The sequence below is a fragment of the Drosophila subpulchrella genome, unplaced genomic scaffold, assembly GCF_014743375.2.
Source record: "Drosophila subpulchrella strain 33 F10 #4 breed RU33 unplaced genomic scaffold, RU_Dsub_v1.1 Primary Assembly Seq354, whole genome shotgun sequence".
Lineage (NCBI taxonomy): Eukaryota > Metazoa > Arthropoda > Insecta > Diptera > Drosophilidae > Drosophila > Drosophila subpulchrella.
Genome location: NW_023665577.1, coordinates 1,733,240 through 1,975,451, shown reverse-complemented (window position 1 = coordinate 1,975,451; position 242,212 = coordinate 1,733,240). Strand labels below are relative to the sequence as shown.

The following is a 242,212-nucleotide window of genomic DNA, read 5'->3' as shown; positions in this document are numbered from 1 at the left end:
TAATGTGATTAGATACACAAACACCAGCGTGCTGGAAAAGGCGACTTGTTCGAGGAACCGCAACATGCAGTGCAGTTGATTGCGGCAAGCCAGCTACAATAACAAGAAAAAGCGACGACCGAGGAGAACAACTTCATTTTGGGTATCTCTGAGATGCAAACTATTGTTGCGCAGGTCGTCATCATCGTCCATATCATCATTACCTCGGAGCTCCGAACTTCTGAACTGGCATTCCGCCCCTTTTCCCACACACACCCAAACTGACTTCCACCCACAACTTTGGACCTGGCCTTGTCCGCTGCGAAATTATTTTGTCGCTACAACTTTTCCATCAGGCAGTCATCAAATGCAGCACCAACCCTTCAGGACAGGCCAACTCGGGCTGGCCACTGATTTAATTGCAATGTGCAACACACATCTGTTGCGATGTCAGGAGGGCAGGGGGCATGGGCCAACCGATTTTAAATAAAGTTTTTATTTACATCCTGGCCATGTCCTTGTGATAAGCTAGGGGATTAAATGCTTAGCTTTAGTTGTGTTTAAGCCTCTACATTTTAGATTGATATCGTCAAGGTCATGCAGGTTTTGTATTTTAAATAAATGGAAAAGGCTTACGTTTTGTATTGTTAAAAAACGTTTTTTTTTAAATGCGGAAGTAGCCAGTTAAGTATAACAAAGAAAAGACCCTTGAGTATAAAGTTCTTTATTTTACACATGTATTTTCTGTAAAAATAAACTCCAAGGAAAATACAATTTATTGAGATAATAACACCTGTCACGATCTGCATCTCATTTATTAAAGTCTATTTTAATAATAAATAACATATCCAAATTGATATTGGCGTGTCTTATGTTGCATGCTTCCTGTTGATTGTCTAACAGTTTTAGTGTTACACTTTGTTGCAGTTAATGTAAATATTTTAATTATTTTAAATATACCCTTTAGAATTTAATCTGCCTAGAAAAATGCAATGCAATTTTAATCTGCATATTAACACGAAAGTCTTGGGGCAAGAATGTACCATTGAATAGCAGCTTAAGCGCCCTTTTTATGTTTTACCCGGATTAGGGGACACATACTCATCTCTTTTATTTAATTTTGTATAATATATTGAATAAAAATTACGTGTTTCATGTTGCATGCTTCCTCCTAATTGCTTAATATTTTTAATGCTTACACCAAGAGGCAGGTTATGTGTATTTTATAATTAAGTTAAGTACACCCTTGAAAAATAAAATGTTACTAGCAATTAAATGTAGTTCAAATCAGCATATTATTTATAGAGAAGAAGCACTTGATACCCCATTTCATAGGTGTCACAAATGACACGCACGATAGCAGCTTTAGCTTCCTTTGAAGGCATTACACCGGATTATGGGGCACATACGCACCAGCGACAACAACTCAATTCGATGGGCAAAAACAACAAAATGAGTCGGCTAATTTGTATTGATTTTTTTTCGAACACGCGATCCCCCTTTTTTCTTGCTTCTCCCACTTTTTTAGCTCTATGTTGTTGGTGCGTTTGTTTGTTTGTTTTGAACTTTCCCATGCATAAATTTTGCATATTAATTGAGCGACTGTCATCAATATGTCTGTGCCAGCCCTGGCAACCCAGCCCCCCCCCATTGGCCATCCCCCCAACTATGTCCTCATCACAGCATGGCATCATTAGTTGGCCTAAAAAATCCCATCAGGCTTTGATTAACATTTTGTGCACACAAATGGCGGCCAAATGCGAGAGCGGCTAAATGAGTTGCATCTAATTGAGTGACAAACACGCCACGCCATAACACCAGACCAGACCGACCGGCCACCTCTCACAAACTGTGCCAATTTGTTTTAAAATGCATCACCCCGGCGCTCAATCAGCCCGGAACTCCTCCCCATCTCCATCCAGATTCCCAATCCCATATGTCCAGTGCCTGCTCTCGACTGTTTTTCAATTTGCATGCAGGCGTAAATTACTCTCGGTTCGAGACCCCTTCCTTGAAGAGCAGTTCTCATCCTCATCCTCATCCTCACTCCCTTTCCATTCCCACCCGGATTCCTCCCGCTGGTCGGTTAAAAGGTTTGTCCTTTGGTTGCGTTCTATATGCAGATTGCCTTCGCTTTGGAGGACTGCTCCATTCTTCCTCCTCGTCGTTGTTTTGGCCTCACGGAATCTTGTGCCTGGCCGCTTTAAATAACTCTGCGTATCTTGGTTATGAACATAAAACACGTTTTTTGGCACCCCATTTGTCATTAAGCTACCAATTTGCTCGGCTTCAAGAACATCTCAAATTTCCCATCGATTGGACGAGAGGGGGGCTGAAAATTAACAAGGTTAAGAGCCCGAAGAAGCAAGATCAAAAAGCAAGCGACGTGTGCTTCGAGGATGTATAGAAGCATGCCCCAAAAAGGTAAGGTAAGGTAAGGATTTATGCCTGCAAAATGAAAGTATTATAACAAAATATATACACAAAGTTATTATTAAAGCCCATATTAGTACTTAAACTATCAATTACACATTGTAAATATTATTCAATTTTATTGTAAGTATGACCTAATAAATAATTGTCAAATCAAAGTATAAAATAATATATCATACGGTTGTAAATAATTTGTTGCCTTATTGCTCTTTTCTGTACAATTTAACCTCTTGTCTAATTCACTGTTGTATAATTCAAGATATAATCAAAATTACTTTAGATGAGCTCCAAAATTCTTTACATAATTCATCGTCGCCAGGTTGAACAATTTCACGGAAGCAGTTTTGTCTTCGTGTAGATATGCACTCGATCCGTTCCGAACTAGGCTTTCAGAGGAAATGCAAACTGACAGTGGTTGATATACATTTCCGAACTTGGCGCCAGACATGTGTGCGATTCGCACGCCTAAGCAACTCTAAAGGCTACCCAGCTGTACAGAAAAAAATTTATATAATTTTAACGACTTTACTTATCATCTGTAACATGTCAGGGGAAGTTTACATTTAATTGAAAGAAAATGTAAAAATAATATTTTTGGCACTTATATTTATTAATAAAGTATTATAATACAATTATTAAATAAAAGCAAAGGGTTTTGGACCCTGAAAATTATCTGCATTGCAACAGATTATAACATTTTCGGTAGAAGTGGTATTTTTTTATTGTTTATTGGATTTGGCGGTGCTTCAGATATCTTCTGCAGCTTTGTGCTTTTAAATTGGTTTCACTCTGTTGATCTTTTTTTGAGCTTCAAAGAAACCATATTTGTTAACAATTTTATAATTTTAGATTTCTTGAACCCACCCAGAGTAACTTTATTTTAAGTTTAATTTTTAAACATTTAAACTCCACACTTTTCTTTGCCATCGATCTAATTTTTCCTTGTGCACCTTTCTTCCCGCACCGCACACCAAGCCTCATCGCAGCCGAAAACCCTCCTTCCAAGCCGCTAACAATGTACAACAACTTGTAGAATGGCCATAACAATTATAAAACACGAACACGAGCCGCTGGCGGGGAATGGGCCATGGCAATGCGAGTGAGGCTGGAAATGGGATTGGGACTGGGGAAGGAGGCGGGAGCGTTGGAGACAGACTGCGGTCGGCAACTTGGATTACCATTACCTCGCCGGGTCATCCGGAGAATTCAGCGCCGCGCACTGGGCAGCATTCCCCGATGTCGTCGGTGTGTCGTGTATCTTTGGTGCGGCTTTCGAGGTGACAACTGCGACAGCTAAACGTCAATTTGTATAAATGTTTGCAATTGCCACCGATGGTTGCGGTGAATGTGGAGTCGTTAAAAATAAAACATGCTCAATGCAAGCTGATCGATGCGGGGGTCGCACGGCCACGGATCCCACTATGAAAAAGAGTTGAGGTAGAGTATCTGTCAGATGCAGAGAGTGGAACAGGGAGCGAGAGAGCAAGTCTTAAATAAATATTTGCCGGTTTCTTTACCATTTGCATTTTCTCTGCTCCTCTGGTTCGAGTATTTTTGTTTGCCGTTCTGCTCCAAGATTGTTGGCGTTTTTTGAGAGCGAATACATCCAAACGAGTTTCGATTCGGATTAGGATTGGACTCGGTATCGGCGAGATACTCTTCCCGCGCCGCTCTTCGCTAATTGATTTATGAGATTGCAACTGCAGATGCCTCCAGCCACGCTCTTTCGCCACTTGGCCTTAATGTTGGCTAAAATGCGTGAGACCCATAGCTTGAGTATGCAGAAAATGCGCTAATGTATCTGTAATATCCGCCGGTGGGCCTTCGGAACATTACACAATGATATAATAATAATATATATTCGAATTTTAAAAATAATTTATCTGCACTAAGATCTGACAAACACATTATCTATTTTATATAAGAAATGTATTCTAATTTTATTTAGAAAATTAACTAATTTTCCAACAATTTTGTATCTTATATAGGGCTGTATTTAAATTAAATACTTCAAGATATTTGTCTCCGAAACATCAATAAATGAGTTCAAGCCCAGTGGCCCAAAAACATCTACCGGTTCTTAAAAAATAAAGTCAGATCCCACTAGAAAATACTTTTCAAAATTTAAATTTAACTAAAGACGATTTAAAAATTGCTTCCAATTTTGAAATATTATTCAAATAAGGGATCGGAGATGATTAATATTATTTTCATAACTCCTGACGGCTGAACCATAATTTCCACTTCAACTCGCTTACCGATGAGAAACTACCGAAAGTGCGGCCACTTTTCGAACATTTTCGGGAATCGGCTTGAAAGTTGCGTGCACCGCCCGGGGGCGAAAGTAACTTCAATTATCTCCTGCGGACTGAATAAACGATCCCGACTAATAAAACGGCTGACGATGAAAGGGGCCTTTGAATGTGATAAATGCGAGTGCGACACACGCAAATCGGTTCGTCTGGAGGTGTCATCAATATTCGGAGCAGGCCGAAGCCCAGCTGAGTGGTTCGACCTATATCGTTGGCTAGACGTTAAAACCCGATTCTCCCCGTATCTGGCGCTGGCTCTTCTCCCGCCCAGAGAGCCAGAGAAAGAGAGTCTGACGAGAGTGCAGATTTACGATCGACACATGCAGACGGAGACGTCAATGGACGGCAACAAAGTTGCTCCACCCGAGTTTCTCGCAGAGATTGGCAAACACACATGCGGATTCTAAGAGAAATTCGCACAGAGATGAAGAGCTCTGGTTGGGAGAGCGATGTTTTCAGCTTTTATGCTCTCTAATTAATGGGGCAAATGCACTTTTCGCTCTTGCAGACCCGTTTCGCTCCCAAGATGCTTTCGTCTGAGTTCTCCGAATTCCAATCTTTTATTGAGCCTATTGGTTTGCTAAAACGCTTAGGCTTAGGGAACAAATATACCATTAATATAATAGGTATTAATATGCACATAAAAGTAAATAATATAATATAATATTATCGTAACTTGATTCAGAATTAAATCATGTTAAAATTACTATGGCCAAGAGGTATGTTAGGTAAAAAAAAAAAATGCAACTTTTTTTATTTACTCCTAAGCATATTGCTAAGTTCTACCTTTTCTTTTTTTAGTTCTCCCAAATGGAAAAATTACTTTTTTTTCTTTAATAAATCTGGTTTTCCAGTTGTTTTAATTTAAAAAACGCTGTAAGCCCTTACAAGTATGCAACTAATTTTGAAAGTAAATAATAAGTATACGCAATGCGGGATCCATAACTTTTTGTAGCATACTTTTTGGCACAACTTTGGTTTATTTTATCAAGCGTAAGTGGAAGTACTTTAATAAAAATATTAATATTCAAAGAAAATAATCATATATTAAACTTTTTGTAATTAATTTCCACGAGTATTTACAGCCTCAATAAGGTCATATACCATTTTTATAAAATAAATAGTGTAAACCACCTTCAAAATAAACCTAAAAATGGAGGACTATTTTTTATCGAATTAATATACATTAAACTTTTTTTCCCATGCTAGTTCTGATGTGCAGAATATCCAGCAGTCGTGCGGGTCGGTTGCGACCGCAATCGTTTCTTTTTCGCGGTGCACCGGAGTGCAAATAGCAAGAGCATGGCGACGTCAGTCGGTGGGCCCGTCTCTGTGCCAGCGACACATGCTCAGTTTTAGGTCCGCCCGTCCGCCTGCAAGTCCGTCTGCCTGTCCGTCTGCCTGTCCGCCGGCTCTTGCTGTGGGTTTCGCTGGTCTGCTAGTCGGACTGGTACTGGTCGTGCCCAGCGCTTCGTGGCCCCGCAACCAGTTTGCTGGCACCGATCGTCCTTTGCGCTCGTGTGCGCGCTGCTCAGCTGCGTTCCGTGCTCGAAATCGCTATCTGAACCTCAACAGAACAGAACTGGAGCGGAATCAAGTCCGAAATTGTGTGCGATAGTTTTTTTAGTTACAGTGCAAATTCCGAAAATATCTAGAGAATGCGCGGTCCTATAGGGAAACAAGTCGAAACGCGAGTGCCATGCTAAGCAATGCCGTTTGTGGCCACAGTTTGTACGGCTTAAGAAAACAAATAAAAGATACAAATGTGAGAAGAAAAAAAAACAAAATTCTACCGGCTCCACACTCTCACTCTCGGTCTCGGTCTTGCGCGATTGCATCCGATCCCAACCGATCTGATGCGAACGTACTCCCCGTATCTCTCGCTCCGAGTGCTATTTTCTCTCACATTGCTTGCATAACCAAGAGCAAAACACACCGCACGGGAGCAGATTGCAGATGCAGATACAGATACTGCGCCTAGGAGTGGACCCGCAGATATTTTGGCGAGTGCATGCAATTGTCATTGTGCCCGGTAAGTGAACAATGAGTTATAGTTATGACCGCTCGGTGTCTGCTACCAAATGTCCCACCCCTGCCCCTCCGTTTTGCCACCCTTTTCGGCCTGCTTCGGGGGCGTTGCAAACTGCCTTGTAATTGCCTGACAAAAATGCTCGTGTGTACAAGCCTTAATGGCGATAGCGGCAGGTTCGCTCCCCGATTGCCATCTACAACCGCGGTATGACGTCTCTGGGGCAGCGGGGGGCTGGATAGCAGGGGCAGGGGCAGGGGCAGGGGACCGGGCCATTGTTTGACTACCAAATTGAACAGGAAACGAGCAACAGGTCGTGTTTTACAGCCGCAATCGGTAGACTCCCGCGTAGCGCCATGGGATTCTAAGACACCATTAGGACGGTCCAGGCGATTGCCATTTCAATTCCAATTGCGATTGCGGGGGCGGTGATCGGAGACCAGTGATGGGTGCTTATAAGGCAAATTGGACCAAAGTCTGAATGGTTATGAGGGATATGCAAATGCGAAATGCGGAAATCGACTTGCCCAAGACTACGCAGCAAAGGCTTAGAATTCGCATTCAATAGACAGTTCAGCACAAGCCGGTTTTTGACACTAGAAAAGCTTACCATCGATTATCCGGGAGGTTCTACACTCATGAAAATATAATCAAGTCTTAATTTCACTTGGAAATGAGGTATACGGAAGAGAAATTATACATGAGATAGCCCATACTATGTTATAAGGCTCACTTTTTGTTATAATTTTAAATGAAGACTGACATGAAGAACGTTGTATAAATTAAAGGAAATTTGCACATGGCAATGATCATGATTAATTTCTTATGAATGAAACTGAGCGTAAACTAACTGCACCTATAGAAGAAAGGGTCTATAGCCTGAAGACATTTTGTAGTTATACCCGTTATGTTATTGATCAGGCTCACTTGCCGTCTGTGTGTCTGTCTGTCCGTATGAGCACTGAGATCTCAGCATCTATAAAAGCTAAAAAGTTGGGATTTGGGATGCAAATTCTAGAGGTTCTTCGACAGCGCAAGTTTAAATCAAATCTTTTAAGATTTTTAGCTGATTTGTTTTGATTGTGTTTTTTGTTTTAATATATTAATATCTATCTTCAGCCAAATGCTTAAATCGGACCACCCGTTAGAAAGTTATAAGCAAACAAAAGAATCGACGGTAGGTGGCGCTGTTGCGGGGTGTGCAGTTTTGGGAGCAGTCGCTTGCTGCTTGCATATCTCCATTCCCTCGCACTCTCTTTAGCTGATAACCGTGTATCTCAGACCGTCGACTTAAGCGTTCTTGTTTTATAACTTAATGGAATGAAACGAATGATAATTAAATCAAAACATTTATCAATGTTATATCCCAGTCAGAATTTTCTATTAATTTGATATATATTTTTCTGAGTGCAAGTCATAATGATCTTTACATTTTCAATATATATTTTATAAGCTGCGCCGCACTTGCAATTATCATATAAACGACTTAAGGCGCGTTTGCCATTTATAACGCCAAGTTGCCCTTGGCCCATTAATAACCTGAAGTGGGCTCTTATCGGGATCTCTTCCGCTTTAGACAAATTAATTGCACAAGCTGCGCGTCTTTTATGCTCACCTGCAATCAATTTAATCCGCTCCTCCTTTCGCGACTAAAAAGGCGATTCCCTTGACATTTTACATTTCCCCCCAAGTCGCCCGTCACATAATTAGCAAATATTGAATCGCCGTTCTACCGATAGGCCCCGGGTCATTCTCTTCCAAGCGATTCTTTCTCTCCGGGACTCTCCGCAAATACAAATTAGAGGCGACATGCAAGATAAGCGATCGTGTGCATTTTTAAAACACAGAGGCGAAGTAACAACATTTTGACGTGGCCACCGGGAGGAGGGTGGTGGAAGAAAGGGGGCGGGTATCTGGTGGTAGCACGAAATGTGAGACCCGTTATCAGCACATCTTTCATGCCCAATTTACCCTCCTTTTAAACACAGGGTATTAGCGCTTTAGTCTCCGAAAATAAGTAATTAAGGGCAACTAAAATTGAGACAGACAAACACTCCACATCAACTAGCTAATAAGGTTGAAATATTTAGTTATTGAAGGCTTTTCTTTTTGCTCATTTTTTCTCCCCTTATCTCTCTTTCACTCGGCTCTAATCAGTCGTCAAACATTTTAAGTGTAAATATGTATAGGCAAGTTCAATGAGCCTCCCTAATGTCAAACTAAGTGCAAATTAGATTAAACACGAATTAAACACGCCAGCCCATGTAGGAAAAATGGAATAAAACATGCAGAATGAATCTTTTATTCCCTAACGAATGTTTTAAAAAATGTATATTCAATTTATAAAATGAATTACGTGTAATTAATAGACACCTTTCAACAAGTTACAGAAAATATTAATAAAAATATTCTGGCAAAGGAAAATTTATGTAAATATTTAAACTAAAACTTAAAGGGACCCCTTTAATAACTTAGAAAAAATTAATTAATTATTAATTAAATTTACATAATAACAGGGTCTGTATAGAATAATTATTTGATTGGTATTAAGCACTATAAAAGATCCGTTTAAGTAATACAGGTCTTAAAATTACACGTTTCTTATGCATAAATTTCGTTGTCCAGAATATTAATATCTGCTTAATGAAGAGTCATTTATCATTTTATACAGACATTTCAAGAGCTTAAAGGAAGAACATCTTAAGCCGTTAAATATGACCCCGTTTTTCTTTTAAATCCTGTATTGCGTACATATATGGAAAATAAACCTCGAAGTGCAACCAATTTCAGTCTTGTAGTATTATAATCAACCTAGTTAGACAAGCGGTCTATATACCAGATTTCATGGCCATATCTTTAACGAAACCCCAGTTCCAATAGCCCACTTGGTACGTTTCCACGTAGTTGCTATCGACTGTATAGTCATGTTTGAAAACCCTTTGTTAGGACGGTGCACAAGCCACCGAAAGACCATAATGCCCGAGTGCTATCTACAAATATGCACATCACTCATACGCCTTCTAGAACGAAGAAATAACCAAAACAAATGCAATAAAATTCGCAGCACAAAGCGGGCGAGCAGAAATGCAAAAAGCAATTAAGCAAAAGTCGATGCAACGCGTTCGAACTGCAACTCGAACTTGGACAAGTTGCAAGGCGACTTTTTTTTAACACATCTACACACAAGTGCAGCGAGCAACGAGACAACAACAACGACAACGGAAGCAACAACGCCGCAGAGCCAGCCAATGTGTGTGAGGCTGCCTATGTACTAGTACTATGTACTACTATGTCATCGCGAGTGTGTGCTGCATGTGCGAGTGCGAAGGTGTATTGGTGTGCAGCCCCCACATTTCTCCAAATGCACGCAGCGTCGACGTTGCACAGTGGACCCAAAACGTGGGGCTCATTGCAAAAATATTCAAGCCCTTTTCAAGCCAAGCATTAAGTATTAAATTAGAACAATACTTTTGTTTTTTCCAAATCACTTCGGTTAAACGAATTAACAGACTGTTATACATTTTTTTTAAAAATGGTTACATAAAGATTAAAACATTACTGAAGAAGAATTACATAAATTTCAAAGTCCTTGATTATGATTTGCTTGTACTTAGAATTTTTAGTCGCTGATTATAAAAACTTATCTTTGATTTTATTAGCTTTTCGAAGTTATCTGCCTCTAGCTCTCTGTAATTCTCAACGTGTTTAGGCTGTACACTGCACAGCTTTCCTTTAAGATATTCTAAAAGTGATCAGAAAATAGTTATAAGCAATACACATTATGATATATTAATAAATCTGGCAATGAAGAACTTAAATAGCTTTCGAAATATGATCATTGATCAAAAATGCTTCGTTTTTATAAAACAAAAGCAAGTGCTAATTTTTCAAACTTATCTGCTTATGGATCGCTGAAATTCCCAACATGTTTAAGCTGTCGGGGACAGTTCTATTAGGACATCCCTGAAGTTATCAAAAGTCATTTTAATAGATTAACTTTTTGATATATTAATTAAACTGAAATTAAAAAAAATTAAAAATTCTTCGTTCTTATAAAACTGCAAAAATTTAAAATTGAACTTTCAAAAACCGATTAAAAACTGTTGTTTCACATTTCAAGCAGTAGCAAAGCTTCGCAGGATTATCAAGGACTTTCGGGCCACTGTGCCATAGTTTGGGTGCGCTGCTCTTGCTCTCTCGATGCGATTTTCGGTTCCGTTTCGTTGGCGGTGCCCGCTTCCACGCAAACACAGGCAAACATCGGCCGCACACACACACTCGCACCCCGCGGGCCGGGCACCAATACTGGCGCACTCGCCGACCGCTGTGCTCGGCGCTTTTGAGTTCTTTGCATCCGCGTCTTGCGGCCCAATGTGAGTTGCCTTGTGCATGCCAAAGATTTCAGATCGGTCAGCAGCAGCAGCAGCAGCAGCAAAAGCTCGGCTCGCGACTCGCGGAACTTTTTTGAGAAGTTGTACGCCCAAATACCAGATCTAAGCAGCCCTATAAATATTGATTTTTTGCACGTTGCCTATCGTAGCCGACTTAATCGTTCGACTGGACGCAGTCGGTTTCTTCAGTCGCGCGTTTCACCGGCGGCTTTTTGCAGGGCGACCGCGATCGTGCAACACTTAAAGTGTGATTTTTTGTTTGTTGTGTGACGACTATTCATTGATATTTAAATACATACAGCTGGAGTGACTGTATAATTGGAATTGTGTAAATCAAGTGCTATGTGCAAAATTCTCCAAAAGCTAAGCCTACCATTTATTCTACTATATCACCAAAAGTAATCCGGCAAATACACCATATTTCTAACCACAATCAATAAACCCTAAAAATAAATAAAGTTAACTTTATAAAAAAAATCGTTTGAAAATATAATATTTTCGAATATTACTAAAAGTATTTTTAAAATAAAATATAAAGTCTTTCAACATACATATTCGCTAAACAGGTAAATTGATTGATTGAAAGTCTTTAGCAATTTAAACCACGTAGCTTATAATTCAAAATAGTTTATGGAAACAAATATTCAAAAACTTAATATGTGATTTAAAAATGTAGTTGATTTATTTTGCATTCCTATCAGGACTAAAAAAAAATGTTTCAATTCATTAAAGTATACAAAAGTTTTATTTGGTGAAGCCTGAAAAAATTGAGTTGTGCTCACATTGCTTTTTAATATAAATAGTTTAGTTTAAAAGAAATTTGGATATGTTATGTAAAAATAAAAATTGACGAGGAGTGAAACGCCTTTTTAAGAATATTTTTTTTATACTTGACAGAACTCGTATCATTCTTGAAAGAAGTCCCATTTTAGAAAAGTTGATGAACATGATCAAAAATTGTATTAGGAAAAAAGTAGTTTTCGTTATCATATGTTTGCCTGTAAAATCTCTCCCATTAAAAATGTATATTACATGATTACATTATTAACCGAGTTAAAAAGAATTTGTAAAAATTATAGCTTGCCAGGTTAAAGAGGCAAAAGCCAGCCATAATTGTATACCACTCTCTCCCATTAGCATTTTATTCTCCCATTAGATCTGTCTGAGACAGTATTATATGACGCTGTGACAAATTCATTACTTCTATCAATACAATGTATCTAGTAGATACTGTCTACATATCCGACTCCGCCTTTGAGTTGTTTCTAATATCCAATAATAATCTAACCTCCGAGATCTTATGTAAATGGGGCGTGGCTGATCGAATCAAAATATTTATTTTTACTTTATTCCCTTATGACATGCAATATTCCACGGCCAATCGAATTAAAGTTTCGCCGCCTGATCTCATTAAACTTTTATTTCGGAGTGAGGTGTATGCAAAAATATTGCAAACATTTTCTGGCGTTAACAATACAAATGTAAATTGTTTGCTACCGCTAGTCAAGCATACAAAGGAAAACACAATTTCCCAATCGTAAATAAATATTTGTGCCTGGTCTTTGAAGTAGATGAATGCATTGGAATTTCATTAGCTGAGTAGAGTGCACTTGTACAAAAATAGGCCGGATCTTCGAAAATGTGTTATTTCCTATTTAACTTGTTTCCCACATTTCTTCAATCCATTTTATAACAAATGTAAATATCTTTTCTTTTCAGGGGCTTACAAATTTAAAGTAAACCAGCAAACACAGAAAAGTGAAACCTAAAGTCTTATATTTCTCAGTAATCTACAGACAAATATCTACATAAACATAAATACCGAAACTTATCCATAATCAAATTCAGATTTAATCGCAACGTTAATACTTAAAGCTCCCAAATAAGACAAGTTTTATTAATATACACTCTTGAATGTTAAATAACTAACAATCCCAGTGATTTAACCAGAAACACTTAGTAATCGATTGCAGAAAATGCTTTTTAAATTAGCTTAAAACACGGGAAAGTAAACTAAGACACTCGAACTTTTATCAAGGATACCAGAAGCAGCAGACATGGTTTCGGAGGAGAACTGGAACAGCGACACAATGTCCGACTCGGACATGATCGACTCGAAGAACGACGTGTGCGGGGGGGCCTCCAGCTCCAGCGGGAGTTCCATTTCGCCCAGGACGCCGCCCAACTGCGCCCGCTGCCGCAACCACGGCCTGAAGATCACCCTGAAGGGACACAAGCGGTACTGCAAGTTCCGCTACTGCACTTGCGAGAAGTGCCGCCTGACGGCGGATCGCCAGCGGGTGATGGCCCTGCAAACGGCCTTGAGACGAGCCCAGGCGCAGGACGAGCAGCGGGCGCTGCACATGCACGAGGTGCCGCCCTCGGGAACGGCCACCACAACCCTGCTGAGCCACCACCACCATGCCGCTGCTCCCGCCCACGTCCACGCCCACCATGTGCATGCCCATCACGCCCACGGACACCACTCGCATCATGGACACGTCCTGCACCACCAGCAGGCCGCTGCGGCAGCAGCAGCCGCAGCAGCAGCTCCGTCGGCTCCGGCCTCCCATCTCGGGGGCTCCTCCGCGGCCGCCTCCAGCCTCCATGGCCACGCCCATGCGCACCACGTCCACATGGCGGCCGCCGCAGCCGCCTCGGTGGCCCAGCACCAGCACCAGAGCCACCCACACTCGCACAACCACCACCACCACCAGCACCACCACCCACATCCGCATCAGCAGGCGCCACCGCAGCACACCGCGCTGCGATCGCCGCCGCACAGCGAGCATGGCGGAAGTGTGGGTCCGGCCAGCAGCAGCTCCGGCGGAGGAGCGGCCAGTTCCAGCAACGCCGCACCGGCCACCTCGAGCAACGGCTCCAGCAATAGCAATGGAGGGGGAGGAGGAGGAGGAGGTGCAGGTGGAGGTGGAGGAGGAGGAGGTGGTGCAGCCAGCTCGGGCGGCGGGGCAGCAGGAGGAAGGTCCTCGGGCACCTCGGTGATCACCAGTGCCGACCATCACATGAGCACGGTGCCAACGCCCGCCCAATCGCTGGAGGGCTCCTGCGACTCGTCCTCGCCCTCGCCATCATCCACTTCCGGCGCCGCCATTTTGCCGATCTCAGTTTCCGTCAATCGCAAGAATGGCGCCAATGTGCCCTTGGGTGAGTGCTTTTTAAATACATTTAAGTCCATTATTTGGTTTTGTGGGGATATACAAAAATATTGTTGAGTAGAAATCACAATTTTGGAATATAATACATATTACATATACATTTTTTACCCGAGTGGGGGAATCTATCCCCCAGTGTTTCCACGCATGATCTATGTACAAGTATATAGAAAAATTCTAAATTACATTCAAGTTGAAAATTTCAACTGATTACTGAACAGATAATAATAATAATTTGGATAGTATTTATATTTATAATGATCACCCTATCAGTGTAATAAAAATATTAGTCAAAAATTAACTTCATCCCTTGTGTCGTTTGAATTCCCATTTGAATGTTGGAGTTCCTGAGAATCTAAAGAAGGGAGTAGATGTGGAAGGGTTATTATTTAATTTATAAATTGTAGTTTGGACGAAGGGATCAGTCTGCTCTTTTATAATTTATGTAACGTTTTGTTTTTGACCAGATCAAACAGTAATATTTATTGGTGATTTTCAAAATAATACCCTAAAAAGTTCGTTATTCTCTTTGCTCAACCGAGTTTTTTAATAATATAAAAATACGGTAAACAACTTTTGTATTCCGCTGAGGGGAAAGCAAAAGCATTTATACTAAAAGGAACGTTATTCAAAATAAAGTACAACGTATTAAAATCAATTTAAGTATATTTAATGATATTAGTTCTTCGCTTAAGTAAAGTCCCGACTGTGAGTAATCTTGTTGTGGTCCATTATAATTAATTAGGGTCATGTTGTCTGTGGTTGTTTCTGTCATGTAAAGACACTCTATTGCATGGGTCCAAAGATTGTATGATGAATCGTGAAACTTGCCTAATCTGTGATCTTAGCAAGTATCTAGCCATATTTATGGCTCATTTAGTAAAGTGCAGAGGGAAAATTGAAAATGAAATGAAAGCACAAAGAAGATTGCACAGCATTTCCATCCTGGCCCTAGCCACACAGAGGAGTCTGGCAAGGAGTGGCCGTGCATCTCGCGCCTCTAAATGATTGCCACCTAATTATAGGCCGCAAATGCCGCCGCTGGGAGCAACGAGGACAGATCCATGAAACCACGCGGCGTCGCGGCACGTACTATGGGCATCTGGGGCAGAGACGCCTCCGACAGAAGGCCTAATCAAGTTGTTGTTGTTCTCGGGGCCCAGACTAGTAAATAACAAAAGAAGCGAGCAGGAATGCTAATGCGAACGCTTTCGACTAATCGATACCCATGGTGAACATATTCAACCATTTAATCCTACCAATTTGAATTAATTTCAAGTAAAATGCCTATAAGAATACCTTAAGAATATTTTGATTAAACAATAATTTTTTTTTAATTTTCGTAATAGTTATTTTAAAATATTAGGTTATACACTTTTTTACGTAGTAACAATCATTTAAAAGATGCATTCAGAATCATAAGAATTTTTAGTTGGCCTAAAAGGAATTAAAATATTCCAAGCAATCGAGGGTAATTCAATTTGTTGATTGCCACTAGAGTTTGTTTTCCCAGATAAACATAATTAACATGCTTAATTTAGGAGGTAAAAAGCATTCTTCTAAACTGTTCACCTACAGTCCTTAAAATACAGAATAGTGAGACTTAGCCCTGCACGAACCAACTTGGAAATGCTTGGCAGGACAGGCATTGTGCCGTCGGTGACGGTGCATGAAACAATCAATTAACATGGGTAGACCAAGCTGTCAACAGTTGACACCTGAAGGCACCATTGCCGCCTTTTCTTTATTAAGTGATTTGATCGGCTGATCCTAAAGCAGTTAAGCCTTATTTATGTGTGGGAAACATGCCATTTACTTCATTATTCATATTCGCGATACTCTTAAGCAGATAAGTAAACTCAGCATAAATTAAAGAGTATTTTAGGATGGAATATTTTACAAATTCAAGCTAAAGTCGATGCATAACTTTTAATTTAAGAGTTATAAAACAAAACGAATTTTAATCATTTAATCTTGAAATATAGTTTGCATAAGAACTTAGCATGACTAAGGACTAACATGTATTCATTTTGGATTATTGAGATAGCTACACCCTCAGTGCTAGTGAAATATAGTACCTAAGTCTATGCCATTTAATCTTGTAGACACGGATAAATGAAGAAAAACGACCGCTTATGAATAATTCCCTTTCTTAAGCAAGCTATAACTTTATCCGTTGATTCCTTCGGAGTAGCATTTATGATCGTAGTTCCCAAGAACTAAGAATGGAGTCACTGGTATTAAAGCTCATTAGCGGCTGAATTCCGTCTAGGGGTGTGGATTCCGAATCCGAATCCGAATCCCTCGAATCAGGTGCTATGAGGACCATCCAACGCTCGGCTGAACACGTTCCCCTAATTGCATCTCGGCACACAACGCGGCATACAAATGCAGCATAATCTTCGGACAATTACAAGCGGAGCTGTCGGGCCAATCCAACAAGACCATCCATCAAACTGCTAAGCAGGCATGAAACTTATTCACAGTTGCATTTTCCACTCGCCGATGACTGCTTTATGCATATTATCAGCGCGTAATGGCAGCCAGACATGGATCGGCATTACGGCGATCGTTTAGCATAAGTGCAGACAATACAACCGATGTCTGTCAACTGCAGGCAGTTCGTCAATCAATTGAACACCGCTCCAGCTCTTCAGGCTCTTCCAGGTCTTGAAGCTCCACCGATTCAGTTCCTCGAGTGTCTGTGTCTCCAGTAGCCAGGTTGTGGCCCCGATGTCTACAAACGTGTAAACTTATTCGTAATCTCGATCGCCGGCCGGGAGTTAAATAACCCGTCTTCAAACAGGAACCGAGATCGAGTTTTCTCGCTGCAACTTTGTTGCAGATTTTCCTAGTCCCCCCAAAACGAGTCGGACGGCTCATTAGTTTGGCCCGTTGCTGCTGCCCACACTGGCGCTGTCCGACTCCGGAATTAGTCACGCGGGCCGCGAGTCACCTCCAGACGCGAGGTTACACACTTGGCACTCTGTCCTGGATGCCCGGTTCTTGCAGCACTTGTTCCAGCACCAGGGGTATCATTTTGTCATTAATTCTGATGGGTATCATAGCCCACCGATAATGGTTGAGTGCCAATATTGTAGAACAATCTATAACTCTACGCTTAAGGCTTTTCTACATTCAAGATAATTTAAAAAACACCAGGCTAAGGTCACTTTAATTCGATTAGTGCATTTTAAACATCTGGTTAAACAGTCATTGATTTAAACTGCCATTAGACTGCAAACTACAAGAGGTTTTAGATTGGGAGGTGTCTTTAAAGGAAAATAGATAATTTTGTAAGTCAGGACTATATATATCTAAGCTAAATTATGTATCTTAAACTTCAATAATATTATCCAGGTCAGTGGACCCTACATATATCGTTTAAAAATGTCTCCAGAATTAAATTAAATATCTTTTATATTAGAAGCAAAGGATACAAATGTTATTAAGCTTCAATTAAATTCTTTCAACATGTTAAATACCCTTCCCTGTCTGCAAATATTAAATTCTGAAAATTAAAAAATAAGTGATTGCAAAACACACTTTATGTTGATACCAAATCGCATTAAAGATGCATAAGGACACAATTAACCTAAAACATACATTATTTAAACAAGCTCAGGATATAAAAACAGTCATGGCATTAAAATGTAGAATAACTTCTTAACTTTTAATAAAAATATAAAAATGGAAAGACGTAAAATTCGAAAGGCTTGAGACTCGATAAGAATCAGACCCTGGTGGCGAGCCCACAAAGTCAAGGTAACCATGACCGGCAATCGATAAACTTCGACTTCAGTTAATTAATTTAATGGCCAGTGCTAATTTCGGGCTCTTAAGACAGGCAGCGCTCCTGGCCAGGCCCAAAGTCCCAAAGTCCCGCAGACCCAAAGACCATCTCTCAGTTGTCTGTCTAGAACATTTAGTGCCGCCAATTCGGCTGAAAAACCCCCGGCAAAAAACAAAAACTTTGCTGCGCTCGTAAAATAAAGTTGTAAAATGTATTTTTGGTAGGAATATATATTGTGGGCTCATACATTCTGCCCGATTTTGTTTTCGATTTCGTTTCAAATGGCCCGCACACTCGCATTTGCCGGCTTCCAGCCGAAGAGCGTAGTTTGCATTTTTATTATTTCTCATATTTGAGAAATGCGCTCGGGAGCAGCGCTTGGCAGCTTTGACAGGTCATTTGGTTGGATAATTTACGAGATTTCCAGTTAATATGTTGGCATTACTTTTAATACTCTTCGCCGGACTTTGTTCGCGATGGATCGGGCTGGCTGGCGGACTACGCCAAGTCGGGATTACATTCGCCCGGAATGGAGCTTAATTATATGGCCAGAATCTAGCCGGGAACAGACCACAAAATACTTTTTTTTGCAGCACGAACAATAAAAATATGGTTTTCTTTTTTCGCAATTAAAGTGGTTTTTACGAGCAGAAAATTAGTGTAGTCGAAGTTCGCCGACTGGCCTCTGGACCCTTTAGAGTGGCCCTAAACACGCGGCAGCTGCAGCTGATGGAGGTATAGGGCTAATAAGCTTAAGCATTCCTTGTTGGCGGTATTTACAACCTGCTAAAGTCATTTGCATCGGAGTACAGGCATAATCAGCTATCATCCAGAGGGCACCAATTAGAGGGCTCTCAGCAAAACCAAACCCCCTTTTTAGCCCAAGTTCTAGGCCCCGATGCATTCAATTGAGGTGCATTTCCGAAATGCGGGCCATTAAATTTCGCACTTGGTTTTTACACAGGCTTAATATTTCTGAAGCCGTGAAAGCGGACCCCCAAAAAAACTAAATTAGCATGTGTGAAGTTTCCACGGCTTTATAAGTGACTTAAATTAGGGGTTATAAGAGTATTTTCAAAAATATAAAATCCATGAACGAAACAAAAATGTTCGCTCGACACACCTCTTCTGCTTAATTTTATTTTCTCACATCATTCAAAATATTAAATTTTTGTAAAAAAAAATGAAAATAATTAATTAAGCACTGGCTTGACAGAATGCGGGCCTCAAATTTCGCAGTCGTTTTTTACTCAGGTTTAAAGTTTCTGAAGCCTTGAAAAGGACCCCAAGAAAAAATACTAAATTAGCATGTGTGAGTTTCAACGGCCTTTTAAGTGAGTTAAATTATGGTGTTTAAGAACGTTACCAATAAATATATGTTGTGCATGGTACAAAATTTGGATTGGTAGAGGTACTCGGCTTAAACTTAAATTCATTCAAAGATTGACTTTCATTCAACATTTTAATCATTTTTTTCTTTACCGCTATATATTTTAACAAGATTGTTTTTGAATAACATAGTAGGTTTAGTTTAGTTTTTGAGTGGGTTTTTCTTTGTGAAACGCGTGCTATCGTTTGAGGAGGAGCTTCCAATCACGAAAACAGAGTCATTTATCATTATAGCAAAGAAAATGCATTCCGAACGCATTAAATGTAATTACGTTTGCCGTATTGACAAGATCAAGAAGATTGAGCAGGATGGTTCATCCCGCCTCCTTCTTTTATTCGTATTATTAAAATAGCAAGGTACTTCACATAATTGTTCCTCCGGGCTGGATTCTTTGCCACTCAATTTATTAAATTTATTAAATATTTATGAAGCCGGCTAAGCAGCATTACATATAAAATTGTGTTGCTGCAAATGGTGTAGCTGCATGCGAGGCACTGCTTAAAACAACAATGTTGGACCCCCCGAAAGATTGGGGCCCTGGCACTGGGACTTTCTGTTGCCACTTAGTTATCGGTCGCCGTCTCGGGTTGCCTTCGACTTGACTCTGTTTACATTTCCACAGACACGCAATTTATGATTCGGCTTGGGGCAGGCATTGTTCGCTGCATCGCTAGTTGCAACCTGCCCCTCCCCTGGGGCAGATTGAAATGAGTGCGAGTACTCTCACTCCGAACTGGAATTTCGGATCGGCCGAGCAAAGCACTCGCAGATTTATGGCAGGCATCTGCCCAAAGGTGCTAAGAACTTACTTTATAATCCGAGTGTGTGATTGGTCTTGCCGCCGGCGAAAATGATTTATGGTCTTTTGCGGATGTGTGCTAGCAGTTATCAATTGCTAAATCGGAAGAGGTTTGTGCCTGCAAATGATATAATCTTCGGGGATTGATTGCCCAATCTGCGATTTAGAAACAGGGTGGTTTAATTAGAAAAGCAAACAACCAGTCAGTGCAACAAAAAAGATGTGGAAAATGAGTATGTGAGCATAAAGAGGTAAAAAGCAGACATTTAATTCGCATTGATTTACATTTTTTAGAAATTCTTTTTTAATTGAATGTCTAGAACATATTTTTTATTTAAAGGCACCAATTTAATATAATGGTATGTGTTTAAATACTTAAGAATTTCCTAAAAATATGGCTTTCATTGGTTTTCAATCTATAAATATTTAATAAGCCACATATATTTTTCAAATATAAATCACGTAAATAAAGCCAAATGCATTCCATAAAGTGAGATTAAGATTAATCAAACAAAGTACAAACTGTATTATGTATTTATGTTTAATTTTCCTTTAGTATACCCCATGGGCTTTCTTTATTCGCGTATTTAAAATTTAGATTTTTATTTATGCAAAACAAAGTAATTAAAAGCATGCAGTAAAAGTAACCTATTTAGCCATAAAACTGTTTTTATTCACTGAATGCTAAAGTGATCTTAAACAAGTTCAACGTTCTTCACGCTTCCCTATACTCCTATCTTTTACCCCTTCTTCAACACACTTACGCTTTGCATTCGGTTTCATATCCCAACAATTAAACTTCCAGCTACAAAACTGTCAGTAATAATTTCCAGAACTTATGAGCCAACCGCCCAGTTCGTTTTAGCCAGTTTTCCCTAGCCTGTTGGCTATACAAAGATCGGGGCAAACAGTTAGCTGCATAAATAGTTACATTGATCAGCTGACTACAGGCCGCAGGGGAAACCGGTTTCCAAGTGATCGAAATTCAAGCTGCTTCGCATAAAGTACATCTTTATTTTAAGCGGAATGTCAACAGCAACATTATACGTGCCGAAACCAATGAGCGAAATGAATAAGGGACTCACCTCATGCACAGCAAAAAATGCTCTTAGATACATTTTATTTCGAGCAGAGGATAAATAAATTTAATATTGCAAACGAATAATTTAACCATGTTTTTAGAATTTTATTAGAAATTCATATGATACTGAATAAGGTCCAATTAGTCGATATAAAAAAAGATAGCAAGAACAATAAAAGACTTATACACAGAGAGAATTCTAACGTTCCCATCTGAGTTGAAAATGTTCTTAAAAATAAAACGAAATTTTTGAACTTGAAAATGTTTTCATTGTCCTTGAATCAAGTTAAAATGGCGGTATTTACATTGTATATGTTAACAACTAAACTTTTAATCCGGTCAGTAGTGTATACTTATTAAAAAGTTGTTAAATAAACTTAATTTAATCTTTGTTTTCTCACCATTTCGTTCTGATACTCAAAACATTGACACCAAATTGTACTTACACGGTTTTTAAGAACGAATGTTCTCAATTCAAGAACAATGTACTTGAATATTTCCCTCTGTGTAGTCATTTGTTTCAGTGCTCCTGTTCGATTGACTGCAGTTTGTGATTCGTTCAACCTATTTGCACTTTGGCAATTGCCTGTAAAGAGCAGGAAATATCATCAAAATATGCAAATTATTAAATTAGATTTTGTATTTATATTGCTCTTTATTGGGTGAATTTGTAAAATATTTTGGAGTACCGTCACGGCTGCTCAACTCACAGAATTTCATAAATTTCAAATGCACTTTACCAACTAATCTTAATTTAGATCCGCCCAATAGGGTTAAAATGTACGAACTGAATGCGAAAAACTAACTGATTGCGACCCAGCCCTCCTTCATTAGTATGCATTGTTCTCAGCCACTTCGCACATAAGAGAACATGTTCGCCATGCCACTTAGCCATTTGTTTGGTCCACCTCCTCTGGTTACGCCGATGCCATTGCACTTCCTTTGCCGGCTAATTGTGCCGAATGATGGTCGTTTGGTATGCCATATGCCAGATCATCGAATTCATAAATTACCAAATCAAACCAAGGGGCTGGGCGCCCGCAATGGGATGTAATCATAGCAGGCGCACACACCTTTGTTTGGTCATGTTCGATATTATCTCTGGATTGCTTGAAATGTATCTGCATCTGCAGCGCCAAGGCTCCAGGCTGGTCTAACCGGTATCGGATCGTTGGCCAAAAACATAAAGACTGATTGATGCACGGCGCGAATCTTGACCTGACTGAAGGCGTCCGGCTAAACGACTTTATTTCGTCTTGAATACGGTCTTTAATGTCCAGAAATCAATGATTGATAGGCCATGGCCAGGAGCCCCGACAACGTGGAGCATGTCGATGGCCATTAAAGTAAACATGTGAATTTGCATATTCGGCCACAGACAAACCACGGTTCTCGGTCGCCGGCGGACAGCCGACCAACGCCCTCAACACGCGACCATTCTGTCACTCGCAGGCGCCTCCACCTCCACCGCCCTTGTCTATCAGAAGTCCAACAATTTGGACTCCGGTGCACCCCATTCACTTCATTAAAAACTTGTTGCCATTTCAATTTTAAGCCAATTCAGCGGCTGGGCGAAAAAAGACCGAATTCCCCCGCTTGTTGCATTGAAAACGAAATTGCACACGTTGATTTACATTAATGGATACTGACCAGTGAACACGCGGGGATACCTGCTCTTCCAGCCGGATTAGTGGCCTCCAAGTCTGGTCAGTTCTGGTCCAAGTGTGAATGCTTGGCTGAGAAGTCGTAAATAGCCGCTAAATTGTGGCGGGCAAACTCGAGCATTTAAACTGGGAGTGAATAAATTACATTTGTGCATAAACAGTTTTAATGGATGTGGCGCTTCCTGTCACATCGAAAGATGATTTAGATAGGATATGGATATGATGTCAAACTCAACTTGCATGATATGAAGGTTGATAGATCATAAAATACTATTTGGGCTAAATTAGATTGTTTCACCTATAGAGCCAAGTCAAAGTAGATATAATATTATATTAATTAAGCACAATTAAGATCTACATACATACCTAAAATTCTTTAGTCCCCTATAATTTGAAGCGTTGAAATATAAAAAATATTATTTTTTTATTTCGCATGCTAAAGGTTTTTTACTACTTAAATCTATGCTTATCTGTAAGGATAGTAAATTTGACTGCCAGTTCAATATATTATAATATTATTTAAGTCAAGTACAATTAAGATCTTCATACCCACGATTTTTTATACTCCTATAAGTTCGACCCTCAAAATATAAGAAATAGTGCTTTTTTATTTCGCATGCTTAAGGTTCTTTACCACTATGTTTATCTGGGGATAGTAAACTTAACTATCAGCTTAGATCGATTCCTTAAAATAAAGAAGCAGTCAATCATTCCAAAATATCCCAATCTTTTTAATGCCGCCTTGAAAATACCTTCCCTTAATAAGGAAGTCCTAATGAATAGTCTCCCCCTTGGCCTAAGAAGTTCTTAATGCATTAAACTAGAACTCATGTATTCAGACCCATTTGAAAATCGGTTTTTGTTGCCTTCATTAAATTCGAAACGATGGCAAAGCTTCGGCCTCGCCCACACGCATTTATTCCCGCATATATATAGGAGCTATTAACTAGCACCAAAATGCTCGCAAAGAGGCTCATAAAAGTGGCCGTGCCTGTACCCACTTTCCTCCTCTTACCGACTGCTCGAAATTTTTAGCACATTTTTAATTTATTTTCAACATTTTTACAATTCTAAAACATTTTTTGCATCTCGTTCCTGGGCATCAAAGTTGTAAATGTCGCGCTGTGTCGTAAACGTATAGGGTGTACGCCGATGTGTGAGTGAGTCTTGCAAGTATAGGGAGGTATATATGGAGGGTATATGGGGTGTAACGATACGGGGAATATGTCGGGAACCTGCGCAGGAACTTAACGTTGGAAACGTGCGCGCCTCAAAGGCAAATTACGTTGCGCAGACGCATTTAATGAGCTGCGCGCCGCTGAGTTGCAGCGGCCTGAGCTGAGTTTCTTTTACGATGTTTTGCTCAATTTCTACAATATTTTTGTAAGGTTCTTTACGACTTACGACTAAGTCGAGCACTGAAAAAAAGTATCTCCAAAGTCCAAGACAAAGCTTTATTGGGAAATGTCTATGAAATCTACGAAATAACCCTTAAATATCATTGCTTTTTGTAAATGATAATTGTATAGATAAGTCCTTAATATTATTTTACAAATTTAAAATCCCAGTCAATGTAATCTAAATGCCTTACAAATATTAGCACTCTTTAAAAAGTATCGTTAATATTTTAGTGTAAAAATCATAACAATTTTAAACAATTTTAAATAACATCTTAAACGGTTTCGAAACAGTGACCTAAATATCTGATTATTGTTGATTTAATTTCTTAATCGGTTTTCTCACACATATGGTTTTTGTTTTTCTGCAGTGTATTGGCATGTATACACACATTGTGTGCCGATTAATAATTTACTTAGCCGAATCTTGATTTTCAACATGAGTCCAATGCAGACCACATATCTCTCAGGGTCGTAGATCACATGCCCCTTGCCAATTGGTTACCCTTTCGCAGACTCTTGCGGCTCCACATTATTGGTTTGAGATTTCAAACATAAAATTATAATTTACAACTTTGTTTTTTGTTCGTTGGCTGGAGAGGAAAAACATAAAACTACGTGGAGTCTTTTTAAGTTGATTTTAACAGCGCGTAATTTCATGAAATGCGCAGCAAACAGATGGCAATGGAGATGGAGATCCATGAAGACGAAGATGAACATGGAGATGGAAGCGTAATATCACCCTAAGCCGGTGGGTCCTCAACCGCCGATCGCCACTTCCCCGAGGTTCGCTATACATCTTGGCAAAATAATTTAATTAGCTCTGCTTGTGGCTTTTGTGATTGCCTGCGAAATGATGTTGGGATTTAATTTTAAAGCGTTGCCATTTAGATTTTATGTCATATCTTGGCAATCCCCTAGGTAGGGTTCAAGCTGCCGGTCAAACCAATACTGGGAATTCCAAATCCTTGTGAGTCAAGCGTGTGAACATAAAATAATGATCACCAACATAGCAAGAGATAATGTTTCAAAAGTATATAGTGAGTGTAGCTTAAAAGAAAACACCTTGTGGCATTACAATTGGATGCCCTTATGTTTAAACTACACTTCATTTTTAACTAGATCTGCTTGGTATTAGTTTGTATAGTTTTAAAGATATATCTACCTATGTAGATTGTTCATTTAAATGATTTCCAAACCAATCAATAATACAAGCTTTACCAATAATTTGTCAGCATATTGCAAAAATACCAGAGTTCCAACTAATCCTATGATAGGTCATGGTTCACCCGAACCTCGCATAGCGATGTTTACACATCTTATCTATGCAACCTTCGAGCGGTTATTGAACCCCAAGTATCTGGCTACTCGGTCGGCGCACACCATATTCTACTACATATGCGCTCATTTCCATTCAATTACGCGGGGTGGAGAATGGAAACATATTGCATAATATGGATAGCAAGACGAACATTGACAGCTGCAGAAAGAACGGAATCATCATCTTCGCTATTATCATCATCGAATCCGCTGAGCGGCGAGCGTCGGCGAAATTCACCTTGAACTTGAATTAGTTTCCACTGCATTGCTTATTCATATCGAAGTGTTTATATCTATATATATATGTATATATAACAGTTCTGACTGGGGTATTTGCATTTCAACAAACCCCCATTCCGCTACCGATGCACAAACACACATGGCCAAGGGTTGGCACGTGGGGCAGTTCAGTCCCCACTAGCAAAAACCAAGGCAGTCGAGTGAGGAAAAGTGAAAACATTTCATATTTGAAATTGAAATTATATCGAACTGGTCAGTTTTGTTTAGCAAATTTTTCAAATCAAACTGCCTATAGTTTTGATTACTCAGTGGGAATTTTATGGATATGTGATATGTTCGCACAACTGTTACATTTTAAAATGCATATAATCGGCTTAATAAGTGATAGTCACTATATTTGAGATTAGGTTCGAGCAATGTCTCACAAGATGTAAATTAAATTTTTAACGATGCCCATTAAAAACCACTCACTATGTGTAATAAATGTTATTTTAAAAGGAATGTACTTTTAATTTGATCAATTAAAAAGATTATTAATATTACTCGCTGACATCCATAAAAGATATCGATATCCGCAATTAAAATACATTGTTTTATTCATATGTCCTATAATTTATATCATTAATTAGTCATTTCTTGCTTATATCAAATTAAATAAATTTTTAAATTATTCATATTTTTAAATCGGTATATGTGACATACTTTTTGTGTCAAAACTTCTGACAGCCTGTCCACGAGCCAATTAATTTAATTTTCCAACAAATTCCTGGCCAAGACTACTATATACCAGACAACTATAAAGACGGTGCGATTTATTTTGTAATTTCAATTTCGCCGCCCCACAGAGTGTTGCGCTCGAAATTTACGAGCGCGGTCATGGATTTTAATGAGCCCAGGCCACAGACTCTCCATTAACATTTCAGCAATTTCAGCAGTTGTAACAACTTGTAGGTATAAAAATAAATTCGCAAGGCGAAGGAATATTAGCAAATTAGTCGAATGTACAAATTGTCCATGTCGTTCAGCTATTTAAATCATCGACGGTGGCACTCTTGAGTGCCAACTTGGAGAAAATCAACTAAACTCAACCCACTGTAGAGGCGACCTCTCATTGTTTTTCCAGAACCTTTTTATCAGCTTGTCAATTTATCATCCCAAACACACTACAACCGACTTGTTCAATACATCTCAAATTATAAGGCCAACAGGGGCACGTAGTGGACAGTTTGGTAGGGGTACGGGTGGGAAATACTGGGTGAGGAATCTCTATCAGGGGCACTGCAGACACGTCTGAGCTGGGGGAAATTTATTTACCCGCTGTCGACAGGCGCTAAAATTGACCACAGACGATGACGGGAGATTCCTTGCCCACTTTGCAGTGACCAGGGAAAAATAAAACAAACATTTTCAGATATGTGAGAGCATTAAAAGTTTCATCGCCCTAACCACCCACCTCACCATAAAAATTATATTCAGCATTTTTCAGAGTGGCATTCCGCTTTGATGGTACTATCTGATGGGCGGGGATTCAGAATCAAATTGGCAATCATTAATGCTTTTAGACGCACAAGCCATGGTCATCTGAAATTTTGGTACTTATTAGTAATATTTTGAAAAATTAAAGTAAGAATAAAAGTTAAAGCCTCTTAACATTTGTATCCCATTTTAAAGCAGGTTTTAGAAATAAAAATAATCAATTCTCCAAATAATACATTTCTTGTTTTTGCGTGCTACATTTTACATTTTCCCATTGTAACAATTTTTTATTCCACTTTTTCTTTGTAAGTTCTATAAATCTGGACCCACTAAAAAGACGCATTATTGGCCAATAAAATGGAATAAGCCAGTGACGGGATAGAAATAAATCATGAACTCATAATAGGTTTAAAAATTGAAATATTACAAAATATATAAATAATACATTTCTAGTCTTTTACTTTTCACCATTGCAACAATTTTTATCCCACCTTTGCAATGTAAATTCTGTAAGTCTGGACCCACTAAAAAGACACATTATTGGCCAATAAATTGGAATAAGCCAGGGACGGGATTGAAATAAAACAGTTGGCTTTGAGCACACAAGAAACTAGCACTGCACTTTGTGCGCGTGTGAGTGCGGTGTGAAGGCAAAGTCAAATGCATTTGTTTATGGCAGACATATAGTACGCACACCAGCGGGCACCCACAGCTGTCTGGCTCTCGAATCCGCTCTCTCGGCCGCAGATATAGTATAGATATAGCTGTGACTATAGGTATAGTTGGGGCCCCAGCCCCGACCCGTCCCCGGCCACGACATTCGGCACGTGTAAGCAATTTGTTGGCGTAATCGCAAACAAATGCACTCTCGAAGTGCATTTCCTACGCTCTCGGCGGGGAAAACTGCAGTGGGTCTCACTGCTCGAAAGCCACACGAGTTTCTCTCGATTGTTTGCGACGGGCCTCCTTGGCAACAGAAAGTGCGCAATGAAAATGGCATTTTCCCAATGCATTTATGCTCGACCGCCCACCGTACGCTGGCCGAGTGCTTATTTAAATGAAACATTAAGTGCCGAGAATGTCTTAGACAGATCCACATTTTTCGAGTAATTTAGCTGGTTTATTTATGGGAAAGGCACAATCGCAGGCATGATTTATGGGCCCTGCTCATTGGACAAGCCTCGGGACAAATTTCGAGAGATGCAACAAAATTATCCAATTATGCTCGGCAGATATAATTATACCGTTAATTGTCTTGAGACTAGCCTGGATTTATGACAATCCGCCCGCAGCCATGGCTTTGTATCTCTGCACCCTGATTTATGGCCATCACGGCGTATGCTCAATATTTAATGCCACCTCCCCACGTGCCATTTGCCACTCACCAATTGCCGGGCAATAATTCAATATATTTATTTTAATGGCTTACATGCAAATTGTGCACTTTGTTCAATTCTTTCGCTAATTGCTAAATGCAACTGACTGGCCAACGCTATTAAAATATTTAAAAAACATACAGCCGCTCTGGCCACAACCGTTTGACAATTAGGCAGGTTTCTTAATTCGAATAACATGTTGCCTATCACTCAATTGACGCACAATAAATTTCGATTTTATTCTCATATCCATGCAAAATCCGAATCTGGTTTGTGAAACGCCCGCAGCACAGTGTTTTTCGCTTTAATTGATTCATTAACTTTACGATTTTTTGTCGCTTCAATTGCGCAAGAATTTACCTCTATTCGCAGTGCACACGAATGGGGATACATAAAAATACATATTTATCTTAATAAGAAGAATTTGGCATGCAAATTCTGTGGGGTTTATCTAGGTGTGCTGCTTAGTCCAATGAGAAACTTAGTTCAGTTGGTGTTCGTTCACGGCGAACAAAGCTTATAAAAAGACTATTAAATAAAAATTATGTGCTCATTTATTTCTGGCAAACAAAATTTATAGTGTTTTAAACGCACTTTTGTCTTTGAATTTTAGAATAGCTTTTTTGAAATTTAAAAGAATTCTTAGTTAAACAAAATATATTAAAATTTTGGCTACTCTACATTTCTATAAGGTTAATGGTCTGTCTATGAATTGTTTTATTAAAATATGGCTAAAGCAAAGACAATTAAAGGTAATATTTATATTACTTATTTTAATAATGTTATAAACGTGTTGTCTGGAAACTTAATATTGTGATAAGTGCAAAGCCACTTTGATCATGACTTATTTTGCTTGCTAGACAAAATTTTCAATCTTAATCCATTTAAAGATCAAAGCAAATACACGTTATTTACCGCATACATTAAAGGAGATTTTCAAAATTTACTTGGGGGTTGAACCGAAAATCAATTTTCGGGCAGGGCCCTTCACATGATGTATCTAAAGTTGAAAGGACACGGGCGTCATATCAACTGATTTATATCACAGTCACAGCAATTAACGCGAATGTAACGGGCGGCAGTAAAAACCAAGTTGGGGGAAAACTCGGAAGAAAAGAAATCCACGCTGTTTGGAAAATTTTTGTTTTGGCCCTTTTCATTCTTAATTTTACGAGTGCCAAAAACCTTGCGGGCAAAGCCAAATAAATATGTTTGCCGCAGTTGTCGTTGTAGTTGTTCGACTTGGGTCGTCATCATCAACCGTCAACGTTGACGTGAACGATTTTCGGGCTGCTCGTAAAAAGCGCAAGAGGAAAACTTTACGATGCCACAGTCTAGCAAGCATTTGCCGTCTGTCCAAGGAGGCTAAGCCCAAAGACAAAAGCGCTGACTTACCACCACCTCCCGAGCTCGAGCCCGAGGATCTCGGAACCCTAACCCTCCGATGATGTATGAAATTAGTGGCCCTACACAGTAGCCAAGGAAAATCTCTCTCGCCAAGCATTCATGTACTTAAGCCAGAGCCAATTGGCAATTGGGCTTAATGGGGTTCCGGGACCATACGCAGCACGAACACATCCCGAATTCAATTAAATACTTCTAGGAATGCACTGAGAAAAGATCTTAGAAAACTACTATTTTATTTGGTACCAATACTTGAAATAGTTATACCCTAGCCGAGGGTATTATAAGTTTAGTCAGAAGCCAAGCAGGAAGGATCGGAGAAATAATGTCAACAAATTCTAGCTTCGTTGCTCTTTATCATATTTGGATCCCATTTCGTTAAATTTTAAATTAAATTGTTTTGTTATTCAGTTGACTATAACATACAGCTGCCATATGAACGATGGAAAAAAGTTATCATAGGAACTATTGGTAAAACAAGAGAAAACCCTTTAGTCGAAGGCATTGACTATTAGATACCCGTTACACAGCTAAAGGGAGTGCGAGAGGGATGAAGGTATGCTTAAAGTAACTCTGTTTTCTTCACGAACACTTCTAGCCTAAAGCGTTAACTAGCCTGTAGCGCAACCTAGCCTATAGCGCCAATTAGCCTATAGCGCCCCCAACGGCTTATATAATATTGATTATTATATTTTTAAACTTTTTAATCAATGGTCCGATTTCAATCATTTTTGGCATGTACTTATGTAGATTGTTTTTGATAATAAGTACAAAGTCCGAGATCTCAGCGTTCATACGGATAGATGGACATGGCTAGATCGACACGGCTAGTTATCCTGATCAAGAATATATCTTCTTTATGGGGTCGGAAACGCTTCCTGCTACCTGTTACATACTTTCCGACGAATCTAGTAAGCCCTTTTACTCTACGAGTAACGTGTATAATTCTGTATATACACATCAACCGCGTATAAACGGTTTATACAGTTCTTAAATAAATTTATAAGACTATCCTTTATTTTTTACTTGAAAAATCTTTCATAAAGGTTGACTGACATTTTCTTGGAAGGCAAAGCACATAAATACTTTTTAAACATTGATTCGTTCAATTGAATCATACTCAACTTTTATATAATTTTTTTCCATGTACCAAGTGCAACAATGACGGCGCGTCACGTTCTTCATATTGGCAACTCCTGGCAACTCTGGTCGATAAGGCCCTAAGCCCCATCCGCTTATCGCGATCATCATCAGCCATGGAAAAGGGCAAATAGCAAGCACAAGCGCTGATAACAACGATAAGTGCTGAGTGGGACATGTGCATTTGAAAGTGAAAGTGGGTTCCCTTTCTCCCCGTCAGTTGGTGGGTTCCGCTGACGGATGTATTCGATTCAGATTCATTTTTGGCCTGCTAAAAATATCCTCTGCGAATACTGGCTGCCAAAATATATCGCCAGGGATGCATCCCATGCCATTTCCCAGTCCACAGTCACTCAAGCAATCCGCTTGCTGTGAGAAATTTAAAAATCTTGGCAAGCTTTTAACATGAGTTTAATATAAATGTAGGGACTAATTGAATAAATGATTGTTTAATGTTGTAGCTTAGCTAACTAATGTGATGTTCTTATGTTCTGACTAAAATTCATATGTTATTCTATGTGAAGCAAATTAAATTACGTAGAATGCTGGCTAACATTTTTTATGAACTAATTTCTTGATATTTAAACTGAAGGTAACAGCTTTAAAGTAAATTATTAAAAGCAAAATGTTGGCAAAAAATTGCATTGCAAATTTGAAAAGCGTCTAGAAATATTTATTAATTGCTAGCTATTTCGTATACATTGCTGTTAATCGATATGAGCATTCCGCTGATCTTGAATGTCAGATTCTACTTGGCACATTCACTCATGAAAGGTGTTTGGGCATGCAGGCAGTTGGCAAATGAAAACGGCGCGGGTTGTGCGTGCGTTGGGACCCGGAAATAAAAATAGCCCTCATACATTTGAATAATCTGCTCTATAATTTATAGTTAACTCTGAACGAACCATGTCAGCCAGATGGACGCTTCATTTGGCGCCGAAGATTTTCTCGGGTAGGAGCTCTAGGCTCCTTCATCCAATTCACCTAAAAGAGCGCTCTTTATGCAATTCACGCGCAATTTCCAACGTCGTCGGCGGCATCCACTCTTGGCCAATTACCCAATATGAAATTACAAAATGTCCAAAATTATATGCACTCAACACCGAACGTATTTAAAATGTATATGAAATGATGGTCTACAGGAAATAATATTGAAAAGTTTATGATCCAGCTTTGCTTACTTGAATATTTATATTTGTTTATATATTTTTATACCGGAAGCTTATTTTGGCGACGTTGCCTTTGTTTAGCTGTAGTGTTCTCCGTATCCACAATTCATAATTGATGAATGTTGTTAACCAAGATAATTACTGTATCAAAAGTTAAACAAATTCAAAATTCTTGAACATTGGAATTTCTTTAATTGCTTCACAACTTGTTTGAGAACGTGAAGTTTTTATGAAAAGGCTTAGCTGTAATGCGGCTAAGCCCCAATAAGTCTTCCATTAGCGGGTATTTGAAATATAAAATTGAGAAATCGACATTCCACTTTTTGTTGCACTTGAAATTGCTTGGCTCTCAAATGGAATTTAGCTAATTATTGCTAATAGTAAACCGTCTGGATTTCCTGCCTTTGATATTTCAGCGCTAAGATCTCAATCACCGCCGGTTTTACTTGAACTTGACATGCTCGACACGTGTAATCCATAAACAGTTGACGCACTCCCGAAACGCCGCCCCACAGTCATCACTCGGCATGAGTGGACAAGTGGCGTTTGGGTGGGAAAATATGGGCTCCTCCTCCCATTTTGGCAGCCACCAAAATCAGCAACAGCTCGTCGGACTGTGGCTATTTCTCGCACTTGGTTGGCTTGATTTCCTTTCTTTGCCCTGTCAGCGGTTCTCGCCGGCAAATTGGTGGTTTGACGTCTATATTAGCGGGTGTGCCTGCTAACTTTCGTCTGAATTTTCCGCCTTTCATGCCCGGCGTTCGGACTTAATTCGGTGGGAAATCGCCTGAAGAAATCCCAAGGAACTTGTCTTTCATGCTTGAGAACCTATGAATATTAACAAACTCTGTATTGCTTGAAGGGTTTTAAAAGGTTTATATCAGAATAACTTATAAAGGCTATACTTGTTGTACAATTTAAAGTACACTTAAAATTTATCATGCAATACCGCAATAAACAATTTATTTTCTGTGCGATTTAAAAAAATATATAAATATATATACTTGCTTGTACTAAAGCTTTATACTACCAATGTGCACTATATGTTTATATAGCTACATGACTGTCGGACATCTTGATTTAATACTTAATCAGCTAATTACAATAAAAGAACACACGCTCCCTAAAATCAGACAAGAGATGTCGTTGCAAGACAACTTGGCTAATTTAGCATGCCTATAAGTGGAAGAGGCGTTCATTAAAATGTCATAAAATTAGAGGAAGGCACTCGAGTTGTACGAGCAAAATATTTGGCAGCTTGATTGCTGCACTGTCGCACATTCTGATGAAGAATTTAGCTGGCAATTAAAATGTATCGCAATGTGCATATACAATGTAGCAAATACACTCGGAGAAACACTGGAGAGTCAACACACCAAGTCACCGGGACAAATTGAATAGTTTTCTCTAAGTGCACATAACAACCCAAAAAATTCCAATTAAAATGCACACGAATGTCAATGGAAATTGAATTGCAAAAGAGTTCACCAAGCATTGAAAATAAGCATTGAAAATAAGCATTGAAATAAGAAGTCGCGTGTTTTACAAGGATTGTTTGACCTACTTAAGCCGAAGGAGAACTTGACAAGGTTAAGCCTTAGTAATGAAAAAGATGGACTTCGACTATTTACACCCCCTGTTTCGTAGAGTTTCTGAGTAAGAGTTTTTGATTTTATAAAGAAGAGGAATAATAAGACTTTTCTTTGGAAACTAATCATGAAAAAAATAACTTTCCTTAATTTAGTACTTTTAAAGACAAAATTCTTTCGTATTGGCCTTATTATAAATTAAATAAAAAATGAATTAAAAACTATTAATCTAGACACTAAATATATTATGTGTATTTTTTTATTAGGTATAAATATGTATAAATATATATCTGTTTCAATAATCAACCTGTATACATTTTTTTACAAATTATAAGCACATAAGGTCCTTATCAATAAAGTAATAATACTTAACAAACTATTGATAAGCCCTTTGTTCATTTGTCTAGAAACAATTTGATAATGAATACAAACTTATATCGAACCAAAAATCAAACCAATAAAACAAAGAAAATCCGTAGGGTGGCTACCCTAACAAAAGACAAGCCACCAAACGCACACAAAACGTATCTAATCTTTGCTAATTTGTATCCACCAATACTGAAAAATGTGGAAAAAAACTAAGCAAGGAAACTTTATTACCGGGAACAAGCTGAAGTCAAATGTTAAGTCAAGCAACAGTAAAAAACCAGCGACAGCGCGGCGATCATAAAAATAAATCTACAGAAAAAGCTTGTTATTTTCGCTAATAAAAATAAAAATTATATAAGTGCATGCAAAATGCAGCAGGAAAAGAGGGATAGAAAAGGTTATGTGGGCGAGTAGTATGGGATATGAGTGAAGTATGACACAAGTTCAAGTGAGTTACGACAACAAGGAAAATGCGACAAGTCAGAAGCAAGGAGCCAGGATTCTAGACGGGGTAACAAAAACGACAACGATTACGAAAACGACGACAAAGACGGGCAGGCGAAGCTCTCGCCTTTTCTTTATATAACTCGTAAAGTCTCTCGAAAATTGCAAACGTTTTAATTTTGAGATTAAAACAGCTTTCGTGCCGAGCTTAACAAGCTCAACTTGGCTAAAAGAAAGCAAGCCAAGCGACTTGCCACGGCTCCCCTGTCAAAGCCAACTTCAAACTTCCGCCTTTTGGCAAGGACGGGCGACATCCATCCCCAATCCCATACTCATCCCAGAAAAAACCCCTCTATTCGCAAGTCTCGTAAAAAGGCTGCATGCTACATGCACTTTTATTAGCCTTTACTGCAGTTGTGTTGACGAATGCACAAAGAGCTCTTCTGGAACGAGCTCTTCCACAGCGGCAAAGGAAAAGCTCACCGGCAAAAGGTGAACCAGCCAGCGGATATTGGCCGAGGGGTTTAGTGTTCGGGAATTTAACTCAATTGAAGGTGAGGCAATGAATAACAAATGAAAAGGTGAATGCAATCTGGCGATGGTTACTTTCCCGGTTTACTGCTTCAATAGTTATAAACGTGGGAGCTATTGTTCGCAAAGAAATACGTTTACCCATTGAAGACTTTTAATCAGTGTTAAGCTTTTTTCTAGAATTTTCACTTCCTTATGACGCCATTCAAATGGTTTGAATTTTTAGAAATAATTACAATTGTTGTCCTCGTAAAGTTTAGGTTTTATGCGTGTTTTTCAGTTCTGTATTGTCTTGAATAATAATTAAATTTATAAGGAATGGCAAAATTCGCTGAGTCAGCATTAATATCATATGTACTACCTGAACTCAACTAATTTGCAAATCATGATATGAATTACTGACAATTATTATATGTTTAATAAGATTTTTTATATAAAATCATTTTTAAAAATTCTAGTATCTAATACTAACACCTTAAACCTTTCTTATGGGCTTGGACTTTTGCACAACATTATAATACTTTCTGCAAGGCCTACAAAATCGGGTTAGTAATGAGTTGACATAATGGTATATTCAACTCGCTAATGCTAGCGATAAGTTTGTAGTTAAAATAAGTTCCTGCGCTCATGCAAGAATTATGTAAAAAGAAAAATTGTCATGCATGTTTTCATATTTGGGCGGCTATGAACCTAAACACAACAAATCGCGCCTGCGTGCAGGAAACACTGCTTGTAATATAGCAGTAAGTTGTCGCGGAACATGCTAAAAAATATATATTTAAATTTAAACTGAGTACACCGATGATAGGAAATATGTGAGTACATAAAAACATACCAAACTTTGTTCCACTCTAAATAATTTAAAAAATCAGCCACTGCTCGGCCAGCTCCTGGGAACTCATCACATCTGCGTCTGGTATTGTGGCTCATTAAAACACTGTTTCTGCTCCTTTCTATTTCCATTCCCGTTGCCAAAGATTTTATATTGTCTGCTCAGCGTGCATTTGCATCACACCCGTCCCCGAATCCATTCCCTTCTCCTGGGTCCGTATTCCGTGTTCCCCAGTCCGGAGATATTCCGCACAGCATTCCGATGCTTGCTTCATTTACCACATTGCCCCAATGCAGGGGGATTTCATCAATCCGCCTTCCTTCTGGTGGCATTTGCCCGATACTTACTCCTTTCTGTGCATACTGAGCACTTTGGGCTGCCATTTTGTGGATATGTCGATTTATTATTTTTTATTGTTGTTACGTTTTACGACTCGCCTCCGTTGCCCACGGCCTCGACTGCCGACGGGGCAGATCTGCAGATATTTCGAGAAATTTACGGTGGTTCCTCATCTTTTTGGTAGCCAGGCTCTATCCAGCTGCAAAGCGCACGAAATTTTATCAAAATACTTCGCCAGCATCTCGCTTCTGCTCCGTTCTTTATTGCACAAGTTAATTTTACAACACGATGTCAAAGTGCTCCACACGGAGAGTCTTCCTTGGGTTTATTAGCAGCTGCAAAATGAATGCATTTTATCTGGAAAATATTCAAGCGAATATTTTGCGGATAAAGAAATAAAACCAGTCAGGACAAAACGTAACTTTATTGATGGTTCAAAACAAACATAAATAAAAATAAATATTTCTCACAAATTATTTGCTTGGTTTTGTCTGTTGATTAAAATGTATATACTATAAAAGCCGAAAGAAAACTCCCAACTGCATAGAAGCCATATTATTTATATAGTTTTATTAACCAAATTACCCCAATTCAAAGGCAGGCACAAAAGTTGTAAGTTGTTGTAAGTAACTATTATTTTTATTAACAACGAGTAACATCAAAATGTTTTGCATTTTACTTTTTAACTTGTCCATCGCATTTATTTTAACAAAACGGTGTGGCATACTTTTCAGACCTTTAAAACTTCCTGGAATTGTTCGACGTTTTTATACCCGTTATATATATATATATTCGTGATCAGGAACTAGCCGAGTCTAACTAGCCCTGTCCGTTTGTCCGTATGAACGCTAAAATCACGGAAACTAAAAATGCTAGAGTGTTGAGACTTGCCATGTACATTCTTGAGGCTCTAGCGCGTTGTAACTTTAACCAATAACCAACTACATCGCAAAAATGGTTTAATTCAGACCATTCAATAAAAAGAAATAAGCAAATAAAGTTTGCCATCTCGGAAACAGCCGATTTGTTGCGTGCATATCTCCATCTTCCTCGCACTACCTTTAGCTGAGGATATCGGGTATCTAATAGTCTAATGTCCGTCGACCAAAGACCATAGAATATGGTCTTTGCGTCGACCATAGCGTTCTTTCTTGCTATTTCTTAATAACTTCCGAACTGAAATTCAGACGCCTCAGTTATATGTCAAAAGTTGAGGAATCTTAAGGGCTTTATAGTAGAACTATATCGTTGTTATCGTGTTTGAGGAAACATCCTGAATATGTGGACAAATTAACTTAACACATCATGCCTCGACTATTAGATACCCGTTACTCAATTTAAGGGAGCGCGAAGGAGAATGAGATATGCAAGAAGAAAAGTAAGATTGCTGGTTGCCACCTAGCGGCGATTACAATATTGGTTTATAACATCTTAACGAATGGTCAGATTTGAACAATTAGACAGATAGGTTGTTTAAAATAACAAACATTTCATTCACACTTTTAAACAAGAAAGAACGTTAACTTCGGCAAGCCGAAGTTTGTATACCCTTGCAGTTATATTTATTTCAAAAAATACTAAAAATGATATTCCCAATAGTATAAGATAATATGTCAAAAAACACCGAATCTATGATTTGTTTCATATTATTTTTCAAGTTTTCGATCGTTTCTATGGCAGCTATGTGATATAGTCGTCCGATTTTGATGAAATTGAATTCGAAACTCACAACTAGTTAAAGTATGCTATTTTCAAGCGTAGGAGGTTATATGTTAAAAAACATCAAAGATATCATTTTTTGAAATTTGTTCTTCCGATTATTCCTATGGGAGCTATAAGATATAGTGGTCCGATCCGGCTGGTTCCGACTTATATACTACCTGCAAAAGAAAGAAGACTTTTGGGAAAGTTTCAGCCCGATAGCTTTAAAACTGAGAGACAAGTTTGCGTAGAAACGGACGGACAGACGGACAGACGGACATGGCTAGATCGACTCGTCTAGTGATGCTGATCAAGAACATATATACTTTATGTGGTCGGAAACGTCTCCTTCACTGCGTTGCAAACTTCTGACTGAAATCATAATACCCTCTGCAAGGGTATAGAAATATTTTAAACAGTGGGCAACAGACAGGTTTTTGGCGCAATACATTTCTGTTGACATTTTAATTCTAGCATCAAAAATGTGGTCGCCACAGATTTGGGCGGTTGTTGACGCAGGAATCTCTAGAATCTCCATGCTTAATCCCAACTTTGTAGCTTTCGTTGTTTCCGAAATCTCAGCGAACATACGGATACACAGATGAACTCAGTTAGTAATACTAATTAAGAGAATGATCATGAATATACATAAATATGGTCGGAAACGCTTCCTTTTTCCTGTTACATTCTTTAGGGCGAATACAATAAACCCGCTTAATCTTGATAATGTTCTCTTTTACTCTGGGGTATAGCAATATAACAATATTATAACAAATTTGTTATAGAAACTGTTGCTATAATTATTTTAAAAAAATGCATATGTTTGTTTAATTGCTTGTTTGATTGCATGATATAGTTAAGCTACCAGGGTATCAACTTCGGCCTGCCTTACTTTTTGTTCATTCTTTTTTTGATGGCATAAAAATTTTTGAAGTTTTTGTGAAAGTTTCAAATGAGTATAATTATTTGAATTACCAAGTGTTAAATCAGTGATATATTATTATATAAAACAAATAAATAGTCTGAAACGTTTTATAAGGTTGTTAAAAACAAGAAGGTTAGGAAACGCTTCCTTCTACACGTTACATAGTTTTTCTACGAATAAAATATAGCCTTTTTCTTTACCAGGGACAGGTTTAATATGAATAGTATGAGCATTCCCTTTTAAATGGAATTTTACAAGAAAAGAGTCTTCATGATACAATGTCATAGGTCGATTAGCATATCAAGCTAACTCTCTTGGGTGATATATAACAATCCAATTCAGCAAGGCCCAAATGTGCAACATTGCGTATACGCATTTCTCAAATAATGTATAAAATTCTTAAAAATAATAAACGACTTCTGGGTAGATACCAATTTTAAAACCGTCTAGATAAATGCAGAAAATGGTTGGATGGAAAAGGCAGCTACGAACGAAGTGGTTGCCGAGCGGGATGCCTTGGCCATGTAATGCCTGCCAATTGGTACAAGGAACTATATATAGGATATATAAAACCTCCTCCAGAAACTGTTCTCCCCGAGCAGCTGCAGCAGGAGCAACCAGAAAGAGCTTCGTGCTGCAGCAACAAACTCATAAAAAGGCGCAGAAAAACGAGCAGGAAAACTTTGCTAACGACTTAAACGCTGCCAAAGGAGCTGGGGAAACGAGGACCTCGTAGAGGACTCGGTGCCGTTGAGTTCGGGGATTGCCGAGTGGAAGGTTAGCTGCAGTTTGGACAGTAATAAAAGTAATAACAACACCAGCACCAGAACCAGAACTAGTACTTGTACCAGTACCAGTGCAGCCTGCACATATAGCACTCCCATGTACCAGGGTATATATACCTCCCTGGGCTTGGATTTGTGTACCCACTTCTCCTTCCACATGGCCCTGCGCAGAGTCGCTTTATGCGCGTTAATGGCATCGTTTACTGGCTAACTGTACATGCATATAGACGTGCATCTAGCAGATCTACATATATATATATATAGCTACAGATACATGGTAGTACATATTCCTGCAGGGGAGTGGCGGTGCAACGGCGACAGCTGCAGCATTTCGTGCGAGGAGAATTTTCGTGCCAAGTGGGCGTTACCAACGCTTCCCGAACGTTTTATATAAATATTGTGTAATGTGTGTATTATTTCGATTTGCGTTTAAAGTGACTAAAATGTTCGGTGATTAAATAAATGTAGGATTCAACTTAACATGCATGTTTTGGCAGGACTGGTTTCAATTCGATAAGAAATAGCTGCAGTTTTTAATTTAATACATTTTTCCCGTCTTGCTTTCAGACATTTTAGCAATTTAATTAAAAATAGTACGCAATATTTTAATTTTTTTGTTGTTCTTAAGGTATTTATCTACATTATTATAAATGTTTGGAATTCATAATTTTGAAGAGGATATTCGAAATTTTTTGAAATTAATATTGCGTCGCAAAAGGGACATTTTTTATAATGATCGAATATATATAAAAACAAATATGTTGGTAACAAAATATAACTGTTATGGCTAGAAAGTATTTAAGATTTTCTTTTAATACATTTTTAAGTTTCAAAATATAAATTATCAGAAAAATCTACTCCTAATCAAAACATTTTCCAAAGGGAACGAAATAAGTTTATTAATTTTTATACCCGTTACTCGTAGAGTAAAAGGGTATACTAGATTCGTCGGAAAGTATGTAACAGGCAGAAGGAAGCGTTTCCGACCCCATAAAGTATATATATTCTTGATCAGAATCACTAGCCGAGTCGATCTAGCCATGTCCGTCTGTCCGTCTGTCCGTCTGTCCGTCTGTCCGTCTGTCCGTCTGTCCGTCTGTCCGTCTGTCCGGATGAACGCTGAGATCTTGGAACCTATGAGAGCTACGCTATTGAGATTTGGCGTGCAGATTCCTGAGCTTCTTACGCAGCGCAAGTTTGTTTCAGTAGAGTGCCACGCCCACTCTAACGCCCACAAACCGCCCAAAACTGTGGCTTCTACAGTTTTGATGCTAGAGTAAAAATTTAAACTGAAATGAATTGTTCATAGCAATACCTATCGATTGACCCAAAAAAAAAGTTTGCCACGCCCACTTGGACGCCCACAAACCGCCCACAAACTTCAAAAAATCGTAAATATGAACGCGGATATCTCGGAAACTATCAAAGATAGAGTATTGGGATTTCAGATTTAGATTCCGTAGCTTTGTACGCAGCGCAGGTTTGTTATGCGAATATGCCACGCCCACTCTACCGCCCACAAACCGCCCAAGCCTGTGGCGCTCAAAATTTTTATGCTAGATAAAAAATTTTAACTGAAATGTATTGGTCTCGTCAATACCTATCGATTGATCCAAAAAAAAATTTGCCACGCCTACCCTAACGCCCACAATGCTTAAATCTGTATTCCGCCGGTAGGTGGCGCATTTAAATCTCGCTTTGCTGCTTGCATATCTCCATTTACCTTTGGTACCTTTAGCTGAGTAACGGGTATCTGATAGTCGAGGTACTCGACTATAGCGTTCTTCCTTGTTAAGCCTAAAATTATATATTGCTATCGCCAAAAATATAGCCGATTTCTCTAAAAAAAAAATTAATGAAAAACTCTAAGAAATAACTTTTAATTATTTTAAAGTCAACCCTTTACTGGAGGTAAACGATTTATGTTTGTATTTGGATAATAAGAAAGCGATTGTCGACTTGATTTTAAATCTTTTCATGAATTATGGATCCTGCAACAAAAAACTGTTGGGGCTTAAAACCTCATTAAGAATATGCTATTAAAAAAGATATTGCCAGATGAGAGCATGTGGGCAACGCTCAAGAAAAGTTACACGAAAAACAACAGCGGCAACAACGGGAAGTGAGCTGTCCCCAAAACGGGTTTCAAGTCAAGTCATCTTCCTAATACTTAAAGTTCCAGACATATTCTAACCTTTATTTAATTCCCTAGGAAGGCAAAATAATTACAGATTTCTATTTTAAAGTGAAAGGTCATAAAGGGGTAAATTTGTTTTGTTTTTGACTTTTTGCGGTTCCACATTGTGGCTTAGAAAAATAAATTAGAGCTAGATTATTCTAACCCTGTTTACAATTTAACTGGCTGTTGTTAACATATTCTTGTCCAATTACACTCGATAAATCGCATTGGTTAAAATGCAATGGCGCCTGCAAATAAATATGCGAGTAGGGCTAGTAAAATTGTTTGGGCATTATTGCCATGGCAAACTGCGGTTGTGGCAGCAATAAATCAATTTATTATATTTATTTGCGTCCAATAAAATAATTTGCCAGCATAAAATGCTAACAAAACAGCGGCCAAACAATGGTCAACCCACTAATGGCTTAATTACTAAATTAAAAAGGCGCAGACAGTGCGGCAAATGTTCGTGCAACGCGACTAGATGAGTGAGCATGTGGGCAACGCTCACGAAAAGTTACACGGAAAACAGCAGCGGCAACAACAGGAAGTGGAGCTGTTCCGAAAACGGGTTTCAAGTCAAGTTCGCACACGCAAAGTGAGTGCGCCAATGCAAATCCGGCACCACAAACTCCCTGCAACAGCGCCCGTGTTGCATGTGTTGCATGCAACAGCAGCAACAGCAACAGCGACGGCAGCAACATCAGCCCCAACAGCAACACTTGCACGCCAGCAACACAACACCAACGGCCGCATTAAAGGAGCTGCGAGCAGAGAGCCATAATAAAACGGGCCAATGGATATGAAGCTCCGCCTACAACCAAACTACCGACAACGATGTCGACGACGGGCCAATGTTGCTGTTGCTGTTGTTGGTGTTGCTGCCGTGCTGTTGCTGGTGTGTTGTTGCTGCTGCTGTTGGTGTGTAGGTAAAAACAAGAAAAAACGAAAAAATGGCTGGCGATACGAAGAGCATAATGGCATAAGTTCGGCGGGTAAAAGAGAAAAGTGCCAGGCAACACCAGCGGGCATAATATTAATACAAAATGTAGGTAGACATACAGAGAAATAAATAATAATGTCTGGATTTTTAGCCCAACATATATTTACTAATTTCCACTAATATTGTACTAACCCTTTTAAAAAATTTTTTATTTACAAATGTTATTTAAGAAATTTAAAATGGAGTTAAAAATTATTACTTTATGTAAAACTTAAGTGAGAAAATAAACGTATAAGACTTAGAAGTTTTTTACCATTACACAGAAAACTCAGAATAAAAACTTCATATTTATCACATATTTAATTTTTTGTATATGACCTTTTTTAAAGATAATACTTTTAAAACTTTTTATATTACTTTTTGCGGTTGCTTGCCACTGTTTTTATGCCACAAACGTAGCATATAACGTGTTCCTCGCGTTCCTTGTGTGTCCTGACTTATAGAATATTTATTAAAACAGTCGTCAACATTAAATTTAAAAAACTTTGTTTTTTTTTGGAACAAACCAAAATATTTTTACAGCTATAATATAATATGACCTTATAAAATATTCTTTGAAGAACAGTTTAAAATAACAACATTAAGGGTCCTCCTAAAAATTAAAGTGTAATAAAACGTGTTTATCATGTTAGGCCTAGTATTCAACCTAACAAAAACAAGTCCAAAACCAAAATCTTTATATCCAAAAAACGACACAACATTTTTGTTTATAATTTTTTTTATAAAAAGTTTTTGGTTTTGGACGACTTTGTGTTAGGTTGAATATAAGGCCTTAACTATAATTTAAAGCTGATTCCCAACTTTTAGATTTACATATTTAGCTTGACTATAACATTTTGTCTTGCAACTAACTACATACTTGCTATCTAGATGTGCTAGCGTTTAAATTTAATGGAAATGTTATACATACAAATTGTTCTTGGGATTGCTTACTATAAATCTGAAGCTAGAGCAATTTGCTTAGCCCCGCATAGTTAATTATTGTGCTTATGCTACTGGTTTTGAGACTCGAAGTGTTGTATATTCTTGTTCGATATCATTGGGTGCCCCGTATTGAGTTGCAATTTGTGCCGACGTTTTTGCCGCCATGTTTACGTTGCATATCGCTGTCTGCCGGTTTTTGCACGAAGCACTTATGCAGACTGGCGAAATTCTAGAAAGAGTGGCTGCACTTTGATCGAGCTACCCATGTAGAGTTGTTTGTTTATGTGGAGGAGATTTGTCAATGAAGCTGATTGCGAAAAAAAATGGGGGAACTGGGGATCGATTGCCGATCTTTGATTTTTGAGAAGCATGGGAATGAGAGACTTATGAATTTTACATGTTCTTTTGTTTTTCAGGCCAAGACGTTTTCCTAGACTATTGCCAAAAGCTATTAGAGAAATTCCGCTATCCTTGGGAGCTGATGCCGCTCATGTATGTGATATTGAAGGATGCAGACGCCAATATTGAAGAGGCTTCCCGGCGAATCGAAGAGGGTAAGTCAACTGATCATTGAAACAGCCCCCACCATTTTACCCCCGAAATCGCTGTGAAGTATACTTGTATAATCAATGCCGAATGTCTTTCGATCTGATCTAAACCAGGCCAATACGTTGTGAATGAGTACTCCCGTCAGCATAACTTGAATATCTATGACGGGGGTGAGCTTCGCAACACAACGCGGCAATGTGGATGATAATTTTTCATTAACTAGAGTAACGCACATTACTTTGCCCTGATATTTATTGTTCAGCATCGCATATTAGCTTAATGCTTCGGTGAAATCGCGCGAATTTAACTTTCGTATCTTAAAGTTGAGTAACTTAGCGTTTTAAGGAGCGGTACCTCTGTACATATATCGAATTTATCGGTAAGCTAAAGCGCAACTTGGATTATCTTCAATCAACAAGCCAAATATGTCGATGTGTGACCGCCGGTCCCCGCGTCACTTTTCTTCAATCAACATTACCCCATGCTGAGATGTCTGAGATGGCCGCCAATCAACAATCAACAATCAACATTCAACATCATTCTCTTCTCTTCAATCAACAATCCCCCATGGAACTAATCAACTTGCAACAAAACCCTTGCCGCCAACGAATAAAAATAATCGAAGCACAATATTTATTAAACGTTCTCAAACATTTTCAAAAAAACCAATGCCAAATCAACGATCAACATTTCAACACGTTCGCATCACAAATCTGCACATCGGTTGTATAGCTTTAGTTCAACCTTATTTAAGTCTTAATTTCTGGGTTTGGGTGTGATATTTCGGTCAAACGAAAATCGCTGTCTAATTAAAGCCATTAAAAGCGCCTCACGTCAGTCATTCGTGTTATTTTAACTTTACTTAAGTACTTAACTGAATCTAAGTACAAAGTGATGTTTTTGATCAACTGCACTCAATTGAAAAGCAATAGGAAACTAAGTTAAAGACCCATTCAATTAGGCTTACAAGCTAATCTCAAATTTCTTCTCTGCGTGTGAATTTGTATCTTAGCAAGGTACTTACAAAGTAACCCTTGAAGTAATGTATGCATGTTTCCTGGGGTCTTGGGTATCAAACTGTTGTGAGATGGTGCACAAATTATAAATACGTTTAGGTTACTTTATCGATGTCTTGCGAAACTCTAATTGTAATATTTAATAACAAAATTAATTCTCATTAACATTGTAAAATATTGTTACAAACTTAAGTAAGATTTAGCCCAACGGAATATTATAAAAAGGATAAACCTGAAATGTCAAAAATAAACTATTTTCCTTAAACAAAAAATCAGTTTTGGTGAGATGAGATGAGCGCAACGTTGAATAATCGAATGGAAACGGAAAATCCTTGAAATCCTTGAAATTGCCCCACTAAAGTGGGAGTATCAGCTGCTGTTTGTTTTGTTAATGACATTAAAAATTGTAACGATTGCTTTTCAAGTTGTTGCCATTTCACGAATCCATTACCAATGCACGTCCCAGCATCATCAGATGAAGTTTCCTAGTGGCAGGGTTCTGGGACTCTGACTTGGGAGCTGGGAGTTTCTTGTGTCGCCACTGCTGCTGGGATCGTAAATGCATCATTAAACCGAAAAATGCATGCGAAAAATTTACGACATTGCCAACACCATTGCCCAAAGGCCTGCACTGAAAAAACTGTTTGCATTAAATTTACATATCAATTTGAAATTGGCCTTTATCTAAAATATATTTTGTAATTTTTATAAAAAATGTATCTTTTAAAAAAAACAAGGAAGAACGCTATAGTCGAGTACCTCGACTATCAGATACCCGTTACTCAGCTAAAGGTACCAAAGGTAAATGGAGATATGCAAGCAGCAAAGCGAGATTTAAATGCGCCACCTACCGGCGGAATACAGATTTAAGCATTGTGGGCGTTAGGGTAGGCGTGGCAAATTTTTTTTTGGATCAATCGATAGGTATTGACGAGACCAATACATTTCAGTTAAAATTTTTTATCTAGCATAAAAATTTTGAGCGCCACAGGCTTGGGCGGTTTGTGGGCGGTAGAGTGGGCGTGGCATATTCGCATAACAAACCTGCGCTGCGTACAAAGCTACGGAATCTAAATCTGAAATCCCAATACTCTATCTTTGATAGTTTCCGAGATATCCGCGTTCATATTTACGATTTTTTGAAGTTTGTGGGCGGTTTGTGGGCGTCCAAGTGGGCGTGGCAAACTTTTTTTTGGGTCAATCGATAGGTATTGCTATGAACAATTCATTTCAGTTTAAATTTTTACTCTAGCATCAAAACTGTAGAAGCCACAGTTTTGGGCGGTTTGTGGGCGTTAGAGTGGGCGTGGCACTCTACTGAAACAAACTTGCGCTGCGTAAGAAGCTCAGGAATCTGCACGCCAAATCTCAATAGCGTAGCTCTCATAGGTTCCAAGATCTCAGCGTTCATCCGGACAGACGGACAGACGGACAGACGGACAGACGGACAGACGGACAGACGGACAGACGGACAGACGGACATGGCTAGATCGACTCGGCTAGTGATTCTGATCAAGAATATATATACTTTATGGGGTCGGAAACGCTTCCTTCTGCCTGTTACATACTTTCCGACGAATCTAGTATACCCTTTTACTCTACGAGTAACGGGTATAAAAACATTTTTAAGAAATGTAAACAAGCTGTTATTGAACTGATTTTTTTTCCAAAATTTCTTTAGTCTCAATTTTAAAATAGTTGCTTTGTTACTGAATCTTCAAGCCCATTTCGAAAAAGGGCAAACTAGCATTTATCCTAATAATTTCAACTTCCATCCCACAATTTTGCTTAGTGTATAACTCAGAATCCCACCTACGGGCAAGGTTTTTCCAGCTGGGGATAAACGGCTCTGGTCCGCCACCAGGTAGCTGCAATACTCCGGCCGTAACAGCTCAGCATCGCTTCTCGGCACTAAACGAGTCACGATGAAATTTCAGGAATCGTAGTCGTACTGGATGGTAGAGGGAGATTTTCTGGGATACTGTGGGTAGGCAATGGCGACGTGTAAATGTGGGCACCATAAAGCTTAAAAGTGTTTATGGTTGAATTGTGCGCGAAGTAAACGAAGGAATCGCCCGACATGTGAAGGGATTTGATGCCAACGATTTGAGACTTTTATTGTAATATTCAAGGTTCTGTTTTGTTTTATGTGCAGGAGGATATTATGAGAAATTCCGTTCCTTTTAATTTTATATATTTCTATACTCAAATATCGACACCATTGCACAATTGTTTCGTTCATTTCACAGTTTTACAGTTGCAACATATTAGATTCTTTACAACTATATGGTATTAGCTATAATTCTTAAATAGTTGATCAATAAGGTGTACCAAGGAGTTTATGTCATGCTTACTTGATAACAAATAGAAAAGAGGAAGCTAGTTTGTCTGGGCAAAAAGAACTGCAGATCTAACTTAAGTACATATAAGAATGTTGTAGAAAATATTTAAATAATTTTAACCCATTCAGACTTAATATTGCGATGAACAAATTAAGAAGTACGGATTTGTCTCACTTTCTTTGCCAACTAGGTACTTCTTTTACTTAAACTATTTGTTACCATTTAATCTTTTTTGAGTATTCGGAATTAAGCAATGGGACTTCTTCACCAGTGATGATCAAATATTCTTATGACTCAGTGCGTATAGTAATTTCCTAAGGAATCTAACCCAACCCCTCGAAACCATTTTACGACGCATTCATGTATCCTTGCGTTCTGTCATATTTTCAGCGACGCCTTTCTTTGTTTTCCCATAAAAAATAGACTCGCTGGTATACCATTTTGAACGGGGCGCCATAACGAGCTGCGAGCCGTATCATCATCATCGTGGTCGTATGGGCAGTCGCCCAGCCCGTTTCAACCCAGCTCGGCTCAGCGAGTCTTGTACAAATTCCTTTCCACTTTCATCCCGAGCATTTACCAATGCTTATTAAAAACTATAGGAAAGCGCAGACCCAGCGGCAGCAGGAAGCAAAAATTTTCAACTTTACGACTTCATATTGTGGGTGGATCGTAAAATATTTGTGCAGCGTCAACTTCTACTCCACTTCCCAGCAGCTCCTCATTTCCCATCAAGTTTCGCTACTGTCATTTTTACTGCCCTACGACTTACAAGCTGCCACTTGTGCCAGACATCTGATCCACATGCATAGCCATAGCTTCCCATAGACAATCATGATTTATCATGGCCACGGTCCTTGCTCGCTAAATAATAAGCAACCAGTTTGTCATAAAGGCTTCCTGCGTAATCGGGCTGGACATAGTTACCCCTAAAATTGCCCAGGGCTTGGGCTACTTTTATTCCTCTGTTGCCAAGTGAATTCAAGCGTTAACTTATTGTCAAGGAATTTGTGGCCTGCAAGAGCTTAGATTATACACATCCAGAGAAAGAAAGCACTAATAATCCTTTAAACAGAGATTAAGAAATGTTTTGTCTCTGAAGTAGGTCAGCAAATATTTATTTCGCCCCACCTCCGCACTTTTTAATATAACAAAATTAAAAAAACATTGCAATTAATAAATTTATAAACAATTTTTGCTTTGATTTTTTTAAAACACGCTTTTTATACTAAACGTGTTTCCTATTACAGAATAACGATATTGCTGTAAGAAGATATTAATATTTATTTAAATTATATACATCTTATTAATAGCTAACTTAAAATAATTTAGAAAAATATGTAACCACAATAAATTAGTCTAGAATCTAAAGGTTAAAGTTTAAAAAGTGTTTACCAGATCTGCTAGAACGATATAAATAAGCCCAGCCAAATTCCGTTTTAAATGATTTTATCCGGAAAAAATTTCAAAACGCTCCTCTCCGGAAATCCGTTCCTTGTTCGAAAGGAAGCTTATATGCTAAAAATTTTCTTATCGATGTTGAACTAGCATGTTTTCAAAAACTAACTAACTAACCTGCACAGTCGGGATCCCTATTAATATTTATATGAATATTCAGAAAGATGTAAAGTAGTATAAAGTGTATAATTTCCGGTTCCGTTCTGTAATTTTATTTTTTGTAGCTTGACCATACTGAAATTGCTGTACCATTTAAAAAATCATGTATTTCAAAGTAGGCGTGTACAGAAAATATTATACTTAGTCAGAAATATATGATTATTACCTAATTGAATAAGGTAAATAATACAAGGAACGGAAATTTAAATTAAAAGTAAACAAATGAATTTTATCTAAATTTTATTAAAATTTAAGGTACACATTTACTTCTGGCAGCACTAGCAAATTTATTTACAAATTTCCTTACATATTTACAAAGCTCTATGTTAGTTTTAATTAAAAGGCATGTTTGATTTAGTTTGTTACAGGGTATCCGATTCCGTTACCGTTGTTTTGACCAGCTTTATAGCAGTGGCTTAAGTATGATTTCCTTGTCCTCCAATCAGTTGATGAAATAATTGTGAAAATCTTTATGTCTATTTTCACTTGGCTTATTTCATTACACCTAGAGTAGTACGAGTATCCCAAAACAGAAGGGGTTCGTAGAACTATCGGAATGGAATGGTGCCTTCCCTCCATGGGTGAACCTGCTCGAAAATGCATTCCTCTAATTAACCCAACACCAAGACTCTGTTTATGGACTAGCCCGATGAGAGTTAGCTATATATTAACAAGTACTAGAATGCCCGAGGATGAGGGGAGCTTGAGCTTACCCGGTAACCCTCGTCCCTTCCCAACCAACCTTGGGTCACAACTTTTTTACGACTTTTTATTATTTCGTCAAATCGCACAATGGGCGGGCGGCATTAGTTGCGACTAGTTTGGGTTGGCATTGACTGTACCTTCGACTTGAATTCCACCCGACTCCACTCCCATCCATCCGCATCACCCCCTGACCATCCGATCTCAGCGCGTCCCCCCAGGAGGAGGCGAACTACCCAAGAAAGGGGAGGAAGTCCAGGGGAGGCACGCTCATGCGTAATTCTCTCTCGTATGCTCTGGCCCTGTTTAATGCATTCTGCAGTTGGCGGAAGAAAAAATCCCATTAAAATTAAGTAAAATTGCAGCAGCAGCAGCAGCGTAATCGTAAAAACTTGGCATTTTGATGTTGCAGCAAGCAGTAAAATTTTGAAAAGTTTTTGCCACGCAGATAAGGCGGGGAGTCAGCGGAAGACAAAGGCTCTAGCCAGCCGAAGCTCCAACTGGGACTGGAATCGGGATGTGGATGTGGATATGGCGTGGATGTGGATGTGGATGAGGATCTGGGGGAGTGCCATCTTGCCGGGTCAGGGGCAGTAGGGAGGGTTTATTATGTGAGCACCGTGCGAAGGTTGCACATAAAGTGCATACCGGGGCCATAGGTGGGCCAGAGCTCGGAGTCCAGGGCACCGTTTCCTCATGTGCCTTCCAAAATGGCGCCCATCTTAGCCGGGTGGCATAGACATTAAGTGCGGCCGTAGTTAATGTTATGGCCGCCAGCCATAGCTTTAAGCTGTTCTACTCTATTTTCCATATAAAGAGTGTAAAATAAACGATGTGGTATACCGTCAAACAATCACTCGTATATTTTTTAGTTATTCTAGAGTGTATCTTGCGTTTCAAATAAAAAACAAGGAAGTTTTTCAAAAAATATTCTTGTATATATTTTAAAATGGGTCTATATAATTAAAACAAAGAAAAAGGTGATGTTAAATATAAAAATAGGAACTCTCGCTTAACTTTTTGAAACATTTATATGTATTTAAATACCTTTTACGTTGACGACATTAAAAACTGCTACGGTAATTATAAACAATGTTATAACATAACTTCAAAATTTATAATATCGATTAGATTTTTAATTTCATATAATTTTAAAACAAAATGTTGTTAAGTTTTGAGTATTTCTCGTAACAAGGAACTTCTAATTATGATATTTATAACACAATTTTATTTATATTCTATAAGGATAACCAAAAATAGTGATCCCGAAAAAGTTTTTAAATGTGTGTTCTCCAGACCTAGTACCCTAAGAATTTAAGACATTACTTTGGAGTCAAAACCTGCCTGCGCCCAATTTTAATCTCAAAACTTTTGTTGATCCCCAGCTCGCGTGGAAATAAACCGCACTGTAGCGCAGATCTATTACAACTACTACACCCCGATGGCCCTCGTGAATGGGGCGCCCATGTACCTGACCTACCCGAGCATAGAGCAGGGTCGCTATGGGGCGCACTTCACCCACCTGCCGCTCACCCAGATTTGTCCGCCGACGCCAGAGCCGCTGGCCCTCAGCCGCTCCCCGAGCAGCCCCAGTGGCCCTTCGGCCGCCCACAACCAGAAGCCCTCGCGTCCGGGCAGCAGCAACGGCACCGTGAACTCCGCCGCCTCGCCCACGATGGTCACCACAATGGCCACCACCTCATCCACGCCGACGCCGATCCTCAGCCGGCGGCAGAGATCGCGATCGGCCACGCCCACTACGCCGCCCCCACCCCCGCCGGCGCACAGCAGCAGCCACGGAGCCTACCACCACGGTCACCACCTGGTCAGCTCCACGGCTGCCACGTAGCAGTATCGCAACGTTGCTGCCGCCGTGGCAGCAGCAGCAGCCGCAGCTGTCCTCTTTGTGTAAGTATTACTCACATTAGGAAATTAAGAAACAGAGCTAAAACTGTTGAAAAAATTATGTTCTAAAATTCAGCAAAGATTCCCTTCTTTCAACATTTCATAAAGATCGTGCTGCTCGAACCAAATACTCGTTTATGTTATATCTCGAAATCAGTTGAGTTAGAAATGAAAAAGTAACAATAATGGGTGCCACAGAAATCGCTAGAGTTTTGAAATCACTTCGAAATGTTATTTTTAGGTGTCTAAAAGTATACAGTGAAAGCAATGAACGAATTCTTTGTTCTTGTGGGCTTAAAATATATTGTTGCATACTTTTAGACACCTTAAGTGACATTTAAAAGTAATATCTAAATCCTAGTGATTTCTTTGGCACCCTTGAAAAAGATTTAGTTCCTATTAAATACGACGGTTTTTTCGATAAATTTTTACCAGTATAATTATTCTTCTAAATTAACTTCATTCCCTTTTAAGTAATCCTTATGCCAACTCTTTTTCCATTCTTTGAAACATGCCAAATAGTCCCTTTCCGTTATAGCCATTATCGTATTCTTCAATTTTTGTTATCTCCTCGAAACGCGTTTTCCGGAGTGGTCTCTTGAGTGGTGGTTGCGAAACAAATGGTCACAAAGAAATTATAAGATGTTTTGAAAATCTGTTGGATCCAAACGGTGCAAATATGGTATGAAGCTGATATAAAGTAAAAAAAAACAAGGAAGAACGCTATAGTCGAGTACCTCGACTATCAGATACCCGTTACTCAGCTAAAAGGACCAAAGGAAAATGGAGATATGCAGCAAAGCGAGGTTGAAATGCGCCACCTACCGGCGGTAGACAGATTTAAGCGTTGTGGGCGTTAGAGTGGGCGTGGCAAAGTTTTTTTTGGATCAATAGATAGGTATGGAGAAGACCAATACATTTCAGTTAAAATTTTGTATCTAGCATGAATATTGTGGGCGCCACAGGCTTGGGCGGTTTGTGGGCGTTAGAGTGGGCGTGGCATATTCGCGTGACAAACCTGCGCTGCGCTCAAGCCTACGGAATCTAAATCTGAATTCCCATTTCTCTATCTTTGATATTTTCCGAGATATCTGCGTTCATATTTACGATTTTTTGAAGTTTGTGGACGGTTTGTGGGCGTTCAAGTGGGCGTGGCAAACTTTTTTTTGGGTCAATCGATAGGTATTGATGAGAACAATACATTTCAGTTAAAATTTTTATTCTAGCATGAAAACTGTAGGAGCCTCAGTTTTGGGCGGTTTGTGGGCGTTAGAGTGGGCGTGGCACTCTGCTGAAACAAACTTGCGCTGCGTAAGAAGATCAGGAATCTGCACGCCTAATCTCAATAGCCTAGCTCTTATAGTTTCCAAGATCTCAGCGTTCATCCGGACGGACAGACAGACGGACAGACGGACAGACGGACAGACGGACAGACGGACAGACGGACAGACGGACAGACGGACATGGCTAGATCGACTCGGCTAGTGATCCTGATCAAGAATATATATACTTTATGGGGTCGGAAACGCTTCCTTCTGCCTGTTACATACTTTCCGACGAATCTAGTATACCCTTTTACTCTACGAGTAACGGGTATAATAAATATACAAATTTTAAATATTACAAAACATGGTAATTTATTAAACGCCAGAAGAATTATATACGAAAGGTTGTTAATAGAAAGGTTAACCCCTTCCATTAAAAAATATATATATTTCGTTGGGAATCTCGTAGCTCCGAGTTTTACCCAAATTAAGCGCAAAGCTATATATTTCTGTGAGTGCAAAACATGGTTTCATAGAAAAATAATTTGTTATAATACAAAAATGTTTCAGTTATTATGCAGAACAGCATCGCATTGAGAGTTCCAATTTTGTGTGAGCCTCATACGTAGTCTCATTAATAAATTAAAGTTTAAATACACGTAGATATATTTTCTCACCTGTACATGGGTTTCAGGTAAAATATGTAGATAATATAGTTACATATATACTTTCTCTAGGCGTTAGTTCCGGTACTCAGACCGCTCCTGTTTCTGCTTCCACACTTGCAGCTCATTCGCATGCTGGACCAGTCGCGTTGCCTTTAATCAAATCAATTTCGCAGCATAGTTTTATGTTCACAATTTGGGTGGCTGGCTCATTTCGGTCCCTACTCCCTGGTCCCCGAACCAGGTCCCTTCTATCCCGTAGTTTAAGCCCGTTGAACGGGTTGCAGTCGAGCTGTCGGTTGCACTTCCGCACTGCGCACGAAAGTATGCAATGGCTTTTTCATCATTTGTCCTGATGACTCTGCAACGTGGGCAACAAAAGCTGCCTCGTCCTGGTCCTCGTCTCGATCCGGGCTCGAGATGAAAAACAATTCCTCTTGGCCCGGCCCGACCTGCCCCCATTTCGCACTTTTCCTTTCCTGGCTGACAACTGAAGCATTTTGGCATTTTCTTGGTGCGCTGCCTTTTGCAGTTGCTTAATTCGGAGAGGCAAGTGTTGAATTTCCATGCTGCTGGCATTGGTATTTTTATACCCGTTACTCGTAGAGTAAAAGGGTATACTAGATTCGTCGGAAAGTATGTAACAGGCAGAAGGAAGCGTTTCCGACCCCATAAAGTATATATATTCTTGATCAGAATCACTAGCCGAGTCGATCTAGCCATGTCCGTCTGTCCGTCTGTCCGTCTGTCCGTCTGTCCGTCTGTCCGTCTGTCCGGATGAACGCTGAGATCTTGGAACCTATGAGAGCTACGCTATTGAGATTTGGCGTGCAGATTCCTGAGCTTCTTACGCAGCGCAAGTTTGTTTCAGTAGAGTGCCACGCCCACTCTAACGCCCACAAACCGCCCAAAACTGTGGCTTCTACAGTTTTGATGCTAGAGTAAAAATTTAAACTGAAATGAATTGTTCATAGCAATACCTATCGATTGACCCAAAAAAAAGTTTGCCACGCCCACTTGGACGCCCACAAACCGCCCACAAACTTCAAAAAATCGTAAATATGAACGCGGATATCTCGGAAACTATCAAAGATAGAGTATTGGGATTTCAGATTTAGATTCCGTAGCTTTGTACGCAGCGCAGGTTTGTTATGCGAATATGCCACGCCCACTCTACCGCCCACAAACCGCCCAAGCCTGTGGCGCTCAAAATTTTTATGCTAGATAAAAAATTTTAACTGAAATGTATTGGTCTCGTCAATACCTATCGATTGATCCAAAAAAAAATTTGCCACGCCTACCCTAACGCCCACAATGCTTAAATCTGTATTCCGCCGGTAGGTGGCGCATTTAAATCTCGCTTTGCTGCTTGCATATCTCCATTTACCTTTGGTACCTTTAGCTGAGTAACGGGTATCTGATAGTCGAGGTACTCGACTATAGCGTTCTTCCTTGTTGTTTATATTTTCATTGATGGACAATACGACGGGCTAGGGTTTTGTTCCCAGCGTTTGAGCATTTTGTAGCCTTTTGTTTTGCTAAACGATTTGCTTTAATTAAAAACTCAAGTGGCGCCAAGGGCTTCTCCAGTTGCCCCCTCGAAAAGGGGGATCCCATTCCCATTCCCCAGGCATCCAAACATCAAAACTTACGCTTCGCACATTCTGTTATTTTTTTGTGTTTTTCGGTTTCCTATTTTACGATTCGCCCTGGCAGACCGCGAAGACGACACTTCAGAATGCATATTTCAATGTTTTGGTCTCGTCCAAGGTAATAAAATATTCGCATTGCGGAATTATGAAAGAGCAGAGCATTGGCATCTAAATCTTGTCTAGAAACAGAGCTGCGTTCCTGGCCCTTCGATTGTTTTGGGCCCATTAAAACCGCAGCCCAGCGAACTCCTGTCACCTCTCGCCGCACTCCTGTGGCATATTGCTGCATCAAAGGGACGGTTTTTATGGGTCTGCATCATAAAACCGAAACTGAATCGCACGATAGCTGCGTGAAAATATTTTTTCTCGTCTGTTGGCGAATATCTTTGCCCTCTTCTAAGCCTAGAACTTCGGGCTGCAATTAAATGTTCCCTTTGAGGGGCGGGCGAGACTACAAAGTCAGGCAGTTGAATCTCGTAAAACTATCGCAAAGTTCGTTTAACTCTGACAAATCAAACTTATTAAAAAGAGCCGGTTTGAAAAAGACGAAAAAATAAGGCAAATACATCGGCAGCAACAAACAATTATTTCGGGCAAAACTGAAAGCCATAAAAGCGGGCAAACAATACCGAAAACTTTTACGAGCCTCGGGGAGATCCTGCGAGCAGCAGTTCCTGAAAGCATTTCATTTCGAGGAGAAGCAAACGCACACAAGGAGCAAATATCCTTGCAAATGGCACTTCAATTCCGTTGCAACTCGCTTTTGTTGCCCTGGCAAAAATGGCAATAAATGCATAAGTTTCCATTTTACGATATTTTGTTTCCATTTGCCGCCGCGCACTTTCCCAGACCATCCTCCTCACCTCAATCCACCGCCCCCAGTGCACTGGGAGAATATCCAACGCCCACCGCCTTCTGCTTTTGGTCTAATTATACTCGCTACCTAATTTGTTTAAGCACATTTAAGGTGTATCGTACATGCCGTAAATTGACTGATGCCTTGGCTTTGGCACATCAAAAGTGTCAGGCGAACGGGCAGAGGTATAAAAATACTCCGCCAAAGATCTCTGTTTCGAGTACATGCCACCGCAAACATCAAAGTGACATATAAACATGACAAAAAATGTTTAAGCACCGCTGGTTAGAGAGTTTGCAAGGCCTATAATTAAAACTGCAATCCCTTCAAACATTTAAATAAAATATTCTTTGTTTTATGCACCGAGTGTCCCAGAGGCGACCAAACTTTTCTTCCGCCTTTCCTTAAATTCTTATTTAGATTAAATACTTATTTTATTTAATTTATTATATAGAAAAAAGAGTTCATCATAGGTGTAGAGGCTGTAAAAGAAGTTGCTTGATTCCTTCAAGCAAGGAAAGATTAAATGAAGATTAACATTAATATTACTTGAATGAGAAATCAGAAGTTAAATTGTAAAAAAGATTGAACAAACTCCAGTTTAATATTATCACTCTAATCACATTTTGATTTTTCATTATTTTATATTAATTCATTTTATTATATTTTTATCTTAAAATAAATATTAATATAACAAATTATATTAATTATATTACATATTAATATTACAAACCAATACCGAAAACTTTGACGAGCTTTAGGAAGATCCATAAACTTTAAGATATAGTTGCACTTTTATTTGTTTTGTACTGATGAGGTAAATCTTATCGAACCCATTGATTAAGATGTAAATGCTGTAAAAGCATTTGCATGATTTTTGTCATCCAAAGAAAGATCTCAAACCCATTCAGATTACTGACTTCCGGTTCATTTTCTCAAGCAGCAACTTTGTAGCCCTCTCAGTACGATGTCCCTTTCGAAGATTATGCATAAGCATAAGCAACAAACATTATACATTATATTTTGAATATTATTGTTGCCATACATTTCCGCCGATTTCTAATTTCCGCCGAGTTGCCATTAAAAAAGGAGTAAATCGCCCCGTTTTTAATGCCCCTCAGTCATCATCGTCGCCTGAGAGCGAGCCTGTTCTTGATACCCGGGGCTGCCATAATAAATGCAATGCTAGCCATAAAAATAAAGCACAACAAAATAAAGGAATAAAAACAAAAATGTTATAGTTTTGAGCGAGCGCGGTTCGAGGCTCCGGTTTCAGCTTACGCTGCTCGAATTTCGCCCTGAGATTCCCCCTGTGTCTGCCCCATTTGGACAGCTCCTCCTACTCCTCCAGCTCCAGCTCCACATCCAAGGCACTCCAATCCTCCGGTCGGGTTCGAAACCGCTCACACATCCATTTGTTTTTCGGCGTTCGTGTTTATTGTTCCTCGACGTCTTGCGTGCTGAGCGCCCTTCGGTGTTTATGGTGCCGCGTTACGCTTCCTCTTCTTTGGCTCTTTCGGTTTTTAGTGGACACGCATTATTAAAAAATAAACAATAATGTATGGTGTATACAAAACCAGAAACCAAAGCAAACCAATCCGAAACGATCCGAGCCGCAGTCAGCTTAACTCAAGGGCCTCAAAAATCATTTTCAGCTACTCCTTTTTCAGTGGAAACTTTTTCGTGGCCTCGTAAAAATTCGACTCAAGCTGCAAAGGCAAATAAAAAAGACATAAAGACGCTAAGCTCCAGAAGTACAGGGAATACGGAGTACTCTATGTGCTAAGGATAGCTGTCCTTTAAGTAATTGAATCTTATTTTAAAACATAACACAACATCTTTAAAATAAATTTAAAATGGAAGCCCAAATACATTATTTCTTGGCCATTAATGGTATTCATTTTTTAGACATCTGTACAAGCCCTAAGAATAATTTCAACAAATTGATATAACTCATCTTTTTAAAAATCTTGTTTGTCAATAGAAAAGCTAAGGTTGTGAAAGATATAATAAATTGTATAATACTGAAATCATAATATTAATACAAAAATTAAATATAAGTACTATCAACTTACAGTCCTTGGTAAATATATGCACTCACAAAGAGGTAAAGATGTTTCTAACAAATTACAATTTATTTTTGGATTTTTCCATTCGTTTACCATTTCCAATTCATTGTTTATTGATTTTTCAAGTCTCTTAAATTTTTGGCTTTATAGGGCAGGGTGGGGAAAAAGTGGTTTTCAATGTTATCTTGAGCTCAAATGACGACGACAATTAGAAATCAGGCAAAACGAATCGAGAATCGAGATTCAGCGCCTGCCGCATTATCTTAAAACGCGTCGTAAAAATCACATTTCGCATTATAAAATCAAGCTCTGGGGTCGGAGCCCAGCTGCTTCCCATATTGTGCGGACCTGGCTGCCGTTCCGTCCTATCCAATCCATTCCATCCCGGCCACTTGGTCTTGTCGTGGGCAACGGTGGCTATAAAATTTGCTTTTACGAGCGCCAGAGCGCAGCTCATTGCCTAAGAGTCCGAGGACATGGACTGAGCCGCTGGTAAGCAGGTAAGCTGGCCCAGGACATCTTGGCCCGGTGTCGTCTTCGCCTCAGCTGCCTTTGACTGACTGTCAGACATTACAATGATTTTAATGGCTTTTATGGCCGAGACAGTGCACCCATATGGGCGCGCTGGGATCGTTGGCATTAAAAATAGGTTTACGCCGCACTCGCGCTTAACCATATTGCCAATGCAATTTCGAATTTCTAACTAATTAACAAGCTGACACACTTATTCAAGTGTTTTTCCTTAATAATAATATTCTTTCCTTTTTATCTTCTTTACAGCGATAATTAGGTAAAATAAGCGTCTGTACTGGATATCATTTCAAAGGATGACCCCAACATACCAAGAGTGACAGAAAGCTCCAGCTTCTGCAGAATGTTATTTAATATTTAACCAGGCTTTGACATAATTCCATCGATATGTGAAAATCAGAAAACACCTAGATTATGAAATTGTACTCCCCAGAAATCCTTTTCAAATTGATCTCAAAAAAACTAAAAATAAACGTAAACCAGTCTTAAAAATGATGAACTAAACTCCACTGAGAGTTATTATAAGCAATGACGAATATGTCAGAAGTAGCTCTTCGTGAACACATGTATTGTACATAACAGTTTAAAGTCTCTCTGCAAGGAAATAATCAAGAATCTTACATATATCGATCGGCACATTAAATCTTTTTTAAACCATAGGCACAATTTTATATTAACAAGTTCTAGTCCTAAGCAAGAGCACTTAAAATCGAGATCATTATTGTATAGCAAGCGAGTTAAGGATTGAAAAGATTATCAGATCACTGTTATAAAAATTTTTCCATATACATAAACATGTGTAGTTGATATGAGATTATCAGATGGAAACTCACATTTTATTTAACTCCTCTTAAGAATACTTTACATTTTTCGTGGGCTGTGCGCTGCCATGTGAAGAAAGCATGCGGTTTATTATTACTTCTTGAGAACTGTTCTGGCTGATCTGTAGCGTACATTTCTTAGCTTAAGAGAATACAGTTTCCCTTTACACATCAAACAATTCTTTTGTACAGTTTGACAAAAACCAAATATGTTATGCTATTCAGAATGTAGTGGAATTTAATTGTATCCGCTTAAACAAAAAACGCGAAATATTAAAATAAGGACATCAAAACTTAGTAGAACACATTTCAATTTTAATGGAACTCATTATAAATCACCAAACACTTAAATCGGTATTCTAGTTAATTTTTAAACAAAAGCTTCGAAACAAAGAAATAAAAACATAAAGAAAGTTTACATTCATCTTGAATAAATATTTCGCTGTAAATAAACATAAAAGCGGTTTTTTCGAAATGCTTACATGGAACGACAAGTAAAATTATAAAAATTGAACAGCCGTATGAAGGTCACATTCCAAACAGACCTTTAAGGTCGTCTATGGTGAGTTTGGAACTAACTGTGGAGCCTGTAAGGACGCCATTTGCAAGCTCCAACTTCTTATCTTGCAGGGCTTTGATTCGCTGCTCAACAGTGTCCACGCACATGAACTTGTAGATGATTACGTCTTTTTTTTGGCCAACGCGGTAGATTCGGTCCTGGGCCTGAGCCTCCAACTGGGGATTCCAGTGGAGGTCCAAGAGCAGTAAGTGATTGGCCCCAATTAAGTTCAAACCCACACCGCCAGCAGTGAGGGATAGCAAAAGAACGCGCTTTGGATTTTTCGGGTCGTTGAACTGGTTCACAATGTCCTGTCGGTTTTTCACCGGAATGGATCCATTCAGCGACAGGGTCGGCACACTGTCCTTATGCAAATGATCGCGCAGAATGTCCAACACTGATGTCCACTGCGATACCACTATGGCCTTATCGTCCGTGCCCCTCAAAATCGATGTTTTGAGTATTTTTATCACGTGGGATATTTTTGAGGAAGGGCGGTTTAGATTAAATACCGGGTTTGTGCGCTTAAGGAGATTCTTGGAAGCCTTGGCGATACGAGCTTCATCTGCCCCCAGCGGAAGGCTGGTATCGCCTCCAAAGGCAGCAGAAGGCTGAGATTCGGTGGAGTTGTCTGTGATAGCCAGTTTATTGAGTTGTGCCAACAAGTCGATTTCCGGCGAGTCGCTGTCACTACTGTGCCCGTCCACATTTTGGGCATCTTCTCCATCCAGCATCTAAAAAATAGTTTATATTAGATACTACAAATACAAATTTTGTCGAATACACTATGCAATATAAAAAAAATATACCGGGTTCGTTTGCCATGAATATTCTAAAGATATTCTGGGATGCTACAGAAGCAGTGGCGGATCCAGAGACGATTCTTGGGAGGGGGAAATTGAACTTATTCTTCGATTTGGGGTTCAAACTTATTATTGCGAGAGAAATACAGTACAAATTATAAAACAAAAATTATCCATCCCAATTTTTAGGTAAACAAAGTGGTTATATTTGAAAAGTCAACCATATGCATGCATTACTGTTCTGTGGTTCTGTGGTTCCAAGGGGATCCGCCACTGTACAGAAGTCTCTTTCAACTAATACTAACCGAAAAATTGAAAAAGATTTCTTTAGCAATATAAATATATAAAAGGTCTCATATAAAAATGAGATTTCAGTAAATTTAATTTAAAGAATTCAACAATTAAGAACTTCCTTTTGAATAATTCGGTCTTAAAAATTTCGCATCATAAACTAGAAATCTGTTGAGACAATAAACACAAATATCTGTACACGAAAAAACTATATTTCTGTTAAAATCTGTTTAAAAATCACGTTATCGCAATCAGAATATTTATAAATATTTTAACCTCAACTCACCGCGTCAATCAGTCCGGGATGACAGCAAATCTGCCGCAGGCGCAGCAATAGCACCAGAATATCATGAGACTTTACCTCCCGTTTGCTCCCGGCCATTTTAGAGAACTTTTCGTGCATTTTATAGTATGCACCATTGGGATCTTTAATTTGATTGTAGGTCGGTTTGTTGGCATCGCTCCTGTAATTAAAGTCCGTGTCCTTCTCGGCACGCTGATGGAGAAACTGAGCAAAAAGGGTCTTAGAATAAGTCATCACCGTTTGGTAAACATTCATCTCTTCAGTGCCCAGCGAAATCTCCATCAAGCGCAGCTCCTTGTTGGGCAGATTGTTCAGCTTGCCATCCAACTGGAGCTGTGCCTTGGTGCGCCTCAGCATTAGCGACTTCATCAGCAGATTGAGGCGGTTCTGACCGCCAGCGCTCTTGTTGTCAATCCACTTCTTCCATGTGTGCAAATCATCGAAAGGAGAGCAGCGCAGAAACTTCAGCAGCGCGTACACATCGAGCTCCTTGTTTTGGATAGGAGTACCAGTCAACGCCCAACGGTATTTTCCCCGCAAATCGCTTACTGCCAGTGATGACTGCGACTTGTGGTTGCGCACCACATGAGCCTCATCCAGGATGATTCGACGCCACTTAACGCCAAACACGGCGCTCAAATTCTTGTGCTCCCGTGCCACAATTTGGTATGTTGTCACCACGATGTCGTAGGTGCGAAGGTGCTTGCCCTTGGTCTCCCGGTTGTTGCCGTGGTGCACGCAAACGGTCAGCTTATGGCGGGCCACCTTGGATTCCACTTCGCTCTCCCACTGACGCAACAGGCTGGCCGGGCACACCACCAAAGTGCCACCCTTGTGGGCTGAAAAATTTGAAATAAATCAAATTAAATCAAATCGAAACAAAAAACCTACGGATTTATCATAGTAGAGACACTTACTGTCCTTGCGACCCTTTGAGCTCCATCCGCCTGTACTTTTGCGTTTTTTGTTTTTATCATCGTCATCGTCTTCGTCACTGCTATGATCTTCACCCTCGCCCCTTTCCTGCCGATTCTTGCATGCCAGCACGGATGAGATCATGGTCAAGGTCTTGCCCAGGCCCATGTCGTCAGCCAGAATTCCTCCGCGAGGAAGCTGACGTTCGCGCCACGACATCCAAGCTAAGGCATGCTTTTGGTGGTCCATAAGCGTTACTTTTAAGCCCTGGGGATCCTCCGCCAGTACTTCGGGACCAGGGCAATCCTTCAGTGAACCATGGAGGTCCTAAAAAGACATTGATTAGTTGCAATGCAGTTTGATGGAGCGAGTTATTTTGCAGGAATCCTGTTTTCAGGTTTTGAATTCTTAATCTTGGCCTGCCCTTGGACAGCCGCCGCACAGTAACTCGTGCCCAGCGACCGCCAAATATGAGCATGCTACTCAGATATCCGTTCTGACTCATCACTTGGACAAAAAATAAAAGGTTAAGAAGTACTAGCATTATCCGTTGAAAATATTAATAATGCAATTAAAGATCTACGAACACAAGACTATTTTCCACCAACTCTACGCTTTTACCAAATTTATCCTACCTTCAGAGATTCAAGGGTCAATGCCTTCTGGTTATTGAACGTGGCCATTCCCTGGGCTCCCGTGTAGACGGGCTGTATCTGATGGACCGCCGCCGACAACTCGTCCCAGTCTGGTGCGTCGACTAATGGGGCTCTAGGTGCATTAAATGCTGGCTTAACCACCTTGATGGCGGGCACCTTGCTCGGCTCCACCTTTAGTCCGCTCACGTATTGAGTAACCCCTTCGAGCTCCTGGCGGAGAATGTCGATGCGTTTTCTAATCTGGCTGCCTCTGTCGGGTAGCTTGTGGGCCACTTTTTCGAACAACTTTTCCGCGTCGGACAGCTGAACACGCTTTTCGGCCAGCTTGCGTATCTCCTCTTCGTAGACCGCCTGGCTGACCACCTTCTGGTCCTCGGTCTTAACCCGCGAGCGACGTTGTGCGCCGGGCGAAGTCCTCTGCTTAAGAGCCGCCTGTATCGTGGGCTGGCTGAGATTTTTGGTGGTCTTAACCACTGGAGCGCCAGCGCTACTCCTGGGCGAGTAGGACCTAGAAGGACGCATAAACGGAGGGCCGGACATGTTCTCTTTGTTGTAGCTGGCTTCTTCATCCGTACTGGATAATATCTCAATGGGTGTCTCCCTGTTGCTGAGTATGAGCACGTCACTGCCACTGGAGTCGTTTTGGGGCTCAAAATCCGCAGCTCCGAGGGTCGAATGGAGGGTCTCTTGGATATTGCCCGCGAAGTGGGTTGTGTAGCGCGGCACAAGATCTTCGGTAGCGGCTGCCCGGGGCGTCTCCTCCTTCTCATCGCTGTACTCGATCTCGCTGTCGCCATCGCTGAAGTCGGCGACACGCACGCCAGTGATGCTCATGCGAGTGCTGGGAGACAGGGCGCGTTGTTCCAGCTCTTCGTCGTCATCCTCGCTTTCCGAGGGGATCGCCAGTGTCTTCTTCTTGGTGATTCTGGCGAGTGAATGCACGCTGTCGTTCAGCTCTTCTTCCTCATCCTCGGTATCGGAACTTATCCCCAGTGGCTTCTTTTTGGTGCTCCTGGCGGGCGGCCTGACAATGTCGTCCTCAGAGTCGCCCGACCCCTCCTCGGTATCCTCCGATTCCCCCGATTGCTCCACCAGCTGGGACTCCTCCTCCGACTCCGTTTCATCTATGACCACGCCATCGCCCTTGCTATTTTGGCTGACGGGACGCGAGGATTTGCTTGATCGCCCTAGATCGCATGATAAGTAATCGAAACAACTAGCATCAGGTACCGCATCCAATTCCTCCCAGCAATTACTCACCAGAGCTCGTGTTGTTAACCACCGAAATCTCCTCCTCGTCGCTGTAATACTGATCACTTTCACTGGACATTTTTGGACAGCTACTTTATTAAAAATGCTTGGGAAAACAGCGCCATTTAATTCAGAATGACAGCATGTTGAGGTTGCCACCTAACCGAAAGTGGCCAGAATCTATCGATATTTCACAGGGATGGACTTAAAGCGGAACAATTGTGATGCAGCACAGCAGTTGCGCTGCATTAACAGTCTCGGGGTTGTTGAGTTGCTGAAGTTTCTGAAAATAATGACCAAAATTTAACGAGTCAACCTGTTATGGTTCTTACTTAGAGAACTTTAACTTGTTATTCTTGGACAGACATTTTGGCCTAAGTGTGTTTTTTTTTACTTATGGCCGCACACCGCAAAAATTCAGCTTTGTAAACTCCGATTTTTTAATAAAATTTTCTGTACTAGGTTTCTTTTTGGATATCACATAAGATTTTAGTGTCCAACGTTCTGTTTAAAGTGCAGTGTATCTATTAGTTTTTAGAAGTTGTCCGTATTTTTTATGGTTTTTCGACATGATTTTTGCAACAGCGGCGGCTCTTGTGAACGCATCGCAAGAAAATGTTGATTTTTCGAAAACCTGGCAACCATGAAAATGCTGACTATCGACCAGCCTGATGTTGTGGTTGCAACCCTTCCCCCCGGAATTCTTTAAAAATATTGCAACAAGTGGAAGCGTTGTTATAGATTGTTGCAAAGTTTTAATGCGCTATTAAAAGTTAAGAAATGGCGCCAGACAGTAAGATACCAACCGAGCATTCGTTGAGCTAGTTGCTTAAGTCAATCAATTTCCAGAGTCACAAAGCCCGTATTCGAGATCGGATTCACCGCCCTGCTGCAGTTCATCGGCAATCCGTAGCCTAAATAATTCATCATGTGAGTATGGGAACTCCCCGTGCTATCCTATGGAAACGTCTTCGTCATCGGAAGATAACGAAAACCACGATCGATCACGCATCATGCAAGATCAGACAGCCGGCCAATTGACGGACACTTCTGATGAAATTAGCAATCAGCAGGCATCAGATGACGCCGACCTTGAGTTGTCCAGTGGTAAGAGGGTGCCTTTATGAGCGCAACTTCCTTGTTACCTTCGTAAATTTTCCCATCAGAATACGCAAATAATGCGGGTGCTATTTTCGTCAGCGCATCGGAGTATTCCGAAAAGAAGACGCAAATCGATCAGCTGGTACAGAAGATGCTCGCAATGGAGCAACAGCAGCGACAGCTGGAGGAGAGTGGATCCAGCAACGAGGAACTATGCGATCTAAAAGTGCACCTAGGGAAGCTCAATGCCCGCCTGGAGGCACTCGGCGAGTTTCTGGACACGCTGCGTGTGCAGGAGGATAAGCCGGTGATCGAGATCAAGGATGAGCCCGAGCTGATTGAGCAGATCGAACAGCCCAGGTGGGCCAATTTGTACTCTGGCCTAAACCGCTTTCGCCACAAGGCCAAGCACACTTCCGCAGAGTTCTATCAGCACAAGAGCAACATAATCGCCAGTCTGAAGGTAATGAATCGAATGAGCTAACATGCTTACAGGTCTAATCTTCGTTAGATATATTTTGTTGCATACTCTATATTGTTAGCTGATTTTAATTCTCCGTTAGTATACCCTGTTTTATTTTAAACAGTTTAAATGGATAATTTTTTGATCATCTTTATATTCACTCTTCAGCTTCACAGTATGGTTCAAGTTAATCTGTTAGCTTTGATGCTAGAGAATCCTGAACAGTTGGGCCTTTTTCTTTGGAAAGAATAGAAAGAGCAGTCAACAGAAAATGTATACAAATTCGTTAAATTTAAAAACAATACAATCGATAGTAACGAACAGGCCTTCCTTTCTTTATTGCAGGACATCAATCGTTAACTTCCGCTTTAGTTGTATTATAATTCATAATTTCCTTAATTCATGAAATAAAATATATTTTTCAGACCCTCTATGAGCCCTCGGAGCCAAGTCCCACGATCGATTACTTAGAAAAGCAACCTGAACTCCTGATGGTGCGCCTACTAAAACACCAACAGGCTGGCTTGAAATGGATGCAGTTCCGCGAGCGGCAGAAGATCTGTGGAGGAATCCTGGCCGACGACATGGGCCTAGGCAAGACATTGAGTATGATCGCCCTGATCTTGGCTTCACAGGAAACAAAAAACAAAAAACGGGAGGACAAGCAGCGGGCCTTGAAGTTAAAGTGGACCCAAGAGTTTAATCGAATGAAGACTAAAAAGGTCCTTAAATTTCGAATGTTTGATGATGAAGAGGAGTCCGAGGAGGAAGAAAAGTACGAGCCACCAAAGAAGCGATTAGGTCAGGACAGTACTCAGAATAGCAGTAAATTTCGCATTCTCGATGATGAAAAGGAGACTGCAGAAAGGGAAGAAAAGGACAAGACGCCAGAGAAGGGTCCCGAAGCAGACGTTTTCAGTTCAGATGAGGAAGAGGAGCACGCTAACGTTCGCTATCCCTCGGCAAACACATTAGTCGTGTGCCCCATGAGCGTCATGTGCCAGTGGGCCCAGGAAGTGTCCACCAAGGTGGCTCCGAATGGCCTCAAGGTACTGACATTTCACGGACCTAATCGCCATGAGATCGGGATAGAGGGCTTCAGAAGCTACGATTTAATCATCACCTCGTACAATCTATTAATAAGTGAACTGAAGCGATATGGAAACGCTTCCCTGCTCTTCGCCGTTCACTGGAACCGGGTTATCCTCGACGAGGCCCACATCATTCGGAACGTAAGGACCAGTGGCTGTAGCTCAGTCTGCCAGCTACGAGCCCGTTGTCATTGGGCCTTGACAGGAACTCCTGTCCAGAATAGAGCCATCGATGTGTTTGCCCTGCTGCGCTTTCTGGAGGTACCGAATTTTCGTGACCTCCAGCAGTGGAAAAAATACTTAAATGAAGGCATGCGCGGCCACCGCCGGCTAAACTTCATTATTAAACCACTAATGCTGCGAAGGACAAAAAAACAGTTGCAGGAATCCGGTGACATGCCTGCACTGCCACCTCTAAAGGTTGAACTAATATGCGTGCAGCTGTCGGAGCCTGAAATGGCGGTGTACCAAATCCTGTCCGCCATCTCCAAGAAGATCTTTACTCAGTTTTTGAGGCAACGCGAGCAGGGCAACAGTGACTTAAATTATTATGCCCTGGAAAAGACTCCACAGTTTATGGAGGAATCATTTGACACAAAGTACACAGAAATTTATCACAGATTCCTAAGATCACTGGGCTACAATCCGGGAGCTAAGATCAAGGGCATCGTTATCCTGGTGTTGTTGCTACGTTTGCGACAGTTCTGCTGCCATCCGGGTCTAATGCTTGGGGTAAGTTTTTTTGAATGTGTGTTCTGCCTAGTAATACTTACCATAACTTTTATCTTCTGTTAGATGCTGTGTGGTGCCATGACCGCCGAAGATGTCCATAACGTGAGGGTGGACGCTTCAGATGTGGAGGGTTCGCTCAAGATGGATGTCCTTGCGGAGCTGGACAAGTACGATCATCCTGCTAACGAAGAGGATCCGTTTGACGAGGAGGACGGTCTCTCAAGAAATCGAAATGTCAAACTGGAGGACGTAAAAGTTGAAAAAGACCCCCTCGAAGAAGTTAAGAAAGAGATTATGCCGTGGGATTTGGAGGATGAACAATCATCGGGCAGTTCTAATAATCCGTTAGATGCTGCCAGAGCCCTTAAGCTGCTTAGTCCCCAGAATCCCATCTTTGAATTTGTACGTCCTTCTGCCAAACTGAAGCTGGTCCTTGATAAGCTGGAGGAGCTACTCACGGGTACCAATGACAAAATTATTGTTACATCTCAGTGGCTGAGCTACCTTAGCATTATCCGTAAGCGTCTGCAGGAACAGTCATGGGAAACACTTGACTTTACTGGCCAGTTATGCGCTAAAGATCGCGAGCTGGTACTGCGAGACTTTAACGCCAATAATGACAAGCGGGTTCTCCTGCTTTCCCTCACCGCTGGCGGAGTGGGATTGAATCTCAATGTGGCCAATCATATGATAATGGTGGACCTCCATTGGAACCCTCAGCTCGAGCGACAGGCTCAGGATCGCATCTATCGATATGGTCAAAAGAAGCCTTCCTTCATTTACCGCTACATGTGTCAGGACACCGTGGAGCAGCGAATTAAGGCGCTGCAGGATTACAAGCTAGAGATTGCCAAAGTGGTGCTTCCCGAGGAAGAAGGTGGGGTGTCCAGACGCGGTGGCGGTGGTCTGAACCTCGAGGAGCTAAAGAAACTGTTCTCGATGTGAGATAAAATAGATATAGATCGCCAAAGTGGTGCTTCTCGAGAAAGAAGGAGGAGTGTCCAGACGCGGTGGCGGTGTTCTCAGCCTCGAGAAGGTAAAGAAACTGTTCTCGATGTGAGATAAAATATTTTATTTCGTTTTATGTTTATTTAAGAAGTTCGTTTTTTTGGTTTTTCTTGACTATTTTGATTTTTGAAATCTATGTACGTGTTACATATGTCTGTAACACAGAGTTCCATTTAGCTTTATAATTTCACTTTTCACCTCTGTTACACAGAACTAATTAAGGTCTTGTACTCTTCTGTATAATCGTTAAATTGACCTCGACATTGAATGTGATTTAAGAACCATTAATGTGTTCATCGGTTAATAAGAAAAGTATATGCATAATATATATTTTGATATATTAATAGGTCTTATTGCATTTTAAATTCGTTTTTAGGTTTTACACGTGGTGGACATACGTGTGGGTTAATAAGGAGAACAACTCGTTTTTTTATAGTTCCAATAAGAACAATTTTTATACACGTCCTCGGGTGATTCCAGTAATCTATATACATTTGCTTCTGGTATTTTCAGAAAATAGAGGGTGCCACAGAAATCTCAGAGCTCCCATTCAGGGGAACTTTCCTATGTGCATAAAAATAAATTGTCCACGAGTTTGCGCTTAAGCGATTTTTAATTATTATATTAGTTTAAAAACTTTTATGATGATCCTATATTATTAAGAACAACTAAAGACTGCCCGAGCAAACACTGATTACACACAACCGAAAGTTCCTTCGACCCATTTCTAGTTTTCCATGCCAATTGGATCCTCCTGAGTAAAAGTCCCATGGAAACTTGTGTTCCATCATCTATCTACAGGTTCCGCTATATAGCTCGTTTTGAATTATGTATGTGTCCTATAAAATTGGTCTTATCTTAAATATTTTCGCTGAAACACAATCTCAATGCATGTCTTAGGAATTTGAAGACAAAGTTGAAATTTCGTACTGAAGGATGATTTACGATCAAAGGCGCTTACAACTAGTGTGAATGTATTGTAATGCTTTGCAGATTCGCTTTGCTATTCGTTTTCATCGTTTTCTGCCAGGGTCTCCGCGAACTATATATCGATGAATCGGTATGCACATGCTGCATCACAAGGCGGGACAAGTCGGATCAAGCTTTTAAATAAAAGATGGGCGAAAGCGATAAGTTAGAGTTCTCCTTGAAAATGAGTGGCAATAACCTAGAAATGGCATTTTTGGCGTCAGAGAATTCCCAATTGTTGAGGACGCTGCTTAACGATGTGCAGGCACAATCAGAACCCAGCCCAGGACCACCGCCATACTCTTGGCAGGTGGCGTCGGAGAATTTCCAATTGTTGAACACGCTGCCCAACGATGTACAGGCGCCAGAAGAACATATCCCAGAACCACCGCCGTTTCCTTCGCAGATGGACACTCAAATGGGCGTCCGTGTGCCCAATGGACCACCTACTTATGACCGCCACAGCCCAGAAGCACCACCTTTGATACAACAGCTTCCACCTAATCCTTTCGAGAATGTTTGGCAGCCCTCGTTGAATTTCATGAGATTTGGCCATCAGTACTACGAGCTACTGCCCCCAAATGTAAACATATATGAAATGGCTTTTAAAACAAAGGAAGAGCTGTACATGTGGTACAATGAATTATGCAAAACTGTGGGCCATGAGGCTGCTAACAATTTCGAGGATATGATCCGTAAGTTTTGGGTATCATTTCATCAGAGGGAACTTCAGTATCCCATGTGGTGCGCACAAGAACAACCGAAATCTGTGGACCCTTCACCGCCATTGGTGAGCTTCAATCAGCCGCTTGTGCTGAGAAATTATCCTGGTCCTCAGCCTAGCGATGCTTTAAATGGCGTTGACCTTCACCAGTTCAAGATGCAGCAAACTGATCAGTCGCTGAATCCCCACTCCATAAGCTACGGTAAGAATTTTTTAAAGTTTTTAAAGAATCGGGTCACACTATTGTGGTGAGAAGACAGAATTATAGGTTTATAATTGGAGTACTAAGTTTTAATTTGGTAGCACCTCGAAATTACACTTTTCAGTTTAGGATTAATAATGTAAAAGAACCGAATAAATAATAAATGGTTCCAAGTGGCTCTAAATTGATTAACAAATATCCCTATATTTATCGTATACATCGAACAGCTGGCGCAGGTTTGGTCTACCAAAAGCCTTACAATAACCATCACGTTTATAACAGCGTGGTCGTGAATAACAACAATGGATTGCTGAGTAACATGAACATTTCGGTGCCTCTGTACCGCGTTCAGAACCTGGCGGAAAATTGGATAGCGGATGGAATCAACGTTTACGAAAATACGCACCACTTAAAGCCGGGAGTTTCTTTGATAGGAGCACAGCTCCAACCCAATAACTCTTTGGTGGACCTACCGCTTAAGGATACGGGACCCACTCCCAACCTGATGTACTACAATTCGAATCACGATGTGAACTTGTTCCAGGCGAAGGCTCCTACTGATCTCAAAAATGAGTCGTTTGAAAGGTTTCCGCTGGGGGGAATCGTTCAGTCTTCGAAGGCGGGAGTACAATTCGGTGCCATCACCGAACTGCAAGGATCGCTGAATGCGCCGATGATGAAGAGTCCCAATGAATCTTACACGTTAGCATCTGTGTTAGTTCCCCAGTACTCCACGGTGCAGCCTTTTCAACAATGCCTAAAGGTATGTATTAGCTATATAATTTTAAAAGCTTAAAATAAGTATATTTACATTATCAATTTTTTTTTATTATTTATCTATTTATTCTATCACATTTGCATGATAACAGAGTGCAACACTGAAAATGTAACCACAGTTTGGATTTCAAAAACTGAAAGAACTTTTTAAAATGTGTTGCTCTGATGTTTCTCTGGCTTTGGTATATTAACGAGCCCTAACATTAATGAATTAAAACTGCGTTTACACAAAAAACCATAAAAAGGTATGGTTTTGAACGACAAAACATCCGCTTTATAGTATTAAAAAGCAGAGGTTTCCTTCATTTCATTATATAAATTAAATTAAAATTTGGTAAATCGTTTCTCATATGTTTAATATATAACATATTCTTTAGACCCTTCATAATTCCTTGAATCCAAGTCCATCGGCCGTAAGCTTGGTAAAGCGGCCTGCCATCTTTATGGTCGATTTGATGAAGCATCAACATTATGCTGTGGAATGGGCGCAGTTCCGTGAGCACCAGAATATCTGTGGCGGAATTCTCGCCGACGACATGGGACTGGGAAAGACTCTAGTAATGATAGCCCTGGTGCTAGCCGATAAGCGGATGGAGTTGGCTAGCGAACAAGAGAACGAGCCGCCAGTGAAGCGCGTATGTTTCAATTACCAAGCTGTGGTGTGCAGCTCAACGGAATTGCAGGGGCACTCTACAACCGATGACTATCCCTCGGCAGGCACATTAGTGGTTTGCCCCAAGAGCGTGATGCCCCAATGGGCTCAGGAAGTGGTCTCCAAGGTGGCGCCGGATGCCATAAAGGTGCTGATATTACACGAAAACAACCGCCATGCGATCAGGTTGGAGGTGGTCAGGAGCTTCGATTTAATCATTACCTCGTACAATCTCTTGTTGAGCGAGTTGAAAAGGTTTGGAAACAGCTCACCACTTTTCGCCGTTCACTGGAATCGGGTGATCCTCGACGAGGCCCACATCATTCGGAATGAAAAAAGCAGGGCCGGAATTTCCGTCTGCCACCTGCGAGCTCGAAGCCGATGGGCTTTAAGTGGAACTCTTGTCCAGAAACGGGCCATTGATATGCTCACGTTGTTACGCTTTTTGCAAGTACCACACTTTCAGCACCTTCAGCAGTGGAAGAGGTATTTAAGCCAGGACGTGCTTGCCAAGAGACGGTTGAATTCGATCATTGATCCACTAATGCTACGAAGGACAAAGCAACACCTGCAGGAAATAGGAGACATGCCCGCTTTACCCCATCTAAAAGTTGAACTTATCTGCGTGCAGCTCTCGGAGCCAGAAATGGCGGTGTACCAGATACTTTTCGCCATTTGCAAAAGGATCTTTACTGAGTTCTTGAGGCAATTCGAGAACTATTCTGAAGACAGAACTCCCCAGTTCATAAATGAAATATTTGACGCCAAGTACTCGAAGATATACCTCGGATTTCTGAAATTGTTTAACTATGAACCGGCAGTTAAGATCAAGGGTCTTGTGATCCTGGTTCTGCTGTTGCGCCTGCGACAGTTTTGCTGCCATCCTGGATTATTGCTTAGGGTGAGTAGGCAGAACTGCTAAAATGCCGAAATATTTAATTAAATTCTCATGTCTTACCAGATGCTGCGTGGTTTAAGGACCGCCGAGGATGTGCAAAGCTTCGGGACGGCGGCCTCAAATGTAGAGAGTCAGCTCAAGATGGAATTCGACCAGAAGTTGCCGAAATCCGATGAACTCACTGACAAAGAAGATGCTATCATCGAAAAGGGCAGTTTCGAAATAAACGAGAACTTCTGTTTAGATAACATAAAAGATAAGATTGGAAACCTCAAATTTGGAATACGGAATATGGTTGATAAGCAACCGGCATGTAGTACCTCTGGTAATCCTTTAGACTCTGCCCAGGCTCTAAAGCAGCTTGATCCCCATAATGCAATATTCCAATTCGAACGATCTTCTGCCAAACTTAAGTTAGTCATCGATAAAGTGGAGGAAATACTTACAGGTACCAACGACAAGATCATAATTATATCTCATTGGAACAACTATCTGGCCATCATTCGTAAGTGTCTGCAGAATAAGTCATGGAACCCACTTTACTTTACTGGCCTGCTGAGCACCAAAAGTCGTGAGCTGGTATTGCAGGATTTCAACGCCAGTCATGACAAGCGGATTCTCCTACTCTCCCTTAGCGCTGGCGGATTGGGACTGAATCTCAATGTGGCCAACCATATGCTATTTGTGGATCTCCATTGGAACCCACAACTGGAGCGGCAGGCTCAGGGTCGTATCCACCGATATGGTCAACAAAAACCTACCTTCATATACCGATACATGTGTCAGGACACCGTAGAGCAGCAAATTGTAGAGCTGCAGGAGAACAAGTTAGCCAAAATGGAGCTGCCAGAGACAGAGGGAGATATGTCCGAGCGGGATTACGGGTGCCTCAATCTCGCGGATCTCAAGAAGCTGTTTTTATTAGACAATAAGTCGGAAATGTGAATTTATAGAATAATCACTTATATGTTACTTTAAGAAGTTGCATTGTTTTGTTTTCCTTTAAAGCGTGGCAATTTTTCTTTCATTTTACATCCGTAGCTCAGAGCATTTCATTTAACAATTTTTATAATTGACATTTAATGAGATCAGATAACTATGTGTTCCTTTGTTCATTACGAATATAATATATTTTATATATATATTTCTTAAAACCCTGTGCATAGCATTTGTGCAACCAAGTAAGATGGTCATACAAAATATTGAAAAGGTCTTTTGGTTCTTGTAAACTGCCAAAATTAAACCTTCTGAGAAACCAAGTCAGGATATTTTATAAATGAAGTTCAAAAAGATTAATTCGTTTATTCCAAGAAAATTTAACAATAGTAATCTTAATCTTAAAATTAAAAATAAAATAACAGAAGTATATTCATCGTGAGACGAGTTCACGGTTATGGATAATCATATGCCGTTTGAGGCTGGAATTACTGCAAAATGTTTTAATGCAGATATGGCATGTTGGTTTCCTGTTGGGGAAAAATGATTGTAAATACAATCCAATGGAATCTGCCATTGGCAACAAACTTACTTGGTCCGTCCATTTTTTGGTTTCTGTATTTCTGTATTACTACTACTATTGACGTCAGAATCGGATTCTAGGGACAACTCCTTTGGTAGGTGTTCCCTCTGATGGATTTCCAGATGGATTCCTTCGATAAATACGGCCGAGCACTCGCTGCAGGAGAGCGGGCCCTCAAAGTCGTGCGTGTGAAGAAGGTGCTTCTTAAGGTGATCACTTCGCATAAAGGCCTTGGAGCAGTGCGGACACTTGTGCATTGGCTTGCTAACGTGGGTCAGCAGATGTCGCCTCAAGTTGCGCCTATTTGAGTAGGCGCGTGGGCAGTAGGGGCATGTGTGGCAGAGTTCACTGATGTGGCTCCTCAACTGGGTCTGGGAATAAAACCTCTTCGGGCAGTGCGGGCACTTGTAGTTGCCATTGGCATCGCAACGGACTTGTCTTTGGAGCTTATTGGCCCTACTAGATAATGGATATGTGGTTAACGTTAAATTCTCTGATAGGGTATCTTTAAGTTAGCTACCGTCTTGTATTAACAGACTGCATTGGATTGGGGTCACCTCCGGTTTTCTGAGTTCCATTCGCAGGATCTAGTTTGTGCCTAAATCAGAAAATATTTTGAAGTTATTTCAGGTAAAGATTTCAAAGTTATATATTTAAATATTCTGTATTCTGCCTTTATGTATATTGTCTTACACAAAATTTGCATTAGAGATATTATTTTGATGCCCTTCTTTGGAAGTAGGCTGCCTGTAAAGATTTGGAATGGAAGAAGATTCCGCTTGGACACTTTCACGGATCTCTTGGATCTTCGTTTGCGGTGTCTCTTTCTGATCACTATCCAGTGCAACATCCTCTTGGAGCTGTGTTTCTTGGTTTGGATCCTGATCCAGACGACACTGCTTGTTCAGGAGGCCGCTGAAGTTCTGGTAGCTCCGCTCGCACTTCCACTTGAACCGGAAGGCGTTCTGGGCGACCATGACGCAGGAGAGGCATATGTACTGCGGCAGGAGGTCGCCGCGTTCCACTGGGCGATTGGTGCACTGGGCCAGCATGTGCGAGAGCCTCATCTCCGGCTCGTCCATTGTCGGATCCCGGATTTCGGCGAAGAGATCCACCAGGGTGGCGGTCTCGTCCATACAAGCCCTGCACACGTTTTTCGAGATCTTCATCATCTTTAATCTGCACCCAAAACCACTATATTTTTGTAATTACACCGATTACAGATTTTTGTCAATTGAAAACCGACTTTCTGCGTCGTTTTTCATTAATTGAGTAGTAATTTCGCAGAGCTAACGTGGGCTTAACAGTTATTTCAGCGGATCATCGAACTGTACATTTTCATGAACGAGTGCTTCGTGTGGTTTTTGACAACTGCGCACAACAAAAGTGTTCCCATTGCATCGAGGGGTGATTGAAACTTAGATATGTAAATTCAGATTATTTTTAAATAGGACTTTAAATAAAAGTAAACATAAAAAAATAGATCCATTTAAAAAAATGTGTTCATTGTACATCTGTATACTATTTTAAAACAATGTGTATTGTTAGCGTCCTTAAATACGTCAACACTTTTCTTGTTTTATTACATGGCAAAGAAATTTAATAAAGATTATCTTAAATTAGGACTTAAAAAAACATTTAAGCAGAAAAAGTATACCCATTTAAAAAAATATGTACATTCCAAATAGAAAGTACAACTACATATTTAAAAAAAAATAAGTTTATTGTTACCTTCCCTCAATAGTCAACACCTACATTTTTTAAAATTATTTTTATGATTTTTTAGTACATTCATGAAAAAGAAATATAAAGCTTTAAAAATCTATGCTTAAACTCACAAATACCTTCAGTGAAAGCCCAAAAATATATGAGCATTACAATTTCCGTTAGAAAGTAAATAAAAAGGCAGCGCCTTCGTCAAACTTTTTCTTTATTCTATTTGTTATAAAAAATTCATTTTTAAACGGATAGGCATAAACATAATGTGCGCCGTAATAAACAACATGGTTTTCAGTTCTTCGTGAAAAAGGTAAAAAGCTATTAACTCAACAAATCATTTATTCAACATGACATGGCCCTTGAAATTTTTCATTTATTTCCTTATAAGAAAAAACAGAAATCCCCTAACAAATACATTTCCCCACGCCGCTTACGGTGGCTTACGTTTTCCCGACACTTACGTTTTCTTACGTCTGCTCGAGAAGTTTACGCTGAAATTCAAGCAGCTGATTAACTGAATGCGGAATATTTGTCAATGGAAAGAGCAGTAGTTATGTGAGTGGCTAGAAATCGCAATACACACACTGTAGAGAACCCCGCTTGATTCCTCGCCAGACTCGATAAATTGGCCCGCAACGCTTTGCGGTCGCAGCGAATACCGTCAATCAAGCGCCCGTCGGCCTGTGGGAATCACTTGGAGCGCCACCGCAGCACATCTGGGTCAGAGTCCAAGGAAGTCCGGGAAATGCTGAGCCAACTACCTCTCTTCGCTGGCGGCGAGATCGTCCGCGGATTCGGACGCGGCTCCAAGGAGCTGGGAATCCCAACAGGTTGGTGGCGACGTCAAGTGGGCCCCGAAGGTCATTTCTAATTGATAACCAAACCACTTGTTAGCTAACTTTCCGCTTGAGGTGGTGAAATCGCTGCCGGAATCACTGCCCACGGGCGCGTACTACGGCTGGGCGAACGTGGACAATGGACCCGTGCACAAAATGGTCCTCAGCGTCGGCTGGAATCCCTTCTACAACAACAAGGAGAAGAGCGTGGAGACGCACATGTTGCACGACTTCAACGGCGACCTGTACGGCCAGATACTTAAGATCTGCATTGTGGGATACCTGCGGCCGGAGCGAAGTTTCGACTCGCTGGAGTCGCTGATAGCCGCCATCCGGGCGGACATTGAGCAGGCCAAGCAGTTCCTGGGCGAGGAGGACAAGGCCAAGTTGCAGGACGCACCGTTCTTCAGCGAGAAGCTTAGTCCCTCGAAATAGCGACTCCGCACATTCTCCTGGACAAGGAGGCCCAGCTGAATGGGGCCTTATAGAGAAGCTCTGCCCCTGGAAATAGTTATTCCACAAGTTATCTTATCACTCAGTTTGCACGATGTACAAAGCGGATTTCGAATAACGATTCAAGTACTTAGGTTGGCTGTTTTCATTGAATTCCGATTCCCTCATCATGACACCAAACAATTAAACCAATGGCATTTACTTATCAAAATTATAAACTAAATATTTTGTTTAAATGCTCGTGCTGCTATTCTGGTAGAGGCTATGATTCACTATTTTCTAATGTATTGAACATTACTACTACGAAATATCAGGTGTTGCCAGCGCGATGTCTTGAATAACAAAAATTGTAGATTGCAGATACATTACATTAAATATTTGTATTAAAATATACATCTTAATTGTATTTCTTTTTATAAGAAAACAAAAACGTATCTTTGTTTTCAAATATTGTTTACTTTTAAATTTTTATAAAAACTTAAAGCAGAATAAAAAATATTGTTTTCATTATTTTAAAAAGATTATATGTTATGAAATTCTTATGAAAACGAAGAAATTGCATTTCTAGACTAATGATTCAGTTTAATAAAGTAGCGAAACAAAAATCTTTTTTTTACTTAATAAAAATATATACAAATTCTTTTAGTATAACAAACGTTTTTCTTTTCATTTTAATTAAAATCTTTTTTTTTTAATTCTAATTTAAAAATAAAGAACTGATCGATATCGATCCAGGGGCACCAACTATCGATAGCAGCCAACCGACCGATATTAGGCTTGATCTCGCCCGATTTCCGAAAAACTAAGCTGCGCGTGCGAGCGTGCGAGGATTTCTCTTGTATAAAGTCGTTGCGTAAACCAACAGGTAAATCAGATCGACGCCAGCTGCGCCACACACTGCAATTAGTCGCCTTCAATTACCATATTGCACACATTTCCCAGCAGCAACATGTCGGCGTCACAGCAGCAGCAGTCGCAACAACAACAGCAACATGTGCGCGTGGTCGAACAGCAACAGGTGGGACCAGCTGAGGGGGTGACCTCCACCGTGGAAACGCAGTCCCATTCCATCTCGGCCAGCAAGGAGCTAACCGGTTTGACGCACGAGTGCGGAGTGTTCGGGGCGATCGCTTGCGGGGACTGGCCCGCCCAGATGGACATTGCACACGTGATCTGCCTGGGACTGGTTGCACTGCAGCATCGCGGACAGGAATCGGCGGGCATAGCCACCAGCGAGGGCAATTGCAACAAGAACTTTAACGTGCACAAGGGCATGGGCATGATCAGCACGCTTTTCAATGATGACTCCATGAAGAAGCTGCGCGGCAACCTGGGCATCGGGCACACGCGATACTCCACCGCCGGCGGCTCCGGAGTGGTCAACTGCCAGCCCTTTGTGGTGCACACGGCCCACGGAGCATTGGCCCTGGCCCACAACGGCGAGCTGGTCAACAACGAGTCTCTGAGGCGGGAGGTTTTGGCCAGGGGCGTGGGCTTGTCCACACACAGCGACAGTGAATTGATCGCCCAGTCGCTGTGCTGCGCTCCGGAGGACGTTTCCGAACTGGACGGACCTAACTGGCCAGCCAGGATTAGGCACTTCATGATGCTGGCGCCGCTCTCCTATTCGCTGGTCATTATGCTGAAGGACAAGATCTACGCCGTGAGGGACACCTATGGTAATAGGCCGCTGTGCATTGGCAAGATCGTACCCATCAATGCCGGACACGGCAATAGTTCGGACACCCCAGCTGACGGCTGGGTGGTTTCCAGTGAGAGCTGCGGATTCCTATCGATCGGCGCCAGATACGTGCGGGAAGTGGAACCCGGAGAGATTGTGGAGCTCTCGCGAAGTGGCTATCGCACGGTGGATATCGTGGAAAGACCCGACTTCAAGCGCATGGCCTTTTGTATATTTGAGTATGTATACTTTGCCCGCGGAGATAGCATCTTTGAGGGCCAGATGGTCTATACAGTGAGGCTGCAGTGCGGCCGGCAGCTGTGGCGAGAGGCTCCTGTGGAGGCGGATATCGTGAGCTCGGTTCCCGAGTCTGGAACAGCGGCGGCCCATGGCTATGCCCGCGAATCTGGCATAGAGTTTGCAGAGGTTCTCTGCAGGAATCGCTACGTGGGACGCACTTTTATCCAACCCTCGACCAGGTTGCGGCAGTTGGGAGTGGCCAAGAAGTTCGGAGCCCTATCCGAGAACGTGGCTGGCAAGAGATTGGTCCTGATAGACGATTCTATCGTGCGCGGCAACACCATTGGCCCCATCATCAAGCTGCTGAGAGATGCAGGCGCTCGGGAGGTGCACATTCGCATTGCCAGCCCTCCGCTGCAGTACCCTTGCTACATGGGAATCAACATTCCAACTCGAGAGGAACTCATTGCCAACAAGCTGAACGCCGAACAATTAGCCCGGCATGTGGGCGCCGACAGTCTGGCTTATCTTAGTGTGGAGGGACTGGTGCAGGCTGTCCAGCTGAAACACCGGGATGCAGGAGATGGCAAGTCCAAGCCCACGGGTCACTGTACCGCCTGTCTCACTGGTGAATATCCCGGTGGACTGCCCGATGAGCTGAGCTGGTGATCCCGATTGGAGCCTGATTACTACAGTCGGAAGACTTTTGGAAACCAGTTTTGCACTTTTTTACCCACCACAAAACGAAAAAATAACGTATGCAGTATCAAAAGCCATAGAGGGCCCAGAATTGCTGTCACAAATATTGCATTTAGTTTATCTAGCGTTACAGCCCACCCATTCCTATTTACACACTCTACCTTCTTAGATTTTAAGTAAAAAGCCCACGTGCTTCCTCAAACTTAAAGACACTGATTAAAGTCTGGTTTTGTCTCTGGAACTTCACACTCATAGTACAAAATATAACTTTCTATGTTGCCCATCTTGAATATCTTTAAAATTTGTTGATTGCGTATGCCAATAATAAAGACATTTAGACTATGATCGTACCAGGGTTCAACATTTGTCTTTATTTTACAAATGAAAATGAAAGATGTGGCATTGAAGATATGGAGTTACTTATTCGATACCGTCTAGTCCAGGCCAAGGTACATATCTGTTTGTTCAATCAGCCGATGCCAATGGTCAACGCAGTAATTTCATATACAGGTCATGGATTTCAAGAGTATGATATGATTCTGCAGAATTAAAGATTATTAATTGATAAGTTACTATTGAATAACTAAGAACTTTGTAGCTAACTATTTGTGTTGTGTTGCTTACTTATCAGTTCTGAAGAAAATATTCCAATGAGTGAACTGAATTTCTTGGCATAACTTATGTCGTTTAATGTCGTTGCCCAGTTTTAGATTAACATTTAGCCTACTGAGTTGTATGATTAATTAGATTTAAATTTTATTTTAATATAGTCTACGAACATACAGTCTACGAATTAAATTCTACATTTCCCCTCAAGACTCCAGCATATTCTCAAAGTCCTTGCGCTCCATTTCTCTTTCAATGATCTGCGCGTAGAGATTGTCAAGAGTTTCTTGCATACGTTGCTTCAGCGTGGCATTCTGGATGGAGGCGATTTCGGTGGACTTCTGCACCTGTTGCGCCTTCAGCTCGCTGATCTGCCGCGTCAGTTGACTGATCTTCTGGTGCACCTGTTGCTGCGAGTACTGCGGCTGTGGCTCGTCCATAAACTCCATGTTCTCAAACTCCTCTCGCTTGGTCAGCATTTGATTGTCGTAGAAGCCACTGGGAGCAGCCAGGTTGGAACTAGAACCGGCGGCGCTTAGCTTGGGACTGCTGGCTTCATGGCCAAACATGGACTTGCTGAACTCGTTGTGGTCCATTTTCAGGCCGCCGGCTCCGGCATTACTGCCGCTAGCACCAAAGAAGTCTGACATGCGTGAATCATCCGCCGAGAGGCGGGAGGATTCCTCCATTTCACGCCGCTGCATAGTGTTGTTGCCGCGTTCCGGCTCATCTTCGTCATCGGTGGTGGACACCTCCTCTCCAAAGATGTCGTGGGCAGCCACGCCCATGTTGGGTGCACGGTGGGAGGGAAAGTTGCTGGCTTCGTCATCATCGGACTCCACATTGATGTCCCGCTGGGAGCTTATTTCCATGGCTGTCTTGTCGCTGGCGTGCATGGTGGTTTCATCCTGCATCTCATCATCCGCATCGTTGTAGGGCTTGATGTCCGATTGATCCAGGTCATCCATGGGCTTATCCTCCTCGTTGATGATTTCGTAGTCGACCCTCACAGCTTCGTTATCGATGCGCAGCAAGTGCTTTACTTCCTTCTCGATTTCAGGGGCTTCGACATTCTTCTTCTTTAGAGTCTTGCGGAATCTGCGTTTCCTCACATTCTTGCAGGGCGGTGTGATGCCATGTGGAAACAGGTACTTCTTGTCCACCTTGTTGGGATCCTTCTTCTTGTTCTTGTTGGGCGACTCCTTCTCCGTCTCGTCCTCCGGCTCCTCCTTGCAGATGAGTATCTGGCAGATGTCTGCCGACTTGTAGAAGCTCTTGTTGTCGATGGTCTTGTAGCTCTCGACGACAGTGGGCAGGTCCACCAGTTTGGTGTAGAGTAGTTGATCATCCAGGCGTACTTCGCCGTACCTGAGATCCTGATCCAGTTGGATGGTCAGCCGATCCTTCACGGTGCCCGAATTTATTGCCTCATGGACAGTGTCGGCCAGTTCCTGGGATAAATAGTGGGTCGAGTTGTGTCGTGGTGCAAGTAAATTGCAATATCTTACCTTTGGCACCCGCATGATGAACTGGCTCTCCAGTTCCACGCCATCTTCCCGCGGCTTGTGCTCAGCCTGCTTTACCTTGTCGCTCTTCTTTTCAAACATTTGAAAAAGTTTTATAAGGTATTTTTCCAGAAAAACTTAAGCCCCACTTTGTTGTTATTTGAATAGAGATGGCAATCCTCACACCGCTAGTGATGAAAGTCACAGTTAATCGATGTATAGCAACACGATGTAATTATGACCCTGTGCACACTGATGGCGCAACAGCATCAGCTGCTTAGTTTTATATTGGTAGCTGAAATGTCAGGCAAATTTATTATTTTCTTTAAATCGAAATTAGAAAGTATACTTTTTAAGTTGAAAACTGCACACAGCACAATATCTTATCCTTAAAACGAAATTTCATGGTAGATGTGAGAGGCGAATGGTCGACTATCAGATGCATTCGAGCTGGCGTACCTCAGGGTAGCGTTCTTGGTCCGGTTCTATACACTCTGCCATACCCTAGAGAACTGGGTACCCTCTTGGCTACATGTGCTGATGACACAGCCTTTATTGCCAACTCTACGTGTCGAATTGAAGCAACTCAAATCACACAAAACTTTTTGGATTTGTATGGCGAATGGACGAATCGATGGAATATCTCGATAAACCGAAATAAGTCTCAGCACTGCTATTTCTCTCTTAGAAGTAAAATTCTCCCCAGAGTGAAATTCCAGGACACAGTCTTACCGCAATCAGCCCAGGCTCAGTACATGGGCTTGATTTTGGACAAACGTCTTACGTGGAGGCAGCACATAACGAAAATCACAGCAACATGTCGCGCTAAACTTCGGAAACTAAATGGGATGCTTAAAGGTACAAGTGAGCTCAGCCTTAGCAACAAGATGTTGCTGTACAGGTCGATAGTGGTTCCCTCATTCACTTATTGCATTCAAATATGGGGTACCGCTTCTGACTCAAATGTCATGAGGGCCCAAAGAATGCAAAACCGGGCGCTACGTACGGTTGCGGATGCGCCTTGGTACGTAAGGAACGATGTCCTAGCCTGCGATCTTCACATCCCCACGGTGCACTCAAGCCGTTACAACGACCGTCTACTAGCCCACCAACCATCTAGCAGCATCCCTGGAAACCCAACTACAACGAGAAGAAGACTGAAGCGTCGGCACCCTGGCGATCTCTGGGCATGAGGACATCATCGTACCCGTGTCCTAAAACAATAATGTTGAACTGACACTATTATAAATTTGTTAACTTCCTTATTTCTGTTATGTTTCATGTTATTTTTTCCTTTGTTATTTCCATGCGTTTTATAGCCATTAGGTTGGCTGATCAACGCTTAAATAAATATTAGCACAAAAAAAAAATTCTCCTTATAATATTTTACTTGTTCTCAAAATAAAAAATAACTAATTACAGCTGAAATTCAACACGAACCCTTTAGAACGTTAGATAATACGCAAAAAAATAGTAAAAAATGTAAGATTGTATTAATAATTGCAATAAGCCTCTTAAATGAATAATTCAAAGTACTCTGAGCCAGGGTGTTAAGCGTCAGTGCGAACACGGAATTACCATTGTTTTGAATATCGGATGCGACTTCGGTGAAATATCGTTATCGCTGCCATAGCCAACCCTGCTCCAATTTCTTCTTCTCATCCCTTTCCCTTTCGATTTCGTCCATTCTCACATTCTCCATCTTGCATCTCCCTTTTTTACTTTTTACGCTGAGGCTATCTCGCTCTTTTACTGACACTTACGTTGGCTTACGTTTTGCCGACACTTACGTTTCCACTTACGTCACAAAATCACTTAATCACAAAACGGAAAGACCGAAAAAGCGAACCACTCCGAGCTGAACGGAGCTGAACCGATTCCGAACTAGAGATGGGCCAGATGCTATGACGGAAAACTCGAATTAATGTGGATTTCTAATAATTTATAACATAAAAAGACATCGGAAGTTGAACAATTAGAGCTCGAGTGAGTCGAAGGGCAGAAAGCAAGGCGGACGACATGCAGGAGAAGTGGTTACTGGCCGGCCTTTCGGTGGCGCTCCTACTGGGCACCTGCTCGGCGCTGTACGAAGACCAGATCAAGAAGTTCGACTGGTGAGTGGCCCGATATCTGACCATTGACCCGGCGTTAATCCGGCGGATATATTTCGCGTCTGTAGGCGAGGCGTGAATGTGGGCGCCCTGAAGCAGTCGCGCGTGGACCTGAACCATTTCCAGCCTCGGATTCTCGTCAGCACCCATGAAGGGGTGGTGGCCAGCTTGTGCGTGAAGACCGGCGAACTGGTGTGGCGGCAGGTGCTCGAACAGAATCCGCGCGGCGACATCAAGCTGCTCCAGGTGAGCGGCTTCTCCGATGACAGCAGCGACACGGCCGCCGCTCCTATGGGCAGCAACCTGGGCTTCGACATGCTCACCGTCCAGGGACACGCGCCCGCTTTGGTTCGCGGCTGGAACACCAACATCGGCGCCCTCGAGTGGGAGTGGTCCATCATGCCGCTGAACACGGAGCGGGCCCAGGAGGCGCTGTGGTTCTACAGCAAGTCCGTGCTCTACCACGTTCTGCCCGCCTGGCGGAGCCACCTCGAGGTCACCGCCTATTTCGCCAGCTCGGGTCACACCACTGGCAGCACCAGCAAGGTGATGGCCTCCTGGATCACCCCAGAGAGCTGCTCCCTCAGCGGTACCTTCTACATCTGCACGGACGGCAAGCAGTTGATCAGCCTGGATCTGGTTTCCAAGAGCGGTCAGGTGATACGGACTTCGCTCGAGGCGGAGTCCAAGGGAAAGCTTCAGGCTTTGGCGGTAAGAAAAACAAATAGGTGTCAAAAGTTATTAAACATCAGGGTTAAATTGCGCTAGAGAATTATTTAGTTAGTTTGTTTTCTGAATCATGAAGTCATGAATCATAAACATACACAGCATAACATTACTATTTTAAGATAATTATGAAAAATAGTCTTTTATAATTGGATTACAAACACTTCTGTTGTGAATATTATATTAAATAATGCTTTTATGTTGTGTTGATGTATGTTGATGTTGCATTCACTTCATATATCAAGTAATAACCATTTTATTAAAATACTAAATTCTGCAGGGTCTCAATGGTGTTGTTGTAGTGGATGGCAAACTTATTAGTGTCAACAAGGACCAATCTGTCTGCAGTGGTCTGCAAAGCACCAGCTACGCCATGGGAAGCTTCAACTATCGCAAGTTATTGGCTTATGCAGATCTGACTTCTGGCGTAAGTTTTGACATATAAATATTTATAAAATGACAGCTAACTGTTGCATTTAATTTATTACTTACAGATTCTCAAGATAAAGGCCGTGTATCTGGATAACTGCGCACCTGTGGTTGAGTTGGAGCAGAGTCTGCCCTTCCCCGAGCACTTTGGCACTCCATCGCTGAACAGCTTCGACTGTAAGCAGAAGCGGAATGGCGAGGGCAAGAGTTGTCTGTTCCTGTTCAGCACCAGTTCCGAGTCCATTGTGGCCGTGCAGCAGGGACGCATCCGTTGGTCGCGCGAGGAGGCCCTAGCCAATGTGATCGACTCGCAGTTTGTCGATCTGCCCCTAGCAGATACGGAAGGCACTTTGGAGAGCGAGATGAAGGGCAAGGCCGGTGAGTGTTCTAGTATAACCATAAATTTAAGCAAAAATCTAAAATGTTTATTCTTGAAAATGCATACCATAGGGGATTTCACAAGTTTCGAGAGTAAGTGAATGTCCACAAAAATATAAGGCTGCAATTTTATTTTTAAAATTATATTTTTATTGCGTTTATACACATTATTTTGCTAATGCACTGTGCATGTCTTATTAGCTTAATGCCAATGCATTTCGTGTTTGCCAATAAATAATTTAAGTTAACAGCTTTCTTATTTTGCGTAGACCAACTGTATAAATAAGAATGTAATTTGATTGTACCGTAATAGAGTTGGCAGAGAAAATGGCAAGAAAGCTAATGTCTAAGTAAATTGTAGTTTATTGTTGTTGTTAATTTTTTTACAGCTCCGATTTCGAATTATTTATTTGATTATATTTTATATACTTGTTGTATTTTAACTTATGTCTCTTACATTTAAACAGGAGACATTGCCAGCGCCTTTTTGCGCCGCATTACCACTCAAGCTGTTCAGATTAGGAGCTTGTTCCTTCATGTCATCGGTCTGGGTCCTCCGCCCACGGACACCCAGCGAGCTGGCCTGGTCCGCGATTCCTTTGGCCTCCACAAGATGCTGGTTATACTAACCCGTGCTGGAAAGGTCTTCGGCATTGACAACATCTCAGGAAAGCATCACTGGCAGTTGTATCTTCCCAAGGTCAACGGTTTTGCTAATGAAGAGCAGATGCGTCTGATTGTTCAGCGCTCGGCCAAACATTTCCCGCTTCAACCTCTGTGCACTATTTTGGGCAAGGATGCCGTAAGTCAGGCTGATAGTTCTCATAACTCCTTCGCTAACTTTTATTATTTCCATAGGTCAATGGCAATGGTGTACTCTATCGCTTTAATCCCATCACTGGAAAAGCCGCGGAAGGCGGTCTTATTCAGCTGAACTACAAGATCAAGCAGCTCTCCTTGCTGGCAGAAACGGAAAAGGACTTTGTAAAGGGAGTTCTGTTATTGGATGCTTCGAACAAGGTTCATGTGTATCCTCAACATGCTAGTCCATTGGTAAGATTCGAAATTCTATGATTAGTTAATAGAGTTTTAAAATCTTTACTGTCCTATATAGGCTGATGGCATGTATCTGTACACAGCCGATGTGAAAACTTCAGAGCTGTCGGGCTACTTTGTAAAATATGCGGGCGGGGTAAGTGTCCCAAACATTTAAACCTGCCGGCCATTAAATAATTGAAGAATTTCCGCCAGCAACTGTCGAGCACGCACATTTGGAACGCCCGCCTTGGCGGCCACAACTCCGAGCAGCAGATAATCGGAGTGGCCGGCAAGAATCCCATCGAGCATGTCCACTCCCAGGGACGTGTGTTGGGCGATCGATCGGTGCTGTACAAGTACATCAACCCCAATTTAGTGGCCTTTGTTACACAGGCGCCGGATGCCACACACAAATGTGAGTCTGCATTCGCTTCGCCCATATTAAAATCCATTAACATGTCTCCCGTCCCACAGCCGTGCTTAATTTGTATCTGGTTGATGTGGTCTCCGGCTCGGTGGTTTTCACCATGACGCATCGTAAGGTGCGTGCTCCATTGAGCATTGTTCACTCAGAAAACTGGCTTGCCTACTCCTACTTCAATGAGAAAGTGCGACGCACAGAGATTAGTAAGTTAATCGGGGCGATAATTGTATTCTGTGGAAATATATTGACCCAATTCCTCTATTTTACAGCCTCCATTGAACTGTACGAGGGTAAGGCTCAGGCAAACAACAGTGTTTGGAGTTCCTTGCAGGCTCCACCAATGCCTCTTGTGGAGCGTCAGTCTTATATACTCCCCACCATTGTTGAGGCTCTGAGGGAGACAATCACAGAGCGCGGAATTACTAACAAGCATGTGCTGAGTAAGTGTTTATTAAAGTAATATCATTAAAACATGAGGTAATGATAATTTTCCAATTTTTTAGTCGGCACTGCCAGTGGTTCCATTATCGAAATGCCATGGCATTTGCTGGATCCCCGTCGTCCTATTGCATCCACGACTCAAGGACGTGAGGAGGGAGCCATTCCCTATATACCCGAGTTGCCTTTGCCAACGGAAAGCCATATAAATTACAACCAGACGGTCGCCCGTCTGCGCAATATTTATACCGCACCCAGTGGTCTGGAGAGTACCTGTCTAGTCGTTTCTACGGGTTTAGGTAAGCTACTATCAATGAAGTAATGGAAATAGCAAGGCTCTGTTTCCTCAAAAACTCGAATTTAAACCCACATTTTTTTTTCATTTTTTACAGATTTGTTCGTTACACGCGTGGCGCCATCAAAGACGTTCGATTTGTTGAAGGAGGACTTTGACTATATTCTCATTTCCATAGTGCTAGTCGCGCTCACATCGGGCTCGTTGATTGTTAAGCATTTAGCGTCTCGTAAATTGCTCAAGCAGGCGTGGAAATAGGCTTGGCATTATTATTAAATAATTGCTTTATATACAAAATAACATTTTACTGCGACCAAATACAACAAGGGAGGACAAAATATTGAAATAGAAGCGAACTGGCGATGAGAATATTGATATACATAACAGAATTCTGGTAGCTGCATTACATCCCATAATGCGATAAAAACTTTTTATCAACGCTAAGCCTAGGCAATTATTTATAAATAATTATATAGCGTTAAACATCAAATAATTATAATTAGCTGTTGAAAGGTTTTCATTGCATTTTTCAGTTCCTTACATTTGTGTTCGTTTAAATTTCCATATATGAAAAATATCAGCATTGAAAGTGTGTTTAAAAAAATGTAGTTAATAAAAGCATTTGTAAAGGAGGACAATGGTAAAGTAAATAAACATTTTTTTCATCAGATTAACTGGGTTTTCGGTATTATTTTATTCAATAAAGAGTTTTCTATAAAGACTGTAAAACCCGATTTTTTTCATTAACATGATATTTTTTCTTTTATGACAATGATGATGGAAAATTCCATGCCAAACTACAAATGTGACTTAAAATACGAAAAAATATTATTTTTGTCAAATAGTCTATTTAAGAGTTTTTTGGTTAAATATTCCTTGAAAATCAAAAAAAACCATAAACCTCAGAAAAATAAAATTCAAGCATACCTAATGTTAAATTAAACAATTTACAAAAAAGAAATAAAATTTACTAATCAAAAACGTTGTTAAATATGGCTACAAGCTAAATAAAATATTTAATTTAAATAATGAAGTAGTGTGTGAAATGCGCGCCACACATCAGCTGGAATTTAGCATTTTCCAACACATAAAATGGAACAGCTGTTTTAGTCTTCTTCCACCGAAATTTCGAAATTGAAAGGATGGCACTGCGTGTTTTAGGCTTAAATATAGTGAAAACTAACAGGAATCTGCTTCAGAATGCATGCAAGTCCACTGCCCCGGCCACAGGCTACATGGTTGGTACCCTAGTAATGCCTTGGAAGCCTTAACTTCACTAGATTCACTGCTTCCGAAACTGAGACACACCGTTTGCATAACCTTTCAGGCGGCGGCTCCGTTTGCCACAGAGGTGACCATCCAGGCTGCTCCCGCGGCTGTCCAGAAGCAAAAGGTCAGCAAGGCCATGCGGTCGTACCTGAAGAGAGCCAACGAGCACGACGAGTTCATGAAGACCCAGCACCTGGAGTTCCAGATTGGCAAGCGGCACCTGGCCAACATGATGGGCGCCGATGCGGAGACCTTTACCCAGGAAGATATAGACGTGAGTGACTTGGTCATGGGAATTACTTAACCACTTAAATCCCATCTCTCTACCCAACTGCAGGAGGCGATATCCTATCTTTTCCCTTCCGGCTTGTACGACCAAAAGGCCCGCCCGGCCATGAAGTCGCCCGAGGTTGTCTTTCCCGCCCGCAAGGCAGCGGAATTCGATGAGACGGGCAGGCCATTCCACAGTATGTTCTACACCGGCAAGCCCAACTTCTTCCAGCTGCTCCACGTGAGTGCATCCAAAAATCGAAGATAATTGAGTGATAATATCGTTAAGGCACTACTTATTAAGTATTTCTTCTCTATACCTACATATAACATCTATATTTCATGCTAAATGCTTCTCCAGCAGGACAAGTTTGCCCCTTTAAAGGAAACTCTAAAGCTTACTTAAGAATTAATTATATTAACAAACTAAGGTGTTAAGTGGTCTTGCAGCTATGGCTTTCAGCTCATTTATGGTGTAGTTAAAAGAAAGCAAAGGTTTTAACGCTTACATATCTTATTGATATAACTTTACCATCAATATTTTGCTTATCTATCATTTATATCAAGAAATTTATTTCGTTGAGTTGATATATTCATTTTATAATTTTCATTCCTATTTCCAGGACATTGTGCATGAAACCAATAAGTTGGCAGATCTGGAGGAACGCCTGCTACGTCGCGGCAACAAGCCCGATGAGAACCAGAAACTGTAAGCAAGTTTTGTGCGTTGTGCTAGATCAATTACTTGACATTCTATCATTTTTAGAGAAATTGCCGGATTTCAGCTGCTCCCCAAAGATCAGCTGGAACTTTTGTTGGTCGAGAGCATTGCCGATATCGAATATTCGAACTTTACAAAATCAATGGAACGTCTGATCGCATCGCCTTATGCCTATAAGAGTAAAGCATTTATTGAACGCTTTTTGAAACCGCTGATGGATCAATCCAAGCAACTGGAGGTGCCAAAGCCGAAGATCGATGGGGAGGGTCGTCAGTATATTACCACCTACGAGTGCCTGCGCAAAACTGCCAGAGCCGACGTCACAGTTCGACTGCCTGGTACGGGAAAGATCAGCATTAATGGAAAGGATATATCCTACTTCGAGGACGAAAACTGCAAGGAGCAGGTGAGTCGAGTCATTAACTTTAATATTTAAATCGGTTTTGTTCAATATTAGTTGGTATTTCTTCATCCAAAATATGTTGATACGTTTTATTTATATTTTATAGTTATTAGTCTGGGGTAGTTATTTTTTGATGGAACTAGAAAACAAAATCAGATTTCTCAGGGAACATAATTTATTTACTTAATTATTTATATTCTGATTTTGAGAAAATAATTAGACTGCTGCTTAAATGAAAAATGTATGTATTTTTAATTATCGCAAAAATGCATTTTTTATTTTAATTTTAATTTATCAATTCAATAAAATAAATTTCTGAATTTAGCATTAATCAAAAAGTTGAACTGAGATAAAAAATGCTATAAAGAAGGAATAATTTGTTCATTTTAAATATTTTTACCTGGATATAAGTCGCCAGTTTCTGACCGCAGCTTCAAGTAACAACACAGTCAGCTCATAACAATAGATATAGCATATACTTTATTAAGAATAATAATTTGCATTAAATTACTATATAAACGACTCTCTGACGACAACGCCAAAACAACAAAGACACAGCCTGAAACCAGCCACAAATCAATCCTGCCAACTGCTCGCCTCTAATTTAACTAACTGCTAGTTATAGTATTTGTATTGATAATAGTGTAGTATGGTGTGGTATATGGCTATATAGCGTATTATAGGGCGCCTGGCGCATCGATATCAAAATTGGTTTAACTACAACTCGCTGCTACGTAATATCAACAATGTTCTGGATTTTTGTGGGATCTAAACGAGCCCCTTAGGTCTAGGAAACAGCTAACTCTGATCTATAAATATTCCGAATGGAGTGCACTAAATGCTCCTGCTACTTGCGCAGATTCTGCTTCTGCTGATTGGAGATCACAATCAGCAGCTTGTCGATCACTTTGCTGGCCTGCTGCTGCTGCGAGATGAGCGCCTGCTTCAGCTCCTGGATCTCCTGGGTGAGGAACTCAATCCGATCTGCGTTATCATCGATCTTGGTGGTCAGTGTGGTGAATTGCCCTGAATCCGGATCCGCATCGGGTAGAACATATCCCGTCGTAGCGCCATTATTGTTGTTATACTTGTTCTTGTACGACAAATAGTTTTCGGCTGAATTCTTCGAGGAGATGGTATGACCAAAATGTTTGCGCATCTTTCCCACTTCGTAAGCCTTCATCAGGATTTCTCTGGGCAATCTTTTCTCGCTGGGATTTAGCGGCTTAACACATAGAACCACCCTGTAAGCCTGTGGAGACACCAAGGCTGTATAATGGAGCAAGTTCCTCAGCCAGGTCGGAAGGTAGCCGTTGAACAGCGCCGACTCTATGTAGCTGATCAGTTTGGTCTGACGCACTAGTTTGGATAGTCCCGCGGTCTTTTTCAATCCCTGGATATCGTGCACTGCTATGCCCACGAGCAGGTTCATCAGAATGATGGTTACGAACAGCAGGAACAGCACAAAGGTTATTTGTGCGCTGACTTCCAACAGGAAAGGCGGATCTTTTCCCTCGGGATCATTTATCAGCAGCGACAAGTCCTGTTCACCAATCATCATCACCAGCACTGTTATAAAACCCATAAAGGGATTGGCAAACGACGACGAGGAAGGAAAGATTACGCAGAAACTAATGGTGAATCCAATCAGCATGCAGGAGTAGGCCATGAAAAGCTTGGCGAACTCTCCCTGAACTCTCGTATACATGGCCACGTAGACATCAAAGACCGGGAGCTGACCTATCATCAACATGAGATTCGTCCAACCGAGCAGCACGGCAAAGGCGCCTATATGGTTTTGAAACGTGTACGTCTTGTTGGTGTAGATATAGGATATGACAAACACGCTGGTTATCACGAACCATTCCATAATGTTTTCCACCTGCGTTACGTAGTGTCGAAATGAGGAGTAGCCCGTTATGCCATACAGCTTTCGAAATATCTCCACTATAGTGATGGCGACCAGAACCCACCACTGCATCTCCATCACGAAGGGGTTGTTCCTGAGCATGTCTCCCAGAATGGATTGTTTCTGACATAGTTCCTGCGCCGGAATAGTCGTGTTATCGTTCTTGCTACCATTGTAGCAGTTGTGGGCCAAAGCTGTCAGCACGTAGAGCGTGAGGAAGAGCACGAAGCTGAAGCAGAAGATGAGCCTGCCAATGTAGTACTTGCGGATCTTGCCCCACTTGATGTACAGGAACGAGGAGCAGAGCGGGTGCTCCAGGATCTCCTTCTGACCCTCGTCGACAAACGTGTTCAGGTAGCTGATCTCGCGCGGATGACAGTGCTGCAGCAGCTGACGGAAATCCAGCTCCAGTTCCACCTCGCGATTTACGGGATCCTGGGAGAGAGATAAAGGAATTTGAGTAGGAGTAAAGTGTGGAGTATATATTGACTCACCTGCGAGTGGTGCAGCGTAATGGCTGCATCCAGTTTCTGTCTGATCATGGCCACTGAAGCCGGAGTCTTCCGGGTGATCACGTTCAGCGCGGAGGTGCCCTTCTTCGATTTGGTGGTCACATCCGCCCCGTGGAAGATCAGCATTTCGACGCACTGCACTAGGCCATCCAAAGCAGCCAGGTGAAGGGCGGTAAACCCATAGATGTCCTTGTGGTTGACATTGGCACCCCACTGGATGAGGGTCTCCATGATGTCGTAGGCATTCTCCGACTTTCCCACTGCCGCGTGCAGGGGAGTGCGGTGATCGAAGTCCTCGGCATTGGCGTCGGCATTGCCGTTCCTCAAAAGAGACTCCACGCAATCCAAACTGGAAGTTCTAGCTGCCAGGTGGAGGGGAGTGAATCCTCGATGGTTCTTCAACTTGGCATCCGCACCTTTGGCCAGAAGCAGGTCCACACACTCGACGTTTCCCTCATCCGCTGCCAGATGCAAAGCTGTGGACTCCTTCTCACGGATGCAGATACGCACATTGGCGTCTGCATTGGGCGCATTCAGCAAGGCTTCCAGGCACTGGAGATTGCCCAGGTCAGCAGCCAGGTGAATGGCATTGGTGCCATTGGGCTTGAGCGAGTTCACATCGGCGCCTTCGCTAATAAAGATCTGCAAGCACTCCAGAGCATTGGATCGCACGGCGCAGTGCAGCAGGCTCTCCTCGCAGTTCGGCTTGCTGGTGTCCTTGGATATGTCGGCCCCATTGTTGATCAGTAACTTGGCCGCCTCCGCCGCATTGCCAAAGGCTGCACAATGCAGCGGTGTGTAGCACTTGGACTGCAGATTGACATTCAAACCCTTGGCCACGAGAAGACCCAAGGTGGCCAGACATCCACTGAAGGCACTCAGATGCAAGGCAGATATACCATTCTGATCGCAGAAGTGCAGGTCGGCTCCCACCTCCAGCAGACTCTCGATCAGATCCCAGCGCTTGAGGTAGGCGGCCCACAGGTAGCTGAGATTCTTCTCCAGCTTCGAGGCGGACTCGAAGTGAGCCCGGATGCCCTCTGCCACCACGTTGCTCTGCTCGATGTCCTCGAAGAACTTGACGCGACCCGCGGCACTCTTCATCTGGTCGATCAGGCTGATCCGCAGAGTATCGTTGCATATCTGGACGCTCAGCTCGCTGGTCGGCTCCTCGAAGCTGTCGTACATGCTCGGCGCACTCTCCGCCGGCGGCGACGGTCCACACTCCATGTATTCGAATTCTCCAGCGGTCGGGTACTGAGCTTCGATCATGGCGTCAGTGTTGTTCCGCCATCGCACCATCAAGTTGGGTGGAATCGATTTGAAACTGTTGGAGATGCATAGCGATTAGAGGATGAGTTGTACAGATGCATTAAAAGTTGCACAGATGTTCTACGGTTGGATAACTCCCAACAAAGAACTTTGATTGGTGGAAGATTCTCATATGCCATGAGAACTTGGAATTGCCTATTCTAACACCGATCAGTACAGTAGGACCTCCTTGGTTTTTTTATGATTGGTTTTTTTACTATTGTTTTTGTTTGTTAGGATGTGTATCTATCAATTGAGTAATTTCGATAAAAAACTCCATTACTTTGATCAAATAGAACTTGAAATTAAATATTTTATTGCTTTTCAAATAAATTTTCTACTCTTAATTGATTATAAAGATGCTTAGAATCGATTTGTCAAAATAAGATGATTGATGATAAGTGGAAAATTTTCAATGATTTTCGATTTTCAATCATTAAGTGGATTTTGATGAGTTCAAGATTTTCAAAGCATTGAATCATTAAGAATAACATTACTTTTAAACTTCTCTATGCTAATCACTTAACGTTAAACAGGTTTCGAGGGTTTGAAATGATTTTGAACTGGGTATAAAATTCTGTGAATCAGTTTTTTATGGTTTTCGAGGCAATCAAAGAAATTTGTCTGTGATTAGTGTACATTTTGATAGCAGTGGAAGTTTTTTTAAATTTATTTGGCATATGGGCATTTCCAGGGGTCGTACATTCAAACGCTTTTAGTGCAAATAAAAAAAAAGAAAAAAAATCTTTTCTGATTTTTTTTTTGCTTTTCGATAGCATTCTGTTAGTTCTTTGCTTAGTGTAAATTATGGTATTTATTGATCAATCGTTTTCATAATATTGGCAAAAAACATGCGGTCGACATGGAAGTCGACTTTGGCTGAATCTAGTAAAATGCAAATATCTGCGAATTGGGACGGAATATTCTTATGCAATAACTTTACTTTTAATATGGATTCATGTAGCTTTCTATTGAGTCTGTTCCCAAGGAAATATCTCCATATGTTTTTTTTTTATTGAATTAAGTGCCGGTCGCCAACGTACGATTTTTCCATATTGTTTTTTTAACAGTTAATTGACCATTTTTTCGCCCTCTTTGGATTTTTATCTTCTTATTAGATTGAAATAAAGAGATTTGGTACAAAAGGTGCAAACAAATCATATGTTTTCCTTGCGAAATAATTAAACATAAAAAATGCCCTTAAAAGTAGCTAAGAATGATAAAAAGTTATTTTTTTCAACTTTCAGGGAAATTCCTTCAACAAAACAAGTGAAATATGATATGGTTCCACAGTATTATGAAAATATGGCCATTTATTTATGAAAATACGCAAAAAATACGATGATTATGAAAGTTCTTTAATTTCGGTCGTGGCTGACCATTTGGCGGATTAGCCCATATGTCATTGCGGTTAATTTTAACTTGGCTTTCTATTATTAGAACATATTCAACTCATTAATGGAACTTGGGGTTTAAAATGGTAGTCAGTAACAATTAAATATCTTTCAAACTACGAAGTAATTATAGTGAAAACATCACGTATAGATGTTTTACACCTCTAAATTGCGTTGCCTTCTGTTTCTAACTTGTTTAGGGTTTTATTAGGAACTTGTAATTACTGGGGAGTAAGAACTTGTAATTAATTTGATGCTTCCAAAGATCGTTAAACCAACAATTTAGCATTTAGTACAGCTGTCTGAGTTTGGTAAAAAATAAAACAAAGCCATTAGATAGTCTCGCACTTCTCTTTGTCTCCACTCTCATCTCGAGCAGTAAAACTTTTTATAGATTTGTAAACATATATTCCCCATTGCTTAAATGGCACTGAGCAACAGAGTTCGAGATCTGTTGACTTTTCGAGCATGCATAATTTTAAATAATTATTGTGTATTATTTGTGCGTTGGGAGTTATGCAAAGTTGGCGGCTTGCTTAAAGCGGTTTTGGTTGTTTCACTGTTCAGTATTCACTGTTGTCGTACGTTGATGGTTTTACCGACTGCGCCGGTAGAATTTGTTTTATTTTCTTGGTCGCCAACTCGGGTCTGCTCAGCATGGTTGCACGATGCATAACCCTGCATAATTTCAGACCTCGTCCATGGTCAGCAGCTGCTGCACTTGTTGTATAACTAAAGCACTACGACCGCCACAGCCACTGCCTTTGTTGGGCACTTAAGCCGGGAATCTGGGTATCCGACTTGGACTGAATACGTACACCGTTTGCAGCCATATCCACGGATGATGCCAATTCGCCAATGAGCTGTTTTCAATTTCTAATTTCATTTCCGAAATACATGGGAGAGCCCGTCCCGACAGTCGACCGATCCACAGAATACGGACTACGGATCGTATCGTATCGGATCGGTTCGGGCTGGATGGGGTCGGAACGGGACAAGTGCCTCACAATGGGGGCCTTTTGTGGGGGCCTAGACAATTGTGTCTAACGGGCGGAAAATGCAAAATGTTGTGTGAAAAAACGCGAATTTTTCACTTCCGTTTTGTTGTTGCTGTCGGTTTTTCGATTTTTTCGGACGTTGTTTTAGGGGTTTTTGCTATTGTTTATGTAGCGACGACGATCACTTCGAGCGCGTTCTAGCCGTATTTTGTGACTGTTTTTTCGTTGTTTCCGCACTGTTTTAGCCAGCAACGAACGCGTCCGCCTGCATTGTTGTTCCAAAACCGACTGAGCTCGATGAAAATCGGTAAGCGTTGGTTAAGTCGTCGATCGAGATTGAAAGAGAGGTAATCTAGAGAGCGGGAGGGCAGGTGGGGCGATACCTGTACAGGTAGGGTCGAAATACTAGCTAGGGGAATTAAAGATAAAACTTTTATTTATATCTTTGTCTATTCGTAAAGAAAGTGATAAGTCAGTGTTTCCTTTCAGCCTAGTTAATTAGTGATGTTTAAGTTTTAACTTTAAATATTGATTTAAAAAAATATAGATTGTTTGTTTGTTAATTAAAGTTTGATTTAATAGATAGTTTTACTGTTTGTATTAAAAAGCCTGATATTCAATTCCGCTAAACTAAAGTAGATACTTTTTCAAGTGATTACAGTGATTAGTTTTTAAACTTTTTCATAGAACCATAAATCCAGTTCATTATTGATTTAAAATTGATTTTATAAAGTACAGATTGATTTTTAAAGAATTGAATTTTCAATTTACTTCATTATTAAGATAATATAGCAAAACCTTTAATTAATTTTCGACAAATTAAAAAGCCCAGTTTGTAAGAGTCATATTAAGTCCCATTATTTTGACCGCAGCTGTAAATTAAGGGTATTTACAGAGCAAGATACTTCAGAGAGAGTGAGCAATCTCCAAAAAGTCTGCGAATTCGGAGCGAGTGGGAGTGAAAATCTTCGGCGCATTTCACTTTGGAGTGTACTTTAGAGTTTGTATAAGTAAGGTTATTCTAAAAAAAGATTTTAACAAGATGTTGAAATAGAAGGCGGCAAATATCATAAACAATCTAAGGTTGTGTATTTTTAATCAATGAAAAATGCCATGACCCTAAAATAGGCCTTAACCTTATAATAAATATACAAAAAGAAAACTAATAACATAAATATGGCCATTAATAAAAAAAAGGAATCTGTTTTAAATTTAAACGATATTATCTTGTTGTAATTAATTCAGCCTTTTAATGAATATTACACTTGGCAAAATATATTTAATTCAATGACGTATGTACAATATAATTACAAAAGGCTTTTTTTTTATTTTGTGTTGTTTACTTTGCTTGAAACTCCCCTAATTACTATTCCGGCTATCAGCAACTACAATATAACCTTTTTTGCCTCTCCCTCAATTTTTTATAATTTTTTTTTTATCTAATTACTAACATGTGAAACAAGTAAAGTAATAACTACGGTTCCTGAACTGCCAAATTAAATTAACAGATGTAATTTTCGCATTTAGTGGGAGTAACACCCTCCTACACCACAAATAAGTGGTTTAAACTCCTTCATATTTGATGCACACATTATAAAAATATGAAACTGGTGGTTTTTTGCGAGTAACATGTTGCTTTATTTGATGGCAATTCTTTGTCACATAAATCATGGAATGCTTCCGCGTCTTCGACTTTTGGGTTCGGCAATCACGGCTATATGTTTTGTATATATTTTGTTGTAGCCAGATATTTCTGCAACTGCAACAGGTACTGAAAACTGGCAACTCCAACTGGCACTTACCGGTTATTTGCATTATTCTCCGTGAGCGGCTGTTCCACTTCGGTCTTGGTAACGACGCTGATCGAACGTGTCATGCGGCGGGGTTTTGTGCTGCCCTCCTTATAGCCAAGATTCTCCATGGTGACGGCCAGAAGTTGCTGCTGCTATCGTCGCCGGTGTCAATGCTGCTGCTTTCGTGGTTGTTGCAATTAAAACGCGCAAATATGCGCAAAAAACTTGGAGCAAATGCAACTTGGGTTTTTTGTCACCGCCTGCAATCGGCAATAAATATGTGAAAAAGTTACTTTCCAATATCATACGCCACCGGAGCGCCAATTTATAGCCCAATTTCAACGACTGGTTGACATTTTCAATGGCCTGCAACGATAGTTTGGTGAAAAGTTTATGGACAGTGGTTTTCAAGAGGTATCTAACTCAACAATCCCGCTGAGCTTTCCCAAACAGACTGCACCTCGCCTAGGTCTGCACACCCACAACCCAAATATCTGCACAAATATTAATTTTCGCGTCACTTTTTCTTTGGATTACTCCTCAAACTGACTGGGGTGACTTTCCCTAACTGGTTGGCTGGATGGACTCTGGCTAAGAAACCTACTCGTGCGTTGGATGCGACACTCGTGGCCGCAGTTATCTAAGCGCCTTCCTTTTGACGCAGCGATAAGCCCACATTATCACAATCATAACCATTATCGCCAGACTATCTGGGGATTTATCTTAAAGTGCTACTGGTTCTGACTGCTCTTTAAAAGGGGGTCCGAGATGAGTGTATTGCTGAAGTGTGTATATCTTTCAAGTTAGTCATTACTAACCATATAATTTGGGTAGATTCAAATATGTCCCTAGATTGTTAAGACATGATATAAGTGAATTTATAAATGAGTCCTTAACTGATATATGATAATTATATCATTATCTAGCTTGTATTTGTTTTGTAACTATTTAATTATTAGTATTGCAAAAACTATACTATCCGTAACCTCTAGGTTAAGAATTAGCCGCCCCTTTCAGCCACACCCATGTTGTATTTGCTTATTTTTTCTTGATTTTGTTTGCTCATATTATTTACAATCTATGTCAACGTCAGATGTGGAAGTACTCATTCATTCAGTATGTAAGCAGATTCCAACAATCAGGAGCGGTTTAGTAGGGAAATCTATGGAGTTCTTCTTTATATAACTCCTTTAATAGTAATCAATTAACTTTTACGAACCTTGACAATGTTGTTTTGATTAAATCTATAAGGTGTGTTAACAAAATGCAAGTCATTCCTCCCAATTAGTTTTCTTAATTTGCTAGACTTAATTAATTCCAATAAAATTTTAAATGTTTTCCAGTTATCCCTTCTCTTCTTTCTAATTTATTTATTCCCATTGTTCGATCTGACATTCCCCCTTAATCTTCTTGTTTGGCCACAAAATTTTTTATTGCTTGCATTTGTTTTTACCATAGCGATATGCAAACATCTGTTTCGATAAAAGTAATAGTCTGATCTATGAGTATAACTGCGTATTTTTCCAGCTCTTCCACCAGATTGTGTAATAATAGTTACACGATTGCTAGGAATCTAGGGAATTACGGTGTCACATTAGATTAAATTAGTTAGCGAAGCGTTAAGCTTGTTTAAGTTTCATTTGTTGGATTACTTTCGGCATCGCATTACCGTAAACAATTCTTAAGCGATTCTGGGAATCTTTCAAATTTGTTTGCAAAATATAAACAAAAGTTAATGAGAAACGAAAAAAAGAGTCTCTGTTTGCCTGACGACAACGCATGAGAAACTTTCTTTGATTAGGCAAAGCAACAATCCGTTGACTGATTAAACAGATATGGCGATAAACAAGGCAACGGCAAAAAACTTTGGCCAAACTGAGCTGGCTAAGTTATGCGAGCAAATTAATCAAAATCTGTGCGTAGTTGAGAAACCAGTTTATGATTCGTGGGGTCTGTTGCACAGAAAAAAACATATGTTTTTTGTTAAGAACGAATGTGATATTAAGATATTAAATATAGAGGTAATAGGAGGTATTCAAAATATTTAAGAAATTGAATATGCTGACTTGAATATTGTAAAATGAGTTTTGTCATGATTCTATTTTTTTCTGTGTGGGCTTTTTGGGTTGGTGTCTGGAGTCTGCGAGGCCCCAACAGTCGCTAACACACTAAACAAATGTTTATTTTAAAACGCCCCCGTGTGATTACAAATTGGCTGCCACTTTTGCCGCGTTGTGTGAATTGCTGGAATTCGCCTAATCAATTAATATGTTCTTAATGAATCTATGCACTTGCGAAAAAGTGTTAGACTTTAAATAGAGCGTTGGACGGGCTTTTGTTGGCTTCGAGGGCCCGGAAGTGCCATGTGCCGTTTACCCGTTACGACAGACCGCCGACCGCCGCCGGCCATTTTGGAAAACTGCGCCGCCATCGAGCGGTGGAAATGGCGATTCGACGAGCGGTCTTCGCGATCGTTCGTTAACTTTCTCGGGTATTTCTTTCGCCGCTCGTTGATTCAATTATAATTGAAATCAATTTGACACTTTTTCTTCGCTTTACTCGCGCTTTTGTGGGGGACTTAAGGGGGTTATTATGTGAGCAAACGCATTGGACTGAGTTAAGTCTTATTTTTGCGTTGCTTTCATAATGCCCTTGAACCTGAAGCGCATGCCCATTCCCCACACTACGCCGTACAGCCACTGAGTACTAGACCCGATTTATATATACTCGTATGCCTATGCAGCTGCAATTGAATCCGAGCCATAGTGCACGAATTAAAGGATAATGCAGTCGACAAAAGCTGCGCACCGAGTGTAAACAAATCTCAATTGCTATTCATAAGCTGCACTCGGTTATAGAGATCGTTTATTGTTAATTTGGTGGATTTTGTAATGGAAATTGCTGGATTTCACTGATATGAGGGCAAGTGTACTTAGATACTGGGGCAGTATTTCGCAGTATTAATGCAATATTTTATAGTTCTGGCCAGATTTATAATTACACCAAATGTTTAATTATGTTTTTGTTAAGGAAGTTTTAATTAGAAACAAAGATGGCCAACAATTTCGTGATACAAAGTATATTATTTTCGAACCGTTTAAACAATTTTATTCAACCAACTTTTAAAACTTTTTTCTATATGTATGTCCGCATGTTAAATTTGAAGTATACTTTAAATTCAAAACTATCCATAAATTTTATAACTATAAAACCTTTTTCGTATGTTAATAAAAATATTTATTCAGAATTACTAAACAGTCGTTTATTATTTTACTTAAATGAGAGAAAAGTTACTTATATATTTAGAAACAAATTAAAAGAATTAATGAATTTTTTCTTATATCGATTTAAATTTTTCAAATATATTTAAAACTGCTTTTATGGCGAGACGGGCACTTATTATGTAATGCAATTCATAATGTATTGCAATTTATTATGATATTTCAAACAAGCTTTTCATTCAAATCAATAAATATTGCCTTCAGAACCGTTGGATTATAAATACTATTTAGTTAGTAAACACAAAATTCTTGTTAATACTCTACATTTATTTAAAATACACTTTACGTTCAATGCTTGGCTGCTTTTAATTGCAGTCCCAGTGATCGCGAACAATCAATGATCGCGACATTTTGCTTTAAGAATAGTCCTTTTCTTGGGATATATGTATAGTTCAGAGTGAATTTTCTTGGGGGCGATGTAATATTTTCCGACACTTGAGGCGCGCGATCAACGACGTGGGATCGACTGATAAAAAGAACTGCGCCGAAATGATATTGTACGCGATATGAGTGTCCAAAACTATGCCGCACGAACGAGCGCCAATGAAGAAGATGTACACTTAGTATATATACTATATCCCCAGATCCGACACCGTTACACTTGTACAGTTTGTCCGCCGAACGAGATCTTCGTGGCTTTCTGTCGTGTCGACTTCGCTCATGTGTCAAACTATAAAACTCATTTAAATCATAATAAAATTTTGCCGCGAATTTTCTTGAAGTCTAGAGATGCCGGTAGGCTGTCTCCCTTTGGAAACACCACCCCCAGACCGCCAACATCAACCAGAAATTCCCCGAACCACACCTATTGATGACATTACGAAAGATTTGGGATTTGGGGAACCCTGAAGTTGGGGGAACCAGTTTATTATTCGCCTCGTCACATTTCTGCAAATCTGTTGCTATTTTTATCGCCGCCAATTAAGCATTTCTGTCTCTCGTCTTTGGCATTCATTTTTTGTGTGTTGTGTACCTACATTAATTTAAAAATCTTGTTCGCAAGCCTTTTATTATGTTTATTATTGTTGTTACTGTTGCGTGAAGTCATCTAGCAATTTGTTTAAACAAATCAAAATCTGTCTCTTTCCCATGTTGTTGTTCATGCGGCAATTTTTCAGTGATTGATGGCAATCGTCGATTTGGTTTGCCAAAAAAGAGGGACAAGAACAAAAAGTTAAAAATGGCTTTTCCCCATTTTATTGTCGCGGTTTTATTGTTTATTGTTTTTTAATCATAACGTTTTTGTCTGTGCGCCTCCGACCATTGTTAGGCGTTACGTTTGTCAAGCCCCTTGACTTTGTTTCCCACGCAGTCGAATCGAAAAAATTGAATTACGATTTGTTTTGATCTTTGGAACCTGTGAACTTTGGGACTGGCGTCAGAGCAGTGTACTAAAGATGCAAATTATTTGATTAACTTCATTTCGCACGAAATTTTTGAAATTAGTCATTTACGAAGGGACTTCAACTCCTCGATTGACTTAAGTATGCATAAGATACCCTTATTTGTAAACCCTTTCTTAGAGGGTCGGAAGTAAAAAAATATCGCATGTAGGAAAATCCTATGATTGTTATACAAACTAAATCAATTTGAAATATACATTAAACAAATTACTATTAAAATTATAATGACAGAGGCTTTATTAAAAATTTTAATTTTATTATAGTTTTCCTTCAGAAGGCTTCTATCAATGATTTGAAGCTACTGAAGTTAACAGAATAACAAAATGAAAGTGTAAATATTTATAGTCAAGATTATTTCCTTTTTGTTGATTTTGGCGGCCTGTTTGGTTTTTTAATTGTTTTTTGGCTGGCTCAGGGACTAGATCCATATAATAAAACACAGTGTTTCGTTTATTTACATTTCCCAACTGTCTTTAATGTACTATTAAAAGAACTTGACCCATTACGTATTTCGACCTATTACCCAACCTATTAACGGGACAGCGCGTGCTGATCATGCCCGCGGCGCTGCAATTATCCGGACTTGATGCAGTGCTATAATGCACTTATAATTTGCATCACACCTAGCCGTAGCTGGCAGACGAACTGTTAGCTCCCACCCACTCGATTGACGAGTTTGCTAATTGCCAGGCGGACATGCAACAATCTGTTGCAGTTTAGTGGCCGCGGCCGACAGACATTTAATTTGGCTAACGATTCCGCCATTATCTACCCGCATTGTTGTACAGGAAGCGCTATCATTTGTATACAGAGAGATCCGTACAATGGCTGCCTCGGGCGCTCGAACTTGACATCTAACGGTGGCCACGACATTATCTCATTCTCATTCGCCAATTCGTTATCTCGATTTTTCCAGTTGCTCTTCCCGCTGCAATTTAGCGAGCTGCTGGGCAAAGTCGATGTGGAGGCCAATGTCGAGGGAGGCGGACCTTCCGGTCAGGCTGGAGCCATCCGCTGGGGCATCGCGATGAGTTTGCGCAGCTTTGTCGATCAAGAGATGATTGAGTCAATGCGTCTGGGTAAGTGCCTAAGGCTCCTATGTAGCCGCCTCCACTGGCTTATTGCCGCTAATTGCAATTTATGTTGCAGCCGGCCTGCTGACACGTGACTACCGTCGTCGGGAGCGTAAGAAGTTCGGACAGGAAGGAGCACGCCGCAAGTACACGTGGAAGAAGCGCTAAGCGGGCACGTGCATCTACAATACTAGGCTGCATTTTATATCGAAATGTTTTAATAAATATCAAGTACGTTAACAATTAGCGTTGAGGTGTCAATAGTCTACATTTGGTCTAATGGACGCAGGCCCAAAAGCTGCATTCCCCGGTGCAGTGTTGTTTTAGCAGCGTGGAAGAGCAGCAGACGTTGGGATTGCTTTTTCAGGCAGCTCTCTTGCTTTACGGGCAATCGTTTTAAGGCTCGACTGGTGGCATTGCTGGATGGTAAAATAAGTGAAAACATTAGTATGAAGTCCAAAATGCACTGTCTTAACATAATTTCTATCCTTTAAACAGCTATTTTTATCATGGTTTACTCACCACAATCCAAAGAGATAGTTTACTAGCACACAAGCCTCCAGTTGCTCTTTTGATTGCCAAATGCTTTGATCAAAGCGCGCCAGTTCGTAGAGCAGGTCTAAGGCATCCGCTGGCTCCTGTGCGAAATGCTGCCAGTTGGGCTTTATGTCGTCCAGATCCACTTCCCTGAAGTTATCTAGCAAACTGTGAAGGCGGCAGTGTGTGTATTGAAGCTTGATTCCCGTATCCCCATTCACTTGAAGAGCCTGCTGCCAGCTGAACTCGTGATCTCGTTGCCTACGCTGCTTAAGAACATTGACTAGGACAGCCGAGACGCCCAGGATATCACATACATGATCATCATTCAGAGAAAGATTTTCTTTGGTGGCTAGAAAATAAAGCAGGGAGTAAGAATTAATGGGTTTCGGTAAGTATTCCGTTTACCTACTTGCACTGATGTTTCGTTTCTCTCGCATTATATCTTGTGCTTCATCTAGGACATCCTTTAAAAAGATTGCCTTTCCTTGGCGAGTGCTCATACCATGGATACGGCCAAATTTAACATGCTGCAGCTGATCCAGATTCAGGCGATTTTCGACAGCGGCCGCTGTTTTAAAAAGGGCATTAAAGTGATCCGCTTGACCATTGTCCACTACATAGAGCAACCGCGAGAACTCTAATCTGGAGAGCCTCTCCAGCAGTGCAGCGATATCCCTCGCCAAGTACAAAGTGGAGCCATCACTCTTGATGACTGGGATGCGTCTACCATCAACCACGACAATCTCACGACCATCAAGCTCTGGTTGCAAGAGTCCAGCGTTGCGCAGTCTGTCTAGAACATCCTGAATTTGCTGTTGAGAGTACTGCGATTCCCATTCATAGCTATCGAAATGAACGCCCAATCGCTTGTAGACTTTGGACAGATCCTCTATGGTGTACTTTCTGTACTGCTGCCATTGCTTGGCCATGGTTTCATCAGTGCCTGCTTCCAGGGCGGCGAATAGATCCCTTGCTCGCTGGGCGATCTCCGGACTTTCTTCAGCTGCCTTGTTGGCGGCCACGTAGGATTTGTAAAGCGTTTCAATTGGAGATGCCTGCATCTCCTTGTCGCTGACTTTCTCCATTTGCACACCCAGTGCCAGTAGTCCGAATTGCGTACCCCAATCTCCAAGGTAATTTAAGCGGGTGGTGCGATATCCCAAATGCTGGTGCAGATTGGCCAGGACATTGCCGATGATCGTGGAGCGCAGGTGGCCCACATGGAAGGGCTTTGCTATGTTGGGCGAGCTGAACTCCACCACTATGTGCTCTGCAGGGGAAGGGGAAGGCTTAAGAGTGTTCGCTTTGGTTTGAAGAAGCTGCTCCACAAAAGCCTGTGGCTGCAGCTGGAACTCGATCTTGGCTGCACTGCGTCCGGCACTGGGCACTATCCGGACGTTCTCGACAAAGGTCTCATCGAATTTTTGCCGGCTCACCACCTCTAGCAGTTCCCGCTCCTGTTCCGCAACCGCAGATGGCAGAATCCATTCCAGAGTCGGTTGCCGGCCATTCTGGAGCTGCTGTTTCTTAACGGGCACCTCCAGGGCATGGCACACGTTCTTCAGCTGGGGCAGCTGCAAGATTGGTGTTTAGGTAAGTCTAAAAAAGAGTAGATCAAGTAATGTTTCCTCACCTGCTCACAAATTGCACGCCGTATGCGAATCATCGATTTCCGGAAATGCTTGCTCTATTTACTTGCTAAAATTCTAAATCTATTATATTACATTACCACTTTTATTTAACATATAAAAGTGTAAAGGTATTTTTTTAAAACAAAAAGTAATTTAATGTAATTACAAAAAAGAAAACAAGCAACTGTGTGACCGTCCATCAACCGCATGAAAATACTTCCATGAAGTTTATTATATACTAAAACTATTTTTAAAATGTCAAATTATTTTTTATCATAAGTGCTTTGCTCTTAATTTACCAATTTTGGTAGTAAAATATTTCAAATTTAAAGCTTTTCTTACCTGCAGAATTAAGTTTATAGCCCGAATGGGTTGCACTTTTGTTTATAAAAAAAACTAATCAAATTAAAAATATTAAAATGCATTTTAAGAAGGGTGAGGCTATTTAACAGCTTGAAAAGTTTAAAGATATTGTTGTATATTACTTTTCTGAAATGTTATATTTTGGACCTTCCACAAAAACAAATCATTTTATTTTAAAATATTTCAGGGGTCCAAAAGCTTTATCTATTGCAATTTTGGGTAATACTCTAGTTTACGGTCCTTTATTTCTTCATGTAAATTCTTAAGATTTCGCGGTCCGTCGATGATAATTTTTTCGCGAATTTAGGGGTGAGGACCGTAAACTAGAGTATTACCGAATTTTGGAATCAAAATACATTTTTGCATATTTTTAGGGATTACTAGTAAGTAACGGTAATTTTTGAAATATTCTGAACCATGTCAGCTGTTATGGTCAATTGTGACGTCTCAACACAACCGTTTGCAATGCGCATGTCAGCGTTGCCAGGTTTTTGAAAGGCAAGGCAAACAAAATTAAATTTTCAGTAAATTACAACCGTCTCACCCCAAAAGTAACATCATAATTAATTAATTTTCTGCTTAATTAGTAATGCACTTTCTTGGACACACCGACGCCCATGCGAACATATGTTTAGTGAGGCTTCCATTCGCGGTACCACTTCCAAATCGCTCTCCCCAGTTTCCAGGCCCTGCGTCAACTCCAACGCCGTCGCTTTGGCTTCGGTCGGTGGATTATTTTCAGAGACCTTTCAGTTCAGGTTCAGTCGTGTTCGTAACGTCGTCGAGTTGAAACCGAAAGAGCCAGAGCAGATCCACATAGCTATATAAGCAGCAGTAGCAGCAGCGGCAGAGAAGGGAGCAGAGAGCAATCGGTTCAATTTTAAAAAGTGTGTTTCCCTGTGTTTCACCTGAAGTTTCTTGGCTTTACTGTCTTACCAACGACTCGCTCCAGTGACCACGACCACACTAAAATAAACGGCTGAAAGAAATGCAAAATTGCAGCCAGCACCAGGCGGCTAAAAAGTATTGCATACCACGGGGCTGTCAAGAAAAATAGATATCGATTTGCCAGGGCATAAAAATAAGAATCTGAACGCGTCTCTCGCACAGGTTTCTTTTTTAATGTCCAATAAAATTGTTTGCCCGATATAATCGAGGTATTATTGGCTAATTGCGCTGACATTCAGGGGGTCATAAAAAGTTGGCTTGAGTGTGTGTGTGTATGTGTGCATGAGATCATCATCGGAACTCGGCGCCTGCTGGTATGCAATACTTTTTCTCACGCCTCAAATTTCTCCCCGCAGCGGAAGTCTAATCCAATTTGGCCTATGACAATACAAACGCACTTTCTTCGCTACGCATTATCCAGGTGCGTGTGCGTATAGAGAGTGAGCGACAGAGAGAGCGATAGAGAGGACGAGCAGGCGAGCGAGCGAGAGGTGAAATATTTAAATTTAAAAGCAAGGCGCGTGTGTGTGTGACCCATGAAAAGTTGTTAAATATAAGCAACGCCAATCGCCGAATTTCGAAAATAGATAAACCCCTACGTGCGCGTGTTTAATTTGTATTTTTGGCACTTTGGTTCGGCAAACAGCAAAAGCATTTCCCTATGATTGGCTCATTCTGGAATCTGTGCAGAGCGTGCCCATCAATGCCGGTAGACAAGGTGAGTAACGTGTATAGTAACACTTCTGAAAAGTGGGTAAACTCTTAAAATAATATATACCTTTTGAGATCTACAAGGTACATTACAAAATAATACAAGCTTTGACGAAAATTACAAAGCAGAAAGTCGAGTTTAATTTCCTATTGACTATTTATATTTGCAAAAGGTTAAGTTACTGAAGTTTAAAAAAAACCTTTGACTACTTTTAAGTATTGTAAAACAAATACGTTAATCGTCAAATGTTTTTATTATAAGTATTAACTTTTAGCTTGACTAACAAATACTATACTGTCACAAAAGAGATTATGTTAAATATTCCTCCCTGGAATTTGTGGTATTTGTGTCTGTACCGGAGTCCTTAAGCTATTTGCAGGCTGCTTTCCGGGGTTTTCGCTCCTTTAGCCTCTTAGCCCAGTTTGCAGACAGCGAACATTTCGTTTATAGCGTCCAAATCGTTTGATTTATGTACGACAGTTGTCTGAATCCGCGTGTGGGTATGGATGTGAGAGCTGTGTGTAGGACACATAATAGATTTTTATTGCGAACTTGCAGGCGACAAGTGAAAGGGGCTGCAGCCGAAAATGGGGTGACTTGGCCTGAGTTATGACTCGTTCCGAAGAATTCTGGGATTAGGGTGCATTTTTAATATTGAGGGATTTCTTACATTCCATTTGTGGTATTAAATGCGAGGGTTAAATTGAACTCAAGGGACCATAGCAGGAGTTAAGCGTGAAAAATGAGGCAAATAATTCCCTGAATCATAATTAAAGTTTTAATTATTTCGTCCAACTACATTTTTGTGCAACCGTTTTATTTTGGGAATTGCCATATACACAGAAACAGCTGTATGTATTTTAACTTGATCCTATAAACCTTTAAATAAAACAATAAATCTCGATTAAAGTAATTGGTTTGATTTACCTTGGCTCATCGGGATTTATGACCCCATAGATTCCGCCATCCCTTGAACTCTCCCACTTAACTGATTTCCCCTTGGCCACATTTTCCGCTAGCTTTCATAACGTTGATCAATATCACCTTACGTCTACAATCCTTGGAGTGCCGTCACAAGTCGTTCGTCCAGAGGCATGCAATATTTCTGTGCTTATTTTCAGACAATATAGAGCGAGTATATATGGAGTCCCAAAGTAAATAACTGAAATTCGCTGGCAGCGAATAAATTAACTTGCATTACGCTCGACACCAATCGCGTCAGCGTAAAGTAAGTAACAGCCAACAAAAAAATAAAATAAAAAGAAACATGGAACATGGAACTGAGGCAAGAAAAATGGGCAAAAAGGCAGAGAAGGCCCAGAAAATCAATAGCATATGGCTTGTGGCTTGTTTGGGCCCTCAGCTGTGGCCGGCCGGGGTGCCACATAGCACCCGGATTCGGACCCGGACCCGGACACGGACTCCGCCGGAGATATACGACCGAGGAACTTACTCTCCTTCCAGCGCTGCCTTTCCAGTGGCTGTGCAAAACAGCTGATTCATCAACTTGCCATGACAATGTATAAGATTGTGGATGGCAGGAAAAAAGAATCTGACAATAAGCATTTCGCAGAGTACAGTAGGTCTCTGCAAGTCTTCTGCAGCTAAAACCTTCCAACATCTTATAATTTTTTTTCTGTTTTTTGTTGAATTACTAACAATCATTAATTCAATCAAAGCCACCTTTCAAACAATTATGGACAAGATGATAATGTAAAAAAATATGTAAAGCAACGGAAAACTTGACTTAACTTCTACCTAACTTACAAACAAAAAAATTTTTTTTGCCTTCAGATAAATAGAAGAAATTTAATTTAAATCGAAAACTTTTTAATGTAGTATAGTTCATTTTCCAATTTTCGAATTTTGTAAATTTTTTGCTTGAAACTGTTGTACAGGACAATTCTTCTTTGCATTTTGTTTATCTTAAGTTATTTAATGCTTTCCCATGGCTTTTAATTTTATTTAAATAAATTCCTTAAATATATCGGCTTCCTTTTTTGTAGGAAACACTGTAGTATGGACAGAGTTACACATTTCACAATGCGCACAAATTGTAGGGTACAACCTTCCATTATTTCAAGAACCCGCGCATGTGCAGCTGAAAGATAAATGGAGAGAGAACTGGAGAAAGCAGGAGCGGAGAGATAGAAAGAGCAAGTGAAGAGAGAGCACCTTATAGCCGGCTTTTACTTGGAGTTTTTGTTGTTGTTTCCCGCTGCTTGTTCAGCCATATGACGTTCGAGGCAAAATTGTCTTGCGGTATTACATCAGCGCAGGGCAGTCAAACTTTTATGGCGACACCTTACCCCAACCACCCCATTGCCACCCACTTAGCTACACCCGCCCACCGACCGCCCACTGGCCCACCCACCTACCCAGCAGCAACAACAAGTGCCGGCTAAGTGTCGCCAGTCGGTCGACGGTTGCATGCCACACGCTTATCGATTCAGCTCGCATATGGCTACCGCCATGCTTAATTCTTAGTCACTCCCCGGATCGATTCGCCGATTCCTCGCAGTCAGCTGGGCGTCGGCCCATAATGCACCGAAAGAATGGAGGCATTTCTCTTAACTAACTTCTACAAAGACCATGCAAGTTATAGCAAAGAATGGGTTAAGAAAAAATGTTGGTGAAAACCGATACACACATTTTTTTTAAACAGAAACTAATTTGGAACCCATAAGAAAGCGCTAAAACATTTTTCATTGAGATCTAATTTTTGTACAAAGTCTGAAAAGATTGTTTATATTGGGATATTTTCTATAAAATAAAAGATTATATTGTAAAGTATGAAACATATTTTGCATCTGGACATTAGTCGTTAGCGTTTTTATACAAGCGGTGGGTCGAAACCGTTAGGAGGTCCAAAGTCAACCAACATCATGCATCTCATCTTTAAAATAGTCTTAAGCAGTAGAAATAACTGCGAACATTTTTTTCTGTGTAGATTCACTCAACTTTTACCGAATTATCTCCCACTGACACTCGCAGTTATATCCGCACTATTGTTTCCTTGCGTCTATAACCACCCAGCATCTTCCTTTGGATGGTATAAAAGGCGAGGCGGCTGCTTTTGTTGCTCATGTTATCTCTTGGATGCAGGAAACTGTCAAGAGTCGACTACTGCCACCCACATGATAGTTTTCACACTTCCCATCTAACCAAATTTTTAGTCCGTGGTGTTTTATTTGTATTACTTTTTATTTATGCTTGACAGTAATGTTGGTAAAATAAAGTTTTGGCTTAAGTTTTGTTAAATAAGAATATGAAAACAATTTGCTTTACATAATAAAATATTTATAATTAAATAAATTAAAACTTTAGTTACAATTGTATGGTATTTTTAATATTTTGTTTATTTTATAAATACATTATAATAGAACAGTGTTAAGCTGTATTCGTTTTCTCTGGGCTGTCATTTTTTTTTCTAATAAATCAAGTCACTTAGAAAAATCGATAGCAGTAGTAAAGTAGTAAAAAAAGAAGTATTAAACCTGAAGTATCTTAATGAAACTCGTTTACTTTTATCAAGGCTCGGCATCAAGGGTATTGGTTCAAATATCCTTAGATATATATATAATTGAAAACTGGAAGCTTCTTTTGGGCAGCAAGAGAGTGGGAAGTCCTCCTCTTTACCCGGAAACCCTTCTTATTGCATCTAACGAGGGCAATTTGCACTTTCTGCCACTGTCTTCCCACAACAATCGCCTCAATTGCCAGAACCGAAAATTGGGGAAACCAAAGGAAAACTCAAACCATTGGGGGCGAGGAGCCCAGAGAATATGAAGTTTTTGTTTTGTCTTTTCGGCGATTGTTGAAAACCGATGTGCAATCTCCATGGAGTTGGTGGGCGAGCTGTAGTGGGGTGAAAAGTTTTCTAATTACTTGGGGTCAACTGTTCGGAGGCGGTTAGTGTGAAATCAAAAATGTAAAACACTGTTCTTCAAACTTTTTTCCAGCGAATATTAAATTGTACTGTAAAACTGTTCTGGACTGTACTGACGTACACAGAAAACTTTAAATAACCTGACTGACTGTTTAAATGTTTGAGGGACATGAAGTGGGAGTAGCACATGTCGCACGAAAGATTTCACCTTTTTCAGCTTTTTTCGCTTTTCCGGACTGCTGCTGTTTTTACAATCGCATTTTCTGGCAGTCAGTCATTTGGTTATTTGCATATTTTCAACACAAATCAGTGAATTGCATGCGCAGCGAGTATAAAATTTTTACATTTTCCGAAGTTTGGCTTACTTTACTTGGGAAAATATTTTTCGGGTTCTTTAATACTTGCAATTATATTGGAACGTTTATTGTTAATTGTATTTTTATCGATCAAGTTTCGCGATGGCAAATTACGGTGTTGTAGAGACGTTTAAAGATTATTAAAAATATATTATAGATAAAATTCTCAAGGGCTTGCCATCTAAGGGACATAAAATTATAGGTATTATATTAAAAATAGTAAATAAAAGATTTTGCTAAAATTATATTTACTTTTAGTAATCAGAATAAACTATAAGCTCAATAAACAACAAAGGTACATTGATCCATCACTTTGTCTGCACCTGGATATTCTTAGCAACTTTATTATAGCCTTGATTGTTTGATTTTGATGTGTGCAGGTACGTTTAGCGTGTTAATCAGCAACAACTTTTCATATTGATTTTCCTATTCGACAGCCATTAAAAACTGTACACGAATGTCGAACGAGCACGAAATGTCTATCAAGTCGTGCTCATCAATGTCAGGCGATTAGAACTTGCATGGATCCGAACTTTTTCCATTAAAGCACAAGCTTTTGATGCCCGGTAAAGGCAGCGTATATTGCAGCAATAAGGACGTTGGTTAAAAGCCAATTTTATGCCATTTGCTAATGATTTCCGTCTTATCTCATTTAACCCAGGAAGGAACCGAAAAATGCCCAGAAAAAACGTACTGTCATTAGGTTTAATTAATTTGCGAGAGACAGCGTTAACCGAATGTGCTGGTCCATACGACAACGCCCCATCCTTGGCACATTACGTCAACATTGGCTTCAGAATTTCCACCTTTTAGTCCTTTCGACCATACAGCCATTCCACCAACCATCCATCAGCATCCTCAGTGAGCCAGGGCCGTGCCATCACATCGCCTAACGTATTTCAATTTCAATTTTCTGCCTTTGAACTAATGCAATTATAATAATTTCCCTTCGCAAGTGAATGGATTACAGGGCCGGGCTAACGGCCTGCCAGGTGCCACATGCCATATGCTATATGGTATATGCTTTATATGTATTTATGGGGCGGCCCAGCTTGTCGTCGCTGCACTGACGCAGTCTTCAAACCCCCTTTTAACCCTGCCCTCTGACCCCATCTTCATTCTGGCTCTTGGCTGGCGACCAAGTTGCAAGGGGCTGTTGATGCTGACAGTGCTGATAGTAATTTTATTGGACGGTTCGGGTTTGGAGTAGTGGGGGAATCTTTAAGGAGCTCTAAAGGTTCCCAAAGATCTCACTTTTTATTTCATAGCAAAGTGTAGTCATCACCCATTACCTTAACTACGGTGTATCTTTATTTAGTTTGCTTTGACATAAGATTACTTTGAGTTTATATTTTGTAATACGTCTATAAGTGTCCATTCCACCAAATAGATGCTGAGTTATCTAATATACTTCCATAAAAATCTGGAAGGATTCCAGATATTAACAAGGAAGAACGCTATAGTCGAGTACCTCGACTATCAGATATCCGTTACTCAGCTAAAGAGACCAAAGGGAAATGGAGATATGCAAGCAGCAAAGCGTGATTGAAATGCGCCACCTACCGGCGGTAGACAGATTTAAGCGTTATGGGCGTTAGAGTGGGCGTGGCAAATTTTTTATTTGGATCAATCGATAGGTATTGACAAGACCAATAAATTTCATATTTACGATTTTTTGAAGTTTGGGGGCGGTTTGTGGGCGTTAAAGTGGGCGTGGCAAACTTTTTTTTGGGTCAATCGATAGGTATTGATGAGAAGAATACATTTCGGCTAAAATCTTTTATCTAGCATCAAAACTGTAGGAGCCACTGTTTTTGGCGGTTTCTGCTGAAACAAACTTGCGCTGCGCAGGAATCTCAGGAATCTGCATGCCTAATCCCAGTATTGTAGCTCTTATAGTTTCCAAAATCTCAGCGTTCATACGGACAGACGGACATGGCTAGATCGACTCGACCAGTGATCTTGATCAAGAATATATATACTTTATAGGGTCGAAAAAGCTTCCTTCTGCCTGTTACATACTTTTCGACGAATCTAGTATACTCTTTTACTATACGAGTAACGGGTATAAAAACTTAATACCAAACGTGCTAATCCATCTATTTGAATTTTTGTAGGTCTAGCAATCTTTTTTTACTGGAAAGTTTATTGATTTGAGATTTTATATTCAAATAGATAGATTAGCCAGCCGTGACAAGTTCTATCTGATGAACGGCCATGATCCTTGATATATTAAATATTAACATTTTAAAGTTTATTTAAATTGGTCACGACTATCGTTAGAAATTCTTTATGGTTGCCATTCAAAAAAAATTCATCTATTGATTTAATGCAAGTTTGATATGAAGAAATTTATTGTCTATGTGTTTAGTTTAATTAAACTTTTTCGTGATTTATTTTAAGGAATCAACTTTTTCTTTGCTACGATGTTAAATTATATTAAAAACGATGTGGGCCTTTAAGTCAATGTTAAGCAAATCTTGATTTATAAAAAGGTCTTAAATAGTTATATTAAAGTACCAAAAGTAATTAACGCCCACAAAAAAATATGTTTAATCCTCATAGCACCGTAAATCATAACGATGATTATATTCAGCTTTTTATTCTACCTTGCTAAAACGTTTCTGTTCCCTGATCTGGCTTTTCAGGTTTTTACAATCCTTGGCTAAGCGCAGAAAAAATCTTCACTTGCATAAAAAGTTAAATGTTCCACGCTTTCAGGTTCTAGTGCTGCCTCTTGCTGCGCTTTTGTTTTTTAACTTGGCCAACACAAACAGACCCTAAATGTGTGTAGAAGTGTATGTGCAAATCCCATTATAAACGATATGGAAACTGGTGTGCGTATGCATTTTTTATGCGTTTTGCCGGCGGGAAGAAGGAAAAACTTTTGCTCAACAATACAAAAGCGGAAAATATTTAAGTGGCCATGAAGGGGATGCGAAATAAGAGGGGGGTGTGACCTACCCCTCATCTGACCTTATTTGCTTATAAGTAATGTGTTAGCTTTAGCTTTTGGCAAGCAGAAGAGAAGTCGCTGCCAATTGGCCGGGATAAATGCATATACAACTTCATATAAAATTCCCAAAATATCGGAGTGATGTCAGCCGAATAATTCGGTTGTATTCAGGAATTTTCAACATATTTTAACACAATTCGAGAAAATATTTACTTGGGAGTAAAGCACTATTTTTATGACAGTTTAAGCTTTCCTTCTTTGGACTTGAAAACATTTTCTTCAAGGCGAAACTTGGCCTGCCACTTTGTCATTCAATGGTTGGCTATAATTTCATATTATTTGCCACATTATTGTTCAGCCTTGCAGTTGGCAATGGCAATTTGATATGCAGCTAAAACAGAAATAGAGCAGCAACATGAAGAAGACAAAAAATAAGCACACAATGGACAATTATTTGCACAGCCTAGAGATATGTATTCTCACAAACATCCCGATACAGATGTGCATTTTGTGTGCTGCAGTGCAATTTTGTGCTGCATTGTCTTAATGGCATCCAACCAGCGTTCAGCATTTTCAATTGCCGGCATTGAGGGATTTAGCCAACTCCGCTCCACGACAAGCCAAGTTCAGCTCGGGTTAAGTGGTCCCGGCTAAGTTTCGCTGATTGCGCAATGTGCCAGACATGTCTGTCGAAAACATGCTTTTGTTTCAGCATACATGGTTCAAAGTCTGGATTAAAACATGACAATCTGAAAACAAACAAAAAATGTTGTAAAATCGAATTGTATACAAAAATATGACAAAAACCTCCGACTATTTTCAACCATTTTTATCATTTTTTATACAGTATAGTGTATCTATTTCTAATAATATAAAATAGTGAATAGATCTACGACTTTCGGAAATATTTCAAAGTATTATGTTATTACTAAGTGTCCTGCACAACTGCATAACCACTTTTAAGTGTACTAATATGAAAAGCAAAAATTAAACAAAAAATAAAGTAAAAGCCTTACAACGAAAGTCATTCTCGAAATTGGGTTCTTTCAGTAACCAGAAAATATTTTTGTTCAACCAGTCGTATACGCAATTTATATAGAACGTTAAAGGATAGTAAGGATAGAATTCCTAGATTGCTCTTGACGACTTTAATTCCCAAAGAGTTTAATATTAGTAAGTGTACAGAAAATTGTATGCTGAGTTCTTGTAAAAGGCCTTTAAATTCGAAATGTTCTTTTAATAACCGCATAAACAGAATTCATCGCCCCAAATAAACGTTTCCGATTGACTCCTTCCTGGCTAGACGTGGACAGAAAAGACGTTTCTACTCCGAAGCAAGTAACTTCGAGAGTGCGCAAAATGAACGAATGCATAAAATTCAAATTTATACAGGGCAGTTAAAACTTTTCAGTTTAACTGAATGCAAAGAAGAAAATTGTGTAATTTAATCTTCAGGGTTCGTCGAAGACTTTATTGACTTAATGAGTGATGTAATTTATAGTTTGTTCTAACTCAAACTACTGTTGTCTTCACCATTAATCAAATTAGCTTACCCCAGTCACAAATAAGGAAGACTTCAGGCACAAAATCTGTCACAACCAGAGAGAAAAGGAAAAAAAGGAATTTGCAAGTTACACGAAGTTTTTTCGCTTCTCTGCATTTTAGTCACATTTTTGCTTGTTTATGATTCTTTAGTGAAAACTTCGTGCTGGGGAAAACAAAGGCTGTGAATAATCTAAATGCGCTGATAACTGCTAAAGTTTTTTGGCATAATGACTTGACTGTGTTTCGCGAAAGGCGGAAATGCGGTAATACGAGTATTCGAAGGATGCTGAAATGTGTTCGCAAAGGAGTTGACGTCACATTTGTTTGCGGCATTTTAATTTTGTTTTTCCCCTATTTTTCCTTGCTTTGCCGTTTCCTTTCATGCCTGACGTAAGTTCGGTGTACTTATATAAGGGGAAATTTCCATTCGGAATGCATTTTGATTGCAGCCTGGAGGAGCTGCAAATTGCCAGCAGATTCTGCGGCTAGATAGAGATACGCCAAAGGTAGTAAAGAGCCGGTAGCTAAATAAAGTGTCTGGACTGAAAAATAGCAATGCTGTGATACCCTTACTTTTGAAATTGATGAAATCAATATCACCTTGATATTTTTAAATAAATTTAAATTAAAAAAACCATAAGATATTTTTAAAATTGCAGTGACTAATCTTACTTGGGTTCCCCTAACTTTTGGGGTTTAGGAACATTAATTTTCTTATAGTAAGGATGAGGTATAAAAAAGAAATTCCTAGGACTGTGATTGTTTATAGAGGGATTTTGGGCTAGACAAGGCACTTTAGAAACATTTGTATTGACGTATCTTTATTTATTGGTCCCATTTATCAATTGTTCTTCAATCTACTCTGTTTTTAATCAGCTGAATATATCTATTATACAATGTATTTCAAGGGTTCAAGATGATTTCCTAACCCATTTCAGGGTATTGGGGCACCTTTAGCTCAGCGCGTGCCATCGATGGGAAAGTCGCGCTGTCGACAGCGTCGTTATTCACATGAGTGCACTAAGCACAGCATTTCACACAGATACTCACCCACACTGATGCAGGCAGATTCGTTCACCCGCACACTGACAAAAAGCACTCGTGCGGTAATCGCTGAACAAGGAAAACAAAGGCAAAAACCGTTCGAGGCACGCACAAGCGGCGAAAAATAGTTTTTCCTTCATTTTCCCTCTTTTTCATTTTTAAAGAGCTCAAAGGCGGTATCGAATTTCGTTTTAATTGTTCAACATTGAATAACGCTTAGCAGCAGATGCACACTCGTCTATGGAAATGCAGATGCAGACACAGATACGAGTATCATTCTTGTCGGCTCAGACATTTGAAGTTTGGCTCGAGGAGGGAGGACAGACAGGAAAATGCAATTAAATATGCCCAGCCTTCCTGTGTTTGTGTTTCTCCACCCCCTCCTCCGGCAAAGTGCGCATAATTTGAGTTACATTCTGCTCGCAAATATGACGAATATTTTCCAGGCGGAGAAGGTGTCACAAAAGTTTGCTTTCATAAATTGCTCAGGAAGTGCTGCAATTTCTCGGCCAAGTATGTGTGAAAAGTTTTCCTTTGTCTGCGGCTGGCGGAGTGTGCAAGTAAAGAATTTGATAACTTAAATGGATTTTAATTTCCATTTGTTTTTGGAAAGACAAACCAGAGGTTAATGCTGTCAAAATGGACAGGAAACACAATTAAAAGATCAAGAATGTGCTTCTCGAGTTCAGTTTGTGAAGATTTTTACTAAAATAAAGATGGTTTTTGAAGCAAATCAATTAAAAATCCTATAGTTATGAGTATTGGGGTTATTAAGAAATTATCTAGCTATAATTTGGTTTTCCGACTCATATAAATGATATTTTATTAAAAACAAAACAATGACTATATTATTTTCGGACTTTATTAGTCAATAAATATAAAACGTATTTTATAAAATCAATATTCAAGCAAGATATTTAACATATATCAATTTTTCTAAGGAACTGAATAATAGCTAAACAAATAATGGAACTAAAATTTTTTTTATTTATTTTTGTTAAAGTAGTAACAATTTGTAGCAATCCAGATCATATACCTAATTTTCTTGTAGCCTAAAAATCAAGCTTTAAAATCCACAAATGTATTCGACAATATTCTACTTATCCGCACTGCAGCCTGGCTCAGAGTGCACTTTATATGCAAAACCCGGGCTACATTCGCTGAAAAGGTGTTTATGAGCTTTTCTGTCTGGCCTGAAACGCAAAACGTGCCTGGGAGCACATATTTCCGCAAAATACAATGTATAGTATGATATTCCAGGTCTGCTGCTGAGTGAAATAAAATGAACTTTAGAAAATTACAGAGTCCGCTGACTTATGCAGAATTTATAGAGCTTTGCCGTTGGACTTTTTGCCGCTGCCACAAGCAATTTGGCTGAGATTTTCCCGTGGACTGGGCCATATAAATCAGGCTGTCACATCGACAGCCATGTCAACGCTAAGCCGTCGAATCAAAGCCAAAGCCAAAGGCCCTGGGCTCTGCGGACCAGAAGGTACATATAAGGATTAGAATTGAAAAGGACACGGACGATGTGAAGCACACGGCCTGTGGGGAGAGCAATAAAAGCGTCTTAAAAGTTTAATGTCCCTCGATTTGCGGTTGCATACAAATGACTTTTCAGCTGTCGTCTATATGTCGCCCTCTGCACTCCTGATTCCCGTTTCCTGTCTGTCCTCTTGGCCGTCTGACTTTTGGCTGGGGCAAATAACTCGCAGCGCTGAGCTTAACGACCGCCTTTGCATCGCTCTTTTTTAGCTTAATTGTATGTTGACATTAAATTGTTGCATAACTCGTTGCCAATCTGCGGAGCACGAGTTTTCCCAAAGTTTGGTGGGCGGCGATAACCGCTGGGACGATGAGAGAAAGGGGGAGAAACTTTTTCGTGTGAAATCAATTTAATTTGCCAAAGCCAAAATTACCAAGTCTTGGTACAGAGTTTCGACTTTGAAGAGACGAAAATTGCGGTTTATTGAAGTAACGAACATATTTTTCGCACTTAATTTTCACATTTTACTTTCTATCTCAAAATAACTAAGTCGAATTTCCTCTCTATTCCGACATAAATATATTTTTTGTACACCGTGGTCGCATTTTTAAAATTAAATGTATTAAATAGCATTCATAGAAAAACCTTGAGGTTTATAATATTTAATTGTGGGCAACGAAGTGTTTAACCTTTAAAAAAAACGTTATAATAAATATATTAAATATCCATATGTTGCTTAAAATCCTTCCACAGTCTTGTCCGCTTTAAATGTTTTCGCATCTTTTCAATGTCTAATTAAATTCTTAGTACTTGCTGTTAAGGCAAGGTGCGCTATCAATTAATTTATATTATATTTTTTATATAAGACTCTATTAAAACCCTCGCTACGGCTGTAAATTAATTTCCACTAATTAAATGTTGTCCGCAGTTGTTCTGCTTTTATTTGAACGGAAACTAAATCCATATTTATGGGCGAGGGCGAACTGAGAGAGCGGAAAGAAGGCGCCCATGCAAATGAGCAGTGTTCTTTAATTTAATGAAGGTGACCTCCAACCCCGGGGTTGACTTGGGTTGTGTTGGCCAATGTTCCTCGTTAGGCGTCGACCTCTAGTGGTTTTACACCAAGAAAAACCCATGGGCTTGATTTTATAAATGACTTTTATTATTTTATAGCTCCGAACCGAACAAGCTACATCATGAATATTAAATTAAACTAACATATTTGTTGATAACTAAACCTCTTATTGGTTATATATATAAAGCAATCTTCAGGGCTTGGAAATAAGTTTAAAATTAATTTTTCAACTTCGCTAAGGGAAAATAATTTATTTAATACATTCAAAGTTTTATATTCATAAAATTAATTAAATATATATAATCAGATATTTTCCTTTCCTTCCAAAAACAAACACTTGTAAGTATTGCTTTTGGAACGAATGCCTGGGGCAAACATTATCCGGCTCTTGGCTGCCAGTCAATCTGCGTCAGTCAGTCTGTATATTTCGGGGCGTGTCTCATTTCAATGCAGCTGGCAATTAAGTTTGTGGCAGGAGCATCATTCCTGCCGGCCTGGGGCCTTGGCTGAGTGAATTAATTGCCGGCGCAGACCACGCAAAATGGCAGCAAACATCCCACAGGCCGAGTTAGTTGAGCAATCGAGCAAACTAAGCCACAGTGGCACAAAGGCACGCACCGGAGAAAAATGGGGAAGGGGCTCTGAGTCCGGCTGTGGCCATCGAGCAACCCACCTGGTCAGGTGCTTTGTGGACTCGGCCTGACCGGCGGAAACCATAAAAGCAGCCGTGTGTTTGCGGCCGTTGTCCGTGCCAGACAAAATGGTGTCAAATGGCAAAAATGCATCGTAAACAAAAAGTAAATGAAAAAACTTTTCAAACAAGTCGAGGGCTGCGGCAAAAGTAACAAAACAGAACAAACAATCGGTGAAGTTTTCACAAAGCTGCAGTTTTAAGATAAGATAACATAACAGTTTGCATATGTTCAACTTAATATTTGTTGAAAGGTTTGGATATTTAAGTTTCAATATGTTGATGCTTGAGATTTAGTATGTTTTGATTCAAAACTTTTGAAAACAGTTAATGTTTAAATTTTTAGTTCATTAATATCATAGGAGAATTTTTAAAAAATTGTAAATTAAAATTTTAACAACTTATAAGAGCTCTTAAATGGAAAAATATTAAATTATAAAATTAATGAGGTGTATTTTTAATGGGATCGAATATTAATTAGGTGGTTTTGTGCTCAGAAAACTTTTTGGATGTACTGTTACAAAAAAAAATCATAGCTACCTAGTAATTAAATTTAAAATGGACTGAAACCGAAAATTTAAAAATAAATTAGTTTAAGGAAATATTAGCAAACAAACCCTTTTTTTAGTACTATACGTAATATTAATGTGTTTAATTTTCAATGTAATCGAATATTAAATAGGGGGTTTGTGTTCAAAAAACTATTTGGTTTTACTGTTATGGAAAATTCATAGCTATCTAGTATTTAAATTAAAAAAAGACAGAACCCAATAGTTTAAAAATCAATTAGTTTCAGGAAATAATATCAAACAAACAACTTGAAGCCCCTTTTTAGTACTGTATAAAATAATTATGAGTTTTTTTTTTAAATGTGGTAGAATATTAAATAAGGGGTTTTGTGTTCAGAAAACTATTTGTTTGTACTGTTATAGAAAATTCAAACCTATCTAAAACTAAAATTGAAAAGGGACCTAATCCGAAAACTTATAAATAAATTATTTTAGGGAAATAATAGCAAACAAACAATTTGAAGCCCTTTTTTAGTAATGTACATATACTAGAACCTTTTAATCTTCCACATAAGTTGCAACAAACTTTCCAACCTCACCCCAAAACGCATTGGACAAAGACATTTTCTGGTTCCCCAGAAATGCGGTTGGCACTTCAAAGGACTACACCAATACAGGGGCAAACATATGAGACCGCATAACAAGGATCTCGGAGGCGATAACTATGCTTCGAGGTGTCATTTTGCTTGTTTTGCCCGCATAAAACTTGAAAGGTCCCTTCGGGAAGATTAAACACGCACACGAATTTCCCCCGCCCCACACACACACACACTTGTGCGGTCAGAGACTTTGACTTGTTAGTGTGTGTGTGGATTATGGTGCAACTGACGCCTGCAAGTATGCTACGAAAAATACTGGGGACCCACCCTTGGAAATAAAAGCCATAAATTTATCTTCAGTATGTGCATCGGATATGGGAAAACCTATACAAGAAATATGTCTGCAACGTGGACATTAATTTATAGGATAGTTAGGAACACCACAAATTGGCCATTGATCTATGTGCCAAGTTTTGATGGCAAGTAGCTGGCGCTTGGCCCTTGGAAACTCCATTAAAAATCACTCGGCTGTTCCGGCTGGAGCCCTTTAAGTTGTAAGCTACTCGTCGTTTAAAATTTTAATTAAAAACACTGCAACCCGCAGGAAGAGCCGGCCGACCCGCCCATCTGTCAGCCGTGGGATAGTTGAGATGTCAGCAGGCTTATCAGGATTTCAACATCACTGCACAGACACCGGGACAGGGAGACAAAGTGTCTCCCAGCTGAGGGACTGCCGTCTCTCTCGCATGAATGCTGAAAATTTAAGGCAAAATGATTTCCCCAAACTATGCACATTCGCCCTGCTGGCCCCAAAAGCCGCACAACATTTAAAATTTCATATGGAATTAATTTTTAATGGACCCTCGAAAAAAACGGATACATAATATTTAAATATTTATGCTGGGGTGCGGCTGCATTTGGTGACCGCAATCAATTGGGCCACCACAGGCATAAATCAGTTGGAAAATATATAAAAGTTTTGTGCCGTAACCCACCTTCCATGACATGATAAATTGTTGCAGCTGCCCAGGATATGTACTGAAAGTTGGTGGGGTCGAAAAGATATATTCATACATGGGCTCTAACAATGTGTACGCTGTGCAGGTGTGAGTCAGCCACGTGGCAGGAACCCCTCCCACACTTTTGGCAGTGCGAACAACGGCGACGCCCCTGACATCAACTGCCGATTCAGGTGACAAACGAACCCACGTAGGCTCGAGCTTTCCTCCAGCGGCTCGAATAAAGTGAGCTCTCACTGCTAAATTATGCAAAAGGTGCGTGCCGTCGAGGTATCGTCGGTTGTGCAGAAGGCGTGGCCCCGATCTCTTCCGGCCAAGTGAGTTTTATTGATTGTCGAGGAATGATTTGCTATAGCTCCTTTTAATTGGCGCAAAGCGTTGGCGGATATTGGAGTGTGTCTAGACTGAAGGGGTCTGCCCGCAATTGGGTTAATTGCTCCTGGGGCTATTGTTTGGCTATGGGTTAAGGGTGCAGCCTATTCGGAGCACAGCATAAGGGATACGAGAGTTATTGCGGCTTAATTTATTAAGTGCTTCAGTGACGTGTGTGTGCGATTATCTCACTGATACAGCAAATTAGATTTTTAAAACCCATAAAAACAGAGTTGTTTCAAGAAAAAATAAGTCGAAGCGGAGTGTACTAAAACTCTTTTAGATCAAAGTCCTCAAAAAATTTAAAAAAAACTAAAAATTATATTATAAATGTAAGTCTCTCTTCCGAAAATTATGTAGTTAAACTAAAAAAATCTATTTTTAGAGTTAATATTCTTAAAAATGTAATTCTTTTAATTTAAAACCCTAGCGTTGTTCTTATCGATTACTTTACCGATTTACTTTTCTGTATATTTCTGTAACGACCTTGTTACGAATCCCGATTAGGTGTTTATAAATTAAAATTAAACCTAGGAAATGGCTGCAACAAATAATTAATATAATGTTTGCTGTCTTTTGACATTGCGTGCCAGCCGGCAATTATTCCACTGTGCAAAAGTGGAGCAGGAAACTACGTCGAGACAATGAAAGTTAAGCCCAGGCAGACACAGGTAAATTCTTGGAAGGCAGGAGGGCGAACTCGAAGTCGGGCCATAATTAAATCGAGTGACTCGGCTGCTCCACGAGAATGTCCTGGAACTGTCTGTCGGCCAGGACTGTCGCTGCAGCTGTCTTAGCCAGCTTGTGTTTGGAGAGCTTAACCCAATTTACAGCTTACATGCAACGACTTCAGCTCGAAATGTCCAACTTCCTTGGCTTAGATCGATACGCGCTGTCGTGGCCATAAAATAAGTAGCAAAATAACACAAACAGTAACTGCCGAAGTGGCAGTAAGAGTAACTGTTGCAGTGGAAAACATGGCCATTAATATGGATTTTTCTCTGGCCATTGTCGCAATTATCAAATGGCTGCAGTTGTAATGGAGAAAGTGGGTGGACGTATTGCCGCATTGAAATGCGACAAACCGCAATTTGGCCAAGAGCCCGGAACGAAACTGTTTGACTAACTGGCCAATTGGCCGACAGCCCTGGGCCCGAAAGTCTGGCCATGGCAAATGAAAATATTTACATGTGGCCATATGTGGAAGTGGTTAGCTTTTTGCTGGTCTCATTGTGGTATTTGTCATGCGTTTCGCTGTAATTATTATCCATGTTAAATTGCGCCTATTGTCTGCTTTCAGCAGGAAATGCTATTTTCAAGGGGATCCTCTAATCAATGTAGTTGGGAGGACTAAGCTGAGATTACATTTTTCTAAATCAATGTGGATTGTAACTATCTTATAATGTTTGATAACAAGTCTAATTGTTATTTAATTCTACATTATTTTACAATTTAAATTTTTGATTTATAAGAAAACTTTACACAGAGTAAATTCTGACGTTCTTATCTGGATTCAAAATATTCTTAAAAACTGAACGACATTTTTGAAGTTGAAAATGTTTTCGTTTTGCTCAAGTTGAATTGGCGGTATTTATATTGTATATCCCAACAAATAAATTATTTGTACAGTCAGCAGTGTATTCTTATCAAACAGTTATTAAATAAACTCAATTTAACATTTATCTTCTCACCATTTCGGCCTAATATTGAGAACAAAATGTACTTACACGGTTTTTAAGAACGAATGTTCTCAATTGAAGAACAATGTACTTGAATATTTTACTCTGTGTATAAATGAAGAAAATTAATAACAATAAAAAGAAAAAAAAGGAACATTAAAACTGAATTTGAAGTTATAGAGGAGAGACAATGCATTAATTCCAGTAAGAATATCAAAAATGATCTACAATCTTGTTTTTTTATCCTAAATAATATTTTGTTTTTTCAAGTGTATCTGATTTTTGACTAACGCATTGGCATCTTTTATCTTTTCTTCCAGCAGCTCCACTCGGAGTATCGGAGCACTTATCGTTGGCATGAATTTACGGGCAACTCGCGGCCAGAGGTTGTGCGACGGGCGCCAGCCCCAAACCCAAGTCAATTTGTTGGTGAGTTGCGAAGACATTTGTCTTGCGCCTTATTGTCACAGACTTATTTATTGATCTCGCTCTGATTCGACTTCCGATTGGATTTTGCGCATCTGCAGGACCGACAAATGAGCCGCCATTGCCGCGCCGGAAAAAATGTCCAGAATTAGCATATAAATCGCACGAGTTTATTATAGGATCGGAATATACAGATGCACGCCGAGATGCCAGTGCACATCGTTTGGCGAGAGTAAGTGTCAGTCCTTGAATCCCTTTCCCATCTGTTGCCCCCAGGACATATATGACCCTGACCATTCGGCAGGTGCAAGAAATAGTAAATATCTAAAATATGAATAGGGTGGGAATATATCACAGTTGTCTTTTATGAATGTGGAATGGGGTCTTTACAGTACTACAATTTCTAATGTTTCTTAAGTGAAAGAAGGTAATTAAAATGAATAGTGGTCATTCCTTTTCTTTTTTTTTCTATCATTCTATTTAAGGACTGTTTTTAAAGCTTCAAAACGTCATACAGTTTTTAAAAGTTATGCCAAATTAATTTTGCTTGATGTAATCACGTAACCCTGTTTCAACTTAGATCTAAGCCCTCTTACATGTGTATGAGCAGTTGCGGCTGAGAAGATTTTGGCTCATAAATATGGGAAATTATTGTGCATTTCCACATCTTCATGAACGAGCTAAAAATTTGTAAAGAGTCAGCGAGCTTTCCACATCTAATAGTATTTTCAGTTTATGGCCACACAAACTTTATGCGCTTTTGACATTTGAAGAGGACCGTGAGGGAAATGCAAATGCACCCTGGCATTTTGTAATGTAAAAAAAAAAAACTTAGTTATTTATTATACTCTATATTTCAGTTAGTCATTGTGCAATGTGCTTTTAAAAAGTTGGCTGTAGTTTTTATTGCCGATTAAAAAACCGTCAAAAGCTAAGCATTTAATTGAAAACCAAAAGTTAATCGGTGTAAATCGTTTGTCTTAATTAGCTTAAAGAGTAAAAAGTTTTCATTTGAAGGTATATTCTCTTATAGCATATTTATGGGCTTATGAAAGCCGATGCCTTTACGGGAGGCTTGGCATTAGGGTTAACGCGTTTAAGCCGCGGCCCTCATAGAAATGTCGACGCTCTCAAATGCCGCAGGAAATACACAAAAGCCGTTCACAAAAAGTTCCCTATGAGGTTGGTCCTCTCCTAGTTCATTTTCCGCCCATCCACCCCAACGCTAGACTAATTAATAATGAGGCGCACAGCGGCACATGTTGCAAGGACATTGAGATACGTGTGCGAAAATCAGTGGCGTACGCAGATGGTAGGGTTTAGTTTAGGGTTCTCAGGCAACTACTTAAATACTACGCTTTTACAGTAAATATATCTCAATGGAAAAAATATCGATATAAATCTGTTTGATCCTGGCAAAATTAAATGAATCCCCATATTGACATTGTGAATGTAGAGTTTTTTTAATGGTTTGTTTTAAATAATACTCAGAAAAGTTAATTAAATCGAGAGATGCTTTTCAAAATAGGGGAATTCTACATTTTTTTTTTTAAATATAGACTACTTTAGAGTAATTGGCTACAGTAAATTAAGCGAAATATCCCGTGCCAAAATACCTTTTACGCCACTGACCTGAATGCGAGGTTGCGCGTCGGTATACCTGGGAGAGTGTGCTTTTGACATACTATCATGGGCGCCCTGACAATACATAATTAATTGACTCCACCTGCTGACGCACGTCAACAAGGCGTATGCGTAATATTAATGACCAGCTAATTAACTATACAAGCCCGTATGTATCACTTTAATGCCCCATCTCTGTCTCTCTGCAGTCGGAGGAGCGGGGTGGCACACCTTCGCGCCGCAGCAAATCGGAGGGACCACCCGTCGTGCCCAATGGACGTGCGTATCCCATTGCAACGGAGATCGACGGAACCACAAGAAAACAGGTACACAATTGTCAGATGGATTGCACTGCACGGCAGCCAGAGCACTCGGGTGTCTAATTCAATAGTTGTCTACTGTCTATTGCCTAATCAAATAAATCACGTACTTGTGTGTGCACCTCAATTTCGCGTGCCTGGGTGTCTGTATGTATGTGTTTTCCGGATCTCAAGTCCCCAGCATGCTGAAATTAGTTGAGACATTTTTGGGAGGCTACATAGCATTCGAAAGGCTAATTACAATTTTCCGAAAAATTAAAAATTAAACTAAGTAATGGATTAAAACAATGTTGGTTAATATTTTTGTTTGTATTAAATTATAATAACAAAAAATTTTGATTGCACTGATAAAAAACATTGTAAATCCAAGGATTTCATTTTAAATATAAATATTTTGTAATATGCTTTTCATCTATTGTGCCTTTTATTTATCTTAAATATGAAAATATTTAATTTAACAAGTACATTTACTTAAAGATTTTAAGATGTAAATTTAATATAAACTTATTGTTTTTAATGACGTAAAGTACGTAAAGTAAATATGACTAACATTAAATCTAATATTTGAAAACATGAGTCAAATATTTTTACCTAAAAAATGTTTAACATCATGGTTTTGTATTTAGTTTAAATATTTAAAATGAAATTTTAATTCAATATGCAGATTTTTATTTTTACTATTCTATTTTTTATCAGTGCATAAATGAAAATGTAATTATTTATTCTAGTTATATTTGTTATTACTTTGAAGAGCGTTAAATGGTAAACAGGCTACAAAGTACTGTAAAATCGAGGTCCATGCTAAATAAGATCCCATAAATTAAACGCTGCTCAATAGTCCGATAGTAGGGCTTCGGCTCGTGGCGCCACATAAAGCTGCAGAAAATCTGCAGGGAGATAGAACCTGTCCCTTATTTCCGATCAGAGATAGAACGCGCTTCGGACCATTGGACCGAAACTTGGTGGCGCGCAACAATTTCTATTAGCGTTGATGCTGTCCATCAGTCAGCCCTGAATTCCGCCTCCCCAGCCCCCAGCACTCATACGCCCCGTGTCGCACTGTCTGCAACTTTTCTGGTCCTTTTATTGGCAATTTTCCCTGTGCAGGACATGCTGTTGAACATTTGTAGTTCGTCGCGCCGTTTGCGGCTATGGGAAAATTTCATTTACTCACATGAGCACGATTGCATGTGTCTGTACATTTGCAGTGAGTGTGCCGGAGCACCATTGAGTTGTCAGACCGAATGTCAGTTAGTCGGGCGGCTACTCGACCTGAATGTAAAATTTTAATCTGCAAAACCCTCCAACATTTGCATAAGTTGTATATCGATTTTTTTCGCCCATTCATACACTTGTAATATCCCTGATACTTTCAATACTTAGTATATCTTTTTCCAGTCTGATTGTGGCCATTGTGTCTGTGATTTGTAATGCATGTAACAAGGGTTTTATGCTAGTTTTTCTCTGTCTTCTTCTATCTCTGTGTGGGTAAATGAAGTGCTGAATTGAATGCGAATAAACATAGACCTGGGTAGTCTAAATTTGTTTTTATATTTGTTTAATGGTATTTTCGCTTGGTTTTAACGTTCCATAGCATACATTTTGGGGTAATGTTTATTATAAGGCCCTAAACCTTTTACTTTTTATACCCTTGCAGAGGGTATATTGATTTCAGTCAGAAGTTTGCAACGCAGTGAAGGAGATGTTTCCGACCCCATAAAGTATATATATTCTTGATCAGCATGACTAGACGAGTCGATCTAGCCATGTCCGTCTGTCCGTCCGTTTCTACGCAAACTAGTCTCTCAGTTTTAAAGCTATCGGGCTGAAACTTTCCCAAAAGTCTTATATCTTTTGCAGGTAGTATATAAGTCGGAACCAGCCGGATCGGACAACTATATCTTATAGCTCCCATAGGAATAATCGGAAAAAATTTTTTTAAAAATTATGTCTTTGGTGCTCTTTAGCATATAACCTCCTAAGCTGGGAAATAAAATTTTTTAATTAGTTTTGAATTTTGAATTAAATTTTATCGAAATCGGACGACTATATCATATAGCTGCCTAGGAAAGATCGGAAAATTGGTGGAAAAATAATATGAAACAAATTATAGCTTCTGTGTTTTTTGACATATTATCTTATACTATTGGGAATATAATTTTTTGTATTTGAAAATTTAATAATTATAGCTGCAAGGGTATACAAACTTCGGCTTGCCGAAGTTAACTTCCTTTCTTGTTTACCTTTCCCTTTAAGTTTTAATATTGTATTTTGAATGTTATCACGATATTTATCTATGCTTATCTGACAACTTTTAAAGTATTAAGAGACTATAGCCTAAATCACTAGCGACAATACTGCAAATGTTTTTGGTTTTTATCTTACTTATTATATTATTCCGAGTAAAAACCATTTAGAAAATAATTTAAGTAATATTTGGGGTTTTCATTTAAGAGTTAACTACAATTAGTATTAGATTTTCAAAATTTACAATTTATACTTGTATTGTGTGTATTTCTTCTCTTCTCGTTCTCTGTTTCTCCACCTATGACTAACCCGGTCTCTTCTTCTCTATGTTAACTGTGCTCTGATCGTCCCCATAAAACCCGAACAAATATGAAAACCAACCTAACTTAACCATAATTAATAATTATATATTTAAACCTATCCTACAATGCGACATTGCAATGCTTTTTTCTCGTTCTCTTTTCTCGTTCTCGTTCTCATTCTCTTTTATGTGAAACCCTAACCCCCGAAAAACCCTTTTTCGTTGTGTGATTCTGCTCTTCTCTTTCGCAGGCGGGTGAGTCAAATGGGCTATTGAAAAAGACCATCTCTAAATTGAGCACTGAGTACCGCCTGCAATTCGTTTGGCCCACTGTCCGACGGATTAAGGGCGGCGGCGAGGCGACGTCTAGGGCCGCTGCCGGCGATTATCCGAGAAAGTCCATATCGCTGGGCGCCCTTCGGTCCGGCGGCCAAAGTCACAGTCACTCCCAAAACCAGAGTCAGAGTCTGACCCAAACCCAGAATGGTCACACACATCACACGATGATGGGTGGCGGTGCCGGCTTGCCCACGGTGCATAAAAAACGTACAACAAATCAGAAAGAAGGTGCGACAACAAATTGTCGTCGCTAAGCATTTATTTAACATACTTAACAACCAAAAAAACCAAAAAAAAATATTTGAAACAAACGAAACATTTCCTACTAGCGCATAGTTTCTTTCAACTAATTTATGTAATACTAAAACTAATTTTTAAACAATCCAAAAGAGCGAGCGTACTAAAATGAGTTTACATTTGATTTATCGTTTCTTTACTTAACCAACCTAACAAACTAATTCACGGCAGATTGCGTAACATTTTGTTTACTAACCTACGTAACTGTTTAGATTTGTTTATTTTCAAGATTTTTAAATGAAAATTTGTGCCGTGGCAGCAGCATTGAGCCAAAAAAAGAAAAAAATCAATAGAAAAGTGTTGAATAGTGTTGGTAAATGAACGTAGCCTAAACGATTTTATCTTCTCTCACCGCTGCCATATTAAAAATGCTAATTTGCCACCAAGCAATCGATCGAATTCCAAATCAAGTTTTTTATGTACACGTCGTCGTAACTTTTCGCTTACCTTTATAATCGTACTCGAACCTATAAATATGTATACTACAGTGCTCAAAACTAAGATAGATATTTCCTAGAATAATTATCTCGAACATTTTCGTATAATTTTTCCTTTCTTTCCGTACGTACAAGCCAATGTTTCGTTGAACGCTTTTGTAAACTAATGATTATTTTGATTTCAAGCAGTTAGCAATCTTACCGTCTTACCGTCTTTAAAATCTATTTCATATAGAACGAAATTATGCTAAATTCCTTTCCAAAAACATAAAAACCAAACCCGAAACTAAAACGGTTGAACATACATATTCAAGAAAATCTTTTTAGCCAAAAGCTGACGTAAGTGTTGAACTAAATTTAATGTTTATTAGTGCTAAACCAATACAATTTCTTTTACTGCCGAGCGTAAAATTGCGTTGATCAATTAAAAATTGATGGGATTATGCCCGGTTCGTGTCCATTCCCAATCCCATCCTCATCGGAAATGCAGAACCCACTAACACGCTGTGTCAATGCAATTTTACGTGACGAATTGATGAATTGAAAATAGCCAAGTGTAGTATGAGCATGTTGTGGCCGCAGGTTGTGTGATAAATTCCGTTTTCATTTCGATCGAGCGTAGGAGTTGTTGCATAAGTTGCCTAAGTTTCGTTGCATGTGTGAAACGACAACAACCAATCGAAATTACTTTAGTGTCATGCATTAAACCAGACAACCATTAATCAATCAGTCAACACGGCATCAACTCTCTGTATACCGTCCACGTGTCATCCGCTAGGTGAATTGGCCAACTTAGTGTGGGGTTAGTTCAGGCCGTGGGCAGTAAATATGATTACAACTTTTCCAAATACTAACAAAATTTACAGTTCAAGCAAAGCGCATAGGTAAGGCAAATGGAGACGGAAACAAACAAAAAAAAAACGACAATAAAATAGAATAAATTTAAATTTAACCCCTCTATTTTTATGCTAAATCGTTAAGTGCATCTGCATCTCAGTGGCAATTAGTGGCTTCAATTGCAAAACGCTTTTGTCTTGCCTTTAACCCTTGTGCGACGCCTTGAGCTTCCAGCGAAGAGCTTCCATAGTGTACAAATTGGACGTAGTGCTTACAAAAACAATAAAATATCTAACAACTTAAATAATATGAATTATCCAACGCTGCATTCAACTCGAATTGTAAACACATATTTTATATAAGAAAAGAATACAATAATTGGTCTGAATTTCGTTCTATATTCCAAACAAAAGTTACCCAAAATTGTTCAAACATATCCCCAAAAACTACCAGGAAACCATACCAAACACGCTTCAACCAAAGCATTCAACATCGTTTTCGGTTCTGAACTCAATGCCAAAAACACAGATTGATTTTCATTTCAAAGTTTTCATTTAGCATTCCCCTCACCTGAGTAAAGGCTGACCACCCACAAACTAACCACCCAACCACACCCACCGAACTACCACCCACCAAGGCGCTGCTTCCGGCTCATTTATTTGCTGTACAATAATATGAAATCACCTTCTCCTTAACCCTGAGTTGAAATTTAGCGTATTCGAGACACTCTGCAAAAGAAAACCTAACCTTTGTTTCCACCCTTTTGGCCTTTAGTTTCCTACTGCATTTTCTACAATTGAATTATACTTTCCCTTATCTTAATGTACCCACTGATACTGATGCCAGACATCAGCCAGAATCTGTATAAAGCTATCGATCGACTTGGATTGCAGCATTAAATTTCGTATCTGTGTGCTTTCAGCTACTCTACATGAGTTGGAGCCCTTGGTTAGCGATACGGATGATAGAAAAACGCACGAGAAGTATGAACATTTGATTAACCTAGCCCTCAAACCGATTTGCTCATAGCTTCTGCCATTCTCATTCAGTCAGTGATGTCCTTCATTAGCCCACCCGAAAGTGCAGCATCACCCATATAAGAAAAAAAAAAGCAATCAGAACCCACATTCATTCGCACCTGCATGTTGCAAGTGTTGCATGCTGCAGCCATCGAGAAGCACAGCAGCTCCCCTTGAAAATCAGACTCTTTAAGAACCCAGTACCATTTCGATTAGCTAACGATTACCTCGATCCTTGCAGACAAGTGACCATTGTGGAGCGCAAGACCACCTCGCGTCCCTTCTCGCAGGCCATCGACCAGGAGCGCCTGAACCACTTCATCACGAAAAAGGAGAACTACGGCTTCGCCGACGCCGCCGTGGCAGCCGCTGCCCTTAAGGACGAGGTTGACAACCGGCAGCAGGCCGCCGAATCCGGCCAGGTGGTGGTCATGAACGGCTCCGCCCCGCCGCACTCTAAACCGAATTTGGATTTGTGGTTCAAGGAGATGGTTGAGCTGCGCAAAAAGGCCGGCGAATACAAGGTAAGCTTAAGCTCGGTGGCTACCATTAGAAGAATCTCTAATGGCTATCAATTCAAACTTATTTATAATATATTGACATCAGTTTGTAAATTATAGTACTGTTCTTTTTTTTGTTAGTAATTATTAAAAATTATTATATATTTATATTTTCAAATACATATTATCATTATTTCCTAAACGAGTTTTTTCACCTCATATTTTTGTTTGATTTCAAGTTCTTGCAGTATGTTTAATAATAAGTAATAAAAGAAAAACCAAAAAATATACAGGTTCCTTAAAAATTCTCCATAGTATTTTAATACCTTTAATAAATTAAGTTGTCTGAAATTTATTATATTTACAATGGAAAGTAAATATTTTATACTGATATTCCTTACTGAATTTTATTTTTTTTGTATTTCATGAAAATTTAATTTATTTTATTCATAATCATCATCGATTTAGCGTCGCTTGTGAACAGATGTGTTTACTTTTGTGCTCTGAGTTTTTGTCTTTTTCGGTGATTTTTTGCGAGTTTCTTGTGTTTGTTTTTTAAAGCTTTTTTTTAAAGCTTAGCCTAATAGTTTGTGTTAGTGTTTTTGACTTGATCCCCCATTAAACGGGTATGTGGTTATAGATATTTTAACATTTCTATTAGATTTGTTTAATCTCCTAGCTTTGTTAGTGTAATTTTACACTCACTAATCTTGCTAAAACTCTTTTATTCCCACTCTCTCTCCCGCTCTATATTACAACTGTAATTTAAACTCTCTTGGAACCTGCCGATTTTCTGGTAGATTTTTGGAGTGCTTTTCTCTTATTCTCTCTCTCTTGCTTGCTTTACATTGTAACTGTTCGTGCGTAAAGTTGTCAGTGTCCCACAAGCAACGCTCAGTCGATAGAAGATTTATTCTCTCGTGCTCTCTTACATTTTAACTAAAACGCGATCCCGCGCTCTTATTTTTTTCGTGTTTTGTGCCTTTGTGGTTTTGGAATTTGATCCCAGTGCCAAATTTACTTAAGGTATTTTTCATATTTTATTTTATTTTTATTTCATCTCCTAAAATGGCTCTTGTCTGCTGTAAGAAAAATTGTACTCTTTCGGCTTCGACTAAAGACCCTTTTATTTTCTGCTGGCTCTGCGAATCGATGATGCACGTTAAATGCGCAGGATTTACTGGCAGAGTCAAAGACTTCATTGATCTGAATTCTGGTCTCATGTGGTCATGTGGATTTTTTGAATCTCTCAGGTGCTTTTAAACAGCTCAATGAGGGGTTCAATTCTGTTTGTGCCCAATTTAATAATAAAAAATTACTAACTGAGTCGCCTAAACGCAAAAAAGCCAGCTTAGCGGCAGTTAACACGGTCACGGTATCCTCCCCTAATCCGAACTTGGTAGCTGCAGCAGTCTCTGTCGACACTGGGGTAAGGGAACCAACTGCGCCTAGGGATACAGCTGATTCAGGTGGAGTCACTGTTTCTCGAAGTCTGGTGGTAAAAAAATCTTCATTGCCGGCGACGGTGCCGACCGTACCTATAGGTACAGTAGGAACCGATTCTGGCTCTCAGCTTAGTGTGGTTCAATCTGCTGCTGGGGGACGTAAGAAACTGTCAGTTGTTCCTCATAGGAAGCAATTATTTGTTTCTAGGTTCACCCCAGATACTACATCTGAGGATGTTTTGGAATTTATACGTGAAAAATTCCCATCCGAGAATATTTCAGTTGAACAATTTCGATTTTCATACGCTCGTAGTATATCCTCTTTTAAAATATTTGCACCGCCTGATGTGTTTAAGGTACTACTTTCTGAAAGCTTTTGGCTTAATGATGATTTAGTAATAAAAGAATTTGTTCCCAATAAACCGAGAACAAATAACAGACCCTCCACTGCGCCAAAAAACTAAAAAGTTTATTTTTGGCTTATCAAAATGTTAGGGGAGCTACCCAAGTTTTATGTTGACTCCTCTGCATTTACTGCAGATATTTTGGCTTTTACGGAAACTTGGCTGAAACCAGAGATATCTGACTCTGAAGTTCTGTCAAATAACTTTAATGCCTATAGGACCGATCGCTCCTCACGTACCGGCGTACGTACGTACACCGGCGGTGTGCTGATTGCCGTTACCACTAGCCTCACATCTGAAAAAATTTACTTTGATACCCATAACGAAATTGAATTTGTTAGTGTGAAAGTTTCCTTGCAATCCATATCTATTTTTGTAACATGTTCCTATATTCCACCTGGCTCTGATTTAATAATTTATGAGCACCATCTGTCTGCCATAAAATCTGTTCTATCCCTTCTTTCTAACAGAGACCTTTTGATTGTTTTGGGTGACTTTAATCTCCCTGATATCTCTTGGTCTTCTCCTACTGACTCACTTGTCGCTATACCTCTATCCGCCCATGATTTTGTAGATGGTCTTCTAGAATTATCGTTACAGCAAGTAAGCTTTATACGGAATTCATTAAATAGACAACTAGATCTCGTGTTTGTTTCAGACCCGTCTGAAGTCACGGTATCTAGAATTGACGCTCTTGTTGTACCTGAAGACCGATATCATCCAACAATGGAATTGACAATCTGCCTCCCATGCGTTGATACCCTCTCTCCTTTAGTTCCTCAAACTAAAATGAGATGTTTTCGAAAATGTGACTATAAAAAACTTAACGATATGATTTCTCAATATAATTGGACAGACTTGTACAATTGTATGGATATTGAAAGTGCCACTGAACTCTTCTATATAGTGTTAAATACTTTTTTTAATGAATGCGTTCCTGATAGGCTTCCTTCAAAGCTAAACAGGCCTCCTTGGTTTACCAATGCGCTTCAAAGACTTAAAAACCTTAAAACAAACACCTATAAAAAGTATAAAAAATCGGGTAAGCCATCTGATTTTTCGAAATATGTGGTGGCTCGATCGGACTTTAATGTTCTCAATAGTCATTGCTATTTTATGTATTTAAGTCGATGTAAATTCGAATTTTCAAATGATCCGAAGCAGTTTTATAACTTTGTTAATGCCAAGCGTAAGTCGTCGGCATTGCCTTCATCTGTACGTTTTAACTCAATGGAGGCATCGACGGATTCTGAAATTGCTGATTTATTTGCCGAGTTTTTCCAAACTACTTATAGTTCGGTTGCTTGGTCAAATTCTAACTACCCTAATCCCTTAAATAGGGCAAACTGTATTTTTACCCCTGAAATTACGGAAAGTTCTCTCATAAGAGACTTAGGAACAACAACGCCAACTTATTCTCCCGGTCCAGATGGACTCCCCGGGTGTGTGCTTAAGTTTTGTGCGTCAACCATATGTAAACCGATTCTTAAACTTTTTAATTTGTCTTTTTCATCATCAGTTTTTCCTACTATCTGGAAGGACTCTTTTATCATTCCACTTCACAAAAAGGGTGCGAAGGCGGATGCCCAGAATTATAGAGGTATTTCCAAATTGTCGGCAATTCCTAAAGCATTTGAACGTATTATTACTTCTCATTTGCAACATTTATGTTCCTCGCTAATATCACCGTGTCAGCATGGTTTTGTTAAGCGAAGATCGACCACCACCAACCTTCTTGAATTGTCATCTATTGTAATAAATGGATTTAAGAAAAAAATGCAGACTGACGTTATATATACAGATTTTAGTAAGGCCTTTGACTCTGTCAACCACTCTCTTCTATTATTCAAATTAAATCAGCTTGGGTTTCCATGTAAGCTATTAACTTGGATTTCAAGTTATTTGAATGGTAGGACTCAGAGGGTTATATTCAAGAACGCTGTTTCAAAATTGATCTACGTGACATCTGGAGTGCCTCAGGGTAGTCATTTGGGTCCTTTGCTGTTTACTTTGTTTATTAACGATCTTCCCTCTACCATAAAACATTCTCGTGTACTAATGTATGCTGATGACGTTAAGCTTTGTTTGTCATATAACGATATAGCGTCGGGTTCCAACTTACAGTCAGATATTGATTGTTTTCAGGGATGGTGTGAGTATAACCTTTTAAATTTGAACTGCCTTAAATGCAACGTTATGACTTTTTATAGGGGTACTCCTACTTTTGTTAGTTACTCTCTTCAAAATACGTCACTCGATCGTATATATTCCGTTAATGACTTAGGCGTTCTTCTGGACCCAAAACTTAAATTTGACTGCCACATAATGTCCACTGTCAACAAGGCCATGAGTGTTCTTGGGTTTATAAAGCGTTGGTCAAAAGAATTTGATGACCCTTATACAACCAAATTATTATTTACCTCCCTTGTCCGTCCTATTTTGGAATATTGTTCTTCGGTTTGGAGTCCACAATATCAAGTGCACATTGACCGTATTGAGTCGGTACAAAAAAAATTTCTTCTTTTTGCCCTTCGTAGTTTGAACTGGGATCAAAACGTAAGGCTACCTTCCTATCAGAGTAGATTACTATTGCTTAATTTACCTACACTTGTAAATCGTAGAACAATGCTTGGTACTATTTTTATGCAAAATCTTATTAGAGGTGATATTGATTCTGTAGAACTTGTAAACCGCCTAACTTTCAATGTCCCTGCTAGACTAACACGAAATTATTATCCCCTAAATTTGCCACGATGTACATCAAATTTTTGTCTGCACGAGCCCTTTCGCGTTCTATGTAATAATTATAACAATCTTTACCATTTAATTTGCACATCATCTTCTATCCCGGTATTAAAAACTAATATTTTAACTCATTTGCTTCATTCTTAGTTGCTTCTTTTATTTTCATTTGTGTCCCGTCTCTATTTGTTTTTTGTATCTTCCTCGCGAACTCGCATTTTTGCCCAAATTTATAGAAGGGCCCCGCGCGTAACAAGCACGTGCTTGGTGTCGTTGGGCCACTTGTTTGTACTGCTCGTAGTGCATCAACGTCCATCATATATAATTAATTAATGTTTTAATTTATTTTACTCTAACGTTGTATATGCAATTTTTTATTCCAGTGTCGCGGCTGGGGCATAGAAATCGATCCGGAGTTGTACAAGAAACAGAAGGATCTGTGGGATCAGGTTTCCAAGCGCAGCTCACTTTCAGCACTTTCCCTAGCTTCGTCTGTTCATAGGTAAAGTTATTTTAAAATAAAAAATACATTAATATAATTTTATAATTGCCAGTTACTGTTGATTTGATTGAATTTAAATTCTTGTGAAGTTAATATTTATAAAGAAATGAATAATAATTAATAATTTTGGTTTTACTCTGCTAGACCCATTACAAAGGAGGAGAAGGAACAGGAGAACAATAAGAAATCCACGCCATTGCAAAAGGCCCAGAAGGCACGTGTTCCTGGCCAAGCCTTTTTGATTGATAATAAGGATGAGATTTCTGCACTGCCAGCACGCTTTAGCAATATACGTCATCACCTTGAACGCACCACAGGTCCGGGTGAGTAGTTGAAGTATAAGTGGAGCAGTCCAGGTTAATTCTTAATATTTTTCGATTTTTCCCCCAGATGTGGAGGAGGGAGCTTTGCTGCCCTCGCCAACGCGCGAGAAACTGATGCCGGCCATAACCAAGCGGGAATCGGAGTCTCAGCGCGGAAGTCCCAAGAAGACTGCCTTATCCAGGCACGGATCGCCCCAGAAGGGCAGTCCCCAAAAGGGCAGCCCCAAGAAGGTCCTCAAAAGTGAGTAATTCCCCGCTTTTATGCCGACCCCCAGCAGAAGATACACAGAAAGAATGCATATACTCCGATTTCAATTCCAAAGTTAACCATATCCGAATAGCAAATTTACTCCTAAGCAACTATGACACAAGTACACAAAATGCACTCACCAATAGAGTTACAAGTTCGGGAACAGAACAGAACAATTGTACACGCTCCAACAATAAGTATACGCCCCGTTATCAATGACTTGATTTGGTTTCCTATGATTTCCGTTTTGCCATAGTTTGCTCAACTGCTTCAACCGTTTGATTTGCATTTTTCCCTCCGAGATTCGAAGGAGTCGTCTCGATTTTCAACCTTGTCGAGTGCACCGAAGACTTGTTGGGCTATGAGATTTGTGCACATTCTTAATGTAGTTTCTTGTTACTTACATTTGCCCATTTTTATCGAGGGTTTGTGTTTTGAAATCGGTTGAAAGTTGCATTTCATGTTACCCACTTAAGACATGTTTTGTAGAAAACCCTTTAAGAACTATTTAAGTCTTTCTCCATCAGCCATCATAAACTAAGATAAATTTATTGGGGCGGACAATGAGAAGGATTATCCCCCATAGTCATCCATTCATATTGCTTATATATATTATTTCGGTGTTCTGGGCTAATGAATGTATGAGTGTGCCAGGCTGTAAATAAGTTTTAATAGTAGCTGTATATTGCTATGCATAGGGATTAGCTTGTTAAAGGTTTAAATTGTGTATAATTTGGGTGTTAAATTAATGTGAATAACAATAATTAAATTTATCTGAGACGGTTTTTATACTATAGAATTGTTCTTCTCTAAAAATTGACTTTATGAGACTAACTCGATTATGAAAAGGCTTAGACCAAAGAGTATAAGGTATCTTTATTTAGATGTATACATATTTATATCTATACTCTTTGTTTAGACGTTCTTAGGAAAGAATTTGAGAATTAGTGAAGACCAACTACACATACTTGGACACGATTTTGCCTTTTGATTAAATGTGCTAATAGTCGGATATTTAAAATAGTATTAGTCTCGGCTAGAGCCGTAAAGTGTAGGGTCTCAAAATACAATTTTAAGGAACATTTTTTTTCGAAACCTTAAGTTGTAGCGCATATCCACGAAATCTTGTACAACATATCACTTGAAACACCCACACAAATATCACCAGTAGAATGGGCTCTCACCCAGCCCAACACATCGAATATGAAATTCTCTTGCTAAATGCGACCTTAAATTAAAACATACAAATCGTACTTCTATCATCAATCAAACCGCCACCACCACCAACCAACCATACAACAAAATCTCGAAAAATAACGAAACAAACGAAATGCAAAAACCAAAATCGCAAACCGAAAACCGAACCATCCTCATCCGTATCCGTGTCCATGTGCGTGCTGTTCAGCCCGGTCGCAATCGGCGGGTCCGGGCGTTGCTGAGAATGAGTCACCGAAGCGACAGATCCGGTCGGCGAGTCAGGCGCCCAGCAGCCGCAAAAAGACGCCGACAACCGGAAGCGGAAGCGAGCGCAAGGCACGCCCATGTAAGTAGCCATTTTGGAGGAGGCAAGCCCACAGATCCCCCAGCCAAATACCCGAAACTCGAGTCTGTTCAGTTGATGGAACGATGCGATGCGTTCATTGCCTTATTTATTTAGTCCTAGTTTGCATATGTCATGTGTTAATTAGATTGCGTTCCGATTCGATCTTTCGTTGCCTTAATTTGGTTTTATTTGCCGGAATTGTTCCTAGTTTAGTTAGTTTTTATCGATCTCACCTCCAGTTTGTACGTTCTTCCAAATCCAAAACGTATTTCGAACGACCATCTAGTTGAGTGTCTAAAGAAACTAGTAAAAACATAGTTAAAAACGATTTACTTTTGGGTTTTAAACATTTGTTAGTTTAGTCTCTGGTCATGCAGTTACATTTTTGGTTCTTTACTCTCATTCGTTAACCACTTGAGTTTCCATCACTGTTCTCTCTGTAATGCAGCGTTTGATTGGTCTTTCGAGTACATTAAAATCTATAGTTTAGCATGTTGAGTGAACCGTTACTAACAAAATTCAATAACCGATTAACAAACCAACTAAAACAATAAACCAATTAAACTTATCTGTAAGTAAGTAAAAGTAATACTAACAATTCCAGTTCAGTGTTGTGTCTAATCCGTTCGAGTTTTAATTTGTATTCAGTTATCCTTCTACTAACTTTAAGTGTAACTCTGTTGGCTTACATCCCGAATATCTGTAACATATATTTATAATATAAACTTTGTGCGTCAAAGCTAACCAACTACCCATTTAATGTACTTAATTCCTCTTTGGGGTTTCGTTTTCCTGTAAGTCCTGTTCCTGAATTTAGGGCCATAAAGCCAACATTGTGTTCTCCTTTCGAAAGCTGCAAATTAAAGACAACATTAGCTTGATTTAAGTAGACTAACCCCTTGAAATTGTTAACACAACTAACCAATAGAAAGTTGGAACGCCACTAATAACATTTCATATTTGATTTATTAAGCTCTTCATTTTTTCGAACTTTTTCGTTGGGACATTTTTAAGCTTTTGCTTTGATTGCATTCTCGACTTCTCGTCACAAACCAATAAAACATTTTTAATGAAAATACATTTAATAATTTTTTTTACGTGCGTTTTGTTTTCGGTACAAAAAAAATGTAAAAAAACTTTGAAAAACGACAACCAAAAATCATCGTAAAACAAACAAAACCGAAAACTGCTTACGTTCTTATAGCCACCCTATCCACAACATTCCAATCCCGCATTAAAAGTAGTTCCCTGCCACCGCCCAACGGTAGAGTAGCCTCAGCGCCGCCAGCAACTGCAGCAGCAGCAGCAGCAACCCGAGCAGCAACCGCAGCAACATCAGCAGCTAAATCAGCATTAAACGCTAATCAGCCTCATGCTAATCAATCACAATCATCACAAGCCAAGAGCGGCAGCGGCAAATTTCTAAAACCATCGGCAACATCCGCCCAGCAACAGCAGCAACAGCAAATGCGTAAGAAAGACAAAGATAGATCGAATAGTAGTTGCATTGGCAGTGGTAGTCATGTTGGTGCTGGTAGCGGTAGTCAAGCAAATAGTGTCAAGCATCTGCAGAATAAGCAAAAGCAACAACAACTACAGCAGCAACAGCAACAGCAAAAGCAACAACAACAACAGCAACCGCAGCAGCAACACGATGTTGCAGCAGCAACTGCAGCAGCAGCAACATCGGCTCAAAACCCAACCCGGCCTGCAACCATCAACATCAAACGGCTCACGGTACCAGGTCAGGATAGAAAATTGGCTGAAAGTGAGTAAAGTTTCACCGAAAACTTGAACAAAAACAAAAATCTCTTCAATAAACCCAAACTAAACAAAAAATAAACCCATTAAAAAAAGTTAAAATACACGGAAAATGCTGTAAAATGACATCTGATGCGCGAAATGTTTGTGTTGCAACTTTTGTAAAACCCAATCTATCAAAAAAAGAACTCTTAAAACGCTATTAATAATTAAGCATTTTACACCTTGGTCAAAACTGTTTGTCCACAATTAGTGAAAAGTGATTAAGCTTATGATTTACCAATTGGCATCATCGATTAGATGAACGTACGTGTTTTTTTTTCTATTGGCAAAGCCAAGTGGAATTATGTGTATTTATAGATTGGACCTAGAAATTGTACAACATTGTAGTTTGATTTGTATAGAAATTATCGTTATTCCACTGGCCGCCTGTCCTTAAAATGCAAATTTAACAAGGAAGAACGCTATAGTCGAGTATCTCGACTATCAGATACCCGTTACTCAGCTAAAGGGACCAAAGGAAAGTGGAGATATGCAAGCAGCAAATGCGCCACCTACCGGCGGTAGACAGATTTAAGCGTTGTGGGCGTTAGAGTGGGCGTGGCAAAGTTTTTTTTAAATCAATCGATAGGTATTGACGAGACCAATACATTTCAGTTAAAATTTTTTATCTAGCACGAAAAATGTGGGCGCCACAGGCTTGGGCGGTTTGTGGGCGTTAGAGTGGGCGTGGCATATTCGCGTGACAAACTTGCGCTGCGCTCAAGCCTACGGAATCTAAATCTGAAATCCCATTTCTCTATCTTTGATATTTTCCGAGATATCCGCGATCATATTTACGATTTTTTGAAGTTTGTGGGCGGTTTGTGGGCGTTAAAGCAGGCGTGGCAAACTTTTTTTGGGGTCAATCGATAGGTATTGATGAGAACAATGCATTTCAGTTAAAATTTTTCTTCTAGCATCAAAACTGTAGGAGCCACAGTTTTGGGCGGTTTGTGGGCGTTAGAGTGGGCGTGGCACTTTTCTGAAACAAACTTGCGCTGCGCAGGAATCTCAGGAATCTGCATGCCTAATCTCAGTATTGTTGCTCTTATAGTTTCCGAGATCTCAGCGTTCATACGGACAGACGGACAGACGGACAGACGGACAGACGGACAGACGGACAGACGGACAGACGGACAGACGGACAGACGGACATGGCTAGATCGACTCGGCTAGTGATCCTGATCAAGAATATATATACTTTATGGGGTCGGAAACGCTTCCTTCTGCCTGTTACATACTTTCCGACGAATCTAGTATACCCTTTTACTCTACGAGTAACGGGTATAAAAATCACCCAGAAAAGTACGAAAAAGAAATTCAAAACTCTTAATTGCTGGATATTGTGGGTACACCCAAAGAGCAAAATGCGTTGTTATTAAATGTTAGTTGTTGTTGTAATCAATGTTTGTAAATGTTGTATATCAACCGTCTGTCTATAGTCATGTATCTGTATAAGCAATTGTAATTGAATACTCTGTTCATGTGCGTCTCATAATTTGTAGATTTCGTAGTGTTTCATTACTCTGAATCACTTCTCTATATACCCTATTTTTTTCTTATTTATGTACATATGTAAAGTTGGTAGCATTTATATCCTTCTCATTAATGACTATATGTGTTGAGTTTTATTTTTAAACATAACATAATCTACAAGAAACACTTTTCCACTGACACTAAAAATAAATAAAAGTGCCGAGACATTTAAAAAACTTATTTTAGCTATAGTTACACTAGAGGAAAGTTATTAGTTAGGGATTAGTTTAATAATTATGAGGGACGAGTAAAGCATTTTTAAAAACTACATTACAATACCTTACCATATATAGTTTGCCATATTTTCCCATTACTAATCTTTAATTAAGACAAATTCAGAAGATAGTTGAGTAGTATTCGTATTTCTCGGAGACAATTTCAAGTGCCAGGTATCAACTTACTTATCTTTGCCAGCTGTCGTCGACGCCTTGGTTGTTGCCTGCCCAAAAGCATTCACTGTTCAAAAATAACCAGATAAATTCTACACCAGAATTTCTTACAGCAATACCAATTTATTCAAACATAAAGTATTATTAGTTTTATTACTCCTCTTCGCATTTACATGTTGCGTGTCTGTTTGTGTATTTGTGGCATGCTGTTTCTCATGTTGTGCGCTTTATAAAATTTAAAAAAATTATGAAAAGAAGAAAATTCATTTGGTTCTACTAACAATTTGTTGCCTTTTAAGCTTCTGGCTTAATATACTTATGTTGACTAAGTTTCCTTCAGTTTTTGGTTACCAAACTAAGTTACAAATACAAATCTTTATTTCGGTTTTATGTTACAACTACTAACCAGTAAAACTCAAACACAAAATTTGCTTACCGAAAAAAGGAAAAATCCAAAAAATATATATGAAGATCAACAGCTGCGGCAGCATAATGAATAACTCAAACATAAAATGCGCCTATAATCAAGTTAATTTCATAACGCATATCCCCGAAACCAACATGAATTACCATTGATAAATGCTCTTGGATATTTTCCCCACCAACAGACGATGGCGAGGATGGTCGTGAGACTGCCATTTCCATTTCCAGCTGCAGCCCCCAGCCTCCAGTGCCGGAAGTGCCTGAGGAGCCCCTGGTGAAGTCCCCACCAGAACCGACCCGGGTCAAGTCCCCGGAGCAGATCATAATGCGCTCTCCCGATCCAGTCAACTGGACGGTGCCCCTAGACACTGGCAAAACCTTTACGGTTACGCAGAATGTCAAAGATGGTAAAGTAAATCTAGGATGGTAGTACATTTCGTTTGGATATCCCTTGAAAATTGGATATATTGCCGTAAAAGGCGTAAAAATTGCTAGCTGCATCCATTATTTCTGCCTACGAAGTGTATCACTGTCTTAGCTCAAATGTACTTTAATTAATTTGACTATTTTTTATGCAGGGGAGAACTATAGCCGACCTCAGAGCGAGATAAAAGCGTCGACACCGGTGGAGAAGCCCCCACCGCCACCACAATCGGCACCGCCACAACTAACCGAACAGGCTAAAATGGACGGTAAGCCATTAAGCACGCTTCAATAAAAAACGCAAAACTTCCATACCAAAAGCATCAGCAAAACCAAATGAAGTCGACAAACAAAACAAAACCAGAAAACCAAAAAAAAAGTCAAATCGCTTTTACAAATATTTATATATTAACTCGTATTTAAATATATGTATCTGTATATGTATATGTATGTATCGCTACTCACAAACATCATCAAGAAATCCAAAAATCGAATCATCGTTAGCCAAAAACCCAAACCTAAAAGCCACACCAGCAAACCAAGCCAATCTCGATAAGCGTAATATAAAAAGCAAAGTTCCCCCTCTCTGTATCGAGCCAAAAGCAAATTGTGCAAGCCAATGCAATCACATAGCGTACCCGAAACCGTAGATCCTTGCGTAACATAACGAAACACTATTTCCAAAACTATCTCCCCCTCCCCCCACCCTCTCGACCACTGCCATACCGCCAGCCTGGAAGTCCTGCAGTCCAACCACCAGTGCCGCGATCTACGGCAAAACGCTGACGCCCCATGCCACGCCCACCGGCCAGCCGGGCGGGGCGGTGCGGTGCACTGCCGCCCAGGACCAGCCGCCCCAGCAGCCGGATCCTGCGATGTCGTCATCCTCGTCGACGGGCACGGCCACGGCCTCCACCGCCCGGACCACTGCCGCCGAGGTCCTGGAGAGGGCACGCGACCGATTCGATCGATTCTGGGGCAGCAGCGCCAGCAAGGAGGAGAGCGTCTAGATCCTAGATCCGCATACTAGATCCTAGATCCTAGATCAGGTACTCAGTGCTTTTCAAGTGCAAAATGTATTCCCCGGGGCAGCTAGTTGGCCCTCGAAAGCAAGCAATTATGATACGTAATAGACGTTATGCAATACCTAATCATATACACCATCTATCCTATCTAAGAGCCTGATTCCACGGCGACACATTTTTCTAATCCAATTTGTTTTTTCAAATAACATTTTTAAAGCCCCAAGTCCGAATTAAGTTTTAGTTTATATCATTTGTTATATCGTACCTATTTGAGACTTGAGATTAAAAAGCAGTTCCCCAGTAATTGCCTAAATAAGTTTTTATAAAGTAAATCTTCTTTCCATTAAGGTATGTAAAATCTATTTTAGTTCACTTTAATCTTATGTCAAAATTTTATTTTGCTTAAATTAGTAGATTTATAGATTTTAAAATTTAAAATTTTTTCCCTTATCAGCCCGAAAAAGATAAATATATTTTTATATAATTTTAATTCAAACCTTATTGGGCGCAACACCTTGTGAAATGGTTTGAAGTAATAAATAAATCTTAAATGATGGAAAAATGTGTCGTCATGTAAACGGTATTTAAGGAAAGTCCCGTTTCGACTTGGCTTGATCTTGATCCTAAGGTTAAATTCGCTTTTGATTTCCTAGTTAAAGTGCTGCAAGCAAATCTAATCAGGCCAAATGTCATCTAACGACACGAGCATTACACCAAAAATGTATTTATGTAAGACACTTTCACTGCCTCTACCCAAACAGAATACAAAATCAAACCAACGTTGTATAATTTGCAATTGACCCAGAGAACTTTGCAATATTTCGACATCATCCAATCATAAAAGAATAAATATTTAAATGGGACAAACATCACCGCAAAGACCCGTCCAAAAAGTGAGGCCATTCGACAAGAGATATACTCACATTTTTGTAACTTTCATTAGTTGAGCAACCAAGCCGTATATTTGGGTAATGCATAAGGTGATCTAAGCTAAACCGCTGATCCGTCAAATACCAAAAGTTGATAATAGATTTTGCACATGAATTACAAAAGGGAAAAATACCAAATACGACAACATGATGTTAAGTATAATTTAAGATACATTTTGGCTAATAAAAACGTAAGGCGAATGATGGTTAAAACAATGCAACACCACACAGAAAACACCAGTAAAACATACTAATACTACACAGAAAATGCGAAAAAATGAGATTATGCTTTGAAAAGCTGTGAAACTAGTTTCAGACATGCCTACATTTCTTATATAACTATTACGTGTATGTGAAAATAGTCGAGAAACAAAAAAGGAAACAAAATGATCAAACAAAATGGTAAAGACCTAATCGATTTAAACATGTTTTGAGTAAAGTTAGCGCTAAAATGATTAAGACAAATGCTTCCCGAAGGGCAATAGCTTTGAGAATGTTGATGTAATTTGTACAAGCATTTTGTTGGATTCTGTTTCTCATAGCTCTCAGTGTAGACAGTGTTTCAGTACAAACTTATTACCGATTACAACTCAGTTTGGCAGAAACTTTTCTTTCCCGCAGGTGAAATGCTTGAATGTTAAACCTTTCTAAAAATTAAAGAAAAATGACAAAATCGTGTAAGCTGAAGTTAAAATTTCATTACCCATAAGTTGTGTGATTAACTTCAGTATTGAGCTTAATTGTTGCTTGCCTATATATATTTTAATATAAAACTCAAAATAACAAAACAAAAAAATTAAGAAGGGAAATAACGCCACTTCAATGGTATTTATTACAGTTGAGTATTTATACCCGTTACTCGTAGAGTAAAAGGGTATACTAGATTCGTCGGAAAGTATGTAACAGGCAGAAGGAAGCGTTTCCGACCCCATAAAGTATATATATTCTTGATCAGGATCACTAGCCGAGTCGATCTAGCCATGTCCGTCTGTCCGTCTGTCCGTCTGTCCGTCTGTCCGTCTGTCCGTCTGTCCGTCTGTCCGTCTGTCCGTCTGTCCGTCTGTCCGTATGAACGCTGAGATCTCGGAAACTATAAGAGCAACAATACTGAGATTAGGCATGCAGATTCCTGAGATTCCTGCGCAGCGCAAGTTTGTTTCAGAAAAGTGCCACGCCCACTCTAACGCCCACAAACCGCCCAAAACTGTGGCTCCTACAGTTTTGATGCTAGAAGAAAAATTTTAACTGAAATGCATTGTTCTCATCAATACCTATCGATTGACCCCAAAAAAAGTTTGCCACGCCTGCTTTAACGCCCACAAACCGCCCACAAACTTCAAAAAATCGTAAATATGATCGCGGATATCTCGGAAAATATCAAAGATAGAGAAATGGGATTTCAGATTTAGATTCCGTAGGCTTGAGCGCAGCGCAAGTTTGTCACGCGAATATGCCACGCCCACTCTAACGCCCACAAACCGCCCAAGCCTGTGGCGCCCACATTTTTCGTGCTAGATAAAAAATTTTAACTGAAATGTATTGGTCTCGTCAATACCTATCGATTGATTTAAAAAAAACTTTGCCACGCCCACTCTAACGCCCACAACGCTTAAATCTGTCTACCGCCGGTAGGTGGCGCATTTGCTGCTTGCATATCTCCACTTTCCTTTGGTCCCTTTAGCTGAGTAACGGGTATCTGATAGTCGAGATACTCGACTATAGCGTTCTTCCTTGTTTTTATATGTTTTTCATGAATGGACCCGTTTGTTAGTTGAAATCGATGAGTTAATCACTGAATCTTATAAATAGTTACCAATTATAATGCATATTATCAAGTGCCCCTGACAGAAATTGTTTATTACGCTCAGTCCTAGTATTGTCACCGATTCGATCCAGTCAAATGCATTAGTTAGAAATAAATAATAAGAACAACTAACTAAACTCTGGCAATCTCTAAAATCCCCTAAAAAGATTAAATGAAACAAACAGGAAATGCACACTCACATACACAAAGAAAACTATATTTCCAGTTACAGTTTGATAAAAAACAAAAAATAACACAACCGAATGGTAGACTCTTGAACTCATTTAGTTTTAAATATCGTACTTAACAAATTTTAGGCAACTTTAATATGAATCTACTTAAGAACGAACTTGATATATATTCTAGCTTGTTTACAAAAGGATATGAAATGATTAATAAGGCAGAAAAAGAAAACCCTAACAAATTATACTCCCAAAACGATTCCAAAATAGGCGCACGACAAAGGCTTTTTCTTCAAAAACAGTGAAAAGGAAAAATCGATTTTTATAAACACTTATATGAAAGTCAAACAATAAATATTTTCCATTTCGGTTCACCAGCAAAATATAAAATGACACCAATCAATTAAACAAATTTTAAAAAATTGACTTTCACGCCTAAATGCGCCTACAATTTTAATGAATTAAAAGAAAGCCTCATATGAAATACAAAAAAGTCAATAACAATACAACCAAATTGATAATTTTTTCTGAATTGTCATAAAAAGGCACACCAAATAGCCTTCATAGAAATGCTAAATAACACGATATAATATAATTATAAATTAACTTTGAAAAAAGTGGCCGAATCATATGAAAGAGGACTACTTGAAAAAATAAAATAGAAACCGAAAAAACAAGTGATGGTATAATGATTATAACATTGTATGAATCGAATAAATGAAAAATGCATATAAACGTTTTAAAACCCTTGTTTTGCTATGGAAATAATCTTGGAATAATGTTGGTATCCTTCAGAAACACGATCTTAATTTATTCAACTCTTATATTTATAACAAGAAAGAACGATATAGTAATGTGCCTCGTATAAAGTATGAGTTTCTCGACTGCCAGATATTCGATACTTAAGTAAAGGGAGCGCAAGGGAGTTGGATATGTGCAAAAAGCAAAGGTACTTTTTCGGAGATTGTAGGGCGACACCAAGCGGCGATTACAACATATGGTTATAACCTCTTAATGAATGGTTCAATCGGAACAATTTGTGGGTAGAGCGAGTAAACTTTTTTAGGTTAATCGATAGGTAATGACGAAACCAATAATTTTCAGATGAAATTTTAGTTTTAGCTATACAACTGAGGGCGCCACAGTTTTGGGCGGTTTGCGGACGTCAGAGAGGGCGTGACACCCTACTGAAAAACACTTTTATCTAAGATTAAAAAGATTATAATATATATTATTCTTTATGTGGTCGGAAACGTTGCCGTTTGCCTGTTACATACTTTTCACCGAATATAATATACCCTTTTACTCTACGAGTAACGTGTGTAAAAATAAAACGAATAAGCTTTGTTTTGTTTTGCTTTTATTATTGCTGTTATTAGGTTTTTCTTAAAGAAAATGTTTTCTATTATAATTGATGTATTATGCTTAATAGGAAATGTTGTTGCTTTATGGTTTGCTTTTTACTTAACTGTATTATCGATTTTGTTGTCATCAAGAGATAGTTCTGCACAGACAGGTTTTACATTTGCTACTTTTTTCTAGGGTTTGGGCAATAGGTAGTTTGAAATTACATTACTGAGATATATTGTAAAACATTTATTTCTGGTAAATGGTTTTCATAGGCATTACCTATTTGCTGATTGTAGACGAACTATTTATAAGACTTTACAGTTGATTTTTCATTGCACTTCACGAATTACGTTATGTTCATTTTGCTGATCTTTGTTGATTTTTATTACAGAAATGTAGAAAGCTGTTATCACAGTTTTTTAAAAAATAACATAAAATCAATGAAGGCTGATTAGAGGTGGTATATGGAAAAACCGAAGAAATTTAAACTTTCTGTGGGAACGCGAAATGCCGATCAGATTTTTCCATTGAATATATAAATTAAATATACAATTGTCTTACGATTTTGCTTAATTTTGGTTTTAATTACATTAAAGTTTGCTCGAAAATACATGTGTCGAAAAATTTTCGAAAAAATGTGTCCTCAATTTTTAACATTGTATTTATGTTTTTATCTATTATGAAAAAGGATACCATTCCATTTTTAATATCCTTCATTTTTTATGTTTTATCTAGGTTACTCATAAGCGTAAATAGTTTCTCAAATATGTGTCAAAATATTTAGAAATGATAGGATTGCTACTGGTGCTTTTGGAAAATAAGTTCGTGGTAGGATCACAACAAATCAATCGAGTTGGTCTGGGCTCATTTATACTTATATATCAAAAAATATAATTTATAGACTTCGCTCAAGTGATTTGTTATAGACTAAGCTCGCCTACCGCAGTGCCATTTCAAAAACTCACTCAACTGGAGGCAACTTGAGCAAACATTTGAGGATGGGCCAAAACAGATCAGATCAGTGGACTGCTAAACCTACTCATATGCAGCTATATTTATATGTTCGTATTTAGATAGAGAGATAGAGTAACATAATTGATCAAATCGAAAGTTGACGTTTATAAAAAATTTAGCACAATTTCGTTCCTAACACTTAAACGTTTTGGATAAAAGGGGCTGGATTCGCTTAAATGTAAACAATTAAAAGGATTACCAAAAAGGTTCCGAACACCGGAATTCCGTGTTCCAATGCTAGCTAAGATTATACCATATGCGTGTATAAAGTACCAAATAAATTTTTCGGGGGCCCAGCATCCGGCACCAAGACCCCAAAGGTTCTAACCTAAACTTATCTTGAAAAAACGTCGCGGACTTAACAACTAAATTCATTTAAATAAACAAGTTAGAGTTGCTTTTGGTTACCACAAAAATGACACGTTTAACAGACTTTTCTTTGCTGCAATTACGAGAGTTGGCTCCCGACTTTGCATTAACATTAGCATCATTTCGATTTAACAATAGTGGGGAAACATTTAAATATAGTTTCGAATATCTTTTTTAGGTATATGTATAAGTATATTTTATATAATGTTTAAATTGGATTGGGGCTGCAGTTTGTTGTTAGGTTTTGTAAAATTTAAATTGCTTATAAATTTAGAATCGATTTCATTGGTTAAGTCGGTTACTTGCGTTTTAATTTGGATTCATTAGCTTCCTTTTGGGAATGGGATCTTGGATTTCTTTAATATAAGCGTAAGTTGAAGGGTAAACATTTAATATCTAACTGCAGTTATCGGCTTTGTTAAGTTTTCGCTTGTGCCACTACGTTTAAATTCGTTTAACTGCCAATTTTTTGTGTTCTTCAATTTGACATACGTATACGAAAAAACCAAAGTCAATTTTAAGTGCTTTTTGTTTTTGTCTCGACTTACATGGCTAGGAGCTGAAAAAATGTACAATTCTCTGCCAATCAATAGATGTATATCGAGTTAATTTGTCGGAGAGTAAGTCAGTTAGACTTAAATATGTTAGAGTATCGTTCGTGTCATCTTAGTTTCCATCGAAGATTTTCCTTCTTCATTCGCTCAATCTGTTCCCCCTTCATTTGTGAAGTTAGCTAAGCTAGCCTATAAATTAGTGATTGTTGTATGCATTTTTGTCCCATAATTTAACATTCCCAGTGATCGCTTACAACTCAATATATTCCCACTTCATCTTTAAGAGCGCGATGCGAAGACTAACTTTTTGTACTAGCCGTTATCGGAGTCCCAGCAGGAAGCCTAGTTCTCGCTGAGATCCTTGATGGCCTGCAGTATGCGCTTGACGTGGCCCACCTTGACCACGCCCAGGTCCTTGAGGTCGCGCCTTCCCAGGGTGAGCAGCTCCTTGCCCCGAATGTCGTTCTTCAGGAAGCTGTCCACGTACTCGGACAACTGCATCGTCTCTAGCCAGGTGACCACTTCGTTCACGCTCCAGTTGTTAGCTGCCTCGCGGGTGTTGGTCAAAGGTGGCTTAAACGCCTGCTGGCCGGCGGTCGAGCCGGAGCGTAGTCTCACCCAGAAGGGTCGTGACTTCCGGCGGCCATCGGACTGCGAAAGAGAAATATATTTTGTATTAACATCCTTAGTCATTTAATAAGAAGCTTTCCTTGTATTTTAATGATTTATTAAAAGTTTTTTTAAGAACGATATATGTTAAAGCGGTACTCTTTAGATAGGTCGTGCAATATGTTTTCCTACTCACCTCCTCGTTGGGCGCCAAAACATTGAAGTAGGCCCTCAGCTTGCCGTCGATGCACTTTTGCACAGAGCACTTCTTCAGCTCCATCTCCATGTTGGCCAAAGCCGCGCTGAGCTTCGTCTCCAGATCCTCGCGGAGAATCAAGCTGTGACCTCGATCGCGGAGCAGGGTGCAGGCATCGTCATAGAGTTGTCGCGACGAGTCAATGACCTCCACCAACTTGGTGCGCAGCGAAGGACCTTCGAGCAGCTTGCCCTGCGGATGGATGGACTCCAGGGCCTCACTGGCCCGACAGGCCACCTCGTAGAGATCGTGTTGCAGAGCCGGATGCGAGATGATCAGGAACTTGACCCACTTGACCAGCGAGCTAACGGCCTCGATGAAGTTGAGGAGTACGTAGCATTCGCGTTCGGAGATCACCTCGTCGGTGGAGATGGCGTGCTCCGAAGCTGTTGAGGATGCATCCCTTTGGATGGAGATGCTGTGCTGGCGCTGCTTCTCCTGCCAGCTCTTCAGCGATAGCTCCAAGCTCCTGTTCCGGCACAACATCTGCACTCGGTTCTTGTGCAGGATGCGGATCATTCCCGGTGGCTGCAGCCAGGCCTCACCGTCCACCTGGATGGGTATCTCCTCGTCGCCCAGGATATTGATCTGCACGCTCTGGCACTGGGCGATCCGATGGTGTTGAAGATTGATCAGCCGCGAGGCTGCCATCTGGACGGATCCAAAGACAGCCACTACTTCGAGAACACGATCATCAAAGCTGGGTGGGAGGAATATATCATCCTTCTTGCTGCTGCCCCAGAAATTAGTGCCGCCCATGAAGCTGGGTATGTTTAGGATCACGATTCCCTGCAGCTCCGGCAACGGAATTCTCTGACCATCGCACTCCAGCTGCACCCGCTGCTCCAGATTCTTGCAGGTCTTTTGCAGGAGCTGCTTGGATCCCAATACCCCATACCACATGTAGTTGCGGGCCCGAGATCGACACTTCTCCGGATGCTCCTCCCGCTTGTTGTGGAAGTCCAGAGAGATCTTGGCATCGATTCCGATGCCAAAGTAATTGTTCATCACGCACTTCTCATGGTAGCCGGCCAGGAGGGTCTCATCCGGATCCATTAGAGGACTGACAGCGGCGCAGAGCGTATCGGCATTGGCCAAAAGACATTTGGATATGAAACCACCGCCATTGGAAAGGTCTGGAGAAAATATCATCAATTAATCAATTTGTAACATTGAATTAAAGAAAATTAATGGATGGAAGTGATCCTTACTTGGCCAGTTGGGCAGTCGCACCAGGGGATTGATGATAGGCAACTTGCGACCGGTCTCATCGGTGGGCGTTTTCTCCTTGTCCTTGCCACCCTTCTCCTCCTTGTCCTTGTCTCCCGAAGCCAAGTGATCGAAGCCGAATAGAGTGGAGCCCATGAACAAGCTCGACTTGGAACCCTTAAGGGTCTGCAGATTCGGAAGGGCTTCGTTCGGCTGCAAGAAAGAGGTTTCGATTAGTCGCGGAAGTCAAAAATCCTGACAAGTCGAGTACGTGTCAAAGAGCAACCGGAAAGTCAGCACTAACTACGATACAAAGAAACATGTGGATGTGATCGAGTGTGGCTCTGTGTGGGTGAGTGTGCCAGTGTTGGGTGACTTGCAAATACGGCGCAGGGTTGGTAAGTACTTTTCGAGGGACAGAGCGACAGAGAGAGGAACAGAGGCGGAGTGAGTGTGAGTAAGGCAGAGCATAGGAGACAGCGCACTACGTAAAACCAACAAAACAATTGAAATTAAAGATGGTCGGGTATTAAGCAGAGGCTACGTGTGTCTGTTGTTTTCGTTTAGGTGTTGTTTAACAGAGTTGTTTACTTATTGGTAACTTTGCAACACTACTCAAATGCGAACTGACGCAGGTGCTGAGGATCTGCAACTGGCACTTCAAAGAGACGCTTTGTACAGAGGGATTATTAATTTTTAAGACTGTTGGGGACCCATTGCAAATCGGTTAATAATAATTTTTAAAAATTAATTTACGTTAGATATAAACGATTAAATGACATTAGATAAGTTTTACACGGACAATGCTAAGAAAGAGCTTAAGTCAAAGGATGTGCTTGTGGATAAGAACATTTCGTAGGATAAGCATGTATAAATTTCGAATTTGTAACAGGTCCGCTTCGGTCAGTCCGAAGATTTTACTCGATTAGTTGCTTTTCCAGATATTTGGATTTGCTGGGGAGTTTAAACATCGAACGAACGAAGGAACGCAGAAACGGTTTGGGATCAGAACAGGGGGAGTGGGGAGGGGCCGGTGCCCGAGCACTTGGAACTCCGCCCCGGATTTTTGGACTGGCTTACCAGAGGAATCAGCGGCCTGATAAGCGCCAGGGTGGCCAGGCGAATATCTGGCTCGGCCACCACAAAGAACCGAACACTGAACAATCCGTAGCCGCGCTTCGTGGCGATCTTTTGGTTTTTCTTCTAAGGAAATGTATTTAGAATGACCTTTCTTTTAGAAATCGTGTTTAGTTCTGTATGTTATCCATTTACAATGTGTGAATATTAATATCTAATTACACTCAACTGTTTTAAGCTGTATAGTGTCTTTGTAGTGTAGAGTTTGAGTGTTGGTTAAGAATATATAAAACAAAAGCTCATATAGTTGAATGAATTTTGAAATACGTACCAATTGTTTTTGTGCTTTTGTAAATCATATACATGGTTGTTTTATACGGTTTTATTTTGTAGTGGTTTAAACAACTGTTAACTGTCTAAATTAACTAAGATAACTTAGGAGTACGGTGGAAAATAAAAATCGTAAAAACAAAAAGGAAACATCTAGTACAGTTTCATATTACTTTAAATGATTTGCGAAAAGTTTTTACTTTATTTTCCAACAGTTAGAACTCACAAATAAACTAAACGAACAACAAAACGTTGATTTCGTTTAGTTTTTTACTTTACACTAAATTACAAACTGCCCTTCAATTTACCCTTTTAATTAACTCTCCGAACTTTATTTAAACTCATACGAAATGTTTCCAAACAAATTAATACTGCGTAAGCTGCAAACTAAAAGTACGTGAGTACCTGGAACAGAATCCAGATTTTTTACAGAACTCCCTGGTGGTTGGTGGTTGACTGGGATTTTCTTGTACGAACCATTACCTACAGTCGCTGTTGTTAGTGTGTGGCTGTATGAGAGCTGCATTCTGCACTTGCATTTGCACTTGACACCAATTGCTCGCCTGACACAATCAAAACTCAAGAACTTCGCAATTGCCGACGATGCGGTGCCAATTTGGATTGAACGTATCGCACGCACTTAGCTGAAGTAGCACAACTCGAAATGGTTTATTGAAGTGCCTTGAGGCTTTACAAATAATATACATTTCAGATTAGCTGTATGATATTTTATTGTAGCTTTCTCCATTTGTAAATCTCTTTGATATGGTTGAGTAACCATATGATGATTTGAATGAAGCTCTTGATATTGTTATTTTTGAGTGTATATGCCATTCTTGCTTTGCGGAAATATTAAATTCATTTAATTACGACAAGAAAACTTTATGAAATATAAATAAAAATGCAATTCAAGGTGTCTAAAAGTATGCGGCTCATAATGGATAGTCGTCTCTCTGTGAATGAATTAATTGAACTTCTGAGTGTAACATACATATATTGTCGAATACTTCTTAGACACATAAAATTACGTTTAAAAGTGATTTGAAGACCCTAGTAACCGCCGATATTTTATGCTATGGCTTGAAGTGGAGCTTAAAACGCTTTCATTAAAATAATTATGGTTAAGAAAATGTATTATTGATATGTTTTCGTGGCATTTTCAAAATACCATCTAAGTATTTAGAATTTTCTTTAAAAAGCTTTGCAGCCATGCAGATTCTTTTTTTGTATCTTATGAACTTTATTATATTGGGTTCAAGATCCATTTGTTGTGCCACTTTAGTTAAAGTCGTGCAATAGGGGTTCTGGTTGTAGAGAGACGATGAGGACTCGCGACTTGCTCGGGGACTCACCTTGAAGAGGCTGCCGCAGCTGATCCTGCGACTGGCCGCCGGCGAGCTGCTGAGGAAGCGGGCGTGCTCCGGATCGAGGGTCAACTGGTTGGGATTGAAGCCAGAGTGCCGGCGGTCCTTGTCCTTGTCAAACTCGCGGACAGCCAGGCCGGGGGCGTGGCTTGAGTGGCGCCTGATCTCGGAGGCGTTCATGGCCCGCACCCCCAGCATTCCGGAGCAGGTCATGGACACGGCCATGGCTCCGCCGGAGGAGCCCGGCAGGAGCGAGACCGTGGGCTTGATGGAGTCGCCGCGCAACGGCGTCGGCGGCCTCACAACAACACTTATCTGTGGATAGTTGGGATTTACATCATCAAAGGATTCTTTCTTACACGACTCATCAAAAGTAATGCGCTTTACATCTTGTCCATGGCCCGATTTCTTCGTGGGCGATGTCGACGTGGCCAAGATCGTAGTGGCCTTCATGCTGCTGTTGATGTTGCGCACAGTGGCATCAACGTCTTGTATTTCTATTTTGATGGCCGTCTGCGTGGACAGCTCGTCCTCGCTGGTGGTGGCCAGTAAATTGGCCACGTTATTCGTTGGCGTTAGCTGGGCCTCGGGGTCGTCATTGTCGTTGTCGCCACTTCGTTGTTGTTCTAGCAATAGCTGCTGTTGAGATACGATTTCAGTGGTTGTAGTGGGTTTGAGTTTTTTCAGTGAGATGCGCTTTTTGGGACGCTTCATCGGGAGCAGGAGTATAGTTAGTTAAGTAGTCGATGGTTTTGTACATTGGAGGGTTGGTTTTATTTTGGTTAGTTCGATTTTGGACGGGTTAATATTTGGTTAGATGTTGGTTGAATCGATTGAACAGCCGAAAAAGAAAAGTTGAAGAAAGAAGCAAACGTAGAGCAACAAAGAGTTTACCATAAGTGGCCATATCTCAGCACTGCCGACAACCATACAGAACAACTCTAGATACGCTCGGTACATATATACAAGCTAGACATACAGCTAACCCAGCCCGATCGGCTGAGATACCTACCTTGAAGCTCTGACGCGCTATATCGTTACCTTCCACGAACTGCGCCAGGCTGCAGTAGCGCGGTGGCTCCCGCATCTTCTGGTCGTCGCATCGATTGTCGATCTCGAAAACGATATTCTCGAATCCGAACTGCTGGGGATTATCATCGCTATCCATTCGCGCCAAACGCGCCATTCTCGGTGGAGAGGAGTTGCGCCTGCGCGGATGGGACTGTGGTCGGCTCAGGGCGCTCAAGGACTTTTTGCGCGGAGGTTTCGGCGGACCCACGTGCTCCGAGCAGAGCGTGGTAGTGTCGTCGGTCAGGGTGTTGTCCTGCAGGGCATAGGTTATGTCGTGACCCAGTACCGAGCTAATGTCGTCCATGATGCTCTCGCCGGGCATGGCTTCTGTCTCATCGCTAGTTTCCGGGGAGTCAATGTGAGTGAAATTGCTGGCGTCCATGTTCTGCGTGAGAAGAAAAATACATATAGCTTGGAAATTTTAGAGAAGAAAATTTAGTTGGCGCCCCCGGGTGGACCGATGTTCGTGGTTGTATAACCGGTAGAAAAATACATCTAATAAATGAACAAGGTTTTTAGTAAAGCCTTCAGTTTGCAATACTTCGGAATTGAGATAGATACATATTTATATAACAGGATCTATGAAAATACTAAGACCCTCAAAGTTGTACATTTCTTACCTGGATAATATCACCCACGGTTTGTCCTGCGTCCTGCTTGTCGAATATTTCGGAAGCCACGCTGCACTCCTCATTGCTAATGGCCGAAAGAACATCGCTAGCCTCGCCACCCAGATCGTCGGAAGAGGACTGTTCCTGTAACGATCAAACAAAGTTAGGTGATCATCGTGGAGGTAGATCTCTTTGAAGGATGGGACACGTACAGTGGTGGTCTGTGCGTCGGTATCTATGATTGTAATGCTGGCGCTTGAGTAAACATTTTGGGAGTTGGGGGTAACGACAACGCCGGGTACCTGCAGGTTACAAGTGTGAACCAGCTTCTCGGTGGGCATGCTGTCCTCCTTTTCTACGCATTTCTCCTTCTCGACGCACTTATCCTTCTCCTTGTCATTCTCCACTTCTTTCTCCTTCTCCTTTTCCTTGTCCTTGTCCATTTCCCGGGTCATGTAGTAGGTGCGCTCGAAGACCTCGTGGGGTCGATAGTCGGAAAGAGGGTCGTCGATCGGTTCGCCAGTGTGGATCGGAACCCTCAGGAAGTCCACTTTGCGCTCGGTGGGCGAGTTATCGCCAACATCGCTGCAGGGTGACAAACGATTACCAAAATCATCGATATTGGCTCCACCGGTAAGGGACATGCGACTCCGTCGGTATACGGTCTCTCCATTGGCACCCTCCTCGATCTCCTGGATTACCTCCACTCCAGAGCTCCTACGACTATCTGCAAATTGCCGCGGAGCCGGTAGATTAATGCTGTTGAAGAAGCTCTCGTCTACGGAATCACGTCTTGTATCGGGCAACGGAGAAATGCAGGTAAGTCGGGAGGTTTCCATAGTGGGGGAGATAATATTAATGGGTGGGATTATTGGCAAGGGGGAGCTGCAGGGCGTCGATTCCCCGGAATTGTTGGTGGGCAACTTCAGGGCCTCGAACGGGGTGATCGATAGCTTCCGCTGGTAGCGTTTTGGACGTCCCGGTTCCGAGTGCTCCACCACATTGTATATGGCTCGTTTGACGCTGTTGGCACGGCACTGGAGAGCCTCCTTCTCGCTGGAGCGAAGTGACCGACTATTCCTGCGCTCCTTTGTATTGATCTGGTCTTTTTCCGTCTTTTCGATTGATATGTTTGGGTTGCTATTCGTGGGGAGTTTTAAATAACAACTTAATTACATTAAATGGTTTAAAATTCAATAAGAAAAGAAATAACTTTATCGAAACAATACATTTATATGGAAATAAATAAAAACACATTGCGATTACTTACAGCAGAGAGGCGCTGGATCCTGGTGTCAGCGGAATACTTCTCGCAATGAGACTCCTGATGGTGGCTATCAAGTCGTCGCCGCTGTGGGCGCCGATCTCCTCCTCCTGAAGAGCATCTAGCAGCATGTTAAGCTTTTGCTTGAGAATGTCGCACTTGACCGCCAGCTGTTCGTCCTCCTTGTGGTGTTCCGAGATTCGAACCACAAGATCGTCAATGGTGTCGCAGAGATTCCGGGTGGAGCTAATCAGAGTCTGGGTGTCGTTGGTTTCCACAATGAAGCGCAGATGGTGGTTGGCCGATGTCACCATGCCTGTGAGCATGGCTTCCTGCTCGGTGCTGATCGACATCTTGGGCGTTTTGGGCACAGGAATGGCCTTCTCGAAGACCATGATGCTCCAGCGATCCAACATCTTGGTGCTGGCCGACTCGTAGCGTTCCAGGATCTGCGGCAGGTGGGTGTCGTCGTCACAGCTGGATCCCCAGCCCAAAACCCTGGCCAGATCGTTGCCAGTGCCTAAGGGCATCACCGCCACCTGACATTGTTTCTGTACAGGTTCAAAAAGGAGATATCAAGTTAATTTATGATTAGTTAATGCTGTCTATTACTGTGTTTATGCTATGCCTATTTCATGAAATCAATTCATGAAATGAGCAAATTCGTGTGTGCATAAACACCATTTCATGAATTCGATAACACACGAAAGTTGACTATGAATTCAGTCCCAATATACGAAATACTGAGGCACAGCCTACTTCACAGCCTACTACTCTATAGAGCTCTATATAAAATTCAAAAGATTTGACAGCTATACTAATATCATTTCATATTATAATTTCATGTGTTGGAGACTGTTCAGAGCATAAACATAGTATATGACAAATTTTCTTTTATCCATTTTATAAGATGTATACATCTTTTTTAGGGAAGTCAACTACCACCAAGGTCTTAAAAGTGAACTTCTAACTAAAACTTCTAGTTAAAATTAATGGACTATTAGATACTCACATGCATATTGAAGCGATCGATCTCGCTGAGCACCCATCCGACAGATCCGTCGCCCGAGCAGACCAGGATGCGGAACATCTCAAAGTGCCGGAACAGTCTCAATCCCAGACTCGGACCCGTCGAGATGAGATCGAAGACCTGGGCCGGATTCAGCAGTTGCTTAAATCGTCGCAGGAACTTCACTCCTTGATTGTCTCCTGACTTGGAGTTCACGAAAACGAGCAAGGGCGAGAAGTTGCCCCTCGGACTGGCCACATCCCAGGCGTCGTCGGTGCTGATGGAGTGGACACTGGTAGGTGGAACGACGGACAACTTGGCGGGTCCGATGGGACAGGCCACCGCCATCTGAGGACGACAGGCCACGTGGACAGTAGCTCGACACCACAGGCACCTCCAATCCTGGAGTCTTAGCACCGATCCGCAGGTCTTCTTGCAGACGGCGCACATGGAGGACACCGGGAGGTTGCCCTCCATCCACTGGTGCGGCATGATGATGCCATCCGCCTGCTCGATGATGTCCTTGCCCACACTGGCCAGCGTTGTCCACTTGCAGTTGGCGATCGACTTGGCCGCACACCGCTTGTGCACCTTGCACTTGCACACCTCGCAGCTGAGTCCGTGGGAGGTGACCCCGGAGAGGGCGTCCCGGCACACATTGCAGTAGGTGGGGCGGGCGTGGGAGGTGGCGTACCAGTGGTGGTGGTTCGACAGGATGTCGTGCTGCTCGATCAGGAAGCTGTCCCCACGCGGCCTCTGCGGCGCCGTCGCCGTCTTCAGGCTGCCCAGCCAGTCCTCCATTTCGCGGCGGGACTCGGCGCAGAGCACCAGAGATCGAGTGGGTGTGATTATCTGAGGGGAAACGAAGAGGTTCATGGTAAATAACAATTATAAAATAGCGCGATCCTAAAGCCTAGGTAACTTAGTATCTTTTGCCCAACCCTGATAATTTAGTTTCTATCTTTAAGAAAGCAGTATGTAAATAAATAATGTAGAACCAATATTATTTAATCAGTTAATTATTTACCTATGGTCAAGAACTAGCCTTAATTCCGAATCGTTTTTGCGATAATTGAATTGAAAATTTAAATATATTCTTAAGATGTACCTTCTGTGGGAGACTGCTTAGCTCTTCTAGTTAAAAAGCCATAACAAGTTGTGATATAACTATATCCCAAATAAAGAAAGAAAATAAAAATGCAAGCCTGATGAGAAAATAGGAAGGGATGGGTTTAGAAATGGCAATAAAGATAAAACAATAAAGTAAATTAATGGCATTCCCAAACACTATTAAAAGCACAGATGAGGAACGATAACAGAAACCCATTGCCCATTATGGATAGTTAACTTTTCGCCAAACTAATTTTCCCTTAACCCGCAACCGGAAAATGTGTACATTCGCGGGAACAAGCCGCGTCCTGCTTATTTGTTGTGTAACCTAATGAAGGTTTGTTATGTATTTTGGTGGCCTCATTAATATGCTAATGCTGTTCATGTTAATGATAATGCGCAGACATCTGAGTCGGCCGAAGACTTAGGGTCATGTGCCAAGCCCTTAAGTAGGACAAACCGCCGTATAAGCTCGTTGAAGTGGCCATAACCCACCCACAAAACTGATATAGTCGACCTTCAGAGTTACCTTAGCGGATTATGATTCGCATTGAGCCCAGCCTAATTTATGGGGCACATGTCCTTCTGCGATATTTTTCCTTGACTTTTTTTTACCAGTTTCCCCTTTTATTTTGCAATCTGTAATATAACAGGGTGTTTTATCGACTTAATGAACTAGTAAAGTGTCTAGACAAGGTAAAGTTATGACTTTGTTTTTTACCATCAATTTCAGTGCCCGAGCTTAATTAGATTTTCTAATTAACTTTTGCCCCCAAAGGGTGCCGGATGACTCTAATAAATCAAGCATTCCAGGACGAAACTCCTGTCAGCCGAGTTATGCAAGTGCAGTTGACTCAGTTGGAGGGCTTTTGACAATGGCCAGTGGACATGCCAATGTCATGAGCTGACTCGACCTCTGACCATCAGAAGGGGGTTGTGCGGAGGTGGGGATGTCATAAGCCGCACAATGTGCGGTTTGTTGTGACAGCAAAGTGAACTCGGGCCAATCGAGGCGAGGCAAAAGTGGCGAAAACACTTGGCCACAGGGCAGACATCGCTCCACCAATAAAGCCCTATTTATTGCAGGGAGTAACTGGGGGTCAGCCGAACAAACCGCCGCACTAATTGCATTTCAAGCGCATCGTCGGTCCAGAATTTCCAATCAAAGGGATCGAGCAACGGTCTGTTTGCATACTGAATGTTGCAATTAATGTGCAACCGCAACCGCAAAGTCATCGCCAGCGCCATCATCACTATCCATCCGTCCTGGCACTCCTTCCTGTTTTTCAATTAGCCTAATGTGCAATGGTTAACTGATTCCCAATGCACGTGCCTCTCGGCGTGGGTGGCTGGGCACTTTCCTCCTTCCGGCTGACTTTGACGTTTGCAACATGGATTTGCTTTTAAGCGCAAATCCGGGGCGTGCGGCTCGTTTGTCTGAAAGCCTCCATCCGTCGCGTCGATCCACCCTCCGGAAATTCTGGGAAATTCGTTCAACTTTCGTGGAAACTGAACTGCAACTTTTTTCAGCTGCACTTGGCTCTCCGTCGGATTGGTCATTTTAATCTTGTTTTAATTCAATTCGAGTGCTGGCTTTAGTGGCTTAATGGCTGCTAAATAAGTTTGTCCTGGGATTTTAATTATCTCTGACCTTTCGGCAGCTGCACTTATTTTTATTTCATTTGCGCAGAAGCTTTCAATCCTTGCGTATTTCAATTTCAACGGTTCTCAAAAAGACAAGTGAAAGCAGACAGCTCTTAAACTACCTTGAATATAAGTAATCCTATAATTTAGTGCTGCAATTGCTTGTTACATATTTAAAAACATGTAGTACAAATGGTTTTAAAAGTCGCTATCTACTTATTGGCAAAAACGACAAACATTGCATCATCACCTTTTATGAAAACAAGCTTGTTGCAGGATATTTGAGCTAAGCTGTCCCCTCCACTCTTAATCACCATTTCGTATTTCGCTGGTGTGGCTTTTCACATTTTATGAACCACAGACTGGCACCTCTGGGGCATCCACGAATCAGCGAACAAAACCAATCTGCAGAGTAATAAATTCCTGTTTGCCAGGACTAGTTCTTTGTTGACCCTTTCGCGGTGTTGGGTTGCAATTTTTCGCTCCTCCAACGCAACGGGTTTCCACTTGCGAAAAAATAGAACCGTAAAACCGGAACACACAGGGATATAAAATGGCACAGACAGATGTCGCTGGCCATCCAGCTCCGCTGGGGTCCGACAACATGCAGGACTCTCTAGTCCTTTTTCACCTCCTGCGGATGGGAAAATATTCCAGCAAGGGCAGCGAAAATTTATTCAATATTTCATAACAATCAATAAAAATATTTATGACTCTTGATATGCATTGCTTGTCAATGAATTCTGAATGCTTTAATTAATGTTACGAAACTGTTGAACTCTTCAAAACATCAATATAAATTGCATTTCAAAACTGATTTTGCCTAACAACTGGTACTTGCGAAAATTGCCTTAATGTAATTGTTCTCGCCACAACGGATGAGGTTTTCTGACGACTCAAGAATTTGGCAGCTTAGCAATTGGCAATTCTATCCATTAAGCTCGCAGACAGGCGTCAACCAAGTAATCGTATTAAATTCGTTGGCCGTGCACCGTATATCGCCTTCAGCTGCAGACTTAAGAGGCAGCCACAGACTCAGTCTCATCTCATCTCCGGAACGCGTACTCGAATCTCAAAATAAACAAAAACAAAACCGCTAAGATACACGGTGGTTCTATATTTGAATTAACAATAAATGTGTTTAACTTATTATCATATAAAAGAAGAATATCATTTTAAATTATTGGCCAAAATATTTTTAGCTATGGTTGAAAAAAAGATTTTTAAGAAAAATTCATTTCATTATATTTGGTAAAAATAAATATCCCAATATCAAATACAATGAGGAACACAAAAAAATATAGATTTTATAACGCATCAAACGACAGTCTTATAATTGCATTTTGAAAATGTCAAAAAGCTTTTAACTGTGCTCTGTAAATACTTTTTGAAGAATATTATTGTTATTCCATTTGTTTGTTGCTTTGCTAATTTTAAGTAGAAGCGTAATTGAAAGATGGTATCAGGAAATGTTACGTCAATAATTAATTTGATTGTATGTGGAATTTCTTATTAAATGTTCTATACTTTGTGGCAGGCAATTCTACATATCCAGAAAAATTACACCACTGTGCCGCACCCACTCAAGTCGACATATGACAGAATTCATTACGCGAAACACCGTAGTGGCGCCCAAATATTCATGACAAGGAGCCACAAGGAGCAGGAGCAGAAGCAACAGCCAAATTGCGCATACGCCGCGTTGTCCCCCAGCGAGCACATCAAAACGGTTTGAATGTCTCGGCCAGGCTCACATTTAGTGTGTATGGTATACGGACTGTAAAGAGCGTATTTCCCTGTCTCACACTTGGTATTCTGAAAAGGAGACAGAAATACAAGCTGCCGGCTTTTTTTATTACCGCAGAAAAAGCGAGAGAAAACTTTTAAAATTACTTTTGAAATATTAACAACCTCCCTTCGGTCATTTGGCCAAATTGTGTTTCTGCTCCTTCTACTTCCGAGCAACTTTTTTTAAAAATTAATTTTGAAAACAATTGCGGAATTTCTCTTAAAGAAGACTCTAAGGCTGTGAATACTTAGCAGCCTCTGCTTATGTTATGAAGATCATAATTGTTTATTTTCTTTCCTAATTAACTTTTCTTTCTTGGGTTTTTATTTGCAAGTCAAAGAGCTATGATTTTTAATTGGTGGAATAGAAAGTAATTTCTCTTTGTGTATAATGTTTGTTGAAAAGTTCAGTGTTTACTTCAGGTTGAGGGACCTTTTATTTGAGTTTTACCAGGAAGAAGTCAATCGGGAAACAAAGCAAATTCAAAGTCAGGTTTGACTATTTACACATTGGGTTTTTTTGTCTGGCAACTTATATTTTTTATCCTGCTCGTCAGTCATTATGAGTCCAAAATGTTACGAGTTCCTCAGCTCAGGAACATGTAAAAGTCAAGGACTTGGGATAGACTTTAGCCTGCTGGGTGTGTTTCGATTACCTGGAACAGGACTAACGCCATTACAAAGCAAATGTGAAGAAAAAAATATTTTTACATTTGTTTGAGCACCTCAGGGGTTTTTAAGAATAACGAAAACTAATAATCCACTGCTTTGTGGGCTTTTATGAATTTTCCTTGTGGAGACGTTTCTCGGAAAGCAGCATGCTTTTATTTCCTAATGTTGGCCTTAGCAAGAATTATAAACAACACAGTAATGTCTTGCTGAGTAATAAACTTGAAAACATATGGGTGTCATAATGGAAATTATGAAATTAAATCACAAAGCTGAAAAGCTCTTATCTTGACCTTCTGGAGTGACTTACTGTTTCCACGAAATTTATAACTAATCCGTCTGCAAACTTTCTCCAGAACTCACTAATTATTCAAACCACGCCACATGACATTAAACAAGTTGACAATCCCCAAACTGTTGACCTTATAGCTTAAATGGGAAAATTAAACTTTTCAGAGGCCCCAATCAGCGTTAAATCTGATCAAACAATTAGACCATTGTTGATATTTCTGTCGTTGATATTTACCAAGGAATAACAGAAGGCCAGTGCGGGGGCAAACCCAATTATGAAAATGTTCGACGTTGTGAAATAGCATTTTCGACTGCTCTGGTTCTTCGATATCAATTAAGTTCTTGGATAGGAGACGAAAATTGCTTATTTTTCAAAATAGACTCCGGGGGCGAGGCAGCTGATGACTGGCAGTTCATTCTGTTCAATTTGCAGGGGAGGCGAAGCAGAAGCCCGAATTGCGCATTACGCATACGCCGCGTGGTGTGGTGCGAAATTAACAGAAGTCGAGCTTCGGCTTGCATAATTGATGCCTCTGCTTCTTGTTCTTCCCTCAACGATGTGTGTGTGGCGAGGCAATCAATCAGCTTGATTGCTATTACAAATTCCCGGAAAGTTTGCCGGTCGAAGGGACGTTTGGCGGGGTTCACTTGCAAATTGCCCGCTAAGTGAAGTACGCAAATTATTGCTGTCACGCTTGATTGCCCTTTGTCGTCGATATTCGAATTGTTTGAGGTCCTTGATGATATGCAAGTGGGTGGCGCTAATTAGTCTCCCAGTGGATTACTTACGAACGCACTTAGCCGTTGTAATTCCATTCATGCGCTTACATAATTCACAAACGGAGTAATCGCAAGCAGGATTGGAATTATTAGATCGCAATATAAATTTCCTCTTATTTTGCACAATGGCAAAGCTTCGCAACAATGCCGGAGTAGGGAACCATCTGAGCCCATTTGGTTTTGCCTAAACCTTTTCAAGATTGATGATTGAAAGGGCAAAAGTTATTCACAAAGACGGTTGCAACATGAGAGAATAGGATTTGTTTAAATGAAGCGAAAGTGGAAACAGAACGCAGTTGATCCGGGGACACTAAACGTTATGAGGCACTTTTAACTGATGGAAAAGCTCGTGTTGTTTTCGCATCCATGCAAACTGTAAACAACATGCTCCATCCCACCGAGTACTTACATCGACAATCGGTTTAAGCCACAAACCACTCTGCGTCGGGAATTGGCCCACAATGCGCTTACCACTTACTGCATCAAAGACTTAGTAAACCTTTCTGTCATTGTTTATTTGTAACTGCAAAGTTTCGAGGCACGTGGCCCCAAGTAAGACGTCGGTTACGTGCCTAAGATGCCGAACGCCTGTTTAAAGGGCTGATAACTTGAAAATATAAGGCGCTAACAGCTACTGTCAATGTAAATGGTTAAGGAATGGAGCCAATACAATTTGGGGGTCACAGGATTTCTTAAGCAGGCCACGTTACCTCCTCCTGTTTTGTGGAAGTCTAATTGTGTTTAAGCCAATTTATTGCATATACGGGAAAGCTTTTGATAAAGAGCAAAAAGGAACTTTAAATTCGGCTTAAGATATATAAGAACTGAGTTATTATAACAGAAATTAATGGTGTACCATTACGGACTTAAGCAATCTCAAGTTTTAGAACTATTATTTCGTATTACATATAAGATTTGTATGGTAGGTACCTTAGTTTTGAAAATTGAAAACACTATCATTTAACATTTAACATACTTATCTATATCTACTGCAGAAAAAATTGCCAAAATGGAACACACTCCTAGATTTTCTGACATATCTGTGCTCACATTTTCGAAGGCTTATACATAGTGTCAAACATGGTCCCTCCGCACTTCTGTGCATCAAGATTGATGGAAACTTTTTATGGTCTTTCCACGGGAAATTGGTTTTTCACGAAAGTGTTTTCCTATACGTGTTTTTATTGAATGTTCCGCTCATTGGCTTATTTGCTGTTATATTTTCGTGGCGCTGACGATTGCACCGAGGGAACGTTTTTGTTTGCGGTTTAGTGTCGCTGACATTGTTGACAGGCACTCGCTGAGTTCTGAGTGCATTGCTTTTGGCAGGACTCTCGGCCTGTGGGCGGTCCTTCAACACACAAAATTGAATTTGCTTTGTATTTGACAAAACAAAGAAAAACTCACTTCATTTTAGTTATTCCGACAGCGAAAAAATTGCAGCATTTAACGTCAATTGAGAGCTACCGAGGTCCAAAGCGTTAGACTTACTTTAAGGGATTTCAGCTCCTTTATTTTTGAATCACGTCCTTCGCCCGTTTAGATAACACCTTAAATATATAGATACACACGCCCAAGGGTACTTTGGAATCACGCCAACAGCCGTTGAAACTCAACTGACAAAAGACAATAAAAACGATGATGGGTACCGCCTTAGCTAATAACATTTTCGCAAAAAACTGAAGAGGGGATTGCCTTTTGGCAATTTCCCTTGTTAGGGCTCCTTTATTCGCTCGGCTGGCAAATTTATTATTTGTATTATAAAAAGATATTTGATATATATGGGGATTTTTATTATTGGCGAGGTTCACGCAATTGAGAAACAAGCTGGGCCAAGTATTCTGCTTCCGAGGATTTCTTATAAACGCTCTAATTTCCCGCATCAAGTGTTGCGCATTCGTGTATAAAAAGCCGAAAATTTACATATATATATAAGTAGGAGAGTGAATATATTTCGGGACTCCAACTGGCAGGAGTTCGCCTACTTATGCTAATTTGGCATGCAGCCCGCGTTGAATGTAAACATTTTGCTTCGACTTCTTTTGTTTTCCGTTTGACTTTTGTTGCCCTCTTATTTCCCCCTTTTTATTTGTTATATAAAAATACGAAAAAATTCAGAGTGCCAAATCCTGGGTTGACTTTGGTGTGTGTAAGTGAAACGCCAGACAATAGCAAACAGGAAGTTCCTGCTCCCTGTCTTCAGGATATCAAAGTCAAGCCGAGATGCCTTTCCGATTCTTATTTACTATATCACACCTCTTGGAATGGTTCTGGGGGCCTGGGCCTCCCAAATGTTCTCACATTTGTATCAAAAGTTTGCCAAATTAATAGGCAGTAAAAGCAGATGGGCAGGTGAGCTAATTAGCAAAAACACCCACAGGGAAATAAAGTTTTTAGCCCAACAAGGGCAAACTTTCCACATTAAATTTTTATGACTCTGTGTTGTTTATTTATGGGAAAACGAATTTACATTTGCTCAGACTTACCTGAAAACTATGATTTACGTTCTTGATGCTGCACTCGAAGTAACACAAGTCCGATAGGTCAATATCGTCGAATACATCGCACTGCAAATAAAAAATATTTAAAGAGAATATTAAAATCCAGTCTGCGGCAGGATTAATATGGATATTGCAACCCTTTCCAGCCACATAACATTTTTTAATTTTGTGGCAGAAATTCCTCTTGCGGCCTGCATCTTCCTTGGCCTTTGCTTAGCCGAGGAATGAGTTGGCACTGAGCCAGGTCAAAAGGAGGAAAAAAAAAACAAATATATATACGGTGTATTTCGCCTTGTCTTTGGCCTTAATGGAATGCTGAAGCTAGCCGGCGGCTATTTTGATGTGGCTCAAACCCTCGGCCGGCCTTCCAACTTGTCGGCCCCGCAGGTCCTTTAGGAAATTGAAATGTTTCACACACACAGGCCGGCAAATAAATGGATATTTACCAGCCAACAAAGGCCGGCCCAAACACATAATAGAAATGTGACAATGGAGGCCCGTGCCGAAGTGAGACCCGAAACCCGAGCCAAACGTTAACCTAAACCCAATCTCAAGACCGACGACCATCGAAACGCCAAGGTTTGTGTACTCAAGTAGTTTTTGAACATGCCGAAAATTGGTTTTCTTTTGACTCGAGTGACTCGGAAAGTTTGATTTTGTTTGCGCCCCCAAGGCAACTGCGAAGGCCGCCAGGTAGGTAAACAAGTTTTTATTATTTCTATATATTTGTTTTATTCGCCTCAATTCCCACATCAATTAATATTTGATTATTGTTCTGGCCATCGCCCTGTGCGAATTTAAAGTGATCTGAAATCAATTTAATATTGCGTCTTAGCGATTGCTTTCTTCTGATACCCCCCTATAAAAATGTTTCTGTTTCTGAGAGTCGCTTTATACCTACATGTTTTCCGTTCCGTTCGCAGCCTTGGCATAATTTATTCATGTGAACACAACTTCCTTGACTTTCAGGGTTTGGTTTTTGCGGAACTGTGTCAGTGGCAGGTTGGGAGCTTTTATTGAAGCCCCCGTAAGTCTTATTATGACACCCAAATGCTGCAGCTTACAAAACCAATACCGCTTCCGATTCCAGGAATTTGTGAGGGAGTCATCGCATTGATTTTGGGTTCCTCCCTACGAAAATACCACGAACTGGGGGTTCGATGGTGTAATCATAATAAGTTGTTTTGGCACATAATTGATTGAAAGCATGGCCATCACTCAAAACCAAGTGGATATGTATGATGGAGCGGCTTAATCCGCCAGAGTGAGCATTATAATAATTAAACGTATACACGGGCGGTCCAAAATCCACACAGATACACTCGAACACTGGCGCACTTGAAATGTACGTGAACTGCGGAGAAATTACAAGGGATTTTCGAGTACATACAGTCAAGGAGGGAATCTCCAACCGCAATCCTCAACCCACGTTGAATTCAGCGAGAATTTCAAGCACTCACAATGTACGCCAGGCCCCAGTTCGAACTTTAATTTGTGTTCGTGGCTCACGTTCTCTACAAAATGTTCTTTTTTTAATTTCCGGGTATACCTCTTTTTATTCGGTTAATTTTCCTGATAGTTGTGCAAGCTATTGGAGATTTTATACAACTAAAATAAAAAAAAGTATTTAAAAAAAGGCTTTGTTAAGCTTAGAAATCAAAAAAAAAGGGTTTTTCGTCTGTATTTTTTTATACCAACAGTAAAAATAATATTGTTTAATGTATGTCAAAATATTTTAGTGCTTTAAAATCATTTCGTGGTCGATAAATTATTATTAAGCCTTTAACTTAATTTTTTCATTTTTAATATATCAGACAATTTAAACCGAGCTCCATATACAGTGGTCGGCATAAGTATTTTGACAAAATAAAAGTTAAGTATACTCATAACTTGAATTTACTTCTTGTAAACTATAGGCATCAATGGAAAGGTAATTTCAATGCCGTTTGAATGATACAATACATTTCTTTACCCATTCAGTACTTATTGAAAAGGACGAATTTGTGTAAATCAACTTTGAAATTTAAAAAAAAAACTTTTTTCCTCGTCTTGAAAACTTAAATTTTTTGATGCAAAAAGTTTCTTCAAACAAAAACAATAGTAACTGCAAAAAGAATTTTTCAAAAATCATTTTTCTTATATTTTTTATGAATTTTTGAAAATGCTTAAAAACAGGCATTTGAGCCATATTTTTGTCTTTTTCATACAAATTTTTTCCGACATTGTCACTTTCAAAAAATCATAAAAAATATAAGCAAAATGATATTTGAAAAATTCTTTTTGCAGTTACTATTATTTTTGTTTGAAGAAACTTTTTGCATCAAAAAATTTAAGTTTTCAAGACGAGGAAAAAAGTTTTTTTTTTAAATTTCAAAGTTGATTTACACAAATTCGTCCTTTTCAATAAGTACTGAATGGGTAAAGAAATGTATTGTATCATTCAAACGGCATTGAAATTACCTTTCCATTGATGCCTATAGTTTACAAGAAGAAAATTCAAGTTATGAGTATACTTAACTTTTATTTTGTCAAAATACTTATGCCGACCACTGTATATTTCCCGATTTATTACTTTTCTTTTAGCGCTTTCACTGCTCGAGGTTGATTGTAGGCGTTTGTCAGAGTTTTTGCGTTTCCTGTTTGCCGCGCGTTTCCGCACTTGTTAAATTAAGTGAGCGCAGACATTTTCCGCTTGAATGGATATCGCAAATCTTAAGCAGAATGGAAAAGTGGAGGCCCTGCTGCGGATCTCATTAAAATCCGGGCGGATAAATATACATTTGCTTATGCTTGTGTGTTTGATTTATATTTTAGTACACGGGGCGAGAGGAATCAATAAATAATTATGGGCTAAGGGAAGAGGGAGCGTTGAGTTTTTGAATTTTTTCGAAGGGTCTGAGGCACATGACACATTAGGGAATCGGACTCTCGGCGGCCTCAACTCACTTCAGTCGTCCGCTTCCGCTGGGGTCAATCACAGACACATTAGGGCAAATTGCTAATTTTCTGTGTTATCAGCTTCGGTCCCCAGGCATTAACCCAACTTTGATTGCATTATGCCGAGATTTCTTTTTGCCCCGAGACCGAACGAAAATCGGCCCCGAATAATCATTAATTTGCGCACTTTCGAGGGTCCGGGGTTCGGGTCCTCGACCGGAATCCGCCACCTGGCGCACGAAAATACTTTCTTTCGCCTTTTATTTATTTCATTTTTTTTCTGGTTGTGTACAGCTTGCAGAAAAGTTTTGGGGCCATTCATATCCATTTCTTTGCATTACTTCTGAACCATTTCGTCTTCTTCTTGGCCTCTCGCATTTTTTGCACGCGAAATCACTTAATGGGAAAAACGAACTGGCGGTCATTAGAATTTAGTGTACTCGAGCCGGGAAAGTGCTGAGTTGGGCATTGAGAGCCTAAGCCCCACTAATTGTGCGCTATTCGGAAGAGATTTTCTTTTAGAAAGTTAGAGGCGAATCAAAGCAATCTTATCGGTGCGGAAACTTTAAGAAAGCAATCCGAACAGAACATCAATATCGGATTGATGCCTTTGCAGCGTTTAACTTTCGCATCGCAAGTGCCAAGGAGTTCCTGCAGATAAAGTTGTTCCTTTGAAATGTCACTTGTCAAACTTTTGTTCGCCATTGCATTCCAACTATTTCCAGGGTCCGGAGGCGCACGGGCGAACATTAAAGACATTTGCCACTGACTTTTTAACTTAACTTTCCATTTTGCATCCTTCTTTGGAGCAAAAAGTTCTGACATCGGAACCAAAACAAAAAGCAAGCCCAAACCCAAACAAATAATTGCGAAAAGGAAACACTGTTGCCAGAGGAACATGGCCTCGTTACCCTTCATACGACGAGGGTGCCAACCAGTTTTGGGTCTAATTAGTATTAAATAGCTCTGGTACAAACTACGCTTGGGGGATTCCTTGGGGTTGGGGTTTCCGTAGAGGTTGCAGAGGTTTTGGTGGGGGCTTGTAGTGGGGCGTGGTCCGTAGGTGTCTGCATGGGCGCGCCACGCTTCATTTGGCGTGTCAAAGTGGCGCAGCTTGAAATTTTGACATTTTAATGGCATAACTTACCCGCCACAGCCCCGAGAAACCAGCAGCTCCATTTTCTTGGACCCACCCCGGAACACTCCCCCCCTGTTATTAATGTGCCATAACATCGCCTGCCGCCCGCTGTGCGCCGCCAATCCTTGCTGAGAGCCACATTTAAATACTCGCAAAGTATTTATGCCTTGCAAGACCCTGGCCCTTACACAGGAAAAAATAGCATCCCTATTGGTCTTTAATCAATGGGTATATTTCCCATTAAAATTATTATAAAGCTTTCGAAACATATCTGTCATTGTTTCTATACAATTGTACAAATTGTACCGATGTATTTCTTATCGCAGATACCTATATTTTCACATTTGATTTTAATTTCTTGCTAAAATTATAGATATTATCAATGAGTTCAAAAATATTTTTGTAATATTTGCCGGGCTATTGATGTCTGGCTCCTACAATATTGGAAATAATATTATTTTTTGTTTTATCAGTAAAAACAAGAAAGGAAGTTAGCGTAGGAGGTTATATGTTAAAATACACCGAAGCTATAATTTGTTTCATATTACTTTCCCACCAATTTTCCGAACGTTCCTATGGCAGCTATTATACTACCTGCAAAAGAAAGAAGACTTTTGGGAAACGGACGGACAGACGGACATGGCTAGATCGACTCGTCTAGTGATGCTGATCAAGAATATATATACTTTATGGGGTCGGAGACGTCTCCTTCACTGCGTTGCAAACTTCTGACTGAAATCATAATACCCTCTGCAAGGGTATAATGAAATGAATCATACATTAAATAGTATGGTGTACATTAAGATATTTCGCGCTAACATTTCAAAGAAAGCTGAGTAGTTTTTCTCATATTTTAAAGGTTTATTTAAATAAATCATTTTTATAGAACTCCAAGAAAAGATTGCAATACCTGTATATATCAACACGAATTCCAATCGCCCTCAGAAAATAAGGCAATATATATTTGAAACGCTTTGTTGTTTAAAACCACTGTGAAAGTCCCAGAGATTATTTGCACACATTGGAGGAAAAGGGGCAAAGGTTAAAACAAGTTTTACTGCAAAAGCTTTGAAAAATTCCACAAATTTAAAACATGATAACGTTTGCAGTCGTCGGCTTATCGCAGCTTAGAAACTCATGGTATTATTCTATGATTATGAATCATACCTATGTCAGGTTATCGTTCCGAAAACGCCGATCTGCCTATATAAGCCGCACAAATGGCCTGTGCTGAGATTAGTTTAAAGTTGGCGGATCCAGCAAAATGAAATCGTACTTCACGTTTTTTCTGTCGTTTTGGCTTTTAAATGAGCTTTCTGCCACGGGAGCCCCATTTACGGAAATAGATTCGGGTCAGTTAACGGAAAATCAGTGCAACGGAGATTGTTTTTCTGTTCTGAAGTCCGTTCTCTACCGCAATGCGCAACTTGAGGAATTAGCAAAAAAGAACGAAGATCTTCAGAATTTGAAAAACCAAGTAGAGTGGAAGAAAGAACTAATAGATGCGCAAACTAGAGAAATCGATTTTCAACGTGACGTGATCAAGACATTGACAGGAAATATCCAAAGTCTACAAGGTGAAATAAAAAACAGAGACTCTCAGATCAGTGGTCAAATCGAACAACTGAAAAAGAATAATGACGACAAAGTTAAATCTCTGACCGAAACTTTAAAAGATTTGGAAAGTAGGCTAGAAATAATGGGTTCCCAAATCAATAATCAAACTGAATTGATAAAAGCGAAAAATGGCGAGGTAGTGAATTTAACACTTAACAACAAATTGTGTACGGAATCCATGAGCAAAATAACCGATGATCTATTGAAGTGCAATCGACAGGACTCCTGCCCCAGCGAAGGTCCTAGAGATATTTACAAAATCCACACAGGTACATTCGAAGCTCCCTGCAGTTCAGATGGTTGGCTAACTATTCAAAAACGTTTTGACGGCTCCGAGAACTTCGATCGACCCTGGAAGGACTATAAGGAAGGATTCGGAAATATAAGAAGAGAGTTTTTTATCGGGCTTGAGAAACTGCATGTTATGACTCGGGAACGTCCTCACGAACTTTACATTAAACTTGGCAAGGTGATCGGATCCACAGGCTACGCTCATTATGATGAATTTAAGATTGGAAGTGAACTGGAATCGTATGTGTTGTCGATAGGGACATATAATGGTACAGTCGGAGACTCTCTAGATGTCAATAGGAATCAAAAGTTTACTACACTTGACAGAGATAATGATAAACGTGATAATTTCAATTGCGCTACATATGAAAAGGGTGGTTGGTGGTATAAAAGTTGTGCTTACAGGTAAAAACATCAATTCACTAACAATTGATCCATATTAATATAATCACTTAAAATTACAGCCAACTAAATGGAAAGTTTTATAAGGAGGGTCGGACCAAAGACAACCAACTTAATGGAATTACTTGGGGTACCTGGCATGACTATTGGACCCACTCGCTTACCTTTGTGGAAATGATGATTAGGCCCAAAACTTTGTAAGCATTAAAAATATTGAATTGCGGAAAACAAATTACAGGAAAACTACAGTTTTATATAACGATAGTAGTTATACTAACAAATAAAATTTAATTACATAAAGCTCTTAGAAGTCTAACAAAATAACTGTGTTCTACAATCCATAAATTTGTTTTGTTTTAATAAATTACTGAAAAATAATATACAAAATCTTGAGAAAACTGTGATTTAGTGAATATCTAAACTGTTTCGGTTACCGGCCTAAAAATGTGGGTTGTGAAAATATATAAAAAATCTTATCGATAATATATAACTTAAAACAAGAAAGGAAGTTAATTTCGGCAAGCCGAAGTTTGTTTACCCTTGCAGCTATAATTATTAAATTTAATTCGAAATTTTTAAAAATACAAAAAATGATATTCCCAATAGTATAAGATAATATGTCAAAAAACACCGAAGCTATAATTTGTTTCATATTATTTTCCCACCAATTTTCCGATCGTTCCTATGGCAGCTATATGATATAGTCGTCCGATTTTGATAAAATAAATTCGAAATTCAGAACTAATCAAAAAATGTTATTTCCAAGCGTGGAGGCTATATGTTAAGGAACACCGAAGCTATAATTTGTTTCATATTATTTTCCCACCAATTTTACGATCGTTCCTATGGCAGCTATATGATATAGTCTTCCGATTTTGATAAAATTTTATTCGAAATTCAAAACTAATTAAAAAATGTTATTTCCAAGGAAAGGAGGTAATAAGTTAAAAAACACCAAAGATATAATTTTTTAACATTTTTTTTTTCGATTATTCCTATGGGAGCTATAAGATATAGTTGTCCGATCCGGCTGGTTCCGACTTATATACTACCTGCAAAAGATATAAGACTTTTGTGAAAGTTTCAGCCCGATAGCTTTAAAACTGAGAGACTAGTTTGCGTAGAAACAGACGGACAGACGGACATGGCTAGATCGACTCGTCTAGTGATGCTGATCAAGAATATATATACTTTATGGGGTCGAAAACGTCTCCTTCACTGCGTTGCAAACTTCTGACTGAAATCATTATACCCTCTGCAAGGGTATAAAAACACTTATATTCTTTTAGTTCTAGATACTTACACAGTTTTCTGCTTAATATTCAATTATATTCAATTAATAGTGATGCTAATATGGTTCTCTGCGCATCAATCATACTTATATTGATTTCAATTTCTAAATAAAGCAGTATTTTTGTGAAATTCTATTTAAATAGAGCGGAAGAGACCTAAATCAGCCTATCCCTAAGCCCAGATTACTACTGGTGGCCCTGTTCGAGCCCATCATTCTGGATTTGAAATTACAGAGTTTATAATTTAGCCTTCGGTGTTTAGGAATATTGATTATTGATTACATTCTTTTAGTTCTAGATACCTACACAGTTTTATGCTTAATATTCAATTTAATAGATATGCTAATATGGTTCTCTGTGCATCAATCATACTTATATTGATTTCAATTTCTAAATAAAACAGTATTTTTGTGAAATTCCATTTAAATAGAGCGGGAGAGACGTAAATCAGCCTATTCCTAAGCCCATATTACTTCTGGTGGCTCTGTTCAAGCCCATCAGTCTGTATTTGAAATTACAGAGTTTGTAATTTAGCCCTCGGTGTTTAGCATTATTGATTGTTCCGGGTCACTCAGGCAGGCAGCCCCGCATCATCCGCTCTGGCAATTACATGTGACCTACTCGTTGCGAAATGAACATTTTACCCGTGCATGCGTTTTAGGGGAAGGCGAAAGGCCCGCCGGCAATTAGAAGGATTTAGAAGGGGGCGTAGACGAAGGAGGAGCGTAACCTACTTCGAGGCTCGGTGTAATTTGTCATGTCCCTGCCACTGGGATAACAACAACTGTGACCCGATTCGAGGGCAGGAGTCGGAGGAAGGAGGCTGGGGTGTCGACGAGCTGCCTGGCAATAATTGTGATTAATAGCGCTGGGGCGTCAGCGAATATTTTTCATGCCATTTCGATGCGGTAAGTGGCATTGAAAGCGAATGCAGCAATAATGACAGGCACACACGTTAAGTATACGCCCCGAAGAACCCATTGTGACGTTGTAATGCTGATGAATATATATTTCAATTTAAGTAGGTAGGAGGATTGGGATTTATTGGCTTATGCCAGCCGCAAAAGTACCATGCTCAGTTGAACAAACTTGTTTTTCTTCTTTTGCAGCCCTTGTCTACAAGAGAAATCCAACTTTTGCACACCATCATCTGCATAAAAAATCTCCATTAATAATTATTACGTAGGGAAAAAGTAGCAACTTTTTGTGGCACATTAAATCTCAGCTTAAGTATCTCATATGCATTTTGATTGCTTTCTGTTTGCTTATATGATATAAAACTGCTGCATTTTAAGGGGAAATGCAATTGGGGATTATTCAATTTCCCATCAGGCTGCTTTTAAAGAGGATTTCTTCGAAATTCCCTAAAGAAGATCAAGAGTTAGCAGGAAAACAGAGTAATCTTATAATTGAATCAATTCCTTGTAAGCGAATTTAATTATTCGATCTGCTTTTATATACAAGTTTGTTCATTTTCTCAACCATAAGTTTAATGGCATTTTTTATTTCCCTGGGCAAGCAGAATATTAATTTGCTAATTGCTTTCTGAAGCAAATTTCAGCTGTTTTTATTAATGACATATGCATGTTTTATATGATACCCCCTTGCGAGCGTTATTGGTGTACAACATATCCAACAGAATGCTGGAAACGAGCCGCTGTGCCGTGATTTATGCAACATAATTTATGAGTCTCGTTTTATGTTCCGAAAAAATGGCAATGGAAAGCAGGAGACGAAGAGGAATGTGGAAATTCAACATTTTCTGAGCCGCCTGGTTTGGGTCTGGGCGGTGAGCCGTCGAAAAACCCACATGACCTCGTTTTGGGCTTGATAAAATGATGTTTTCCGTCGCGCACAGAAGCACACACGGCCCAGCTTTCAGCAGTTTGATAAAAACCAAAAACGTTTCCGGCCCCGAGAGGAAGGAGGTCCAGATCCGACTGCCCGGCAACAGCCACGCCGATTATCCGCCGGACTTTGCACAAAATTCAGTTCCTGCTTCTGTCCACAATGAGACCCTGGCCCGCAGCCTAATAAATGTGCATTAATTTGGACAAAAAGGTTAACTTTTGCCTTGCTGGCCCTGCCAAGATTGCACATTATAAATTAAACATTTATGATGGCAGTTTTTTCTGTTTGGCTTTGGCAAAACATGCACAGCCAGCAGACAGTAAAAACTATAGGAACGGTGCCCTGTACTCGAATAAATTATTCGCTAGACAAGTAAAAAAGTTTCTGCCGCCCTAGCACGAAGGCAAAGTTTAGTCAACATGCACTCAGGAAAAAATATATAAAATTGCAGGATATACAAATATTGTACAAACAACATGTACGTAGAAGACTATTTGAATTATATAAACCTTATTTCCTTTGTTATGTAAATATTTCATTTATTGTAACATTGGTTAAAATATTTATTACTGGTAACACATTTATAATATTTATTGTTACGAAGGTGTATAATATTTTATCTTTATTTCCAAAACAAATTTTCAGAGTGTTCAAAATAATAGTGACTTAAATTCCTGGGCTCACTCCAAGCCTTTGAGTAAACTTTTTCAATAAACGATGGTGTTTGCGGAGCCAATGAGTCGGTCAACTTTGGGCGACATTTACCATTAAAGCACAATACATAAACCACTTAGAACGGAAATATTCATAAAATGTGCATAAACCGTGCTGTAAACAGTCCCAAAATCATCCCCAACCGAGTCGAAGGGAGCGGCTAATGGGAAAAAGCCGCAGAAGGCACGCATCTCCTTAATGCCACGTGAAGGATTTATTCTCGAGCGTAAATCCTCGCATAAATGTTGATGCCACGTAACCTGAGAGCGCCGCCCATCAATTTGGGAATCACGCGCCCTCGCCGGCTGCCAACACCTTTCTAGCCCCCACACCGCTCCTTCCATCGTCCCGTATTCCCCATTTAATATTTTCTGGGTCCAGAGGGGCAGCGGATACGGATGGCAGGATCAGCGAGGTGTTAATGATAACTTGCCCCATTTACCTGATGTTTTTCGAAACTTGTGCGGTGTGCGTGTGCAAACTTTCGCTAAGCTCGGTTTGCTTATCTTCTATTTTTGCTTCTTGCTTATGGCGGCTTAAAATTAAAATCCAGTCTGCTTGGCAAGCCAGTTTTTCAATTTGCATGTAGCAGGAGGAAAAACAAAGTTATTTTTGAGTTGCCAACAACCAAATTTCATTAGTTCGCTTTTTATGGTTTACATTTTCACTACCAAAGCGGATTAAAGTTTAAAATGCAGCTACAAATATACTAAGCGTTTATAAAATGTCGGTTAAATTAAATTATCTAAAGTCCCATTGCCACAGCTTGTCTAACATCATTACTCATGTGTTGTAAAACTAATTTGATTTTGATAAATATAAATGTTGTTGTTAAAGTTTCACATCTCCCATCGACACAGCAGGAGCTGCAAACTAAGTTCACTTAACGCTAACAGAATTTTGATTGATTTACGACGGCTCAATTGAAAATTTTAGACAGGATGGTTCTCTTTTTTCACCTAACAACTAAATCGAATCAGGTATATTTCGTTTGCACCAAATGGCCAAATAATTGACACATTACAGGGCACTAAACGAATCCCCGCCTCTCCTGTTCTCGAGTGTCACCCCCGAAATCATTTATTTCGCAGCCTAGAAGAGTCATTTTTGGCAGGTTACCCATGGCAACGCTGGCCGGAAATTTTAGAAGGACATTGCCTGGCCTAGGACACTGTCACACAAAGGATTCCCTCTCAATAAAAGCCAAAATGGGGTCTTTGTTGTGTCCCGCTTCTGGCATTACCTTTTTGTCGGGGCGAATGTGCCACTGGAGTAGGGTGGCCCAAAATTGTCTTTGGCCCCAAAACTTTTTGCTTAACATTTCAAAGCCGCACGAGTGGCCCGTCGAAATGAGGGGTAAGAAATCCGTTTCGACCTTTTCTTTCGCGGCTGCCTTCACTCAGGCAAATTCACGCTTCTTTGAGTTTGGCGGCGTTTTGTGCGTTATTTAAAACTTGGGGTTTGCTTCGCATGAATGGGGAAAATGTTGCTTTGTAGCGATTTTAAGGAGAAAGTTTTGGAGATGAAACAAGTGAAATGTGTATAAATTATAATGGCGAATTAATAAAGCAAAGTTTGCAACAGAAACTTGCAAAGCACTGCCCCGTTTACCAGTTCTCCTCGCCTTGGCTGGGAATTTTCGCCGGAATTATTAGAGGACCTACACCTTTTTCCGCATCAGGGTTGGACGTCAATTAAATATTCATGCGCCCCGTTACCCGTTAACCCTTTTGCTGCCGGCCATCGCAGTCTCCAAATGAATCAAATATGTAGGCTTCTATCCGGGCTGAGCCTCAACAAAAGATGCGATCCGCTGGCCGTAATTGCTTTCCATTTAAAATGATTTTTATCCGCTGCGTGGGAATTAATGCGATACAATAAATCTGAGTCCCCCGAAAAGACAATGACCTCGCCCTCTAACTTGGCTCGTGGCTCGTTCCTGGCCAGCGAACCGAATCTGGAACCGAAACCATGATTGAGATGTCTCCTGGCCCAGTCCGCTGCCCGTCCCATAGCCATTAATCAAGGTGAAATGTCAATTTAGTCACACATAACTCAAAATGAGATTGGTAATGGCAGTTGGGGCGTCGGTCCTTCGGTGGCCTTAAATGTTTAGCAGTAGGGCAGTCATAGAGGTGCCATGAAAACTTTATTATCGTCCCTAGGTTTTCACTAGGCAACCTTCAAAGTTGAGTTGGGCGGGAAAACAAAGGCGGAAGTTTCGCATTTCGCAAACTGCATCGAATGACGGCCACCACGACTGTTCATCTAGAACATTTTCCATTTCCCGTAGTCACTAGCACAGGTGCCTGGTTGGTCCATGCTTTTACACTCGGAAAATTGCAGCCCCTTTTAAGTGAAAAATTCTCTGGGGTGCCACAAAAATCACATGGGTTTTGAAATCACTTTTAAATGTAACTTTAGGTGTCTAAAAGTATGCACTCATATATTTTAAACTCAGAAGTATGACAAATTAAATCGGAATGACGGCATTCCTTTATTCACTGCATACTTTTAGACACCTTAAAGGCCATAGAGATTTCTTGCCAGTCCCCATTATGATTTTTTCTAAAATCTGTTACAATTTTGAAGAGATTTGGAATTTTGTAAGTATAATTTTAAACCTAGACAAGTCATAATTATTTTAGTAACGGATTTTCTTTTTGATGAAGACTAAGACCAGATTAATTTGGATTTGTTAAGTGTAGGCTGTGCCCTTTGGCTTCTGGCATTGATACTGGTACCGTAATTGGAAAGGCTACGCCCATGGTGAACAAATGAATTTCCTTGAATCTTGCGGGTACTAATGAGTGCGTGGTCTCCAGAACTCGCAGCCATAGCTCTCAGTATAGTTCTTGCATCACATTTCATTGCATAAGTTTACTCGGCGTTTTCCCAGCGGTTTTCCAAGAGTGTTGGCAACACTTCAGCGCCGACGTCATGGCGCTGTTGGTGACGCTGTCTCTGCGGTTCGTTGTTGCCACGTTTTGTAGTACATTTAGTACGCTTGTTAGCTTAATGCACCCTTGAGGCCGCCCCTCGAACCCCCATTTTGGACACATCAGCGGCGGCGTCCTCAGTCTTCTAGAAGGCTCTGCGGTGGCTTCCCACTCGCATGTATTTAAATAAACTTGTATACTATGTACGCTTGAGACTCAGCCAAAACCGCAGATTTTTCCACTGACGTACTAGGGGAAATTCATGGAATTAAAACGGAGTGAGTGTGTGGTGCTAGATTTTCCATCTTACATTTGCATATCACACAGCCTCTTAAAAGGAAAGTGTCTGTTGAGCGATTATGCATTACAGCAATTGGTAATCGATTATAATACACAAAATAAACTCGATTTGAATGGAAATTCTATCAGCCTAGGAACGCGACACCCACGAATGCTTAAGGACGGAAACTCCCGGAAGTTTCCCGCCCGCTCTCAGGCCGGAAAAACTTTTTCCCCAACAAAGTTGATCCTGCGGCCTGCATACAAACAGGAGATTAGGCGACCTGAGGCATTTAACGAGTGTGCTGGACGCAGATGACGGCGACATAAATGACGGCTAAGCCCCCAAAGCATTATGATGATTGGGGAGTGTGGCAGGGGTCCTGGCCTGGACCAGGGGACCACAGGCCACGGCAATTGACCACTCACTCCGCCCAAGTCGAATTAATATAACTTCTGTCCCAAGGCGGCAGAGTGCTTTGTTGACGGGCCAACGTGTGTTATGCGTGATATTTCAAATGGCCATTAAATTGGTTTTGCCCATTGCTGTTCGTATTTATGTGACGTGATATCGTATTAATTTGACAAGTCTTGCCTCTGACAGTAGGCCGAGAATTATGGTGCTGATTTGTTTCGTTCGCGCCTGAATTCATTCCGTCCTTTATTTATTTATTAATTTCCGCCCTCCTCAAACACAAATTTCCTTCCTCGAGTGCCGGTGACACTGAATGGAGAGGCTGGCGAACCATTTCATTTGTACTCACAATGCAAGATCTCAGCATTCAGTGTGGATTTAGCACAAAAACCCACCAAAATAAATATGAAATTTAGATAATGCGGAACGAGCCAAGCGTCAACCTTCAGTGTCAATGATGAGCACATCTTCATCATCTCCCCGTCTTCAACGTCCTGTCTTCCGACGGCTCCCCTCGTCACGTAGCCCTGAATGACAAGAGAAATATAGAAATATACGTACTGTACACATCCTTATAGTGCGACACACTCAAGGCTTTTATTCCGTTCACGTGCAACAAATGAACAAGTTCATTAAGTGCAGGATGTTGCGGGCTGGTGTGGGGATATAGGGCCGGGCAGATGAGCAAGTGCCCCACTACTGGGTCGATGTTTATGCAGTCATTAAAGTCCGTAAAGCCGCTACAATATGCAAAATGAGTAGGCCCAGGCGGCGCCACATGCGAGGGCAACATTTATGCTGATTAAACTAGCACCAACTGGCGGAAAATGGAAGCTGCGAGGGTTTCACGCAGGCACTGCGACAAAAATCCACTGCATAAGTAATTGTGGCCTATTCTAAATAAGTTACCCGTATAAGTAATTTCATAAAATAAACTACCTTATTAAAATATGTTGTTCCTGTGAAGTTTTTAAGACAATGCCAGATACTTTTCTATATGGCTTTAAGATCACACGAAAATCTTTCTAAAAAAAATGTAAGTATAATGAAATACGAATGGCACGTTTATAGCGTTTGAAATTTAGTTGCAGAGATTAATTCATATTTGTCTATTCTGTTTTAATTCTGGGTATTACATTTTTGTTTCATTTGATTTTGTCATTCTACTTATAAAGTTTTCGGATTCTTAAAATGGATTCTCATCCTTTTCCATCTGTTTTCAACGCAATTATTAACTACAATTGAAATGTTTTCTTTATTTCGCATGTGATTATACCAAAATAAAATTCTTGGGATAATGATTTTTCTGTGTGAGTGCCAACAGGCAAACACGTCCACGTCAGCTGGGCCTGACTCGAACAAAGGACGGGGACTGGAACTGAAACTGAAACTGAAACTGAAACTGGGCCTGACTCACAACAATCCCCCGGTTGCTGCCGGATCGCATCCTCTTCCATCTGGTTGGCATTTTTCATTTGACTGCAGCTCGTCATTGGGGAACTGGCAGTTTCTGGGTTAGACATGTTCCCTGTCAGGGAGTCGGATATCGTATCCTGAGAAGAATTGTTCAATCGAAGGCTTTGGCAAAACTAATAGTTGGCTAAAAGATAAAACTATTGTCGGTCTACAGAGAAAAAATGTTCAGGTGTTTGTATAATAAAATCAATACTTTCATTTCTAGACTGTGTTCATTTTTTTTTTAATTTGTTGTTCCGAACACTAATTGACTCTGCTAAATTAAAATATTGTGAAAAAAAACTATTTAGAATTGAATACTGAAATGTTTATTATTGTCATGTTTTTTTTTCTGTGCAACGGGGACAAGTTTAAACAGTTGCTTTTCACACACTCGCAAATGGAATGATTTGCATAACTTAAAATCACTTTTGTGGAATTAATTCTAGTTTATTGTGATGCTTCTTGCATGCATAATCCTCAGTTTGTTTATGCAGTTTGTCAAAATATCACATGTGGCTGCCTTCATTGTTTCACTTTTAGACCTATATCAGGCCATCGATTTTGCCCAAAGACCGAAACAAATGTCGGCCCCTTTTGTTGGGGTGTTTGGCACGTGACTGTGAAGGGGGCCCATGTGTGACCTCATTGGGTTTGATTTGGTTGGGTGTACGTAAATTGCCCTCAAACCTTTTCGAAAACCAAGCCCGAAAATTATGCACTCGCAGCTGTTGCCAACGAACCCTTGAGGGCTCCAACAAAATGCAAATTGGGCTTATGACAAATGTGTCCTACGATTTCTACAGCTTTTGGTGCTTATTGTTGGCAGACAGTTTGGTAGCTAAATTGTATCTGTTTTTGAACTTTCTGTTGACTGCAATGAGATAAGAACTTCTAGCAAAGGATTCAAGTAATAAATTTCTTTATTATTCTAATGGAATTTGTGTGTCTGGGTCGACACCGTTTTTAGGATTACCTGCACACCTGGTTGTGCCGACATTTCTCTTCCTCAGCAATGCATATTTTAAAGCCCCTGACAGGCCCCTAGATCCTTGGCCCTTTCAAACCAGCCCATATTCAACTTTCGGCCTCCGTTGCAGGCAATATATTCGACCTCTGTGGCTAATTTTAGAGACATACCGAATGGTTTTCCAAGGTTGGTTTTCTGCTTATGAAAACTTAATCGCGCTTACCAAAAAAAACCAACGAAAAGTGTCAGACTTTTCACCGACGGAAAGGAAAGTGTCAGGCAAATATTTACTGACGTCACATGTGGCATTGTGTGGCTAAGTGGAATGTTAGCTACTTTTTCCTACTGCGTTTACATATAATTGGATTTTAGTTATGAATTGTGGGCACCACTCATTAAAATTGATTGGGTTTAATATACAATTTCAATTAGCAAACAAACAAATTGACTCACATTGGATAAATGCATGCACAAATTAATTTTGTTGATGCAATTTTGGATAATTGAAATCTGGCAAGTGCAGCAATGCATAAAATATGTATATTTGGTAATGTTAAATGGTTACGAAATAAATGGGTTGTTTATTGTTAGGAAAAATATATTGAACGAGTTAAACATTGCTTTTAATATGATATAAACATCATAATCAATTTTCATTTTGTTATGGTAGGCTCCCTTTTTCGTATAAGCAATAAAAGTGTCATTAAAATTAGCAGACATTTAATCAGTGCAATAATGGATTCAATCGTTATAACTTAAAGTTTCTAAGATTGATTAAATAATGGTTATAATGGTCATCAACACCCTAGTGCGAATTTTGTCGATTTATTAATCTCTTTCTAATGCTGCCTAGCAATTAAATGCAAACATGATTGGCCAATTTAATGAGCCCAGGAACCCGTAAGAAAATTGGCTAATACCAAACAGAAAGACAATCATGCTTGTTGGGAGGACATAATCCCCCGGGCAAACACACGAGCACCTGGACACAGGACACTGAATACTGAATACAGAAAGGAAACCTAAAATGGCAGTGTGTTCATTGTCCACTGCAAACATTACATGAGTTGTACGGGAGAGAGCGGGCCATCATGTAAATTTTTCAACACACTAAACACAATAAACATTTGCACTCGGCCGCAGGACATCATGCTCAGTGTAGGTGTGCCTGTGTGTGTGGGACACGCACATGTCAGGACAAAAGTGCTGATAGCATTCGAGGCACGCAATCATTTGCCGCAGGCAAAGCTGGTGCAAATATAGATGTACACTTAAGAAAACTATATGATATTTAATAGCACTGTGTTACAAAACTTGACCTTTATTTATTTACCTCCATGGTTGCTAAAATATCGTATTCGCTTTGAATCCCCAAATGGAAACTTATTCATCAAAATATTTCCCCACGCAAGGATTCGGAGGAAAAGGACCTCAAAAAACTTAGTTTTTTGCGTTTTTTGATCCGCAATTACAGACGAATGGATTCTTAGTTTGTTAATTGGTAAAATCATTTGAAAAGAGCCACTCTGTATCTTTCGAACTCCATACTCAGAATGATATTAGGATTTCTTTTAAGGGAGTTATAAACGCCCCGCCCTTTATTTTAAAGAAGAAAGAGCTTTTAATATTTCAATAAAAAATGTAATGGTCAGTAAAACATGAGGGTTATGTCAATTGCAATTATTGGAATTTTCTGGTCAAAGAAAAGTATTTTGTGTTTTTAAAATATAGTTATTTATTAAAGTATTATTAAGTCTAAAAAGAAAAAGAAAAAATTAAATATATTAGGTTGCAGTGATTTTAATGTTGCTATAATTCAAACACCAGAGGGCTATCACTGAAACGTTCTGGCTAAATTTAAATATCCTTACTTAAAATGTAGTTATTCAATACTGTTCAATAAAGAAATTAAATGGACCCCTGTAGTATACATTGCATTTGTCTAAATTTTATTAAGTTTCCCATAAATTTAACAAGATTTCCATAGGTGAAAGTCCATTTTCTGAGTGCATAAGATGGCAGGACAATGTCCTCCAGGTAAGTCCAGTAGTCCATTATCAGGCAGAGCTTATTCTTGTATCGTTTTCATCATCATAGCACACATGTGGCATTCCCGTTCCCCTTTTAATTTGCTCGCTACTCGCCGCTCGTCCCCTTTAATAAATATGCACACAATTATCCTGGTGGAAATGTCACTTTGGCTGATTGTTTGGCAGCCTCTTGTTTCCATTTAATACGCATATGCTACGTACTGAGATGGCTGTGTGCCTAGGTAATTAGCCAGAAAGTGCCCCCTTTCTACAGGGGAACGGAACGAGGATCCAACGAGAAGTTGGCAGTTCGCAACCAGACATCGCCAGACTGAGACAAAGGTCAGTGCTCCTGGCTGAATTGAATTGATTGCGTGTGTGTGCTAACTGCTCGGAGTCAATTAGATGTTTGTCTGAGGGCTGAATTATACAAATAAGAACAGGGATAGAACAAAGCACCATTCTATCTGGACTTTCATCAACGGCTGTTCCGCCAAAGTTTAAATTAATGTCTTAAGCTCCCCAAACCAAGGGAGCTCAACTAGCGCGCATTAATTAAATTAGGCAATTAAAAGTTTTGGCAGGCTCACAAATCTCCTCACATAAATGTATTTGTTCCAGAATTAATGCGAACGAAAGCCGTCGGAAACTTTGGTAAACCCCGGACAAATCATTTACCCCAAAGCGGTATTGAAACGATGATAAAATGGAAATCGGCCTGAAAGCAGGCTGAACTTACCCCGAAAAACACACAGAATATTGATTTAGCGGTTACTTGGGAGTTTAGTTTATGGTTTTTTTGGAACTGTTGCTTCTTCGGCTTACGGCTGAAAGTTATACTGTCTTCTTGGCTCACATCTTACGAACTCACACACAAAACTTGAGGCAATGGCTTAAGGACAGCTCCTTACCGCCGCCGCCTCGCCGACCGAGCCAAAATAAATATTTAATTGTTTTCTATTGTTTTTCTTTTAACACTAATCGTAATGTTTTCTTCGTAACTTTATCGATGTTTCTTGGCGGTTAAGTAATTAATTATTCGGCCTGGTAGGCCCTCTCCTCGGCTTCCTCTGGTGTTGATGATAATGGTGATGTTGCTGTGGATTTCGCTGTTTTTGCTGAGTTGTGGCACATTGCTTCGTTGAGTTTGAACTGAGCTCGAGTCCTGCCAAGCAGTCGCTTTTATTGGCCGCCTTTCGAAACTCACCACGCACAGACATGCTGGCTGCCTGCTTTTTGCTCCTTTCCATCAGCCTGCCATGCGCCCGAAAGGATACAAATATTTACAGGTGCGCTGGGGACCTGCGGGGAATGGTGGTGTGCTATTTGCACACCGAAAATAAATCTATGTTGCCAGGATGTATTTTATTTTTAAAACAAGGTTCACAAATTGTAGCTCTTTTATTTTCGAAAGATTAATTTTTTATCTATTAACCACAAATTTGCTCTCCAATATTATATCCAATACACAAAAGAAAGGAATATACGAAGCTTTAAGGGAAAAATGTTCAAAATAATTCCAAAATAATGACTCTGACTTTTATATAATTTTCACCTTTTTTTTAATGATTATAATTACTATATATTTTAAGAAACAATTTAAAAAATACAAAATATTCCCCCTCTTTTTTTGTAATTTAAACAATTTAGGATTTTCCATTCTCAATATTTTTAAGAGCTGTATTTAGTTAAAAAAGAATTCTAATTTTTTCCAATACTATATTTCATAAGTAACTTTAATGGTATACGATTTATAGTTAGACATATTTTTAAGAGTTTTGGTGTGAGTGGCAACCCTGGAGCCAGAGCTTTGTGCTCTCCTTACGGGCAAGGCGAGCTTTCACGTTTCAAAACAAAACACACACACACTGAAACCCAGCATCCCCATACTTTTCGCGTGGGAGCGCGCACATGGCCAAAAGCCGAGTACTACGGCTTTACAACTGTGGTGAGTTTAGCCCCAGAGTTGTTGTTCCGGCCGAGTCGCGTGCACCGCGAAGAGGAAGCACAATGGGCTGAAACGAGCTTCGCGAGTATGGGCCAAAAGAACGAGGCCGAGAGAGAGACAGAGAGAAAGGAGAAAGTGCCCAAGGAACGGTCCAAGGAGAAGGCAGCGATGAAAACAATGCAAACAAAAATTTGCGCTTTTACGAGCAGCACAACCATCATCAACATGAGCATCAGCATCAGCTAGCTGTCCTCCCACCCCATCCCGCAGAATGCCTTGCCCCTTTTCTACCAACCCGCCAAAGGCTTATCCTTTTTGTGCCCCAACTTAGGACCGACTTAGGTATGGCCGCGTATTTGTCTGGCACGCGTAGTTTTCGCAGTCTTTTGCTTTCTGTTGGCCCTTTTTATTGGAGTTTACTACGGCAACAAATTGCCCACCGTTTAAGCCACTTGGGCACAACACGGCGTGTACGTAATTATAATTGAAATTTCGTACCTACGCTTAATGAGTTCGGAGGCACTTTTCGGCCAAGGATTGCGAACGCCGGCGTTATTAACCTTTTAATAAAGCGACACCTTAGGGTCTATTTATTGGGCATCAAACAGAATTTTTAATCAAAATAAATGCTGCCGGTTGGCAGGCCCTAATGAGGCTAATCATTTTGGCGGCCAGGGAGTCCTGGCAACCCGTCATTAGATGGCAAAATACTAAATGTCAACAGGAAGAAAGTGAGGAGGGGAGACGGCTTCGACTTGTTGCATAATGGAAGCGCGTCATCGCCGCTCCAAACAAGGCCAGTGTGCACTCTAATGCTTCGCATTGTGCCAACATGAAAGCAATACACGGCGAGTACGTAATATTTGCATAGCTCTTTCATAACGCAAAGCCGGGCCCTGAAGAGACCGCTGCCTGTTTAAAAGTTTACAAAATAATTGCATTTCGAGCTTGAAGCGTGTTTTGATGCTGGATTGACGTCAATCGCATTCGGATGAGATGCAATTGCCATTCACAAGAACCGGGGATCAAGTGTAGAATTGAGATGAATTCAGCTCAAATGCGTTGAGTAATCAGTTTAGCAGTCAGGCTTCTGCTTCTGATAGCACTAGTACAAGCCCCAAACTTGAGCTCAGAGACCGTCCATAAATAATTGATTTACCAGGCAATTAACTTCGTTAACATGATTAACGGCAGGCACGCCGCAATCGAGTTCATTTGACATTGACAGGGGAGGTGGTTCGATTTACTGAGTCACTAAAAGCCACTGCAATCAGCCCGCAACCTTCTGGCACCAATATCGCCACCGAAAATTCACCCACACTCTGATTCTATTAGGTGGCGGGCCCATGTAAGGCGGGCATTTTAAAAGCGTTCATTATTGATGAAAAGAGCACTGCACGCAATAAACCAATTTATTGTCTGTCTCACCTGTCTGGATTTTCCCCCTTTTAACCTTTAGTTCCGCCATCCGTCCGACATTGTTTTGCCCTCAGGCCGCTCGGTAATTTCATTTGGTAATTATATCCTGCTATTTGCTGCAACGCAATTTGAGAGTGCAAAACACAGGAACCGCGTCAGTCCGCAGGCAACAAATGTGAAGGGTCAGATGGAAAAAAGATTTCTACACAGTGGTGCTCGGAGCAATCCGTCAAAAGAGCACTTCCAAGTGGTACTCAATTTCAGCGGAAAATGGAAAATAAAAATAAATGTTTTTATCCTGAACCAATTAAAGCTATTAATTTGGAAGTGCTGTTGGGTTGATTTCTACTTTTTATAACCGTTACTCGTAGAGTAAGAGGGTAAATTAGATTAGTGGGAAAGTATGTAACAGGTAGTAAGCGTTAACGACCCTATAAAGTATGCATGCTCTAGGTGGCGCCACCCGTTAGGTATCTTTCGGCGTAGATATGCTATGGAATTTTATTTTAAAATGGATCAACAGCTTAAAGTTGCTGAGCTGATAAATAGGTATATGATTGTCGAGGCACCAGACTATCTATCTTTTTTTGGATTTCCTGACTCACGATAAATACTTCCCATTGAACTTGACATATTTGTTCATATTATTATTATTATTTAAAAAAAATGGACAAAGAGCATTTTACTCCCCAACCATTTAAGTTCAATTCACCCTAAAACATTTAAATAGGAAGGTGGGCTGTAAATAGATCGTACTAGTACAGTTCAATTTTAATTTTCTTGATGAGCTTATATTTCAGGTACTAACAATCGAATATGAGTTATTTTTAGTGACAAATAAGTTTGTTATCTAAAAATAGAAGTAATTAAAAAAATATGCTAATTTAAACTTTTTTTTTAACTTAAGGGGTTAATTTAAGAGATTTGGGCGTTGGAAGTCATGTTGTTCGGATTTAATTTTTTTAAGCGATCGATTTTGAGATACAATAACAAAGAAAAGGTAAGTTTCAGTTATCCGATGATCGGGTCATCATTATAAATTTTAAATATCTGTGACAAATAAGGTTTTTAGTTATGAAAAAACATTAGCCTAAAATGTATCAAACCTTCAATTAAATAATGAATAAGTGGTTCTTTTATGTAAGTAAGCAAATTATTTATTTAATAAAGTTCAAAAAATAAAATAAGGAATTGATCATATTTGCCAACAGAGTTACTGCTCGTAAGTTAAAAATAAAATTTTCTTTTTTCACTACCAATTTTAAGTGGCACTCTAGACGGTAACACAATGTCCCATTTAATAGAGCATTAAATTTAAATAGCCAATAGATCAAAGTCCATTGATAAAGGAATCTTTAATGTACAATTTTCGACTCAATCACATTAAAATTAAGACTATAACGTACCTTCTCATCCTTGGCGTAGAATAGCATATTTCGCTTGAGACGAAAGTACCGACGTCGCCACCGCTGGAAGGACCAAGTGTGCTTTAGCAGGAAGCCCTCCTTGATGATGGCAGCCTGGAAAGAGTGCGGAACAAAGTGAGTGCAATTTCAGATGGGCTATGAAAATACTCCATCAGCGATTCGCACGGGGCAATTAGCAATTGATGAGCTGACAGAGTCAATGGGCCGAGGATGATAATAATAAGGAGCGTGGCATGTAGCAGACGCCGATGGGACTCGGGACAGAGCACAGAGGGCACAGGACTCGGGACACAGGACTCAGGTCTCAGGACACTGGGCGCAGGTCAGCAACTCCGGAGCTCTCTGCGGGACCCGTCACTTGCAATCTTCGGCTGAATGTCAACAAATAATTGGCTGCAGGCTAACAAAGGCCAATGGTAAGTGGGCAAAAGTGGGGCGGGTGGTCAATATGGGCAGCAATCAATTGTGCAAACAAAGAGCCACCACATACAGCTTTCCGCTGCTATTCACACGTATTTGCGAGGAATAAAAGTGTACATAAGCGTGGCGCGAAAGGCGACAAAAGTGACAATAATCTGGGGCAATTATACGACAAATAAACTTTTTGATTCGGGGGAATTTCTCGACTCGACGGAGTGGGGGCTCTAGAAATCGATCCAAGTGCCTCAGGCTGAGTGCACAAAGTTGCAATCCGTTTAAGTTTTGGGCGAGGTCAGCCGCCCACCAGCCACGGGGCGAAAGGAAATTCAGCGTTAAATAATAATGGAAAAATCGTTGGAAAAATCAACGGTCATTGCAACGAATCGAGTTGCAGCAAATCCATTTGCTTTCTGTTTGTGCAGCAAATGGCAGAGGGAAACGGAAATGTTTACTTAGCCAAGGAACTGAAAGCTTGCTTATGGGATTTACGTGACTTTAAACGATTTTTAGGGAATAAGGCCATAAAGGGAAGGAAAACCCTCTTCAAATCAGGCTGTTGACCTCGCACAGGAGATCAAAATTGAATTAAATTGATAATTCTCGGGCCACCAGCAGGAGCTAAGCTTAACTGTGACTAAAAATCAAAGTTACGGGCTATCATGTCAAGATAAATCATCGTCAATCAATCATGGGCACGGCCATGAGGCCAATCGCTGACACATCAAGTATACGCCAAAGTGGCCAAGGATAAAGCCCACAAAGCCAGAGTCCATCAGCCAGCCAACGGCAGACAGCGCGATGATGATAAGCAAGTTTGAAATTTTCGTTAGCCGGGTATTGATTTTGATTTAACGCCGCCTGCCCCGCCCCTCGATTGATTCCCCCCTTTTCCGCTGAGGTAAAAAGATACAAGATAAATAAAGAGTCCGGTCTATAGATATGAATATGACTTGCTGTTGCTGCTCACTCAGGCGGGCAACGTAAACATACCGTAGGACTTCCCAGCCATGACTTTTCCTGGCTTTTCATTCTTTCGCCCTGGCAAATACATTATGCATAGGGATTAGGCAATCCACTCCACTCCGACTTTTCAGGCTTTCAAAACAAGAAAAGCAGCTTTAAATTAAAGAAATTAGCCTTAGATTCAGAAATTCCTTTGATGGCTCACGTGAGCCGCAAAACAGATGGCCAATCGTCTGAGTAAATAGTCGTAAATAATTCAGCCTTTTTTCAAGCACGTGGCAAGAAAGGGAGCCAGACTCAAGGATATTGCGGCAACAGCCCACTGAAGACGATCCAGGGAATGGGACAGAGGACAAGAGTTGGCAAGACTTCTGGCTTTGTTTGTACTGTAGGCTTACTTATTGTTGGATTTAAATGGCTGAGAAGCACTACAGTCGCTGTTAAAAATATGGTAACGAAGGAAAATCGCATTTCTATTTATAAAAGTTTTATCGAACCTGTGGAAAGAACCCTGCCCCTTTGTCTCGAATTACAAAGTGATTGAAAAGTGGTTGGTGATTTTTAGTTTACATAATTTTAAATTGGTGGTTAGATGAAATAAGAGGCAAAGCCATTTACTAGCTCTTAAATAAAAATGCAGACCAATACAGCATCCATAATATACTATATATGACATTGTTAAAGGTCAAGTCAAAAGATCAAGCAAGAGGAACTCTGGATAGAATACAGCACCCTTACATAACCGAATATAATTTCCCGCTCTTTGTAAAACTATTGAATATATCCGCACCTCTGTTATCTATCTTCAAAATAAATATACCTTTAATAAAGGTGAATAAGCACCGAAGTTTACATTTTAATCTAAATTAAATTAAAAATCGTTTAGTTCTAACCTATTGGTAGTCACTAACCATGCTCTTGCTATACACGGACATACCTGAATTACTTTTTAACTAATTGTCCGATTTGGGTAGTTTTTTTTCGTGAAGATAGGTATAAACGAGCGAAATTAAATAAAATTTACTTGCAAAACCGTGCGCTGCGAAATTGTCTCTAGAAGTTGCATTCCAACTTTCTAGCTTTTACAGATTTCGAGATTTCAGCGTCCGTATAAACAGACAGACGGACATGGCTATATCAACTAGGCTAATGATCCTGATCCAGAATGTATAGGCCATATTTAAAAACTAATGAAAATTGTGTTTGAGGCATTGCATTTAATCTCTAACGGGTACGACACAGAAGTCCTTTTCAAGCAAATTGGTTTGGAATTTCTTTCTGTAGAATATAGATTTCGGTTACCCCGGGAAAATGTGTTCTAGTCCGCTATCGAGCAAGAAGTTCCGAAGCTCTTGGTACTGAGTCCCTGTTCCCAAACGCTTGCCCCGCACTGTGTTCCAACTGTTGAGGCCCTTTCTATTGTCTTATTGTCGCCGCCTTCAGCGGTGGCAGCACGCTAACCAAAACGCTGCCATCAAGCCCTGAACTAAGCCGCTTTTGTTTAGCGTTCGCTTATTGTTTTGCGGTTTGACATGTGTAAACCCCACACCGACCCACAGCCCACATGTCTGTTTATGGGGCCACGCCCCTCTCGACATGGGAGCACTTGAATGTTGCTTGTCTGTCACAATCAGGCAAATGTGTTTTGCTCGGCCCCCGATTGCCATAAATCAGAAATAACAAATGCCTTCGCTTAAACAACGAAACAAATTGCAGTTGGACAGTCGGGGGTGAAACAGTAGCCGAAATTCGAGCGGAGGGTTCATCGGCAGCTGGCTAAAAATAATCGTACAACAAGGATCCAAAGGGCAAGGTTGGGTGGAAGGGTCAGTGCAACAATGCGTATAATTAACATCAAATAGCCAGCAACCGGGCATCAACTTTGGCCCGGAAATATTATTCATACGACGCGGTGTACTAGCAAGGAGGGTTGATCCTTGGACGCTTCAAAGTGACTCCAGGACCATAAAGAACCTAATTGAAGTTTTTCTCGGGCTTCGCGGAGTTTTGGGGCTTGCTTTTCTTTCGTTTTTCCAGCTTTTTGGTTCTTTTATACGCGAAACCTGGCCTCCGGGCAACTATGGCAACGTTTAATTAAAATTCGAGGACGGATCGGACGGCCTTCCCTTTTCTGGACCGCCATGACTCGCAAGCCGATACAATTTTATTTAATTTCGGGCTACATGGACAGCGTCGGATTACATTTTAATAATGCACTTAAATGATGATTGAAATGGGCGCCGGCTAAGCCGGAGCAATCACCAAATGGTGGCTGCTCTGACCCCTGACCTATGCAGCAGCGACACTAAAATATTTTACCGACTTCTTGAACTGCGCCTGTGACCTTTGGCAGTGGTGCAGCGCACTATGGCACTTGAAACATAAACTCTCGACACACGCAACTCGCATATAAAGCGGGGAGGGGGACCCCACCCCGCTGTCGTTTGCCCGTTTGCATGCAACTTCCGCTCCAGAAACTTTAGCGAGGACGCTCCGTTGCACCGCCATGGAAGGTCCTGTGACAAAGCCGGAGGGCTCTTGCCACACGGAGAAAAAATCATTTCCGGTTTGTGTCTCGCCCCAAATTGCGCTCCATCATACTAACGCTTAAACGGTAATCGATCGAAAAGTACAACTTTGTAAATACATACAGAAGTTATACATATATGTTTAACAAAACTAATTTCAACAGAAACAGTCATTGTCACATACGGTTTGATACTTATTTTTATAGTCTTATATTTTGACCTTACAAGGTAGTTGGTTATACATTTGAATGCCGACCATAATTTAAATTTGACAAGCCATCGTCCTGCCAACCAATTATACAACAACATTTTTTCTTATTATTCCAATGGTAATTTATGTTAGCTTGTTTCGACCAAAAATATTTTCTACTTTAAATTATTAAGACAAATGAAGGAATGAATGTTAGATCAAAACACAGAGAAAAGTAATATCAAAACTCTGAAATTCCGGTAAAACTAGGATCCAAGCTTAATGTTGTACATTCATTGTCGTAACCCCTTGCATCTCCATTATAATAACTGCATGTTAATCGAAATATATTTCACAGTGAAAGGGCTTATGAAAAATGCATGGCATTTTCAATGGGATCACATATTTTCGGAGTGCACTGCGAAAGGTGTTTGGTACCTACCAGGTTGTTCGTGCACTTGGTGGACATGCGGCGCTGGAAGAGGCGCGCCGGCTCCGTTTCGATTTCCGACTCGGACTCGGACTCGTCGCCATCGTGGCTGATGGCTATGATGGGGATGATGGGCACCGGAGAGATGCTCCCGGAACTGCAGGCGCTGCTCCTTCCGCTGCTCGGACTGCTCCTGCGGGAGCCGCGGGGACTGCGCTGCACGTGGAGGGTGTCCAGTTTTAAGTGGGCCATTGTGGGGCTGAGGGACATCTTTGCATATCCTCACACACAATCGGGCTGTCACGTTGCAAGGACACTCAGCGGCGGACAAAGCGAGGGATCCCAGCGTTGAGTAGCCGCCGTGTAGCCGCAGGTGGCCGTCCCATTTGCAGCCCGCCCCTGCTTATGTAAAAAGATTCCCGGCTGCCCCTCGGACACACCCCCTGATTCGCAGGACAAAGGCAATGGCCACGCACACTCGCACTTTTCTGGGAAAAGGACACCGATTTCTAGTCCTTCGTCGTTGGATAGCGGTCGAAGCTGCTCTATTCAAGTTACAATAATTGCACGAGCACTCAAAAAGTATACACTCAATATCAATTTAATAAGTTTAGCAAAAATACTTGCACACCAACACATGTATATACCGTCCAATTAGCTATATATGTATATATATTTGATTAAGCGACACTAACTAATTTGCAATGGGAAAAAGTACACCACATTCAGGGAAACAAGCAAAAATCGCCGTACACCAAGCACTCACAGTTCACATTTAAATTCACACTCAAGATTACACTAACGATAATTGAAATTGCGTTTTTGTCCTTAATTATTCCGCCACTTCCTGCTTCCGCTACCCCGAAATGGTATATGTAAAAAATTCTACACTAGCTCGCCGCCTCGAGTTATTGTTTCAGTATTTTGTCTATTTTTATTTCCTGGTGGGGCTCTTCTGCTCCGCTCTGCTCCTTCTGCTCCCCGCCGAAGTTTGCTCGGAACTGAGAATGGGTCCCAATCTGAGTCCGAGTCTGAATCAGAAGCAGAAACTGACACTGAAACTGCCGGAGCCGCGCGGCGAACTGAACGAGACCGCAACCCTCACTGTGCGCTGTCAGCTGCCGTGGCCCAAAGCGGAGTGGGCCTGGCCCAAAGCCAAAGGAAAGGCGGCAGGCTGGCGATCAGGGTTGCCAGGTGGCGAGAAAAGATTCAGGACGCAGAGAACTTAAAATTCATTTTTAAATAAAAATTTAAAATTTGTATAGAACTTTTTAATTTTTGGAGACCTGCTTATATACATAAATCTAAGATTTATGATGAACTAAAAAGAATTTATTAAAAGTTTTCGATTACATTTTTACCATTTTCAAAACTCAAAATTGTTAAAGAACTTTTAATTTTTGTGCGTGTATACACTTATCTAAGTTTTATGTTGAACTAAAAAGAATTTATTAAAAGTTTTCGAATAAATTTTTACCATCAGAAAAAATGTACATATATTTCAACAATATAATATCTCGGAACTTATGATTGTCAGAACTCGATCAAGAAACACAACTATCTAATTTTATTTTCCAAAACAATTATGTACATATAAAGCTAACAGCATTTTTAGGACATAGTTAAAATGCCCTGTTTTACAAATTCATCACATATTATAAATTACTAATATCATCAACATTTAGGATAAGACTTATTGTTTTTTAAATTTGTAAATCGTAATATAAGGAATTTAAAAAATATTGCATAGACTTCCAAGAAATAGCATAGTTGTAATGTTTTTTATTTTTACTATATTGTCCAATACATACCATTTTTTAATAGTTCTCATTCCGCTAGCTTTGGCAACCCTGGCATCCTAGCCGACTGAGCTGCACGCAACGAAATAAGAAATATTCATTATCCTTGCCAACAAGTTTTCGTGCTCTCCGCATTTTCCGGATTTTCCGCGAGAGAGCAGCAGAGAGAGGTGCCAGAAGGAGAGAGCCACACACACCCTCCGCGAGAGAAAAGCCGATGGGGGCGAAACAGGACGAGCAAAACAAAACGCCGGAGAGGCGAAGGATAAGACACAGAACAGACAAGGACAAAGTAAACAGGAAAGCCAAAAAATGAACCGAGGAAGGAAGCGAACGACTGACAGAGCGATGGCTACAATTACAAAGGAGTGCAAAGGCAAATTTGTAGAGTGGGCTGAAAAAGTGGGTGGGGTGGGGTGGCGCAGGGGGTGTGTGCTTTTCCGGCCTTGCGCTTTGCCTTTCACTGTTTGTTGTCTGCTGTCAGTGCCGCCCGGCCGCCTTGCCCTCTCCCTCATCCCCGTGCGGCACATCCATCTATCCCGCATTTCCCGGCGGGCATTACTCTTTGCGCTCGACTGCACTCGCCTATTTATTTTATTAAATTTTTACGTGCCCACACACACTCACGTGCAGTGGGCATTTTCCAGGACCCAAGGACATCCAATTAGGCGGCTGCGAGCAGTGCTTTTAATGCATTTTAAATGCGATTGGGCCCGACATGAGGAAACTAACGCTTTTACTTAAATTCAATTTGGCAACGATGCGTTGATGACATAAGCTCCCTTGACGGTAATTCATTTGCAGCTCAGGTGAAATCGATTTACATCTCCATCGCGTTAACACTTTGATCTCCCGTAAAAGGGAGAGGATATTGATGGACTGCATCCTGTTAATTATGGAATTAAGTATATTGATTTAATGAGGCTTACCAAGAAAAATTATTTGATCTGCCTCAATGGATAAATTAAATAGTTAGGGTCCGTCAGTAATATTACAATTCATAGATATGTAGCATACATTTTAGAGTTGGCATTTCTCAAACTTAAATATTAAAAACTGAGTTCTCATCTAGATCAATTTTTGTACAAACACTAAATATTTGTGCTAAATATGTTTTTGTTTTTGAAATTTAAATTTTGAAGAACCCTGTTCATGTAATTAATTAATTAATTAAAGTATCAACACTTTTAATTTTATTGATTACCATATTTTCTGTAATTGAAGTTCATGGAAGCGTTACAGATTGAACAATGAATTTTAATGACTTCAAATTTGGCGAGGAATGGAACGGAGCGCTTAACGGGATGGCCTTGAATATGATTAAGGGACTACACGGTGATTATATCGAGAGAAAATTAAAGCCGGACTAGATCGTAGGGAAACATGCTAATTTTCCTCACACGAATCATAGACCCAATCCTGTCTCTCTGCTTGAATGTTACCAACTCTTGTTCCCTGGAAAAAATTAGAAAAATAAATTTAGTTGAATGGAAGCGACAACAGAATCTTGCAATACAGTTCTCGGAATATTCAATGTGGTGCTCCTTATGAAACGCCATATATACAATACAGCATTTTATTTGATCTAAAGTCTTTACAGTTAGGCCACTTGAAACATAGGACTAAAACAAACTGTATAAAACAATTATTTTTTAGCAGTGGTCGGCAATCAATAAGATGACATTTTGTTTCCAAATTGTGTGAGTAACTTGTGTAGTTGTGTAAATAACCGCTGTGCGCTGCACGTGTGCCGTCAAAGGCTGCGGACGCTACCGACCGTTTCTTTAAGGTATTTAATCACGTGAAATAAGAATAATGCTTCAGCTGCCACTTGAAGATATTAAATTTGATTGTTAGTTTTATAAAACTATTTTTTTTAAATATTAAACAAGATCTGAATTTCTGTTGTGCTTGTGCATAGGAAAGCTATTTTAAACAATCTTCCAATTATAAATATAGAAATTCGTAAGAAAAAACAAGGAAGAACGCTATAGTCGAGTATCTCGACTATCAGATACCCGTTACTCAGCTTAAGGGACCAAAGGGAAATGGAGATATGCAAGCAGCAAAGCGAAATTTAAATACGCCACCTACCGGCGGTAGACAGATTTAAGCGTTATGGGCATTAGAGTGGGCGTGGCAAATTTTTTTGGATCAATCGATAGGTATTGACGAGATCAATACATTTCAGTTAAAATTTTTCATCTAGCATAGAAATTGTGGGCGCCACAGGCTTGGGCGGTTTGTGGGCGTTATAGTGGGCGTGGCATATTCGCGTGACAAAATTGCGCTGCGTACAAAGCTACGGAATCTAAATCTGAGATCCCGATTCTCTATCTTTGATAGTTTCAGAGATATCTACGTTCATACTTACGATTTCAGTTAAAATTTTTATTCTAGCAGCAAAACTGTAGGAGCCACAGTTTTGGATGTGGGCGTTAGAGTGGGCGTGGCACTCTGCTGAAACAAACTTGCGCTGCGCAGGAATCTCAGGAATCTGCGTGCCTAATCCCAGTATTGTAGCACTTATAGTTTCCGAGATCTCAGCGTTCATACGGACAGACGGACAGACGGACATGGCTAAATCGACTCGGTTAGTGATCCTGATCAAGAATATATATACTTTATGGGGTCGGTCCTTCTGCCTGTTACATACTTTCCGACGAATATAGTATACCCTTTTACTCTACGAGTGACGAGTATAATTATGTTGCGAGTTATTTTTAATGAAAAGTATATAATTTTCCGATCATTTCTATTGGAGCTATTGGATCTTCCGACTAGGCCGGATCTGGCTTTAATACTACCTACAATAGAAAGAAAATGGGGAGGGAGGGGAAAGTATCCTGCAGAAGAATTTAGAACTGAGAAACTAGCTTGTATAAAAAGAAAAGAATCACGGTTATATTCGATTCGGCTGTTGATGCTGACAAAAAATATGCATATAAACTTCGTGGGGTCGAAATCCCTACTTCACTGCGTTGCAAACCTCTGACTACAATTATAATACCATATATGTAAATACTTACCCTGGGCATTTCAAGGCAGCGACGGAATCGCACCCGAGTCCTCCCGGCCTTTTGTCCGCTAAGCATGCCGAATTCGAAGAGACTGGGCGTCAGGAGGTATCCTCCCCAATTCGGTGGCATTTGGATCTCCTCCGGCTGCTTGCCTAGCCAGGTGTTTAGGCGCTGTACGATCCGCGCAAATAATCCTGACCGGGATTGCCAGTCGGCCGCCGCATATCGTGGTCCGTGGGTGATGCCCATCTGGACGTGACGCGGGTACCGGCGGAACTGATCCAGAGCCTGCTCCTCCGTCAGCTGGTGGGCGGATCCTGCTATCCGGACACTGCGCATGAGCGGCGCCCAGTTGAAGTGCAGCGATACGTGCGGGTTGGCGCTTATCTCGCCCGCCTGCCGACTGCCGAGGGTCGTGAAGAAGGTGATTCCGTTGGCGCTCACCTCCTCGATGCTGGTCAAACGGGTCACGGGCTCGCCGGACTTGTCCACAGTGGCCATGCAGGCAAGTCGCGGTCGCACTTGAGGCGCCTCTCGCTGGGCGGCCATCAACCAGTTCTGGAAGATCACGTAAGGCTCGTCGTAGATGCGCTGCTCCTCGCTGGCTACGTGGTTCACCTGGTGGGAAACATGGCTCACGTGCAGCCGAAAGCGGCTTACAGATCCCGCCGACCAAAGCGTGCTCCAAACCTTTTGTACTAGAACGGACGACATAGCGTTAAGGTGCCTTACAATTTGTTATTTAATTTATAATGCATTTGGAATTGACAATATATCAACTTCCTACTAGATTCATTTTGTAGAACAAGAAGTGGAAAGAAAAAATCCGAGAATTTTAATAATATAATTACAACTGCAATTCTCTCATACAAATCTGGTCTAATTCGCAGTAAAACATTTTTATCATTCCTGTCCATGGACAAATTGGAGGTACATAATATGTCTAAGGCATATTCCATGCTTAAAGGACTTTAAGTTATAAAATTTTTTAATGAATATCTTTGTAGTGTGGAAATGAGAGAGATTGAACGTTAAATTGATTATTTATGTTTATATATCCAGCAAAAACTTGTGGTTTGAGTTTTATTCACATTTAAGTTTTAACATATCTCCACTTCCCTGCACATAACTACGTTTGGAAGACATTCTTAATGCATCTGTTGCTGATCTCCAGTTCCCTATGCTTAGGGAGCCAGCCGCTCGTAGACCCAGCCATCCTCTCCCTTGTGGACCAGCTTCCCGTCGACCTCGGATTCCACTAAAGCACCTCGTCTGAAGCGGATGCGGTCGTGGAGGCGATCGGTCTGACCCTGCCAGAATTCAATGAGGTCGGGACGCACCAGATAGCCGCCCCAGTTCGGCAGTGGAACCTCTCCATCGGGACCCAGTTGCGCCTTGATTCCCGTCTCTACCTCGTCCAAGTATCTCCGCGATGGGATCCGCTGGCTTTGCGGGCTGGCAGCGGCTCCAATTTGACTGGCCCTGGGTCGCTGGTGGAAGTACTTGAGGGAGTCCTCCGGCGAGATCTTCTCGGCCACGCCCTCGATGCGGACACTTCGTCGCAAAGGCAGCCAGTAGAAGGATATGGCCACATTGGGATTGGACTTGATCTCGTCCGCCTTGCGACTTCCGTAGTTGGTGAAGAAGGTGAATCCCTCGGCGGTGGCTTCCTTGACCAGCACATAGCGATTGGAGGGCTTGCCCTCAGCGCTCACGGTGGCCAAGGCGGCGGCATTGGGCTCCAGAATCTCCGGTGTTTTCAGGGCCAAGTCCAACCAGTCACGAAACACGCAGAACGGATTTTTCACCTCGATATTGTCCTCCAGAAAGGCGTCCTTGCGTTCATGGTACTTAAGGCGAAGTGCTAGTGAGATATTTCATGGATATTTATTTAAGTCCATTAAAAACAATCAAAATATTTACCCGACAGCGGCACCGCCTCCGAAGTTCCTTGGCTCATCCTGCGAATTGTCTGCAGAAACTTCACTGTTTTGTGGGGTTTATCTACTGATTAGTTGCACCTGCACTGGTCACAAAAAACGTACTTATTGAAGGTCAGTTTGGAGCTTATCTGCTGCTGAAATCGTTATCAAGCGCCGGCAATTCAGAAAATTCTGTGGGAATAACATTCGCTAAAAACAGCTGTTTGGAGTCAGTGATGTCAGCTTTTGGTGCCAGCTATAGCTAAAGAAACATGCATTTTAAAGCTTACATTAATTGTATCACTTAATTACTAGAAGAGTTGTGCAGTAAAAAAGTTATAAGCTTTTGCTTTAAAAACAGGGGGCAGAAACTAATTAATAATCCAAAATATTACCTTTCTTGAAAAAACCCTAATTGACGGAAAAGTGATTATTTGGCATCACTTTTTGGAACTAGTTTATTTTTCGCTGCGCAGCACCACATACTAAAGTATAGTATATAAATACTCAAAACACCAGCGAAATTGTCGACTTTGTGCAACGGGTATAATTTAATACTACATGCATCAAGAAGGACACAAACCAAAGACTAGAGGTTGGCCATTGCCATAGACAAAATGAAAGCCCCTGCCGACGTTGAAAAGACTGTTATAAGACATCTTTTTTGGTGCCAAACTGCATCTTCCCAAAGAAATCCCATCACGCCACGTACAGAAATTACCTAAATTTAAAAAAAAATACTGAATTAAAACAGTGACTTTTAGTATATAAGTCCCCATCGCCCAACCCTATCTATCGATCCTCCTACCAGGACCCGCGGCGATACGACCCGTCGGATTGACCACCGCGTCGGCCTCCGCTATACGTTCCTCAGATTGGCAACCTCCACGATTTCAACACCGCCACCCGAGCATACCGCACACTTTGCATTCCTCCGCGGTCACTAAGAGATCCTCAGACTGGGCAACCTCCACCCGAGCATACCGCGCGCATCGACTCAGACTCGCACGCTTTGCAGTCTTCCAACTGGGTAACTCCAGACTACAGTCCCACACCACGACGACCAACTACCCCCTCAACGACGATCACCGTGGGAAGCTTCGTCAGGTCGTTCTCCACTGCACAGAGCCGAAAGGAGGAAAGGCACATAAGCGTGGCGGCGCAGGGAGACCGGAACCGGTGCGGCAAGTGCTTCAAGGTCTTTAAGAGCATCAACAAGGCCAGCCACTGCCCGTGCAGTCCGGAGGAGCTGCTGGTGCACTGCCCGGACTGCTTCAAGTGCAAGTTCGTAAGCCAGCTTACCGCGCACAAGGGTGGCTGCCGTCGACGCCGGGCTCGCACTTTGGAGGCCGTCACGGAGGCCACCAGGAGCCAGTTGGCTAATGCGCTGGTGCACGGCTGCATTCTCTGCAAGAAAAAGTTTTGCAACATCACTGCCATCAAGAGGCACGTGACGTTCTGCATCGCGGATATCGGCGTTGCGAACGCCCTCGCCATAGTGGCATCGGTAAGTAGAGGTTTAAGCTTAATATAAAAATGTTCACTAATTCTCTGATTATTTCTAGCGCATGCAAGACAATTTATTCGAGTAATACGTATCGCGTATGGTCACAGAACACCGATCTATGGCTCACAAACTGCTGCCCGACGAGCCAATCCCCAGCACCCAAGCCCCAGGTAAGTATTTCCAGCACTAAGGTTGCATGTTGCAGTTGTGACTCACCCTTTAAATCCCCAGGCGCGATTTCATTCCTCCGGGCCATTCTGCGGACTTGCTGAAATCTTCGGTTACCGATTGTGGCACCTCCATCACAAACGTAAGCATAAACAAAACAAACGCAAAATAAGGTCGCTGGAAAATCATTTTCAGAAAAAAAAAACATCGATGTACCGATACATCGAATTTTTTTTGGGTGTAATTTTGAAAAATGTTTTTACTCCATATAATATTATAAACGAATACCACAAATAATTCCAATGTGTAAGTTCATTATAAAAAATTATGCTTTATTTCAGATCCATTGTTTTTGTTTCCTGCAAATTTACAGTGAAACTTAAACTACTCGTTTAACACAAAAATTATAATTAATTTACAATTCAACTAAAAATAAAATAAAAAACAGTATAAAGTTCTACTCAAAAAAATAAGAAAAAAGTAACAACTAAAACTAAATTATCCAATAATTTTTGTTAAGGAATAAAATCATATTGACATTTTTTGGTTTTAGCGAGCTTCTCTTCTCGCTAACAACTAGTCCAGCTTTATTGAACATCCTCTCACTTTCAGTAGAGGTTGGCTGGTACGCAGAAGTATTTAAAAACGCATGTTTTGAATCCGGCGTCATTTGATATCTGCTGAAAGAAGAAATTTGATTTTTATGTTGGTTACCAATTAAATTGTTATTTTTTCTACCTTCCAATAATCCAAAGGGTTTTGGGCAGGGTCCAAATTACTGGCATTTAAGTATTGTCGCAAATCCAATATGGAATCCGCGCGACCGCTTTGCATTTTTTGAGTTTGATTAGTTTGTAAAAAACTGAATAATAGGTTGGACTCTGCTTAGCTTACCAAGATTCTTTCCTGCCAAGTAGTGATGTGTAAAGAGGAAACATGGAACATCAATGTTTCCCGAGTTTTGGAAAACATCGATGTATCGATACATCGCTGATGTTATTTCCAGCTCTAATCAGGTCCGTAACTTAAACTTCGCGAACAAGACAAGAGTTCTGAAAATTTAAATATTGTTGTATTCGCTACAATTTCTACGCAAATTTTCTTTTAGCAATTTTCATGAGAGTATAAAAATATTAATGCAAAAGAATATTAAAACAGACGATTATGGATTAAGTGAGTAGAATCGGACTCACGGACGGACATGCCCAGTTTAGTGATGCTGATCAATAATATATTTCTACAATTTATGAAGTCGCAAACGTTGTAAACTTCTGATATAGAATACCCTCTGCAAGAGTATAAAAAGTTATAACTTCTTGGAAAAAACTTTAGAATTCGGCGGATCTTAAAAAAGTGTGTTTTTAATTAATTGTGTAGTTTTACATTTGTCTTATGGAAGTTGTACTGTACATAAATGCCCAGTGTTCAGATGTACGTTACTTTCCTTTTGGAAAGTCAGCTTCGTTTGGAGAGCATTGTTATACACAAATTTATATATTAGTTTATATTAAACAGTATTATACACCACATTAGAAATTAAAAATTATCATTTAAATATTTATGATGTAGTTCAGTAGAACGGTTTCCACTTGATAAGCCTTTCGGAGATTATGAAATACATAATTTCAGAATGCAACTTAAAAGACCAAAATGTCGAGGAACCCTATTCGAGATATAATGATTTAATCAACTTTGTGCTGACCCATGAATAACTTCTTCTTCTTCGTATATCTTCTTGGAAAAATCTTTAGATTTCGGCGGGTCGTAAAACTCACCGCTAACCAAATAACAGCTTGGTTTAACTAAATAGTTTTAAGTTTTAGTGCTTATAGAGAGAAATTTTACTAATTTTTCGAAGTACTTTGACTCATAAGCACACATGTTTTCCACAAAGCATTAAATTTGCTTATCAGTCTGTTTGTATAATGTATTTATTTATATACATACGTATTCTTTTCCTAGAAATAGCGCAGCCGAGCTTATTGAGCACAAATTTTAAGCCGGAAGCCAACAATAACAAATAAGAAAACATAAATTTTATAATCTTAAATGAATATACCTTAATAATTTTTTTTTGGTTTAATATGTTGTAGTTTAACATCCGTTTTATGGAAGTTGTACTGTACCTAAATGCCTGAATTGAAATGTAATTCACTTTTCTTTTAGAAACTCAGCTTTCCTTGTAGAGCGTGGTTATACACATGTTTGTAATTAGATTATATAAAACAGTATTGAACACCCCCTTATAAATTAGAAATTATCATTTATGATGTTGTTCAACAGAACGGTTTCTATTTGATATCCCCTTATCAAAAATGCAAATATGCTCAAAAAAATCATTTTATATTTTTATTTAGCATCCGCTGGTCTCAAAAAGCTCGATTTAAACATTGGTGATTAATTGAAAACTCAACGAAATGGACGAAAACGGCACATTAGTTCTAAACCTCGACTGCCTTTTGGAGATTATGAAATACATAATTACTGAATGCAACTTAAAAGACCAAAATGTCGAGGAACCCTCTTCGAGATATAATGATTTAATCAACTTTGTGCTGACCCATGAATGTTTTTTCGAATTGCTTGCGGTCCATTACAAACGTTTGTATGAAGAACTGGAATTGGCTATGGCATGCAGAATCACAAAGCTGCTGATAGATCTGCGCATCAAAAAACCGTCTTGCAAAGAAAATAAATGTTTCTGGAAATCCTGTCTACAATCGATCAGAGAAAAAAGTCCCTTTAATGTTGAACTTTCTGTTGACAAGCATAACAATGAAAAGGATCACGCACATGTAAACATTAATATAACAGGTAAGTACTGATCTCTGTAATGTCTTTTTAGAGTATTTTGAAGAGAACTGTAAAAGTAAAAAGGTCGGGAGTAAGAACACCGATTCTAGGGACTCCTGCGCAGCTAATGTTTGTTTCATTCGAGTGTCTCGCCCATATTGCCACATCTTTGAAAAATCCGGAAACTTTACTTTGAAGTCGAAAAACTATGTACAGGAGGTCTTATAGTCTAGACACTCGAAGATAGCGTTAAATATGTATTTCGGCTTCTAAACTTCATCTCTTTAGGGCGAATTAAAATTTGCCTAGTGTGAACCTTTTCGCAACGAATGCTCTGGATTTAATATAATATATATAATAATATATATTTTCTTTTGTTTTTAAGGCATCTCATCGAATCTTACAAGCGGCGAAATGTTAAAGTTAGACCGTAATATTCCTGCAGACGCGTTTTTTGACATCTGTATCCTGATCCCAAATATGAGAAAGTTGGCCTTCGAAGGCAACTTAATCGATGGAAGTGTTTCCAATATAGCAGCGCATTGCGAAAATCTTGAAGAACTAAAAATAAAGTTCGACCCGGAAGTCGGGACTGCCCAATATACACAGCTAGCACAGTTGCCCAATTTAAAAAACTTTGTCATCACTGGAATCCAAGACAGCGGTTCGCAAATGCCCTTCTTTAAAGGTTTAACAAAGTGGCACAGACCTAGAAGTTTGCAACCATTGATACTGACCATTGAAGATTTTTTGGAGGAAGATCCTCATAAAAGTTGGTGTATTATTTTTGCTGCTTTGGACTCACTACAGTATTTAGAAAAAAATTTTTCCTATTATGTTGATGAATTTATAAAAATTGATTACGATTTAAGTAAAATGTCAAGAGACGACAGTTCAATAGAGGAATCTCTCATAACTATACCTGAGGTTCAAGACGTCAAAATAGTGTTTGACAGATATAAGGAAGAACTGGAGCTAAAGATACATTATGCATCCGACATTAGTGAATTGGGTTCTTTATCAAAGCTACCTAATCTAAATCGCCTGGTCATTCGCAATAGATGTACTGATTCTAATCATCCCGAATCAATTGCAAAATTCCTTCGGTCAATGGTTCCTAAGGGGTCGTTTTCTTTAAAATCCTGCAAAATTCACTATGGATCAATAGGTCAATTAGAGACGAAAGAGCTAGCGAAAATAGAGTCAATTCGGTTTCTGGGGTGCCATGTCTGGAGTTGGAACTCAATTATGTTTTTAAATGAATTACCCCACCTACAACACGTGGTGATTAATGTTCGCGATTCTATTGATTCCTTTGACTCAAAGTTAGTTTTTGATCTACTAACTGCTTGTCAGGTGCAAGCTACTATAATGTGCAACAGATTTTGTATTACCTTAAAAAAGGATGAACAGAAACTAACTATTGAAATGAAAAGAGATTGTCAGGCCAGTACTCTGAGTTTCCTGGCTCAACTTAATAACGTTAACACCCTTCAGATCAGAGGGTATTTGGATCCCGAATCCCTTAATTCGTTTTTCGAAGCCTTTGTCACCAACAACTTAAGTACACTCCAAGTATTGGATATTAATTTATATTGTAGGACGCCCAGCTTTAAAGACATTTCCAAAGTTGCAGAAATTAAAAGCATTAGAAAACTGAAATGCTCTCTTTGCGACACTACTGGTATTGAGAAATTGGCCGAACTGAATAATCTCGAGGAGTTAAAAATTTCAGGATGGGACCTTGACCGTTCGAATCCCAAGCTTGTCTCACAGGTTTCCCGAATAAGGTCACTAAGAACACTGGACTGCCTATCTTTCGATATTTTAAACTTACAGTCCTTTACAGAGCTCGGTAATACGTGCATTGAAGAAATAACTTTTGACTCACCGAGACTCTCTCTACAAGAATTTCTTTATGCATTTTCTTCAAGTAGTAATACTAGTCTTCAGCACCTTCAAGTGCACAAATTCAACATCTCACGAACAGCTAATACTATGGAACTAAAATGTCTCAAAAGTCTACGTGTCAAGTATTTTAATTTGGTGTGTGCGCCAATGCTAAATCAATTTCCGAACTTGGAGAACCTAGCCATCGATAACTTTTATGATGATGAATTGAATATTTGTACAAACTTATTGAACACTGTTTCACTAAAATCACTGCCATCTACTCTTAAGAAATTGGAATTAAACTTCCATATTGGCTTTAACGACTGCAATTATTTTGTAGAACTTGAACAATTGGAGTCCCTAAAATGCTGTTTGCGCGATGAGCCGGGCGTAGAAGTATTGGCCAATATAAAAAACCTACAAGAATTAATTATTGATGGTGCCAAAGGATCTCTGACTGAACTTTTTCGAGCTTTTGCTCTCAAGAGTGATTCAAAGTTACAAGAACTACATGCATTAACAAATTTATGTTCTGATGATATCCGTGAAATATGGCGAATTAAGTCATTAAATAAACTAAATATGTTGTACGAAAGAGTATGCGATAACTTTAATGACCTAGGCCAACTATTTGAGCTTCAATCACTCCGTATAGTTCGTCCTTTTTGGGAGAGGGTACATATTGAAAGCGTGTTTCCGATTTTCAAATCGTGTCAAAACCTCCAGTGCGCCACATTCGAAGGAGACGGAGTGGCTATAAACCTTGCAAGTAATATTTACGAAGTTCTAAGAACCTCAAGAGATCCCTTACTACAGGAGCCGCTACAACTCTTTATAATTGAAAAATCCCCTTTCCCGAATTTTCATGTAAGTAGTAATGGTAATGATAATGATAATGGCCCACGGCCATTTACAATTTGTTTCTTGTAGGTTGACGACATTGATGAGGCTTATTTAAAGGTCTGCTATTCCTACGACATCTACGACTCGGGTCGATGTGTAGAATTTCTTTCTGAAAGACCACTTTCTGAAGACTCTCAATCATTCAGTTATTCGGACGAAAAGGAATTAATTTGTTAGATATTGTTAGTTGTACGTTCTCGCACTAAATATATATCAACTATTTTCATTGATATTTCCTACATATATGTATTTTTGTGTTATTACAATTCTTTTCGTTAAAAGTAATGTATCAGATAGAAGAAAGCGATTCCGACCCTACAAAACACAAATATTATTGGTCGGCATTACAAATCGGGTTGATCTAGCCATGCTTTGTAATATTAAAACATTTTATTTGAGATTTGACATGCAGATTCCTATGCTTCTGATTCTGCGCAATTTTATTATTCCAGAAAATCCTATAAAATATTTGGCGGTGCGACACATATTACTAGCGTTTTGAAATATCTTTTGAAATTCTAGTTTAGCTGTCTAACAGTCTGCTGCAATATATATTAAATTATTTAGAACAAAAGAAATTATTCAGCAAAACGATTATTTAAAATGACATTAAAACCTGATTTCAAAACCCTTTCCTTTTTTCGTGCGGCATTGAGAGTGTATGCGTGAACATTTTAATAGGTGAATGCAGAGCGAGGTTCAACACAGTGTGTGAGAGAAAAAAATAGAATAGAAGTTCACCTTAACGGTTTTCCTTACATTTACATCCTTACATTTCTGTTAGAAAACAAGGAAGAACGCTATAGTCGAGTACCTCGACTATGAGATACCCGTTACTCAGCTAAAGGGACCAAAGGAAAATGGAGATATGCAAGCAGCAAAGCGAGATTGAAATGCGCCACCTACCGGCGGTAGACAGATTTAAGCCTTGTGGGCGTTAGAGTGGGCGTGGCAAAGTTTTTTTTGAATCAATCGATAGGTATTGACAAAACCAATACATTTCAGTTAAAATTTTTTATCTAGCATGGAAATTGTGGGCGCCACAGGCTTGGGCGGTTTGTGGGCGTTAGAGTGGGCGTGGCATATTCGCGTGACAAATTTGCGCTGCGCTCAAGCCTACGGAATCTAAATCTGAAATCCCATTTACTTATCTTTGATATTTTCCGAGATATCCGCGTTCATACTTACGATTTTTTGAAGTTTGTGGGCGGTTTGTGGGCGTAAAAGTGGGCGTGGCAAACTTTTTTTGGGTCAATCGATAGGTATTGATGAGAATAATACATTTCAGTTAAAATTTTTATTCTAGCATGAAAACTGCAGGAGCCACAGTTTTGGGCGGTTTGTGGGCGTTAGAGTGGGCGTGGCACTCTGCTGAAACAAACTTGCGCTGCGTAAGAAGCTCAGGAATCTGCACGCCTAATCTCAATAGCCTAGCTCTTATAGTTTCCAAGATCTCAGCGTTCATCCGGACGGACAGACAGACGGACAGACGGACAGACGGACAGACGGACAGACGGACATGGCTAGATCGACTCGGCTAGTGATCCTGATCAAGAATATATATACTTTATGGGGTCGGAAACGCTTCCTTCTGCCTGTTACATACTTTCCGACGAATCTAGTATACCCTTTTACTCTACGAGTAACGGGTATAATCAGCATTTTTGGAACAGCTGCCATACCTGCAAAAATTGAACAAAAATACTAAAACTGCAGTATTTTTATTGCGGAAATCTACGGTAGAGGGCGATAATATAACTTACATTTACCGCAAGGTGGCTCTACATGAGATTGTTCGATATTGCCAAGAGGTGTCGCCACTGATGACTAAACCATTTTCACGCCAGGTGCCGCCACTGACTCGCAAAATGTAATAACAAAAGTATGCACTTATTTATTTCTTCTACCACCCGCTAATTTGACGGGATATGGACAGGACCCAAGCCATATTTTTTTTAAATTTCTCAGAATTTTAATTTCTTGATTTAAAAATTCCAGCGTTGCCACTAGCAAATTGAAGGTCTACGTGCTTCGCTGCTTGCATATCTCAATTTCCCTTTTGTCCCTTTAGCTGAGTAACGGGTATCTGATAGTCGAGGTACTCGACTATAGCGATCTTAATTGTTTTGACGTATTATCTTATACTATTGGGAATATAATTTTATGTATTTTTAAGAATATCGAATTTAATTTAATAGAAATCAGAGGACTCTAACATATAACTGTTAAAGAAACGGTCAGAGAAATAATGAAATAAATATTATACCCGCTAGATTATTATTATGCAGCGCTAGATTGTTTCAGCAGAGTGCCACGCCTACTCTAACGCCCACAAACCGCCCGAACCTGTGGCGCCCACAATTTTCATGCTAGATAAAAAAAAAAAGATTTTAACTGAGTTGTGTCGGTCTCGTCAATACCTATCGATTGATCCAAAAATAATTTGCCACGCCCACTCTAAGGCCCATAACGCTTAAGTCTGTCTACCGCCGGTAGGTGGTGCATTTCAGTCTCCCTTTGCTGCTTGCATATCTCTATTTCCCCTTGGTCCCTTTAGCTGAGTAACGGGTATCTGATAGTCGAGGTACTCGACTATAGCGTTTTTCCTTGTTTTAGTTTGTAAATGATTTTAATTTTATCATCTTTGGCAGCAATTTTTAAATAAGCACTTTGAGTTTTATTTCTGAAAGCCATTATACAGTTTTGCCTTTACTTATATGTTGGCGCGTTATTTTTGAATCGCAACGGACTAAAGAACACGCTAAAAAATAATTAATTTAAATTTCAATATTACTGAGTGTTTGAAAATTTGTATAACAAATTGTTATTGCCCTGTAAGCTCTGCTACTGTGAAAAAGAATACAGTGAAATGCGAAAAATATATATTTATTATTGTTATTGAATTTATTGTGAATTTATTGAATTCGCCGCCATAGTAATTGCTCTCTTAGCCCTTAAACCAAGTGCTCCTTTAAGAGAGAACAGAGAGAGAGGTGGCTTGCTGAATTCGCCGCACCTTACTCACTTTTTGGATGATGACGATGATGACATGCGGGCAGAATAGAGCAAAGCCAAACGGAACGGCTGCTGGACGTGTTTGCTGTGAGCTGCGAGCGCATTGAATCGAAGCGTTAAGAGAAGGGAGCCCAGCCAGAAAACATAGGGATAGCCAGACGGATAAACAAAGGGCCGCAGGAAAACACCAGATATAGTTAATACACCGCGGCGCGTTACTGTTGCGAATACAACCGAAAATTTCCATAAGTGATTGCCCCTCGAGTGCGTGCAGCGAAAGTAGGTTACGGCGGAAAGCCTTTTGAGGTGGCTCGTGAACACGCTCCCCGAATTTTCCGTGTGCATGTGTGTGGGCCGCTGGGTGCCGAGAAAATGCAGTGCGAATGCCACAAAGGCGACAAGGGAGAAGTGCAAATGGCTTGATAGCAAATAGCGAATAGCAAATGAACGAACCAGCCCATTTCCCAAGTACTTCGATTCATACTCTCTCCAGCCGACAAGGGAAAAGTGATATTTTTACAACTGTGGCCTGCTTTTTGCACAGTCCAAAGTAACCCACACCGACACAGACACACACTCACACACAGGCAGACAGGAGGAACACACACAGACAGACACGACCACTATATATAGCAATATATGCCCATTGAGTGCCTTATATCATTCGATAACAATCCACAAGGTGTCTACTATGCCGGACAGGAGCTATCCGGCGTTGTTGATCTCAGCGTCGACGCCACGAAGCGCATCAAAGGTGAGCCCTCGAATGTATACTACGAAAGTGCCGCCCATGAGTCACGGGGCGTATGAGCGATGCGGTCACGCGGCATTTCGGTGCATTTAAATGCACGAAGGACACCAGCTAATGGCAATATTAAAATGTATCTCCCCCCGGACGAGGTTTTGAACGTGCCCTGCTATTAATCGTTGCCCCTGGCCACTACTCCCCCTCCCTTCCAGCAAAAATATGTGGCTGTTGTGACAGTTCTGCAGTTGTTGTGCTGCTCTTGGCATTCCGCCATTTTCATTTATCCATGAACTCGTTAAAGGCGTGGTTACTTGTAGTTTTTTTTTTTTGAAAATGAAACTGCACTCGGAAAATAATCGCTTTGCTTTATTTATTCATGATAAAGTCTGACCTGAAGTTGAGTACTTAATCTATATCGGATCAGATCACTGGATCACTTGGATTACATAGTTGTGAATTCATTATACCCGTTACTCGTAGAGTAAAAGGGTATACTAGATTCGTCGGAAAGTATGTAACAGGCAGAAGAAAGCGTTTCCGACCCCATAAAGTATATATATTCTTGATCAGGATCACTAGCCGAGTCGATCTAGCCATGTCCGTCTGTCCGTCTGTCCGTCTGTCTGTCCGGATGAACGCTGAGATCTTGGAAACTATGAGAGCTAGGCTATTGAGATTTGGCGTGCAGATTCCTGAGCTTCTTACGCAGCGCAAGTTTGTTTCAGTAGAGTGCCACGCCCACTTTTACGCCCACAAACCGCCCAAAACTGTGACTCCTACAGTTTTGATGCTAGAATAAAAATTTTAACTGAAATGTATTGTTCTCATCAATACCTATCGATTGACTTTAAAAAAAGTTTGCCACGCCCACTTTATCGCCCACAAACCGCCCCCAAACTTCAAAAAATCGTAAATATGAACGTGGATATCTCGGAAACTATCAAAGATATAGAATCACGGTTTCAGATTTAGATTCCGTAGCTTTGTACGCAGCGCAATTTTGACACGCGAATATGCCACGCCCACTCTAACGCCCACAAACCGCCCAAGCCTGTGGCGCCCACAATTTTCATGCTAGATACAAAATTTTAACTGAACTGTATCGGTCTCGTCAATACCTATCGATTGACTAAAAAAAATTTGCCACGCCCACCCTAACGCCCATAACGCTTAAATCTGTCTACCGCCGGTAGGTGGCGCATTTCAGTCTTGCTTTGCTGCTTGCTTATTTCCATTTCCCTTTGGTCCCTTTAGCTGAGTAACGGGTATCTGATAGTCGAGGCACTCGACTATAGCGTTCTTTCTTGTTTTTAAATTAATTTTTTTAATTTTAATTTTAATGAGACTATAATAAATTTAATCATTTGCCATAGGATATGGGCTTAACACAACGGTTTGCCGTTGGAATGAATTTTAGAATTGAAGCTATGAAAATTGTTTAAGTGTAACTAGGGATTTTTTTAAAAACCACCTATGCAAGGCATTTGATCTTAAAAGAATCACTCCGAAACAGAACAAATAGGGGGCCCAAAAAAAATCAAATTCTAATTGAAGGAAAACAAGAGACCATTTTGAGTGTATGACCTCTCGCAACTTGCAATTCAATTTGGCAATCCTTAGTCACAGCGGGCGGTGTGGGGCATCCTCTTGCAGGCATCCATGTCACCGCCAGCGGCTATGCCAAGATACGCTGGATAAAAAAGGGATATCCGCGCGACAGCGAGCGCGCCATGTGTCGTGCCTACCGATCGTACCTGTCCTCGCGGTCCTACGTTCTCGGATCCTGCGCGAGCAACTCGAGCATCGACTGGCCGGCCGGCGAGTACTCCTACACATTCCACGTCATTCTGCCCGACAATCTGCCCACGTCCTTCGACGGCAAGTATGGCCAGATCCACTACGAGATCATAACGACCATCGAGCGGGCCGGCCGATACCCTAAGGTCTTCAAGCTGCCATTTACCGTGATACAGCCGCTGGACTTGAATGCCGATGCTATTTACAGGGTAAGTATAAGGAATATGTACCATGAAGAGACATAAAATGTCGCCACCCCATAAAATATTCAATTCTTGTATCTTAACTAATTTAGAAAGCCTTCTCAGGAAGCTACAATGAATCCTTTCCCATGTTCTTTAAATATTTTTGTTTTAGAACTAGCCTAAATAAAAGATTTGTAATTATTATCTTAAAAAAGTAATTTCAACTTAAATAATGTTATTTATTTGTTCCGTGGACAGATAATTAATTGATTTTATTATGGATACAAATTTGTTTTTTTTTTTATTTTTAATAATTTGATAGTCTGGTCGTAGCTTAAGATACTTTAAGCAAAAACCTTCATAGAAACTAATTATTTTATTAAGCTTAAACATTTTAAATTAAATAGAATGATCTATTCTAGCAATGTAACTCCTATAAACGCTTTCTAGCTTATAGACAAACGTACACCTTGATTTAGCCAGAACTTAACTAACCCTTGTGTCTTTTTTAAGGTTCCACTGGAGATCCTCGACCGGAAGCGCTTCTGGAGCTTCTGCTGTCCCACGGGTCCGCTGACGGTGAAGTTCTCGACACCCTACTGCGGCTATGCACCCGGCCAGAAGATCCACTTCGTGCTGTACATCAACAACGAGTCCTCGATCGACATCACCGAGTGCGAGGTCAAGTTGAAGCAAGAGGTCAGCTACGAGTCGCACGATCCGCAGCACGAGTACCGCTACGACAAGCACCTGATCGCCCGCAAGCAGTTCGGAAACGTGCTGAGATGGTCAAGGAAGGTGTACCGGGGGTACCTGGACCTGCCCTCGATACCGCCCACTTCGGTGAAGCCCACGTGCCCCATTAGCGTTAACTATTCGATTAAGATCATCGTGAATCCCACGGAGTTCCACTGGAAGCTGAAGCTGAAGATCCCGCTGACTATCGGCAGTATTCCGATAATGGACGGTCCGGATGCCCTGCTGCGATTCAATCGCCAGCAGCAACAGCACCAAGTAGTTAGTCAAAATTTACAAATATCCACGCAGCAGCGACAGCGTCAAAGGGATAGGGATCTGAATCTGGATAGGGATCGGGATCGGGATAGGGACCGGACAAGTGCCTCAGCTCAGCAGCGACGTCTCAGTAACATCAACAACAACAATCATGGACGCCTTGTGGGCGGACTACTGCCGACCAATAGCAATATGAATATGATAGTGAATGCCAGTCCCACGCCCACGAGCTCCACGCCCTCATCAACGCCAACAACTGCCGCCCTCAGGCCCACGGCCATGCCAGCGATACTGGTGACCAGCGATAGCGATAATCCCCCGGACTATATACCGATGAGTAAGACCCTATTCGCCATCTCAGATGAACCTAGGGCTTTTTATATAAACATAACCATAATTATTCTAACAAAAAAAAATATATTTGAAAAATTATTAAAATCAATTCCCATTTTTATAAATTAAATAATTAAATAAAATCATATTTAAGGAAAAATGTTGCCTAATTTATAAAGCCAATCAATTTAAAAAGACTACATATTAACTTAAATAACATTTTTCCTATTGTTTTTATAATACGATCAAAAACGAACATCATGCCTGTATTAAAATGAAGATACATTTAACTTAAATCGTTCAAACTTATGACTGAATATTCATCTGTAATGGCATTTTCACCCTAAGTCAAGTTGGCCTTAATAACAATCCCTTCTTTTTCAGTGCCGCCCTCGTACGAAGATGCCATGGCTCTGAGTGAGAAATTCAGCGACGATACTGAGTTCTTGACCAACGTTAGCATGAGCAGCATTTTGTCCGCTCAGGCTGATGTTACCACAAGTGAGCCCTTTAAGCCGCGTTATCCGGTCTATTACGATTATGAGACACCGACCATACCGCCCGGTAGTGATGATTCTAATGAATCCGACACATAAAATCCCCTCCAATACAAAAATACCAAAAAAATGTTTACCAAAAAAAGCAAATGATAAAAAAAACTAAAATGAACAAAATCAATTGAATGGCTGAGTGGCTTTTTCTATATATTCTTCCTTTTATTCCTTTACTTAAAAGTAGTTAGAGCATTGTTCTTAAATGTCTTGTATTATGTCAAAGTGATGAGATTTAAAATTGAAAAGAAACAATCTATCCAAGTTTGTCCGCTTTAATCTGCTGGAGATATAAAATCAATGTTCGCCTTATTCTTGTCTGATCGGAAGAATTTAATTTTCCTTTGCTGGCATCCTCTGAATCTTAAGATTAAAATATCGCCATTGATCTGTGCGTCTGCTAAGATTTAATCTTTTTCAATTAAATCTCATTACCTAATTAGCTATAACTTTTTCATATATATTACATTTACATTTTATTCCTATTATATAAAATTGTATACCCAAAATAATTGCACGTTTAATTATATTTACATATTATTAAAAATTATCGACGATTTTTCTCTAAATTAAATTAATAAAAAATTGTTTAATTAGTAATATTTAAAGTATTCCATTACCATTAACATATCTTTTTTCATTAAAATTATATTTATCCATTACAAAAATTAATTAATTATTGTAAGCGTTTTAAATGAATATACCACATTTGTATACGTCTGAACCAAATACCTTTATCAATTTGAAAATATATTACAAATTTTAGATGCTTTATTAGAGCGTCTCTTAAATATTAAGACAAATGCATTAACCAATTACCATTTAAGAGCATTATACATTTTCAAAGCTTTATCTTAACTATTTTTACTTTTTCTAATATGCATTTCTCTGTTAATTAGACGTAAGCCGAGAAGAAACATTTTCAAAATGTTCTTAACTTGTAAATTTGTTCTCTTGTTACCGCCCCAAAACATGCTACATTTTGTACCGTCCACTCACGACCCCTACCACATTCTTCCTCCGAAATCCGAAAACCCCAGAGACGCTTTACGATGAGTCCAATACCCAGCTGCGCCTCACACTCAGCTGTCAGGACTCGGCACCACCGGAAGCGGAAATGGATGAGGAGGTGATCACAGACACACGCGGAGGAGAGTCCCTTGCCTGCGATAAGAAATGAGTCGGCCTGGGATCAAACGATATGGAAAGAGCTGCATCAAATAAGGCAACCGCAACAACACTTACATATTTACTCGAAATCAAAATATTATAGAAACGGATAATTCAAAACAAGCGCTAACGTTTAGTAGTAATTAAGTCTGAGGCGTAATAAAAATTGGATTTAGCAAATCGAACACATTTTTATAGAGCGACAGCAGAGAGGTATATATTTTAAAGAAGTATTAGAACTATCAACCCTAAGATGGATTTACTTTTGAATTCATTTAATTTTCTCAAAATAGTGCCCGTGCTCTTAATTTTTTATACAACTTTTATTCTATCAATCCTAATATTACTCCCAACTAATTCCTAATCCTAGTTTCTTCCTTATTCTTAAATTATCTAATTAATTTTTTTTGAAGAAAGATTTCAAATTGCAGCAGATTGAACACACAGTTTCATAGGGCCATAACACAGTGATCGCTGGCTACATATATACGAACAACGTAGTGAAAAGTTAGATGAAATCCATCAACCCTTAAGAATAAGATAAGCCCCTAACAAATCTGCACAATTTTAACTAAAGGAGAGTCGAAACTAAATACGAAATTAACATTTTCCAATATTGAATATTGTATTTATAAAGTATCTATGAGAAATTTACAAGCGATGATTAGCCAAATTGTTCTTAGTTTTTATTATTTTGCATTATCCAGTCACTTGATAATCAAGTCATCACATCATCATAATCTTTAGGTGTCTAAAAGAGATATTGTCTAACTGAATATATAAAAGTGTCTTTTGCTCTAGTTTATATACAAGCGTTTAAATTTAGATTGTGTAAAACCTCTTACTATATACTTTGTACTTCCTCTGATTTTAAAGCCAGTCTAACCAGCAATCATATAAGTCTATTCCTAAGTCTTAACTGTCTTCAATTCGATTCAATCCAATTTAATAAAGCTAAATGAGCAAAATATATTATGTATACCCCGAAGCTACAGGTGAACTGATTTAAGTGGAGGCAGGGTCACATCCTGATAACGGATCATCTAAAGTGTGTAGTCACTAACGAATCTCAGTAGGTTGAGCTGGGTCGTAAACTGAATTTATATCTTTATGTCGCCACAGCTAAAACAGACTTCGGGCCAAATTAGCAGTAAAACAGCAGCCATTTCTCATGTAGACGACTCGTGAGGAAAGCGTTTTTCAGACCTCATCAGCTTCGGCTAAAACCCAAAGTTGTCACACTCACTTGTTCGCCGTCCGTCGACGAGGTCGCAACTGGAGTCTCCGTCGCGTGAACGCGGATTATTGAAAACTAATATAATAATGGGATTCCGCAACTGTTGGCCATAATTTTCCATACCACTGAAAATGCCAGTAAATTGTGAATTTAATTTATCGCGTGCCGCTGCCGTTTATTATACTGGCGAGCAAATTTCAGGCTCGCTCATTGTGACAGTTGACGGAAAAAAACCTTTCCAATTAGAGGGTAAGTAAAAGATGCCATTAGGCAAATGAGTTGGTCTAATGATTAGATAGGGGAGAGTTCTACAAATAAGTGGGCAATCTGTTATACTGATCTTATTGTTTTTTCCCCTTTGACAGGCGTAAGTATCACTCTCCACGGAGTCTCAACGGTTCACTGGCGGGAATCACTGCGAGGTCCCCCGGAAATCGAGCATAATGATAGTACCGGAAAGTTGGTGCGCGCCAAAGTGGATTACAAGGGCAGCAAGGTTCACATAAATCAAACAAAGAGGTTGACTGAAGGTTTACTCCTACAACCTGGTGCTTTTCGATTGGGGGACTTCGAGTTCCAGCTCCCTGAAAATCTGCCAGCCACCTGCAGACTTCCCTTCGGCAACGTGGAGTATTTGCTAAAGGCTGTCATTGAAAGGAGGGGAAAATATAACAAGTGCTTTCAGCAGCGACTGGTGATAAGAAAGAGTCTGGAATTTAGCGATCTACAACCGCAATTTAAGGAAACATCGAATATAAGTCTTACCCTTCCCCGAAGTATTTTTGTTCCCGGGCAAAGTGTATCTTATGAGGTTACTTCTAAGGATGGAGTTTTGGACTTTCTAACCCGGCTCTGTAAGAAAACCAGCTACACAAGTCAGGAACCTAGTATAAAGACCAAAACAGTGATAAAAATTTTATCAGAATGTTCGGACCTAAAAGGTGACCTACGCCTGCCTCTGACAGCTCATATTATGAGCCATTCACATCAACTGGAACCTATAAGAATCAGCTACTTTATCGAGACATTTAACAACTGCGATGTTCCGATTGAACTGCCCATTTTCGTGGCCACAGCAGCACCGCCAGTCTTCTCCCCCATTGAATCCTCCCGACTTTGCTTCGTAAACTTGGGTGAGCCAATATTCTCTACGCTAATCATTTCGCAACTAACTAATATTGTTACCCTTCCAGCCTTGAGCCAGAGCGAGCTGTTTAGGCCAATTAATCAGTTTCTGGCCCACAGCTGTTCCCGGGAAACTGGCGCCTTGGCGCTGAACAAACATTGTGAACGCATCAAGTTACTAAAAGGCCCGAAGAGAAAACAGTCGTACGTGCAATTAGCATTGCAATACTTGTATAAGAAAGTACTACCCTGACACGTGCCGGGGTTGGAATTTCAGTGTCAAGCTATTGATATTTTAAGAATTCGGTGGGACTTAACTTGAAAAGCGGTGATGAATAGTACTCCAAGCAACTGGAATAGAGGGTGTTACTTTTAAACTGCACATAAAATAATTGTTATATATTACGGAATTTTTATTTAATTACCTTTTTTAATTTTATAACACTTATAAGAATTAAATAATGTATATTAATGTTTTTAAGTTAATGCGAGGTAACTAAAAAATATTATGCATTATTCTGTTGTGCATCCGAATTTTGGATTAAACAGATTATAAATTGATTTAGCCTGTAATTTAAAATGTAAATGTAATGTAACGTAAAAAAATTACTGTTTTAAAAAATGCAATAGTTATATTCTTCCAATTTGAAAAAAAGTCAATTAAGTTTCTTCAATAATGTTATACCACTAATAGTAATATTAAACAAGAAATTGCGTTTTTCTCTGTGGAAATCTCATTTCATGCAGCCTCATTTATTTATGTACAACCCCCGACCAAATGACGAGCTCTCATTATCGAAATTATGCATGCGAGATTAATGGAGTGAGTGCCCGAATAATTTCGAGGTACTAATTGTGCCACGTTATGCGGCAACAAAGTGGCCAAGGGGTTACAGCCAAAGCCTGCAACCAAAAAACAAAGTGCTTGTTGTGACGCACTGCTCGATTTTGTTGACATTCTTTCGGGCGTTGTATCGGCGCTTGATATATGGTAATAACCAAAAAATACCCCAGTATGTAGTGGATATTGGCTCCTGACCTCGCCAGCATCCGCCCCGTTGGCTTTCGTCCCCGTACTTTCGTGGCTAAATAAGTGAGTGTGTGCGTGTGCTGGCCAACGCCAAAGCCAAAGCCAAACAAAGGAAACCGAAAGGACCCACGGCCAAAAGCTGCTCCATTTCCGAACGTTTCGCGCTGAAATATTAGACCAGAAGCAGACAGTAGACGGCTACACAGACGCAAGGCGCCAGCTTATTGATTCGACGCCCCCGAAACTCCGCTCCCCGAAAAGCGAAAGCCCGTTGGCGTCGGATGCTGACAAAGAACTCGCCGTTCAGAACTCAGTGCGCGTCTGGCTGTGTGGAAGTTGGGTTGCTCTCCGGAGCTCCGTTTCGCGAAACCCCCAATAGTAGTGATGAAGACTTGGTGAACCGAGGCTGGAAGGAAGTGAAGCAGCCATGCCCACCACCTGTGTCTTTCAGCTGGATCGCCTGAATCCGGTCTACAACAGCGGGGAGTACATCAGTGGTCGCATTTTGTTGCGCACGGACAAGGTGAAGCGGGTCAATGGTGGGTTATTCCTATTCCATTTGGAACCCTATCCCACGGGGACTACTACATATCCTGAAATTCCCCAGCCGTATATGTGACCCTGGAGGGCGAGGCCAAGGTTCAGTGGTCGATGAGCGGCAAGAGCGAGACGGCCAATTATTCGGGCCATCAGCAATATTTACACTCCCGCACCAATGTGTTCGATAACACCCTCTTCCGGGCTGGCGTCCACGTATACGTGCTCACTCTGAGGATTCCCCCGGACTGCCCATCCACCTGCAAGGGTCCCTACGGCTACATAGCCTACACCATCTCCCTGACCATCGACAAGCCCTGGGGGTTCGACGAGGTCTTCCGGAAGCCCATAAACGTCGTGCAGACCCTGGACCTCAACTTCAACACTGAGTTTGCAGTAAGTTGTAATGGTTTTTAAGCCATTCAGTTGGCTTTGCCTCAACTACCTTAGCAATATTCCCTATATTCGATTTCAAGTCGCGTCATTAAAACATTTAATACCTGAAATATAAGTAATGGGTTTCGGTGTGCTGTGTCAGAATGTTCAATTGCGTTGGGATTTCAAGATAATTAACTGCTTATATTTTTAGTAAATTTGTAAACATAAAAGTGCAATTACAAAATAACCCATAAAATTGGCATGAATATCCTTTGCTCTTGGGAGCTCATAGCCTACTTCCATGGCAAAAAACAGCGGTCGGCGAACAATATAATGGCATGTTCTCTTTTAATGGCTGATTAATTTTTACGGAAAAGCTGCTGACCGCTGTTGTATACTGTGCGTGTGGCGACAGAGCATCGGGAACTGCCGACCGCTGGCCTGCATTTTTAAATTAGATTTATGGTAGAGAACAAAAACTCAATTAAGTTGTACTATTCTAATAAACTCTTATTAAAAATCAAACTTTGAAACAGATAGCTTATATAGGTTTTTAAAAATAAATCAAATGCTTTATTAACTATTTCCTACCGTTCATGTCAATAATACCGTCTTTACCAGCTGCCTGTCAAGGATGAAAACTTGAAATACCTCTGCCATTGGCCCTGCATCTCGGGTCCCATTTGCTCCACCCTGGCACTGCCCGCCTCCGGATTCACGCCCCTGCAGGAGGTGCCCTTCCGCTTGGAGGTGGACAACCAGTCGCCCCACTACGACATCATCGGCGTGGAGGTGTCCATCAAGCAGCACTTCGTCTTCCTGTCGCGGAAGCCCGTCAAGCGGAACTTTTACACAAAGACGCTGGTCAAGGAGCTGATCTCGGACCGCACTCTGCGCCTGTCCAAGCGGCAGTACGAGTCCAGCATCTGTGTGCCCATGGACACGCCCCGGTCCACCCTGAACCCCAACTACATCGTCTTCCTCCACTACACGCTGCAGGTGAAGCTGAAGACGGGCTACTTCCACTACGACACGGACCTCTCGGTGCCCATCATCGTGGGCACCACTTCCCTGCAGCACCTCAGGGAGTCGGTCCACACCCAGCAGCCCGTGCGGAGGACGCCCACGCCGGAGAGACAGCGACTGATCGAGCGGGTGACTCCCCGGCCCCCGCCGCTGGAGGAGGAATCCGCCGGAGAAGCGGATGCGGCCACCGACGAGCCGCACCAGGCGATCGAGGACGATGAGCCACCCTCGTACGACAGTTGCCGTGAGTCTCCATGCTTCTTACCTGCAATTATCTCAATTCTAAAGGTGTAATTCAAAGTCATTTTTGAAAAGACCTTGACTTAGTAAATTGCTTTACTGTTTATAAACAACTAAACGCGATATTTATAAAAAGTCTTTGTGGCCTTTGATAAAAAAAACAATAACACACAAGTTATTTTACAATTATCTTTTTTACTGAATTGCATTTTTGTTTATTCAACAACTGAACAGGATATTTATATAATAATTACTCAAATTTATAAATTTTAAAGGTCTTTGTGACCTTTGTTTTACAAAACCAATAATACATCAGCTATTTTACAATTGAAAAACATCTGTTGACATTTGTGGGTGCGGAATTGCATGTTCACATGAGGTTGAAATCTTTTTGAATTATTTCATACTTAAAATGGATAAATACGCTTCAACAAAACCAAGATTGTATATACAAACTCATGAAGAGTGGCAAAACGTGTAGTTCAAATTGGCTAATTGCAAAAATGTACCAAAAATGTTTTCCTATAAAGTTGTTTTATTCACCTAACTAAGGTCCTCACCGGTTTTCGGGGTTTTGATGTAATGTTTGGCCATGCTCAAGCAGGGTGGGGTGAAACCGACCGTATCGTTGATCAGACCGGACTACCTTTTTTACTTGTTGTTACTTTAGATTAAATCTATACAAAAATATAAAGATTTATAAAAATAATAATAAAAATGCATGTTTTGTTGCATTCTAGAAGAAATGTTAAAATATTTTTGTAGTTTTGCTTTACTATAAATACAATTGTACAAATAAATACCAACAAAACATTAATATATTAATTACTAAATAATTATTTTAATAAGAGATAAATCAACTGCTTAACAAGCCTTACAACTGTTTCTTGAGATTCTCGTAATATTTAATCAGCTGTTTTCGTTTCTACTTGCAGTACCGCCCTCTTTCAGTTTTGCCACCTTGGCGGGCAGCCAGCAGACATTGGGCAGTAGCCACGCAGTGGTGCTTCAGCGCATTCACTTACCCAAGTTTCCCGGCTTTAGCACCCTCATCGGGACCGCTCCAGCCCACGGAATGGAGGACTCCGGCTTGGACATGCACATGTACAGGTCGTACGGCTCTCTGAACACGGATCACACGGGCCGGAGTCTGGATACTTTCGGATCCCTCTGCGGTCCACTTTCTGAGCACGTCGAGGAGCGGGAGCCGGGGGTTGAGGAGGAGACGGAGGTCGTGGATGTGACTGCCCAGGTGCACCGACCAGTCCCAAGGGCCCGAGTAGCCGAGATTGAGGAGGAGCTGGAGGACGAACACCTGTTCTAATGGAGAAGTGTCTTATATACATGCCTACGTAATACCATCCCAAGTAACAAGTAACTTAAGTGTTCAAGACTAAGGCTTATACAGGATTTTTAGGCCGGATCCTAGTCCGTCGTCTAGGTTTAGAGAGCTTTCATTGCGCAAATTTGTACACTCGCGTACCATCCAAAATTAATCGAATCGAACTTATTGAGTGCCAAAGTCCTTTTATTTCTAGCACACATATTTACCGCTTTTCTACATCCATCAAACATTTACGGTTTAAATATTCGACTTGATAAATTTACTAATTATCCTAAGTACCAACTAATGCGTTCTTAAGTGGACAATAAATAAATGCAGTATACAAACCAATCAATTTGTAAAATGCACTGGGTATAGGGTAGAGGGGAGACATATAAAAGCCATAAAGTTATTTGTGAATTTGGCTGGATTTGATTATTATAAAAAATGTTTACTGCCATTTATTATTTTAAGCATTTTGCAAAATTTATTTTTTGTGGAACACAAAGTTCCGTAAGCAAGTATGCCCATCCTAAAAAAGCTCATTACTATGATATGGAGTGTCCTTGAATCCGTCATCCATTCTGACTTTTCGCACATATGTAGGCTACACCTGCCATCCGATGTAATGCATTTTAATTAAATTACAAATGGCTTGATAGCCGATAACAGTTGTCGCCCGGCACACTCCGCTGGCAGCGTCCTAGGCCAGATTAGATAGTGGCTTTGGCGATAATAGCCATGGTTGTGGTAGCATTCACACCTAGAACCACCGATAAGGCCGCGCTGAGTTTCGTTCTTAATGGGCGAGCATATTGTCAACAAGTGCCAGACATCGGTCAGCAGTCGAGCCGTCAACAGAGAGCAGAGACCTGAAAATGAGCCACCGTTGTGACATCCAGTTGGACAATCCCCGGGGGGCCTATCGGGCCGGTGAGACGGTCAACGGTCACGTCTATCTGACCCTTTCGGAGCGGGCCCTAATCAGAGGTAAGTAGGAGCGTGACTCATGGGCTACCCCGTGCAACCAGCCCATCAAGGGGCAGTGACTCACCGATCGAGATCTAGTTTATGGTTTTGACAAATTGCTGATAATGCTTGTCGCAGTGAAATCCAGCTGCTAATACCTACCGGTGCGCCTTTCTATCGCTAAATTTATTTTAATCGGAATTCAAAGCGACTGGTACAATACTAGCACTTTTTCTGAAGTTTAACTGGCTAGCTTTAAAATAGCTGAACCTTAGGTTGGCTAAGCTTTGTACTATTAGATCAAACACTTGGAAAATACTTTATAAGTTTATCAGCATCAAAATGTTTAATTAAATTCTCGTAAAAATTATGAACGTATTCTGAAAATACTATTCGCTTACTAAAATATTTTGCGTTTACTACGACGTTTGCATATTTAATACTTCACCATTTGGTTTATGAAGGGGTTGCAAAAGAGCTGTGAATATTTCCTAATTTTGAGTTGATTCAACATGTTTTTTAATAACAGAACTGTTTTTTAATTCCATGTATTTTAGCAATTAGCTTGGAGGCCAATGGCTATGCATCTACCGCCTGGCAGCAGCCGCAAAAGCAGAAGAAACCAAAGAAAAACGAGCCGCAAGTGCAGAGTCAGAACTTGGACTTTGATTATCGAGTGGATTACTTTGCCAAAATTGATTACTTTGTGGGCTCGGAGGCCGCCCAGCCACAGATAATGGAGGCGGGCACGTACAACTACGGTTTCCATGTGAAGCTGCCCAAGAATTGTCCGGGTAACTACGAGGGAGCCCACGGACACATCCGGTACACTCTCCAAGTGCTCGTCCACAGCAGTGCCGATCGTCCGCTGGAGGTGCTACATGTGCGCCAGTTGCTGATTTTCCCCCAGAACAATCTCAGCCAGGAGACCCGGAGTAGTGAAGTGCAGATCTATGAGCAGACTCCTCGCCTGAAGTTCTGGATGAAGCCGCTACACTTAAAGCTGCAGATTCCCAGGCAGGGCTATTCCCCAGGAGCGGGCATCTCCGTTCACGTGAAGCTGCACAATCCGGAGAGATTGCCCCTTCGAGAGGTGACTTACTCCCTAGTTCAGATCAGCACCTATGTGGCCCACCTGAGGAACAAGCCGAAACGCCTGGAATCCAAGGTGGAGCGACAAACAATCCTCAGTAGCAGCCACGAGCTGCATAGTCTCCCCCGTGGAGAACTGGAGAATTTTCAGCATCTTCACATGCTGCAAGTGCCCCAAACGGCGGCCACTTTGAGTGTTGCAGGTTGTGCCTGCCTGCAGCTGAATTACGAGGTGGAGGTGCTGGTCAGGACTCAGCAGGAGAAACGCTCCATTTCCTCCCGAATGCCAGTCATCATTGGCAATGTGACGCCTCCCTGTCCGGGCAGACTCCTAATGCAGGATCCGATGGATGGCAGTGCCCCGGAACCCACTCCTCCCGCCGAAACAGCACAAAAGTTGGTTCCCGATTTCAGCGTTTCCACCACCTCTTTGGGTAAGTTCCTCGTCAGATCTTGAATACCTTAAATTGAATATTATCCTTCCTACCCATCTAGCTTCGGATTTCCGCGAAGCCGAGTTCATGGTTGCCACCAATCTGAACAAGACCAGCAAACACTACTTGTCCGGGGAGCAGTTGGATTTTAGACCACGATATGTCTACTACGAAATGGACCAGACTCAATCGGAGGAAGTCAAGTCCCATTGATCGCAGCGCAGCAATTTATTACCTTAAAAAGTAGTCTAATTTTGTTCATTCATTAGTAAACTTACACAAAATATATATTTCATCGCCAGCAGTGTTTTCGTTTACTTATTTTGGTGTAGACTAGATCTATGAGTGAGAGTTCCAGCCGTAGGATTGTGTAAACCGATCAGTGGAGCTCCTACCATTTAATGGAACATGTTATTGAGGATAAGTAATGGATTCTTCGGCAGGAAGTGGGGGTGCTGATGGCAAAGCAAAGTTTGTGTACATCGGATAACGCGGTATGAAATCATCCGAACGATTGTGCTCGTCCGCATCGATGTCAATAAACCTCTCCCCGAAGTTGGTGGCCTCTTCGAAAGTCGGTGGCTCTGTGGGATGATAAAACATAGAATATTTAAAAATTAAACAAGGAAGAACGCTATAGTCGAGTACCTCGACTATCAGATACCCGTTACTCAGCTAAAGGGACCAAAGGTAAATGGAGATATGCAAGCAGCAAAGCGAGATTTATATGCGCCACCTACCGGCGGAAGACAGATTTAAGCATTGTGGGCGTTAGGGTAGGCGTGGCAAATTTTTTTTTGGATCAATCGATAGGTATTGACGAGACCAATACATTTCAGTTAAAATTTTGTATCTAGCATAAAAATTTTGAGCGCCACAGGCTTGGGCGGTTTGTGGGCGGTAGAGTGGGCATGGCATATTCGCATAACAAACCTGCGCTGCGTACAAAGCTACGGAATCTAAATCTGAAATCCCAATACTCTATCTTTGATAGTTTCCGAGATATCCGCGTTCATATTTACGATTTTTTGAAGTTTGTGGGCGGTTTGTGGGCGTCCAAGTGGGCGTGGCAAACTTTTTTTTGGGTCAATCGATAGGTATTGCTAAGAACAATTCATTTCAGTTTAAATTTTTACTCTAGCATCAAAACTGTAGAAGCCACAGTTTTGGGCGGTTTGTGGGCGTTAGAGTGGGCGTGGCACTCTACTGAAACAAACTTGCGCTGCGTAAGAAGCTCAGGAATCCGCTCGCCAAATCTCAATAGCCTAGCTCTCATAGTTTCCAAGATCTCAGCGTTCCGGGATGGGTTCTCTGCGCTCTGGACCAATGGAATAGTGCCAATGACAATCGGTACCTCAAGGTCCGAGTCGACGTTGCAGTGGCCCATTTTTAGCGACATGATCACCCGATAGCTCACTAATATGATGTGACCTTCCGTGCGGGTGGATGGTGGTACCGAAGGAATGGCCAGGGTGTAATTGATTATCCTTTTTAATAGTCGCAACACCCGTTCCTCCTGACAGCTTTGCCTCAGGCTGTGCTCCTTCTCCCGCGTTTTGTGACGCGGGGTTTGAGCCTGGAACGTGTAGATCTGCTTAAGCTTTACTTCGATGCCTTCCGGATCATAGCCACTCGATTGGTTGTCGATTTCCAGGGTGATGTGGATTTTCTGGCCAGGTGCGTAGCCGCCGAAGGGTATTGTGAGGGTCGAAAGAACCGGTCCCGATCTGCAAGGCCAACAGCAGAAGTGCTTGATGTCCTCACGCATCAAAGAAACCTGTGCAATAAGAACATTTTAAAAGTGTAAGTAGCCGAAATAATCACGATACGTTATATTTATATAATTTATGCAACTTGTTGATGCCAAGTTGTCTGAAGGACGATTAGCTCTTGGACTCACCAACAATTCAGGACTCATGTTGAGGTTGTAGGTTTGCAGTACCGTCAGCGACTTTTTGAAGACGTTGTTAAAACGCCAATGGCGGTCGACTACCAGAGAGATTTCGTAGCTGATCTTCCCGTACTGCCCCACCACTGAAGAGGGACAGTCCGGTGGTAGGGGAATACAGAAGGAGTAGGTATGCGTACCGGCTGGAAAGTTTCCGGATCCAAAGACGTTGTTACGGGTGTTTACGTACGTCTGTTTCCCCCGGAAATGCTGCGTGTACTGCTGCGTCTGCCCATTTACGGTCATGGTCCTGCTTTCTCCCCAGTGAACCTTTGCCTCGCCCTCGAAGAGTACGTAAATCACTTAAAAATTTGAAAGTCAATACAAACAATTTTATTAGAAAAGAGATCAACTGAAGTTTGCTTAACGGTAGGTAATTGTGTTATATTACAACCGAAATGATTTCAATCGCTTAGAAACTATAAACGTTTTAAATAGTACTAACGGTATTGCCGCCAACTTTGTGGGTTTTCCAATAAAGTGTTACGATTCCTGTTCATACACAATAAGAAGGGAAACCCCTTTTATATTTGGTTTCGTAAAAATCTTTTATGTTGAACGTCCAAATGTAGTACCGGAATATAATGAAGAATCATAAGACTAAAACACTAAGACATTTTGCGTTCACATTTTCTTCGCTGTTTATTTTTAACCGCATAAAGATAGTAGTAATAATTATACCCGTTACCCGTACTCGCAAAAGGAAGCGTTTCCGACCCCATAAAGTAGATATATTATTGATCAGGATCAGTAGCCGAGTCGATCTAGCCATGTCCGTCTGTCCGTCTGTCTGTCCGTCCGGATGAACGCTAAGATCTCGGAAACTATAAGAGCTAGGCTATTGGGATTTGGCATGCAGATTCCTGAGCTTCTTACGCAGCGCAAGTTTGTTTCAGCAGAGTGCCACGCCCACTCTAACGCCCACAAACCGGCCAAAACTGTGGCTCCTACAGTTTGGATGCTAGACAAAAAATTTTAACTGAAATGTTTTGCTCTCGGCAATCCCTATCCCACTTAAACGCCCACAAACTTCAAAAAATCGTAAATATGAACGTGAATATCTCGGGAACTATCAAAGACAGAGAATTGGGATCTCAGATTTAGATTCCGTAGCCTTGTACGCAGCGCAAGTTTTTTACGCAAATATGCCACGCCCACTCTAACACCCACAAACCGCCCAAGCCTGTGGCGCCCACAATTTTCATGCTAGATATGCCCACTCTAACGCCCATAACGCTTAAATCTATCTACCACCGGTAGGGTCGCATTTCAATCCCGCTTTGCTGCTTGCATATCTCCATTTCCTTTTGGTCCCTTTAGCTGAGTAACGGGTATCTAATAGTCGAGGTACTCGACTGAAGCGTTCTTCCTCGTTTTGTAATAAAAACTTAACATAGGAGTGCTTTTTTGGGGCTAAGCTCATCGAGGCATAGAGCCAATTTTAATCATTTAAATGTGCTTTAAGAAACGAGAAGCGTACACTTAAAGAGTATTCGCCATGAACTTTAATAATTTTAAGTTAAAGTCGGTTTTTATACCCGTTACTTGTAGAGCAAAAGGGTATACTAGATTCGTCGGAAAGTATGTAACAGGCAGAAGGAAGCGTTTCCGACCCCATAAATTATATATATTCTTGATCAGGATCACTAGCCGAGTCGATCTAGCCATGTCCGTCTGTCCGGATGAACGCTGAGATCTTGGAAACTATGAGAGCTAGGCTATTGAGATTTGACGTGCAGATTCCTGAGCTTCTTACGCAGCGCAAGTTTGTTTCAGTAGAGTGCCACGCCCACTCTTACGCCTACAAACCGCCCAAAACTGTGGCTCCTACAGTTTTGATGCTAGAATAAAAAATTTAACTGAAATGTATTGTTCTCATCAATACCTATCGATTGACCCAAAAAAAGTTTGCCACGCCCACAAGCCGCCCACAAACTTCAAAAAATCGTAAATATGAACGTGGATATCTCGGAAACTATCAAATATAAAGAATTGGGATCTCAGATTTGGATTCCGTAGCCTTGTACGCAGCGCAAGTTTGTTACGCGAATATGCCACGGCCACTCTAACGCCCACAAACCGACCAAGCCTGTGGCGCCCACAATTTTCGTGCTAGATACAAAATTTTAACTGAACTGTAATGGTCTTGTCAATACCTATCGATTGACCCAAAAAAAAAATTTGCTACGTCCACCCTAACGCCCATAACGCTTAAATCTGTCTACCGCCGGTAGGTGGCGCATTTCAATCTCGCTTTGCTGCTTGCTTATGTCCCTTTGGTCCCTTAAGCTGAGTAACGGGTATCTGATAGTCGAGGCACTCGATTATAGCGTTCTTCCTTGTTTCTATATACATTCGATAAAATAAATAAATTATATTAAATTTATGATTTCGGCCCGCAACAGTCGTTTCTTAAATTTTCCACCGAACTAGCAGGTTTTTCCAAAGTGGTAAAACAAGTAGATCAAGTTTCCTATTTCGATTAGCTTCATGCAAGTAAAGGACCCTAAAACCAAAACAGATTTTCTGTTTGTAAAAATCTAATAAGAATATCTTTCATCAAATTGGTTTTTTTCTTGTTTGTTCCAATAGTATGAAATATTTCGTATACGGATCTGAAACGAGTTGCACTTTTAAACGCTTAATATCTTCCAAACGGTAATTTTTAGGGCAAAAAGTGTTGAATATCAAAGGTTGTGGAATCTCAAGGGTTATATGATTTAAAATTTAAAAAGAAATCGTTTGACTCAATTTTGAGAAAACAGTCAAAAAGTGGTTTTAAAAAATAACTTTTTGTCATAACTCTAAATCTATTATTTTCAGACAACTTTACTATATGAAGGGTATTTAGCAAATTAAGTTATCTTTTCAAAAATATATAGCACGTTTCTGTAGCATTAGTTGTTTAGATACTATAAGCATTTTAAATCTGCCTTTTTTTTTTGATTTTCCGCTAAACTAGCGGGTTTTTCCAAAAATCGTAGAACAAACGTTTTCTAATTCAAGCTACTTTATACACTCATAGGGTTTCCAAAACCCTAAAAATAAGATGGGATGCATACAAACCCACAAACAAAGGGACAAACATTTTCATTTTGGGAAGAAGAAAATCTTGTTTTTTGAATTACTTTTGAACGGGACATCGGAACAAAACGGGGTGTCATTCGACGCGTATTCTCAGTAGGAATAAAACTAGCTAAACAGCCGGGGGCTTTTATCACCACTGTATCCAGCAGATCCAATTTTCTAAATTTTTACTTTTACACTTTCACCGCTTTTTCTCCCAAACAAATCTATATTTCGAAAGTCTTGGTATGCAATCTTCTTAGTTTTTGCGATACCTTTCGATTAAAGTATCACTCGTTACGATCGGACCATAATGGCAGATTTTCAATTCTGCGGCTATATATACATAGTAGTTGTCTTCGCACGCTCTCTTGCGCGCTTCGCCACTACGTGTACTGCCGTCCACAGTGATTGCAACCTACCGTTTACAGATTTTTCAGACGTTGTTGTGGTAACCCGCCCGTTGATCGTTTCTCCACTATACAAAATTAGATCAGGGCGATCAAACTCAAAGAAGCATTTCGAAGGCATTTTGAACTATGTATTTTTGTTACTAAACGTGAAAATAGCTAGTCCTTTGAAAGCTAATCTTTTGTGACATCATTTTCCGAAAGCGAAAAAGAAAATCAAAGAGAGAGAGCTTTGGTGCTCACTCTCTTTGAAAACAAACTTATTGCATATTAAATTTGCCCCCTTTTTCTTTTCGAATTTTTTGTTAGAAATTAGCTATAGGATATAGTCGTCTGATTTTGATAAAATTAAATTCGAAATTCAGAACTAATTAAAAATGTTATTTCCAAGCGTACGGGGGTTATATGTTAAAAAACACCGAAGCTATAATTTGTTTCATATTATTTTCCTACCAATTTTCCGGTTGTTCATATGGCAGCTATATGATAAGTCGTCAAAACTAATTAAAAAATGTTATTTCCAAGCTTTGGAGGTTATATGCCGAAAAACACCAAAGATATAATTTTTTAAAATTTTTTTTTCCGATTATTCCTATGGGAGCTATAAGATATAGCTGCCCGGTCCGGCTGGTTCCGACTTATATACTACCTGCAAAAGATATAAGACTTTTGGGAAAGTTTTAGCCCGATAGCTTTAAAACTGAAAGACTAGTTTGCGTAGAAACGGACGGACAGACCGACAGACGGACATGGCTAGATCGACTCGTCTAGTCATGCTGATCAAGAATATATATACTTTATGGGGTCGGAAACGTCTCCTTCACTGCGTTGCAAACTTCTGACTGAAATCAATATACCCTCTGCAAGGGTATAATGATGAAATGGCTATTCAGTGAATAATGAATCAATACAAGTATTTCAAACTTAATGTTTACATTTTCTATTATCAAATGATATAACATTAAAAAATGTTTACAAAGTTGAATTAATGGTTTAATTTACAAATTTTTTAAGCTAATAAGGCCACTGTCTTAAAATTTTATTTGAGGAAAGACGTAATCCAAAAGTAAAGCATCCTTTATAAGAATGATTCGATTGTTAATAAGATCTGGCCGTAGACTACCGTTAAAATAAACTAAAGACAAATACATAACATTTTTCAAAATGTTATTCTATAAATGTTATATGTGGTTGCAGTTACTAAATTAATTTTATGTTCCTGAGGTATGGCATTGCAACATAAATACGAGTATAACAAACTTTAACTCTAGACACGAGGTGTGTAAAAAAGTAATATCCATTATTGTTCGGGACAATGTAAAGTCCGTCATAAGATTACGTCTGAGGTTCTTGTTTTTGGTTTCTATGAGTTAGAGTTCCAGCCGTAGGATGGTGTTGGGCGACCAGTGGAGTTGCCACCGATCAATGGGGCAGTGGCGTCATGAGGTAGCGACATAAGGGGAGCAGATTGTGGGTAAGGGCAATCCGAATGCCCAGTGGGTGGTGGTGGGGCCGAAGGCATGGCAAAGTTGGTGTACATCGGGTAGCGCGGAATAAAGTCGTCCGTGCGATTGCGCTCGTCCACATCGGTGTCGATAAACTTATCGCCAAAATGGGTGGCCTCCTCGAAGGTTGGTGGTTCTATGGGATGAACACGGAAAACGTTATTTAGCATGCATCATAACATTTGTAAAATGGATTTAATTGTTGTCTTCACTTAGTACTTACTGCTTCCGTCGTAGTTGGGTGGCAGATCTGCGGCAGCTCCGGCCGGAGTATCAGGTGTCTGGGGTATCCACTCTGCTGCATGCGAGGGATTTTCTGCGCTCTGGATCAATGGAATAGTGCCAATGACAATCGGCACCTCGAAGTCCGAGTCCACGTGGCACTCGCCCGTGCTGATTGTCAGGATCACTTTATAGCTAACCGATATAATGCCTTCCATGCGGGTGGAGGGCGGTACCGCCGGAATAGCCAGCGTGCCTTCAATTACCCTCTTTGTGAGCCGCAGCACCTGCTCCTGCTGGCAACTTTTATGCAGACTGTATTCCTTCTCACGGGTCTTATGATGCGGAGTTTGGGCCTGGAACTTGTAGATCTGCTTAAGCATCACTTCGATGCCGTCCAGATCATAGCCACTTGATTGATTGTCGATTTCCAGGGTGAAGCGAATCTTCTGCCCAGGTGCGTAACCCCCGAAGGGTACTGTCAGAGTCGAAAGAAGCGGACCCGAGCTGCAGGGCCAACAGCAGAAATACTTGATGTCCTCGCGCACCAGCGGCATCTGAGGAGTAAGATAAATTACAATACTTTTTGTTAAGCCAAATATATCTACCATAAATACATATAAAAAATGGTAAGCTTAAGGATGATTTATAATACCGTGGAACAATCATGAGCAGCATTAAATAAGTAATAACATGCTTTTATTCTTAAAGTTAACCAAATACCATTTTTTTACTGGAACGAAATACTTACTAACCTGCTATGTATTGTTAATTTAAAATATATATGAAGGACATCCAAAAATATAATCTATATACAGGGGTGGTCAAAAGTATTTTCACAAAACAAAAGTTAAATATTCTCATAATTTGAACATAATTCTTGCTAACTTTGGCATCAATGGAAAGGTAATTTAAATGCCGTTTGAATGATACAATTCATTTCTTAACCCATTCAGTACTTATTGAAAAGGACGAATTTGTGTGAAAATCTCCTTTTTGAACTTTTTTCCTTGACTTGAAAACTTTAATTTTATGATGCAAAAAGTTTCTTCAAACAAAAATAATAGCAACTGAAAAAAGAATTTTTCAAAAATCATTTTGCTTATATTTTTTGTGATTTTTTGAAAATGCTTAGAAACAGGCATTTGAGCCATAATTTTTCTCTTTTTTATACAAATTTTTTCCGACATTGTCACCTTCAAAAAATCATAAAAAATATAAGCAAAATGATTTTTTAAAAGTTATTTTTGCAGTTACTATTATTTTTGTTTGAAGAAACTTTTTGCATCAAAAAATTTAAGTTTTCAAGTCAAGAAAAAAAGTTCAAAAAGGAGATTTTCACACAAATTCGTCCTTTTCAATAAGTACTGAATGTATTGAAATGTATTGTATCATTCAAACGGCATTTAAATTACCTTTCCATTGATGCCAAAGTTAACAAGATGTAAGTTCACATTATAAGTATATTTAACTTTTGTTACTTGACAACCCTTGTAGTATGTGCTGCCAATTTCAAATTGAATGCCTAATCTTAATCTCTTGGTCTATTTTTGAGATCGTTTAGACTCACCAGCAATTCAGGACTCATGTTGAGGTTGTAGGTCTGCAGTACCGTCAGTGGCTGTTTAAAGACGTTGTTGAAGCGCCATTGCCGATCGATGTTCACGGAGACCTCGTAGCAGATCTTTCCATATTTTCCCACCACTGAGGAAGGGCACTCCAGAGGCAGGGGAATACAGAAGTTGTAGGTGTGCGTTCCAGGAGGGAGATTTCCGGATCCGAACACACAGGTCCGAGTGTTGAGGTAAGTCTGCTTGCCACGGAAATGCTCCGTGTAGTGCTGCGTCTTCCCATTACTGGATCTTGACCTGCTCTCATCCCACTTTACCTTGGCCTCGCCCTCGAAAAGAATATAAACCTCTGGAAACAGTAAAAGAAAAATTCATTTATATATATTTACATTTGATACTATATTGTTGGCCAGAAATCATTGACAATTGACTCATCAGGATGCAACAGAAGTATATAATATATACTTCATGTTTACTATCATGAGGCAAATTTGCTTGTTTAGTATATAAACATTGGAATATGACGAGGCTTTATCAAACTCCAGTTTTTTGATAATTCAAGAAACAACAGGGGTAAGTCATAATTCATAATAAAGTGAACTGAAATCATTCAGCTTGCAGTTTACCCACTGTATTAAATAATTGTTGCTCTCTTATCTCTGCCGTTCTTATGTATACATATATACCAAAGTGTTCTTTTTTGAAAACTTGCAAGTTTGCGTTGGAACTGTCAATTCAATAACCAAAATAAATGGGGGCCGACATGCATATGGCTAATGATTGCCTGTTGGATTAGGGGGCGAACTGAGCTCATCGGCAATTAGCTTCAATTTTAATTAGTTTTATATGACAGAAGGAATTTCAGAGAACAGAAACCCTATACGTGATCGCTGGATTCACTCTTATATAAGATGTAGAACACTTTGTGATATTAACTGGTTTTATTTACAGCATTATATAAAACCGGCTTAATATACTTATGGTTATCTCAAGTACGTCTGTAAGGTCTGCTACTTTAGCTTGAACTTGGTCAGAACTTACCATTTACCGACTTTTCGGATGTAGTTGTCAGAACGGCTCGTCCATTGATCGTTTCTCCGCTATAGTAAATCGGTTCCGGGCGATCAAACTCAAAAGAGCAGGTAGACGGCATTATACAGCCGTTTTTGCCTTATGTCGGAAAACTAAAATTAAACGTTCCAAACGACTCGACAGCAAAAAATGGATTCAGCCCGCGCCTAAAATGTATAAAATCGCCGGTCTGCGAGAGCTACATTGATGTGACATCATCACTTTCTGAGAGCAAAAGCTTTGTTAAAAGAGGGGAAAATCAGAAGAGTGAGCTTAAAGACCTGCGCTCTTTTTAAAAAATATCTTGGGGAGTAAACATTTTACCCCTTTGTTTATACTTTACTCTCGTTTTTTGCGTTGCTACGAATAATAAAATAATAACAATATCAGAAATAGGTAAACAAGACAGAACGGTTCTCCGAAAGCTCCACGAGCTCTTTTGGATCGTTGCGGTATGTATGTATCAATTTTGGATGAACATTAGGGTGGTCCATATTTTTATGAAAATTTTAAATGGTCCGACTCTAAGCCTACACGTGCATTTCTAGGATTCAAGGCATTACAATTATTTATTAATAAAATGCCTTTTTAGGGTCGGACTACAAGTTTATCACTCATACGTACTGTTGCCTTTGAACAAAAGAATAATTTATCTTAGGTGTCGTATATTACAGCCTTTATTCTTGACTATAGCTTAACTGAAATACTTGGAATGCCAGAAGTTTGTATTGCAGTTAAACAGACGATTCCTTTCCTACAAAGTGTTTGTATTCTTGATTTGTATTAATGGAAAAGTTGACATGTGTGCATTTGTGTGGTAAATTTGATTTCAATGCTTTTAGAAGAATCACCACAGGTTATATATTCATTTTTCTTAATCATTTAATATCACATTAATAAACAAAATATCAAAAATATATTTTATAATCATTCAATACATATTTTTCAAATCACAAAGATTTTTTATCACCTTAATTAGAAGAAAAGTAATTATACCCGATTTTTTTTTGCAAATTGTTGATTTGCACTTAACAAATTGTTGTGTATCTCCCCCACATCCAAATTCTGGATCCGCCACTGAGTAAAGGGTATAATAAACAAAGCTGGCACTTCACATGGGTCATGATTTGCGGGTGCGAGCTGAGCTTTTCAAGGTGTGCCAACAGTTATAATTAAATGGACATGTATTAGTCA

At 40.3% G+C, this 242,212-nt stretch overlaps 23 protein-coding genes across 59 annotated transcripts; 13 read left to right on the top strand and 10 right to left on the bottom strand.

The window, feature by feature from the left end:
- The first annotated feature begins 6,083 nt into the window (after positions 1-6,083).
- Positions 6,084-59,884, top strand: LOC119560312 (protein doublesex). 3 transcript variants are annotated; one of them, XM_037873687.1, is made up of 5 exons: positions 6,084-6,756; positions 12,864-14,309; positions 44,604-44,741; positions 51,799-52,321; positions 59,606-59,884. In XM_037873687.1, exons 2-4 carry the CDS (start codon positions 13,202-13,204, stop codon positions 52,260-52,262), a joined length of 1,710 nt encoding a protein of 569 aa, XP_037729615.1. In that variant the 5' UTR covers positions 6,084-6,756; positions 12,864-13,201; the 3' UTR covers positions 52,263-52,321; positions 59,606-59,884. The 3 variants fall into 3 exon arrangements, with proteins under 3 accessions (XP_037729615.1, XP_037729614.1, XP_037729616.1); XM_037873686.1 differs by lacking the exon at positions 6,084-6,756 and adding an exon at positions 11,142-11,710; XM_037873688.1 differs by lacking the exons at positions 6,084-6,756; positions 51,799-52,321; positions 59,606-59,884 and adding exons at positions 11,142-11,710; positions 44,850-46,024.
- A 750-nt stretch (positions 59,885-60,634) lies between these two features.
- Positions 60,635-65,123, bottom strand: LOC119560310 (transcription termination factor 2). Its single transcript, XM_037873684.1, has 5 exons — positions 64,966-65,123; positions 63,685-64,892; positions 63,052-63,376; positions 62,117-62,973; positions 60,635-61,470 (listed from the first exon to the last, which is right to left on the bottom strand). Exons 1-5 carry the CDS (start codon positions 65,033-65,035, stop codon positions 60,706-60,708), a joined length of 3,225 nt encoding a protein of 1,074 aa, XP_037729612.1. The 5' UTR covers positions 65,036-65,123; the 3' UTR covers positions 60,635-60,705.
- A 488-nt stretch (positions 65,124-65,611) lies between these two features.
- On the top strand, positions 65,612-69,695 carry LOC119560311 (transcription termination factor 2-like). The gene is made up of 5 exons (XM_037873685.1): positions 65,612-65,749; positions 65,806-66,063; positions 66,123-66,520; positions 66,946-68,343; positions 68,407-69,695. Exons 1-5 carry the CDS (start codon positions 65,737-65,739, stop codon positions 69,286-69,288), a joined length of 2,949 nt encoding a protein of 982 aa, XP_037729613.1. The 5' UTR covers positions 65,612-65,736; the 3' UTR covers positions 69,289-69,695.
- A 2,821-nt stretch (positions 69,696-72,516) lies between these two features.
- On the top strand, positions 72,517-74,553 carry LOC119560431 (transcription termination factor 2-like). The gene is made up of 2 exons (XM_037873870.1): positions 72,517-73,576; positions 73,637-74,553. The coding sequence occupies exons 1-2, from the start codon at positions 72,560-72,562 to the stop codon at positions 74,516-74,518; spliced, it is 1,899 nt and encodes a 632-aa protein (XP_037729798.1). The 5' UTR covers positions 72,517-72,559; the 3' UTR covers positions 74,519-74,553.
- A 389-nt stretch (positions 74,554-74,942) lies between these two features.
- LOC119560188 (uncharacterized zinc finger protein CG2678) lies at positions 74,943-76,451 on the bottom strand. The gene is made up of 4 exons (XM_037873552.1): positions 75,786-76,451; positions 75,613-75,690; positions 75,102-75,551; positions 74,943-75,039 (listed from the first exon to the last, which is right to left on the bottom strand). The coding sequence occupies exons 1-4, from the start codon at positions 76,262-76,264 to the stop codon at positions 74,943-74,945; spliced, it is 1,104 nt and encodes a 367-aa protein (XP_037729480.1). The 5' UTR covers positions 76,265-76,451.
- Positions 76,452-77,225: 774 nt separating this feature from the next.
- Positions 77,226-78,501, top strand: LOC119560047 (putative riboflavin kinase). The gene is made up of 3 exons (XM_037873353.1): positions 77,226-77,366; positions 77,427-77,641; positions 77,706-78,501. The coding sequence occupies exons 1-3, from the start codon at positions 77,347-77,349 to the stop codon at positions 78,080-78,082; spliced, it is 612 nt and encodes a 203-aa protein (XP_037729281.1). The 5' UTR covers positions 77,226-77,346; the 3' UTR covers positions 78,083-78,501.
- Positions 78,502-78,837: 336 nt separating this feature from the next.
- LOC119560045 (amidophosphoribosyltransferase) lies at positions 78,838-81,085 on the top strand. 2 transcript variants are annotated; one of them, XM_037873351.1, is made up of 2 exons: positions 78,838-78,965; positions 79,046-81,085. In XM_037873351.1, the coding sequence occupies exon 2, from the start codon at positions 79,050-79,052 to the stop codon at positions 80,688-80,690; it is 1,641 nt and encodes a 546-aa protein (XP_037729279.1). In that variant the 5' UTR covers positions 78,838-78,965; positions 79,046-79,049; the 3' UTR covers positions 80,691-81,085. The 2 variants fall into 2 exon arrangements, with proteins under 2 accessions (XP_037729279.1, XP_037729278.1); XM_037873350.1 differs by having other exon boundaries at positions 79,043-81,085.
- Positions 81,086-81,132: 47 nt separating this feature from the next.
- On the bottom strand, positions 81,133-83,053 carry LOC119560046 (transcription initiation factor TFIID subunit 7). 2 transcript variants are annotated; one of them, XR_005220997.1, is made up of 3 exons: positions 82,835-83,053; positions 81,345-82,777; positions 81,133-81,259 (listed from the first exon to the last, which is right to left on the bottom strand). XR_005220997.1 is itself a non-coding variant. In XM_037873352.1 (2 exons), the coding sequence occupies exons 1-2, from the start codon at positions 82,931-82,933 to the stop codon at positions 81,533-81,535; spliced, it is 1,344 nt and encodes a 447-aa protein (XP_037729280.1). In that variant the 5' UTR covers positions 82,934-83,053; the 3' UTR covers positions 81,140-81,532. The 2 variants fall into 2 exon arrangements, 1 of the variants encoding a protein (XP_037729280.1); XM_037873352.1 differs by having other exon boundaries at positions 81,140-82,777.
- Positions 83,054-84,693: 1,640 nt separating this feature from the next.
- On the top strand, positions 84,694-89,344 carry LOC119560522 (ER membrane protein complex subunit 1). 2 transcript variants are annotated; one of them, XM_037873997.1, is made up of 13 exons: positions 84,694-84,945; positions 85,011-85,653; positions 85,949-86,095; positions 86,163-86,475; positions 86,548-86,568; positions 86,943-87,277; positions 87,334-87,528; positions 87,590-87,667; positions 87,727-87,928; positions 87,988-88,140; positions 88,207-88,377; positions 88,441-88,674; positions 88,768-89,344. In XM_037873997.1, the coding sequence occupies exons 1-13, from the start codon at positions 84,851-84,853 to the stop codon at positions 88,926-88,928; spliced, it is 2,748 nt and encodes a 915-aa protein (XP_037729925.1). In that variant the 5' UTR covers positions 84,694-84,850; the 3' UTR covers positions 88,929-89,344. The 2 variants fall into 2 exon arrangements, with proteins under 2 accessions (XP_037729925.1, XP_037729926.1); XM_037873998.1 differs by lacking the exon at positions 86,548-86,568 and having other exon boundaries at positions 84,695-84,945.
- Positions 89,345-89,765: 421 nt separating this feature from the next.
- LOC119561064 (28S ribosomal protein S9, mitochondrial) lies at positions 89,766-105,253 on the top strand. The gene is made up of 7 exons (XM_037874905.1): positions 89,766-89,908; positions 89,998-90,213; positions 90,277-90,450; positions 90,833-90,918; positions 90,976-91,336; positions 104,851-105,013; positions 105,084-105,253. The coding sequence occupies exons 1-7, from the start codon at positions 89,813-89,815 to the stop codon at positions 105,173-105,175; spliced, it is 1,188 nt and encodes a 395-aa protein (XP_037730833.1). The 5' UTR covers positions 89,766-89,812; the 3' UTR covers positions 105,176-105,253.
- On the bottom strand, positions 91,788-103,008 carry LOC119561062 (transient receptor potential channel pyrexia). 5 transcript variants are annotated; one of them, XM_037874901.1, is made up of 4 exons: positions 102,796-103,008; positions 99,260-99,510; positions 93,737-95,081; positions 91,788-93,677 (listed from the first exon to the last, which is right to left on the bottom strand). In XM_037874901.1, exons 2-4 carry the CDS (start codon positions 99,376-99,378, stop codon positions 92,181-92,183), a joined length of 2,961 nt encoding a protein of 986 aa, XP_037730829.1. In that variant the 5' UTR covers positions 99,379-99,510; positions 102,796-103,008; the 3' UTR covers positions 91,788-92,180. The 5 variants fall into 5 exon arrangements, with proteins under 5 accessions (XP_037730829.1, XP_037730828.1, XP_037730826.1 ...); XM_037874900.1 differs by having other exon boundaries at positions 99,260-99,616; positions 102,818-103,008; XM_037874898.1 differs by having other exon boundaries at positions 102,818-103,008.
- LOC119561063 (probable arginine--tRNA ligase, mitochondrial) lies at positions 105,204-107,371 on the bottom strand. The gene is made up of 4 exons (XM_037874904.1): positions 107,181-107,371; positions 105,957-107,121; positions 105,530-105,896; positions 105,204-105,426 (listed from the first exon to the last, which is right to left on the bottom strand). Exons 1-4 carry the CDS (start codon positions 107,211-107,213, stop codon positions 105,273-105,275), a joined length of 1,719 nt encoding a protein of 572 aa, XP_037730832.1. The 5' UTR covers positions 107,214-107,371; the 3' UTR covers positions 105,204-105,272.
- Positions 107,372-108,075: 704 nt separating this feature from the next.
- LOC119560100 (AF4/FMR2 family member lilli) lies at positions 108,076-154,188 on the top strand. Of its 17 annotated transcripts, XR_005221003.1 has the most exons (17): positions 108,295-108,428; positions 108,846-109,207; positions 126,742-126,850; positions 126,949-127,079; positions 128,680-128,796; positions 131,590-131,905; positions 134,171-134,231; positions 134,509-134,791; positions 139,742-139,860; positions 140,005-140,183; positions 140,251-140,424; positions 141,839-141,976; positions 143,181-143,744; positions 146,313-146,534; positions 146,706-146,819; positions 147,283-148,906; positions 154,062-154,175. XR_005221003.1 is itself a non-coding variant. In XM_037873435.1 (16 exons), exons 2-16 carry the CDS (start codon positions 109,151-109,153, stop codon positions 147,558-147,560), a joined length of 2,859 nt encoding a protein of 952 aa, XP_037729363.1. In that variant the 5' UTR covers positions 108,076-108,092; positions 109,136-109,150; the 3' UTR covers positions 147,561-149,472. The 17 variants fall into 17 exon arrangements, 15 of the variants coding, with proteins under 15 accessions (XP_037729363.1, XP_037729366.1, XP_037729369.1 ...); XM_037873435.1 differs by lacking the exons at positions 108,295-108,428; positions 154,062-154,175 and adding an exon at positions 108,076-108,092 and having other exon boundaries at positions 109,136-109,207; positions 126,745-126,850; positions 147,283-149,472; XM_037873438.1 differs by lacking the exon at positions 147,283-148,906 and having other exon boundaries at positions 154,062-154,188.
- LOC119560099 (diacylglycerol kinase eta) lies at positions 151,834-200,093 on the bottom strand. Of its 10 annotated transcripts, none has more exons than XR_005221001.1 (14): positions 199,028-200,093; positions 194,464-194,577; positions 171,346-171,426; positions 162,581-163,429; positions 161,575-162,119; positions 160,517-161,444; positions 160,314-160,448; positions 159,635-160,078; positions 158,611-159,330; positions 156,932-157,054; positions 155,854-156,064; positions 154,583-155,778; positions 154,032-154,428; positions 151,834-153,966 (listed from the first exon to the last, which is right to left on the bottom strand). XR_005221001.1 is itself a non-coding variant. In XM_037873424.1 (14 exons), the coding sequence occupies exons 1-14, from the start codon at positions 199,283-199,285 to the stop codon at positions 154,120-154,122; spliced, it is 5,841 nt and encodes a 1,946-aa protein (XP_037729352.1). In that variant the 5' UTR covers positions 199,286-200,093; the 3' UTR covers positions 151,834-154,119. The 10 variants fall into 10 exon arrangements, 9 of the variants coding, with proteins under 9 accessions (XP_037729352.1, XP_037729350.1, XP_037729351.1 ...); XM_037873424.1 differs by having other exon boundaries at positions 151,834-154,428; positions 158,611-158,937; positions 159,010-159,330; XM_037873422.1 differs by having other exon boundaries at positions 151,834-154,428.
- LOC119560102 (angiopoietin-related protein 7-like) lies at positions 176,667-178,096 on the top strand. Its single transcript, XM_037873448.1, has 2 exons — positions 176,667-177,748; positions 177,808-178,096. Exons 1-2 carry the CDS (start codon positions 176,700-176,702, stop codon positions 177,944-177,946), a joined length of 1,188 nt encoding a protein of 395 aa, XP_037729376.1. The 5' UTR covers positions 176,667-176,699; the 3' UTR covers positions 177,947-178,096.
- Positions 200,094-202,005: 1,912 nt separating the features above from the next.
- Positions 202,006-204,626, bottom strand: LOC119560058 (pyridoxine/pyridoxamine 5'-phosphate oxidase). Its single transcript, XM_037873365.1, has 2 exons — positions 203,844-204,626; positions 202,006-202,269 (listed from the first exon to the last, which is right to left on the bottom strand). Exons 1-2 carry the CDS (start codon positions 204,546-204,548, stop codon positions 202,201-202,203), a joined length of 774 nt encoding a protein of 257 aa, XP_037729293.1. The 5' UTR covers positions 204,549-204,626; the 3' UTR covers positions 202,006-202,200.
- Positions 204,627-204,865: 239 nt separating this feature from the next.
- LOC119560059 (pyridoxine-5'-phosphate oxidase) lies at positions 204,866-205,964 on the bottom strand. The gene is made up of 3 exons (XM_037873366.1): positions 205,880-205,964; positions 205,758-205,820; positions 204,866-205,698 (listed from the first exon to the last, which is right to left on the bottom strand). Coding segments are annotated over exons 1-3 (744 nt in total). The 5' UTR covers positions 205,881-205,964; the 3' UTR covers positions 204,866-205,018.
- Positions 205,965-216,095: 10,131 nt separating this feature from the next.
- On the top strand, positions 216,096-221,876 carry LOC119560302 (arrestin domain-containing protein 17). 2 transcript variants are annotated; one of them, XM_037873675.1, is made up of 5 exons: positions 216,096-216,789; positions 218,437-218,789; positions 219,279-220,116; positions 220,497-220,613; positions 221,704-221,876. In XM_037873675.1, exons 1-5 carry the CDS (start codon positions 216,675-216,677, stop codon positions 221,841-221,843), a joined length of 1,563 nt encoding a protein of 520 aa, XP_037729603.1. In that variant the 5' UTR covers positions 216,096-216,674; the 3' UTR covers positions 221,844-221,876. The 2 variants fall into 2 exon arrangements, with proteins under 2 accessions (XP_037729603.1, XP_037729601.1); XM_037873673.1 differs by having other exon boundaries at positions 220,497-220,676.
- Positions 221,877-223,168: 1,292 nt separating this feature from the next.
- LOC119560303 lies at positions 223,169-224,611 on the top strand. The gene is made up of 3 exons (XM_037873676.1): positions 223,169-223,319; positions 223,436-224,203; positions 224,264-224,611. Exons 1-3 carry the CDS (start codon positions 223,202-223,204, stop codon positions 224,446-224,448), a joined length of 1,071 nt encoding a protein of 356 aa, XP_037729604.1. The 5' UTR covers positions 223,169-223,201; the 3' UTR covers positions 224,449-224,611.
- Positions 224,612-225,563: 952 nt separating this feature from the next.
- On the top strand, positions 225,564-229,053 carry LOC119560386 (arrestin domain-containing protein 17). Its single transcript, XM_037873811.1, has 4 exons — positions 225,564-225,764; positions 225,833-226,158; positions 226,762-227,410; positions 228,342-229,053. The coding sequence occupies exons 1-4, from the start codon at positions 225,653-225,655 to the stop codon at positions 228,728-228,730; spliced, it is 1,476 nt and encodes a 491-aa protein (XP_037729739.1). The 5' UTR covers positions 225,564-225,652; the 3' UTR covers positions 228,731-229,053.
- A 528-nt stretch (positions 229,054-229,581) lies between these two features.
- LOC119560479 (arrestin domain-containing protein 5) lies at positions 229,582-231,517 on the top strand. 2 transcript variants are annotated; one of them, XM_037873939.1, is made up of 3 exons: positions 229,582-229,720; positions 230,257-231,225; positions 231,287-231,517. In XM_037873939.1, exons 1-3 carry the CDS (start codon positions 229,609-229,611, stop codon positions 231,436-231,438), a joined length of 1,233 nt encoding a protein of 410 aa, XP_037729867.1. In that variant the 5' UTR covers positions 229,582-229,608; the 3' UTR covers positions 231,439-231,517. The 2 variants fall into 2 exon arrangements, with proteins under 2 accessions (XP_037729867.1, XP_037729869.1); XM_037873941.1 differs by lacking the exon at positions 229,582-229,720 and adding an exon at positions 230,122-230,179.
- A 119-nt stretch (positions 231,518-231,636) lies between these two features.
- Positions 231,637-236,770, bottom strand: LOC119560180 (arrestin domain-containing protein 3-like). Its single transcript, XM_037873539.1, has 4 exons — positions 236,662-236,770; positions 233,126-233,475; positions 232,504-233,002; positions 231,637-231,809 (listed from the first exon to the last, which is right to left on the bottom strand). The coding sequence occupies exons 1-4, from the start codon at positions 236,768-236,770 to the stop codon at positions 231,637-231,639; spliced, it is 1,131 nt and encodes a 376-aa protein (XP_037729467.1).
- Positions 236,771-237,801: 1,031 nt separating this feature from the next.
- LOC119560894 (arrestin domain-containing protein 3) lies at positions 237,802-241,188 on the bottom strand. The gene is made up of 4 exons (XM_037874587.1): positions 240,989-241,188; positions 239,947-240,296; positions 238,378-238,933; positions 237,802-238,290 (listed from the first exon to the last, which is right to left on the bottom strand). The coding sequence occupies exons 1-4, from the start codon at positions 241,098-241,100 to the stop codon at positions 238,013-238,015; spliced, it is 1,296 nt and encodes a 431-aa protein (XP_037730515.1). The 5' UTR covers positions 241,101-241,188; the 3' UTR covers positions 237,802-238,012.
- Between the last annotated feature and the right edge of the window lie 1,024 nt (positions 241,189-242,212).

Excerpts from the sequence above, each read along its gene's own strand:
- LOC119560312 (XM_037873687.1), top strand. The coding sequence starts at position 13,202 with ATGGTTTCGGAGGAGAACTGGAACAGCGACACAATGTCCGACTCGGAC. Across the intron at positions 14,310-44,603 it reads TGGCGCCAATGTGCCCTTGG|GCCAAGACGTTTTCCTAGAC; the intron begins GTGAGTGCTTTT and ends TTTGTTTTTCAG. Across the intron at positions 44,742-51,798 it reads TTCCCGGCGAATCGAAGAGG|CTCGCGTGGAAATAAACCGC; the intron begins GTAAGTCAACTG and ends GTTGATCCCCAG.
- LOC119560310 (XM_037873684.1), bottom strand. The coding sequence starts at position 65,035 with ATGTCCAGTGAAAGTGATCAGTATTACAGCGACGAGGAGGAGATTTCG. Across the intron at positions 64,893-64,965 it reads GGTTAACAACACGAGCTCTG|GGCGATCAAGCAAATCCTCG; the intron begins GTGAGTAATTGC and ends CATGCGATCTAG. Across the intron at positions 61,471-62,116 it reads ATCCCGGACTGATTGACGCG|ATGCTGGATGGAGAAGATGC; the intron begins GTGAGTTGAGGT and ends ACTATTTTTTAG.
- LOC119560311 (XM_037873685.1), top strand. Across the intron at positions 66,064-66,122 it reads CGACCTTGAGTTGTCCAGTG|AATACGCAAATAATGCGGGT; the intron begins GTAAGAGGGTGC and ends TTTTCCCATCAG. Across the intron at positions 66,521-66,945 it reads ACATAATCGCCAGTCTGAAG|ACCCTCTATGAGCCCTCGGA; the intron begins GTAATGAATCGA and ends TATATTTTTCAG.
- LOC119560431 (XM_037873870.1), top strand. The coding sequence starts at position 72,560 with ATGGGACTGGGAAAGACTCTAGTAATGATAGCCCTGGTGCTAGCCGAT. Across the intron at positions 73,577-73,636 it reads ATCCTGGATTATTGCTTAGG|ATGCTGCGTGGTTTAAGGAC; the intron begins GTGAGTAGGCAG and ends ATGTCTTACCAG.
- LOC119560188 (XM_037873552.1), bottom strand. The coding sequence starts at position 76,264 with ATGATGAAGATCTCGAAAAACGTGTGCAGGGCTTGTATGGACGAGACC. Across the intron at positions 75,691-75,785 it reads ATCTCTAATGCAAATTTTGT|GCACAAACTAGATCCTGCGA; the intron begins GTAAGACAATAT and ends TTTCTGATTTAG. Across the intron at positions 75,040-75,101 it reads CCAAAAAATGGACGGACCAA|GAAACCAACATGCCATATCT; the intron begins GTAAGTTTGTTG and ends TTTCCCCAACAG.
- LOC119560047 (XM_037873353.1), top strand. The coding sequence starts at position 77,347 with ATGGAAAGAGCAGTAGTTAT. Across the intron at positions 77,367-77,426 it reads ATGGAAAGAGCAGTAGTTAT|ACTCGATAAATTGGCCCGCA; the intron begins GTGAGTGGCTAG and ends ATTCCTCGCCAG. Across the intron at positions 77,642-77,705 it reads GGAGCTGGGAATCCCAACAG|CTAACTTTCCGCTTGAGGTG; the intron begins GTTGGTGGCGAC and ends ACCACTTGTTAG.
- LOC119560045 (XM_037873351.1), top strand. The coding sequence starts at position 79,050 with ATGTCGGCGTCACAGCAGCAGCAGTCGCAACAACAACAGCAACATGTG.
- LOC119560046 (XM_037873352.1), bottom strand. The coding sequence starts at position 82,933 with ATGTTTGAAAAGAAGAGCGACAAGGTAAAGCAGGCTGAGCACAAGCCG. Across the intron at positions 82,778-82,834 it reads TCATCATGCGGGTGCCAAAG|GAACTGGCCGACACTGTCCA; the intron begins GTAAGATATTGC and ends TATTTATCCCAG.
- LOC119560522 (XM_037873997.1), top strand. The coding sequence starts at position 84,851 with ATGCAGGAGAAGTGGTTACTGGCCGGCCTTTCGGTGGCGCTCCTACTG. Across the intron at positions 87,529-87,589 it reads CTCAACATGCTAGTCCATTG|GCTGATGGCATGTATCTGTA; the intron begins GTAAGATTCGAA and ends TGTCCTATATAG. Across the intron at positions 88,141-88,206 it reads AGTGCGACGCACAGAGATTA|CCTCCATTGAACTGTACGAG; the intron begins GTAAGTTAATCG and ends TCTATTTTACAG.
- LOC119561064 (XM_037874905.1), top strand. The coding sequence starts at position 89,813 with ATGGCACTGCGTGTTTTAGGCTTAAATATAGTGAAAACTAACAGGAAT. Across the intron at positions 90,214-90,276 it reads TTACCCAGGAAGATATAGAC|GAGGCGATATCCTATCTTTT; the intron begins GTGAGTGACTTG and ends ACCCAACTGCAG. Across the intron at positions 90,451-90,832 it reads ACTTCTTCCAGCTGCTCCAC|GACATTGTGCATGAAACCAA; the intron begins GTGAGTGCATCC and ends TCCTATTTCCAG.
- LOC119561062 (XM_037874901.1), bottom strand. The coding sequence starts at position 99,378 with ATGGAGAATCTTGGCTATAAGGAGGGCAGCACAAAACCCCGCCGCATG. Across the intron at positions 95,082-99,259 it reads GAGAATAATGCAAATAACCG|TTTCAAATCGATTCCACCCA; the intron begins GTAAGTGCCAGT and ends CATCTCCAACAG. Across the intron at positions 93,678-93,736 it reads TTACGCTGCACCACTCGCAG|GATCCCGTAAATCGCGAGGT; the intron begins GTGAGTCAATAT and ends TCTCTCTCCCAG.
- LOC119561063 (XM_037874904.1), bottom strand. The coding sequence starts at position 107,213 with ATGATTCGCATACGGCGTGCAATTTGTGAGCAG. Across the intron at positions 107,122-107,180 it reads GGCGTGCAATTTGTGAGCAG|CTGCCCCAGCTGAAGAACGT; the intron begins GTGAGGAAACAT and ends CCAATCTTGCAG. Across the intron at positions 105,427-105,529 it reads AACTATCTCTTTGGATTGTG|CAATGCCACCAGTCGAGCCT; the intron begins GTGAGTAAACCA and ends TTTACCATCCAG.
- LOC119560100 (XM_037873432.1), top strand. The coding sequence starts at position 109,151 with ATGATTGGCTCATTCTGGAATCTGTGCAGAGCGTGCCCATCAATGCCG. Across the intron at positions 128,797-131,589 it reads ACGGAACCACAAGAAAACAG|GCGGGTGAGTCAAATGGGCT; the intron begins GTACACAATTGT and ends TCTCTTTCGCAG. Across the intron at positions 143,745-146,312 it reads GGATAGAAAATTGGCTGAAA|ACGATGGCGAGGATGGTCGT; the intron begins GTGAGTAAAGTT and ends CCCCACCAACAG.
- LOC119560102 (XM_037873448.1), top strand. The coding sequence starts at position 176,700 with ATGAAATCGTACTTCACGTTTTTTCTGTCGTTTTGGCTTTTAAATGAG. Across the intron at positions 177,749-177,807 it reads TATAAAAGTTGTGCTTACAG|CCAACTAAATGGAAAGTTTT; the intron begins GTAAAAACATCA and ends TTAAAATTACAG.
- LOC119560099 (XM_037873422.1), bottom strand. The coding sequence starts at position 199,285 with ATGTCCCTCAGCCCCACAATGGCCCACTTAAAACTGGACACCCTCCAC. Across the intron at positions 157,055-158,610 it reads GCTGCGGCAGCCTCTTCAAG|AAGAAAAACCAAAAGATCGC; the intron begins GTGAGTCCCCGA and ends ACATTTCCTTAG. Across the intron at positions 154,429-154,582 it reads TTTTGGCGCCCAACGAGGAG|TCCGATGGCCGCCGGAAGTC; the intron begins GTGAGTAGGAAA and ends TCTCTTTCGCAG.
- LOC119560058 (XM_037873365.1), bottom strand. The coding sequence starts at position 204,548 with ATGTCGTCCGTTCTAGTACAAAAGGTTTGGAGCACGCTTTGGTCGGCG. Across the intron at positions 202,270-203,843 it reads GCTGCCTTGAAATGCCCAGG|GGAACAAGAGTTGGTAACAT; the intron begins GTAAGTATTTAC and ends AATTTTTTCCAG.
- LOC119560059 (XM_037873366.1), bottom strand. Across the intron at positions 205,699-205,757 it reads GGAGGCGGTGCCGCTGTCGG|CACTTCGCCTTAAGTACCAT; the intron begins GTAAATATTTTG and ends ATATCTCACTAG.
- LOC119560302 (XM_037873673.1), top strand. The coding sequence starts at position 216,675 with ATGCCCATTGAGTGCCTTATATCATTCGATAACAATCCACAAGGTGTC. Across the intron at positions 216,790-218,436 it reads CGCCACGAAGCGCATCAAAG|GCATCCATGTCACCGCCAGC; the intron begins GTGAGCCCTCGA and ends ATCCTCTTGCAG. Across the intron at positions 220,677-221,703 it reads GACACCGACCATACCGCCCG|AGACGCTTTACGATGAGTCC; the intron begins GTAGTGATGATT and ends CGAAAACCCCAG.
- LOC119560303 (XM_037873676.1), top strand. The coding sequence starts at position 223,202 with ATGCCAGTAAATTGTGAATTTAATTTATCGCGTGCCGCTGCCGTTTAT. Across the intron at positions 223,320-223,435 it reads AAAACCTTTCCAATTAGAGG|GCGTAAGTATCACTCTCCAC; the intron begins GTAAGTAAAAGA and ends CCCCTTTGACAG. Across the intron at positions 224,204-224,263 it reads ACTTTGCTTCGTAAACTTGG|CCTTGAGCCAGAGCGAGCTG; the intron begins GTGAGCCAATAT and ends TTACCCTTCCAG.
- LOC119560386 (XM_037873811.1), top strand. The coding sequence starts at position 225,653 with ATGCCCACCACCTGTGTCTTTCAGCTGGATCGCCTGAATCCGGTCTAC. Across the intron at positions 225,765-225,832 it reads CAAGGTGAAGCGGGTCAATG|CCGTATATGTGACCCTGGAG; the intron begins GTGGGTTATTCC and ends GAAATTCCCCAG. Across the intron at positions 227,411-228,341 it reads ACCCTCGTACGACAGTTGCC|TACCGCCCTCTTTCAGTTTT; the intron begins GTGAGTCTCCAT and ends TTCTACTTGCAG.
- LOC119560479 (XM_037873939.1), top strand. The coding sequence starts at position 229,609 with ATGAGCCACCGTTGTGACATCCAGTTGGACAATCCCCGGGGGGCCTAT. Across the intron at positions 229,721-230,256 it reads GGAGCGGGCCCTAATCAGAG|CAATTAGCTTGGAGGCCAAT; the intron begins GTAAGTAGGAGC and ends CATGTATTTTAG. Across the intron at positions 231,226-231,286 it reads CGTTTCCACCACCTCTTTGG|CTTCGGATTTCCGCGAAGCC; the intron begins GTAAGTTCCTCG and ends CTACCCATCTAG.
- LOC119560180 (XM_037873539.1), bottom strand. The coding sequence starts at position 236,770 with ATGCCTTCGAAATGCTTCTTTGAGTTTGATCGCCCTGATCTAATTTTG. Across the intron at positions 233,476-236,661 it reads GTCTGAAAAATCTGTAAACG|TGATTTACGTACTCTTCGAG; the intron begins GTAGGTTGCAAT and ends CAAATTTTTAAG. Across the intron at positions 233,003-233,125 it reads ACATGAGTCCTGAATTGTTG|GTTTCTTTGATGCGTGAGGA; the intron begins GTGAGTCCAAGA and ends CTTATTGCACAG.
- LOC119560894 (XM_037874587.1), bottom strand. The coding sequence starts at position 241,100 with ATGCCGTCTACCTGCTCTTTTGAGTTTGATCGCCCGGAACCGATTTAC. Across the intron at positions 240,297-240,988 it reads ATCCGAAAAGTCGGTAAATG|AGGTTTATATTCTTTTCGAG; the intron begins GTAAGTTCTGAC and ends TACTGTTTCCAG. Across the intron at positions 238,934-239,946 it reads ACATGAGTCCTGAATTGCTG|ATGCCGCTGGTGCGCGAGGA; the intron begins GTGAGTCTAAAC and ends CTTACTCCTCAG.